Source organism: Pan paniscus, chromosome 2, assembly GCF_029289425.2.
Source record: "Pan paniscus chromosome 2, NHGRI_mPanPan1-v2.0_pri, whole genome shotgun sequence".
NCBI classification, from domain to species: Eukaryota; Metazoa; Chordata; class Mammalia; order Primates; family Hominidae; genus Pan; species Pan paniscus.
In genome coordinates, this window is record NC_085926.1 from 151,176,480 (window position 1) to 151,464,837 (window position 288,358).

General features: G+C 37.1%; 1 long non-coding RNA gene and 1 other non-coding gene across 4 annotated transcripts; one reads left to right on the forward strand and one right to left on the reverse strand.

Annotated features, from left to right (window-relative positions):
* The first annotated feature begins 76,839 nt into the window (after positions 1 to 76,839).
* On the forward strand, positions 76,840 to 226,819 carry LINC02877 (long intergenic non-protein coding RNA 2877). Of its 3 annotated transcripts, none has more exons than XR_004670785.3 (4): positions 76,840 to 76,945; positions 150,782 to 150,920; positions 210,221 to 210,311; positions 226,525 to 226,819. It is a non-coding gene; the product is annotated as a long intergenic non-protein coding RNA 2877 (long non-coding RNA). The 3 variants fall into 3 exon arrangements; XR_008624915.1 differs by lacking the exon at positions 210,221 to 210,311 and adding an exon at positions 162,165 to 162,258 and having other exon boundaries at positions 226,525 to 226,792; XR_004670787.2 differs by lacking the exon at positions 210,221 to 210,311 and having other exon boundaries at positions 226,525 to 226,792.
* On the reverse strand, positions 190,566 to 190,671 carry LOC112439390 (U6 spliceosomal RNA). Its single transcript, XR_003027686.1, has one exon. It is a non-coding gene; the product is annotated as a U6 spliceosomal RNA (small nuclear RNA).
* Positions 226,820 to 288,358: the final 61,539 nt, after the last annotated feature.

Below are 288,358 nucleotides of genomic sequence, written 5' to 3' on the forward strand. Positions count from 1 at the left end.
CTCAGACTTAGCATCCTAAAAATGATTTTCCTGAGAGAGAATGTAACTCTGAGGGCTTCCCTACTGTGTTCACATCCCAGGCTTCTGGCACAGTGCCTGACAAGCCGTGGCTCCTCACCATAGTTGCCTTGTGGAATGGTCTTAAAAGTGGGAACATCGCATGTGATCTACAGTCAGGAATCTTTTTGTATTCTGAAGTAGTTCATAGAAAGCATAAAAATATGGAAAGAGAATAAATGTCTTTGGTGGCTGACAGAAAAGATAGCACTTTTTGCTGGACTTACTAGGAAATATCTTTCTACTTTTTCTCCCATATACAGTGTTTACCATGGGTGAGGCTAGTCCAGAGGGAGGTGTCAGTTTCCCAAGTAGAGCTATAAGTCTTTCTAGAAATCAAAATAAATGTGTTCCACAGAACTACAAAATGCTGGATAACCTAAGGCCTGGATTGAAAAAGCCCTCCTAGTGAAAGGCTGTAGTTAAGAAAAGGTGAGGTCACTGCAGAATAATCAGTGTCATGAAGGCTACCTGTTTATTTCTCTCCTCTCTCTCTCCATATGTAGATATGCATACATATGTATAGTTAATGTGTTATAACACTATTGTAAGGTTATTGCCAGATTTTTCAGCCTGTGGAAAATTATGATGCTAATTACCTGGGAATGTGCCTGTAAAATTTTACTTAAATCATTCACATATGCAAAAATATACACATACAAACTTTGCCATTTCAAATTTGAAGAAATACGATCCCTAGATATGTATCACATTTTTTAAATTTAGAAGTTTGCACAAATAAATGTGCAGAGCATAAACTCGCGTGCTTCAACAATTAACTGATGGCCAATTTTGTTTTATTTATATTCTTACCTATTCACTCCCCCATATTCTTATGGAAAGCCTAGACTTTATATTATTTTTAATAAATATTTATGTATTTTGAAGGATAAAAACTTTTTAGGCTGGGCACAGTGGCTCAGGCCTGTAATCTCAGCACTTACACTTGAGGCTGAGGGGGGCAGATCACGAGATCAGGAGATTATGACCATCCTGGCCAACATGGTGAAACCCCATCTCTACTAAAATACAAAAATTAGCTGAGTGTGGTGGTGCGCACCTATAATCCCAGCTACTCGGGAGGCTGAGACAGGAGAATCACTTGAACCAGGGAGTCGGAGCTTGCGGTGAGCCGAGATCGTGCCACTGCACTCCAGGCTGGAGACAGAGTGAGACTCCGTCTCAAAAAAAAACAACAACAAAAAAACTTTTTTAAAACATGACTACAATAAAAGTATAACTTTAAAAAGTTACCTTTAAGACTTAACAGTTATATTCAGAAACTAGAATTAGCTAATAAAGTTAATTTTTCATTTAGAATGGTAGACACTGGTTTGGCCTGTTTTCATAAAAAAGATGACACTTAAAATTGGTAATCTTTCATCATTCAAAAGCAAATAATTTCTTCTTTAAATAGTAAGTCTTCTAGGGTCTCATTAGTTGTGTTAATTTTTACAGGACACCCGTATCACTTATTAATGGGAAAAATGGCAATCTGTACTACTTGTCTGATGGGAGGAAAATTCACATCAACAGTGCCATCTAATAATATCTATTCACTCCATGACTTTTGGAGTGTTTTGTGTTTTGTAGCCTAAAATGCAATTAAAATAGTTATTTTATTTTGCAAAAGAATCCTGTAAGTTGGTTATCATCAGATTTATATTCATTTAAAGAAAAGGAGCTACAGCTCAGAGAGGTGAAGTGACGTGTGTAAGCCCCGAGTCAAGCTCCAAAACAAAAATTCTGTGTCGAACTCTGGAATTTTTTCACCTAATCATACTGTTTTTCTATGAAGTCTTCTATTAGCACCCTCTGGCAAATTTTTACATGATCCGTATTTCACATGATCAAACTTTCAAGTCCCTAAGTAAAGGGGAAAGGTAAAATTGAGAATGTGTCCTGCCTTTCTAATCTGACTAGGCTGCTGATGCTCAACACGTGTTTTTAGCTTGCATCACCCACACACACGTCTTCTGACACAGCGTGCAGAGCCAGGCTAGTAATACAATCAGAATCAGGAAGTGAAATCAAACAAACATGTCTTCCTCCCTGGAGAAAAATGACCTCTCGTTGGAGGGATTCCTCTTCCAACATAAAATTCTCTTCTGCCAGCGTTAGTTACACCCACATTATTAAGGATCTGCAGGATATATGCTTTGCTAAAACAAATATGTAACATGATTTAAAAAAAATTTATAAACCTCTCTGCTACTCTTTATTCTTTTCACCACATCAAAAAAGCTCATGCCTGACAGAATTTATTTTCATCATTTCTGTTGTCATGGCTTTTATATTTTATTATTATGGTTAGATATAAGAAGACTTGATTCATATTACAAATCCAGAATTGATTAGTGGAACACTCAGAAACAAAACAAATTGAAATTTTAACAGTCCTCAAAGGTATTATTTCTCTTAATCAAGTAATCACTTGGAACACAATTGTTTTATGAAGAAGAGAAAATAATTTTTGAGGTTTGGAATAGAAACAATTGACCAGTGGAAAACATTTTAAAAATAATATGTTAAATTAATATGTAATTATTATAATTTAGTGATCGTTATCAGTTATTTTGTTGCTTTTCTTTTGGAAATAGAATTACTACTCCCTTCCTCCCATCCCCTCCGCCACCCCATGTAAGTTACAATGAGAGCATCCTCATCATCTATGATCCTGACTGCTACAGTCATTGTTGGGGTGGGTCCCTGTCTCAGGCTGGTCTAATCATAGTACCCAGCACTCCTGGACACAGTGACTGGTTGAGGTGTAGAACTATGACCCAATTCAGCTTGGAAAAATCCCTCCACAAGGTTTTTTGTAGCTGGGCCTGTGAGTGTTTGTTTCCTCTTTGGTCACAAGTAAATAAGGTTTACATCAGGAGCTTCTGGAAGCCAGATCTCCTACTCCTCAGAAAGCCTGTCTGAAAGAATGTAGCCTGCCTGCAGAGGGAGGCAGAGAAGAAACCTGGAGAGGGAGAGTCCTGAGAATGCCAAAGCCCATGTTGCTGCTGACCATCCAGCCAGCCCTTCCCCTTCCTTGATCATATTTTGAAAGGTAGCCAGAAATTACTTCCCTGTCACTGTTTTTGTTTCTGTTTTGCCTATGCTGGTTTAAGTTTTGGTCATTTGCAAATAAAAAAAACCTTATGTCTAGTATATATACACAATATTTTATTTCTAACACAGAAGTAGATATAGGTTAGAATTCCTGTTCCATTCCCGTGTATCCTTGGAAAAGTAACTTAAACTCTCTAATATTTATTCGTTGTCATCTACTTATGAAATGGTTGTGTGGATTAAAGGAGATGCTGTGTGTAAAATGCGTTACTCTAAGCTTCTAAAAAATGCATAACTCTAAGCTTCTAAGTTGTACCTGCTCTTATTATTTTGTTTCCTCAGTGAGTTAAAAAAATGTGGTAGATTGAAATATTGGGCCCAATACTCCATCTGTTCCTATGCCTGTCTCCTTTGTCTGTAACTTTGCAGTTTCTCCCTCTAAAGGCGGATATACTTCCTCATCCCATTGACTTTGAACTTGGCCTCATGACTTATTTTAGCCCATGGGTTGTTAGCTGACTTAACACAAGTACAGGCTTGAATAGTGCTTGTATTATAGGGTTTGCTCTCTTGTACTCTGCCATTGCCCAGAGAAAAACATATCCTGGCTGGTTCCAGGAGAGTGTGAGACATGTGGAGCAGAGCTGCTTCAGGGGACTTATAGACCCTTGAGTCAAACACATTCTTCCTTTGAGATTTTGTGGTTACTATACAATAATGGCTGAGTGATACAGCAGTTAGCCACACCCCAGTAGGTAGACTTTAACTCATACTGATTCATATAATAGAAAATCATTCAGTACAAGGGCATGTATTCTACCAATGGTAAAAACAAAACAAAACAAACAAATAAACAAAAAACCCTATTCACTACAGATACCAGAAAAGAAAGGTTTTGTCTGATGGGAGGAAAATTCACATCAGCAGTGCCATCTAATAATATCTATTCACTCCATGACTTTTGGAGTATTTTGTGCTTTGCAGCCTAAAATGCAATTAAAATAGTTATTTTATTCTTCAAAAGAATCCTGTAAGATATAGCAGAAAATGACCAAGGATACTGGTTCCTAACCTACTGGGGTCATAGACTCTTGAGAATATGATTAGATCTCTGAACTCTCATGATTATGTTACAAACACAATATTGTGGGTACAATTACATGGAGCTTACAGATGTCTTAATGCCCACTGAATCTGTAATCCTCAAATTCAGATTCTTTGGTCTACTGAGTCACAGTATAGAAACACTGAGATAGCTGTGTAGCATTCAAAGTCTGCAGCTTTGACAAAAATCCTGATTCTGGGAAACTATATAGAAGTATAGTTTGCAGGGCTATGACTTAAACAGGCGTTTTGGTCTCACCCTACCTGATATCCTCAGGATCATTCAATGTGAAAAATACATACATAGTAATTTTTAAATGTAATGTGTGTATTCATTTGATACTTAGCATAGGTCATCTTATATGATTTTTTCTTCTTTTTTAAGTTAATGTACTATATGTGTCTACATATGAATGCTAGCTACAAGAGTTCAGCAGAAAAAAGAATGACAAGGGGTTGGGTGTAGCTGAGAAGTCATTTGTGAAATATGTAGTCATAGGCTTTACCTTGAGGGAAGCATGACTCTTAAGTTAGTAGGAAACATGAGAAACACCACGTGATGTGGGTATGAATTTCAGCAAATGTATATAGAGAAAAACAGACATGTCATGTATTATTATGGCTAACTTTATGTATCAACTTGACTGGGCCATGGGTGTCTAGATATTTGGTTAAACATAATTCTGGGTGTGTCCGTGATGGTGTTTCTGGATGAGAATGATGAGTGGATTGAGTAAAGCAGACTGCCCTCCCCAATGGGGAGGTGAGCTTCATCCAATCTGTGGATATACTGAAGAGAACATGTAGGCTGAGTAAGGGGGATTGCTCTCTCTGCCTGTCTTTGAGGTGGGATATCAGTCTTCTCCTGCTTTCAGATTTGGACATGGTTTGGAGCTTACAACATTAACTTTCCTGCTTCTCAGACCTTTGAACTTGCCATCAGAACTATACCATTGGCTCCTGGGTCTCTGGCTTACTGACTATAGATTTTGAGACTTAGCTTTCATAGCTGCCTCATGAGCCAATTTCTTTTAATCAATTAATCAATCTCTTCTTTCTTCTCTCTCTCTCTGTCTTTTTCTCTCTCCCCTCCTTTATGTCTGCCTGTCTGTCTGCCTGTATCTATCTGTCTGTCTGTGTGTCTATGTGTCTGTCTGTCTATCTATCTATCTATCTATCTATCTATCTATCTATCTATCTATATCCAATAGCTAGTCATCTATCTAGATATTGGTTTTGGTTTTGTTTCTTGAAGAACCCAGACTATTACATGTGTTGAGTGGCATATTTTTATGAGAATGTGAATCTATTGCATAAGGTGAGATGAAGGACATTGTTTAGGTGGTAGAAATAAATAAAAGTTAGGCTAATAAATTTAGAAACGACTGCCTAGAGGTCAGCCAGCCTTTATGGGAAGGAAGAGATAAAACAATAGGGTAACAGTGTAGAACTTTGGTTTGGTGTGCTTCCTTTTAACCATAAGACTGAGTCTAGCCTAGAAATAGTGGGATTTTTGACTAGGCCTAGTTAAGTCTTTGTCAAAATTGTTTTGCACATTCTCTTCTTTGCCCTACCAATAGAACCTCTGCCTTATGGTAATTGCATTAAATGAAAAGAAAGTAAACAAGACTTAGGTTTAACTAGGTGACTTTTTATATTTATTTATTTATTTTTTGAGATGAAGTCTCACTCTTGTCCCCCAGGCTGGAGTGTAATGGCGTGATCTCGGCTCACTGCAACCTCTGCCTCCTGGGTTCAAGCGATTCTTCTGCCTCAGCCTCCCAAGTAGCTGAGATTACAGGTGCCTGCCACCATGCCCGGCTAATTTTTGTGTTTTTAGTGGAGACGGGGTTTCAACATGTTGGCCAGGCTGGTCTCGAACTCCTGACCTCAGGTGATCTGCCTGTCTCGGCCTCCCAAAGTGCTGGGATTACAGGTGTGAGCCACTGCGCCCGGCCAGTTTAATTAGTTTTAAAGCTTCCCTTGGAGAGAGTTTGTGCCAAAGACACAGAGGAAAGAATTTCCGGTAACCATTGACTTGTTACTTCTTTTGCTGACTTTGGCTGGTGTCATCTTTGAGTAAAGAATCTTGGAATATTTTATTTACATTGTCTTGCTTAGGATCCTCTGCATTGCTGTTTATAAGGAAGTCCTAAAATTCTGAAACCCAGAAATTGGGAAAAGTGAAAAGCAACTTTTCTTGTGCCAACTATTGGGAGTGCTGATTTGGGTAGAGAGGTAGATAGGGATGAGGTCGGCGAAATAAACAAGGAACTAGTTGTGCAAGACCTTGAATGTAAGGTTAAAAATTATCAAAAATTGTATGTATGCGTGTTGCCTTGGATTCAAGGAGTTAGGTGAAAATATTGATTTAATGATAATCACATGAGACCATGGATTGATAAATTAGAGATAAAAAACCACATGAAATGGCAGGTGTACCCTACACCATCATGCGGACTACTGTGCTGGGAGATTGAGAAGATGTAAGTCAACAAGTATTCTTTTCTTGTATGACATCAACACACAGAACAGCACCTGTATTATAACAGCACCTGTGTATTTAAAACAGTACTAAAGTGCCCGTGATATATTCAGAAGAAAATGACAAAGACAGAGAAACAAATAAGTAAGCACTTACATCGCCAAATTGTGTTCCCAAAAAGTAAGGGACAATAAGTAGTTTGAAATTAAATGAATGATAAAAGTGTTGGAGAGAATGAGTGTGTGGGTAAAGACTTCCAAATTGGGGAACTTGTATGCAATAGATTGCAAGGTGAGAGAGCAGCAAAGATGTTAGCAAAGCAATAGAGTGGCAGTGGTTATGAGATTATAGGGAAACGAAGCACTAGTTATAACCACCGCTTAAGAGTTACATCTTAAAAAGCTGAGTCACTTCAGGGACTAAAATAAAATGTCATGTGCTGATGACTGCAATGACTGCACATAGGAAGGGTGACCAGCAGCAGTGGGAAATGCAGTGAATTCATTTTGTTTGAATAGAATTTGTGGTGGGAGAAGAGTTAAAAGCAGTTTGCTACAATGTTTTAACATATCTGAAGATCAGCGGAAAGGAAGAGGGATATAAGAAAGGTGGGGAAATACAGTTTGAATTGTAAAGATGAAAGGATTGTTTCTTTTGCAGTGGAGTAAAATAGAGTTTGAGGCACTTAATTGGTATAAGACTTTTCAGATGTAGACATAACAAGGCATGTTTCCTACACTAATGGCAAATACAGAGAAAGTAGCAAACAAAATTATTTTCTTCTGTTCTTGATTATTTAGAACTTGGAAAGAAAGGCTTAATTATGCTATAAATATCAGGTGCTGAGTAATCCTTTTCTATAACAATTTTAAAAAATAAAACATTATTTCCACAATGTCTAAAAGGTTTTGAAGATTTATTGCCAGTATTAACAATATAACGAATGTATTTAAAGGGTGCAATTTTTTTGGCTCCATATTTAAAGCCTCGGCCTATATCACTCTTAATGTGATATAATATGACAGTGTTTTAAATTAATAAATAATTTACAATATTGATGTGCAAGTACAAAACCATGATGCATAACCAAGTTACTTTTTAATATGTAAAACACTGAGTTTATAGAATCTACATCTTTGAGTAATGAATGTGTTTTTCTCTTTAGCATATTGCTGTAAATCAAGTTAATTTGTGAGCAGGATAGGAAGTTACAGAAAATTTAAAATCTTCATTTAGCTTCTCTTCTTTTTTTATTTTTTTATTTTTATTTTTTATTTTTTTTTCTTTCTTTTTTATTGATCATTCTTGGGTGTTTCTCGCAGAGGGGGATTTGGCAGGGTCACAGGACAATAGTGGAGGGAAGGTCAGCAGATAAACAAGTGAACAAAGTTCTCTGGTTTTCCTAGGCAGAGGACCCTGCGGCCTTCCGCAGTGTTTGTGTCCTTGGGTACTTGAGATTAAGGAGTGGTGATGACTCTTAACGAACATGCTGCCTTCAAGCATCTGTTTAACAAAGCGCATCTTGCACCGCCCTTAATCCATTCAACCCTGAGTGGATACAGCACATGTTTCAGAGAGCACAGGGTTGGCGGTAAGGTCACAGATCAACAGGATCCCAAGGCAGAAGAATTTTTCTTAGTACAGAACAAAATGAAAAGTCTCCCATGTCTACCTCTTTCTACACAGACACAGCAACCATCCGATTTCTCAATCTTTTCCCCACCTTTCCCCCCTTTCTATTCCACAAAACCGCCATTGTCTTCATGGCCCGTTCTCAATGAGCTGTTGAGTACACCTCCCAGATGGGGTGGTGGCCGGGCAGAGGAGCTCCTCACTTCCCAGTAGGGGTGGCCGGGCAGAAGCGCCCCTCACCTCCCGGACGGGGCAGCTGGCCGGGCGGGGGGCTGACCCCCCCACCTCCCTCCCGGACAGGGCGGCTGGCCGGGCAGAGGGGCTCCTCACTTCCCAGTAGGGGTGGCCGGGCAGAGGCGCCCCTCACTTCCCCGACGGGGCGGCTGGCCGGGCGGGGGGCTGACCCCCCCACCTCCCTCCCGGAGGGGGCGGCTGGCCGGGCAGAGGGGCTCCTCACTTCCCGGTAGGGGCGGCCGGGCAGAGGCGCCCCTCACCTCCCGGACAGGGCGGCTGGCCGGGCGGGGGGCTGACCCCCCCACCTCCCTCCCAGACGGGGCGGCTGGCTGGGCGGGGGGCTGACCCCCCCACCTCCCTCCCGGACGGGGCGGCTGGCCGGGCGGGGGGCTGACCCCCCCACCTCCCTCCCGGACGGGGCGGCTGGCCGGGCGGGGGGCTGACCCCCCCACCTCCCTCCCGGACGGGGCGGCTGGCCGGGCGGGGGGCTGACCCCCCCACCTCCCTCCCGGATGGGGCGGCTGGCTGGGCAGAGGGGCTCCTCACTTCCCAGTAGGGGCGGCCGGGCAGAGGCACCCCTCGCCTCCCGGACGGGGCGGCTGGCCAGGCGGGGGGCTGACCCCCCCACCTCCCTCCCGGATGAGGCGGCTGGCCGGGTAGAGGGGCTCCTCACTTCCCGGTAGGGGCGGCCGGGCAGAGGTGCCCCTCACCTCCCGGACGGGGCGGCTGGCCGGGCGGGGGGCTGACCCCCCCACCTCCCTCCCAGACGAGGAGGGAGGACGCTCCTCACTTCTCAGACGGGGTGGCTGCCGGGCGGAGGGGCTCCTCACTTCTCAGACGGGGCAGTTGCCAGGCAGAGGGTCTCCTCACTTCTCAGACAGGGCGGCCGGGCAGAGACACTCCTCACATCCCGGACGGGGTGGCAGGGCAGAGGTGCTCCCCACATCTCAGACGATGGGCGGCCAGGCAGAGACGCTCCTCACTTCCCAGATGTGATGGCGGCCGGGAAGAGGCGCTCCTCACTTCCTAGATGGGATGGCGGCCGGGCAGAGACGCTCCTCACTTTCCAGACTGGGCAGCCAGGCAGAGGGGCTCCTCACATCCCAGACGATGGGCAGTCAGGCGGAGACGCTCCTCACTTCCCAGACGGGGTGGCTGCCAGGCAGAGACTGCAATCTCGGCACTTAGGGAGGCCAAGGCAGGCGGCTGGGAGGTGGTTGTAGCGAGCCGAGATCACGCCACTGCACTCCAGCCTGGGCGCCATTGAGCACTGAGTTAACGAGACTCCGTCTGCAATCCCAGCACCTCGGGAGGCCGAGGCTGGCGGATCACTCGCGGTTAGGAGCTGGAGACCAGCCCAGCCGACACATCGAAACCCCGTCTCCACCAAAAAAATACGAAAACCAGTCAGGCGTGGCGGCGCACGCCTGCAATCGCAGGCACTCGGCAGGCTGAGGCAGGAGAATCGGGCAGGGAGGTTGCAGTGAGCTGAGATGGCAGCAGTACCGTCCAGCTTCGGCTCAGCATCAGAGGGAGACTGTGGAAAGAGGGGAGAGGGGAGAGGGGGGAGGGGGGAGGGGAGAGGGGAGAGGGGAGAGGGAGCTCTATCTACCACACAGTCCTTCTCTGAATGGGCCTAGCTTCTCTTCTTAAGGATTATGACATCTAGAAAAGCATAAAGAGGTATTCTGTCACATGAAACACCTTTTGCTAAAGAAAACCTTCATGTAGGAGGCAACTCCCCCTGCTGTGATGTCTGGGAACAGGGAAATCAAAATCTGTGGTTGAGAGATGGCAAATGTGGGGGTTTTCATAGAATTAATAGGCTGAAATTATTTTCTTTTTATATCCAGGATCAGATGAGGAAACATTTTCATTGTCAATATTGTGTTGCCAAAAAGAAAATAGAAGCAATCTTCAATATTTGCATATGCAGCTCCTTCTGTCCCTTTCAAGAATTCTTTAAGTAGAATTTTGCTTTTTGTTTTATTCTACCACATAGTGCATATTTGTTCTGCTTCAGCTTCAGTCTCATTTAATTGTATTAAAACTTTTCCACTGGACTGGCAGAACTTCAGGATAAACCACAGTTTCAAAGGAACAGCTGCTTTTGAGTACTCAAGAGATTGAATTGTTTCAAAATTTCATCTTTTATTGTAGCAAGCAAGTGCACATAGTTTAATGATTTTAAAAAGGTACTTTTTATGGACTGTATAAACACTCAATGACATACCTGTAATATATTCAGAGTAAGATGACAGAGATAGAGAAACAACAGCCCATGCAGCACAGAATGAGCTTTGTAGCTATGCTTATTCAATTTATGAGAATGTTCAGTCTTTAAGCAATAGGCAATGCAGTCATTTTATTTCTACAAAAGCCTGAAACATTTTTATGTTGGATAACATCACACTTGATGGCATGGAGAAATAAATGTGTTCTTTTTATTTATCTCGTAATTATATGGGGCTGATGAATCTGGTTTCTCCTTGACCCTCTGAGGAAGTCAGTAGAGGGAGCCAGAGTTACCTTGCCAGTGGCCCTGACGCTTCAATCAATCAAGAAAAAGAGATGTAGCAGAGAGCCTCCTTCCTGTTTCAAACAATCGGAATAGGTGCAGTGAGGGTAGCAGAAGTTTTCTAAATGAGATATGACAAGATTTTTATTAAGTGTTTTGATGTTTCATAAAGAAAAGACTTACCATTTACAACTGAGGCCTTTATGATTTCCCATGATAAAGAGCAACATTTGTAATTTATGCAAATTAGGCATTGCATAATCTACTTATAAGCAGTTCTCCTTGGAAATGTGAGTTTTTGGATTTTGTAATTGTTATCTGAGGCACTGATGTGTGAGTTAGAGTACAGAAGTAGTGCACTGCTAGGTTTTGTCTTAGTTCTCAAGTTTTCTGTCCCTCACTACTTTCTTCGTGATGCTTGCAAAAGAATAGCCTCCTGACAGATCTCTCTGCTTCCACTCTTACTCTCTTATACTCTGTTTTCAACATGGGAGCCAGGGTGATCCTTTACAAGTATGTTACATGTCAACAGCTCTCTTCAAAAACCTTCCAGTGGTTTCCTACTCAGAGAAAAAGCCAAAGTCCTTACAATGGCCTCTGAGATCTTCCAGCATTTGGGGACTTGCAGCTCTCTATGAGTTACCTGCTGCTTTCCTCTGTTCCAGCCACTTGGCCCCCATAACTCCTCAAACACTCACGCTCATTTCTGCCTTAGAGGTTTTGCAGTGGCTGTTCCCTCTGCTGAATGCTTTTCCCACAGGTAAACACTGATTTCCTAAATCTTTGCTCAAATGTCACCTTCATAATAGACCTAGGCTACTCCTGGTTCTCCTTACTCTGCCTTATTTTTTTTCTATAGTATGTAATCACTTTCTATCCTACTATATAATTTACTTATTTACTATGTTTATTACTTTTTGTCTGTTTCCAGCCACTAGAATTTAAGTTCCAAAGGTAAGGAATTTGTAAAAAACAAAAAACAAAAAAAACTTTCATTTTCACATAATTGTTGATTCACATATAGTTGTAAGAAATAATACAAAGAGATCTTTTGTGTTAGATCCAGTGTCCCCCAATGGTAAGGTTGCAAAACTATATTATAATATCTCAACCAGAAAGTTGACACTGGTAGAATCCACTCACTTTTTTCAGATTTCACTAGTTTTACATGTATTTATTTGTGTGTGTATTTAGTATGATGCAATTTTATTACATGTAGATTACATGAATGTAGATTTGTGTAACTAATACCAGAGTGAAGATATAGCACAGCTCCCTCAGAAGGATCAACAGTAATAATTTTTTTTGTTTTAGTTATTGATATATTCCAAAACCTCGGCACACAGTGTATGCTCATTAAATGGTCAGTAAATAAAGCAAGTTATTTTTTGAAATGGAACTTGTATAAAATATTATAAGCATTGTGTTCCTAAATAATTTGAAACCATACTCAAGTTTTTTAAAGGTTATTATTAATTTAAAATATATTTTTAGGGGAGGCCGAGGTGGGCAGATCCTGAGATCAGGAGACCGAGACCATCCTGGCTAACACGGTGAAACCCCGTCTGTACTAAAAATACAAAAAATTAGCCGGGCGTGGTGGCAGACGCATGTAGTCCCAGTTACTCGGGAGGCTGAGGCAGGAGAATGGCGTGAACTTAGGAGGCGGAGCTTGCAGTGAGCCGAGATTCCGCCACTGCACTCCAGCCTGGGCAACAGAGCGAGGCTGCGTCTCCAAAACAAGAAAAAGAAAACACACGTATTAGTCTATTGTTTCTTAAAGTGCTGATTAATTATGCTGTGGTTAATGAAAATGTGATTTAACATAGATTCTAAAAACATTATTGCTTAAGGGCATAGAAAAGTTATTAAATATTCTTGATATTTTAACTGTATTTAAATGTAATTTTTTTTAGAAGAAAAAGACAAGTGTTTTACTGACAAGCTAACCCCATTTCATACAGAAAAATAGTATGAGAGTGAGTGTGGCAAGACTGGCAAGCCATTTTTTGATGTTACTATCCTTTCTGGAGAGGACTCATTAATATAGCAAAACTGGAATCACACCAAGTCTTCTCCCACCAGGACAATATTTTATTATTATCCACCTACGTTTTCTTGTTGTTGTGCTGATTCACTCTGTAACAACAGTGATGGTTGCTCAACTTTATTTGTCAGTTTATGAAATAGCTGAGTTGGTTGCTTAGTCTGGAAACGAGGAGAGCTTTCCTTTTTTTTGTAAAGTTCTTGGCATGTTCAGGCATTGCACTCAAAGTTTTAACCGTAATTAACACTACAACTTCATAATTGGGTGGCTGGGGTAGATTACTGTGGGAAGCCTTCTAAGTTCAACAATTTCTGTCAAGATAATTCTCCAACCAATGAAATACATGAAACTTAAGGCTTATCAAATTTTTTAGAAAACAGAAAACCCCTTCCCTTTCATTGCCTACATGCAAACTTAAAAGTTTAAAAATCTAAAAGCAACCTAACTTCCTCCTATTTTTCCTTGGGTTTTGTATCTCTTATAGCCTTGGATGACATTGTTTAATCCTGCAAGAAAAAGAAACAAAGCAAAGAAAAACTGAGAGCTCAAATAACCTTGAAATGTAGCTCTCCCTACTTAGCTATGTCTTGAGCATTTTTTTTGTTTTGAACCAGGCACATCCAATTTTGATTAAGCCTGACTAATTTTGATAACTTCAGTTTTACACCTAGATTATAAATCTTATTAGCATAAGTAGAATGCTGAAGAAAAAGTAGCTAAATTATATGAGATTAAAGATTTTCTAAGGCCTATGGTGTACAAATATTAAGGAAATATAAGAAAATATTAGCTATCTAGCTGGGGAATTATTTAATTAGTGAAGAATATTAAAATAAATTATAAACAAAAGGATCAACAGATATGATTAACATGAAACACTTTGTATTTTTAAAATTCATATTATATATATCTAAAACAAACTATGATGGAGAAGTATTTAAAACAAAGAGATAGTTAATATATTTACTACATAAAGCATTTTAAAAACGTTCTGTGCCTTAGGCATTATTTTAAGTTCTGTACATAGTTTAGCTCATGGCAACTTGGAAATATATAGAAATCTTAAAAATATTAATCCTTTTTGACCAAGTAATTCCATCTCTTGGGTTCTACTCTAGGTAAATAATTACAAATGCAGAAAGTGATTTATTTTATTTATTTATTTATTTATTTATTAAGATGGAGTCTCGCTCTGTCGCCCAGGCTGGAGTGCAGTGGCACGATCTCGGCTCACTGCAAGCTCCGCCTTCCGAGTTCACGCCATTCTCCTGCCTCAGCCTCCCGAGCAGCTGGGACTATAAGCGCCTGCCACCATGCTCGGCTAGTTTTTTGTATTTTTAGTAGAGACGGGGTTTCATCGTTTTAGCCAGGATGGTCTCGATCTCCTGACCTCGTGATCCGCCCGTCTCGGCCTCCCAAAGTTCTGGGATTATATAGGCATGAGCCACAGCGCCCGGCCGAAAGTGATTTATTTTTAAAGATATTCCTCACATCAAAAGAATAGTTAGACATAGCATATTTATGTAAAGGGCTTCTATGCAGCTATTAAAATCATATTTAAGAGTGATTTTGACTAATGCAAAAAATTTATATGCTGTAATATAAAATGTGGTATAGTGTAATCACAACTATGGAAAAATAAAGCATAGAAAGATTTTGGAAAGAAAAAATGGTTAAAAATAGTTGCCACTAGGTGGTTTTTTTGGGAGCCTACTTAGAAAATAATATAATTTAGATAATTACATAAGCTATAATTATATAATTTCCCAAAACTATACAATAAGTTTGCATTGATTTTATAATCAACATCCATGAAAAATACTTTAGTAGCACAATAACTTAGCATAAAGCCTTCAATTCAAAGTGTTCATAGAGATAGATGAACTCAGAACTCTCAAGTTTTTCAAAATTGTTATAATAAAAGCAGCAGCAGCAACAACAAAAACACCACAACGCTGGTACTTTTATGATCCTCATTTTATAGATGAATAGATGGTGCAACCAAGAGGTTCCACAGAGAGGTAAAGTAACTTTTCCAAGGTTGCACAGAAAGCCATTGGTAGTGCTGGGGCCTGTACTCTTAACCCCCATGCCATTTATTGCCACTGTTGGTTTGAAAGACAGTTCTAGAAAATAAACAGTGGCATTCATAGAACTTGTTTTCATATACCAGCTCATATACCACTGATTCGCTGTTTGGCTCTAGTTAATTTAATAATGTAAAGATCAGTTTCCCAGTCTGAACAGGTATGATGATGTCCATCAGTGAACCTTATACTGTATGTCAAAGCTAACAATTATAGAAGTCTAATATATGTTAGCTTAATATGAGTATAAATTGAATACAAATATTTATCTGTATTTGACTTGGCCATTTTACTAAAGAAGATATAAACATCTTTTTAAATTTAAATATTTGACACATATTTGAATTGGAAATAAACGCCTATCATATTATCTTATCTTTAATATTAGTAGGTGAGAGAATCAATATACTTTTACCCTATCTCCACTCTTTTTCTTTTTAATTCCAGCTATAGCTATTTCTTAAAAATAATTTCTACATTGTGTTCAGTAACCATAATACACATGTTTATGTTTGTTTTAGTTACCACAAATAAAAGGAATAAATAGTCATTGCTAGTCAGTTTGCATGGTATTTCCAGACAACTCTTGGTCAGCTGAAGTTTGTCCTCTAACAGTTTATGTAAGAGAAGTGATGGAAAATATATTCTCTGGGTTCTCACATATTCAGAAAAATTTTTCAATGGCCTTTATATTTGCACAATAGTTTGGCTAAGAATACAATGTTTGGGTTATACTTTCTTTGTGGCTTTTGAGAATACTGCTGCAATGTTATTGAGTTGAATGTTTCTTTGTAGACATACAAGGCCAGCCTGCTTATTTTCTCATTATGATGATGTGATTATTATACCCAGAGATCCCAGAAAGTCTTTATTTTAGAATCCCAAGATCTTACTAGGATATATCTCAAAGCTTACCATTCTGTGCCTTTTATATTTTCGGTCTGAGATACAGTACTTCCTTTCAATCAGAAAGAAACTTCTTTCTGAAAAGTTTTCTTAAAGTAAACCATTATTTATTGCCTTTCATTATTTTTCTTTATTGTGAACATCAGTTATGTACATATTGTACATCTTTTGTCCATTCCCCATATTTATTATTTTCCCTCAAAAATATTTTTGAATATTTTGTTCATTTATATTTTATGTTATTCTCTTTCCTTTGCCCTGTTCTTTATATGGCCTTCTTGGCTCACTAAAATCCCTAACACCTAGGAGAGTGAAGCAGAATAAGTATTTACAGCACAAATAAATTATAGTGTACAGTTAAAAGAAACTCCTTAACTTTCTAGAGCCATAATCAAGAGGCAATAAAGAGTAATGTTTAAGAACGATGCTCCCCAACCTTTTTGGCACCAGGGGCGGGTTCTGTGGAAGACAATTTTTCCACGGGAAGTCGGGGATGGTTTCAGGATGAAACTGTTCCACCTCAGACCATCAGGCATTATTTGGATTCTTACAAGGATCACACATCCTAGAACCCTGGCATGCACAGTCCACAATAGGGTTCAGGCTCCTATGAGAATCTAACACCGCTGCTGATCTGACAGGAGGTGGAGCTCAGGTGGTACTGCTTGCTCACCTGCTGCTCACCTGCTGCTGTGTGGCCCATTACTAACAGGCCACTGGACAGGTACCGGTCCATGGCCTGGGGGTTGGGGAAACTGAGCACCACATATTCTCACTTATAAGTGGGAACTGAACAATGAGAACACATGGACACAAGGAGGGGAACAACACACGTGGGGGCCTGTCAGAGGTGGAGTTGGGGGAGAGAGCATTAGGAAAAATAGCTAATGCATGCTGGGCTCAATACCTTGGTGATGGGTTGATAGGTGCGGCAAACCGCCATGGCATATGTTTACTTATGTAAAGACCTGCACATCTTGCGCATGTACCCTGGGACTTAAAATAAAAATAAAAATTAGGAAAAAGTTCCTAATTAAAAAATAAAAAGAGGGTACAAGCTCTGAAGCTAGCTATGATCCTGGACAAATTTCTTACCTCTTTGTAACTCAGTTTTCTTATTTTTATAAAGAGGATGTTAACAGTATTCACTTTATGAGTTTGATATGAGGATTAAATAAATTGAGTATGATATAATTAAAATAGCACTTGGATGATATGTGTTGTTGTTGATGTTATTATTGTTGTAAATGTTGTTACTATTATTATTTTGACAAAATGAAACTGCAAGTTCAATGAGTCTTAAGGAAATAAAATAAAAAATCAATCTACTACTGGTTCCTACAAAATCAGAGACAGATGTCCACGGTACAAGGCATCCAATAACATCAAAGAACCAGTTGAATCATAGATAAGTGAAAATGTTTTATAAATAGATAAAAAGAACATTTAGATGAAAATAGCTTTTGAGGACAGATTATTTGATGAACTCTTTCCCAGTCACTTGTAATTAACAAAATGAGTCAAATACTGCAAAGACAGTTTGAAGCAGAACATGGTTTTCGAACACCTTAATCTTACAATTAATCATCTCATCTCCTTAAATCTATCTCATGAAATCTTTTTTAATCTTAAAGTTATTTTAATTATGAAATATTTCAAATGTACAGAAAAATGGAGAAAATACCTCCTCCCTTTTTTTCTCTATTACTCACCTATTAACATTTTGCTATATTGTCTTTAGGTTCGTTTCTATCTATATTATTCTCTGTCTCATAAATTCTGCCACCTAAAGAAATTCTGTCTTATTTTAGTGAGGCCGAATTTCTAAATACTCATAGAGATCTTCTTGATGCTCATTCCACTTTCTCAAGATTTTATGGTATCATTTTAATGATTCAGATTGCATATCATAGTTGTTTTTCTTCCCCACCTAGCCAGAAGTTTTAATCGACAAGTCATACCTCAAGTCTTGTTTATAACCCTTTTACTTTTGAATTGTTAGAGCTGTGCACTCCTTTATTTGGGGAAGGGAGAAGCCTCCTATGGGGTGTAGTGGTAGTTGAATGTACTTCTGCCTTAAATATCTACACCTCACTTGAAAGCTAATACATGCTTTTTACCTCTGATAAACTCTGATATAATAATGTAAGGAAAAGAAATAATCACCTTTGGTCACTTAAAAGATAAAAAGAAATTTTTGTTGCTATGGATACTTGAGTCTTCCTGGCTTTTTCTCATCATTAAAACCCCAATATTGTAACATTCTAGTCTCAACTTCCCCTGTTACAATAATGAATTAGTTAAAGATATAATTATTTCAAAGCTTCAAGGCAGGAAAATGCCATGGTTTCTGCAAATCATCACATATTTTATATAAAAGCTTCACAACCAAAGTGAAAATATTAACTGTGGAATCAATAATCGCAAATATGCTTAGGGCTGCCTTGAAGATAAACACAAAGCATTTGCTAATTTATCCTTTTGAAAGTTAGACCTCCTCTAAAGTATATGAGCTTTTTACAGTGGAAGAAAAGGGATATGTATTCACAGGTTGAGTCAATGGAATTCTGTGTGAATTATGAGCACATATACTTCATTTATTCATTCAACAAATATTTATCAAACAGTTATTGTATGTCAGGTACTGTTCAAGGTGCTAGGACTATACTGGTGAATGAAATAGAAAAAAAAAGGGGAGATTGCTAATTAATATATTAGATATTTATACATTTTTCCTCTAACTATCTTCACCTGTATCAAAGAGTTATGAGTCAGGCGAAGAGTAGGATTTAACCAGAGTAGGGATTTTGCCGAGTGAGTACAAAGATGAGAAGTCAAGGTAAGAAAGTTGAGGGTGTACTCAAGGGAATACAATAGGCTTCACCATGAAATGGAATCTTCTTAGGTGAGAAGTAAGTAAATAAGTGTGCGGTGGGGGGCTGGTGGGAGGAGGGGAATCGAATGCTAGAGAAGTATTTGGATCAATGGGTTGTAGGTCCCAGTGTAGTTGAAGGACTGAAGGACTAAGATGCTTGAATGGGTGCTTAGAATTTAGATTTTAGGATTGCTTTATTTGTTGTGATGAGGTCTAGCATTCAACTGTGGGAGTGAGTGGCTGAGGTAATATAGAGTTCATGACAATTGGAGCACAGGAATTCAGAGAGTTACATGACAAGGATGTTGGAACTTGTCATGGAGCACAGGAATTCAGAGAGTTACATGACAAGGATGATGTTTAACCATTAAAGGATAGTGTTGGATAGAGTACCAATAAGATAGAAGCTAAAATCTTCCAAGACTAAAGGGAAATAATATAGTCACTAAAGACTGCAACAAAGAAGTACAGGATTATCTAATATCTTATGTACAGGGAACTGAGATCCAAAATTTTGAACTGACTTACCCAGGATTATATAACTGTAAATTATTAACTCAGCTGTACAACTTAACACATAACTAATCTATCTCCACGCCAAGTGTTTTTCCCACTATATAATACTATCAATCATGATAATTTCTGTGAATTCAACACTGAATGAGGATAAGAAATACCAGGAATTAGGAACTTTCTTTAGCTGTGTGTAGTAAGATGATGAATTAATTTTATTGCAGCCCAAATTTGAGGTACCTGTGAACACTATAGTGAAGAGGGTGACAATTAATTGCAGGTTATACATTCAAGTGGAGAGGTTTTGTAGGCATTTGGAAGTCACAGAGATCTCAGTTAAAGGTATAGCTTTGTGAACCATCAGTTTCTAATGATAGGTGAAGCAATAAATACAGATAAAATAAAAGAGGGAAAGAATGTAGGGAGAGAAAAAAAGGCTAGCAAAACATTGAGGAGCAAAATATAAAGAGTGAACAGAGGAAAAGGAATTCTGTAGGAAACAGAAAAGAGAGCCAAAGAGGTAGAATAACCAAGAATGTGAGGATTTCAAGTAATATTGAATGATCAGTGGTAACAGATGCCCCAAAGAAATTAAATGGAGGAAGGTATGGAAACAGTCCCTTGGGTCTAAGAAGGTCATGGGACTATAGAGTTGAGTTACTGCTTAGTAACATAGATCATTGAACAATGAATAGTAAACATGAAGCCCTGGAATTTCAGAGATACAGAGGAAGGCAAAAGAGATTATGCAGTTTTGACCACTGCAGTTCTGCTGGACTCATTGTCCACTAAGTCTATGGGAGAGCTCCAGTCCTTTCATCAGACAAGCGTCCCAACAATGTCAAAGGTTTTCACATGATGAATGACAGAAGCATTTTCCAGAACACTTCTCCAAAGATATTCCTTAAGATAATGGTTCAGTGGTCAAATAATTTGGGAAACTAGTATTTAATTACTCTTTGAGGTTTACAGTTTATTTTAGTATATGCAAGGCCTTAAGAAGTCCTACAGCAAAGAAACTAACTAAATTTTTATTAGCAAAATCTTTCCCAAGCTTGTTGACTGAAGAACCTTATTATTATTGCTGTTATTATTAGCAAATTCCCTTTTAACATTCTAAGATTTATGTTCTGCAGAACACATTTGGGGAAATGCTGGTTTATATTATTAGGCCAGAAAACACTGGTAAAAAGAAAATACTTCCAGCCATGAGGGTATACCTGGTCATAAATGTAGTAGGGGGTAAAAAATGTGATTGGCCAGGTGCGGTGGCTCATGCCTGTAATTCCAGCACTTTGGGAGGCCGAGATGGGCGGATCACGAGGTCAGGAGATCAATACCATCCTAGCTAACACAGTGACCCTGTCTCTACTAAAAATACAAAAAATTAGCCCGGTGTGGTGGCAGGCGCCTGTAGTCCCAGCTACTCGGGAGGCTGAGGCAGGAGAATGGCATGAACCTGGGAGGTGGAGCAGCCTGGGTGACAGAGCAAGATTCCGTCTCAAAAAAAACATATATATATATACATATATATGCATATATATATATACACATATATGCATATATATACATATATATGCATATATATATACACATATATATGCATATATATATACACATATATATGCATATATATACACACATATATGCATATATATGTATGTGTGTGTATATATATATACAATTAAGGGAGCATGAAGCACTAGAGCAACCCCTAAATGTAGCATGATTGCTTCCTAATCATGCCCCAAAAGTAAACCTACTCCTATTTTCATTGATTGCTACTATTATTATCACAATTTAAATTCTCAATAAACCAGAGTTTTTGGTCCATAGGATTATAATCCTTTAGTTATTAAGTCACCCCAAACCATTTTTTCTGTATATTAAATTTTCAATAATGATTGTGTTGAAAACCTCATTAAAAGTACCTTGATTTAAGTTCACAATAACAGACTGATCGATTCAGATGAAAGAAAAATAAACCTCAACCTGCCTAGAATTTTGATCAGTTTTTTTTTTTTTTTTTTTTTAATTGCCATCAGAGGGAAAGTATGCTATTTATCTGAGGCTGTCTGGGACTTTCTTTAGGATTTATAGATGGTCCCTGCTAAGTATATTAAAGGAAAATGACATCAGAATTATTTGTGACTGACATTCATCAATTTTAAGATTGGCAGTACTAACAAAGTAGCTAGTTAAGAACATTCTTGGTGATGACAAATTACATTATTATTGAATTTAAACCGCCAAAGAGAGAAATGGCCTTAAAGCCAATAAAAAAGAGATGTTTTTAAACATTTACCATTCAGTGGGTAATGAGATTAAGACTTATTTGAACAATGGAAATTAACCTATTACATAAGAAATTTTGTGATTTTTAAGGTTAAATTTATGATCGTACATTACTTTGTTACACACTACAGATTAAGTAGGTTTTTCTGAATGCTGTTATTATTCTCTTCTTACCAATGCGAACACTGGTAAGCACTGGTCAGTTTCAAGCAGAAGAAAAGCATCATCTGACTTGCATTTTCTTTTTTTTTTTTTTTTTGAGACGGAGTCTCACCCAGGCTGGACTGCAGTGGTGCAATCTTGGCTCACTGCAACTTCCGCCTCCCGGGTTCAAGCTATGCTTCAGCTTCAGCCTCCTGAGTAGCTGGCACTACAAGCGTGCACCACCACACCTGGATAAGTTTTGTATTTTTAGTAGAGACAAGGTTTCACCATATTGGCCAGGCTGGTCTTGAACTCCTGACCTTGTGATCCACCCACCTTGGCCACCCAAAGTGCTGGGATTACAGGCGTGAACCACCGTGCCTGGCCCTGATTTGCATTTTTATAGACCTTTCCAGGGCTGCATGAAGAATGAACTGTAGGAAAACTTGCTAAAGCACACCAGCCCCGGGGCAGAGAGGGTGCAGGTATGGACCAAGAAGGTAAGAGTGAAGGTGGTGAGAAGCGAACACATGCGGGGGGCGGGGGGAGGGGGTATTTTGAAGGCACAGGTGAAAGCTATTGGATTTGATAGGGGGCCTGAGGGAAGAAGAGCCAGCAAGAATCATGGCTCTGTGTGGGCCTGAGCATTTCAGTTAATTATGTGAGATGGAGAAGACTAGGATAAAAGCACATTTACACTAAATGTTTAAAAAAAAAAAAACCTCATTAACACAATCAGAAGAGTCTCTAAAAATTCTTAAGGCTGTTTTTGTAAAGTTAGTTTACTTTGATAAAAGAAACTCCACTAGAATTTCAATTTTTTTTTTTTTTTTTTTTTTGAGATGGAGTCTCGCTCTGTCGCCCAGGCTGGAATGCAGTGGCGCAATCTCGGCTCACTGCAAGCTCCACTTCCCGGGTTTACGCCATTCTCCTGCCTCAGCCTCCCCAGCAACTGGGACTACAGGCGCCCGCCACCACACCAGGCTAATTTTTTGTATTTTTAGTAGAGATGGGGTTTCACCATGTTAGCTAGGATGGTCTCGATTTCCTGACCCCGTGATCCGCCCGCCTTGGCCTCCCAAAGTGCTGGGATTACAGGCGTGAGCCACCGCTCCCAGCCTAGAATTTCAATCTTAATTACAAAAATGCCTTTGCTGGAGTAACGGGTGGCAAAAATGTATATTTGGGTTGGAAGCTGCTATTTGCAAGCATTTTTATTACTTCAGGAACATAAGTGAGGACAAAAATAGTTCATAATAAGATATAGATTTATATATCTCTTTGTGTCCTTCTCAACAAACTGTCTTAGGCTAAATTAGATAGTGTTTTCAGTAAATACAAGTTTACTTGTACTTTTTCCTTTCTTTTCTTCTTAAAATCTATTTTCTTCCATGGAAGCACAAGAAAAAAACAAATCAGCAGCCAGAGAGTCTTATTTGCCTTTAAAAATAAAAGCAGCTATATTCATGCTGAGTTATAGATGAGGAAGAATAACCTGCTAACCTTTCCTTTCACTGAAAACATAACAAGAACAAATTATGGAAGCAGTAACTGGAGTTAGGCACAGAGTAAGAGTTTTTGGCAGTAAATCAGTCTTATAAACAAGTAGATGTTAGTCTAGAGACACCTAGACTTTAGATTATAACAAAACATTTTTCTATAACAGGCTTATAAAGAAACAATAAACTTTTTTTTTAAATCTCCACAGGAAACTTTTCTTATAATTACTATTACATAATAAGAGAAGTGGGGAATAATTATATTTACCTAAAAATACCACCAAATTTTTTTCAGTAATACTGAACAGTTTCAAGACACTGAGGGCTGTTACATTTGTTGAAATAATATGTAAGGTATTATATGAGGATTCCTTACTGTATAAGCAATTTTAAGCAAGGTTTTTTCATGGTATGCTTTGAATGCCCCTTCCATGGTTTGAGCCAGTAAATTGAAGTGTTTTGAGTTAACAGATGGACAGAACTATACTTTATGAAATTTTCCAGATCAACATCAATGTTTAATTTTTTTCTCAGTTTCATGAATTTTTGATATATGACTATCTCTCAGATCTGGACACAATAAAACAAAATTATCTAACTGTTCAGGGCTTATGTATTTAAAAACAAGTGAGCAGATCCTGTATGATCATACTTTTTGTCAAATTAATTGTATTTTAGTTGCTTTCAAGTTGTCTTTATGAGTGCAGCTGAATTGTGAAGTGTTCAATTCTTTAAAGATTAAGAAATTGTGGAAAAACAGAATTGCAAGATTTTCCAGAATGACCACCTCAGGGACTGAAAAGATAAGGTCTAAAGTCTTTTCTCTAAATTTACTGCAGGCAGTAAACATTGATTAGCTCACCTTTGCTTAGGTCAAAATGTGTAGTGTACAGATATTTTGAAGGGAGAGAACTATAAAAAAGAGAGAAACTAGTTTTTCACTATGACATGCTTCCAAAAACAAGAAATATTGCCACAAATGGTGATTTCTATTTTCCTATCTGCCTATTGAGTAGGTCAGTGTGGGACCTTAAATTTATTTCATGATATGTGAATTTCTACTCTTACTAGACTTGCAGAGGGGATCTCAGCTCTAATAGTGTATGAGTCCAAGAATAGCCATACCAAATTTAATTAATACTCAAGAAAACATTCCCATTCATTACATTATAGGTATGATTTGTTACTTTATAACAATTTTGTGTTTATTGCCTCACTTTTATATCCATTGTAAATGTATAATAACAAACTATTGGCTTAATTCACCATAAATTACTCAGTAGAAATCGAATGTAATTTGCTTATATAAGGGAGTTAAGCCAGTTAAAAATTGTCTTTACCTTTAGCAATCTTTAGTGTGATGTTAAAATGCTTAATTCATACATTGACTGCAACAAATTACAGTAAAAAGACCCCTTGGTTGTTCCTGTATGTTATCAGGTTATATGTATTAAATAACCAGAACTAGATTTGCAAAAGAGAACTGTCAAAATTCTAAAGACAAAAATTTGTGCTCATTTAATTTTTTTTCAAAGTAAGGATAACTTTCTTCATGTCTGAAGAGCCAGGCAATCCATCTGGGAAGCTCTCCTGAGCAGGCTTGATGAAGTAATTTAGGTTGACCTTGTTTGGCAGGCAGTCCCGTCTGTTCTATGGTAGCACTACTTGGCTGAAAATATGGGCCACAGGTGATTTTCTCCTCTTAAAATATAAACAAAGCATGACTTATCTCTGTGTGCTTTGCAAACATCATATGCCGTGCATTATTTTGCTTACAACATGAACTTTTTGAGGACCTGAAGTGGAAAATTTGAAAACATGGTAATTATTGCCAACTAAGGAACCCTGCCAAGCTTTAGAGGATACCGATGTTCCAGGCCAGGCAGAAGACACTGTACAAAAGTAAATCTTCAAGATAAAGTTCACAGATAGTGGAGAGAAACATGAAGATGGGTTGAATAATAATCTAGTCCTGCTTTCCGGCATTAGAGAAAGGGACTTTGGCAGAAGAGAGCCCTGGGGATACACACAAAAAATCACCTGTGGGGATCTCTAAACATAATTTAGGTTGAGCCAATTCCTGATTATACTTCTAAGGAATATTTGTTCATAAAAGGTTTAACTTAACTAAACTAATTGAGGGATGTGATGGAATTAGACTGGAAAGCTGTGAGCTGTCCTATCTTTGAGAGTTGCCAAGGCAACTCAGAAGGATTGAATTGGGTATCTATGGGGTAGGTTTTTAAAATGAGACCTGGAGGAGGGAGAGAAGGGGGAGGACCAGAAAGAACAAACAGCTGGTATTAAACAGTAGCTGGAGGCAAAAGAACTGGTAGGCTCCCCTTATAAACAGAGCTGATTGGGCCCTGTTGCTCATGCTGAGCCTTTGGGATTTATACATGAGAGAAATTTAGCAAGTCGCTGGTTGGTCTTGTGTATATTCTGGACCACATAATATGCAAAAGCAGGGCTGCATATCCAGTGAGATAAGGCATTTGGACTCTATTTTATTATTGTTATTGTTGATTGTACACGTCCCCATTTGTTTTCAACTATTTTCGGTGTGTGTTCATGAGAATACTGAATTTGGAATAGACAAAATGAGAATTCTAGAAGCTGATCCACATGTAAACCAAGCAAGGTGATAAAAGATAATTTGATAAATGTATTGTGCTTTACCTAGCTCCAAAAAGTTAAAACCAACATGTTTTACTGTGACAGACTAAATCTTTAGCCTCTAAGAATTTTCTTTCTTCAAATTTGCACTGCCAAATACAAACATGCTTTACCAAAACTGCCATCTTCTCCCCGATACCCTCAGGGCCATGGTGCTTTTTGTATGGGAGTTGTATATGTTGAGCATTTTTTTCCTGAAGTTTGAACCTAAGTCAATTAAAAACAAAGTTCACTTCTTTTAACATAGAACATTATTTGTGATTATTTTAAAAATCCAATCAATTTTCTTCAGGCTTATTTTCAAAACAGCCTTTTAAAAGTGTGTATAAAATTTTAATGAACTGCTGTCCAAGGATGCCTATTCATAGCCTTTATAAAATAATTAGATTTTAAACAGCTGGTCCTAAGAAGCACACAGTCAAACCCAGAAAAATTGATGCTGGACTTAAAATGTGGCCTTTTGGTCAACATCTCCCTGTTCTGAACTCACCTATACCAATTTGGTGATACATAATGCATGAATTCTTTTGAGAAGATACATCAACAGTATCAGCGGATGAAATTTTGAGCTGAGTGAACACTACTCATGCTCCCTCAACCCAGCATTGTGCTGGTAATGTTAAACAACCAGCTCTGAAAAATGTGTGTGTGTGTGTGATACAGGTTTATTATACATTTTACTGATAGATGTGAAGCATGCAATTTACAAATAATCAAATATTACAACATTCATTATTGTAAATTCCATATACCCAGTTGATTCTCATGGAATATCTCACCAATTTGAACCAAACTAATATCTGCAGCTAACCTATGATTATAATTGATGAATACGTAGGATCTACATGAATATTAGTTAATTTTTTTGTTGGTGTTAATGAGGAAGATGAAAGTAGAACTTTAAAGGCACATTGGAACTCTATTTTATCAACAATGACATAAGCAACTTTGCTGAATCAGATGAGTTTTTAAATATTGGAAGAATTCCTCAGTTTTTTGGTAGTATTTATAATGTAATGGCTGTAGACATGACATGCTCTTAAGTTTAATCTGCATTATTATTTTCTGCAACACTTTCTTAAGACAATCAATAAAACTAAATCAAACCCTGATTTGTAGAAAATAACTGATAGAGATGTGGATAAGAGAAACACTTGTGGTAGCTCCCTTTGAAGAACAGTCTTCCTAATTAGAAGGCTAGTGGGCCACGCCATAGACTACTTATTCTTGAATAAAAGGTTTGCAGCCTCAGAACTATTGCATAAACCAAACGGTACATACATAATATTATACTGTATATGTTAAAGTATTTTAATGTGCATTATAGCTATTGTAACACTGCCCTTTGATACCACTAAGATTTATTGGTTGTCACGTGTCAACATGTGTGTAATTAATTACACACAAATAATGAAGTATAAAGTCTCAGTATATAAAAAGTGAAGCCCTAGGGACCACACAGAGTAATACAAAAGTAGTATATACTTTCACACAAAAAATTAATAAAATAAAACAATATAAAAGCATATAAAATTAAAAAATGTGAAAGTTACTACCCCCTTGCCTACTACTTTAATCCTATTTTTCAGTTAACCTCTTTTTTCTTTTCTTTTTTTTTTTTTTTTTTTGAGACAAGGTCCTGCTTTGTTGCCCAGGCTGGAGTGCAGTGGCATGATCTTAGCTCACTGCAACCTCTGCCTCTGGTGCTCAAGCAATCCTCCCACTTCAACCTCCTGAGTAGCTGGGACTATAGGCATGTGCCAACCTACCTGGCTAATTTTTGAATTTTTGGTAGAGATGGGGCTTCATCACATTGCCCAGGCTAGTTTCAAACTCCTGGCCTCAGTGATCTGCCTGCCTCGGGCTCCCAAAGTGCTGGAATTACAGGCATGAGCCACTGCTCCTGGCCAGTTAAGCATTCTTTATAGTTGGAATGTATCCTTTAAATTTTTCTGCACACATAATTATTTTAATGAGATTGTATTATAATATGCTTATTTTTAATAAGATAATATTCTACTATTTTTTAATTCTTTTTTTTTTTTTGAGATGAAGTCTTGCTCTGTCACCCAGGCTGAAGTGCAGTGGCATGATCTTGGCTCACTGCAACCTCTGCCTCCCGGGTTCAAGCGATTCTCCTGCCTCAGCCTCCTGAGGAGCTGGGATTACAGGCAGGCGCCACCACAGCCAGCTAATTTTTATATTTTAGTAGAGATAGGTTTTCACCATGTTGGTCAGGCTGGTCTCGAATCGCTGACCTCGTGATCCACCCGCCTCGGCCTCCCAAAGTGTTGGGATTACAGGCATGAGCCACCGTGCCTGGCTCTATTTTTTATTCTTAAAAGGATACATTTATAAATATAATTCTGCAACATTTTTTTCTATACTTAATATATTCTTCTTGGTCAGTACATATCGCTCTACTTCATATTTTGTAAGAGTAGCAAAGCATTCTCTAGCAAGAATTTACCACACATTGTAATCATTCCCATACTAAGAGAAGTTTAGAGTTTTTTCAAGTTTTTCACCGTTTTATATGCTTTTTTATTTTTCAACGAAAATAGCAGTAAATATCCTTGCACATATATCTTTGTACAGCATATGAATTTCTATAGGAGATAGAATCCTAGAAACAAAATTTGCAGGCTTCTTCAATCATTGATCACATATTCATTTATTTTGCAATTATTGAAATCACTCTGGCTTTAATTCTAGTTCTGTATACAAATATTTGCCAATACACCATCCCCACCTAGTTACCAAATAAACTTCAAGGGTTCTCCATCTTTTGAGGTCATAGAGTTCTGCATTATTTTGCTGTTGAATATTCTGTGGTTCAAAAGTTTTTGTTCTGGAATTAACATTTGCTACAAATGCTTTTATTAAAGAATTATCTGACGATTCATTTTAAGAAACAAGTTATTTTATTTATCACATTTATTGTTAACAAATGAGAGTGGATGGAATTCTTATATTTTGGGTCTATTAACACAACTTCAGAATGAGATTGTCAATGTCTCACTTATTTGAGTAAAAGAGTATATGTCCTTAAGGTACACTTGCTATTAAAGTGAGACAAACATTTAAAATTGTTCAAGTAGCAGAGATTGTTGTCCACAGGTTAGAATCTGTAAAAGTGACTAGCTGAGCTATGATAGGTATACTATTCTGGTGGCAACTTTCAGAGCTGTAACACAATAGGCGATTATTAAGCCATTCAAAATCGAAGCTACTGCTGGAATCTAGGACAGGCAGATTCTTGAGTCAAGCGAATTTTAAAAGGTCAGTTTGCTCTTAAAAAACATTTGTATCACATATATAATATACTTCTTTCCGTTAGGTCTATCAGTGTTGTATCTGCAATTGAGCTAAGTGATTTGCAACATAAACTTGCTTCACGTATATTCATTGGTGTTATTCAATGAGCTTAATTATCTGTTTTAATTTGTTTTGATGCATTTGAGCCTTTCTTTTCTGCCACCTTGAAATACTCAGATTATTTAAATGCACTTATGTAGAAAATGCAATCTGTATTGGGTGAGCAAGGTGTGGTGTGTATGTGTGTGTGTGTATGTGTGTATGAAGCTATTGTGTATCTACTCAAATTGGTGACTTAAAAATATGAAGATGTTATGATCTCTAAGAAAAAATAAAACCCTTTAAGTACACTCTCTTGAGAAATGGGCTGGAGTGCGGGCACCCAGCACCGTACAAAATATTCACTGAGGAGAGAGCCTGATAAGGATAAACAGAAATAAGTTAAAGAATTCTAGAAATAAAAATTCCAGGATCCTTCAATCACTGATCGTTTGTTTTTTATTTTGAAATCATCCTAGTTTTAATTCTTGGTAAAAATTTCTCAAGTTTTCATTAGAGGACAAAGCATTGGTTATAGAATCTGAGTGGGGCCTTACCAACCTTATAAATTTTTTCTGTCACTTTTTGGCTTGAGAGGAACAGAGCTAAATTCATTAGCAGCTTCTCTTTCCACAGCTGGGTGAGCTCAAACTTCTGATCTGTAGGCCTTACACTGTATTGTCAGTACAGAAATTAAAGCAAATCACCTGGGCTCTCACTGAGCTAGAAAGTCTATAGATCCAAACAATGGGTTATCACAGAATTATGATGTGGGAAGATCAGGGTAATTTTTCATCTTTACTGAAAAATCATCAGTATTTGATTTACAAGAGCAACAGTTTAGAAAAAGCAGTAAGACAGAAAGTTCCTGAAGTAAGTTTTCTTGCTGTTTAAAACACTTCATCCTTTGTGATAAAAATCATTTTGGTGTTTAATTTGAAGGACAATAGACTGGAGGTTTTATAAAGACCATGAGAATATCTGCTTTGCTCCCAAGATCTCCAGGGAGGGCCTGGCACAAAGTAGGTGCAAGATAAATACTGCTGAATGAATGAATGGTGGAATAACTAACTGCATTTTCCAGGCATAAAGCGTTGTAAAATTGTTTGTCATTGAGGTTGGCGTCTCTAGAATGGCTCTAATGATCCCTGCCTCCAGGCGTTCAAGCCCTGTTGTAATCACTCTTTAAGTATGGGCTGGATCTAATGACTTGCTTCTGGTGCACAGAGTACAGCAAATGTGATGGAATGTCTCTTCTGATATTAGGTTACAGAAAAGATTGTGATTTCTATCTTGTTTACCCATCCTTATCCCCCAAGCCCTCATTCTGGAGGAAGCAAGCTGGCATGTCATGAGTCCTGTGAAGAGGCCCATGCAGAAAAGAGCTGATGTCTCTGGCCAACAGCCACATGATTGGGCTTAGAAGTGGAGGCTTCCCCAGGCGAACCCTGAGATTGCTGCAGACCTGGCCAACACCCTGATGCATGATATTGTGGCCTCATGGGAGACACTGAGTCGAAGGCACCAAGCTAAGCTACATGTGGTCTCCTGACCCACAATAAATTATGGGATAATAAATGTTGGTGGTTTTCAGCCACCATGTTTTGGGGGGTATTTTGCTACACAGCAATAGATAACCAATGTAGTTGAATTACTTCTTGGACTAAATTCATTAGTTATAAAAGCTCCTTCTAACTGCATAACCCCCGAGTAACACTGATAGTTTGTTGAGACATATAATCCTTCCATTTCAACCTTATTTCAAATGGCCATATCTTCTAAAACTAAGTTACTTTACTCAAATAAATATTTACTTTGAGTTACTTAGTCATTAAGAAGTAGAAACATGTTGATAGTCTTTTTACTGTTATGTGGGTGAACATTACATTCAGATCAGTGAATACTATACTTACTTAGACATTTATTATCTTCAAGGAACTATGCCCACACATTCAGATATAGTCCTATACAGAGCACTGTGGTGAAACTTGTGGTCGGTGGTGTCAGACAGCCTGGATTTGATGCCAGCTTAGTTATTTATTATAAATAACTTAATACATTTGGGCAAGCTGCTTGTCTGGCATTAGTTTTGTCATTTACAAGGGAAAAGGAATAGATTGTAAAAATAAATGAGATATATAAAGAGTAGTCCATACAGGAGATGAGATCCATGTTCAGATAATATACAAATAATCTACACTTTCACTTTTCATAGAGTTTGCTCGGGGAAGTTCCTTTTTCCCGGTCTTTTCAGTTATATAATGTCCTCTGTTTGAATGATATTAGTGCATTTCTGTATTCATGGAATAAGTGGACAATCTATCAACAACAGTGCTCCTTTACAATTTTTTTTTTTTTTTTTTTTTTGAGACGGAGTCTCGCTGTGTTGCCCAGGGTGGAGTGCGGTGGCGCGATCTTGGCTCACTGCAAGCTCCGCCTGCCGGGTTCCCGCCATTGTCGTTCCTCAGCCTCCCGACTTCTTTACAATTTTTTAAAAAAAGTTATCACAGTTATACATGCACATAGTTTAGAGTTGTCCTGTTGAATAAGGACGCCTTAGAGTTATGTAGCTACTGAGTGCTTGAAATGTGGCTAATCCTAATTGAGATGTGCTGCAAGTATAAAATACACCCTGGATTTCAGACTTAGTATGAAAAAAATATAAAATATCTCTTTAATAATGATTACTTTTGAAAATGATGGTGTATTTGGTTAAATAAACTATATTAAATAAAATACATGGATAGACTGGGGGCGGTGGCTCATGCCTGTAACCCCAGCACTTTCGGAGGCCAAGGCGGGTAGATCACGAGGTCAGGAGTTTGAAACCAGCCTGGCCAACATAGTGAAACCCCGTCTCTACTAAAAATACAAAAAATTAGCCGGACGTGATGGCGGGTGCCTGTAGTCCCAGCTACTCGGGAGGCTGAGGCAGGAGAATCATTTGAACCTGGGAGGCGGAGGTTGCAGTGAGCCGAGATTGTGCCATTGCACTCCAGCCTGGGCAACAGTGCAAGACTCCGTCTCCAAAAAAAAAAAAAAAAGACATATTTGGTTAAACGCGATGCATTAAAGTTAATTTCACAGCTGGGCACAGTGGCTCATGCCTGTAATCCCAGCACTTTGCGGGGCTGAGGTGGGTGGATCACCTGAGGGCAGGAGTTTGAGACTAGCCTGGCCAACATGGTGAGACAGGGGTCTCCACTAAAAATACAAAAATTAGCCGGGCATGGTTGCAGGCACCTGTAATCCCAGCTACTCAGGAGGCTGAGGCAGGAGAATCACTTGAACACGGGAAGTGGAGGTTGTGGTGAGCCAAGATGTTGCCATTGCACTCCAGCCTCGGCGACAAGAGTGAAACTAAAAATAAAAAATTAATTTCACTAGCTTTTTTTTTTTTTAACTTTTCCTTAAATGTGGGTACTATAAAATTTACACTTACAAATGTGGTACTCATTTTATTTCTTTGGAAAGCATTCTTATAACTCTTTGAAGTTTGTTAAGAAAAACAGCAGTACATCTCTTCTCCATCACCTCTGCATCTTCAGTGTTTGCATGCATTTTCACCTCTTTTAAGTGATTTATTTGGTAATTATAACGTTTTCTCTAAATAACATACTTCTTTCATAACTTTTTGATTTTTCAGCCTCAGGCATTATCTTTTGACTGCACATTCAGTCACCCCTCTGTCATCTCTCAGTCCCCAAGGATTATTTTCTATCCCATCATAGCAGTTGCATCATTGTGACTTACGGGAGCCTCATTCACAATTGAGGCCAGTGGGGAAACATGATTGATTCCTTTTTCTGTACAACTTTTTGTTTCCTTGCCTTCTTTCTTTTCATTTGCTGTGTTTTCTATGTACTTATAATTAATACAGTCCCAAATGCTTTGCCAGTTTTCTACCTCTCTTCTTAAGATGTCAGATGTGTCTGGCATTCTTCTGGTTTCATCTTTCACAGAAGTCCCTCCCAGAGCCACTGAAAACCACACCGGGTGCTCTTTTTATCAGATGTGCAGTTACCATCTGGGAATCTTTCTCCGCACCATCCCTGGGATTCCCCTTCTCAGGCTCCTCTGTAGGATCATTTCAACTTTATACCAGGACTTCTTCTTTCTTGGCTTATTTCTTCTTTTCAGTGGAGTACATTTTCCAAAAGTTGTCAAGAAAAGTGAGCATAGGAGGTACATTTTTTGAGACGTGCATGTCTGAGCATGTTTTCCTACTGGCTGGGATGGTTTGGTTGTGTAGAAGTCTGTAGAATTTTCCTTTTGAATTTTGAAAACCTTCCTTAAAATTTCTTAGCATTCATGCTGCTACTGAGAAGCCTGAAGTTATTATGATTTTTTTTTTTTGTACTTTGTGACTATTTTTTTTCTTTCTCTGGAAGCTTTTGTGATTGTCTTTTTGTCCCAGTGTTTAGTAATTTCACTATGATGTATATTGGTTTGGGTCTGTCTGAATCTAATGACTCCAGGATCCGAGGTCTTTTTCTGTTTTTGTTGTTTGTTGTGATTGCTGACTCTTGTTTCTTTCTCTATCTCTCCTCTCTCTCTCTCTCTGTGTGTGTGTGTGTGTGTGTGTGTGTGTGTGTGAGCATGTGTGTTAGTAATTATGTAATCTTAATTTTTAAGCTTCTAAATAGGAATTTTGTGATGCCTGGGTTGAGAGGGAATCAACATTTACTGCTGCTATGGTGCTGGTGACAGTCCATCATCATCCACTCCTTAATAAGGTTTCTTCTTGGGGAATTTTGGGATAACACATGTGTGAATTCAGGCTTGAATGGGCTAGTTTGTCCTTGCTAAATTCCAGGGGTATTTTCTGCTGGCTAAAACATAGAGATTAGACAGTTTTCTTTTTAATCTACCATTGCTAAAAAGGTTTTCTTGTAGGCCATCCTGTTTTACACGCATAGAGCCAGCAAGGTCCTAGCTTTATTTGGGGTGGTTCAGATCTTTTGTCTTGCCCTGCACAGGTGCCTGAGGCTTCAGGCCATCTGCATGAATCTCATAGATGCCCTCATGCTATGCTACATACTGTTTTCTCATTCTCATACCTTCTGAGGTTTTCTGCTTTTTTTTGCTCTTGACAATAGAGGATACCCTGAAGTTTAAAAACTACTGGTGTTGTGGTCTTTCTGCTCCTTAGCTCGGCTAGGTCCAAGTTCTTGTCTCACAACCAGGAAGAATTAGGCGCACAGACACCAGAGAGTGAGTGGAACAGAATTTATTAAGTGAAAGGAAAGCTCTCAGCAAAGAGGGGATGTAGGGGTCGGGGGGTGGTTCCCCTACCTGAAGGTGGGAAATTTCTCCCGGGTGGCTGAGTCTGGGCCTCTTATGGACTCAAAATGAGGAGTACATGCTGACTGGTTTGGGAATATGTAAAAAAGGTTAAGGCAAAGACACCACTCAAAGATGGGCACGACAGTATAGAAAACCAATTAGGAAGGGGTAGGTATATGTAAAATAGGTGAAGGGTTGGGATCAGTTAGAGGAAAGCAAGCCAAATGGGAAGAGAAGTTCTCAATCCAGTCAAGGATGTAACTTGCAGCTTGTCTTTCGGCTTTAAACAGCCTTGGGCTTGGAGATAGGGTTTCACTGGGGACCCACCCCTATCTGCCTAGGCATTTGGCTGCCTCCTGCCACTCTTACCAGTTCAACGACTTAAATGTATACTACGTGTCATTTCTAACTTTATAGATGAGAAATTTTAGGATTTTTAATCTATTATGATAAAACTAGAAGCAGAAATATAAGGCATTTTAAAAACTATGAATTATTTTATCATGTAGTGTGTATAATGTAAAGCATAATATACATAAAATTCATCCCCCCACCAATCAGCTTAAGAAACAGAACACTTTCAATGTTTGATGCTCCCTATTTGCCTTCCATAATTATGCTGCCCTTTCTACCCAGATCTCAGTTATTCTGAATTTTGTGATATCATTTTCTTGTTTCTCTTAGTAATTTTACCAAGTGTGTGAGTATTCCTTAAAAATAATGTTTACTTTTGCATGTCTTCATATTTTACATAAAAATCATACTGCTTCAATTTATCTTCAACTGGCTTTCTTTTATTTGCTGAAGATTGTTAAGATCCTATAAAAAGCTTTTTAGTTTCTCAAGAAAACCTATTATTCATGAAATTGTCATGTCACTGAATAAACACCATAAAACAAATAATTACTAGAGGGCTTGGGAATTTCTATGCCTTCTTTTTACTGGAAATAAAAATTTACTAGAAAAGCTGAATACTATCTTCCAAATTAGAAAAAAAGTCATGATTACATGGAAAGAAATGCATGTTCTTCTGTTGTGGCAGCAGTTTTCCATTGTATTTGTTATTCTTCTCTCTGTAAATCCAGTGCCAACCACACAATTCCAGACGAGTTAAGAATGTTTAACTCAGTTTTTAAGGATTATAAAACTAAGCAGGAATGTAAGTAACTTAAGCTTTCCCTTTATTTTTATACATATGCACACACAAAATTTTAACTTGTTAAGAACTTTGAATTGGATGACATTTGTTGACTTTTTATTGATCCATTCAGCTTCAAACAGACTTATCAATCTAACATTTTCTCCCTTTTTGTTTACTTCTGTTTTGTAGGGAAGGCTGGAAATACTTCTTAAAGAATTATACATCTATCAAGTTTCCCCTTTTCTCCTCAGTCTGTTTTCAGATATCTGCGAGTTAATTTCTGGGGTGGTAAGAGCCAAAAGCAGAGAATAAAATAACAACTGAGATAAAAATAAGAGAAAGGAAAAGGGCATGCTAAATCCTTTCCCCCACCCCCACCATAGGGAAACTGCCATGCCTTTTTCAAGTGCATAAATGCTTTTTTCAGGCTAATGTCTACCTGCCACTCATCAGGCTAGGCGAAGGGAGTTTTATGAGAAACAGACTAGATGTCATAAACTATCATAATACACAGTCTGCCTTAAACAATGGGTGAACTCAACAAATGTTTCGCTTTAAGTAAATTTCAAGTTTCTCTTCAGATTTTCACTTAAATTGCCTCTTAAACATACACACCACAATATAAATTCTGTAACACATATATTGAAACGTAGCTTATACTGCTAACATTTAATAGAGGTTCTGTCATTGTAGAACTTCTTTTATTATCAAATTTAGCCATAAATATTTCTGGTGGAGTCATATTTTCAACATTTAGAAGTTACAGTATTTTCCTATGGAAGGTAGCATCTTGACAGTTCTCTAAAACACTTAGTATGTATATTATTACTTCTAAAACACTTAGTGTGTCTATCATTCAGCACTACTATATATTACCATCTATTTTTCTATGTTTTCTTCATTTGTGCATGCTTTCTCCTCTCAACCAAATACTCAGTTTCCACTGCTTTCTAATTTTTATGCATTCTCCCCTCTCACTATTGGGCACCCTGTCATCCAACAAACCTTTCTTGAGCATCTACCGTATGCCAGGAATTGTTTTGAGGGCTCAGGATACAGGATAAGAAAGACACATACTCTGCTCTTGGATAACTCATAGTGGAGAGGCAGGCAATGAAGAATAAACAAAAAAGAATGAGATGATTTCTTATAGTAATTGGTGCAATAACAAAGAAATAAAAGAAGATTATATGAAGCACAGTGTCCAGGATGTAAGAGCCTTCTTTACCTTTTATTTATTTATGTTTATTTTTATTTTTTGAGTCAAAGTCTTGCTCTGCCGCCCAGGCTGGAGTTCAGTTGCGTGATCTCGGCTCACTGCAAGCTCCGCCTCCTGGGTTCACGCCATTCTCCTGCCTCAGCCTCCCGAGTAGCTGGGACTACAGGCGCCCGCCACCATGCCTGGCTAATTTTTTTGTATTTTTAGTACAGACGGGGTTTCACTGTGTTAGCTAGGATGGTATTGATCTCCTGACCTCGTGATCCGCCCGTCTCGGCCTCCCAAAGTGCTGGGATTGCAGGCGTGAGCCATCGCGCCCGGCCAAGAGCCTTCTTTACCTTTTCTTAAGAAAAATTATACAAATTTTACTGCATGTCTCTTTAATACCATACTGGTCTACTGTCTATCAGCCACTAAGAGTTATTTAATTCTTTATGGGTGTATCAATGTATCGATGCTTGTCTTAGTATTTACTAGTGATTAGGGTCCAAACTCTGAAAAGTTACATGTTAACATGAGGATTATTGTCCAGTAGAAATACCAGTGGGTTCTATCTGGCAGAAAAAATCGTGTCCGATTTTATGGCTTTATTGTCTTATAGGATATAACTAGTTTTATCCCTAATATAGCGAATTTATTTCAGTATACCTTTCTGGAATGATACATAAACATCTGTTTCTTAATTTTTCCTTGGAAAAAGGAAAACTATTTTTCTGGTTCCCTTACTGATGAGTGAAATAAATCTAATATTCCTTCAGCTATTAGTATGATAGTCATGATTTTACCTTTTTGAAAATTATAACTTGACCAGAGGAGGAAAGATAAAATTTTTCTAAGAGAATATTTAAGCCCAAATATAAATGACAAGAAGGAGACAGCCATGTGAACAACTGGGAACTGAGTGCTCTAGGCAGACAGAATAGGATCTTTAAAAACCTAAACCAGGAGTGAGGGTGGAGTGTTGGCCTATATAGAGCATAAGAGTAGAGGGAAGTGGCCCGGCGCGATGGTTCACGCCTGTAATCTCAGCACTTTGGGAGGCCGAGGCGGGCGGATCACAAGGTCAGGAGATCCAGATTATCCTGACTAACAAGGTGAAACCCCGTCTCTACTAAAAAAAATACAAAAAATTGGCTGGGCGTGGTGGCGGGCGCCTGTAGTCCCAGCTACTCGGGAGGCTGAGGCAGGAGAATGGCGTGAACCCGGGAGGCGGAGCTTGCAGTGAGCCAAGATCGCGCCACTGCACTCCAGCCTGGGCAACAGAGCGAGACTCTGTCTCAAAAACAAAAAACAAAACAAAACAAAAAAATTAGAGGGAAGTGAGTTTGAAGAAATAAGCAGGGGGTAGATTTTTTGTAGGGCTTTGACGACTGTGAATAATGGCTTTTTTATTATTTTTTTTTTAGAAAGAGAGGAGCGAGACTGAGGAAAGAGAGGAGAGAGAGAGAGATGAGAGACAGGGAGAGATCTAGAGAGAGGGAGACAGGGAGAGACGACGGAAAGAGGAGAGAAAGACACATACACAGAGACAGAGAGAGAGGGAGAGAGAGAAGGGAAGGGAAGGAAGGGGAGGAGAGGGGAGGGAAGGGAGGGGAAGGGAAGGTGAAGAGAGAGAAAGGAGAGAGAAACAAGGAGAGAGAGATGAGAGAGGGAGACAGAGAGAGGGAGACAGAGAGAGGAGAGAAAGAGGGAGAGGAGAGAGAGATGGGGGAGAGAAACAGGGAGAAAGAGACGGAGAGAGAGGAGAGAGACAGAGAGAGAGGAGAGAAAGACTCAGAGAGAGAGAGGAACCCAAAGAGAGGGAGACAGAGAGAAGAGAGAGAGAGGAGAGAGAAAGCAGAGAGAAAGAGAAAGAGAGGAGAGAGAGAGGCAGGGACAGAGAGGAGAGAGACAGATGGAGAGAGAGGACACACACACACACACCAAGGAAAGGGAGACAGAGGAGAGAGAGAGCAGAGAGAGACACACACAGAGAGAGAGGAGAGAGAGAGAGCAAAGAGAGAGGAGAGAGAGGGGAGTATGAATAATGACTTTAATACATTTTTTAAATTATATATTTTCTAAGAAATCTCAACTCATATGTGTTTGTTTCCATACCTAATGTGAATCCTTCAATTCTCTAAAAAATAAAATAAAATAAAAAGAAGTTTTAGTGGAGAAAAACATAAGGATTAGCACAAGCAACAGAAGGAGAAAACTAGAAAAGGTATTTACAATTAAGAAAATATATTGAATCACACACTCTGAGATTGTGGCTTCATTTAAGTTAAAAACTCTAGGTGGGGTTGCAAATATTCCTACAGGTCCTCTTTCATTTCTTATTTTTCTCTGCAAGGAAGAGAAACTCCAGACTCCAAAATTATCAGAGATCTGGGATGGAGAAAATAAAAGCAGAGTTCTGTGACCAATTCTGCCTCTGACTGACTGTGATTTTAATGGTATTTTAGCTTCTCCATCTCCACTGTGAGGCTGTAATTGCCTAGAGATCTGGGTGGGTCCTCCACGGAAAGGTTTTAAGACAGCTACAATTAGCTGTAAGTTATCTTGACTTTTAAGAGAAAGATTTCAGACTCTGTGGCTTAAGGGTTGTCTTTTTCCACCTTGCTTTGCCTCCATGTTTCCTCATATGGCAGGAGGAATAACAAATACAGAAAGGACAGCTCTAGTTCCTTAATCTTTTCTGCTTGTGACCAGAATACTCTGTGCTGTTAACATTTCACTTCTCAATTTATAAAAGGTCATAATATTGTGTTGGTTCTGTGTGGTCTTATTTTAGTATTTTGTCTTATTTTATTGGGAAAAAATGCAAAGAATTAGCATAGCAGATTATGGGGAATTTTATCTTTATTAATTGTTGAACTTGCCCTCTTCTCCTAGTTTCTTTATCATTGTGGACTGACGTTTTTGCAAAGTTCATTTTCAGTTTCTATTTTATTTTTCCAGTGTTGGGGAAAGGTCTCAAGTAAGACAGAGAAGGCAGAAATTCACCAGCAAATCCAAACTGGGGAAATCCCAGAGTTGAAGACAAGAAACTTAAAAAAACCTTACAAAAAGAAACATGCTTGGGGCTACTCTTGTTTGCTGGTAGAATGATCTGTAGAAAATTCTGAGATAAGGTGTTAAAAGTAAGAAAATGCAGGCATAATTATGATCAGACTGTCAACTTTCCCCTTGTCTAATGGGAGCCAAAGAATGATGTTTTAATGCTCAGCTTCTAGATGAAATATGTATTAGCAAACTATTCTAGGCCTTTATATTCCTTTATTTTTGTTTTCAAAAATTCCCATGACAATATTCTGGCATCCATGCCACATGAGGATACATTTCGTGCCAAAACAAGCTTAGGAAATCTGCAGATTAAAGGAGGAAGGTATGCTGCAGCTGAGAGCAGACGCTTCTAAGGCATCTTGGAAGGGTAAGTTCAGAACGGCATATTCTTTGAATACTGTCTGAGTATTGACAAGAAGATTCAAATAGACGCTGCAAACAATGGAGCGTTGTGAATTGTGTACATCTTGAGAAGTAATTTGAGTGGCATATATTTAAGACAATCCATCCATATTTGAGCAAACCCAAGCAATTTATATTTCCTGGATGTCAGCTTGAATAGGAGGTTAGAAGAATGGCGATGCTTCAGTCTCATTTTAGATAAAAATAATGGATAATCATGTATTTACACATTAATTTATGTCACAGAAGTATGTCAAGTATGAAAATAGGACCTTTATACACTACTGTTGAGAAGATAAATTGTTACTAACTTCCATGAAGGGCAATTTGTAGATGTATATACAAAAGCTTAGAAATACTCATGATCTTTGAATCATCAATTTTTCAATAAAATAAAAAGATAAATGTTCAGGATTATATAACTTATTTATTATGTTATCACTGTGTTTGTAATAGTAAAAATCTGGAAAGAGCCTATAATACAGGCAGTAATAGAGGAATTTTTAATATGGTTTATTCACACAATAGAATATTTTGCAGCATCTATAATGATAAAAATTTATAATTATTGACATTGAAATATGTTTTTAGTTATAAAATAAGACTACAAAATAATTAAAGCATGATCTCATTCTGTAACAAGATATTGTTCATTTGCTGGTATGTATGAATAAAACGTCTTTCAAATCATTGAATTACATCTTAAGCTTTGTCATTGACTTAAACTTATGTTTCCTATTTTTTCCATCACAAAAATTTTTGACTACAATGTCATATAAGACTCTATTATTTAAAAAAGACTTTTATGCATATCTAACTTTACAATTAGGAGTTTGATTTTCACTACCACCTTCTCAAGAGAATTCAAAGTTCTCAAAGAGACAATTCAAAGTTCATAATTTACTATTATATATTTCTCTTAGGAAACACATTTTTTCCATGTTAAATTGGATAAAATGGTTAACCCATGGGGTTCACGGACTTCTGCTTCCCCTTTTGCCTGATCAGTTTTTTTTTTCTCTCTTCCATCCTGAGAAAAAGGACAAAATTTCATGAATGGATGCAAAAAGTAGAGAGGGATTCAGAACAAATAATTTTTCTCTCTAATTCCAAGCACTGGGAAGTCAGGAAGTGTCCTGAGTGTATTACGAGAAACTGTGCACTCTGGAGTAGCCGTTGATAAGGAGGACCAAGGTATAAGAACAGGTGAGATGAGTGAGAAAATTCTTCCTAGATGAGAAGGAGACACCTGAGAGTTTGTGGTGCCATACATTAAGAACATTTGCTGTAGTCTAAGTATTTGCAGCTCCTTAAAAGTAAAAAAGGGCATGACTGAAGATTATATGTATTCCTTTTTGGGTCTGGAGTCTATATGTGAGACACTGCTCCTGGATTGGATTTAGGGGTGATAGCTTTATAAACATTACTTGTGTATCTAGAGAATTCTGTCCACATGCTCTCATCAGGCCAATTCTTGCTTTTGTGCCTTTTATCACTTCTTGAAACCCTATTCTGTGTCAAAAGAGGAACAACAGTATGTCTATTCTAAATCAGTCCCCCCCAAAAAACAGACGTAGGGCTTTATAATCAAATGTGAAATATGTTTTTTCTTCCCAAGGTCATACCAAAGATTTGTTTGTGGTTCTTTAATTGCAGTTTTTAGTGACCATGAAATGCTTCACTAAAATACACATTAAGAAGTAAAATAGTGGAGTTTACAAAGGAACTCTCTGAAAGAATATGTGGGTGTTCTCCACACATGAAATTTAGGAAAACAGGATGGCTTCAAAGAGATGAAAGGAATGACCTATTGTCTTTCTTGCTAACGCAGATTCTTCATTACCCTATAGGTTGCATCTGCAGTCTCAAGAAATATTAAAACCTATTTTAATGTAGGTAAGTCATCATATAGCCTTTGTAAATATGAAGCCCAAATATCACAATGCTTTGTTCCAGCTGAATCCTAATATGTATGAAAATTAAACTCTGCTACAGCACATGAAGATTTCATAAAATATTTATGACCATATCAGCCTTCACTGAGAATAACAAAACATGTGAAGTGTGCAAATTAGCTATCATATGTTTAAAAAATATGTGTATGCCTTTAAATTTATTGGCGTATTTAGACTATGAAGAACTGTAGGTTTTCAACAAATTGGATAGGGTTCAATACTTTTGGTCTGTCCAGTAGGTCACTGTGTTTAAGGTATGATGCAAATATTTAACAAATTATGAAATATAATTATTGACTGTGACATGGTTTCAAACTATATTTATTTTTTCAGAAGAGACATGTTTCATTTTATTAACCCAACATATCCCAAACATATTTGACCATTATATTTTTTTAACATGAAGGTAATACTCATACTAATAACAAAAACAATACTAGTAATTCAATACCATTATTGAATGCTTACTATGTGCTTACTATTCATTATTGAATACTACTATGTATTAATGTATTCATATATTAATCCTGTGATGTAAATACCATTTTTATTCCTATTTCACAGATTAGAAAACTGAAGCATAAGGCAATTAAGAAATTTACTCAAGATCACATAAGTGGTGGGGGTATGATTTGAACTCAACTTCTCTGAACCTAGATTCCTCACTCTGAACTGCTATTTTAAAGTCTCCCACATTTAATGCCTACATCTGTAGAAATTCTGTGGAATTAGTGTTTCCAGGAAATCACTTGGGGAAACAACTGGATTAGAATGGTTTGTATGGATGACAGATAAATTGCTTTCACTTTTAATATGCACAAGGTCCTGAGGCTGTTACAGTACATTTTCTAGAATGATTTGCAGTAATGTTGAATATAAAAATTTCATTTTTAAGGTACTGGACTTCTCCACAGTATGACCCTTTATAAATATTTATTCTCTTGAGTTTTTCTGAATTAAATCTCTTACTATGATAATTTAAAAAACTATTTTATTTTTTATAATTTCAACTTTTATTTTAGATTCGATGGCATATGTGCATTTTTGTTACACGGGTATATCACATGATTCTAAGGTTTGGGTACAAATGATCCCATCTCCCTGGTAGTGGGCATAGTACCCAATAGCTAATTGTTCAGTGCTTACTGCCCTTCCCCACTCTCCCGTCCAGTAGTCCCCAGTGTCTACTGTTGTCATCTTTATGTCAATGAGTACCTGAGGTTTAGCCCCTGCTTATAAATGAAAATATGCAGTATTTGGTTTTCTTCTCTTTTTTTAATTTTTATTTTAGGTTTAGGGGTACATGAGCAGGTTTATTATATAGGTAAACTACATGTCATGGGGATTTGGTGTGCAGATTGTTTCATCTCCCAGGTAATAAACATGGTATACAATAGGTAGTTTTTTTGATCTTCTCCCTCCTCCCACCCACCACCCTCAAGTAGGCCCCCAGTTGTTCCCCTCTTTGTGTCCATGTGTTGCATTGTTTAGGTGCATTTATAAGCAAGAACATATGGTATTTGTTTGTTTGTTTTGTTCCTTCTTAGTTTGCTTAGGTTAATAGCCTCTAGTTCCATCTATGTTGCTGCAAAGGACATGATCTTGTTCTTTTTTATGACTGTGTAGTATTCCATGGTATATATGTACCACATTTTCTTTATCCAGTCTACTATTGATGGGCAGTTATGTTGATTCCATGTCTTTGCTATTGTGAATAGTGCTGGGATGAAAATACATGTGCATGTATCTTTGTGGTAGAATGATTTATATTCCTTCAAGTATATACCCAATAATGGACTTGCTGGGTTGAATGCTAATTCTGTTTTAAGTCCTTTGAGGAATTACTACATTGTTTTCCACAAAGGCTGAACTAGTTTACATTCCTATCAGCAGCGTATACGTGTTCCCTTTTCTCTGCAACCTTGCCAGAATCTGTAATTTTTTGACTTTTTAAATAGCCATTCTGACTGGTGTGAGATGGTATCTCATTCTGGTTTTAATGTGCATTTCTCTAATGATTAGTGATGTGGAGCATCTTTTCATAGGCTCATGGGTCATGTGTATGTCTTCTTTTGAAACGTGTGTTCATGTGCTTTGCACACTTCTGTGGGTATTAGACCTTTGTTGGATGTGTAATTTGCAAATATTTTCTCTCATTCTGTAGTTTGTCTGTTTGCTCTGTTGATAGTTTCTTTTGCTGTGCAGAAGCTCTTCAGTTTAATTAGTTCCCATTCGTCCATTTTTGTTTTTGTTGCAATTGCTTTTGGCATCTTTGCTATGAAATCTTTGTCAGGGCCTATGTCCAGAATGGTATTTCCTAGGTTATCTTCCAGGATTTTTATGGTTTTAGGTTTTACATTTAAGTGTTTAATTCATCTTGAGTTGATTTTTGTGTATGGTGTAAGGAAGGGGTCCAGTTTCACTCTTCTGCATATAGCTAGCCAGTTATCCCAACACCATTTATTGAATAGGGAGTCCTGTCCTCATTGCTTGTTCTTGTTAACTTTGTTGAATATTAGATAGTTGCAGGTGTATGGCATTATTTCTGGGCTCTCTCTTCTGTTCCACTGGTTTATGTGTCTGTTTCTGTACCAGTACCATGCTGTTTTGGTTACTGTAGCCCTGTAGGATAGTTTGAAGTCAGGTAACATGATGATTCCTTCTTTGTTCTTTTTGCTTAGGATTGCCTTGGCTATTTAGGCTCTTTTTTGGTTCCTTATGAAATTTGAAATATATTTTTCTAATTCTATGACGAATGCCATTCGTAGTTTGATAGAAATAGCATTGAACCTGCAAGTTGCTTTGGGCAGTATGGCCATTTTAACAATATTGATTATTCCTGCCCATGAGTATGGAATGTTTTTCCATTTGTTTGTGTCATCTCTGATTTCTTTGAGCAGTGTTTTATAATTCTCATTTCAGGGATCTTTCACCTCCCTGGTTAGCTTTATTTCTAGGTATTTTATTCTTTTTGTGGCTATTGTGAATGGGATTGCGTTATTGATTTGGCTCTCAGCCTGGATGTTGTTGGTGTCTGACAATGCTTCTGATTTTTTTTTTTTTTTTGAGATAGGGTATCACTCTTGTCGCCCAGGCTGGAGTGCAATGGCGTGATCTTGCTCACTGCAACCTCCGTGTCCCAGGTTCAAGCAATTCTCCTGCCTCAGCCTCCCGAGTAGCTTGGATTACAGGCAATTGCCACCACACCTGGCTGATTTTTGTATTTTTAGTAGAGAAGGGGTTTCGCCATGTTGGCCAGGCTGGTTTGAACTCCTTACTTCAGGTGATCCACCCACCTCGGCTTCCCAAAATGCTGGGATTACAGGTGTAAGCCACCATGACCAGCCAACTTTTGATTTTTGTACATTGATTTTGTATCTTGAAACTTTGCTGAAGTTGTTTATCAGATCAAGAAACTTTTTGCCAGACACTATGTATGGGATTTTTCTAGGAGTAAAATCATATTGTCTGCAAACAGGGATAGTTTGACTTCCTCTCTTGGTATCTGTTTTTTTGTTCCTGTGTTAATTCCCTTAGGATAATGACCTCCAGCTGCATTTGCTGCAAAGGACGTGATTTTTTTTAACGGCTGTATAGTGCTCCATGATGTATGTATACCCCATTTTCATGATCCAGTCCACCATTGATGGGTGGCTAGGTTGATTTCATGTCTTTGCCATTGTGGTGATGAACACACTCAAACTGTATTTAGTTTGACGTAGAACTGCGGTGTATTTTACAGCTAAACAAACTCGAATTCCTGACTAATTACAAACCAGGTACTTTGTGCTCTCTTACAAATACAATGGTGTTATAATACCTCCATTTTAGGGTTACTGTTGGGATTAAATGATTTAACAAAGGCAGTGTGTCTACTACAGTGTTTGACACAGATACTGAGTTAATGCTAGCACCATTTTATATTTTGCCTTATTTTTACTGTCAACTTTAATTATTGCAATAAAAATATGATCACCTAAAATATATGCAAGGGAAAAAACTCATCTGGATGGCGCTTGAAAGTTCAAGCCTCAAGTATAATAATAAATCGAAGCTTGAGATTGTTATTCAGGAAAGTAGCAATTTCATGGATCTCTGGATGCAACAGATTCTAGAAGAGAGAGTCCATATGAAGTGTGTACTCTCCCTTCAGGGCTCCATGCACTGTGAGGACAGATATGTATATATACAAGGTAAAGCACTTTTTTGGTGCTATCCTCACAATTTTTTTTTTTTTTTTTTGAGATGGAGTCTTGCTCTGTGCCAGGCTGGAGGGCAGTGACACAATCTCGGCTCACTGCAACCTCCAACTCCCTGGTTCAAGTGATTCTCCTGCCTCAGCCTCCCGAGTAGCTGGGATTACAGGCACCCACCACCACATCCAGCTAACTTTTGTATTTTTAGTAGAGACGGGTTTCACCATGTTGGCCAGGATGGTCTCAACCTCCTGACCTCATGATCTGCCCTCCTTGGCCTCCCCAAATGCTAGGATTACAGTTGTGAGCCACGACGCCTGGCCCCTCACAATTTTTCTATATACCTAAACCTATTCTAAAATAAAATGTTTATTTAAAAAATACACTCTAAGAAAACAACCCAACATGAAAATACACATACATACAAATACATGTACTGTTTTTCTTTTTATTCTTTTTGTGTTTTCTTGCATATATATACTTTTGAAAGTGGAAAACCTTCATAGTAAAAATTTTGGGTTGGTCGCGGTGGCTCACACCTGTAATCCTAGCATTTTAGGAGGCCAAGGAGGGCAGATCACCTGAGGTCAGGAGTTTGAGACGAGCCTGGCCACCATGGCGAAACCCCATCTCTACTAAAAATACAAAAATTAGCTGGGTGTGGTGGTAGGCACCTGTAATCCCAGCTACTCGGGAGGCTGAGGGATGAGAATCCCTCAAACCTGGGAGGCGGAGGTTGCAGTGAGTCAAGATCACACCACTGCACTCCAGCCTGGGGGATAGAGCAAGATTCTGTCTCAAAAACAAATAAAAAAAAAAAATTGAAATAAATAACATCTAAAAAACTGGTTATATAAACTTCATGGTCCGCAAATAATAGTAGATACTATATTGTTATTAAAGAGTCACAAAATTTAGAATATGTTAATATGTGGGAAATCATATGTGGGATATGAAAAAGCAAAACACATAGCATGTTTACTCTGGTTATAAAAATTTCAAAAGCTAGGAATATTCACATTAAAAATACTTTGAAAAGGATATGTTACAATGAGGTAGTTGGCATTTCAAGTTTGTCTATGTTTTCTATGGATATTTTAGATAAAATATTCATAAGAGATATTCCTTTATTCAGATACAAAAAATGCTCTCCTCACTCAGACTAGTTATTCTGAACATGTTTTGTTTTTCTCAAGCTAATTGTTGGACTCGAGAGATAGTGCCCTTTCTATTCCATAATTTAGTGATACAAATAGTGCTTACTAGCTTGATGCCTGGTGTAAAGAACTCAAGAAAAGTTTATTAAATGAAAATTTAATATAATCTACTGGCTAACCTTAAAGCTTTTTAAAGCTTTATGTTCAATACTATAAAAATTTAAACATTTTTGTAATATATATATATTTTTGAGACACAGTTGCACTCTGTCACCTAGGCTGGAGTGCAGTGGCATGATTTCAGCTCACCACAACCTCCGCCACCAGGGTTCAAGTGATTCCCTTGGGATTTCTATTGATTCTTATACTTTATAGATTATTTAGAATTGTCTATGTATGATTATGTTATCTGTAAATAATGACTGCTTTATTTCCTCCTTTTTTTTTTTTTTTTTTTTTTTTGAGACAGAGTCTCGCCCTGTCACCCAGGCTGGAGTGCTGGAGTGCAGTGGCACGATCTTGGCTCACTACAACCTCCACCTTGCCCAACCTGCAAGCTTGCAAGCATGTTTTCTTTTTCTTGTCACTTTGCATTTGACTAAGACCTCAGCAGAATGTTTAGTAGCAGCAAAGACAGTGGGTATTCTTTATTTATTCATAATCTGTCACGGGTTGGATACCCTGGGAAGCAGATTGTGAGACTGCAATTAGCATGCAAGAAGTTTGCTAGCAATGCTTTTGGGATCCACCCATGTGGATTGAATGGAAGGGGAGCAGTCTTTATGCCTCTGTATCTATCAGTAAGTGGTAGTGTGACCTGGGGATGAGGGTGGCTCAGGATGAGGTGACTGTCTTCAGTCAACCCAATTCCTAAAAGGGATAGACAACTAAAGGGCTCTGCCAAAAGTACCCCTAGAGGCTGGTAAATAGTTCTTCAGTTCTGAAGAGTCAGCATCTTCTACACAGGTTTTCATGGGGAAAGATGTTAAATTTCACAATGATATTTGTGTCTCAGTGTTCTCTAAACAACAAATATAACAATAGTTTTAATAAAAACAATGACAATGATAATAAGACAACAAACAAAAATACAGTAAGTAACATTCCTGTAATGGGATATTAAATGGTACTTTTCTTATCATCTCAGGATTTCAGCTGAAGTCCCCAGTTGAGCCTGGTGGATGATAGAACCCTGTCACATTTTGCAGAGAGACATTTCTAAGCAGGACATACTAAAAGATATGTGGCTTTGTGTACATTACTTCAAATAGCTTAGATAAAAGAAAAATTTGAAAAGAAAAAGTTGTCTATATCGCAGTCTTCCCTCCCTTAAGGCAAAATGAGTTGTTTTCTAGAGATTTTTGTGGTTGATAATGTCGTTTTTTTTTAAATTTTTTTGCAAGAGACTGGAATTTTATTCCTCAGCTGGATATTTACTGAACTGCAGAAATGCATAGTCTTGCCTTATACTTCCCTTACTGATCTTGAGGGCATTTGGGAATGTCTATAACACAGACACCGATGCCTGTATCTGGGGGATCTGAAATTCAAGGCAAGGTAGAGTTGTCTATGACAGCAGGAAGAGCAAAGAAGCTAGTTTTGATATCAACAGCATGGATACAAATTTCCCCAGGCCAAGTGAATCTCATGAAAAATAGCCACTTGTGCCCTCTTGACAGGACCCTGTCAGAGAAGATTGTTTATGGAGTGTGATGACCTTGGCTGAGTCTGTGGGATCATCACTGGAATGAGAGTGGAGGATGCAGAGATGAGAGGGTTCATGAAAGGTCCATTACCTTGTCAGAGAATGGTGCCATGTAGCGGTCATAGAGGGAGTCTCCAGAAAACCCTCCAACACTCTCTAAGAAAGTGTGAAAGAACCTGTATTCTGCACCTGCCATCACTGAGGACGCATATAGATTATAACAGCACCAGAAAAGAAAGACAATGGTGTTTTCCTTTAACTTCTTCTCTGACAATTACCTCCCACCCCCATGACCCTGGACGTGTGAGTACCAGGTCAAATAGGGGAACAAGGAGAACAGATCAGCAAACCCCCTCACAGGCCACAGATCTAGCCTGAGCAGATGGGAGTGGGGCATAAGTGGGCAGTGGTGGTGGTGCGGGGCAGATACGGAATTAGATGGGATATTAACGTTTTGATTTAGACTGGAGTTTTAGAGGTGTGGCTAGTCTTAAAAACTGTAACTTTGTAAACATCTGTAATATTTGCCCATGATGTTGCCAGGAAGTAGAGAAGGGTGATCCAACATCCTTCTTAAGGGCAGTAGTAAGAGAAAAACAAAGCCATGAAAACCACTAAACTCAGAGAATAACAGTAATAGTGACAACCAGTAAAAGTAATCACTAACTTTCAGTCAGAGTTTTACTATTTATGAAGCACTCCCACAGAGTCTAACTTATAATTATCTATATAGTTGGTCCTCCTTAATACAATAATCAGTGTGGTTTTTCTTTCCACTTCAGAACCTTGGAGCAAACTGTAGCTTTTCCTGGAATGCTCTTCCTCTTGTTTTAGCCTAATTTTTGCTGCTATTTTGGAGCCTAGATCAATGTCTTTGCCTCACAGAAGCTATCTCTGACCCTCCAGATAGAACTACCCATTTTATGCTTTCATAGCACCCACTATTCCCACCTCAGAATACTTTTCCCCAAGTTTACTTAAATAATTACTTGTGCAATTAATTGGTTAATACCTATGTCTCCAGCTAGAATCTAAGCCTCATGAGGGCATGGCCCTAGTGGATCTTGCTCAGAATTGATTTTCTGGCACCTACCACAAAGCCTTACACATAGTATAAAAGTTCAATAGGGATATCAGTTGAATAAATGAAGAAATGGTGAAAGAACTAATATGACTCAAGATTGGTAATCCCTGACTAGGAAGAGTTTCTCTGGATTTCATGGTCTTTAAAGCTATAGGCCAAATGACTTTCTGATAGTGGACATTTGTAGCTGGATTTAGTATTTCACTGTGGTTTGTTAGGAGATACTGAACTGGGTGGGGAAGGCCATCACTTACCAGGACATGGGTGTGGGAAGAAGGGAGTGTGCAGATAGCTCGTGGGGTGGGTCCCAGGTGAACTTCTTTTATTTTAGACAGCCACTATTCATTAGAAAGAATGCAAGTCCCTTTCACCTTTATCTCTGTAGAGATAATGGGAGATGCACAATTTTTTTAAGGCACGTTCTTTGGTCCCTTTGAATGAAAGTGCTGTATAGGTCCATGATGTTATTTTTGACTAATCAAAGGGAAAAATGTCAGGCTAACATCAAGGACATGCTTTTGATAATTTTTTAAAAAGGTTATGCATGCTACCTTTTATTCAGCAGTCAATTAAATGCCTTCACTTTTAAATATAAAACTGAGCGGCTGATTTTTTTTCTTTTCAATGGTATTTTTTATCCATAAAAAATTGAGCATATTTTTTCAATGAATTATTGGAAAAGATCAACCACCCTTCCATAAAATCTTCTAAAACCACTATATCCCCTCTTTGACATTTTAAGACATTTTAGCTAATGTGGTAATATATTTGAATTCTACTCAGAGTACTTCCAAAAATACATAAATAGAGGTTTACCCTGAGGCTTCCTAATAAAACTAAAACAAGTTTCATTTCATTGAAATGTTGTTTCTTCTTTGACTTTTGAATAGGATGATTGTTGAAGGTCCTTTCCAGGAACAGAACATCATCCACTCACTTTCTTACTAAGAAAGCTGGCTTTTTAATCTTCGTTTGTTGATGGCTATCTTTGGCCTGAACAACTAGAAAGTATCACATCAAACGAGAAGGAAAGAAGTTAAATAAACTTCAGGGAACTCTTCCAAGAAAGGTCATCTATTTAAAAAATATTAAGTGTGTTTGTTCAATAACCATGTATGTAAACTAAATGCAGCAGCTTAATGAAATAATTCAATTAAATACTTTAGCTTTATTGATAATGACAGAGCTCTATAGTGGCTGGTAATGTCACAGTGGATAATTATAATAGTATGATATGATTTTTCTCTATGTAATCATAAACAAGCTTAAGAACCAAAGCTTATAAGAAATTTATAAATAAAGAGAACATTTCCCCTCCATTATTCTGGCTTAATTATAACCATAGGCCATATCTTTCTTGGGAAGATAAACAAAGCACATGTAGTAATAAATGTTTCATCTCAACCATGAATTTTCATGATGAACAGAATAGAGATCAAAGTCATATTAATCTAAATATTAAAAGTTCTGTGACTTTATTTTGTGCCTCCCAAGTTGGTGAAGCTTGACAGATTGGCTAAGGCTATTATTTAATTTAGAAAAAAATTGATCTTGTAAATACATGTAGTTTCTCACTCAGGAATACGGTATTGTTCTTTATTTATTCAAGTCATTTTTTTATATCTCTAGTGGAGTTTTCAGGTTAAGCCCCAGCCAAGTACACCCTTGGAATACTGACAGGTATGATAGTGTCTGGGAAATTGACAGGGTGGTCCCCTGAGGCTTAATTGCATGAGAGAATGAGGCATCTACTGGAAGAGAATTTGATTCTCAGGGAAGAAGATGTTAGGCAACAAGTCAAATCTTAACAAATCTGTGGTCATAGGTAGGGAATAAATAGGACTGAGAGGCCTGAAGAGAGCACAGTATTTATCTCCTATTGCAGCCACACTCCCCTTGCTCTATTCTTTATTTATATCTAAATTTCCTAGAGGAGAAATTTTGTAATTAAAAAAGAGAAAATACCATGTTCCTATAAACTGCTTAAAATATCAGGTCACAAAGGTATTTCTTTGGTATTCTTCATACAGAATATAATCCAAAATGACAGAGGGGTCCTCTCTAGTCTTCTCCACAGAACGCAAGGCAGCACTGTACACGGAAGGCTCAGAGGGCAAGCAAGACTTGAACCAATGGTCACAAGAAAGTAGCTGCTAACACAATGGAGGTGGCAGCTGTGCCTGGTGGAGCAGAGGGGCAGGGGGGACTTTCTTAGAGGAAGTGGTATACACACTAAGGAAACTGTAGTGCCTATGAGGATGGTAGAGTTCAAGAGAAATACAATAACAGAAAAATCACTGGTGGAAATGGAAGCAGCAATGTAAAGGGCTCATCTAACAAAGCAGTTCCTGGAGGAACAGAGCTCAGCTGTAAGTACTGAGGAGAGCAAAATCACCCTGAGACATGGTGGCATGGTGGGGTATGGAGGGAGGATTTCGCAGGAGAAATTCTGAAAGAGGAGGTGAGACTAGTGATTGTAAATGTGGGTTATTGATACTGGTGAAATACAATTTTAAGTTTTGGGTTGAAATCCTCAGGGGAAACAGACCACAGAACTTTGAGCAACTTTCTTAATAAAAGCCCCAAATATTATACGGGTTGGTTGGATTCATTTTTGATAGCTATGGTAAGTTTGCGCTTTTTTTTTTTTCTGGTTTTGTGTATTAATTTTAATTATTTTCTATTTTATCTATTTTTCAAAACCAACAAAAATCTGAAAAAATTATAATAAAATAATAAATGTAAGAAGAGTCAAAAATTAATTTAAAGGTGACAGCTGAGTAGGAAATGAAAAGAGAAGTTATATTTAATTTTTTTTTAACTATGAGTTTTGGGTTTATGTTAACTAATACAGTTAGATGTAATAAGTTTTGGATATTCCAGTAGTCAAAACAAAGAGAAAAAATATGATAGGATGTACAATACTTTTATATTTTTAGGTAATATTACACCCATTTTTTATTATGACCTTTTAAAAATATTTTCCTTCATAAGCAATATACAAATGCATCTTATTTAAATATTTCCAGCAATACTATATATATATATATATATATATATATATATATATATGTGTGTGTGTACTTCCATATATATATATGTGTACTTCTGAGAGGGAGAGTAGACTCTTTATGTTATTGTGTATGTGTATGTATATATATACGCAATGTTGTATTGTGTGTAAATATATATACACACACCCATACACAATAAAATTAAGAGTCTACTCTCCCTCTCATAAGCAAGTACTTTTGACATATATGTGTCTTTGCATTCTTTTCTCTATATGTTTTTGTCTGTTCATTCATATATAATGTTGAGCCCTTAGTGAGATGTGTGTGAGAAGGCTTCCATGGAGGAGTTCTGATTTTATCTGTGAGGGTTGTGGTTTCTATGTATTAAAACATATTGTAAGATGATAACTAAAATGTTAATATTTTCCTTGACTAGAAGAATGAAAATGATTTAGAATTTTTTCACAGATTCCTATATTTTCTAAATTTTTTACATTGACTATTTATTATATTTTAAATTAAAAAAACTCCTCAGTGTCAATTTAAATAAATAATACCAGTGAGTTTCTAAGGGCGCAGATGCAAAAAGAAGACTGTAAGGCAGAGGTTTACATTTTAGGCCATTTGGTAATGCTTGGATGGTCAAAATCTATTAGAAGTTTACATAAAATTGTTTAGTAGTTCTAACTAATATATTGCACACAGCTTGCTTTTTGTTTCCTCAGTCCTATGAATAACTTATTATTTCTTAATAGTCAGCAGACAGGCCCAGCTTGAGGTTTTTATTTCATACTTACATTTAGCTCCTGCCCAAATAGCTTATGCAAGCATTGAAGGCCCACAAGCCAACTTAGAGGTCATGGCATTGGGAATATTGCTTATAAACCTCAGCTAATTCTCTGTAGATCATATAGTGCCATCTATACCCATTTGCTGAAGTTAAGTTCTTTACAACAAATGTTTTCTAAAAATCTACTATGTGCTAGACATTTTGATAGATACCAACAATAAAAAAAAGAAATAATATACAGATCTTGCTTTCAAGACTAGTAACAAAAATCAGTTACTCAATGACTGAAGGTTAATACTTAGTGTGGCTCTTGGGTAGATTGAAGTACAAAACCAAAAAAAAGAGAGCTGACATGAATCCTAGTAAGATAAAATTGTACTGTATGCTGACTTGTTTTTTATCCATTATTTATACAATAGATTCTTCATCATAGAATTGTTAAAATTATTTGAAAATTAACAAGATGTTCTTTATAATTTTCATTTGTGTTTAGAGTCTTAAATGTTAAATGTTTGAGTTAGGCTTCTGATGTAGAGTTTTCCTCTGTAACAGGTCTCTAGACTTTGAATCAAAATTGCTCTAATAGTTTGTTTCCTTTTTTTTAGACCAGCCCAAATTTGAAGGATAATTTACCAGTGTGGTTCCACCAAAGCCCCCTAGGCCCCACTCCACACTGCAGTATAAGTTAAGGTCTTTCTGATAGCACCATATTGTGGAATGATATTTGTAAAGCTTAATTTTGCTGCGTAGGTTCCCAAACAAGCTGTGATCTGCATGAGAGCCAAGTAGGGAGCTAGTTCATTTGAAAAGAGTTAAGATCCAGTTGAGAATTAGCTGATAAATTCAAAAAAATTGCTTAACCAAGTGAAGCACTTACAGGGCAGCGATTACTTGTAAGATTTTTATCCTTTATGTTTAATATTCATGAGCGCTGATCCACGCAAGAAGTCTTAGGAGCCTCCAAAAAATACTAATTAAATGAGAGTTGGGGTATTGTATCTGCTGTAGCTATTTTCCAACAGATTACATTGTAAAGAAGTTTACCCAGAATGAATGTTCCAACGCCTACTCAGTGTAAGAGCAGGAGCAATTCTTCTTTAGAAATCCAAGCTCTGATGAATGCATTTTCCAAGCTTGCAAAGCACAGCGGCTTGAATAAATCCAATAAGGCTTACCTTGTTTTGGGAAATATTTGCTGAGTTTCACTGTGCAAAGACCCTAAGACTGATTTGAGTGATAACAAGGCTTGAACATCTGAAGAAGTCCTTAGAGTAGATGCTGACTCCTGTCCTATTCACAATTCCAAGAAATTTTTTTAATCCCTTTATTTTCATTAATTTCACAAGGTAAATGTTCTGAATCATTTCTGCCTTGAAAAGGTTTGATGAACCATTAATATTAGCATCATTAAAAATAGTGAACTCATTCATCAATTGTGTATTTTAAGTTTTAAATCTAAATAACTTTTAACTTTCCTTTGGAAAGTTAGAGTGACAATGAAAATTAGTATTTCATGGTCTCTTGATTGAATCTGAGATTCAGTCATTAAGGAAGGATCATAATTTTCTTTTTATAATACAGCAATTGACTGTTTTCCATCACCATCAAAACTATATATATATATATATATATATATATATATATATATATATATAGTCTCTGTCTCAGGTTCCTGACACAGAGCTACTAAAATCCTTGTAATTTTCTGAGCAAAAGGGGTGCTAGAAGCATTTTTTTGTTACAATATTTGGTCTTAGTCCCTGGTTCCTGACAGGAGAGCTTCTAAGATCCTTGAAATCTCCTGAGTGGTAAGAGTATTTTTTGTATGCTAATGAGATTACTGGTGGCAGGGACCCCTGGATAACTTCAGATTGGAGGCTGGTCACCAGAAAGATTACAGCATGATTAGAGAGTTATAACTTTCAGCCCTACTCCTGACCTCCAGGGAGTGAAAAGAGGATGAAAATTGAGCCAATCATCAATAGCCAATGATTTAATCAATCATGTTTCTAAAAGAGGCATGATAAACGGAACCTCAATAGAAACGCTAAACAATGAGGTTTAGAGAGCTCTGAGGTTGATGAATGCATCCTCATGCTGGGAAGGTGGTGGGCCCCAACTCCATGGGACAGAAGCTCCTATTCTCAGGACTCTTTTGGATCTCACCCTATGTGCCTCTTCATCTAGCCATTTGTTTGAATCCTTATAATATCTCTTATCATAAACTAGTATATGTAAGTAAACAATTTCCCTGAGTTCTGTGAGCCATTATGACAAATTATCAAGTATGAGGAGAGGGTCACAGGAACTCCCAATTTATAGCCAAATCAGACAGAGGTGTGAGTAATTTGATGGTACACTACTTGCAATTGGCATCTGAAGTGGAGGGGGGCAGTCTTGTATGATTGAACCCATAAACTGTGGGGTCTGCACTAATTCCAGGTAGTTAGTTTCAGTTGAATTAAATTATAGGACATGCATTTGGTGTCCAAAGAGTTGGAGAATCGGTTGCTGGTGTGGAAAAACACATTTGGTGTCAGAAGTGTAGTGAGTAGAAAAGTAGTTTTTGTTGTTGTTGTTATTAGTAGGACATGTAGAACTAGATGGAGGACTCTTAAATAAAAGCAAATGAAAACTATGGAGATTAGTAAGATCCAGAATGTTTAACCGAGGTAGTCTAGTTTCAAAAATAATTCCCTTCCCAAGAAATCAAAAGTGATTGTGAATTTATGGATAAACAACAGTACAGCATGGAGATTTCCTAGACAAGGGCGTGGAGATTTCCTAGACAAGGGCGTGGAGATTTCCTAGACAAGGATGATGACATTCTGTAGCCTATTGATCATGGATCTGGGAGTGCAGTTATTTTGGGAAAAAAGGATCTCTGGCCCACAGCAAGATTTGAGCCAGCAATTTCAGGGGGCATGTTGTAAAAAGAAAGAAGACTCTTCAGAAACAAAATTTAGGCTCAAGGATGCAATTTAATTGCCAATCTGGTTTGGCAATTTGTTAATGGGCTCACTGGGATGTTTTAAGACTATAGATGAGTAAGAAGAGATGTCAAGGGAACAGAAAGAAAATACCAGATGAAGAACAAGGAATCTAGGATGTAGTAAAGGTAATGACAGCTTAGTCTAAAAACTTGTTAAGAATCTTATCAATGTTCTTATTAACATTAACAGGCTTTGGAGGTTGTCCAAACTCTTATATTGAATGGAATTAGCCTGAAACAAGGAGAAAAGATGGGTATAAATTATAGTGACATGAAATAACGTTTTAAATATGTGTTGACAGATACCTGCAGTTATCACTTCAGCTATTTTCTGTTGGTTACTGTTGGCATAGTGAGTTCAATTCCATATATGAGGTGGTGTGGAGAGGACCTATGCTACCAGGAGTTTTATTTTTTTATTATTTATTTATTTTTGAGATGGAGTCTCGCTCTGTCACCCAGGCTGGAGTACAGTGGTGTGACTCGGGTCCCTGCAAGCTCCACCTCCCGGGTTCACGCCATTCTCCTGCCTCAGCCTCCTGAATAGCTGGGATTACAGGCGCTCGCCACCATGCCCGGCTAATTTTTTGTATTTTTAGTAGAGACGGGGTTTCACCGTGTTAGCCAGGATGGTCTCGATCTCCTGACCTTGTGATCCACCCACCTCGGCCTCCCAAAGTGCTGGGATTACAGGCGTGAGCCACTGCGCCCGGCCCAGGAGTTTTATTTATTATTGTGGCTTTTCTCTATTATGTGACCTAAATTATGTGACATGTTGGCAGCAATTCATCTCTGCTCTTACAGAGTATATGCCTATGGCGTTTGATAGCTAATGTGGTTAAAGGTCTAGAAATCTTCATTTTCCTTATGAACTTATGCTTGTCAGCCACCCACACATATCTCTATTTTTAGTCATCCCAGAACTGGGACTGTTTCTCCATGAACAGCTGACCTTTGTTGCCTTTGTTCACAGTTTTAGCTGACTTAATGCATATTTGAGAACTCATTTCCCTAGAGTTTCAACCTGAAACCAGAGGCTCAGACAAGGAGATTCTACTTCCGAGAGACCAGGAGTCTTGAAGAGAGGACCATGTCTGGTCTAAAAAAAACCCGAAAAAGTTTAGCAGCAAGAGGAGTGGACACAAATAGGGGATAAATAACAGGAGAGGACCGCCCCCCTTGAGATCAGGCCTAACAAATTGAATCAAATATAACCTCCACCGTTCACACAATGTGTGCATCTAACTCCATTTTTAGTGCTTTTCCTCCTCACTCCTTTTCTGCTACCTTCCTTACAGGGCCTTTTTAGGCATTTCCATTTGTGGTCAGTATTTTATGGCTCTATGCTGAACTAAACAAATACCACAGTTTGCCCACTGGAACATAGTTCATCCCCTTTATTCCATCACTTTGTAGAATAGTCATGTAATTGGACTGAGAGTAACTCCCTCATTTCCCCTCCTTCCATTGCCCTACTTCATTTCTTCAAGCACTTGAATGATTTTAAACCTTTCTCTAACCATTTCCTGCTGTAGGTTATTATTTCACCAGGGCAAGCAACTCAAGCAAGTCAAAATATTGCTTTCATCTTATATCACTGCCCTGTTTAAAAATTACCTACAAAATTTAGTTGTTTTTGTTTTTTTTTAAACTTAGACTTCCATTTTCTATTAAAGCATCTTTCTAGTTTTTTCTTTTCCTACCTCTGTGGTTCTCTGATCTGGCTGGTAAAGATCTCCTGGACAACTTTTAAAAAGTAGCAAGGCCAGGGCCCCACCTCTAAAGTTTTTGGTGTAAGTGGCCCAGGGTATGGCCAGGAGGTTAGAAAATTTTTCCTTACTTTTAACTCCTCAGGTATTTCTAACACACAGAGCCAGGCTTGAGAGCCACTTATCTATACCAGTGGTTCCCAAAGTATAGTTCCCAACCATCATCTGCATCACCTGGGAACTTGTTAGAAATGCAAATTATTGAACCCCACCCCAGATTTACTAACTCTGAGAAACTCTGGGAGTGAGACCCAGCAATCTGTGTTTTAACAAGCTCTCCAGGTGATTCTCATGTACTTCAACGTTGTGCTGCCCAATATGGTAGCCACTAGTTATGTGTGGCTATTGAAAACTTCAAATGTGGCTAGTCCGAATTGAAATGTGCTGTAATGTAAAGTACACACTGGATTTCAAAGGCCTCACACAAAACTAGAATATAAAAATCACATGAATAATATTTAATTACATATGAAGATAATATATTGGGTATTTAAATCAAACAAAATATATTACTAAAATGAATGTCACCTATTTCTTTTTACTTTTTAAATATGTCTGCTAGAAAATTTGAAATTACATATTTGGCTTGCATTACATTTCTGTTGGACAGCACTAAAGTCTGATTGCAGTGATCTATGCAATCACTATTTTCTATACTGTTGGGAACAGGCCCCCCAAATCTGGCCATAAACTGGCCCCAAAACTGGACATAAACGAAATCTCTGCAGCACTGTGACATGTTCGTGATGGCCATGACGCCTACACTGAAGGTTGTGGGTTTACAGGAATGAGGGCGAGGAACACCTGGCCCACCCAGGGTAGAAAACTGCTTAAAGGCGTTCCTAAACCACAAACAATAGCATGGGCGATCTGTGCCTTAAGGATATGCTCCTGCTGCAGATAACTAGCCAGAGCCCATCCCTTTATTTCAGCCCATCCCTTTGTTTCCTGTAAGGAATACTTTTAGTAAATCTATAATCTATAGAAACAATGCTAATCACTGATTTGCTGTCAATAAATATGTGCGTAAATTTCTGTTCGAGGCTCTCAGCTCTGAAGGCTGTGAGACCCCTGATTTCCCACTCCACACGCTGTATTTCTGTGTGTGTGTCTTTAATTCCTCTAGTGCCACTGGGTTAGGGTCTCCATGACGGAGCTGGTCTCGGCACTATACAAACTTTTTTTCCACAGTGGCTTAAGCAGAACACATTTAGCATTTCTGATTCCATACCTCTGGACCTTTCATGTATCATCTTCTTCACTAGATGGTCCTTCCTACCTCTCCACACTTGTCCCACTATGGCTGGTTCTTTTAGGCTCAACCTTTATATCTTCTTATTTCAGAAGTATTTCTTAGTCACTGCAGCCTCTGGTGACACCCTCTCCCCTCTTTTGTTTTGTAGTTCCTGATTCCAGAAAGTAAGAGACATTCAGAAAGGAAACTATTGTGATTAGAGAACTCATGGAAAGGAGCATGTGTGCTCAATATTCCAGAATGCTAGAATCATTGAAGGGTAGAAGAGGAGAGGAACAGACAGAGCTAGTGAGATCAGTAGCTCCTGGACATCAGAGGCCATTTCCTCTCCCTTAGGCATCCCTCATAGTATAGTATGATGTATGTCCCACAAGGTGGGCACCCAATACATATGTGTGGCTGATGAAGATGATGGACCTTAAAGGCTAGAGTGAGGGAGGACAACTCCTAGACAAGTGAGCAGATGCCACAGGATATAGAGTCTCTTTTAGAAAAATCTCCCCATGTCTCCATCTTACTGAGATGGTCACCATGAAATTTGCCAGATTAATTGTCTTTAGTCACTTATAGAGATCAAACTATCTACTTGGTGCTTTTGTAATGATGAGAATTGACATGGCAGCAGGGAGAGCTTTTCATTATAGTTCATGTGATATTTTATGAATTTTTTCCTGTTACCTATGTTTTATCTTGTATCTGGCATAATTTTGCTTAAAGGATGGGAGATAGACTAGATGACCTCAAGACACTACTTTCTGCTGGGGAGTCTACTGCCTACATCATAGAAGGCAGACTGGTAGCATTGGAAGGAGAGGCAATCCCCTTTCTAATCTATTTAAAATATAACCATACTTTCCCTTCCCAATATTCTTCCTCTACTTTTCCAGTACTCTTTCTTGTAATTTCCCACCATGATAAAACATTATTATGAAAGAGGAGTTTGTAAAGTGAAAGAATAAAAAAACACACTATATTTCTCCCTATATGTGAATTACTTGCTACCTGACATAGTTTGGATATTTGCCCTGCCCAAATCTCATGTTGAATTGTAATCCCCAGTGCTGGAGGCGGGACCTGGTGGGAGGTGTTTGGATCATGGGGCAGACCCTCATGGCTTGGTGCTGTCTTTGCAATGGTGAGTGAGTTCTCAGGAGATCTGGTCGTTTAAATGTGTGTGGCACATCCCCACTACTTTCTCTCTCTTGCTCTGTTCTGCCATGTAAGATACCTATTCTCGCTTCACCTTCCTCCCTGAGTAAAAGCTTCCTAAGGCCTCCCTAGAAGCAGATGCCAATACTGTGTATCCTGGACAGCCTGCAGAGCCATTGGCCAATTAAACCTCTTTTCTTGTAAATTATCCAGTCTCGGCATTTTATTTTTTTGAGATGGAGTCTTGCTCTGCTGCCCAGGCTGGAGTGCATTGGCACGATCTTGGCTCACTGCAACCTCTGCCTCCCGGGTTCAAGCAATTCTCCTGCCTCAGCCTCCCAAGTAGCTGGGACTACAGGCGTGTGACACCACGCCTGGCTAATTTTTTGTATTTTTAGTAGAGACGGAGTTTCACCATGTTAGCCAGGATGGTCTCGATCTCCTGACTTCGTGATCCTCCCAGTCTCGGTCATTTTTTAAAACAATGCAAGAATGGCCAAACACACTACCCTTCATACCACTCTTGTATGTGAATTCATTCTATTCCTTCTCTAATTATGCATTTTCAGAAAGTTAATGTTTAACATTTCCCAGAAAAGACCATTTAAACCACTAGACATTCCAGACACTTTAGCAGTTGCTTCAAGCACTTCAAAAAGTTCTCATATAAAAACATGGATTTGATCTTTGAAGGCTCCTCTGGGGGACAAGCAGTACCTCCTGAATTGATCAGAACTTTCTGCCCCAGATCCTTTAATCCTCATTATAGGAAAAGAAATATCTACTTGCGAATACTTATTGAGGCTCAAATTGTGATGTTCTAAATTCAATTAAGATATATGAATCCCAAGACAACGAAGTACCTGAGTATGGTATTATGAAGTTATAAATTACCAATTTCTCATCACCACCTTTAAAAGCAAGTTTAAAAAAATGAACCTACTTGCAAATGAACCTGTAAAATATCACCAGCCAAGCATGGGATTGGAATAAAGCATTTCATCAAAATGTCCATAGATCATTTCTTCTAGATGAGTATCTTGCAGATTGTCACACAGTGCACATTTTTATACCCAATTTGGAGAGAAAATGTTTTATATATATATATATTTATGTGATAAGAGTCAATGGGATCAATAAAAAAATACAAATCAGTAGATTTAAAATACAGAAATCAATTTTAAATGGGGAATGAAAGATAAAGGTAAGTTATTTTGTTTCCAAAAACCTGTGTAGTCTGTGGTCTATTTTACTTTTCATACTTTTTTTTACTCAGCTGTCATTTTGGTTTCCATTTCCTAGGAATCATCTAATCTAATGCTGTTGCCAAAGTTGTGTTGCTGATGCAGGTTTTCAAGGGCAAGAGTGGCATTGTCAAATTTCTTATTCCTGAAGATGATTGAATATTATTAGCCCCACCCCCCCACTCACAATTTGCTGTGTGAAAAGAAAATTAAAAGCTTGGGACCCCAATTCACTGTGCCAAAAGGAAAAAATATTAAGCTGAAAGCTGAGTCATGCAAGAAGCTGCCTTTCCTTTTGTTCCTAAGCAGATAGCTTCAGATAAAAGGTTAAAAAATCTCCATGAGTAGCTGCTGTAGGTTCACCTTATCTTCTATAGAGCACTAATTTACTGAGTGCCAGAGGAATACATGACTATTACTCTACCTGCTCCTTTTCTCTTGCAATGTAGATTTAGTAATGTATCCATATCCTCCCGTTTACCCTTTTTTCCCAGGCTGCTTTTCCCCTTTAAATATTAAAGCCCTCAAAATCATCTTTGGAGAAAGGCACAGACCACAGACTGTTTCTATGATTCTGTGTTTGTTTCCTCCCAGGCATTGTCCTTAATGTTGGCAAAACAAACTTCTAAATTGATTGAGCCCTGTCTCAGATACTTTTTGGTTGATAGCTGTAAGCAGAATTTTACTGCTTTAGAAAGTAGAAAAGGTAAAGAGTTAGAAGAGACATCTATATATCCTCAGAACACCCATCAGGCATTAATAAGAACTGTACATTATATATTTTGAAATGTGAACAAGATCTACTCCCTATACATAGCAACAGTTGGGATTGCAAACTGTCCAGCAAGCCAAGAATTGGACTTGATTTGGGGAGCTGTCACTTCAGAGAATCGGCGTCCTAATCAGCTTTTCTTCCCCCAATTCTGAGTCACTACATGCAGACAGTCTGATTATCTGAATTCTCTAGTTTCAGACAGTGGAGTTACAGGTTGACCTTTCTAGTAGGAGCTGCCCTCAGTTCCTCTAGGGGGCACTCACTTAACTTCCTGTTGGCCCTGAGATCTGTTCCCCAAGCTTCCCCTACTCTGCTCTGAGTGATGGAAAAGTGTCTGACCAGAGGCTCTTGTGCTCACTGGTAGGTTTATCCAATAGGAGGCAAGATTAGGGTCAGGGGTTGGAAAAATGGCAGTCACATATTTTTTTTTTCCTCCCACCCCCCCCATTTTCATGGCATTTTCAGGAGCATCTCTTCCACAGTTCCAATTTCTGCAAAAAAGCACCTCTTCTTGTGGGTCCCAGCTCCCTGGGTAAGTGCCTGCCATGTTTCAATCCCACAGGTTGGCCTGGCTTCTGGGCTCTTGTAGTACCACCTGTTCTGCTGGTCTTGCCAGGCCTCGGAATGATAGCTACTTCCTGCTATTGCCAAACTCTGAGAGGCCTCACCTTTCCCTCTTGAGCTTCTTTGTTCTCCCATCAGCTGTTTCAGGAGGTACTCTAGTTTCTGTCTAGATCTTCCTAGTGGGTTGGTGCACTTATTACCCTGCTATAAGCTTTGATTGCTAAGGCCTCAAAACTGTCCCTTTGTTAAGACTTGCCGGGCAGGAGCTCACAGAGCAGGTGCAGCCAGTGATGATAAAGGTTATAAAATGTCAACTTCGTTTTGTCAAGGAGGGGATGATTTTGTGACATGTTTTATGTTCCAGATTCCTCCCCCTGTGGATCAGGCCAGGGACTGGGGTTTGCTTAAACCACATTTTTGCTTTGCTCTTTTCTTTTTTATTTTATTTTATTTTATTTTATTATTATTATTATACTTTAAGTTTCAGGGTACAAGTGCACAATGTGCAGGTTAGTTACATATGTATACATGTGCCATGCTGGTGTGCTGCACCCATTAACTCATCATTTAGCATTAGGTATATCTCCTAATGCTATCCCTCCCCCCTCCCCCCATCCCACGACAGTCCCCAGAATGTGATGTTCCCTATGTGTCCATGTGCGCTCATTGTTCAATTCCCACCTATGAGTGAGAACATGTGGTGTTTGGTTTTTTGTCCTTGCGATAGTTTACTAAGAATGATGATTTCCAATTTCATCCATGTCCCTACAAAGGACATGAACTCATCATTTTTTATGGCTGCATAGTATTCCATGGTGTATATGTGCCACATTTTCTTAATCCAGTCTATCATTGTTGGACATTTGGGTTGGTTCCAAGTCTTTGCTATTGTGAATAGTGCCGCAATAAACATATGTGTGCATGTGTCTTTATAGCAGCATGATTTATAGTCCTTTGGGTATATACCCAGTAATGGGATGGCTGGGTCAAATGGTATTTCTAGTCCTAGATCCCTGAGGAATCGCCACACTGACTTCCACAATGGTTGAACTAGTTTACAGTCCCACCAACAGTGTAAAAGTGTTCCTATTTCTCCACATCCTCTCCAGCACCTGTTGTGTGCTGACTTTTTAATGATTGCCATTCTAACTGGTGTGAGATGGTATCTCATTGTGGTTTTGATTTGCATTTCTCTGATGGCCAGTGATGGTGAGCATTTTTTCATGTGTTTTTTGGCTGCACAAATGTCTTCTTTTGAGAAGTGTCTGTTCATGTCCTTTACCCACTTTTTGATGGGGTTGTTTTTTTCTTGTAAATTTGTTTGAGTTCATTGTAGGCTAGCCATATGTAGAAAGCTGAAACTGGATCCCTTCCTTACACCTTATACAAAAATTAATTCAAGATGGATTAAAGACTTAAATGTTAGACCTAAAACCATAAAAACCCTAGAAGAAAACCTAGGCATTACCATTCAGGACATAGGCATCGGCAAGGACTTCATGTCTAAAACACCAAAAGCAATGGCAACAAAAGCCAAAATTGACAAATGGGATCTAATTAAACTAAAGAGCTTCTGCACAGCAAAAGAAACCACCATCAGAGTGAACAGGCAACCTACAAAATGGGAGAAAATTTTCGCAACCTACTCATCTGACAAAGGGCTTTGCTCTTTTCTTTATCCTGCTTTAGTCCTCCTCCACAAGCTCTTCCTAAAGAAAGTCACGTGCACACAAATCCTTGTCTCACATTGTCCTTTCTAAGGAATCTGAACTCAGGAAGCTGTGTAACCACATCCATCTTTTTGAAAGTCTTAGAGTGGTTAGTGTTTTCCTGGCTGTATCCTGAATGATGCAGAAATCTAAAGTGACTCTCAGCACCTTGATTCCCAGAGAAAAACTACAATGATAATATCTGGCAGGGTGTCCTGGTACAAATACAATTTCTTTTTATATTTTTTAGTTGGAAAAATAATTGTGTTAATTTATAATCTTTTTTATTATACTTTAAGTTCTGGGGTACATGTGCACAACGTGCAGGTTTGTTACATAGGTATACATGTGTCATGTTGGTTTGTTGCACCCATCAAATCGTCATTTACATTGGGTATTTCTCCTAATGCTATCCCTACTCCAGCCCCCCACCCCACAATAGGCCCTGGTGTGTGATGTTCCCCTCCCTGTGTCCATGTGTTCTCATTGTTCAACTCCCACTTATGAGTGAGAACATGCGATGTTGGTTTTCTGTACTTGTGATAGTTTGCTGAGAATGATGGTTTCCAGCTTCATCCATGTCTCTTCAAAGGACATGAACTCATCCTTTTTTATGGCTGCATATTACTACTCCATGGTGTATATATGCCACATTTTCTTTATCCAGTCTATTATTGATGGGTATTTGGGTTGGTTCCAAGTCTTTGCTCTTGTGAATAGTGCTGCAATAAACATATGTGTGCATGTGTCTTTATAGTAGCATGATTTATAATCCTTTGTGTATATACCCAGTAATGGGATTGCTGGGTCAAATGGTATTTCTAGTTTTAGATCCTTGAGGAATCGCCACAGTGTCTTCCACAATGGTTGAACTAATTTACACTCCCACCAACAGTGTAAAAGCGTTCCTATTTCTCCACATCCTCTCCAGCATCTGTTGTTTCCTGGCTTTTTAATGATTGCCATTCTAACTGGCGTGAGATGGTATCTCATTGTGGTTTTGATTTGCATTTCTCTAATGACCAGTGATGATGAGCATTTTTTCATATGTCTGTTGGCTGCATAAATGTATTTTTTTGGGAAGTGTCTGTTCATATCTTTTGCCCACTTTTTGATGGAGTTGTTTGATTTTTTCTTGTAAATTTGTTTAAGTTCTTTGTAGATTCTTGATATTAGCCCTTTTTCAGATGAATAGATTGCAAAAATTTTCTCCCATTCTTTAGGTTGCCTGTTCACTCTGCTGATAGTTTCTTTTGCTGTGCAGAAGCTCTTTAGTTTAATTAGATCCCATTTGTCTATTTCAGCTTTTGTTGTCATTGCTTTTGGTGTTTTAGTCATGAAGTCTTTGCCCATGCTTATGTCCTGAATGGTATTGCCTAGGTTTTCTTCTAGGGTTTTTATGGTTTTAGGTCTTACATTTAAGTCTTTAATCCACCCTGAGTTAATTTTTGTATAAGGTATAAGGAAGGGATCCAGTTTCAGCTTTCTACATATGGCTAACCAGTTTTCCCAGCACCATTTATTAAATAGGAAATTCTTTCCCCATTTCTTGTTTTTGTCAGGTTTGTCAAAGATCAGATGGTTGTATACATGTGGTGTCATTTCTGAGGCCTCTGTTCTGTTCCATTGGTCTATATATCTGTTTTGGTACAAGTACCATGCTGTTTTGGTTACTGTAGCCTTGCAGTTTAGTTTGAAATCCACTCTGAAGTTATTTTAAGTTCTGGGATACATGTGCAGAACGTGCATGTTTGTTACATAGGTATACATATGCCATGGTGGTTTGCTGCACCCATCAACCCATCCCATGCAGTAGGTATTTATCCTAATACTGGAACAGAAAACCAAACACTGCATGTTCTCACTCATAAGTGGGAGCTGAACAATGAGAACACATGGACACAGGGAGGGGAATATCACACATAAGGGCCTCTCAGGCAGTGGGGGCAAGGGATAGGGAGAGCATTAGTACAAATACAATTTCTGTCCATTATTCATTTGATCGTCTTCATCCTCCTCTAAGGTGCAGCTTCTCATCGGTTTCTCCAACTTCAGTGGTTTTCTCTTAGTTTCTTGAGCACAGTATATTTCTTTCTATCTCATATTAGCTCCCAAATGCTCTTCTTGCTGGAGTGAAGGTTAGAGATATTAAGTGACTTGTGTACAAGGCAACTAATCCAAGATATAGAACTGGGCCAATAAAGACTTTCTGAGCCCCAAAACAGTTAAGCTTTCTGTTACCCCACATCCTTCCAATTAGACGCAGCCAGACACAAAATTCTTTTTAAGGAGGAAATTAACACAATAAAGTATACAGACCCTTAAGATTGTGTTGCTAATCCCTGTGCTTGTGTTGAGATGTAAATTATCTCTGCTTGATGCCCATTTAGAGACCTTAGATCCTTCTGACAGGAACAGCTGGGATCATGATAAAACTGGGCCTCCGAGAAATAATTCTCTTTGTCATCTTTACATTCTCCCCCAGGCAAGAGAAGATATCCACCAATTCAATTCTGGGGGGAGTCCTAACAAGTGAGCTGCTGTGTGTAGTGAGCATTCTTGCCCTGATGACACAGTTGGCCCACTGTCTTCCTCTCCACCATGTTCCTCCTTACTTTCAACTGCAAATGGATGACTCAATGCTCTTTCCCTTCAGAGTTCTTCAATTTCTGTAACTCCTTTGACTTTCATATGTGCTTAACTTTGTGATGATTTGAAAGTCTCCTCCTTTGAAATATGAAACTCCAGTAATTTACCTCAAACCACAACTTATCATTCCAGCTTTTACTCCATCACGGTACCATACTTGTTAGCCTCATAAAAAGTTATATTCCAATGATTGCTTCATTCTCTTCCAATTCCTCAGCTATTTGTCATCTTCACTTTCTTCCTTACCTTGCTTAGACTCCATGATCTATGGTGTTTAAATATAGAGAACACCATAATCTATGGAGTTGAACAAGTGTCTTGACAATAATTTCAATTCTCATACCCTTTCTGCCTCTTTACCCTCAGGGCGTTATTCTAACCTAAACCTATATATCTAGTTCCTCTTTTCAGCTTCTATATACAGCTGAATGCATATTGCTTGAGGACATCAGTACTCACTCTCTTACTCTCTTCTCTTACTCTTATTTCACTTGGACAAGTGCAACTCTTAAATATGAACTTACCTAAAACATATACATCCTCATTCATCATTTCCAAACCAATCCAGATAAAATGTCTCCTCCCATGAATTCATGTATCATGAACATTTTTTATTCTATTTTATGAATATTAGAATGTGGGACATGATAGACAATAATTGTTCCATTTAATGACTCACCATCTTTTGTATATTATTCTGTAGCTGGTATATTTATTTATATCTATATTAAATTGTGAATTTCTTGAAAACAAGAATTGTTTCTTAGTCATCTTTAATTCACTGTACCTGGCAATGTCTGAAATATAGTAGGTGTTTGTAAAAAAGGTGAGAGGAAAATGAATACCTTGGTGACATGGATCATTTTTATGCATTTAAATAATTTTTAATAAATGATTTTTTAGCTGTGATAATTGAATGTCTAAGTGAGAAAACCAGCAATGTGACAAGTCCAAGTGTACATTATTTCAAATAAATGAATTCTGAATTATTTTACTACAGAAGTAATTTATGTAATTATTTTCAGCTCAAATTTAATTCATCACAAAGCTAATTAGATGATTTCTAGCCTAGAGAATGGATAATCTGAGAGCCCCACATTTTCTTTTGCCCAGGTTCCCTTTAACTTGATAGAATTAAAGATAACTGATTATGCACAGACACAAGTTCTCATTTTGAAATTGGCTGTCTTTTTCTCTTTGGCAATTTAGTTTGGTGCTTATATAGTTTCCTTGACAGTACCCTGCTCTCTCTCTCTCTTTTTCTTTCTCTGTCTCTCTCTCTCTCTCTCTCTCTCTGTGTGTGTGTGTGTGTGTGTGTGTGTGTGTGTATTTTCTAGTTATCATAACAGAGACCATCACAGAATCACAACTCCTACCTTCCTAATCCATTATGTCAGTCTACTTATTGCTGGCCGCTTCCCACTCATGGTAATGCACACACATGCACATACACATTAAAGTATGGTATAGATAATAAAATAAAGATTCTAAAGCATTTATAACTGTCTTCAATGCAAACTTTCCCAGTGCTTTCTACATTTAAATAAACCGTATTGAAACCTCCAAATACTACATTTGCTTACCTGAGGTTTCCAGGCCACTTAATACATGTTCTTTGGGATTCTGACTTTGATTGCAGCAAAAGAATCTCTCTGTAAACTCCTACTTTACCACAAGCCTCTAAAGAATGCCAGATGAAAGCATACCTCTCCTTTCGTCTTGTCATAAAAATCCACATTTCTGGTTACTCACAAATTAAGAAACCATGATCTTAGTACAAAGGCTCTTGCAAATTCCCTGACACAGTCAAACCGTGGTTCTTCAGATGTATAGGTTATATATGTCTGAGTTTTTTGTGGTTTGTTATTCTAGGTTGAATTTTCCCTTTTGCCCTGAATAGCTCTGGATCATCTCCTCTTTTGTTGTTTGGGTGTGGTAAGGGTTTACTAATGTTAAAAACATTAATCATAAAATAAGATATACCTAAATAAAACATATTTAGGGAGTTAACTATGTTGCCCCCAAATCATATAAGATAGCCAAGACCAAAAGTAATTGTTTGGTGCATGGCCGAGATCCCCCTTCAGGATGCAGGCTGTAAGCATTCCTTTTCTTAATTTCAAGGATTGGGACCTGCTGAGTCTTTCCTTTGGAGATGGCCTTGGGCCTAAGAGCTGTTTTGCCCAATATTATAAACTCTTTCTCACAGCAGCCCATATGCAATGACTCCAAAGTGGGATGTTACAAAATGCACCTCTCATCTTTTTTTGAAATGGGAGAGTTCCTTGGCTGCCCTCGAAGGAAGCGTGACAGGGGCATGGCTCTTTATTTGGCCACCATGAGCTCAAACCCCTTACAGGAGGGGGAGCATGCAGACAGGCAGGTGCAGAAACCAGGGCAAGCACTTCTGGGCTCTGGCCCCACAGCAGCATCTAGGGGTGGGTGCTTGTGACTCCTGAAGCCCCAGTGTAACCGTGCTCTTTTAGCTCTGCTGTCCACAGACAGCTTAAGTTTTAACCAGGTCAGCGCCCCATTGGTACCTGGGCCCTTGTCTAGCGTCCAGGAAGAATCAGGTTACACACGGACTTGAAGAGTGGTAAATGCAAGGGTTTTATTGAGTGTTGGAGGTGGCTTTCAGTGGGATAAATGGGGAGTTGGAAGGGGGATGGAGTGGGAAGATGATCTTCCTTGGAGTTCAGCTCTTCTGTGGCCAAACTGCTCTCTTACCATCCCCAGCTGGACTCCTCTTGATGTTCAGATGCCCCTTTTCTTCTCTCCTTCTCTGCCGTGCAGTTCTTCTGCTCCTCGGCTCTTCTGCTCATCGCCTTATGGAGCAGGAGGTTTGGGGTTTATATGGGTACGGGATACGGGGTATTGTAGGCCAAAAGGCAACGTTTTGGGCACAAAACCAGGAATGCTTGTTCCCATTTAGGGCCGCAGGTTTCCAGGCTTTAGAGTGGGGCCTTTGCTGGGGAACTGCCCTCTTCTACTCAGTATTTCCCTGTCTCCTGTCTGTATCACTTTCTCCAATTTGGAGAAGTTATTCCAGCATTAGAGCTCCCCAGGTAATCAGTTTAGACTTCTATTGCAACTGTTTTTAGTTTAATTTATCCCTGTCTGCAATGTTATTTTCTTTACTCTCTTAGGCATTGTTCCTGAGAGTAGCTTCAATAAGCCACGTGGATGCAATTATCCAGCTCAGGGGTTGTTTCTTATGGAATCCAACCTATGACTGTTGACGCCAGGAGTGGTCCTGGGAAGGAGACTCTGAAAATTTTGGAGCTGGCTGGGAACAAGAGTCCTGTTGCTGTTGGTAGGTAGAATATGGTTAGCCACTGTCCTGCAATTATTAAAACTCTCATAGGTGATAAATTGATGTGGGAATAGGCAGGTGAAATATCTCAGTCCTTGGAAAGGTAGAAGGAGCATAGCAATTACAAGAAAAGGTGAATCAAATGGCTCATTCCATCAATGCATTGGAGGATAATAAACAGCTAAGGGAGACTAATGATCAATTTAAGGCAAAATATGAAAGTTAGTTTTGGTGGCAAAAAATCTTTTTCTACTATTGGAAAGGGGAGAAAAATTTGAAGATTTAATTATAAGAGTAGTGGATCTCTTGAAATAGTTGAATTCTCTATCCTGGCCAGTCAAGTCTGTTATGTTAAGGTCAGCACCTGGTTAGGAAGGAGTGAGACTTTGAGACTTGTCATGGTGACCTCTGAGCTGAGGCACTAAAAACACCTTGAAACCCCAGGCTTTTCTGAATTCACTGCTACTGCATTAGTGACCCAATTTTCTCCACTAAAAATTAGCATTCCCTCTTTGTTGAAAAAAATTCAGAAGCCTTTGTTTTACAAAGCAACATGTACCTTCCTTCCCTCAAATCTACTTCCACTTTTTCTCCTGGTCACAGGACAAGGAAAAAAAACGAGTCAGGAGAACACAATCTGGTCTGGGAATCTCAGGGCCTGCTAATGGAGGAAAGGGACTATTGTAAAACCTAGAAAATATGTACTATCAGGAGTTGGGAGAGGATGGGTACTGGGTCTTGAGGATGGTGGATCAAGTGGGGAGAGAATAAAAGGTTGGATAAGGGAGAATTTGCTGATATAGGACCACACTCCAGTGATACAGAATATAACACACTGGCAAGGACCCTGAAGATCAATACCAATATGCTAGTCACTGACTTTCAGAAGCTTGGAAAAACTGATGTTAGAAATTCTAGAACTGTCATGCAAATAGTGGAAAGAGATCAAAGGCTTAGAGAAGTGGCTTGCTAGAGTGGATATAGTGCATAAGGATCAAAATACCTACCAGCTGACTATGTTCTGTGGGAGCACCCAGAGAACACCATCTAGCAATACAATAAGAAATATGCAGGTGAGAGGGGTCCCAGCATCATTGCAAAACTCAGTAGTGTCTTTCAAGAGAAGACCAGTGCTAACTTCCTCATAGCAATGGGGATGATTAGATCCCAACATTAAAAACAAACAAACAAGCAAGCAAACAAAAAACAGGTGGTGGCATTTAATGGTCAGAAATTGTGAGTGTAATTATTTTAATGGACTGTCAGCCAGGGTCTGGCCAGTGACGAGCTTTGAAGATGGTTAACAGAACATGTATCCTTAGGGCAGCCAACAAGCATCACTCAATGTGTTCAATCAAAAGAAATCAAGGTGGGCCAGGGGCAGTGGCTAACGCCTGTAATCCCAGCACTTTGGGAGTCTGAGACAGGTGGATCATTTGAGGTCAGGAGTTTGAGATCAGCCTGGCCAATATGATGAAACCCTGTCTATACTAAAAATACAGAGTTGGGCGCAGTGGCTCATGCCTGTAATCCCAGCACTTTGGGAGGCCGAGGCAGGTGGATCCCGAGGTCAAGAGATGGAGACCATCCTGGCCAACATGGTGAAACCTCATCTCTACTAAAAATACAAAAATTAACTTGGTGTGGTGGTGCATGCCTGTATTCCCAGTTACTCAGGAGGCTGAGGCAGGAGAAACTCTTGAACCAGGGGAGTGGAAGTTGCAGTGAGCCAAGATCGTGTCACTGCACTCCAGCCTGGTGACAGACCAAGACTCCGTCTCCAAAAAAACAAACACAAAAATAAAAACAAAAACAAAAAAACGAGAAAAACAAAAATTAGCTGGGCGTGGTGGCAGCCACCTGTTATCCCAGCTACTCAGGAGGCTGAGGCAGGAGAATGGCTTGAACCTGGGGGGTGGAGGTTGTCGTGAGCTGAGATTATGCCACTGCACTCTAGCCTGCATGACAGAGTGAGACTTTGTCTCAAAATTTAAAAATGATAATAATAAAAAAAAAATCAAGGTGGAAAGATCAGGAGCTTGAGGAAGCTGTCACAATAAAAGGTCATATTTCTTTGTTCTATTTTCAAACTGAAGCCAATTTTCTGACCCAGAAGTCACTGACTGTGAGAGAGACTGGGTTCCCATAAAGAAAGGCCCTGAAATACCACCGCAAGCAAATATGGTAATAATTCCCTCAGTTCTTTCTCAAAGGGACCTATGACAATTTATTTGGGTAAACTTATATACCAGGGGAAAAAAAAACCCATTTGAATGATGCGAATATGGGACTTGAGTTAACATTCATACGCAGGGACCTAAAGTGTCATCATGGCCTCTGTGTTAGAGTAGGGGCATAGAGGAGCCAAGTAATAAATGGAGCCCTATCACAGGTCTGGTTCACACAGTGGCACCACATACCTACCCATTGGTAAATTCATCAGTTCCCAAGTGTACAAGTGGAGTGGACACACAATGTAATTGTAAGAATCCTAATATTGAGGCCTTGGACTCAATATTGGGTAAGAAGTATTTAAGCTGGAAGACTAAGTAGAAGCCACTGAAACTGCCCACATTTGACAATATCATGTCAAAAACAATGTTGTGGTTCAAGAAGAAAGGCAGAGATTAGTGCCATCTTAAAGACATAATGTTATCTGTGGTAGAGAGAGATACCACATGAAATTTCTGGCAAGCCCTACTAGGAAAATCACCATGACTTTCCCAGGGTTCTAGAACAAGGTCATGCCTCTTGCAGCAGAATATTATACATCTTTTCAAAACATTTCCTGATGTGCTACTTTGTTCTGATAGAGACAGAGCATCTGACTTTGGGATATCAAATGACTGTGTGGCCAGAACTGTCCATCATCAGCTGAGTTTTAATCAGCTGGTAAATTCAGAAGAGTAGACGATCCAAGAAACATTCCATCCTGCATGAGAATGTACATCCAGGGACTGGACCTGAGGAGGGCTGTACAGCACAATAAGCTGAAAGTGCAGGTGGCCAGACCCGTTTGTTATTCATCACAGTTGCACTTGTACTTCTCCCTTAGCTCCCATCTGTAGCTTTTTGACCAGCTTGTGGAGAAGAAAAAAGGCTAAGCTTAGTTCATGGGTGGGTATTCTCCATGTTTAAGTACAAACTGAAAATGAGCTGCTGCTTTATTACAATCCCACTCAGCAGGGCCATGAAAGAAAGCAATGAATAAAGATTTTCTCATGGACAGAGTTTCAGGCATTGTACCAGGACATATACTTTGCATGGAAAGAAAAATTGCCCAAGATAAGAATATACAGAAATTTCTGAGCAGTGGCAATTAGCTTGACTGCTTGGTCAGAGATTGGAAAGGAAAAAATGGAAACCTTGGGGGCAAAGAAGTCTGGGGAAGAGGCATGTGATGGACCTATTAGAGTAAGTACAAATTTGAAAAGTTTCTATGTAATTATTAATGCCTACCAGAAAGCATTTATCATGAAAACAGCACTGAACTCAAGTGGACAGAATGACTGTGTCTGCTGCTGGCTGACATGTGACAGCCAGCCTCTGTCATCAGCTACCACGGTGCTGGTACAATGAATGCACGAAGAGACTATCAGGGATGAAAACTATTCATGGGTCCTACCAGCATCATAGACTGATAACCACTATGGCTAACTACCACTGCTATCAGATATTCAACTAGCCTGCATCAGAGAATGATACTAAAGCCTGATAGGATGCCATCTTTCAAGGAGACTAACCAGTCACTTGGTGCCAAGTTGATTATATCCTCGAAGAGGCAGCAATTCATTTTTACTGGAATCAGCACATATTCTAGGTATGGGTTTTAATTTGCCACTTGTGGAACCTCGACCATCTCCAATATCTGAAGGTTTACAGAATGCTTGATCCATAGACATAGTATCTCACTTGACATTGTATCAGACTAAGGACCATTTTAAAGAAAGAAAAAAAGGTATGGCCGTGGACATATCACAATGAAGAATATTGTTCCCATAACAGACCATACTACCAAAAAGCTGCCAGTCTTACAGAGTGATGGAACTGCTTTTTGAAGGCATAGAGGCACAATATTGGAGATAACACTCTGCAAAGATGGGGTGCCATTCTCCAGGATGCAGGATACATCCTAAATCAGTGATCATTATCTAGTGTTATGTCCCAAGTAGACAGAAGTAAAGTTTAAGAGTGACCCCTTTTGCTATTACTCCTAGAGACCCACATGAAGAATTTATGCTTCTGACTCTGCAACAATGAGCTCTGCAGGTCTATCTAGCATTTCTGTTCACAGAAGATGAGTGCTTTTACTAGCAAGATTTTAAGCTCTATTTGCTTCTCAGTCAACCAGCACTTGAGATTTCATGTACAAAGACCAGGAAAAGAGTCACCATTCGGGCACAGATAATGGACCCTGATCATTACAAGTATGTATCGCTGCCATTATGTATTGGGGCAGGCAAGAATACATCTGGCATTCAGGTGATCCACTGAGGTACTCCCTACCCAATATTCCACATAGTTCAGAAATTAGCAGTGAAAATTTTGTTTACACAATTAGCTGAGGACTTACTGCAATATTCAAAATTTTTTAAAAAGTAGACCATCATAAGAAAAGGTGTTTTCTATGTGTTCATCATTCTTGCCTTTAAATCTGGAAGGTAGACAAGAAACTGAGAAGATAACGGATGGCAGAGACCCAGACGCTTAGTTCTTAAATAGATTTGTGCTATAGTTTCACTGGCTTTCCTTTCTATAGAGTGTGGATAAGCAGTAACCAAAACAAAGGAACAAAACTATAAGAAATCCATAAATAAGTAGCGAGTTTTCTGGCCTTTCCATGGGGAGAGATGAGAGTTGATGAAAAAACACCCAAACAAAGCAAGCTTTGTGGCTTATTTCCCACAGATATCTGAGAGCAACCTTCTGCCAGGATTTGCCCTGCCCACAGGCGTTAGCATGGACTTGATGACTGCGGTGCGGCTTTCACTTTCTCAATTTTCCAGAGCTCATACTCCTCAAACTCCAGAGGAATAAGATGTAAGTATAATTGGTGACCATAGAGCCCATGATTCAAGTTAGTCAGACCTCATTATTTGAAAATATAACTTTCTCTGCCTTTCTTTTTTTCTAAAATTATTTGAAACTTGGTCAAGCAAAGGGTACATGGTGTTTCCTGCCATGTCAGGAAAACAAAAAACAAATACAACCCTATTGAGAAATCCTAATCATTCTACATAAGAGAAATTTAGCCTCTTTTTATTTTACTGTTAAAATCTATGTTTTATGGGAATTCTGAAACTCATTTTATAAGACTAAATTAAACGGAGAATTTTGCTAGTCTCATTTATTGTTGAATCTTCACGCTAGGAAAGACTGGAGGCTCTGAGGGAAAGTTCATGCTGTTTTTATATCCATGTTGCTAAGGTGATTTTGTGGGATGAAAACACACTGGCAACTCTCCATTAATTTGTTTACAAAAGAATATGAATGAGTTTCACCTCCTACAGTCAGGAGCACTTCAGCTTCTGCTTAACTCTAGCAAACCATAAACCAACTAGCAAATTAAATAAAAATTCCTTCAGTTATTGTTAAGGTACAATTACTCTCAGCAGAAACATATATAATCTGTTAAATAGTCCCAATTAACTAACTATTTAGAGCACAAAGTGAAAAACAGAATATATGTGAAACTAAGTGAGGAAAAGATAATTTGATTCCAAAATGGAATTTATCTTGCTTTTCAGACTGTCTTATCTCTCAGTAAGTCAAAATGGTTTAGAAAAACAGGTGGCTTGTTGCCTTTTGCAAGTGTGTGAATGCGTAGAATAATATATTTGTATTTAATCATTATTTATTTAATACAATGTGGCTTTTTGGACTGGGGAGTGAGGAATGGGGCAGAGAGAGTGATAGCTGACTTTGTATGAATAATACCAAGGAAACGCAGTAAAGGTCTAGATGTTTTCATGCTTAACGACACCGTATTGCTTTGTACATCTCTTCTGAAATCCCAAGCATGATTTTTTGCCTTATTGCATCAGAAGAGAGACTAATCATGGAGCACTGATTCTAGTTTATGGGACACCTGGCAAAAATAATCATACTACAGTGTATTGGCCTCCTAGGATGAGCAAGAAGTAAAATTCTTGTAAGAGAACATGATTACAACAGGCCATCAGTGAAGTTGTCATGGATTCTGGTGCTCAATTGCCTAGGTCTACTACTTTCTACTTCATGATATAGGAGCAAATAACTTAACCTCTATGTCCTGTGTCATCCTCTGTAGAAGAAGAATAATAAAAGTAACATCAAAAATTAACAGATTTAACCTGTATTATGTTAGTATTTATTATTTTTAATATAGATATGATTTGAATTCTTTAGTATATAGAGAATAAATTTAAATTTCAGGGCCAGAAAGTCTATTTTTTTCTTAATATGAGGAATATGTATTTTGTATAGGTTTGACACAAATCTCTACCAAGATCTACTGTTCTCTAACTCTTTAAATTCACTAAAAGAATCCCATAATTTGACTGTAGGTTGATTTCTCAAATTATTTGGTTTGCTAGAAGCTGAACAGTATTGCCCACAGTAGATTAAAAACCTAGGAATAACCTATCATAGCATGGCCACTTTTCCTGTTCTTGCATCTAAAATCTCTCTCTCTCTTTCTCTCTCTCTCTCTCTCTGTCTGTCTGTCTATGTTTGTCTATATATGTTTTTTGTTTTTTTGTTTTTTTTTGAGAAGGGATCTCACTCTGTTACCCAGGCTGGAGTGCAGTGGTACGATCTCAGCTCAATGTAGCCTTGACTTCCCAGGCTCACATGATCCTTCCATCTCAGCCTTCCAAGTAACTGGGATTACAGGCATGCACCACCATGCCTGGTTAATTTTTTGTATTTCTTGTAGAAATGAGGTTTCAGCATGTTGCCCAGGTTGGTCTTGAACTCCTGGGCTCAACTGATCCTCTCAAAGTGCTAGGATTACAGGCGTGAGCCACAGCTCCAGGCTGCATCTAAGATATTTTAATTGAGGAAAAGAATATGGATTTATAGAATCTTATGGTTGAAAGGACTCTTAAAAGGCAAAATTCCACCCAATACAGGTGCTCTCATTCCCTCATATATTTATTCTGCTGATTACTGAGCACTCCTTAAGGGCAAAAACTGTGTCTTATTTTAATTCTGGATCTTGCCATTGATATAGTGCCTGCACTGAGGCAATGCTTATTTGGAATGGAATTCATTTATTCTTCCATTAAGCATATATTAAGTATCTAATAAATGCCAACACTTGGATAAGCTATGGAGTTATAAAGATAAATAGTACAGAGTTTCTGCTCTTTAGGAGCTCACTATGTTGGAATGTTGTGCAAACTAAATATTATACAGTAGGGGCTAGATGAGATTGATCAACAGAATGTAGCAGGTTATACATGAACGGCAGTGCTCTCTTTAAACTTTTGGAAGGGGGAATTATGCCCTTGGTCTTCCACTTGCTCTCCAACAGCCTGACTTTTACCCTAGCAATGACCAGCTCTATAGGATATTAGTGGGTAATCTCTAAGTATGGCTTGGCATGTAATAAGGAAACTGCCAGGCCTTTTGACATTTCCTTGTCTTTTGGAGACTTGAGATGTTCATCTTACAGTGATAACAAGGGTCAAAATGGGGTCTGGACCACAAAGACAAGGCTGTCTCATGAATGAGTGATTCATTGACATTTTAATTTATTGAAAGCCTGAGACCGTGGGCCTCAGATAACTCTCCCTTACTCCATCTAAGTGGTCCTTCAGGAAGTGCCTTAACATCAGGAAGCTCACTCCTGGGTAAGGCAGCCCTGTATATTGTCAAAAGATTCTTATGTTGAATCTTATCTACCTCCTTGTAATTACCAATAATCAGTGCCAATTCTGCCATCTGGAACAAGATATAAAATTAAGCACTTTACCATGTAACAGGCATTTGAACAAAAGAGGATCCCCAAAATTATTATGATACCACACCATCTTATCTTTTGGTTAAATATTTCCAGTTCCTTCAAGCATCCCTCTTATCACAATTCGTCAGACTTCTCTCTTTGAGACACTCTAATTTGTCAGTGATCCTCTGAAAATATGGAGCTTGGGATTGGACACTGTCAAGATCCATACCACATTAAAATAGCTTCCCAGGAGGCCTAGGTTACATCTTGCAGAACAGAAAATAGATTACAGAAATAGAGCATGGAATCACTTTGCTCACTGTAAAGCCCTTTTACAGATGTATAGTATACAATATATAATACTTTGTAGATTTTCTCATTTTGTTTGTTTTGAGACGGAGTCTTGCTCTGTTTGTTGCCAGGGTGGAGTGCAGTGGTGTGATCTCAGCTCACTGCAACCTCTGCCTCCCGGGTTCAAGCAATTCTCCTTGCCTTTGCCTCCTGAGTAGTTGGGACTACCATGCATGCCACCATGCCTGCTAATTTTTGTATTTTTAGTAGAGATGGAGTTTCACCATGTTGGCCAGGATGATCTTGATCTCCTGACCTCGTGATCCGCCCGCCTCAGCCTCCCAAAGTGCTGGGATTACGGGCGTGAGCCACCACGCCCAGCCTCTTTGTTGTTTTTTTAAATCTCATACATCAAAGGGGTTAAATGACTTTGTTCAGAGCCAATGGCTCAGCAGTACCTATAAGAAGAAAAGGCAACCTTAGTTGTTTCTTAATTAAGACTGTTGTAGCATAAGGAGTGTTGAGAAATTAATTTGGCAGCCTAAATTAACATGCATGACTGTAACAATTATCTCCGATTTACTTTTTTGAGAAGCAAGTATTGATTCATTTCTGCAGACTCCTGTGAGTAATCACATTCAAAGTAGACAACATAAATTATTAAGAACCTGCTTTTGCTTGGTAACTAACTTCATGCTGAAAGAGCAAATGTCAAAATACATTAGAAGAAACGGTTTGAATCAATTTTTTGTTAACTTTAAGAAAATCTCACCAAAACTAACTTGTAAGTGAATGTCTTAGTTTCTGTATTACTTTTCAGAAAATCACATTTTAGTGCTAGAAGGAAACTGAGGAGTCATCCAACCTAATCCAAACAGAAATATGTGGAGGTAGGAAAGATTTTATGATTTTGAAAGCTGGATATTTAGCAACCTAATTGATTTTTGTATCAACCAGCAATTAGTTTTTAAGCTGGAGTAATTAACTCTCTTAATACTCAGAAATCACTCAATATAACTGTGACTAAGTTGTGTTTAAGGACCAACTCTAACTGACTGTAACTAAGAAGACGATGAGGGGACACAATAATAGGTAATGGTTCATTCTTTCTATAGGTAATATCTTAGTATTTGCAGTTCAGTGTTAAATCTATTGACCCCTAACAACATGTTGAAAAGGCTTGTTGGTGACAAGACATGTTGGCAGTGTTTGGTGATAAGAAAAGTTAGGGTTTTAAATTCTTTTTGTTTGTACTTTTTCATATCACTTATTTTTTTTCCATGGAACCTCTATTATTTGTAATTTGAAAAATTATATGCATTAATATTTTAGAGAAATATATTTTCTATTTCTGACTCTCTGCAATGAAGAGAAAACTAGGAGGTCACAAAATGACTTTCTGTTAAAAGTCTAAGTAGATTATAGTTTATCTAATGCTACTTTCTTACTTGTATATTCAACCTCTGTTCCACCTCTGGCCTGGGTTACCAGGTGCCAGTGCCTATCATGCAACTAGAGCCTTTGTTTTGCCTTTTCCCACCCACATCCATGTCCCCTGCATGGTGCATCTCTACTTAAACATCACAGAGCTGATGAAGGGCAGCAGGCTGCACACAAGCCTGGTGGCATTTACACAGGTTTCTGTTTCATGGTGGTGAGAGAGTAGCTGTAGTTGTAGAATTGTGGCTGATTTTACTATTGTTTCTTTTTCACATCTGTATATTCCAGCATTTCTGTATGGGAATATTATTTAATTTAAAGTCAGTAAAAATTCTATAAAATATGTAAGTAGCAGTAGTTCATATTACTTATTTATTATTATTATTATTATTATTATTTTTTGAGAGGGAGTCTCACTCTGTCACCAGGCTGGAGTGCAGTGGTGAGATCTTGGCTCACTGCAACCTCCACCTCCTGAGTTCAAGCGATTCTCCTGCCTCAGCCTCCCAAGTAGCTGGGACTACAGGCACGCACCACCATGCCTAGCTAATTTTCATATTTTTAGTAGAGATGGGGTTTCACCATGTTGACCAGGATGGTCTTGATCTCTTGATCTTGTGATTCGCCCGCCTCAGCCTCCCAAAGTGCTGGGATTACAGGTGTGAGCCACTGTGCCAAGCCAGTTTATATTACTTATAGATGACTTATAAAATAAGTTAAATTTTATTTTCTGCAATATAGGAAGGATGTAAACATTTTAGAAGAGAGTGAGATTAGCGATTTGCTTATGACTACATAGCAAGGAAACAGAGAGACTCTAAAATAATTATCTTTTTGTGAAGTGTTCATTAATTTTTTTTTGTATTTAGTCTTAAAAAGCTGAGGTAAGTCAGTAAGAAATAAAAAGAGAAAGCCTGGAACCGTTTAGCATATAAGAATAAAATGAATTATATGATGGATTTTCTTTTCTTTATTTTCCTCAATAGCCAACATTTGTTCATTTTTCTCTACTTTAATAAACAACCAAGGTAAAATTGCTTCTGAAGACCTGAATTTGGAACAGCAAGATTTGAGTGATAAAAACTTGTTTTGCAAATGTATGGTATAAATGGAATAAAGCTGATATTGACAAATGCTCATGATAAGAAATTGCAGAAGAATGAGAATGACTTTTTAAAGAAATAAATTGTCTTGTAGAAGATTACATTTTGACTTTTAAGTCAATCTGAATTTTTTAAAAACAGATAAGTTGAGCCTATTCACATGTAGTAATTTGATAGATATTTGATTTTTTTATCTGCAGATAATAATTCATAACATAATATTTACTGGGTATCTTTCATTCTGTAGTGTTACTGAAACACCAGGGGTTCAGTCTAGGTCCTGCTGCTCACTGCACAGAAAGCTAGTCACTGAGATGAGTACTGCCAGGGAAGAAGGCTTTAATGGGGTGCTACTGCCAAGGAAATGGGAGATCAGTCTCAAATCCATCTCCCTGACTGATTAAAAATAGTAGTTTATATAGCAGGGAAGAATTGTAACTACATGCAGGAGGACAGGAATTAGGGAGGGGTAAAGAAGAGGAGTTGGTCAACAGGAAGCAGATGGCCACTTAGGCAATCATGATGAGTGAGGTGTCTGAGGGCTCATTGTGCAGATAAGGTGATCCGATAAGTGTGTCAGTTCCTTGATACTATCTGGGAGCCTGATAGTTAGTTTCCTGAAAAAGGAACTCAGATAAGACAAATGTAACTTTCTCAAGTTTTGAGACTGAGAGGGTTAAATTCTATGTTTATTCAAAAGACGAGTCTCCCTCTGTCCCCCACGCTGGAGTGCAGTGGCATGATCTCAGCTCACTGCAAGCTCTGCCTCCCAGGTTCACGCCATTCTCTTGCCTCAGCCTCCCGAGTAGCTGGGACTACAGGCGCCCGCCACCACACCCAGCTAATTTTTTGTATTTTTAGTAGAGATGGGGTTTCACTGTGTTAGCCAGGATGGTCTCAATCTCCTGACCTCGTGATCCACCTGCCTCGGCCTCTGAAAGTGCTGGGATTACAGGTATGAGCCACTGCGCCTGGCTTTCTTTGCTTTTTAAATTAAATGTTTTCTTTTATTTTGTAATACTTTTTTGTGTTTAGAAAGATTTGTATTTTCAAAAAGTATTATCTTATTTTGATACTTTCATTTAATGGTCTTAGTCCTTAGATTTTAACTCCTCTGTCGCCCTTAATTTCCTTTTATTTCTACCTATTATCTTTACAGCAGTCAATGAACATATTCTATTTTCACTCAATTTTATTTCTTTTTGTGTTATTTTGATTTTGACAGAGCAAATAATATTTACATACTAATTTTTCTCTCTCATTCTCACCTATGTTATAGTCATAGATCTAAATGTAAGCTAGCTAGATTTGTTTTTCATTTTTTGATGTAGTTTATAGAGCCTTGTAGGTTTATTTTGGTCATTTAATTAAGCATATTTAATCATCATTACCAGTTATTTCACTGGTTTCCCTAATGATCTCTTTGTTAAATTAAATTAATCTTTTAGTAGATTACAAGGAAAGACTCCTGGGTGTCTTTAATATCTGAAAAACAGTGTGGCTGGATATAAAATCTTTTCCTTACATTTCTCCCTTTAAGTTTATGGGCAGTGCTATTGCACTGTTTACTTGCTTTGACTGTTGCTGACAATAATTGTGATGCCAACCTGATTTTCCTTCCTTTGTAAATGACTTTTTGATTTTGCTTGGAAACCCAGAGGGATCTTTTCTTTTAAATTTCAATAATTTTACTAGGATATGTCTCACAGTTGACCTTTCTGGATTGATTTTTTTTCTTTTGATAAAAGATAGATCCATTCAATATGTAGATCTAGGCCTTCCTCTATTTCAGAGAACTTTTATTGAATTATAGTTTTAAATATCAGTTCCTACCCATTGGGAACTGGGTCACTAGAGGACAGGGTAAGGAGGAACTTTCATTCTACTTTTTGTGTTTTGTGCTATATGTGATTTATTAAAAAATAATTAATGAAAAAGGCTAAATCCTCATTTAATATCCTGAATATACTTTTCTCTTTCTTTCTTTTCCTTCCCTTCTTTCCTTCTTTCTTCTTTTCTTTTCTTTTCTTTCTTCTTTCTGTCTTCCTTCCTTCCTTCCCCTTCTTCCTTCCTTTCTTCCTTCCTTCTTTTTTTTTTTGAGATGGAATCTCACTGTATTGGTCAGGCTGGAGTACAGTGGCATGATCTCGGCTCACTGCAACCTCTGCCTCCTGGGTTCAAGAGAGTCTCCTGCCTCAGTCTCCCGAGTAGATGGGATTACAGGCACCCGCCACCACACCTGGCTAATTTTTGTATTTTTAGTAGAGACAGGGTTTTACCATGTTAGCCAGGCTGGTCTCGAACTCCTGACCTCAGATGATCCACCCGCCTCGGCCTCCCAAAGTGCTGGGATTACAGGCGTGAGCCACCGCGCCCAGTCACTTTGCTATGTTTGCCACTTGTTAATAGAAATATATTGAAATACTAAAAATACCTGGATGTGCTATATGAAACAATTTAATGAAAGTAGTTGTTATGTCCTCTATAAGGTAACTTTTAAAGCTATTACTCAATGCTGTGCTTCTGAATATTCAGAAAATAAATTGGATTATTGGTTTAGTATCAAAAAAAGTTCTACTGCTCTGATAATCTGATTTGCTTTCAATGTGTATGTACTAAATTGTGGTATCATCATGTTTCACTCCTTCCTTTGGCAATTAAAAGCTGTAGTACTAAGTCTGAACTATTATTGTATTATTAAGAGTAACACTAAATCTTTGTTTTGTTTTGTTTTGTTTAACTTTTAAGTTCAGGCATATATGTGCAGGATGTGCAGGTTTGTTCAATAGGTAAAAGTGTGTTTTGCGGGTTTGTTGCACACATTAGTTCATCACCTGTGTCTTAAGCCTAGTATCCATTAGCTATTTTTTCTGATCCTTTTCCTCCTCCAAACCTCCACCCTCCAACAGGCCCCAGTGTGTGTTGTTCCCCTCTATATGTCCATGTGTTCTCATCATTTAGCTCCCACTTATAAGTGAGAAGATGAGGTATTTGGCTTTCTGTTTCAGTGTTAGGACATGATCTTGTTCTTTATTTTATAGCTGCATAGTACTCTGTGGAGTATATGTACCAGGTTTTCTTTTTTTCTTTTTCTTCTTTTCTTGAGATGGAGTCTCTCTCTGTTACCAGGCTGGAGTGCAGTGGTGTGATCTCGGCTCACTGCAACCTTTGTCTCCCGGGTTCAAGTGATTCTCCTGCCTCAGCCTCCTGAGTAGCTGGGACTACAGGCATGTGCCACCATAGCCAGCTAATTTTTGTATTTTTAGTAGAGACGGGCTTTCACCATGTTGGCCAGGATGGTCTCGGTCTCCTGACCTCGTAATCCACCCACTTCAGCCTCTCAAAGTGCTGGGATTACAGGCGTGAGCCACTGCCCCGACCCATATTTTCTTTATCTAGTCTTTCATTGATGGGCTAGATGATATCTAATCTATCATTGATGGGCTATTGTGAATAGTGCTGCAATGAACATAAGTGTGCATGTGTCTTTATAATGGAATGATTTTTTTGGATATATACCCAGTAATGGGATCACTGGGTCAAATCATATTTCTGTCTTTAGGTCTTTGAGGAATTGCTACATTATCTTCCACAATAGTTAAACTATTTTACACTCCCACCAATAGTGTAAAAGCATTCCTTTTTCTCCACAACCTTGCCAGCATCTGTTATTGTATTTTTTTACTTTTTAGTAATAGCCATTCTGACTGGCGTGAGATGGTATTTCTTTGTGGTTTTTATTTTCATTTCTCTAATGATCAGTGAGGTTGAGCTTTTTTTCATGATTATTGGCTGCATGAATGTCTTCTTTTCAGAAGTGTTTGTGCATGCCCTTTACCTACTTTTTAATGGAGTTGTTTGTTTTATTCTTGTGAATTTGTTTAAGTTCCTTATATTAGACCTATTTTGGATGCACAGTTTGCAAAAAATTTTCTCCCGTTCTGTAGGTTGTCTGTTTATTCTGTTGATAGTTTCTTTTGCTGTGCAGAAGCTCTTTAGTTTAATTAGATGTCATTTGTCAATTTTTGCTTTTGTTGCAATTGCTTTTGGTGTCTTTGTCATGAAATCTTTGCCTGTGTCTATGTCCTGAAAGGTATTGTCTAGGTTGTATTCCAGAGTTTTTATAGTTTTGGGGTTTGCATTTAAGTCTTTAACCCACCTTGAGTTGATTTTTGTATATGGTATAAGAAAGTGGTCCAGTTTCAATTTTCTGCATATGACTAGCCAGTTCTCCCAGCACCATTTGCTGAATAGGGAATCCTTTCCCCATTGCTTGCTTTTGTCAGGTTTGTTGAGGATCAGATAGTTGTAGGTGGGTGGTCTTATTTCTGCATTCTCTATTCTGTTCCATTGGTCTGTGTTTCTGTTGTACTAGTACCATGCTGTTTTGGTACTATAGCCCTGTAGTATAGTGTGAAGTCGGGCAGCGTGATGCCTCCAGCATTGTTCTTTTTGCTTAGGATTGCCTTGGCTATATGGGCCCTTTTTTGGTTCTATATGAATTTTAAAATAGTTTTCTCTGTTTTAGAATTTAAAATAACTGGAGTTAAATTTGTGATTTGTCCAAAGTTAGTAAATAAGACTTCATGACATGCATTAAAAATTATTTTTATCATTATTATTATTATTGAGACAGAGTCTTACTCTGTTGCCCAGACTGGAGTGCAGTGGCACGATCTTGGCCACTGCAACCTCTGACTCCCAGGCTCAAGCAATTCTCCTCCTTCACCCTCCCAAGTAGCTGGGATTACAGGCGTGTGCCACTACTGCCTGGCTAATGTTTATATTTTCAGTAGAGACAGGGTTTCACGATGTGGGCCAAGATGGTCTTGAATTCCTGACCTCAAATGATCATCCACCTCGGCCTCCCACAGTGCTGGGATTACAGGCATGAGCCACCGTGCCCGTCCTAAAAAATTATTAACTCCATTCTTCTCTCCATTTTTATAACCCATTCTTGTTTTAAGTGCTTACTACAGTAGTACATATGAGTCCCAGAAAACCTTAAAAAATGTAAGCTAGCTAGATTTGTTTTTTGTTTTTTGATGTCGTTTATAGAGCCTTGTAGGTTTATTTTGGTCATTTAAAAATACGTGGTATAGATAGAATTATCGAGTCATATACTCATTTTTTATGTGAATCTGTTGAAGTAACTGGTTATAGATACCCACTAGAACCTAATTATACCACACTGATTTGTAGTGTGACTTTTTGTACAGCAAACATCTCCCTGAGAATGGCAGGAACTGTTGAGATTGTGTAACTTTCTAATATGTAAGATTTAAATTTTTATTCTATAACTATAAAAACAATCAGTCAATGGAGAAGAGGTTCAGAAATATTATAGATTTTGGCACAACTTCTTGTCCATGTCAGGAACACTGGTAGAGACTTTCCCAGCTTCCACTGCTTGTTCTCTCCAGGCTGATTTCTTCAAAGGCATTCTTACTTTTCCTTAGGTCTGGGAGTATGATACAAAACGGGAAAAAATTTTGGCTATGACCTGGGTTTGAATTCTAATTTTGTCACTTACTAACTTTATGAGATTGAAACTCTTATTTCTTTAAGTTCTAATCTTTTCACATAAATGAACATAAGAACATCTATCTTATTTGGTGGTTTCGTGTCCGGAATTGGTGGGTTCTTGGTTTCGCTGACTTCAAGAATGAAGCCGTAGACCCTCGCAGTGTTACAGTTCTTAAAGATGGTGTGTCTAGAGTTTGTTCCTTCAGATGTTCAGATGTGTCCGGAGTTTCTTCCTCCTGGTGGGTTCGTTGTCTTGCTGGCTTCAGGAGTGAAGCTGCAGACCTTCACTGTGAGTGTTACAGCTCTTAATGGCGGCGCATCTGGAGTCATTCGTTCTTCCTGTCCGGAGGAGTTGTTTGTCCCTCCCCGTGGGTTCATGGTCTCGCTGGCTTCAGGAGTGAAGCTGCAGACCTTCACAGTGAGTGTTACAGCTCATAAAAGTGACACAGACCCAAAGAGTGAGCAGCAGCAAGATTTATTGCAAAGAGCAAAAGAACAAAGCTTCCACAGTGTCAAAGGGGACCTGACCAGGTTCTGGCTGCTAGCTGGGGCAGCCTGCTTTTATTCCCTTATCTGATCCCACCCACATCCTGCTGATTGGTCCATTTTACAGAGAGCAGATTGGCCCATTTTACAGAGAGCTGATTGGTCCATTTTGACAGGGTGCTGATTGGTGCTTGAGCTAGACACAGAGTGCTGACTGGTACATTTACAATCCTTTAGCTAGACACAAAAGTTCTCCAAGTCCCCACTAGATTAGTTAGACACAGAGCACTGATTGGTGCATTTACAAACCTTGACCTAGACACATAGTGCTGATTGGTGCATTTACAATCCTTTAGCTAGACATAAAAGTGCTACAAGTCCCCACCCAACTCAGGAGCCCAGCTGGTTTCCCCTAGTGGATCCCGTGCTGGGGCTGTGGGTGGAGCTGCCCAGTAGTCCTGCGCAGTGCGCCTGCACTCGTCAGCCCTTGGGCAGTCAATGGGACACAGCACCATGGAGCAGGGGGCGGCGCCCGTCAGGGAGGCTTGGGCCGTGTGGGAGCCCAGGGGGGCTGGGGGTTGGGGGCTTGGGCATGGCAGGCTGCAGGTCCCAAGCCCTGCCCCGCAGGGAGGCAGCTGATGCCCGGTGAGAATTTGAGTGAGGCACGGACGGGCCGGCAGTGCTGGGGGACCCAGCGCACCCTCTGCAGCTGCTGTCCTGGGTGGTAAGCCCCTCACTGCCCAGGGCCGGTGGCGGTGCTGGCGGGAAGCTCCGAGTGCAGGGCCCGCGGAGCCCACGCCAACCTGGAACTCACACTGGCCTGTGAGTGCCAGACGCAGCCCCAGTTCCCGCCCGCACCTCTCCCTCCACACCTCCCCACAAGCAGAGGGAGCCGGCTCAGGTCTCGGCCAGCCCAGAGAGGGGCTCCCACAGTGCAACGGGGGGCTGAAGGGCTCCTCAAGCATGGCCAGAGTGGATGCCGAGGCCTGAGGAGGTGCCAAGAGCGAGCAAGGGCTGCTAGCACGTTGTCACCTCTCAGTTTTGGAAATTAATTGATAATATATGGAAGGTGATATACACACTGGTTAAATATATGTCAGCTTGCTTATCTTTCCTGCTCTCTGTGCTTCATTTGAGACAAATTTCAAAGGAGCTTCCTCAGCAAACATGAATTCCTGTGTTATTGCTTTCAAGGATAATATGACATTACTTAATAGACCAGAAATGGAAAAGCAGCCTTGTGGATAGCTCCCAATTTGGAAAGTTCCTTGCATTAATATGTTTATTGGTTTATTCTTTCAAGCCAAAGGTAAACTTTGCAGAGGAGACTGTGTAACACCAAGCAGTGGCACCTGTGATAGTCACGTTATTTTCCTTTTCCTGTATCTTATCAGTAAAAGTCAACCAATCAGTTATAGCCTTATACTATGGAAGTCAGCTTCCATAGCATGGATTTCTCAATGTGAGTCCACACTTAAGAAAGCGCTCTCCATTCAGCTTTACTGAAATGAACGCACTTCTAAGGCTGACAGGCATGGATCAATTTCACTTCTGTAACCAATGAAAAATGCTCTCTTGTGTCCAACACAAAACATCTTTTTAAGACCGTCATCACCACAGCCTTGCCTCTGTCCAGCACATCTCCAAGCAAACTCTTGTCAAAAAAAATCTATACAGTATTGTGATATTGTGAAATACGTATTTGGTATTTGGTATGTAAATGTTATGTATCCCATTTCCTGGCCTTCAACTTTTAAAATCTTTAAAAATGCCTGAGTGATGTCTTTTTGTATGCTAATGAGTTGACGTAGGGCTGGCAGCCTCTAGGTAGCTTCAGAACTGGGGGCTGGTCACCAGAAAACCAGTGGAGAATTAGAGGGTTGGGGCTTTCAGTCCCACCTCCTAACCTCCAGGGAGGAGAGAGAGACTGAAGATTGAGTTGATCACCAATGGCCAATGGTTTAACCAATCATGCCTACATAATGAAGCCTCCATGAAAGCCCGAAAGACAGGGTTCAGAGATTTGTAGATAGCTGAATACAGGGAGGTTCCTGAAGAGTGCCACCCAGGGAGGGCATGGAAGCTCTGTATGCCCCTTTGCTCATACCTCACCCCGTGCATCTCTTCATCTGTATTCTTTGTAATGCCTTTTATAATAAACCAGTAAACATGTTTCCTTGAATTTTGTGAGGTGCTCTGGCAAATTAATCAAACCCAAAGAGAAGATCTTGAGAACCCCAACTCGAAGCCGGTGGGTCAGAAGTTCTGGAAGCCCAAACTAGCAACTGTTGGTGTCTGGGGAAGGGGGCAGTCTTAGGAACTGAACCCTCAATCTGTGGGATGTGATGCTATCTCCAGCTACATAGTGTCAGAATTAAATTGGAGGACACCCATTTATCCACTGCAGAACTGATTGCTTGCTTAGTGATGGGTAGAACCCAGCTCCCTCCACCAAATTTGGTCACAGAAGTTGTCTGTGTTGATTGTTGTTGTTGAGTGAGAGAATATAAAAATCACTTTGCATGCTTTTGAATTGAATACACATAGACCAATAACAAAAGGTCTGCTCCATCAAAGTCTTAGATTTAGTGGCAGAAATAGATAACACATAATTGTAGCAAAATATAAGGAGTGCTATAATTTGTGTCTCAGTAGCGTACTATGACAATAAAGAGGAGGGATTTGCCATCTTTGTCTATGGCAGCTGGTTTGGGGGTGGGGTTTCACTGGCAAACAACATTTCCATTGCACTTTGAAAACTGTGTAGACGTTGAAACAACAGAAATCGTTGAAGATGATGAAATTGCATCTGGAAAGACCCAGAGCCGTGAACAAGGCATGGGATTTATGTAGTGAGTGGAAGGAAGTTTTCAATGATGGGCAAAAGAGAAGTATGACAGAAATAAGGCAGGTGAAGGTGAGAGTAACTATATGTAATGTTGGAATCAGAGAAGGACATTTGAATAAATTTAGTGCATAGAGTATTCATTTTGTTTTCTGGAAAGCGGTAAGTAGTTTTTTTCTCCTGGATATGAAAGTGAAAGCTTGCGCAGGAGTGTGAAGTTATAAAATGGTCACCTTGGTGAATAGGAAAAATATCTGAATGAATACAGACATAAGGATTGCCAAGCTGTACTGAGGACTAAGTTGAGTTTGGAAATGGTAAATATGCAATAAGTCCAAGCAGTACAGTTATGCAATTTTTCTCAAGCAGTGTTTGGCAGCTTATGAATTTCTGTTGTGCAAGCAGATGGTTGGATTAATCACAGGTTAGGGACCGGTAATTCTGATGGGCTGAAAAGACAAGAGGTTTAGGCACTGGAGGGTACAGGCAAGAATTTGTGAACTGGTAGTCCAGGTTACGTAGGGAAGGAAGAAATGGGGCCATGATTTTGGGAATTCAAAGTAATGCTATACATGAAACATGAGACTGTGTGAGTTTTATAGTTGCGAACAAGATGTGTAAATGTATTTTTGATGGAAAATAGTGGAATAAGACAAATTAAGTATATTCCGAGTATAATGGCAATGCCTGGGTATTAGGCTGTGTGGGACCATGGACTCAGTAATTAGCTCTCCTTAGCTCAAAGTTTATGCCTGCAGTTTAGATAAACGTGTGTTTATTAAAATGACAAAAATAAAAGAATAAATGTTTAAAATCATAATGTATGCTGGACCAATCAAAACAAACCTGCTCTTTCTTAGTCTCCTTCTTCATAGTAAATGACACTATATTTTTTAGGTGCTTAATCCCAAAAGATAGGGTCTTTCTTCTCTCTCTCACACTACACGTTTCACCATGGACAGATTTTGTTGGCTCTACCTTGAAAATATAGCACACATTTTCCATACCTTATCACTTTTATACTGTAACCCTAGTCCAAGCCCCCATCATCTGTCATCTAGGTCATTGCAGTAGCCTCCTACCTGCTTTCCACTTCTACAGCCTATTTTCCACTGGGGAGTCAGAGCTTTCCTCAATGTGAATCAAGTCGTGCCATTCCTTCTTGCGTTCTGAGAAAAAGTCCCACACCATTGTCATGGTCTACTGCGTCCTGCACAATCTGGCTCTTCATTACACTTCTACCTCATCCCCATCTCCTTCCACCTCACCCACTGGCCTCCTTGGTGTTTCATTAGATATTTTTAATATTGTCTATGTGTTGAATTGATAATGTTTTATTTATAACGGGTTATACTAAACATATTAAAATCGACTTCACTTGTTTGTTTTCTTCTGCCTTGTTAATGTGGCTGCTAGAAAATTTAAAATTATATACCGGGTTCACATTATATCTATGGGCAGCATTGGTTATTGAGTCTATGTTGACTGTGTGTCTTCCCCCAAGTGTCTGGTTGTGGGCTGGGGGCTACTCTTGCACAACACGGCCAGCAGTCAGGAAGGAGATTTGAATGTGGAGCACAGCAGAGTGAGCACGAGCTGAAACCCTCCAAGCATATTTTCATCACTGTATTGCCTGTGAACATCTTTAGAGTGTGATGACTCCTACTTCCTCTGAATCTCATGTGAGTTCCTCTTTTGGCAGCTCTAACTCTAACCTTACAGGAAAGGGGAATATAGAAAACACAGTTCCCAGAAAGAACTAGTTCCAAATAGTCGATTGAACCACTCAGCACAGCTTCTAAAAGAGGACTCCCTGGACTGTTAGGGTCTTGGAAACCATGTCATACAAAAATTCTCTCATGGAACTGAAGATAATCATTCTGGAGAGCGGAGGATTAAAAAGAGGCATGCCATTAAATATTAGAAACACTTCTGTGTCGAAGACAAAAATTGACTTACACCTATAAATTCTTCAGATTTTCTCTCCTAAATTCTATGGAAATGTATCAATATTTTCACTGATTAAAATTTTTTTCCCACCTGTTCAAACTCTTCGAGTCTTAATTAGGATGGATGAGTGGAAGTTACAGGGACTCCAATTTCAATGCCACATAAGAGGGAATGTTCTAACATCTAGAATTGTGACACAAGAGCAGACTATCTCCAAAGGTGATGAGTTACATGTCAACTGGAGGTAATCAACAGCAATTGGATGACCATTTATCAATTGTACTGAAGAATGGATTCTAGAACCTATCCAAAGGTTGGATTGGATGACCTCTGAACTCTGAACTAAATCTAAAATTTTGTGAGACCCTAAATTTCATTCACCAGTACTCAATCATTTCCAACTGCTACTTAATTAAGCCTTGGCTTTTCATTCTAGACACAGGAAAATCTTCATTTTCTTTCATCTAGAAAGATGACTAGGACTTTAAAGCTTCATTCTTTGATCTTTTCATAGCCTTGGTCTCCTGGCAAAATGTTTGTAGTTTTTTCATTGAAAGTGCTTCTTGATCTTTTTTTCAGCTTTCTTCATTAAGACATCTGATAAAGATGACTTCTTTATTGTTGCTTCATTAATGTAAATTAACATAAAATACATTTTTCTTCCTTTAAGGGTAATGTGTGCTTATTAAATATGAGGTATTTATGTATACCTCATGTTAATCAAAAAGATAGACACCCTACGGGGGTCTTTTTTTTTCTCACACACTACACATTTAACCATGGACAGATTTTGTTGGCTCTACCTTAAAAATATATCACACATTTTCCATATCTTACCACTTTTTTACTGTAACCCTAGTCCAAACTCCCATCATCTGTCATCTAGGTCATTGCAGTAGCCTCCTACCTGCTCTCCATGTCTACAGCCTATTCTCCACCGGGGAGTCAGAGCTTTCCTCAACGTAAATCAAGTCATGCCATTCCTCTGTTCAAAAGTCTTATTGCATTCTGAGAGAAAGAATACCTCATATTTAATGAGCACACAGCACCCTTCAAGGAGGAAAAATAACAAGATATAAAAAAGAAAATAAATACCCTAAAGCCCACAATCTAGAAATGAACACTTCTAAAATGTTAGTATAATTACTTCCAGTTTGATAAGAAGTCAGATATGTATTTAACACAATTGAAATCATCCCATATATACATATGTATAGCCTGTTTCACTTAATATTAGGTTGTGAGTTTTTCATTATATAAATAATCCATCTTTACAGACCCAACTATTATTAACAGTGTATAATATTCCATTATGTTGACATCCCAAAGTTTATTTAAACTTTTCACTATCCTTGGATACTTAGATTGTCTCTAATGTGTAATTTTTACTAATTATTGATTTTTAAATTTCTAATCTCTCACCTCTGGCTGAAATTTTTACTGTTTAAATGCATAAATAAATAGCTAAATCCTTACTCCATTCCATAGTAGTCATCACTGATATCTACTCAGTTCCTCCAAATTACTACTACTTGTCCTCTGGATTCTTCATTTATAGTGTATATTCCTTTTTAATTCCTCTGCAGCATGGCATAACATGATTTAATTTTTATAAATCTCAGATAAATTTAGTTTTTAAATATCTTTTTTTTGCTTTAGATAAATAACATTAAGATTCCTTAGAAGTATTGGTCAGAATAAGTGACACAATCATCAGATGTTCTGTTTGAAGACTCTGGCATGTCCTTTGTTAGGATAATGTTTTCTAAAGTATGCCTTAGAAAAAGTTGATTTAGGTAAGGTTCTTAGGACACATTAGTATCTAATAGGTGAATTTCTTACATAGTCTTGAAAAAAAGAGGAAAAACACTCTTCTGGCTAAAAAGTCAGAAGATTTAAGAATTGCTCTACCTGGTGCTTTTCCCATTTCTGAATGTGGCTCAAGTGAGGAAATGTTTCTTATTTTTGATGTCAAGAAGAGCACATAGAGAGACATAAGAAACTGAAAGGATGGAATTATTATACCCAAAGTTCTTGGTATATCCAGGGACAACTGTTATTACCAGACTCTGAACTTCTGGGTTAAGATATGTAAACTTCTCTTCCTTAATACCTAACAAAATGAGCAAAATTAGTCAGCCAACCCTAACAAAAAACAGGGAAAGGAGCCTAATATGGCAGCATAAGCTTCAATATTCACAACCAAAAAAATAAATGGAAGATTCTGGAGGGGAGTGGAAGGATCTGGAAAGGAAAGGCAACACAAGTGGGGTTCAAACTTCCCCTGAATCCAGAAGTCAATCTGGTGCATCTACTAACTCTGGATAGTCTCATGGTATCTCCAGCTATGCAGAAAAGCAAACTATCACTACCCTCATCTTTTTGTTTTAGATGGAACTGTGGCAGAAATTGCTGCTGAAAATTATAGGAAAAATAGGGAAAATGAAAAATGAGGTTGATGCTGTCAGAAATAAAGTCCATGCAGCTACATTCTGGATTTGGAAAATGGCCCAAAGTAGTATAGTACTCTCTTTTGTCAATCTTCATCTCTCCGTGGGAATTAGTGCATCTCCAATCAACTTAGAAAACCCTAGCGTAGGACACAGAACTAAATCTTAAAACATGTCAAAACCCAGATACCCTCCCACTTCAGCCCTTTTTCTTTCAGTTCTCTTTCTCTGGAAATGTCTACTGAATACAGAAATGAACACACTGAAATATTTTCATGCATTGCCTCAGAGGAAGGGTGACCGAAGGAGAACTAGAGAAACGGAAAGAGAATGAGAACAGAGAGAGGTAAGTGAAGTCACTGCTGCACATTATCATGTAATGTCTCGACACAGCCCTCCAACCATGAAGAAAAGAAATACAACGACATGTCAACTTCATAATCTTGCTACTATCTGTAAAAAAAGTAAATAAACAAGTCAATCAAAGGAAAGAAGGATAATAGCACATATAAGATATTTACAATGGCAATTTTGTGGGTAGAATACAGAGTGGTTTTCAAAATCCTTTTTTTGTGTGTGTGTTTTCTTACATTGTTTGAATGTATTTCAACCCGCAAGATATACATCAGAAATACATGGTGTTTTTTTCAATGGAAGCAAATATTTAAAGATGTTAACTTTTTTCAGATAAAGAAAAGCATACAAGATATTTATTGCTGCATTTTCATGCCTTCTCCACAATATTGAGGCCTGAATTAGGTAGGTAGTTGAAATCTCTCTAAAAGTGAGTCAGATATTGTGTCCGGAATTGGTGGTTCTTGGTCTCACTGACTTCAAGAATGAAGCCGCAGACCCTCGCGGTGAGTGTTACAGCTCTTAAGGTGGCGCATCTGGAGTCTGTCCCTTCTGATGTTCAGATGTGTTCGGAGTTTCTTTCTTCAGGTGGGTTCGTGGTCTCCCTGGCTCAGGGGTGAAGCTGCAGACCTTCGCAGTGAGTGTTACAGCTCTTAAGGTAGCGTGTCTGGAGTTGTTCATTTCTCCCAGTGAGCTCGTGGTCTTGCTGGGCTCAGGAGTGAAGCTGTAGATCTTCGCGGTGAGCGTTACAGCTCATAAAAGCAGCATGGACCCAAAGACTGAGCAGTAGCAAGATTTATTGCAAAGAGCAAAAGAACAAAGCTTCCACAGTGTGGAAGGGGACCCGAGCGGGTTGCCAATGCTGGCTGGGGCAGCCTGCTTTTATTCTCTTATCTGGCCCCACCCACATCCTGCTGATTGGTAGAGCCGAGTGGCCTGTTTTGTCAGGGCACTGATTGGTGCGTTTACAATCCCTGAGCTAGATACAAAGGTTCTCCATGTCCCCATCAGATTAGTTAGATACAGAGTTTCGACACACAGGTTTTCCAAGGCCCCACCAGAGCAGCTAGATACAGAGTGTCGATTGGTGCATTCACAAACCTTGAGCTAAACACAGGGTGCTGACTGGTGTGTTTACAAACCTTGAGCTAGATACAGAGTGCCGATTGGTGTATTTACAATCCTTAAGCTAGACATAAAGGTTCTCCACGTCCTCACCAGAGCAGCTAGATACAGAGTGTCGATTGGTGCACTCACAAACCTTGAGCTAAACACAGGGTGCTGATTGGTGTGTTTACAAACCTTGAGCTAGATACAGAGTGCCGATTGGTGTATTTACAATCCCTGAGCTAGACATAAAGGTTCTCCAAGGCCCCACCAGAGCAGCTAGATACAGAGTGTCAATTGGTGCGCTCACAAACCTTGAGCTAAACACAGGGTGCTGATTGGTATATTTACAATCCCTGAGCTAGATATAAAGACTCTCCACGTCCCCACCAGACTCAGGAGCCCAGCTGGCTTCACCTAGTGGATCCCGCACCGGGGCTGCAGGTGGAGCTGCCTGCCAGTCCTGCGCCGTGCGCTCGCATTCCTCAGCCCTTGGGTGGTCAACGGGACTGGGTGCCGTGGAGCAGGGGGTGGTGCTCGTCGGGGAGGCTCGGGTGGCACAGGAGCCCATGGAATGGGTGGGAGGCTCAGGCATGGCGGGCTGCAGGTCCTGAGCCCTGCCCCGTGGGAAGGCAGCTAAGGCCTGGCAAGAAATTGAGCGCGGCGCTGGTGGGCCAGCACTGCTGGGGTACTCAGTACACCCTCCACAGCCACTGGCCCGGGTGCTAAATCCCCCATTGCCCAGGGCCAGCAGGGCTGGCTGGCTGCTCTGAGTGCGGGGCCCACCAAGCCCACGCCCACCCAGAACTCCAGCTGGCCCGCAAGTGCCGCTCGCAGCCCCGGTTCCCGCTCATGCCTCTCCCTCCACACCTCCCTGCAAGCTGAGGGAGTGGGCTCCAGCCTTGGCCAGCCCAGAAAGGGGCTCCCACAGTGCAGTGGGGGTGCTGAAGGGCTCCTCAAATACCACCAAAGTGGGAGCCCAGGCAGGGGAGGTGCCGAGAGCAAGCGAGGGCTCTGAGGACTGCCAGCATGCTGTCACCTCTCAATATAAGCATCCTACAGTTTCCACACCAGGACAAATAAGCAGGAATCCCTTAACTCTAAGAGCCATGGTGGGGAGGAGGGTCGGTCGGGCTACTGTGTGTTTTTTCTCTGTTCTAAAAGCCGCATCCACATGAATAGGCTTCTGTTTTAAATGCTGGATATTAAGAACATGTTTTAATTAGTTCTACAAGTTAGGAATAGCTGAAAGCTCTATATTTGCATTTAAAAATTTGCACCTAGTCGGCCGAGCACGGTGGCTTAAGCCTGTAATCCCAGCACTTTGGGAGGGCGAGGCGGACGGATCTTGAGGTCAGGAGATGGAGACCATCCTGGCTAACACAGTGAAACCCCGTCTCTACTAAAAATACAGAAAAAAAAAAAATTAGCTGGGCTTGGTGGCGGGCGCCTGCAGTCCCAGCTACTTGGGAGGCTGAGGCAGGAGAATGGCGTGAACCTGGGAGGCGGGGCTTGCAGTGAGCCGAGATCGCGCCACTGCACTCCAGCCTGGGCGACAGAGCAAGACTCCGTCTCAAAAAAAAAAAATTTTTTTTTGCACCTAGTCTTGAACCATTTCTGACTATACTGTCACCACTGTAATCTAAACTGCTTTTCTAAAAGTGATATTCCAGGATCCTCCTATGAGAATACAAAGCACATTTTTCATGCCACACCTTTGTTCTCCTTGTTTCTTTTATCAAGAATGTCCTCACTCTACACTCTACTTCACAACTAGTGAAAACCACCATACTTTCCAGGTTGAGTCCACGATTCCATTTCCTTCTAGACTACACAAGTACAAAGGAATGTCTCCCTCTCTGAATATTGGAATGACGCATTCCTTATTGTCTGTGGTGGCATTCACAGGCTCTTAGCTGCATTGGTATTTAATTCTGCATTGTGATTGAACATTTACCCACGTTTTCTCTTGGTTTTCTCTACTAGACTGTGTTCTCCCCCAGGGCAAACATTTCGTGCATGTGAAGGAGCCATTCCTGGGCTGGGGCTAATCCTAGCAGAGAGTGATCCATTTTAAAGATTTCAGGTCTCTGGAGCTCCAGGTGACTGGCACTGGCTCAGAAAAGAGGAGCAGGTTCACTGGCTGATACTAAAAAGACCTGAGGCTCAGCTATATGCATCTAATTGGCCCATAAATCTTAACATCAAGACAAAGCTTTTGTCTCTTATAGACTCAAACCCTCTCTTGGAGCTGAATGTATCCTTTTATAAATTATTTGGTCTAATTTCCACAGTATAAACCTGTAATGTGGTATTTAGTAGCACTGACTTTGGAGTTAGACTCCCTGGGCTTAAATTTCAGTAGTAGCACTTTCTACACAATTTATTTGCCATTTCTGTCTCTTACATGCCTCCTTTGTAGAATAAGGAAAATAATACTTACCCAGTTGATGACTGCTCTACTAAAGGTAGTCATGACAAGCTACGCATTTGCAAAATACAAGGTTACTGACTCAACTGGAGTTAAAGAAGCCCTAAAGAAAAAAGACCGATGCTCAAATTATTATTATTAGTATTGATTATTGAGTTAATATTAACTTTAAAGTACTTAGCACATTACGAATGCAGTGTTAAATATTATTTTTATTACTATTAATATTGCTGTTTCCCCAGCGCTAGGAAGTACTAGAGATGGGGATAGATATTAATGGCTGATTTGTGCAGGACCTGCACCACCTTATTGCCAAGTCTGGATGGCAGAGCCCCACAGGACCCTTTGTGTCCACAGTGCTGACACAATATTATGCAGAAAGTAGGAATAAAATGCACTTATTGTTTAAATTTATTATGGCCCAAAGCAATAAATACCAAGTATATTACATAGGTTTGGAACACTAAGAGCCCACCTATACACACATACACCCACCCACCCACAAACACTTTGGACTTCATCAAGATCTGGAGATATACTTTCCTACAGAGCTTACATTAATTAGATTTTCATAGACATCTTGCCATGAGAAGAAAATAAAAATTGTCAACAGACTTGCCTTATCAAAACTCACGAATTTCTGCAAGCACATATTTTCACAGTTGATGAAAGCATTTGACCGAATATCTTGACTTTTTGACTTATATGAAACAGCTTGTTAAATGTTTAGGTATTAAAAGCGTGTAATTCTTATAGTTTATTGAGTATTTTTCTCCTGCAGCTTTGAAGTGGTACACTGAGGAATTGACAAAACTTGTGTTCAGACTCAAGTCTCATGACCTGAATTCCAATGTTCTCTCCTTAAAGTGATCTGAGTTTTGTGTGGAGAAATTAATATACCAGAAAATACTTGTATTCCAGCATAACACCTATTGTACTAGATGAGTGCATGACAGATTATGAAAGTGCAGAATCAAGGACTATGTTGGGGTGTGGGAATAAATGCGGTCGATCTTGTTTTGCTCACAGAAAAGTTGATGCTAACATTGTCCTTAGTGATTAGGGGGAGTCTGATGGGTAGATATTGGCAGGTGGGATGAGGGTGGGATGGTCAGAAGGACATTTTAGGCAAAGGAATAGAATGTTCCAAGGCTTGGAAGCATGAAAAAACAAGGCATAATGAAGGAAAGCAGGCCAGAGAGGATTTTATATGTGGAAGGAACATTTTGGTGATTAAATTTCAAAGGATGGCATCACCGTGACCAGACCATAATAGACCCCATATAACATTTTAAGGAGTTTGATTTTTGTCCTGTAGAGCAAAGTGAAAGATGTTTAGGAAAAAAAAAAAAAAAACTAACTTGATTAGCTCATGCTGTAGAAAGAGTATTCTGCCTGCAGTGAATGAATTCTGAATTCTGGAAGGCAGTCGTGAAGTCTAGCCTGTACATCAGGAGCTATTCAAATAATTTGGGGAAGTGATGATGGGTGTGTGAATTAGGGCAGGAATAAAGGGGCTGGAGAGGAGTGGCAAATTTGTCAGGGCATTGGGACATAACACTCATGGTACTTCAAAACCGGTGATTGAGCTGTGAGGTGGAGGCCATAGGCCCACTCCGCACTCAGGTGCATGTCTTGGAGGAGGAATAGATTTTGAAGTAAGTTGCTGAGTTTAAGAGTAAAACATATTTGGTTCAAGATGCATATCCAGGCAGAACTCTTAAGTAAGCCATTAGATACTTTCATCAAAAATTGGGGTGAAAAGTCTGGGTATGAAATAATGATTTGGAAGTATCTGTGGAGGATATAGATTTTTTAGGTGAACAGGTTGTGGTTAAAATCATTAGAATGAGTAGATTGTTAAGGGGGGTGTCGGGTGTAAAAGCAAGAAGACAGTCCATGATGATGAACTTTGGAAAATACTAATACTGAATGATGGGGAAGAGGAAGAAGATGCAGGAATAGGATATTTTATATTACCAAAATAAATCATCATCAAGAAGTAACTTTAAATACCTTAGGCTGGAAGTTTACATAATTTGATGCTGAATATAAATAAAGTACTGTAATAATCTGTGTGCAGTCTTAATGACATACTGGATACATATTATGAAATAGCAATTATTAAAGCAGCTTTTGAAAGAAGGCCCCTTTCTAGCAGTTCACAATACCATAATAAAATACATTTCAGGAATCATCTTCTATAAACAGTATCCCTGGTAATCATTAAGATGTCATCTTGATTATGCCAAGGCCAAAACCAATGTTAGGGCTTAATATAGTTTGCAGTTCTGTTTCTTCTCATCTTACGTAACCTGTATTTTTGACAGCCATTTATCTTACATTATAATAGTATAATGCACCATGACAATGTATGTGTCATGACAATATTGCACTCAGTGAAAAAGCTGTTGCATCTATGGACTTGAAAACATAAATCATGAAAGCTTTGTTGCAAAAATTTATTATTTAATCAGTTTGGAAGTTGAGTGATGTTTTAATTGCCTCTTTGTTTACCATTCTGATCATGATTTATACTTTACTGCTATCCAGAGTCCGTATTAACTAGTAAAAACAGAACATATTTGAGAGTTCACTCTTAAATCTAAGATCAAATGATTTTTCAGATTATTTATTTAAAAACAATTCTACAGGCCATGCTCACAATTTATATAATTGCTTAGATGCATGTCAGTGTAAAACAAAAGTGCTACATTTAAAACATGTTGTTTAGAAAGAATTCGCTCATTAAAAGGTCACAGAACCTCATCAAGCTTCTCATAAAACTATATGGCTTAAAATTTAACCTAGCAGTTTCATGGTCTGAAATCGTGCATCTTTTTTGACATGTTTCTCAAAAAGATAAAAAGAAAACTTGCAGAAAATTTCATTTGGGTAGGATATCAAGTAATAAGATTCAATCAAAGGTATTTGAAATTTCTTCAAGTCAAGATAAAATTAAAGATAAAACTGCTCCAAAAGCTATTTTAAGTAAAAGATAAACTTTTATGCTAGCACTGGTAGTTGGTTAATTTAAACTGCCTAAGTGATGACCAAGAAAAAAAGAGAGAGAAAAAAGATGCCTCATACAGATCTAGAAAGCAATAAACTCATTAAAAGTTGCTTACAAAACCTTCATAGATTTTTCAAGCTTTAATAAAATTCCAAGGCATTACTTGAATAGGCCAGATGATTGAAAAGGTTATTTAGATAGAACTATCTCATGACTTACAACATAACACACATGATATATATTATTTTATTCTGTTAGTAAGTCAAGACATAAAATGATTGGCAGGAGTTCCTTATCAGAACAGAATCTCTTAGAACTAGAAATGAATGCCTTTTTCCGCACACGAACTCTTTGGCTGCATAAAAGTATCCATGGAAACCCTTACCTGTTAGTTCTAATATGCATATACAAGGTTATTTTCTTTTCCATTTTATTTCAACAAAAACGTGAATGGAATAGAAAGCACTGAACTACTAGAAACTTCCAAGGCCTTACATAACAGTTTTTGACAAAAAGCTCATTATATTTTTATAGTTTCTATTTGGCACAAGACCAAATGACATTACAGAATATGTTCATCAATAGATGTAACAAGGATTATTAAATGTCCTATTATGCTTATGGATACAAATTTATGTTATTATTCCCACCTAAGAGTGAGAATATGCGGTGTTTGGTTTTTTGTTCTTGCGATAGTTTACTGAGAATGATGAAAATTTTTAAAAATAGAAATAAATGTGTGAACCACAGTTTGGGAATAAGGGTGGAGATGGGGCAGAAAAAACAGAAGCAAGCAGGCTAACAGTCTTTTTGTATCTCTCTTCTGAAAGGTGAGATATCAAGAAATAAGATTCAATCAAAGACAGTTGAAATTCCCATATGCGACACTGAATTTATCACAGCAGGCTCATACATTTTTCACTGAGTTAAGAAATATTCAATTAAATGGAAATATCAAACACATAGGATAGTCAATTTAATGAAATATGAAAGCCCTTTGATATTTCAGTTGATATCTCTTAACATTGTGAGCCAGTATTTGTGTAGCAGGGCTCTTCTTTCAAAACTAGATTAAATTATATGTTTCTCAGGTTGGTCCTGGAGATCAAAATGTCTTCATTCAAGGGCATGCAGGCAAAAGAACAAGCATATCTATCATGGAACATTCAATAGTCCTTTACTGTCTTATGCATCAGATCTTCTGTCCAAACTTCCCACGGATTGCTCCAGTCCTGCAGATCTGGATCATTCTCTGTTCCCAAGCCCATCTGTGTTCTGTTGGCAGCTGAGAGATTGCATACTGTAATCTCTCTCTCTCTGATGTATGTCTTCTAAGAAATCCAAATATAAAGAGTAACACAAGTTTATTAATTTTACTTTTACTTATGAAAAGTTGCAATGTTACAAGTGATTCTGGAGTTGTGGGAAATTAAACATGCACAAGAGGGGCCTCAAATCAAAGGCCAGGATGCGGTCCCTAGTTCTTAGCTCCAGTGTGACTCCAACAACCTCCAGTAGAGATAAAGGCAGCATCTCACCATAATTATTCAGTTCTACTGTCCACCAAGAGGAGAATAAAATAATTTTTTTCATTGTTTTTTTCATTTTAAAAGCATTCTTTCACTTTTTAAAGCACTTTTGAGGTAATCCTGGATCTGCTTTATAAATGTTATGAATCATATAGGCAGTAAAACAATGAAGAGGGGGAATTAGCAATAAGATTATGCTATTTGTTTAATTTCATAATGTAATGTTTTTCCCCTTAATTTACTCAATACTGGTAATTAGTAATGTTGTTTTTAACTTACCTCATAAAATATGGTCTTGGATTTCAGGACAATCCTTGGTATGAGGGAATATTTTTCGTTTGTGTCCTCTTCCTTTGTAGGGGTACTCAGGACTTGGAATGCATAGGCTCAGTTCTGCTGTGCACTTTCTACACAAATCCTGACCAAGCCTGCGAGTATGGGCAAATATTTATTCAGACCAATAGGTAGACTTTGGCGTTGACCTGGCATCAAGACCGCCCAAAGTAGTTGCTGTTCTATATATTCACCAACCACCTGTCTTCACCCCAAACTTTACCTTATGAACAGATTTCTATTGATTTCTTTTTTTTGTCATATATGCTAAAGCCCAACAATTTTAACTCAGCTTCTCTTTGTCATGTACTTTATTGCAGGAGATAGGGGAAGACTCTGTTGTTCAAACCTGTAGCCACTGGGTCACATCATGTTCAGACAGAGCTCGCTGAAATCATAACGCAGGCCCTTCCTTGAGAAAGGGCTACTGATCTACCTCTCTGAGCAACTGCTTGTAAAGCCAAACTGAACTGAATGGGCAAGTGATTTTCAAACCAGTTACGGATATTACATAACAGCTTCTCATGCACATGGGAGACGGAGTCTCACTCTGTCACCAGGCTAGAGTACAGTGGCATGATCTCGGCTCACAGCAACCTCCGACTATCCGGTTCAAGAAATTCTCCTGCCTCAGCCTCCTGAGTAGCTGGGATTACAGGCACCCACCACCATGCCCAGCTAATTTTTGTATTTTTAGTAGAGACGGGGTTTCACCATGTTGGCCAGGATGGTCTGGATCTCCTGCCCTCGTGATCCGCCAACCTCGGCCTCCCAAAGTGCTGGAATTACAGGCGTGAGCCACCGTGCCTGGCCAACATTTTTGCTTTTTGAAAGACACTGATGGGAATGAAAAAAATCTACAGATTAGGAGAAAATAATTGCAAATTATATATTTGATAAAAGATTCATGTTCAGAATACTTAAAACACTGTCAAAGTTCACTGCTAAGAAACCAGGCAACCCCATAACAATTTGGGCAAACAATTTGAACATATATTTCCAAAAATAAAAGATATACATAATATATTAAAACATAAAAATGTGTTCAAATTGTTTTCATCAAAGAAATGTAAAATTGAAACCACAATGATATACCACTGGACATCACAGTAATGCTTAAAATGAAAAAGGCTTATCATAATAAGCGTTAATAAGGATGTGGAGAGACTGAAACTTTTACAATTCTGACAGGTAATGTAAAATGGTAGAACCACTTTCAGCAACAGTTTGTTGGTATCTTAAAAAGTTAAACCTGTAGCTATTATATGTTCTAGCCACTCCACTCCTATACATTTACCTAAGATAAATGAAAATATATGTCTATTCAAACACTTGTATGTACATATTCATATCAACTTTATTTGGAAACAACTCCAATTTTTATCACCAGTAAATGGACAGAAAATTCTGGGATATCCATGTAATATTTTTTATTCAACAATAATAACTAATGAGTTGGCCAGCATGGTGTCTCATGTTTGTAATCCCATTTTGGGAGGCCGAGGCAGGCGGATCACTTGAGGTCAGGAGTTTGAGACTAGCCTGGCCAAAATGGTGAAACCCAGTCTCTACCAAAATTAAAAAAAATTAGCCAGGTGTGGTGGCGCATGCTTGTAATCCTGGCTACTTGGGAGGCTGAGGCAGGAGAATCACTTGAACCTGGGAGGTGGTGGTTGCAGTGAGCTGAGATCATGCCACTGCACTCCAGCCTGGGTGACAGAGTGAGCCTCTGTCTCAAAACAAACAAAAACCAAAAAAAACTTATTAGTTATTGATACCCATACAACATAGATGAGTTTCAAAAATAACTAAGCAGTGTAAAATAAGTCAGACAATAAAAAGAGAACATATAGTTTGATTTCATTCATATAAAATTCTAGAAAATGCAAACTAACCTATAGTGACAAAAAGAACACCAGTGGTGAGAGTTGATGAAGGGAGAGATGAGAAAGAGAGATTATAAAGGGACATGAGGTAAGTTTGGATGTGATGGATATGCTTATTTCCTGCTCATAGTTTTCTGGGTGTATATATCTGTCCAAATTTATTAAATTGTACATTTTAAAGATATGCAGTTTATTTTATGTCAATTGTACCTCAATATAGTTGTAAGGGAAAACAGCAACATGGTGGTCTTTGAATTCCTCACCTTTAAAATAAGAAAGTCGAACTATAATTATCTCTGAGGAGTAAAATTCTGTGATTCTGTAAGCAAGAAGGCTAAAGATGAAGCCCAAAAGGTAGGAGATAGTACATACAGTGTTGTTAATGTCTTGCTGAAACTGCAGAATAAGAGCATGTATTACTAGGTAATGGGAGTATTTCCCCTAAAATAAAATGGATTCTCGTTTGTGGCTCTTTGGCCTAGGGGTGGGGAAAATCTTCCTCCTTCTAGTCCTAATGGTGATGGCCAGCCATTCTTAGCTACGTGGAGATAGGCTGGAAGGGAACAGCAAAACAGACCTACAAGTTCTCAGTGACAATGACATTGACCATAGCTGCTACAGTTAATGTCATTGTCACTGAGAACTTGTGTGGAGATATGTCAAGATCCTGAGATGTGTGACAATCAGGGCAGTGGTGAGGAATATCCTAAGTTCCAGGGGTCATGTATGAGTTTTGGATTTTATACCAAGGTCGCAGAATTTCTAGCGAAATCCTTTTGAATAGAGAGGAGGTAAATGGATCTCTTGAGTCTCAATCACCAAAGGAAGTGGCACGGCAGCAATTCAAGAAGGCCAGCTTGGACCTGGCAGACTACGTCCTGAGCACATGTGAGAAAGTACTTCTTGAATCAGTGGATCAGCAGAAAAGAAGAATTTGGAAATATACCTACATTGACAGCATTTCTTTATGTATCGCAGATAAAGCATATAGTTTAATAGGTTAGGGCCAATAATGCAATGGTTAGAAGAGTAGACATGAATTCCCAGTGCCTTTCTTAACCTTTTTCAGCATACATGCATTATAAAATAATGCAGGGATTTAAAAATCATGTTATACTCCTGACCCACATACCACTATAACCCATAATTATACTGTTTCTGCTCACTTAGCAACTAGCCTATATCTTATATACAGCTCATAGTGCAAGGCAGCTTTCAGTGGAAGATCTTTAGAAATATGATTAAATACCATCTTGATATTTGGGAAATTAACATCAGATTATTGTCTTGAAATACCACCTAAGAATTATTTCATGTCTTGTGTACTTTGAACCATACGAAACTGCTGTTTTAATAGATCAAATATGGTTTAAAATTAGAAATTTCATGATTCAAAATCAAAAGGGAAAGAATGAAGGAGGAAAGGAAAAAGAAAAGTCAGAATGACAAAGAGAAGGAAAGAGCCATAGATGTTATTTCAAGCCATCAATGTGCATTAAAGAGATATTTCTCAAATGTAGACTATTAATATGAACTGCAAATACAATAACTTCAGATACATGATTTACAACTGATTAAACTTGTTTCAAGTTATTTTATATTAGTTACCACTATTGTTGGACTTGCTTCCACAGATCACATATTTTGGCAGAGATATCAGTTGCTTTTATTTTATTCCTTTTTTCTTCTCCTAGAGCCTTCAGATGAGATATATTATTACTTATGGAGAAGAGAAATAAAATAGACATTTTTCTTTGACATTTTCTATGAAACTGTAAATTGGATTATACTACAGCTATTTCAAGAGGTCATTTTACATGGTTTTTTAAGACAGGAAAAGTGATTAATGTTAAGAAGGTCTTGACATAGGAATTTAGTGTCCTTGAGCTCTGTATAACTACCTTTTCTAAAGCTGCTAACACACTGCAAGCGATCAATGACTCAATAATGTAAATTTATAAAACACATTGTACACACATACACACACACACACACGTATGTGACCTTCCAGAAGTTGTTCATGTGTTAGAAATTAACATTTTTTGAAGTCTGTCGGTTACCATGGAAATCTGCTGTTGATGCTCACTCCATTAACACATTCGTTCCGAGAAAGAAACTAAGTTCTGGTTCCTTTACCAGTGTCGTTAATAATACTGTTGTGCTATCAAATACTACATCTTATTTATTCTATCTAACTGTATTTTTGTACTCATTAACCATCCCCTACACCCACTACACTTTCAGCCTCTGGTAACCATCATTCTACTCTGTATCTTCATGAGTTTAATTATTTTGATTTTTAGTTTCCAAAAATAAATGAGAACATGCAACGTTTGTCTTTCTGTTCCTGGCATATTACACTTAATATAATATCCTCCAGCTCCATCCATGTTGTTGCAGATGACAAGATCTCATTCTTTTATGGCTGAATGGTATGCCATTGTAGATGCATACTGCATTTCCTTTATGTATTCATCTGTTGATGGATACTCAGGCTGATTCCACATCTTGGCTACTGAGAATAGTGCTGCAATAAAAATGGCAGTACACATATCTCTTTGATACACTGATTTACTTCTTTTGGGTATATATCCTAGTAGTGGGGTTGCTGGATCATATGGTAGCTCTATTTTTAGTTTTTTTGAGGAATCTCCATACTGTTCTCCATGGTGACTGTACTAATTTACATTCCCACCAACAGTGTGCAAGGGTAACATTTTCTCCACATCCTCACCAAAATTCATAATTGCCAGTCCTTTGTATAATATAAAAGCCATTTTAACTGGTATGAGATGATATCTAATTGTAGTTTTGATTTGCATTTTCCTGATGTTCAGTGCCATTGAGCACCATTTCATATACCTGTTTGCCATTTGTATGTCTTCTTTTGAGAAATGTCTACTTAGATGTTTTGCCCATTTTAAAAATTGGATTAGTAGATTTTTTCCTATTGAGCTGTTTGAGCTGCCTATATATTCTGGTTATTAATCCCTTGTCAGATGTATAGTTGGAAAATATTTTCTTTCATTTTGTGAGTTGTCTCTTCACTTTGTTGATTGTTTTGTTTGCTGTGCAGAAGCTTTTAAACTTGATGTGATCACATTTATCCATTTTTGCTTTGGTTACCTGTGCCTGTGGGGTTTACTCAAGAAATCTTTGTCCAGATCAATGTCCTGGAAAGTTTCCCCAATGTTTTCTTTCAGTAGTTTTATAGTTTGAGGTCTTAGATTTAAGTTTTTGATTCATTTTGATTTGATTTTTGTATATGGTAAGAGATAGGGGTCTAGTTTCATTTTTCTGCATATGGATATCCACTTTTCTCAGCACCATTTATTGAAGAGACTATCCTTTCTTCAATGTATTTTCTGGGCACTTTTGTTGAAAATGATTTCACTGTGGATGTATGGATTTATTTCTGGGGCTTCTATTCTGTTCCATTAATCTATGTGTCTATTTTTATGCCAGTACCATACTGTTCTGGTTAGTATAGATCTGTAATATAATTTGAAGTAAGGGGAAGTGATTCCTCCAGTTTTGTTCTTTTTATATCAGGATGGCTTTCTGGGTCTTTTGTTTTTCCATATAAATTTTAGGGTTTTTTTTCTATTTCTGTGAAGAATGTCATTGGTTATTTTTATAGAGATTGCATTGAATCTGTAGTTTGTTTTGGTGTGTGGACATTTTAACAATATTGATTCTTCCAATTCATGAACATAGAGTATCTTTCCATTTTTACATCCTCCTCAATTTCTTGCATCAGTGTTTTATAGCTTTCATTACAAAGGTCTTCCACTTCTTTGGTTAAGTTAATTCCTAGGTATTTTATTTGTAGCTATTGTAAATGAGATTACTTTTTCAAGTTGTTTACCATTGGCATATAGAAATGCTACTGATTTTTGTACATTGATTTTTGTATCCTGCAACTTTCCTGAATTTGTTTATCAGGTCTAATAGTTTTTGGTGGAGTCTTAGGTTTTTCCAGATATAAGACCATATCATCTGCAAGGGCAATTTGACTTTTTCCTTTCCAATTTGGATGCCCTTTATTTCTTTCTCATGTCTGATTGCTTTAGTTGGGAATTGCAGTACTATGTTGAATAACAGTGGTGAAAGTAGGCATCCTTGTCAGATGCGGTGGCTCATGCCTGTAATCCCAGCACTTTGGGAGGCCAAGGCAGGCGGATCATGAGGTCAGGAGATCGAGACCATCCTGGCTAACACGGTGAAACCCCGTCTGTATTAAAATACAAAAAATTAGCCGGGCGAGGTGGCGGGTGCCTGTAGTCCCAGCTACTCGGGAGGCTGAGGCAGAAGAATGAGTGAACCCGGGAAGCAGAGCTTGCAGTGAGCCAAGATAGCGCCACTGCACTCCAGCCTGGGTGACAGAACGAGACTCTATAACAACAACAACAACAACAACAACAACAACAACAACAAAAAAAAAAAAGTGGGCATCCTTATCTTGTTTCAGATCTGAGAAGAAAGGCTTTCAATTTTTCCCTGTTCAGTATGATACCACCTGTGGGTCTGTCACACATGGCTTTCATTATGTGTCAGTTGGTTTTATGTGTCTAGAAATTTATTCATTTATCATTGTATTGAGGTATGTTCCTCATATACCTAGATTTTTTAGGATTTTTATCATGAAGGGATGTTAAATGTTATCACATGCTTTTTTCAGTATAAATCGAAAAGATCATATGGTTTTTGCCCTTCATTTTGTTGATGTGATGTGTCACATTGATTGAATTGCATATGTTGAACCATCCTTGCATCCCTGGAATAGATCCCACTTGGTCACGAAGAATGGTCTTTTTAATGTATTGTTGAATTCAGTTTGCTAGTATTTTGTTGAGGATTTTTTTATCAATGTTCTTCAGGGATATTGACCTGTATTTACTCTCTGTCTCTTTTTAAAAATGTATCTGTGTCTACTCTCTCTGTCTCTTTTTTAAAATGTATCTGTGTCTAGGGTAATACCAGCCTTGTGAAATGAGTTTGGAGGTGTTCCCTCTTTCTTTATTTGTTGAAATAATTTGAATAGAATTGGTGTTATTTCTTCTTTAAATGTTTGGTAAAATTCAGCAGTGAAACAATTGCATCATGGGCTTTTCTTTGCTGGGAGACATTTTATAACAGCTTTAATGTAATTACTTGTTATTTTTCTATTCAGATTTTGGATTTCTTCATGGTTCAATCTCAGTAGATTTTATGTATCTGGAAATTTCTCTGTTTATTCTAGGTTTTCCATTTTATTGGCATATAATTGCTCATAGTAGTCTCTAATGATCCTCTGAATTTTTGCCATATCAGTTGTAATATCTCTTTTTTCATCTCTATTTTCATTTATTTAGGTCTTCTTTCTTTCTTAATCTGGCTAATGGTTTGTTGATTTGTATTTATCTTTTCAAAAACCCACTGTTCTTTTTTAAAATCTTTTGTATTGTTTTTTCTTTTCATTTTCATTTATTTCTGCTCCTATCTTTATTATTTCTTCCACTAATTTTGGGTTTTGTTTGCTCTTACTCTTTCAGTTTCTAAAGATGCATCTTTAGGTTGTGTATTTGAAGTTTCTTTCTTTCTTTCAGCCTTCCACTTAGTACTTCTTTTGCTGTATCCCATAAGTTTTAATATGGTGTGTTTCCATTCTCATTTGTTTTGAAAAAATTTTAAATTTCCTTTTGAATTTCCTTATTGACCTATTGGTCATTCAGGAACATATTGTTTAACTTCCTTGTGTTTGTATAGTTTCCAAAATTCCTCTTGTTATTGATTTTTAGTTTTTTTCATTGTGATTAGAGAAGATACTTGATATGATTTCAATTTTTTAAAAAAAATTTAAGACTTATTTTTGGCTTAAGATATGGTCTGTCTTTGAGAATGCTGAGGAGAAGAGTGGGTTTTCTGCAGCTGTTGGATGAAATGTTCTGTAAATATCTATTAGGTCCATTTGGTTAAGAGTACAGATTAAGTCTAATGTTTCTTTATTGATTTTCTGTCTGGATGATTGGTCCAATGCTGAAAGTGGGGTGCTGCAGTCTCCAGCTATTATTATTTTTGGGTCTATCCCTCTCTTTGGCTATAATAGTATTTGTTTTATATATCTGGGTGCCTAGTGTTTGGTGTATATGTATTTTCAACTGTTACATCCTCTTGCTGAATTGGCCCCTTTATCATATAATGACCTTCTTTGTGTTTTTTAAATAGTTTTTGTCTTGAAACCTCCCTTGTTGGATATAAGTATAGCTACTCCTGCTTTTTTAAATTTTATTTGTGTGAAATATCTTTTTTCATCCCTTTATTTTCAGTGTTTATTTGAGTCTTATAGGTAAAGTGTGTTTTATTTGTGTCTTATAGGTTAACTGTGTTTCTTGTAGGCAACAGATCATTAGGTCTTGCTTTTTAATCCAGTCAGCCAATCTATGCCTTTTGATTGAGAAGTTTAGTCTATTTACATTTAATGTTTTTATTCATAAGCAAAGACTTACCCCTGCCATTTTGTTATGTGTTTTCTGGTTGTTTTGTGGCCTTTTCTTCCTTTCTGTTCTCCTTTTGGTGAAGATGACTTTCTCTGGTGGGATGATTTAATTTCTTGCTTTTTATTTTTTGTGTATCTATTGTATGTTTTTTAATTTGAGGTTACCATGAGCCATGCAAATACTATTTTATAATCCATTATTTTAAGCTGACAACAACTTAACACTATTTGCATAAACAAACAAACAAAAAGAAAACTAATAAAGACTTTACACTTAATCTTACCCCCCCCACTTTTTAACCTTTTGTTGTTTTTATTTATATCTTATTACATTGTCTATGTCATGAAAAGTGGTTGTAGTTTTTATTTTTAATAGGTTTATCTTTTAGTCTTTCCACTTAAGATATGAGTAGCTTATATACCACAATTACGGTGTTATAATATTTTGTATTTGTCTGGGTACTTACTATTACCAGTGAGTTTTGTACCTTCAGATGATTTCTTATTGCTCATTAACATCCTTTTCTTTCAGGTTGAAGAACTCCCCTTAGCATTTCTTATAGGACAGGTCTGGTGTTGATGAAATCCATTACCTTTTGTTTGCCTAGGAAAGTATTTATTTCTCCTTTATGTTTGAAGGATATTTTTGCTGGATATACTATTCTAGGAGAAAAGTTTTTTGTTTCTTTTTGTCAGAAATTTAAATGCCATGCTACTCTCCCCTGGCCTGTAAGGTTTTCACTGAAAAGTCTGCTGCCAGACATATTTGAGGTCCATTCCAGGTTATTTCTTTATTTTCTCTTGCTGCTTTTAGGATCCTTTTATTATCCTTGACCTTTGGGAGTTTTGATTATTAAATGTCTTGAAGTGGTTTTCTTTAGGTTAAATCTGATTCATGTTCTATTACCTTCTTATACTTGAATATTGATACTTTTCTTTAGATTTGAGAAGATCTTGTTATTATCTCTTTCAATAAACTCTCTATCCCTATATTTCTCTCTGACTTCTCTTTAAGGCCAATAGCTTTTAGATTTGCCCTTTTTTTTTTTTTTTTTTGAGACAGAATCTCACTCTGTCACCCAGGCTGGAGTGCAGTGGCACGATCTTGGCTCACTGCAAGCTCCGCCTCCCGGTTTCACACCATTCTCCTGCCTCAGCCTCCAAGGTAGCTGGGACTACAGGTGCCCCCCACCATGCCTGGCTAATTTTTTGTATTTTTAGTAGAGATGGGGTTTCACTGTGTTAGCCAGGATGGTCTCAATCTCCTGACCCCATGATCTGCCCGCGTTGGCCTCCCAAAGTGCTGGGATTACAGGTGTGAGCCGCCACACCCGGCCCTTAGATTTGCCCTTTTGAGGTTATTTTCTAGATCTTGTAGGCATGCTTCATTGTTTTTTATTATTTTTAAATTTTTCTCCTTTGACAATGTTTTCAAAAAGCCTGTCTTTGAGCTCACTAATTCTTCTGCTTGCTCAATTCTGCTGTTGAGAGATTCTGATGCATTCTTCAGTTTGTGAATTGAATTATTCAGCTGTAGAATTTCTGCTTGATTTTTTGTTAATTATTTCAATATCTGTTAAATGTGTCTGCTAGGATTCTGAATTCCTTCTGTGTATTATCTTGAGTTTCACTAATTTTCCTCAATAAAACGAATTTAAATTCTGTATCTGAAAGGTCACATATTTCTGTCACTCTGGAATCAGTCACTGGTATCTTATTTAGTTCATTTCGTGAGGTCATGTTTTCCTGGATGGTCTTGATGCTTGTGGATGTTCATCAATATCAGGGCATTGAAGAGTTATATATTTATTCTAATTGTTGTAGTCTAAACTTATTTGTACTCTTCCTTCTTGAGAAGGCTTTCCAATTATTCAAAAGTATTGTGTGTTTTGATCTATGTCTTTGGTCACTGTTGGTGCATCTGAATTAGGGAGCACCCTAAGCCTAGTAACACTGTGGCTCTTGCAGATTCATAGAGAATACTACCTTATTGGTCTTGGGTAAGACCTGAGAGAATTCCATGGAATTACAGGCAGAGTCTCTTGTTATCTTCCCTTATTTTCCCCCAAACTAGCAAAGTCTCTTTCTCTGTGTTGAGGTGCCTGGAGTTGGGGGAGGGGTGTCCTGTGACCATTATTGCTGGCACTGTTCTAGGTTACACATGAAGGTCTTGGCCATGGCCTGTGATGACTATTTCCTGTCTACCACTGAAGTTTATTCAAAGCCCAAGGACTCTTTAGTCAGGAGCTGGTGAATCCTGCCAGGTCTATGTCTCTCCCTTCAAGCAGCAGGTTCCCTTCTGGCCCAGGGTGTCTAGAAATGCTCTCCAGGAGCTAGGGGCTGGAATCAGGAGCTTTAGGTATCTGCTTGATTATACTGTGGCTGAACTGGTACCCAACTTGCAAGACAAAGTCCCTTTTACTCTTTCCTTTTCTCAAGCAGAAGGGGCCTCCCTGCAAGGTCACCACAGCTGGTTATGTGCTGGCCTCGCCTGAAAGCAGCACAGTACTGGATCTTACCCCCTGCTTGTGGCGAGTACTTCCTGGCTACTGGCAATGTTTATTCAAGGCCCAAGGGCTCTTTAGTCAGCAAATGATGAATTCTGCCAGGATTTGGTCCTTCTTTGTGGGGCAGTGGGTTCCCTTCTTGCTTGAGGAAGGTTTAGAAATGTTATCCAGGACTTAAGACCTGGAATAGGGACCCAGGACTCTTTTTCATGCTTTATTTTACTGTGGCTGAGCTGGTATCTAAGTTGCAAGACAAAGTCTTCTTTACTCTCCCCCTTCTCTCCTCAAGCAGAAGGAAGGAGTCTCTCCCAGAGCTTCAAGCTGTGAGCTGTGCTACCTGGGGTTAGGGAAGAGGTGATGCAAGCACTCCCCTAGCAACCCCAGTAGGGCACTCAGTGGGTCCTGTGCACCCCAAGTTCACTGGCTCGGATCCCAGCATAGCACCAGGAGTTGCCCAGGAATTGCAGTCCTTGTGGCCTGCCTTTCAAATCTATTTAGGACTCCAGAGCACTTTAGTCTGTGGTGGCGAGGCTTGATGGAACTCAGGTTCTGATCACAGGGATGGATGATTTCCCTCTGTCTGGGTCGTTTTAAATGCTCCCTCTTTGGGTGCTCACTAAATTTGCCCTGTTTTGCTTTCCACTGTGACTGGGCAGCACTGAGTTGCATTACAAAGTCCCACAATCACTTTGCTCTCCTTTTCCTAAGTGCACAGATTTTCTCGCTGCACCACACGGTGCTGCCAGGGGATGGGGGAGGAGCGGCTTTGGTAATACAAAACTGTCTTTCCCACCCTTTTCAGTGCCTCTTTCCTTGATAAAATGTTAAAACCAGGTACTATGATCACTCGCCTGATTTTTAGTTCTTATGAAGGTGCTTTCTTATGTGCATAGTTGTTCAATTTGGTATTCCTGCAGAGGGAACAATTGCTGGAGGCTTTTATTCAGCCATCTTCCTCTGCTTCTATTTAGTTATGTCAGTGTAGTTTAAAGATAAATAAGCCCCTTTAAACTGGTTGCAGCAGCCATGAAAATCTTACTTGTTAGATATCATAGAATTGGATCTTCTTGGGATTAGTATGCATCATAGATTCCTGAAACACTTGATATCTAATGGCCCAATCATTTCTTTATAGACTGAATGGAGTGTGAACTAATCTATGGGTGTGAATTTATTATCCATATACATCATCTTCATACCTAAATGTCAAGGCAGATTGGCCTGTCAGTGACAAGAGTCAGCCTGTGTGTATCATAATTTATTAGTCATGTTACTGTAGCAGCATGATTACCACAAGCATGGGGAAGAAATAATAATATTTTCAATGACATGTGAAGCATAACTACAAGTATTGCATAGATAGGAAGGGTTGAAAAACAAGACTGACCTGACTAAAATACAGGAGTTTAAAATCTTGATTTTACTGGTTTATCTCTGTCCATCCATTATCTTCTATGTATGTACAATCTTGAGAATTTAACTTCTTTAAAACTTAATTTCCTCCTCTATAAAATGGGAGTAACATCTATTAAGAGTTGTCTAGCTAACCATGATAGAGACTAGCAAGAAGTCAAAATAGCTGTGTGTATATATATATATATATATATATACATATTCAATATATAATATATATTCAATATTACATATACTATATATTCAACATATATTCAATATATAATATATATATTTGCAGATATATTCAATATCTATATTATATAATATATAATTATGTATTATTATATATTATATTGCTGAATATATATATTCACCAGCAATCAAATAAAAAAAGGGGTACAGCCAGTGTTTTAGACTTCAAAGAATGGCATGTGATATTGATTAAACAAAGAAATCCTCAGAGAACAAAGAAGGATTCTTCATGGCTGCTTTATCCTACAAAATTTAATAAGAATATAAATTCAAAAGATAGCAGTATGAGGAAAAGATGAGATTCTGTCAGAATGAGATGGAAATGGGGAGATTAAAGAGTGAAGAAAAAGTTGAGAATCAAATTATCCTTAAGGAAATAAGAAATAAATTAGAAATAAGAACAAAATGAAGTGACTGAAATAAAATTACTGAACAAGAGTAGTTAGAGGTAATCAAAGGGAGAGAATAAGAAAAGACAAATGAATTAAAGAAATTAGGAAGAAGAATCTAAACTGGAGGCCAGACAGTTAGAGAACTGGACACGTAGAATAGAAAAAGTATTCAAAGGCATAATACAAAAAATGTACTTAAAATTAAGAAATATTGCACAGGAATTTTTGTTAATCTCTTCTAGTATTAGAGGAAAAATTTACATATAACAACATTTATACCTACACTAGGTAAGTTTTGTAACTCAGGCCTAAAAGAGAGCACATTTCCCCTCAAATTTCTCCACAGTTAAATTCAGAGCCAGAAGAAAGGAGCCAAGTTTTGAGAAAAACAGAATGTTTTCACCAACCCAAGACATTATCAAAATGTAAAGGCTCCTAACCACATTTTAAGACATTAAACAACTTAGGAAATAGAATGTCTGAAGCCTTCTTGAAAAAACAAAACACAAAACATTAAAACCAAGATTACCATTCAATGCCAAAATCCAGTTGATAAAGAAATAAAATATCTATTTCAGAAGAGGAAAAGGCATGGTTAAAAGCCTGGAGGTACATATTGCTTCTGTTTTATTGAGAATTATGGCTAAATATCTGTGGAAATGACTATGCAAATGTTATAAGTCTCACAATATCAAAACAATAGTATGATTGACAACAATTAGAAGGAAAGGGTAGAAAACATTGGTTGAAGGGTAAGAATGCTAACATTCTTTTAAGGCAAAAGTCAAACTGTCTAAAACTGAAAAAAAAAAGTTTAAAAAATGACTTAACCTTAGTCAGACTTTTTAATATTTTTCATAATGTTTTTTCTTAATCTTAGTGAAATCTTTTAGAAATAAACATATGTCATGGTATAAAAAGTTTACTTTTAAGTTTGTTTGGAATAGAATTGATGCTTTTATTTAAAAATAAATGCAGAGCTTTCAGTTTCACTTTGACACATTAAGAGGTTAAAAATAGTCCTGTCCCTACTAGAGAAAAGCTGAAGAAACTGAAGATCAATGACTTAGACCCACTAGGTAACTGAAGTTGCAAAGGAAACAGCCACCCTGAAATCTGAAAAGACCCGTAGATACAGAAAATCACAGCCAAGATCTGCATACTTGAAGATCTGCATACTTAGAGAATAACTGCTGAAGTTAATACTGGTAGGAACACTTAAATATTAATTTTGATTAATTTTTGGAGACTGAGCATGGTCTAGCTTGATAATTTGAAACTTCTGGGGACCACAGTATGTGCATGGGGTTGGTCTCCACACTTTCTTGAGTTTTACCTACAGAAATTCCATGAGGTTCTCACAGTAAAGATCTGAGAAAGATCTTCCTGGCTCTGGTAGGGATAGAGGAAGATCAATGACTGTGAAATATATCCAGTGCATTCTCCATAACAAAGGAAAACTTTATCAAAACCTTATTCCAGCTGAGGGAATGTAATTTCTTCACATCCACCTCCCTCTAGCCTTCCTGTCTCAACCAAGGTGAGAGCTTTCTGTCTAACAGGGCCAGAGTTTCAAAGAAATAGACCAGGAACGTGTAGTCAGGGAAGAGAGTAGACAAAGAGGGGAATAAAGAAACTATGCCATTGAAGAAACAATTGTGAGGGTCAAAGCCCTGAGACTCAGGTTAAAACACTGACATTTAACTGAATGATTACAGGATACTTTCTTGCCCCAAACCTTACCATCACACCAACAGGACTCCAGGATAACAGTGAATTGCAGCTGAAAGAGCTGAAAAATACAGAGTCCTTCCGAAAAGGAGTAACTACAGAAGTCTGAAGCCAAGAGGGAATTACAAAACAACACTAGAGAAAGTGAAGCCTCTGGCAACTAGGGCTACAGCAAACATTAAACATAGCCCATTTTCTAGTTATATTAACATAAGTCTTTACAGTAAAGGCCTATTTACCTCAGTTCCTTTTACCTGATATGACATGTCCAGCTTTAAAAAAATTATTACAAGGCAGACATACTAAAAGGCAAGCACAAACACAGTCTGAAAAGACAAAGCAATTATCTGACTCAGATATGACACAGATGTTGAAACTGTCAAATAGGGAATTTAAAATAACTATGGCTAGTATATCAAGGAAACTCATGGAAAAAGTAGAATACATGCAACAATGTATGGTTAATGTAAGCAGAGAGATGAAAACAGTAAGAATCCAAGGAAATAATAGAAATGTAAAACATTATAACAGAAATAAAGAATGCTTTTGATGGGTTCAATAGACTTGACATGAAGGTAAGCTTAAGTGAGCTTGACAATAGGTTCACAGAAACTTACCTTCAAACTAAAATGCCAAGAGAAAAAAAATGAAAAACAAAACAAAACAAAACAAACAAAACAAAACACACACACACACACACACACACACACAACAAACCAACACCCAAAACCACAAAACAGAACATTCAAGAACCATGGGGGCAACATTACAAGGTATAAAAAACTACCAAACTATCTTCTAAAGTGCCTATTCCAATTTGTGTTCCAACTAGTAATGAATGAGACTTTCTTGTTGCTTTGTATCCAAGCCAGAAATTGGTACTATTAGGTTTTTGGATTTTAGCTATTCTAATAGGCATGGAGTGGCATCTTATTGTTTTAATTTACTCGTGGTTTCCTAATAGCATTTAATGTTGAGCATATTTTTAGAGGTGAGAGAGGATTTCCTTGCTTGTTCCCAGTTTTTAGGTGACAATTTCCAGTTTCTCACCATTAAGCTATCTGTATGTTTATTTGTGGATGTTTCTTATGAAGTTGAAGAAGTTACCTCAACAGAAATACCCTGTATTCCTAGTTTGCTAGGAGTTTTAAAAATCATGAATGGATATTGAATTTTTCCAAAAATTTTTTTTCTGTTTCCTGCATTCCTAGTTTGCTGAGAGTTTTAAAAAGCATAAATGGGTGTTAAATTTTTTCAAAATTTTTTTCTGTTTCAACTGATATATTTTTTCCTTTAGCCTGTTGATGTGGTGAATTGAACTTACCAATTTTCAAATGTTTAACCAGTGTTGTATACCCGGAATAAATTTCATTTGGTCATGGTGTATGGTTCTTACTATATACATTGTTAAATTTACAGTATTGTTGACTTAATATGCCAGTATTTTTTGAGAATTTTTGCATCTATGCTCAGGATATGGTCTGTAGTTTCCCTTTCTTGTCTCTGTTTAGTTTTATTATTAGTGTAATGTTGCTTCTATTTTGTGGAAGAGTTTGTAGAGCATTGGTATCATTTCTCTCTTGTTTGGTAGAATTCACCAGTGAAACCATCTGGTGTATGGTAATGCTCTATACTACCTTTGCAACTTTTCTATAAATCTAAAATATTTAAAAAATACAAAGTTTATTAAGAATATAATTTCAGGCCAGATGTGGTGGCTCACACCTGTAATCCCAGCAATTTGGGAGGCGAGGTGGGCAGATCACGAGGTCAGGAGATTGAGACCATCCTGGCTAACATGGTGAAACCTCGTCTCTACTGAAAATACAAAAAAATTAGCCAGGCGAGGTGGTGGGCGCCTGTAGTCCCAGCTACTGGGGAGGCTGAGGCAGGAGAATGGCATGAACCCAGGAGGCGGAGTTTGCAGTGAGCCGAGATGGCGCCACTGCACTCCAGCCTGGGTGATAGAGCGAGACTCCGTCTCAAAAAAAAAAAAAAAAAAATAAATAAATAAATTCAGTGTCACGCCATAAAATGCTATCTTTATGAGTCTATCTATATGTCATCTGCTAGTTGTATGTATGTGTGTAGAGATACATAGAATGATGTTCACATATCAAATATAATTCTTTCAGGGCTGAGTATTTGTGTAATTTTTCTTCTCTTGATTTTATTATAATAAACATGTATCATTTTTATAGAAACAGTAACTTCATTGCGTTAAAATAATGAAGTGTAGCTGCTAAATTATCCTTATGAAGAATCGTGGTGAGATATAGTAAGTAAGTTCCTATACTACTCACCATCTAATGGACACTCAAAGTGATTGTTATTATCATTTTGTTACAAGCACTTTACATTCTGACCCTTGCTAACCTCTCCAGTCTATTTTCTCACTATTTCCCACCCTACAATTGACTCATCAGTATCAAATAACAGATGAAGTATGCGTTAAAAGTTTCAGCTATGTGATCTAATATGCTCAGGTTTATAGCTCAGGTCTGCTTCTGTGAGGCCATAGGCAAGTTCTTTAACCTCTCTAGACCTCAGACCCCTGATTGGCAAAATGGAAATTATGAACATTATCTGCCTCATAGGATTATTATGAGGATTGGACGAGACTCTGCATCTAAGAATCCTGGCACTTAAGAAAAGATAGATTTTTTGACTACTTCTACCACTACATCATTACACCACCACCATTACCTCCGCTACCACTCCTGCTAATACTACCACGACTATACCACCTTCTTTATCACTATTTATGTAGGCTTCTTTGCTTGGAATATTCATGTTTGCATCCTCACATTCCACTAGTCACTTTTCCGGTAGTATACTAGCAAACATTTAACAACTGATTCCAAGAAAAGAAACAACAAAAAAAGCCCTCATTTGTAAAAGATGCAAATTCCCATGGAATAAATACCTTCATCATCACTGATTTCAAGTTATGAATATGATATCATTAAATGTGAAATTGAAAAGAGAAGCAGTAGCACCATGATGTCATATTTCTACCGTATACATTCATTAGATGTAAACAACCTCAAGAGCATTGAAAATAGAAAAACATCAGTATAATTAGGAAGTGATTAGTGTATTTTAAAACTTTGCTTATAATGTAATTTATTTAATTATTAGCTTCTATAATTTAATTTTTAACAAAAGCTGTGTTTAACAACCAGCTTACAAAGCATGGTTAAAAATTTAACAATGAACTCTAACATATTTTTACTTGTGACATATTGATTCTCACCTTTTACAATCTTAACTCAGACATTACCTTAAGTATCTTTTATTGACTGCCACAATGGGTCAGTGAGTAAAATAAATGTTATTACAAATAACAAAATGGCTTTTAATATTAGTTTTTCATCCAGAATATAAAATTAGAATCAGTATCATTCTTGACCTTTGTCTAAACTTTTCTCTCCGATCTCTTATCCTCCTAAATTTTACATAAATTTTAAAATAAGAGATACATACATATATAATTTAAAAAATTAAAACTTACATATACTGATTGCAGAAAGGAATACTTCTTAGAAAGGGTGAACTAATTTTAGAACAGACTATACATTTAACAATACATTTTAGGTTTTCCAAACCACCCTTAGCTCATCTCATCTAAGGTCTGGCATCTTATCTTTGCTCTCCTATTCGAGAGTATCTTAGTATTTGAGGGATGGTGACAGAAATTTTATTGAAGGCCACTTCTTGAAACATCTACTCTCTACATTTCTGTAACCCTCCCTCTATTGCCTGTTCAGGCCCCAGGAGGGTAATGGCTTTCAGCTGTTGCTAGCCCCAGGGTATTGCACAATTCCCTATTGATTTTCCTAAACTCTGCCCACTTTTTTGTAAATCTTCTCAAATTTCCCAAATTTGGTTTGCCATCTTTTTCTGCAAGCACCTGACTGATATAGTCGCTTTGTCAGCTTAAAAAAAATACAGATGCTATGTTATCCTTGTCAAATTAATGGGGGACACATTAATGTTGGGCACAATTTAGAATGGTTTATGTGATGTTTTCATACTTTAAGATTATTAACAGCTTAGTATGTTTATTGCAAATATTTTTTCCTATAGTGTCAATTTCTTTTAACTTAGTTTTAAATTTTTTTTTACAAAAAGAACGTTTAATCTTTATGTTGTTAAATATTACATTTTGTTTTTTAATTTTAAAATATGTGTTGTAACCGAAGTTAACTTTTGTTTTCAACATAAGATAGGGATTTACTTTAATTTTTCCTAAATGTTTTCTTTCTTATCATGAGTTTCTCATTATTAGATTATTGTAGCTTTATAATGTATTTTTAATATATGATAAGACAACTCTCCTCTTTTAACTCTCTTTTATAAAGATTTCCTATCTGTTATTCTTCTAAATGAAATTTAGTATCATTTGCTTTTTTTTGCTTCCAATTAATCAATTTGTTTTTATCTTTATTTTGTTTACCCTACTGTTTTTTGGTTAGCTTTCAATATATTTTTGAGTTGAAAACCTTTTAATTCACTCATTTTAATCCTTTTTATTATTTTAATAAGATATTTAAAATTATGAATTTTCACCTGAGAGTTTCTCATGTGTTTTGTTATATGTTTTATGCTATATAATTTCTGGCCAGAAAGACATTTCTGTCCTAATATTTTACTCCATGTATTTTTGTGGTGGTGGTCATTTTCTTTATTATAGAATATAAATACCAAAGTTTTCTACCCATTGTTCTTCTTTTATCCACTCTGCCTTATATTAAGTGAATGGTTTAATTTCAGTTCTTATTCCAACTCAGTAGTTTTTTCTTTTTCTCATATTATTTTTTATTTTCTTAATGATAATGATAAGCTGTACTTTTATATTCCCAGAACTTTGCTATTAAACACAATTACAGAGGTAGAAGCCAAAATGTCATCCATAAATACAAATTTCAAACTTAAACAACTTTATAAGCTTTTTTATTTTATTTTATATTTTTATTTATTTATTTATTTGTTTTTTTGAGATGGAGTCCTTCTCTGTTGCCCAGACTGGAGTGCAGTGGCACGATCTCGGCTTACTGCAAGCTCCGCCTCCTGGGTTCATGCCATTCTCCTGCCTCAGCCTCCGGACAACTTTATAAGCTTTTTAATGGTTGAAAGAAGATATGTTCTTTTCCCTTTTCACATTAAGATAGAAAGACAGGGTTTACATAACCTCAGGTATTTACTTTTCTTCTCACACAAAATGATATTCAGTACTGAATATTTAGCAAACTTATTGAGAATTTATAGTTAATACCTAAGTATACTCACATAAGTTTTTCTTAGGTAATTTTGAAAATGTCACACAAATTTTCATCTAACAGATATTTTAATTTTACCTGAGAGAAAAGATGTCTGAGTCATTTGTGGGAAAATACTCTGGTTTGGCTGGGCGCGGTGGCTCACACCTGTAATCCCAGCACTTTGGGAGGCCGAGGCGGGCAGATCACGAGGTCAGGAGATCAAGGCCTCCTGGCTAACATGGTGAAACCCTGTCTCCACTAAAAATACAAAAAATTAGCCGGGCGTGGTGGCGGGTGCCTGTAGTCCCAGCCACGCAGGAGGCTGAGGCAGGAGAATGGCGTGAACCGAGGAGGTGGAGCTTGCAATGAGCCGAGATGGTGCCACTGTACTTCAGCCTGGGCGAAGAGTGAGACTCCGTCTCAAAAAAAAAAGACAGAAAATACTCTGGTTTAATTTCTAAATTTATATGGGTAAATATTGAATGAAGATTTTATTTAAAAAGAATGCAATATCTACTTCCACATTAAAATCACAATAGTTTTTGAAATTTTACTAAATTTAATGAATTGGAAAAAGTAAATTTTATTTTAGTTCTTTGTCTTGTGGCATTGTCAAACTGGTTGAATTTCTAGTAGTGTTGTCTACTCCATGCTTTCAAACTAGCCTCTAAATGTCATTACAAACTTTCTTTCTCACTAATTTAAACATATAAAAATTGCATATTCTCACCCTTTTGTTAATATTAAAGCAAATATACATATAAATGCAATAATTCACACACTTCTCATTGATCAGATTCATACCTTCTAAATGAGAAAAGATATGTAAATTTATTGCATATATACACATCAAAATCCCAGTGATTCTTAGTACTGTAAAGTAACTAATGGAAATAAAGCCTTTAAATGGTTAAAGACATTTAGGCATTGATGAGAAATGTAAGATTTTGCTTTAACTATATTTTATTAACCACAAGTGGTAACTGCTGCTGAAAATTTATGACATTGGTTTTTTCTTTTTTTTTGTAGCTTTGTAAGAGTTCCTGTTCTTGCCTTTTTAATAATTAACGGAGAGAAAGTCTTTTATTTCTGAGCAAGGATAATTTTTGTTCTGCCACTGCCTTGAGGGCTAACACTAGGTATTATAAAGATTTGGTTAAGAAAACTAAGTATATCTAGATGTATCTTTTATGCATTGTTTTAGTTTATTAATGTATGTAGTTAGAACATCACATGATCATGTGAGCTGTTCAGTGATTTTCTCTGAATTCTAGAAATAAATTGGGAAAATGGCTATAGTTCAAACAGCAGTTTTAACGCTGAATTTATGTATTTATCCTTTTGACATAACCAAAAAGCTTAATAATTGGTAGATTTCAAGATGTCTTTATGATATAGTACAATGTTATAGCTTATGTCAACAAATTCCATTAATAATTTAACTAGCTAATTATTATCAAACATAATGATGGATGTGAGTACCTTAGATTTTTTACTTTGTATCATATACCTGCTTCTACTCTGGAAAACAGATACACATAACTTAATGCAACCTTATCTTACTCTTTAAAAATGAATAAATCAGGAATGCATCAGTCCAGAAAACAATCACAATTAGCCCAAAGTTTATGGTCATGTTTTTCCTCGTTTTAAGAGTTCCCATTCAAGATGAAGCTTATTCACTTTTCATTATCACTTTCTTATAAAGATCTTATTTTTTTTCTTTGAATTCAAATATGTCTAAAAGGCTTAACTTCAGATGTAGAAATTCCCAAGGTGGGGCAACTCTAGGATAAACAGCAGATGTCTAAATGTGTACTATTTCCACACCAATATATGCTAACCCTAGTTTGTTATGATTACTTTCTAGAAATTTTTAAGGCATTTCTTCCATAATTCAACTATAATAGTGAGTCTTATTGGTAGAATGCATTCAGATGGATTTTGATGAATTTGAACTTTTTATTGAAATTTTTTTCTTTTTACTGAAAGTATTGTTATATTTTATAGAGTTCTTTCTTCATGAACCAACTAGTTTCACACCTTTATAGCACCAGGTACCTTCATAGAATTTAGTACAGCTTGTAGTTGTATAATTATTTTATAATTGTTTAACTCATGTGTGCATAGTCTAGTAGACCAAGAGATCCATGAGAGAAGAAACTTCAGTTTTTGATGCTTACTATTGCATCTGCAGCATCTAATGTAATACCTGGCATCTAGTAGTCATTTGATAAATACTGTATTTGTTGATCAGTGAATAAATGCTTTGTGTTGAGACTTCCTTCCAAACCAGTATTTACATAGTTAACATATGTTATCCTTGGAAATTATGACTTGCTGTTCCTTATGTTTTGGCATCCAGTCTTTTAGCCACTATTACCTTTTTCTGAAATACTGTCTTCCTGTAGTTATTATGATGCAAATTAAATTCATCTGAATTTCTACCTTGGAATGTACCAGACAATGTTTTCCAGACAGGATTTTATGCATCTCACAGAAAGGATATAAACATATGCCTTTGCCCTACATTTTATTTAAGTGAAATTTTACATACTGATTTCTTAATTATATACTTTGAAAACAGCCTGCATTTTATTTCTCTCTATGGGAAACTTTCCAGCAATAAACAGCAGATTTTTTGGCTGCTTCTGTAATATATAATTAAGAGTTAATAAATTAGATGTGCTGTTGTGTTAAACAGATTATAATTAAAAGGGACTTTTTTGTGAAATATAAAAGCATGTTTTATAATGGGATAAGAAAATCAGACATTCAATTTTTTCATAATAATGCTAATGTAAACACTGCAGACTTATTTGTATTTAAAATTTTATTTTGGATCTCCTGATTTTAAGGTCATGTGATTAAAAATACCTGAGAAAAAATTTGGAATTTTAGTTTGTGGAACTAGTTTCTTATATGATGGGCTTTAAATTTAATGTCTCTATAATTTTTAAAATAAAATTTGAAAATATAGCTTGGCAAGCTATTTGAAAGCACTTCTATGCCAGGTAGGAATCTTTACAGCAGTCTTCATCTCCAGAAGGACAGAAGATTTCCAACTACGTCCTATCATGTTTTATGAGACAGTCTTTGAGCCTTGCAAATATATTCTGGTTTTAGAGAAATGTTATAATCAGTTATGACACACAAGGACAAAGATAACTCATTCCCTCCGTCTGACTTTAAGGAATTCATATTCTCTGTAAACAGCAACAAATTTGGTTCTGTCCTTACTTTTATCCTGAAAAATATATGGGAAAATGTTACCATAATGTTACTTTTCAAGTATAAAGGAATGACTACCCTATTTTTCTGGATGAAAATTATATCTGTGAATGTCACTATTCTTTTTTTTTTTTAGATGGAGTCTTGCTCTGTTGCGAGGCTAGAGTGCAGTGGTGTAATCTCGGCTCACTGCAACCTCCACCTCCCAGGTCCAAGAGATTCTCTTGCCTCAGCGTCCCGAGTAGCTGGGACCACAGGCACGGGCCACCATGCCTGGCTAATTTTTGTATTTTCAGTAGAGATAGGGTTTCACCATGTTGGCCAGGAGGGTCTCGATCTCCTGACCTCATGATCCACCCACCTCAGCCTCCCAAAGTGCTGGGATTACAGGCATGAGCCACCACACCTGGCCAATGTCACTATTCTTTTACTAATAATTATTCTTTGAAAAGTGTTTGGCAATCTTTGAGAAATAAAGAGCCCCAGAATGATTGAAGTGAGTCTGAGAAGAAGAACCAGCTGTATTTGAGAACTTCTGGGACAAGATGGGGATAACATATAACATGCATATTACAGGAACTCTGAATTTTGATGGGTAGCTTCCTGGTTCACAGCATTGAAGATTTTGAAGCTATGACAGATTATCTTTAGTGCCGTTGGTAAGTGAGCATGAGCGTTCTTCACGGCACACAAAAATAGAGACAGAAAGAAACAAAAGTATTCAGAAATGCTGAAGAAAACCTCAGGTCCCTGTTCCCCTGGAGGACATCTAAATCAGAAGCAACAATCAGATTCCTACTTAATCAGTGTCTTAGGTGTAGCGCCCTAGAATCTCCTCTGAGTAGTATTACAGACACAGAAGTCTGAGAATTAACTCCTTGATTTAAGTATGGCCATATACTTGTTTAGAAGAGTCATTCTCATACTTGACTCTGCATTACAATCACTTTTGGAGTTTTAAAAACTACTGATCCCTCAGTTTTATTCCAGATTAAATAAATCATCATCTTTGTGACTGAGGCTCAAGCGCTGGTTTTTTTTTTTTTTTAAAAAAACTCTCCAAGTTGCAACCAGGGTTGAGAATCAGTGGTTTAGAACATTAAGTGAAGAATGGAAATTTCTTGTAATGGGAAAACCAGATGGTAACTGAGTACATCTATTTCTCCATCCTCTTTCCCAAGTTCCCATTGGATGTGGAAAAGTGAATAATAATAATTTAAAAATATATCAATTCTGGAAAAGAAGAAGTGACATCAGAAGTCCAAACATCTTCAGATATTTTATATAAGACAAAAGCAAATGGAATTATTTGGTGATGAAAGAACAGAAAACCACAGTGCAAGATACCAGAGAGTTACAAACTCAGATTCAATCAATATAAGAATCAAAGAATCACATTCTTATCAAATGGCTTTCCAGTTTCTGTTGATTACATAAATAAAGGGGCTGTAAGCAAAGGCTTGAAGAAAAGAGCAGAATTAGAGCTATCACCAGAACTCTACAAATACACAGAAGAGAGAAGGAGAGAAAAAAGGAAATGGGGAAGGATAGAGAAAGGCACTTCTGCCTAGAAGTGAAATTGACTAAAGCTTTTCATTCCCAGTGTGGAGCCTTCCTTACTTTGTCCAATATAGGGCATCAACTTCCTCTCTGCCCCTCTGTATAGGGAAGCCTCTTCTCCACCCCGAACACCCTGTTTGAACACCACAGAAACTGCAGGCACTCCTTCCATAAAGGGAAATGCATTAGGAGAAAGAGGTCCATACTATTTCCAGAGTTGTGCTTTTAAAAGTAGCCCTTCATTTATTCTGTGAAGGCCAATGAAAGATAACCATGTTTGTGAGAAAATCTTTGCAGACAATTGAAGTCTTAAACAATAGAGGGCTTTTTTGGAAGGGCTTTAGCTGGCTCACAGAATCAACGGAAGGAGAACCAGGCTGTAAAAATGGGCAAGAACCTTTACATGCTGTGCATAATAAACAACCGGTGCAGGATGCTGCTACCAATTCCACCTCCAGTAAATATGTACCATCATGCCACCAAACTCAAGTCCATTGCCATTGGTGCAAATTATCACACACAAAAGGACAGATCAGGAAGGAGAATTTTCTACTCCCACCCATAATCCTCTCTTGAAGGAGGTGAGCCCATTTCTTCCTCCTGTTTTGAGAGCTCCTTAAGATTCAAAGAATGTTTTAAGGCAAGAAGCCTAAAAACTAAACAATGATCACAATTAAAACCAAGGCCTATAAAGGAGAAAAATAAAAATAGAGCATATAGAACAATTAAATTCAGAGGGGAAAAATTAATGAGTAAGGAAACAGCAGAGACCCTTTAAATTTTTCTAATTAATGCATTTATAGAGATTTGATAGAATTTTTCATCTAGAATGCAAGCAAGAAAATACTACTATGAATCAGAAAAAATAAGCAAGATTTGAGAAGAAATAATACCTGATATTTTTAAAATGCTCTCTGAACTGATAAATGTACCAACTAAATAGTAAACTGAACATTACATTATAGCCAAGTTTGTGATGAGAAAAACAAAAGAAATTTCTCAGAATTTATGGTACAAATAAAAAGTTATTGAAAATTAAAGAAAAGATACTTTCAGAACAGACACAGGGTGAGAAAAGACATCTATGAGATATTCCAGAAGGAGACCTTTACAGATACTATAGAGAGAAGAAAATGATAAATAAAATAAAAAATATTTTAAAAATAAAAAACAATTCCAAGTGTGTATGCAGCATGCAAGAAATAGATAATCTTTGGATTGAAGAGCTCATCAAGTATGTTATAAGATTATTGACAAAACTGTATCTCGTCAATTCCTGATAAAATCAGAAGACTAGGAAAAAAGAGAAACTTATAGGAGTATCCTGAAAACATAAATAGCTAACCCATAAAAGAAGAGAATCAGAGTATTATTGTTTCCATAAGCAACATTAGAAGATATAAAAAACAATGAAAAAAGTTCTTCAAAATTTTGAATCCAGACTGTTATCAGTTAAGTTTAAAGGTATTTTATCCATCTTGAGTTGATTCATGTGTGTGTGTGTGTGTGTGTGTGTGTGTGTGTGTGTTTATATATATGTGATAAAGAAAATGTAGTATATTCTACATCACTGTTGATGGACAATTAGGTTGAGCCTGTATCTTTGCTATTGTACTTTAATTTATTTTTATACATTAAATATTGTTATCAATTTATAAAGAATTAAAATATAATATTCTTCCCATGAAAAAACATTTTATGTTTTTCTATTTGTTTAAAACCTTTTTATGTTTCACAAAAAACTTTGGGTTTTTTCTAACTTTTATTTTAGGTTCAAGGGTACATGCGCAGGTTTGTTATATAAGTAAACAGCACACTCACAGGAGTTTGGTGTACAGATTATTTTATCACCTAGGTGATAAGCATAGTACCCAATACGTAGTTTTTTGATCCTATCCCTCCTCCCACTCTCCATTCTCAAGGAGGCCACAGTGGCTATTTTTTTTCCCTCTTTGTGTCCATGTGTTCTTGTTGTTTAGCTCCCATTTATAAATGAGAATATACTGTATTTGATTTTCTGTTTCTGTGTTAATTTGCTTAGTTTAATGGCCTCCAGCCCCATCCATGTTGCTGCAAAGGATACAATCTCATTCTTTTTTACGGCTGCATTGTATTCCATGGTGATAGGTACCACATTTTCTTTATCAGTCTACGGTTCAGTCTGCTGTTGATGGGCACTTAGGTTGATTCCATGTTTTTAGTATTGTGAATAGTGCTGTGATAAATATATGTGTGCATGTGTCTTTATGGTATAATGATTCCTTTGGGTATATACTGAGTAATGGGGTTGCTGGGTTGAATGGTAGTTCCATTTTAAGTTCATTGAGGAACCACCAAACTGCTTTTCACAATGGCTGAACTAATTTACATTTTCATTATTTTCACATTTTCTTTCTCTTGTCTGATTGCTCTAGCTGGGACAAGAAGTGGCCTTTGAGCTGGACCTTCAAGCATATTTTGGAAGTCTCTGGATGAATAAAAAGATTGTATTAATCTCTTTATTCATTCTGAGATTGAGCAGAATACTTAACAGTCTCTATTAATCAAGTTATCCATTATAATTTAACTAATGACTTTCTGTACTCTTATTTTTTAAAAAGATGTTTATCAACTTTTGTTTTCATGTTTATCTAAAGCTTCAATTTTCATCTATATTAACAAGTGAATTGCAGCTCATCAATGTGAACAGACTGGATTAAATCTCACTCTGCCACTCTCTAGCTTTGCAATTTGGGTAAACCATTTAATCTTTCTAAGACTGTTTCCTCAGGTATGATATAGAGTTGATATCTTTACTTGATGGGGTTGTTGTGATTATTTGAGATATCATCTGTAAAGTTCTTTTTAGCACAGTCCTTGGAACATGATATGTACTTGATAAGTAATTATTACTATTAATATGAGACATATCGAGGTGCCTATGCTCATAATGAATGATTATCTAGCTTCTTACTTTAAGAGAGGTATAGAAATTTTATAAACAGATTAGGAGATATGTAATCATGAAAATTTGGAAAATAGGAATTTTGAAGCATGGAGGCTATTTAAAAGCCCATTTATTTGGTAAGAAAAATTAGAATTATTATTGCAACAAAAAGCTCATTCCACAAAAAATAAATCCCTTCACTGAAATATTTATTATACACTAAGATGAGTGCTGATATCTTCTTTTTTAAGAATAAGACTGTTATTTATCTATTTTGATTACATAAGATGAGTCTTTCCAGAAATAAAGACAGCATAACTGACCTCTTATATATTTTTCTAATTCTGTGTTTCTATAACTATAAAGAAAGCACTGCTGACACTTAGTCAGTAGTAACTCTAAATTCATGAATCTTTTAAATATAGGTAAGTTTTTAGGCAATGATATAGAAATGGTAGAAAGCCTTAGGCTCTATGTACTCAAGAGAAAATTGTGTCCCATGTATTTTTAATAAACTAAACAGTGCTATTTCCATGAAAAAAATAAGGTATGCTAAATAAGAGTGACAGGAATTCCAAGGGGAAGGGCTGAAAAAAGATAGAATTTGGCACTTTCATTTTTCAATCGACTGAAGGAAAAAATGTAAGAATTTATAGTAAGAGTAGCAGATTGTATTATATCAAAACTGGGGAAGCTTCTGATTTGGGTATTTTGCATAAATTTACATCATAATTTGAAAGTCCTATCTGCAGATATTTAAAAGGAGCTTAATTAATATAATTTTTTGCTGTTGTATTTAATTCTAATATTCAGGTACGATACACAAAGATTATATTTTGTCACATATCAGACATGTTAGATTTGTCTGGGTCTCAGTTTCTGCAACTCCAAGATGAAATGGTTGACATAAAGAATCCTTAAGTCCTTTGGGAGGCCGAGGCGGGCAGATCACGAGGTCAGGAGATCGAGACCATCCTGGCTAACATGGTGAAACCCCATCTCTACTAAAAATACAAAAAATTAGCCAGGCGTGGTGGCCGGAGCCTGTAGTCCCAGCTACTCTGGAGGCTGAGGCAGGGGAATGGTGTGAACCCAGGAGGCGGAGCTTGCAGTGAACCGAGATGGCGCCACTGCACTCCAGCCTGGGCTACAGAGTGAGACTCCGTCTCAAAAAAAAGAATTCTTAAGTCTTTTGAAGAGGAAAATTTTATGGGTCTTGGATCTACACACCTCTAATAGTGTTTTAAAGAAATAGAATTGCCAATGAAAATTTATTATGAAGAGTAACCAGTATATATTCTCACGTCATGCTAATGCAAAAGACATTCTTGAGACATTTTGAAATCCTAGTACTGTGAAGGAAAGTGAGAACTCATCCATGGAAATAGGAATTACTTGGATTTCAGTGATGTGCTAGAGCCAGCCAGTTCTGTGTATCTCTTCCCAACTCTATGTTTGATACTCCATGTTTAACAATATAAAACAATAGTGTTCTCTCTTCTTTCTTAAGTTCTTTAAAATATGTATGACTATTAATAGAAAAATTATACCATTATACTGTGGGATTTGCAAGCTACATTGTTAATACGTAGTGTAAAGTTATGTACTGAGCATAGCTTTACACTATGTAAAGCATGCAAAGCATGCTGGAGAGGGTCTAAGTCAAATTATATAGTATTTCTGGGTTGAATGGTAGTTCTAAGTTCTTTGGAAAATCTCCAAACTGCTTTCCACAGTGGTTGAACTAATTTACATTCCCACCAGCAGTGTATAAGCATTCCATTTTCTCTGTAGCCTCACCGACATCTATTATTTTCTGACTTTCAAATAATAGCTATTCTTAATGGTTTGAGATAGTATCTCATTGTAGTTTTCATTTGCATTTCTCCAATAATTGGTGATGTTAAGCATTTTTTCATATGATTGTTGGCCATGTGTATGTCTTCTTTTGAGAAGTGTCTGTTCATGCCCTTTGTCAATTTTTAATAGCTTTTTTCTCGTTAAATTGTTTAAATACCTTAAAAGATTCTGAATATTAGATTTTGTCAAATGCATGGTTTGGAAATATTTTCTCCCATTCTGTAGGCTCTGTTCACTCTTTTTATAGTTTCTTTTTCTATGCAGAAGCTCTTTAGTTTAATTCGGTCCCACTCGCATATTTTTGATTTTGTTGCAATTGCTTTTGGAGATTTTATTATGAAATCTTTGCAAAAACCTATGTCCAGAATGGTTTTTTTTTTTAGGTTTTTATCTAGGGTTTCTATAGTTTTAGGTCATACATTTAAGTCTTTAATTCATTTTGAGTTAATTTTTGTGTATAGTGAAATGAAGGTGTCCAGTTTCAATCTTCAGCATATGGCTAGCCACTTATCCCAGCACCATTTATTGAATAAGGATACCTTTTCCCATTGCTTGTTATTGTTGACTTAGTCAAAGTTTATGTAGTTATAGGTGTGTGGCTTTATTTCTGGGTTGTCTAACCTGTTACATTGGTCTATGTGTCTGTTTTTGTACCATTACCATGATGTTTTGGTTACTGTAGCCTTATATTATAGTATAGTTTGGAGTCAGGTAATGTAATGGCTCCAGCTTTGTTCTTTTTGCTTACTTAGAATTGCTTTGGCTGTTTGGGATTTTCTTTTTGTCCCATATACACTCTTTTAAAATAGTTTTTTTCCTATTTCTGTGAAGAATTACATTGTTAGTTTGGAAGAAATAGCATTGAATCTGTAAATTGCTTTGGGCAATATGGCCATTTTCACAATATTGATTATTTCTGTCCATGAGCACGGAATGTTTTCCCGTTTGTTTGCATTGTCTCTGATTTCTTTCAGCAGTGTTTTGTAATTTTAATGGTAGAGATCTTTCACCTCCCTGGTTAGCTTTATTCCTAGGTATTTTATTCTTACTGTGGCTATTGTAAATGGGATTACATTACTGATTTGCCTTTGAGGTCGGATGTTATTGGTGTATGAAAATATTACTGATTTTTGTACATTGAGGTTGTATTCTAAAACTTTACTGAAGTTGTTTATCAGTTCTAGGAGCGTTTGGGCAGAAACTATGGAGTTACCTAGGTATAGAATTATATAATTGTGAACAGTGACAGTTTGACTTCCTCTTTGCCAATTTGGATGCCCTTTATTTTCTTCTCTTGCCTGATTGCTCTGGCTAGGATTTCCAAGTACTCTGTTGAATAGGAGTGGTGAGAGTGAGCATCCTTGTCTTGTTTTAGTTCTCAAGGGAAATGTTTCCAGCTTTTGTCCATTCAGTATGGTATCAGCTGCGGGTTTGTCATAGATGTCTCTCTTTATTTTGAGGTATATTCCTTCGATGCCTAGATTGTTGAAGATTTCTAATATGAAGGGATGTTGAATTTTATCAAAAGCGTTTTCTGCATTTATTGAAATTATCATGTAGTTTTAGCTATTATTTCTTTTTTATGTGCTGAATCACATTTGTTGATTTGCATATGTTGAACCAACCTTGGCATCCCAGGAATAAAGCCTGCTTGATTGTGATAGATTAGCCTTTTATGTGCTGCTCAATTCAATTTGCTAGTATTTTGTTGAGAATTTTTGCATCTGTGTTCATCAGGGAAGTTTTTTTTCCTATTGTGTCTCTGACAGGTTTTGGTGTAAGAATGATGCTGGCCTCATAGAATGAGTTAGGGAGGAGTTCCTCCTTCTCAATTTTTGGAATAATTTTAGTAGCGTTGGTACCAACTCTCCCTTGTACATCTGGTAGAATTTGACTGTGAACCTGCATGGTCCAGGGCTTTTTCTGGTTCATAGGGGTTTTTTTTAAATTACTCATTTAATTTCAGAATACATTATTGGTCTGTTCAGGATTTCATTTTTTTATCGTTCAATCTTGGGAGGTTTTATGTTTCCAGGAATTTATCCCTTTCTTCTAGGTTTTCTAGTTTGTGTGCACATAGGTGATTGTAATAGTCTTAGGGTTTTTTTGTGTGTGTTTATATAGGGTCATGGTAATGTTTTCTGCCTCAAGGATTTGTCTAATTCTGTCAGTGGGGTGTTGAAGTCTCCCACTATTATTGTGTGGGTAACTAAGTCTCTTCATAGGTCTCTAATACTTGTTTTATAAATCTTGATTATATATATTTATACACATATATATACACACACACATATGTATATATTTAGGATAGTTAAGTCTTCTTGTTGAATTGAACCCTTTATCATTATGTAATGCTCTTCTTTTCCTTTTTGATTGTTGTTTGTTTAAAGTTTATTTTGTCTGAAATAAGAAGAGCAACTCCTACTCTTCTTTGTTTTCCATCTTGATTGATCTTTCTCCATACTTTTACTTTGAGCCTGTGTGTGTCACTGCATGTGAAATGGGTCTCTTGAATATAGCATATAGTTGGGTCTCACTTCTTCATCCAACTTGCCACCCTGTGCTTTTTAAATGGGGCATTTGTATAATTTATGTTCAAGGCTAATATTGATATGTGAGGATTTGAGCCTGTCATCGTGTTGTTATCTGGTTGTTATATAGATTTGAGTGTATGGTTGCTTTATAGTGTCAGTAGGCTATGTACTTAAGTGTTTTTGTATTGGCAGATAATGGCCTTTTTGTTTCCACATTTATCACTCCCCTAAGGACCTCTTATAAGGCAGGTCTGGTGATAAATTCCCTTAGCATTTTCTTGTCTGAAAATTATTTTATTTCTTCTTCACTTATGAAGCTTAGTTTTGCTGGATATAAAATTCTTGGTTGCAATTTCTTTTAAGAATGCTGAAGATAGGCCTCTCATCTCTTCTGGCTCGTGTGATTTCTGCTGAAAGGTCTAGTGTTAGCCTGATGGGGTTCTCTTTGTATATGACCTGCCCTTTCTCTTTAGCTGGCTTTAGTATTTTTTCTTTCACACTGACCTTGGAGAACCTGAAGACTATATGTCTTGGGGAGAGTCCTCTTGTAGTATAGTATCTCACTGGGGTTCTCTGAATTTCTTGAATCTGGATGTAGACCTTTCTAGCAAGGTTAGGGAAATTTTCATGGATAATATCCTCAAATACATTTTCCAAGTTGCTTGCTCTCTTTCCCTAATTTTCTGGAATGCCGTTGAATTGTAGGTTTGGTATCTTTATATAATCCCACATTTCTTGGAGGTTGTATTTATTTTTTAATCGTTTTTTTCTTTTATTTTGTCTGACTAAGTTTATTTGAAGAACTAGTTATTCAAGCTCTGATATTCTTTCCTCAGCTTGGTCTATTCTGCTGTTAAAACTTCTGATTGTGTACTATTATGAAATTCTTTTTTTTTTTTTTTTTTTGAGACAGAGTCTCACTCTTGTCACCCAAGCCGGAGTGTAATGGCTTGATCTTGGCTCACTGCAACCTCCACATACCAGATTCAAGCAATTCTCCTGCCTCAGCCTCCCAAGAAGCTGGGATTACAGGTGCCCACTACCATGTCCAGCTATTTTTTGTATTTTTAGTAGAGACGGGGTTTTACCATTTTGGTCAGGCTGGTATTGAACTCCAGACCTCAGGTGATCTGCCTGCCTCGGCCTCCCAAACTACTGGGATTACAGGTGTGAGCCGCCATGCCCAGCCAATATTGTGAAATTCTTGTAGTGAGTTTTTAAGCTCTAGGTCTGTTAGATTCTTTCTAAAAATGGCTGTTTTGTCTTTCAGCTCTCATATAATTTTGTTGGATTCCTTAGATTCCTTGGATTGGACTTCTACTTTCTCTTGAGTCTTGATGATCTTTGTTGCTATAAAGATCCTGAATTCTATGTCTATTACTTCAGCCATTTTGGTCTGTTTAAGAACCATTGCTGGGGAGCTGATTCAGTCTTGTTAAGAACCACTGCTGGGAGCTAATTAATGCAGTCATTTGGAGGTAAGAAGACACCATGACTTTTATAGTTGCCAAAGTTCTTGCACTGGTTCTTTTTCATTTGTGTTGGCTGATGTTCCTTTAATATTTGAAGTTGCTGTTCTTTTTGAATGGGCCTTTTTGTTTTTATATTCTCTGATGCCCTTGAGGGTTTGACTATGGTTAAGTTGGGTTTAGTTGACTGGTTTCCCTTCTGGATGCTTTTGGGGGCCAAGGCTTAGCTCAACACTCCTGCGCTGCATGCTGTGTTTCTGGGGTCTGGGAATAGGTGTGCAGTTTTGTTCTCTGGCTCCTTGAGGTTAAATACCTGCTGTACTGGAGGGGCTGAGGTGTCCCAGTCCACTGGCAACAACACTCCAATGGGGGCTGCCAGCAAAAGTGCTCTGGTGGGGTGGCAGTGCACTCCTTTGTGTGTGTGCACTGGCCATGTGGTGGTAGGTCAGTGCAAATGTGTGTACTGGCAGGTTGGCAGGGGTCAGTTCATGTGTGTGCACCTGTGGTGGGTCCATGTGCTGACGCATGCGCTGGTGGGGTGGTGCTAGGTCCCTGCACATGTACATGCTGGCAGGGCAGACCGGGCTCCACATGTGCATGTATGCTGGCAAGGTGGTAGGGGAGGCTGCAAGCAAGTGCACACCAGTTGGGGAGGCTGCAGGCAGGTGCGTGCCAATAGAGGTCTGTCTGCAAAAGTGCTCCAATTGTTAGGCAAGGTCTGCCGGCAAAAGATATGACAATGGCCACTAGCAAGCTGAGGCTGTACTACAAAAGAGTGTGGCCAGGCAGTGGCCCTGGAAGAGGCTGGCAGACAGGAGGCACTCATCTGACTGGCCCCATCCTACAGGTAAGACTGCCCTGCTCTGTCCAGGTCTAGCAGCAAACGAAGGCTAAAGCTGACTAGAGGTATATGGTGAGCTTTGTGGAATAGGCATCTGTGGATGTGCCCCATTGCAGCTGTTCCCATGCCAAACCTTCTGGGCTCCACACAGACTGGAGATCTGTCTCTACTAACTCTCTGGGAAGTTCTCTCTGCCAGCTCAGATGTCCCTGGGGCTCGTGAAGTATCCCACAGCTAGTATCCCAGAGGTCTGTGGCAGAAGTAGGCCACTTCATGCCTATATTACTCACCAGTTTCCTAGGAGCTGCCCAAGCCAGGAGCAGTTCTGGCACAGTATCCTCCTCTTTCAGCCTGGGGTCTGCATCCTCCTGTCTGCTCTCAATGCCTTATTTCCAAAGATCTGTTCAGAGTGTCCTCCTTTCTTCATTGTGTATTTTTGGAAACTTTGTAAAAGATCAGTTGACTGCAGTAGACACTTGAAGAACATGGGTTCGAACTGCCCAGTGCCCACTTACATGCAAATTTTCTTCCACCTCTGCTGTCCCTGAGACAGTAAGACCAATTCTCCTCTTTCTTCTCTTCCTCCCCAGCCTATTCAACATAAAGATGATGAAGATGATAAGGATGAAGATCTTTATGATGATCCGCTTCTACTTACTAAATACTAAATATATATGCTATTTCTTATGATTTTCTTAATAATAATTTCTTTTCTGTAGCTTTCTGTATGGAAAGAATGCAGCATATAATATAATATATATAACATAAGAAATATGTAATAATTGACTGTTTATATTATTTGTAGGGCCAACAGTAGGTTATTAGTAGTTTTTGGGAGTCAGAAGTTTTACGTTTTCATTGTGTGGGAAGTTGTCACCCCTAACCACCATATTCTTGAGTCAACTGTATATATGTGTGGATTTATTTCAGAGTTCTTTTCTGTTCCATTTATCTAAATGTCTATCTGTATGCCATACCATACTGTTTTAATTACTGTAGCTTTGTAATATGTATTAAAATCAGGAAGTGTGATGTCTTCAGCTTTTTTTTCAAGATTGTTTTGGCTATTCAGGAACTTTTGTGGTTCCATGTAACTTTTAGAATTTTTTTTCTGTATCTAGGAGAAATACCATTGGGATTTTGAGAAAAATTACATCATGTCTGTAGATTGCTTTGGGTTGTATGGAGATTTTAACAATATTAAGTTTTATAATTTATGAATACAGGATAGCTTTCCATTTGTTTGTGTTTTCTATCATCAGTTTTTTAAATCAAAACAAAAATAAACAAGTGAGACTTCGTTAAACTAAACAGCTTCTACACAGCAAAAGAATCAACCAGTAGAGTAAATATGGCAATCTACAGAATGGAAAAAAATACTTGCAAACCATATATCTGTTAAGACATTCAAGGCTGGGTGTGGTGGCTCATGCCTGCAACCCCAACACTTTGGGGGGTGGAGGCAGGAGAATCACTTGAACTCAGGAGGAGTTTGAGGCCAGCCTGAGCAACATAGTGAGGCCCTGTCTCTATAAAAAATAAACATAGTGAGGCCCTGTCTCTATAAAAAATACAAAAATTAGCTGGGTGTAGTGGCATGTACCTGAGGTCTCAGCTTCTTGGGAGGCTGAGGTGGGAAGATCACCTGAGTCCAAGAGGGCAAGGTTGCTGTGAGCCACGATTACACCACTGCACTCCAGCCTGGGTGACAGAGTGAGACCTTGTCTTTAAAAAAAAAAGCAAAAAAACAAAAAAGACAATCAAATGGCCAACAGGCAGCACCTGCTTGCAGGGCAGCCTCAGCTAGTGACCTTGGGGACTGCATTGTAGCTCCTGTGGGGGCTGACAATGCCTTACCAGTGGGAGCTCCAGTGGGGTGGCCCTTATGGCCACATACCAGCCAGCCTGCTCTTTCTCCACACTGTAGCTTCCCCTAGGCCCATGGCAACCCCCACATTGTGTTGCTGGTGTGTGTGTGTGCATGGGCAGGCCTTTCTCTTCCTTGCCTTGCTTGTACACGTGTGTGTGTGTGCATGTGTGTGCACCCTGCCCTGTTGCTGCTGTGGCAAGAGTACATTCCACACACCCCCACCACTGGACCTCCATTGTAATCAAAGCCTTGGCAGGTACAGAGCAGGTCAATCCTACCCCCTCCCACACCCTGCCCTTATACCAACAATGCCATGGGAGTAAAATTAGGCACAGAGAACAGTGGACTTTCCAGCTCCCTAAGTGACCACCCCAGCTTTCAGTGCACAGAGAATGCACACAGACCTGTGCCCAAGTGCAGACTGCTCACGAGTTGTGCTGCCTCTGCCATCATGGTGAATGTCCACATAGAGGCAGGCACTCCAGCACCCACCAGCATCATGTTGCAGCCAAAGAGCGTTCAGCCTTCTGTGCTGCCACAGCCACTGCAGCTGACATGTACAAAAAGGACAGATCCCATTGACACTGCACTGTGAAATGCATTGGCTGACACCACCCATCAGAGTGTAGTGACCAGTGGTCTGGGAAGCACCTTTCCCACCTCCAGTACAGTGGACTCCTGATCTCGAGGAGCCAGAGAACAAAGTCAGGGCCTGATATAAGTCCCCCAGAGTTAAGAGTACACAGTCCAGGAGTTTGGAGCTGAGCATTGCTCCCCTACAATCTTCCAGAAATGAGGCCAGTTGGCTGATTCCACTTTATATCACAATCAAATTTTCAAGGTCATCAAATAGGATAAAAGGAAAAAAACACCCAAAGGTCAGCAGCTTCAAAGATTGAAGAAACATCAGCCCACAAAGATGAGAAAGAACCAATTCAAATACTTTGACAACTTTAAAAACCAGAGTGCCTTCTTCCCTCCAAAGTTCCATACCACCTCTACAGCATGGGATCTGAACTGGGCTGAAATGGTTGAAATGACAGAAACAGAATTCAGAATATGGATAGGACTGAAGATCATTGAGATGCAGGAATATGTTGAAACCCAATACAGGGAAACAAAGAATCACATTAAAATGATACAGGAGCTGACAGGCAAACAACCAGTATAGAAAAGAATGTAACTGACCTGATAGAGCTGAAAAGCACACTATAAGAGTTTCATAATGGAATCAAAGAATTAATAGCAGAATAGACAAAGTTGAGGAAATAATCTCAGAGCTTGAAGACTAGCTTTCTGAAATAAGACAGTCAGCCAAGAATACAGAAAAAATGAAAATGAATGAACAAAACTTCCAAGAAATATGGGATGACATAAAGAGACTGAATCTACAACTCATTGATGGCCCCGAAAGAGATGGGGAGAGAGTAAGCACTTTGAAAAAGTATATTACTCATGAGAACTTTCCCAATCAAGCTATGGAGGCCAACATTCTAATTCAGGAAATTAGAATGGGCTTACAGAGAAGCCCAGTAAGATACAGCACAAGAAGATCATCCCCAAGATGCATAATCATCAGACTCTCCAAGGTCAAAATGAAAGAAAAAATGTTAAAGGCAGCTAGAGAGAACAGTCAGTTAACCTACAAAGGGAAACCCATAAGACTAACGGTGGACCTTTCAGCAGAAACCCTATAAGCCAGAAGAGATTGGGGGCCAATATTCAACATTCTTAAAGAAATGGAATTCCAACCCCAAATTTCATATCCAGCCAAACTAAGCTTCATAAGTGAAGGAGAGATAAGATCCTTTTCAGACAAGATAATGCTAAGGAAATTTGTTACCTCTAGACCTGCCTTACAAGAGCTCCTGAAGGAAACACTAACTATGGAAAGGTAAGACCATTACCAGCCACTACAAAAACACACCTAAGTACGTGGACCAGTGACACTATAAAGTACAACAAACAAGTCTGCATAATAACCAGGTAACATCATGATTACAGGATCAAATCCACACATGTCAATACTAACCTTGAATGTAAATGGGCTAAATGCCCCCAATTAAAAGGCACAAAGTGGTAAGATGAATAAAGAACCAAGACCCAGTGGTATGCTGTCTTCAAGAGACCCATCTCACATGCAATGACATGCATAGGCTCAAAATAAAGAGTTGGAGAAAAATTTACCAAGCAAATGGAAAACAGAATAAAGCAGGGGTTGCAATCCTAATTTCAGACAAAAGAGACTTTAAACCAACAAAGATTAAAAAAAGACAAAGACGGGCATTGCATAATGGTAAAAGGTTCAATGCAGCAAGAAGGCTTAACTATTCTAAATATATATGCACTAAACACAGGAGGAGCCAGATCCATAAAGCAAGTTCTTAAAGACCTTCAAAGAGATTTAGACTTCCACACATTAATAATGGGAGGCTGTAACACCCAACTGACAGTATTAGACAGACCTTCAAGGCAGAAAATTAACAAAGATAGTCAGGATGTGAACTCGCCACTGGATGGACCTAATCAACATCCACAAAACTCTCCACGCAAAAGTAACAGAATATACGTTCTTCTTACCACTACATGACACATACTCTAAAATTAACCACATAATCAGACACAAAACACTCCTCAGCAAATGCAAAAGAACTGAAATAATAATAACAACTCTCTTAAATGGCAGTACAATCAAATTAGAAATTAAGACTAAGATATTTACTCAAAATCATACAATTATATGGAAATTGAATAACCTGCTCCTAAATGACTTTTGAATTAATAATGGAATTAAGGCAGAAATAAAGAAGTTCTTTGAAACTAATGGGAACAAAGATACAACATAACAGAATCTCTGTGACACAGCTAAGGCAGTGTTAAGAGGGAAAGTTATAGTATTGAATGCCTACATCAAAAAGTTAGAGAGATTTCAATTTAGCAACCTAACATCACAACCAACCCCAAAGGTAGCAGAAGATAAGAAATAACCAAAATCACAGCTGAACTGAAGGAGACTGAGACACACAGAAAAACTATTCAAAAGATCAGTGAATATAAGAATTGGGTTTTCAAAAAATGTGTAAAATAGATAGACGTCTAGATAGATTAATAAAGATGAAAAGGTCCAATTTAACAAAATTAGAAATGATAAAGTAGATATTATCACTGACCCCACAGAGGTACAAACAACTAACAGAGAATATTATGAACACCCCTATACACAAATACTAGGAAGTCTAGAAGAAATGAATAAATTGTTGGACATATACACCCTCCCAAGACTGAACCAGAAAGAAATAGAATCCCTTCACAGACCAATAATGACCTCCAAAATTGAATCAGTAATAAATAGCCTACCAACCAAAAAAAGCCCAGGACCAGACAGATTCACAAAAAAATTCTTCCATTTGTACAAAGAGGAGCTGGTACCATTTCTACTGAAACTATCCCCCCAAAAATGAGGAGCGATTCTTCTCTATCTCATGCTATGAGGCCAGCCTCATCCTGTACAAAAACCTGTCAGAGGCACAACAAAAAAAAGAAAACTTTAGGCCAATATCCTTGGTGAACATTGATGCAAAAATATCCAAGAAAGTATTGGCAAACTGAATCCAGCAGCACATTAGAAATCTTATTCATCACAATCAAGTAGGCTTTATCCCTGGGATGTAAGGTTGGTTCCACATATGCAAATCAATCAATGTGATTCATCACATAAACAGAACTAAAGACAAATACCACCTGATTATCTCAATACATTCAGAAAAGGCTTTTGATAAAATTCAATACCCTTTCATGTTAAAAACTCTCAATAAACTAGGTATTCAAGGGACATATCTCAAAATAATAAGAGCCATCTATGACAAACCCATGGCCAACATCATACTAAATGGGCAAAACCTGGAAACATTCCGCTTGAAAACCAGCACAAAACAAGGATGTCTTCTCTCACCACTTCTATTCAACATAGTATTGGAAGTCCTGGCCAGAGCAATCAGGCAAAAGAATGAAATAAAGGGCATCCAAATAGGAAGAGAGAAAGTCAAACTATCCCTGTTTGCAGATGACATAATCCTTTATCCAGAAAACCCCATAGTCTTGGCCCAAAAGCTCCTTAAGCTGATAAACAGCTTCATCAGTCTCAGGATAGAAAATCAATGTATGTACGAGATTTGAAATCCACCTAAGTGTCTAACAACAAATGAAAGGATTAATAAAATGTGGTACATATACACAAAGAAATGTTATGTAGACCTAAAAGGAATGGAATTCTGTCAGTTGCAACAACACGAACGGAACTGGAGGACGTTATGTTAAGTGAAATAAGCCAGGCACAGAAAGAACATTTTCACATGTTCTCACTCATATGTGGGAACTAAAAATTAAAACAAATAACTCATGGAGATAGAGAGAATGATGATTACCAGGGGCTGGGAAAAACAGCAGGGAGTGGAGAGATGCCCATTGATGGACGAATGGATTTTTAACAAAGTAGTATACAATCACATGCCATATAATGACTTTTTGGTCAACTCCAAACTGCATGTATGACAGTGGTCCTATAAGACTACAACGAAAAATTCCTATCACTTGATGACATCATAGGCCTTGTAGCCATTGTAACATCATAATGTCATAGCGCAATTACTTAATTTTTAGGTAAATTTGGTGTAGCTTAAGTATATGGTTTTATACAGTAGTGTATGGTAATGTCCTGGGCCTTCACATTCACTCACCAGTCAGTCACTGACACCTAGGGCAACTTTCAGTCCTGCATCCTCCATTCATAGTGAGTCCACTATACCAGTTACCATTTTTAATCTTTTGTACTGTATTTTTACTGCACTTTTTTCTATGTTTAGATATGTTTAGGTGCTCAAATACTTACCACTGTGCCACAATTGCCTATAATTGCCACAATTGCCTACAGTTACCTACTGTATCAGTACAGTAACCTGCTGTACAGGGTTGTAGCCTAGGAGTCATAGGCTATACCACATTGCCTAGGTGTGTAGTAGACTATATCACCTAGGTTTGTGTAAGTGTACTCTGTCATGCTTGCACAGTGACACAATTGCCTAAGGACATAGTTCTCAGGATGTATTCCTATTGTTATGTGATACACGGCTGTATATACACAATGGAATATGATTCAGCCTTTAAAAAGAAAAATCCTGCAGAATGCAATGACATAGATAAACCTTGAAAACATTATGCTAAGTGAAATAAGCTAGTCACAGAAGGACAAGTACTGCATGTTCCACTTATAAAAGATATCTAAAATAGCCAAGCTCATGGAAGCAAATCATAAAATTGTGGTTTCCAGGGATTAGGGGTGGAGGAAACTGAGTTGCTAACCAACATGTATAAAGTCTTAGTTATGGAAAATTAATAATTTCTGGAGATCTTCTGTACAATATTATTCCTATTGATAAAGTACTGTATTGTACAATTTAAAATCTATTAAAAGAGAAAATCTCATGTTAAGTAGTTTTACCACAATAATACTTTTTAAAAAGCTGACATATTTAAAGGGAGAAATACACAATTTCTCTAAAACTTGGAGATTTTAGTATATATCTCTCAGCAATTAAAAGACCAGCTAGACAAAAATAAATTAGTAAATAATTAGAGAACTTGAACAACATTATCAACTACCTTGGCTAATATTTATAAAAATAAAGGGGAAACATCTGTCTTCCGAATTTAGATAATAATATTATTTTAAAATTACAGGATTTTATTTATTTATTTATTTACTTTTACTTTTCTATTTGTTCATTTTAAAAAAAAATTTACTTTAAGTTCCAGGATACATGTGCAGAACGTGCAGATTTGTTACATAGGTATACATTTGCCATGGTGGTTTCCTGCACCTATCAACCCGTCATCTAGGTTTTAAGCCCCACATCCATTAGGTTATTTGTCCTAATGCTCTCCTTCCCCTTGCCCCCCACACACCGACAGGCTCTTGTATGTGTTATTTGCCTCCCTGTGTCCATGTGTTCTCATTGTTCAACTCCCACTTATAAGTGAGAATATGTGGCACTTGGTTTTCTGTTCCTGTGTTAGTTTGCTGAGGATGATGGGCTTCCAGCTTCAACCATGTCCCTGCAAAGGACATGAATTCATTTTTTATGGCTGCATAGTATTCCATGTATATATGTACCACATTTTCTTTATCCAGTCTATCATTGATGGGCGTTTGGGTTGGTTCCAAGTCTTTGCTATTGTGAATAGTGCTGCAATAAACATATATGTACCTGTGTCTTTATAGTAGAATGATTTATATTTCTTTTGGTATATACCAAAGGGATATGCTGTTAAGTGGCTTTCTTGACAGTAATGGGATTTCTGGGTCAAATGATATTTCCGGTTCTAGACCCTTGAGGAATCACCACGCTGTCTTCCACAATGGTTGAACTAATTGACATTCCCACCAACAGTGTAAAAGCATCCCTATTTCTTTCTCCACAGCCTCATCAGAATCTATTGTTTCTTGACTTTTTAAATAATCACCATTCTGGCTGGCATGAGATATTATCGCATTGTGGTTTTGATTTGCATTTCTCTAAGGATCAGTGATGATGAGCTTTTTTCATGTTTGTTGGCCACATAGATGTCTTCCTTTGCCCACTTTTTCATTGGGTTGTTCTTTTCTTGTAAATTTGTTTAAGTTCCTTGTAGATTCTGGATATTAGACCTTTGTCAGATGGGCAGATTGCAAAAATTTTCTCCCATTCTGTAGGTTGTCTGTTCACTCTGATGCTAGTTTCTTTTGCTGTGCAGAAGCTCTTTAGTTTACTTTTGGCTTTTGTTGTTTTCATCATTCATTCCTTTTTTGAGACATTACTCAGTAAATGTCTGACTTCCGCATATATAAAATATATTTTGATTCCCTTTTTATTTGTTGTTTCATATTAAGAAGATTAAATTTCCAAATTTTTGGTTCCTTATGTTCAGTGCTTCCTCTTCCTGTCTCTACTTATTCTAATAAAGTATTTTTAAATATTTTGCAGTGTACTAAATTTTTTCCATCCATCCATACACACACACGCACACACACACACACACAAACTCATTTAATTGGTTAGAAGAAATATCAAAAAATAAATTTATTTCTCTTGATCATTTTCTGTTAATTTTCTATTGATCTATCTAGCTATTATCTATCTATCAGATCTATCTATCATATCTATTATCTATCTATCTGTCATCTATGTCATCTTAATGTGTTCATAATTTATATTGTGCTCTGGTGTTGCTCTCTTAACTGACAATGATTTGGCTCACCCGAGAGTATAGCCACTGATGGTTCTAACAACAAAAGTTAATCTTATTTTTTGGCTAATCAGTAGTACACGTACCCATTAAGGAGGCCAGGAGGTTTTATACTCTAATCACATTGCCACTACTGGGTAAGTGCTGGTGCTGGGATTACAGGCGTGAGCCATTGCCCTGGCCAGGGCTTTTAAATTATCTGAAAATTTGACATAATTCTTCATCAAACCAAAGTAAAATGTCATAAAATCAGTTGCTTCACAGTTCTAAAGGAACTATTCATAAAAGTTATGATAATACCTTACTTTTATTTTACACTTCCATAAGTGATTTACAGACACAATTTAACTCTTCTTTCTTAAAACCTCAATGAGGTAGGCAGATATGTAATTGCATATCTTGAAACTCCTAGATGTTAAGGGACTTTCTTAAGGTTACACGGCAATCTCTTTGCAAGGTAGGATTGCGTACTAGATCTTGAGATCCAGTTTTCAGAAAATTATAAAAACATTCCAATGTAATATTTGTTTGAAAATGTTTTAAAGCTTATTTCAAAATTATGTTGCCCTAGAATAATATTCATTTTATGCAAGTTTCTAACTCTGAAGAAACTTGAGAACTATCTAGTTTTTGAGGATTCCTATAATATATGTGACATTCCTACTCGGGGTAGTAAAGTCACACTCTTAAGCACCGTATTATGATGTGTTTGCCTCACATGGAAACTATGTGTCACTGTAACAGGATTTCCCAAATTAGCACCGTTGACATTTTGGACCAGATAATGCTTTGTTATGAGGAATTACTGCGTGCATTGTAGGCTGTTTAGCACCATCCCTGGCCTCTACCAACTAGACACCAGTAACAACTCGCCAGTTATGACAGATAATGCCTCCAAATGTTGTCAAATCCCTTGTGGGGCAAAATCATTTCCTGCAGAGCATTGTTATTATAATTTGACTGACTATCCAAGTAAGTGAAACTGTGGAAAACTGGAGGTTCCTTTCCATGTTCTCAATAACTTGAGTATTGATTCACAAATTTGGAAGGATAAGGTTAGAATGAGGTTTCTAGAACCTCATTTGAATATAGAGTTAGTGAAAAAAAAGCCCCTTTCCCTGACTTTTAGGTCAGAAAGTAATTTTGACAAAAGATAAATTCTCTGTGTAAAGACATAAAAAGCCTTTTCTGCGCCATGGGAATGGCTAACATGTCTGGAGATAGTAGAGCTACAATCAAATAAGAGACTTTCAGAAGAGAAATCTTATTTATTTATTTATTTATTTATTTATTTATTTTTTGAGACGGAGTCTCGCTTTGTCGCCGAGGCTGGAGTGCAGTGGCGCGATCTCGGCTCACTGTAAGCTCCGCCTCCCGGGTTCACGCCATTCTCCTGCCTCAGCCTCCCGAGTAGCTGGGACTACAGGCGCCTGCCACCACGCCCGGCCAATTTTTTTGTATTTTTTTTAGTAGAGACGGGGTTTCACCATGTTAGCCAGGATGATCTCGATCTCCTGACCTTGTGATTCACCCGCCTCGGCCTCCCAAAGTGCTGGGATTACAGGCGTGAGCCACCGCGCCCGGCCAGAGAAATCTTATTTTTACAGATTTGGGCCAAATCAAAACTTGTTTGAAATAACTAATCCAGAGGAGTTCTCGTGACTTCTTATGGAGTAGCAATTCAGGAAATAAAGTATTAACTAGTACTTTAATATTTGTTATACAAATGCGTTCATAATTAATATTGATAAAAAGATTAGAAATTGATAAAAAGAAAAAAAAATCTTTACCAAATAGGATTAAGAAACTATCTTCTACTTCTGTCAGAATTTTACTGATTGTGTTGTTTAGGCTGTACTGAAATTTTGGTGCTACATTTTTGTTCTGCCCATGAATTTTTTGATTAGATCAAAACTTTCATTACTAACAAGACATGATTCCCAGCCTCTGCCATCAGTTGTTTAGCAATTATAATAACGACATTAAGCTTCCTTCAATATTCTCTGCTAAATGCCTGCTTTCAGTAAGTCATTGCTCTAGAAATATCTATGTTCTGCATTTTAGTTCCTCCTTGACTTTGGGAGGAACTTATAAACCTGCTCCTTTGACAGGAGGATTAACTGCTAGATTTAGGATTGATCTATAAATAAGGTCTTGATAATACTTTCTGGAAGTTATATATTAATAGTCTCATTTTACAGATGAGAAAGTTGAGACACTGAGATGTTAAATAACTTGCCCACGTTACAGATTAGGGACATAGCAGAGATTCAAACTCAGGGCTGTCTGATGACCAAGATCATGTTCCATCATACTGCAGTGCCTTCCTGTCTCCCATGAAAGGAGGTAGCAGCATTCTCACAGACTCTTAAGCAACTAATATATGGTATATGTGTATATTTATACATGTAATACACACACATATTTTTAGCTATGGTATAATTGGGGGTGGATGGGGAGTAGAGTAATGTTGAATATTGAAGCAAGAGAGAAAAGTCAGAATAGAAAAGGATCCCAAGTATGAAACGATGTTTGGGAAGGTAGCCTATTTATTATTTTCTTTATTATGCATCCATCTATTTGTTCAATCTTTTATTCATTCATTCAACAGGCACATATTAAGCCTAGAATGTGCTAGCCAATGTGGTACTGGACTGACGTGGCTCATGGATCTCATGGTGGGAACTACATAGAGTGGACTTATGAGAAAAGCCAGCTGGGGCTCCAGGAGCATCACGGAGCAAAGAGAGGTATTACTATCTGTGGGGTAAAGGGAAAGATGTCAAAAACCTGATTGGGGTACCACTCAGGGAGAAAAAGGAGAGAAATCTGTACCTACTTTACAGATGTGTCTGGGGATATTGTCTACATGAAATTAATTACTGCTCCCAGCTCAGCCTTTACAGCTCCATGACCTTACCAGCAGTTACAAGGGTATTAATATACTTGTAGCTACTTACCTGCATACTTGCTTTCACATCTAACGCAGCTCTGATGTAGCAGGTATTTGTGGTGTCAAGAGAACAATAAGAACATGACTAAGATTCAGTCAGAATCACCAGTTTACTTAATTGGTCCTCATTTGACATTATAGGTTCCCATATTGAGGCCAGTCCATACATCTTTATACAAAAATTTGAGCTTAAAATTTAGCCTTTTAAGAAACATAGAATTCATTTTAATCTGGAAATTTTTATTTTAGGAACTCCTAGACCAAATGGGAAATAATTATAGCACAGTAATACAATCTTTGTTTTTGTGTGTTATTAAAATGAGCTGCATAATAAACATACATAAGGCAATTGTATTGTAATTGAATATAAAATGGTTTGCATGACTAACATGAAATTTTTTCTAAATATTCTTAATATTGTTTTATTTTTGGTTTATAAATGTCATTAGTATCAAGTGACAGCAACTATATGGGTTAATCTGGCCTGGGAATTCACAAGAAATAAAGTGCAACTAGTAATTCAAGTTATTTTCTCTACACAGTGGTAATGTTCATTAAATTACAAATAACTATTATGGAGTAGTGAGGGGGTTTGCAATGGAATTTAAAAGAGCTGTTGCACTCATGAGTATAATTTTATCCCTTGCAAATTATGGCATGTCTGTTTATAGTAATAAGGTATTATAGAGATCACTGAGTCATAGGTAGTTCACATGGGAAGATGCTATAGTTTTCTAACCTTTTCCCAGTTGATGTTACCATTGGAAGCCAGAGTTATAACATATCAGTGACAACACAGGGCCATGCTCCCCCTCTTACCCCCATGACTCCCTAAATCCATGTAACTGAGTCCGATTGCCAGATATGCAATTCTCATGTAGAATGAGTGTCCCATGGTTTCAGACCCTCCACTGGTATCTCTTTGGTTATGCAACACCTCCTCAAACAAGCAATAGCATCAGAAAACCAGCTTGCTTTCCTTCGAGTGAGGTGTTGGTTTTGACTGTGCTTGAGCTTTTCAGGCCTCATTTTCACTATAGGACCAGTGAATAACTCTGGATGCAGATAAATCATAGGGTGGAGAGAAAGGAGTAGAAGGCTTCAATGATGATACCCTGTTTCCATCAATGACAGGTAAGCTTTTCAAACTGAAGCTGGTGAAAGACTTGAGTAAGTTTATTTGCAAGTCAAGCCCGTTTGAGGTATTCTGTTACTGGAATATCCCCAGGCTTCATTGGTCTGTGGTTACAAATAAAGCTGGAATATTAATAACATTCCAGTCTTGGTGGCTTACTAACTCCAACTGCAACAGAAGCTATCAGGCCCCTTCAAAATTCCCTCTCCCAAGACTTTTCAGTAGTCTCTGGAGTATGTCCCATATGAGCTCTCCTGCAGGGCACTGCCACTTTCTCACCAGGTCTCCACTGAGTACTTCTGTCTCTGCTGACAACCACTGATGTGTGTCTGTTGTCACAAGTAGTATCAGTTTCCTATTGCTACCATAACGAATTATCACAAAGTTTATGGTTTAAAATAATAGAAAATCATTATCTTATATTTCTGGAGGTCAGAAGTGTAAACTGGGTCTTATGGGGCTAAAATCAATATGTTGGCGGAGCTGCGTTCCTTCTAGGGGATTAAGGGGAGAATCTACTTCCTTGCCTTTTACAGCTTCTAGAGGTTGCCTGAATTTCTCGGCTCCTGGACCCATCTTCCATTTTCAAAGTGCATCAATCCAAGCTCTGCTTCCATTTCCCCATGGCCACATCTTTTTCTGACTCTTAACACTTCATCCTCCTTCTTACAAGGATTCTTATAATTAAACTGGACCCTCTTGGAAAATCTTGGGTAATCTCCCTACCTCAAGATCCTGAGCTATTAGTAAATCATACCTGCCAGGTCCCCTTACCCCGTAAGGCAATATATTCACAGGTTCTGGGAATGAGGATGTGGAAATCTTTGGGGGCCATTATTTGGCCCACGACAGAAGCTACCTGCCCATACATGGATGCTGCCATTTATCTCCACCAATGCCCTAGAATTCTTACAATACAGGAGTGGTGCTGGGTGCCAAACAAAAAAGAGGGTGGGGAGAAACAGGCATCACCCCACTCTATGCATACCTCAGAAGCACATGCTTCAAAGTCCCCGCGAGAAAAGTTGTTCGACTTCTACTTATGTTCCTGTCAGTGAAGAGCTCTGATGAAGTTCATAGGCCTAGGCTGGGGCCATTCATCATGTGCTCTTCTCCATCCACTATACTTTATTCCTGCAAGTGAACAGTCCCACATACAACCTCCTCCTGGTAGACCTTCTAATGTGGAGAATCAACACATGTATGTAGAGCTTGGGCATAGTCAACTCCTCAGTACCAACATGCCTAAATCTTAGCTCAGGCCTGCGTTCTCTTGATATAATTCATTAATTTGAGAATTCACTAATCCATCTTAATTCATTCCTGAAAAAACTCACGACTAAATGAAAAGCCATTATATTAAAAATAAATGTTCTCATTAAATTTAATGAGAAAAATTACGATACATTCCATCTCAACCAGCCTCCTCCTAAGATATTGAAAGCATGCAATACTTGCACCTTCCTCTATGACATTCATATTAATAAATTCACATACAGTTCATTCACAATATGTGTTAAGATGGACCTGTAGTGGGGCTAGAAGTTGGATGGATGAAGAAAGAACTGAAGAGTGGATAACATTATAAATATAATGTTTAAAACTACTGAAAACAAGCACAGTTAACTCCAGCTTAAAAACATCTTTTGTTCGTATAAATAATTGATATAATATTATGCACATTAGTGGCATAATCACTTTGGTAGATTCTCTGCTACCTCTGATAGAAGAATTTAATTAGCATAATTCTAGTCAGAATGTAATATATAATGAAATCTGAACCATAAGGTAAAATATCGCTTTTTATATTTATTTAATGGGGTTTGGGGTGAAAACCAGCTATATCAAGATAAAAAAGAATTGTTGGAAAAATGATAAAACTTTTAAAAGGACGATATTTACTTTTGCTACATGAAGAAAGCCTATATTTATTAGACACTTATTATTTATGCCAAGCTCAGGAATTTTAAGATAAAGGAAACAATCCCCATAATGAGGAGATTCGCTGCTTAGTGGGAGAGGAAGTATTAAAACTGCACAGAAACAAACCAAACCATTAATATCATTATCAGGGAATGAATTGCTGAGCAATTTATATTTTTTTCCTTCAAAATATGGATTTTAAAATATCATACAGTGAACCTGCATAACTTCTATAAGTAGAAACACCTGTAATTTATCTTTACATTTTCTACTTAGTGTAAGTTAACAACAAGCTACAATTAAGCCACTGAGTGCATCCAACACTCATCTCAAATTAAAACTATCTCTTATACCTCAGAATTGGCATTGTATAATTATAAGCCACATATCTAACTTAAAGCTGCTCTGTCATATCTCCTCCAGCACAGGCCTGACTCTCCAAATCTTTAGGCTTTCTTGAAGGGGATATGATTCTAGTTGGCTCATGGGTTCTGATAAACTCCTTAGTAATCCTAAGGGACTTACGGAATGTTTGAATTGGAAAGGGCCTTGGAGCTTAAAAGTAACTTATAATTACAACTGGGAAAATAGAGGCCTGGATCAGTGAGTGATATGAGCTTGGCAGTAATGTGAATTATTGGCACCGTGACTCTGGGCAGAAATTACTCATGTGCTTCTCTTAAATAAGGTGCCAGCTTGGGCTTCATGGGACCTACAACAAGAGATCCTAAGATGCCTAGCACCAGTCAACCTGGATCAGAATTAATTAACAGCAAAAATCCAGTGACTTCTTCCTGTACTTTCCGTATCTCTCAAACTCTGCTGCCAAGACCAGTTCCAGCAGATTGGAGAATATAATATAACCCGTGGCACTACCCTCAAATCTGGCTCCTGTTCTGGCTTTCTGGGCAGGCCAGCCACCTTTAGAAGTGACCACATCTTTCTGATGTCTCATCAGTCGGCAGTCTGATACTTGGTTGCTCAGTTCATATTTTCTCAGCACAGATCACTTTGGTCTGTGACTTAAAAGGTGGGCTCTGGCATATTATTCTGCATCTCTCTACAGCCTGGACTTGCTTCTGGGCCTAGTCTCTCCTGGCTAGACAAAGATATTAGTGAAACAAACAAAAGCATTGCCCTTGAGCTGCCTTTTTCTCCTCAGCTTTGCTTCTACACTTCACCAAGTTGTTGAATCCCTCCCTGTCCCCTGTAACATTAGACGTTGGGGTTGGAGTACTCTTTTTTCCATTGCGTGCAAAACTTCCAACTTTCTCCTTCGAAGTTAAGCGTGATAAGTAGGGCACTCCAAAACATAATCCTAGAAGATATGTGGCTTATAATTATACAATGCCAATTCTGAGGTATAAGAAATAGTTTTAATTTGAGATGTGTGTTGGATGCGCTCAGTGGCTTAATTGTAGCTTGTTGTTAACTTACACTAAGTAGAAAATGTAAAAATAAATTACAGGTGTTTCTACTTATAGAAGTTATGCAGGTTCACTGTATGATGTTTTAAAATCAATATATTGAAAGAAAAAATATAAATTGCTCAGCAATTCATTCCCTGATAACCATATTAATGGTTTGGTTTGTTTCTGTGCAGTTTAAATACTTCCTCTCCCACTAAGCAGCGAACCTCCTCATACATCCCATAGCTTAATCACTCAGGGATAAGTTTAAAGCGGAAGGAAACCTGTGTTAAAATTCCAGATCCCCCAGTTGCTTGCTGTGTAGCTTTGTGACTTTGGCCAAAATTTAGTTTCTCCATCTGCAAAACAAAGATTATAATAGCACCAACTTATGGAGCACAGTCATTGAAATGATGCAGGTAAAACCCTTAGATTAGGTCCTGACATGTAGTAAGAACTCAACAGGCAGTAGCCCTGAGTATTCTTTTCTTCACTAGCTCCCCAAACGCCACACTGGGACTCTCATTTATGGGATCCGTGTGCTGATATTCAATGTGCATATTTAGTTTGTACCAAATTATATTGTAACTGATAATTAGATGTTGACATTCATGGTATCATATCAGCACCATTTTCTGGTTTTAAGATCTGTTTTAATATTTTTGCTATTTGTGGTTATTTTTCTTAATTTTGTTGCACTTCAAAGAGGGCAGTGATTTTTAAATAGGCATTCTCTCCATCATCTTTCCCAGAAGTACTGCCAAATTATTTTTCTATTTCTAATACACTATTCTGAACCTTTTCTCTGAACCTTTTCTCTTAACATGAGTGCCAAATTTGCTTTTAATAAAACATGATACTAAAAACTACATAATACTAAAAAACTAGGCGTAAAGAAAAAAATGTAGAGTTTGTCACCTTATTTTATTTAAGATAGATGACCAAAATGAGTTTTTAATTTTCTTTTTCCTTTTTAAATCTTGGAAATCCCACATAGGTCAAATCCCATGATTCAAACATTTTTTTTTTTTCTTGGCTTCCTGGCTGTAATGCAATGATTTGATTTCTGTTTAGCTGATATTTCTTTTATCAATTCTCGCATTGCTTCTCATGTGACAAAATAAAACTCTGATTTTTTTTCCCTTTTTTGCAGAACAGGAAATAACCACTTGGCCCCGTTTCTGGTGGTTTTGCCTGTACCAGAATGTCCTAGAGAAATATAACCCATCACAAACCTCATAATGTCAGGGGAAGATGGATGGCCTTGAATACTTTGAACAATGTAAATTGAGCAGCATATAGAATATGTTACATTTTAAGCTAAGCTCTATTTTCTGGAAAAAAAAGAAAATATGGCTAAAATATTTCATAGTGCAAATCAGCCTTGATTCCTTCAAAATCATTCAAAGAATTGTATGTGCTGATAAGAACAAGTTCTTTGCTTTTTAATGATGGTGTATATGAGTAATTCAGAGCCTTATTTCAAGATTACTGGTCAATCTATGCCTTTTACTGACATTAACCTTCCTGTAAAATGAGACCATTTAAGTTCACCTTTCAATTGACTGGCTGACATTATAAGTCACCTATTCTGAGATTTAATCAAGTATAAACTGAAAGTCTTCTCTAGGTCACGTTACTTAGTCTAGTAAAATTTGTTTGAAACAAGGCCCTTAATGCTGATCATTGAGCTCACACTGCCCTGGGTTCATGATTTCCTTAACTCCTTGCTTTCTGAAATGTTTATTTGCTTCACTTTTCTTTGTTTCCGTTTTTCCCCATCACCCTGTGCAGGAAAGGTGAGAGCTAACTCTATTGAGTGTGTTTGTTGCCATGGTGAAGAAAATAGTACGATTCCACAGTTAATAAAGAGTATCAGGGTGAGGAAGATATTTCTTCCAAGCTCCCATGATTTTCATTTCATTACAGTGGAACTAAAGAGCACTGACAGGCCTGTTGAAGCAAAATCTTATGTTAGATGTAGTTCATAATGTCATGCTATTCACTCAGAATATAGTACTTTCCTGGAGAAATTATTTAAAATGCTTGCAATGAAGAAATGTTTTAAAAGGGACTTCATGTGGTCATTTACTTCCTAACTAAAAAGGAATTGGTATTCTACAGATTTCCACTTTGAGAACTGGACAGTAACAGAGTAATATTGTTGCAAAATCCCTTATTAATTCATGCTTCAAAAAATGATTTGTGGCTTTTCTAAAGGAAAATGTCTTCATTTAGCTGTCCCATCTAAACTTGGGTGTGGAAAGCATGAAGAACCTATCATCTTTCACAAGTACAAAGGGTAATGCATTTTTAGTAATATATGTGGTTCAGAACAGAAAATCTTTTCTCTTATCCCTTCTCTCTCATCTCTTTCCATCTCTTCTACTTGCTCCTCCTACTCACCCCAACCTCTCTTCACATGCACTTATAGATTCACAAGAGCCAAGTGTGTGAGGAATTTTTACCAGAAGAGAGAGAAGAAAGTAGCTAAGGTCTAACAGTGTAGCTGAAAGTCTTTCTTTCCCCCATGAATTTTTTATTTGTTAGGTAATTCAAAACACCACAGCTGAACCTTGTGTAAGAGGTCACGTCAACTTCACAATCTTTCATTAAAATGGAAGCAAATAGAAAGCTTTCTTAATTGCATTTTTTTCTACTTATCTAAGTCTAATTTACTATGATGAAATACACTTTGGTGAGCATTCCATTGTTTCAATGAAGAAAGAAAATAAAGAAAAATAATTTTTAAAAACGTAGATCGAAGAAAAGTAAGAATATTTGAAAATAGCAAATTTCCAACTTTTAACTCCATTGTTAGATTGCCAGATCCTTTATGAACACTGAGATTGTTAGAACTGCAAATAAAGTAGAATAAAATGTTGAAGTGGCTTATGTTGAAGTCTGCTGATAGACAACACAAAGGTATGTTATGTAAGAAATTTTCTTTCTCAATATAGTTCAAATAATAGAAAAAAGTGAAAAAAGAAAGATGAATGCATTCAAGGCTTCTTTAGAGGAAAGAAAGTTAGCTTTAAAAATAGTAGACATTTTGTCAAGAAGTTATGTTAGAATAGGTGCTACTGAGATGGATATGTGGGAAAGTGGAAGAAGTGGTAATTGTGGAGTACCCATGCTGTGCTATGCACCTTATACAATTTATCTTGTATAATCTTCGTTTATTGTCATCCTGAGAAGGTGGGTAGCAATGTGCACATTTTCACAAATAAAGGGAGAAAAGAAATCTTTTTCTCAAGCTCCTGGAATAAAACACTTGAAGTCAGGTCCATAGAATGTCATACCTTGTTGTCTGCCCCCTGCTGATAAGGGAAGCAAAGGTTTCCAGTATTTTGGAAAAAGGGGCATTCGAAGAGAAATTATAGAGAGAGCAAATTCATAAATATTGCCTGGTTAATTCCATTTTATTATCATTTCTTATGAAACAAAATAGATGTTTCGATGGTCACATTACCAGGGAATTTTATTTTTTCAGCTGGACATTGCAAGTCCTTGTGTAATCATCCTCCAAATCTCACAACATCCCTTCCATTTAATTATAATCTATTGACTGTATTGTTCCGTTTTACAGACAATGACAATATTTATTTGCATCCATTAAAAAATATAAATCTGAGCATTTTTAAAGATCACATCAAACTTGAGAGAAAGACTACTTCAAGAGAGAGAAGAAATAGAAGACATGGACACTGCCTCTTAAGAACATAAAATCTAAACGTTGAGGCAGGTCAAACTAAGAAATATAAATGCATTTGAGACTCATATAGTGAAGCACAACACAAATGTAGACTGATAGGAATTTCTTTGCAGATAAGGCCCGAAGATCCAGACTGATGATAAGCCTAAAGCTGGTGGAGGACAATCACTACTGGATTCTACCACAGAAGGCTGCAAACACGGCTGAGGATTTTTACTAAAGTTACAAAAGTAGGGGCTTTTAGTAAATTTTGTTTCACAGGCAGTGTATTATCCAATTAGAAGTAAGCTAATATTGGCTGGGCTGTAATCCCAGCACTTTGGGAGGACGAGGCAGGCGGATCACGAGGTCAGGAGATGGAGACCATCCTGGCTAACATGGTGAAACCCCGTCTCTATTAAAAATACAAAAAAAATTAGCCAGGCGTGGTGGTGGGTGCCTGTAGTCCCAGCTACTCGGGAGGCTGAGGAAGGAGAATGGCGTGAACCCGTGAGGCGGAGCTTGGAGTGAGCGGAGATCACGCCACTGCACTCTAGCCTGGGCGACAGAGAGAGACTCCGTCTCAAAAAAAAAAAAAAAAAAAAGAAGTAAGCTAATATTTTTGTTTTTTTTTTGAAGCTGTTAGATTCTGGGTAGAAATTGCACTCTACAATAAATAGAAGCAATAGCTTATCATAGATTTAATATCTACCTTCTATAATAGAACACTTTTACAATAATTGATACTCTCATTCATTTATTCTCTTATTAAAATATATTTATTGCATGTCTCCTGTTTACTAGGCATTGAGTAGGGAACAAAGCATGCTGTTTTTATATTTTAATATTGAACATTATAGATTGTAAGAGTCTAAAACAAGGCAACAGAGTTTTCGAAAGTGATTTTCAAAGCACTAATTCTGCAAGATGCTCCCCATCCCTAAAGGGCGCCATAGCCAAATCCATTTGGTAAACATTGCAATGACTGAGAAATCCTATGGGAAAGAAGTCCCTCCAGCTTTGTCAAACCCAAAACACTTTTTTTTTTTAAACCAAGGAACATTGATTAATATCCTGTTGGATGAAACATCCTAGGTGAGATGTCAGCTCAGAGCAGGCCTATTTTGGAGTGCTAATTCAGCAGGTCAAAGATGTGAGAACAAGTAGGCAGATGCCATATTCTGGAAGAACTAGCAGAAGAGCAGAAAAATCTTTTTTGTTTTTTCATTCTTTTGAGACAGGGTTTTGCTCTGCTGCCCCAGGCTGGAGTGCAGTGATGTGATCTTGGCTCACTGCAGCCTCTGCCTCCTGGGATCAAGTAATTCTCCTGCCTCGGCCTCCCAAGTAGCTGGGACTACAAGAATGCACCACCATGCATTCTTTTAAGTATGTTGCCACTCTGCCACTAAGAGATCAAGCATATAGTTATTTGGAGTAAAATCAACTATGGTGGAGGACGTTGCTACATCGGCTCTAAAGTCATAGAAACTCCTTCCTTCCTTCCCTCCCTCCCTCCCTTCCTTCCTTTCTTCATTCATTCCTTCCTTCCTTCCCTCCCTCCTTCCTTCTTTCCTTTTTTTTCTTCCTTCCTTTCCTCCCTCCCCCAGGAAAGATACATACCTATAGGGAGCTATAATCTAGTTACTCATAATTAATTCTTTCCAACAAGGTATATGAATAGTAAACTTTTTCAGGTTTCCCATATCTAAAAATGTCTTATTTTACTTTCACAATTTTAGGATAATTAGGCTGAGGATAGAGTTCTAGATGCAAAGTAATGTTCCATCAAAGCATTGAATATATTGTTACATTCCCTTCTAGCATCTGGTGTTGGTAATGAGAAATCTGAAATTCTGATTTGTTTTTTTTTCTTTTGTTTGTTAATAATTTCTCTCTCTGAAAACTTTTAGAATTTTTCTGGGCATTTATCTCCCTGTAGTTTTATCTATTTTACAGCTGGATTTTGTTTATTTTAGTGTACTCTCTTTCACCTTGATCAATCTTGCCAGAGTTTTGTGTTATTTAGTATCCTAAAAAAAAAAAAAAGCTTAGACTATCCTAAAAGCTAATAAACATGTAAAAAGATACTCAACATCATTCAGAGTCATAGAATGCAAATTCATTTAAAATGAGGCATTATTATGCAGCTGTTAGACTGACAAAAATCTGGGTAATGCCAAGTGTTGACAAGAATGAGGAAAAACTGGTAACCTCAAGCACTGCTGATGGTAGCGTAGGCTGGGGTGGCCCTTCGGGAGAGCAATTTCACATTTGGCACTAAGTGTACAGACTCAGCTTATATCTATCCATCATCTAGCAATTCTACCTCTGGGTATATCCCCCTCCCCACCAGCACAACACTTTTATGGACAGATGGACAGATGAGAGAGAGAGAGAGAGACAGAGAGAGAGAAAGAGAGAGAGAGAAAGGGAGAGAGAGAGAGAGAAAGGGAGAGAGAGAGAGAGAATAAGACCACAGGGATTATATGAGGATTTTCATTGCATTGATATTTGTGGAGGAGGAGATTAACTTGAGGACATAGATTATAGACAAGATGTGGTGAACCCACATCCCACATTCACAGGGATATATATATAAACAACAAAAAATACATTAAACAGAACAGAATTGTTGCCATGGTTGTTAGGGTAAAGAGGTCTGGGAGTGAACAAAGGAGAAAGCATGAAATCAAACAAACAACGAAAGGTTTCATTTTTGTTAATCCTTTCCTCTCTGTTCATTTCCCCACCTCTCTCTCATCTATCTATCTGTCTGTCTATCTACCTACCTATCTATCTAAGACAAAAAGATCTCCCTCTCCTCTCCTTTCTGTCTTCTAACCCTACCCCTCTCTCTCTCTTTTTGTTTCTCTCTCTCAGATCATTATCGTTCTGGGGAATCCAGCTGCCATGGTGAGTAGCACTACAGAGAGGCCCATGCAGCAAAGAATTGAAACCTCTAAACAATAGCCATGTAAGTAAGTTTGGAAATGGATTCTTAGCCTAACCTTAGGATAACTGTGTCCCCAGGCAATAGCTGGACTGGAATCTTATAGAGATTTTGCACCAAAACTGCTTAGCTCATCTGCTACCAGATTCCAGGCCCACAGAAGCCCTGAGATTAAAAAAATGTTTGAAGATTTAGGCTACGAAGTTTTGGATAATTTGTTACAAAGCAGTATATAAGTAATACACCTAGGAAATCAACTCTTAGGTACATATCCCAGGAACACTTGAACAGGTGCCTAAGCATGTTCCCTGAAGCACTATTTATGGTACAAATAGATGGAGACAAATAGATTTTCATCACTATCAGAATAAAATAAGTAAAATATGAAAAATTCAAATAACATAATAAAACCATGCCCCAAAGAGTTAAAGAAAATAGTAACTAATAGAAATCCTTGAGTTTGCAGGATAGTAGATCAGAAAGCAAACAACTTGTTGAAACGTTGAGACACTATCTGCTTGTAAGATAACAAAACTGGCTACACTCAGTTAGAACCAATATGGCCAACTGGAGTTTATGCAGAATGAGCTTGCAGACATCACATGTTTTATACGAACTCACCCTGAATTTGCACATGAGACCCATGAAGAAGCAGGAAAAAGTAACTGCACCCAGAAGGAACCTCCAGGCCTCCTCTTTCCTTCCACAAATTACCTACTAATTCTCAGACTCCACCCTCTAAATCTTTTCTAATACAATTATTGCCTTAAAATCAGCAGGGGGAGACAAATTCGAGCTAGTCTCCTGTCAGAATTCTTGGTTGACTTGCAATAAAAAGCTTCTCTTTGCTCAAGAACCTGGTGTGATAATATTGGCTTTTAGTGCATTTGGGCAGCAAGCATCATTTGCTTGGTAACAGTAATACTGTAATCAAACACTAGATGAAATGAACTAGATTAGACAGATAGATCTTCAAAACACAATACATTGTGTAAAAAAGTTACATAAATAATCATTTCTAGATGAAACAGAGAAAACTGACATTCAATTTTAAAAACAATCAATCAGTTTATTATTTATTTTATAAGTAATCACAGATATACAAATACAAATATATTTCCTGATTATGAAAGAGAAGAACAGAAAAAAATATGTAAGACTAAAATTGAGAAATGAATATGGGATACACAAAGACCTTTGATAATGCCTTCCCATGAACTGAGGAGTATCTAAACTCTCTTCCATGCAACTGAGGTCCAATAATACTTTAACATAGTACATGAAGATGTGAACCAATGTTACAGGCTCATTTAACATAAATTCGAAAAATTCTAAACAAAAAATGAGCTGGGTATTAGAATAATAATTGCATCATAGTAAAGAATTGTTTATTCTAAGAATGCAAATCAATATTAGAAAATATGCTATTTTAATGTATTAACAGAGTAAAGAAAAATATAAGGTAACTAAATTTGATGCATTTGATAAAAGTAAATAATATTTATCTATCTTTCAATCAATCTGTCTATCTAATAAAGTCTCATATATGGGGCCAGGTGTGGTGGCTCACACCTGTAATCCCAGAACTTTGGGAGGCTGAGGTGGGCGGATCATGAGGTCAGGAGATCGAGACCATCCTGGCTAACATGGTGAAACCCTGTCTCTACTAAAAATACAAAAAAAAAAAAAATTAGTCGGGCACGGTGGCTGATGCCTGTAATCCCAGCACTTTGGGAGGCCGAGGTGGGTGGATCTCCTGAGTTCAGGAGTGCAAGACCATCCCGGGCAACATGGTGAAACCCCGTCTCTACTAAAACACAAAAAATTAGCTGGGTGTGGTGGTGCATGCCTGTAGTCCCAGCTACTAGGGAGGCTGAGGCACGAGAATTGCTTGAGTGGAGGTTGTAGTGAGCCGAGATCATGCCACTGCACTCCAGCTTGGGCTGCAGAGTGAGATTCCATCTCAAAAACAAAAACAAACAAACAAAAAAGAATGGGATGATGTTTCATAATGGAATTTCATAGATTACACTGAAAGAAAAAAGAAAATGTGTGAGGAAGAAAATAGGCATAAGGATAGCCCAAGAAGTTTTAAAGAACAATTATAGTAAAGTTATCTTCCCTTAGGAGATATCTAGCATGCTATCATCAACTACAGTAGTAAAAATAGTATAGTTGTAGTGTAGAAATAGGCAAATAAAACAAAGATATAGAATAGAGAGTATACTGTGATGGGTGCACCCAAATCTCAGAAATCACCACTAAAAAACTTATTCATGTAACCAAACACCACGTATTCCCTAAAAACATATTGAAAAAATAAATAAAATGTATAATCTATTCTTTTAAAAAAGAAGTAGACCCATATGTAGATAAACTTTCGATTTATAATAAAGGCAATTTTAAATTGGTAGGAAAAAAGGTAGCCTACAAATTGTTCAAGTTATTTTGAACAATTAGCTATCTACTTGGAAAAAATAATGTAATCTTCAGACCTTACATCATGCACTACAATGGATTCTAGATTATTTTAATAATAGTTAATTATAATCAAAATTATAAAAAGCATTTGTGAAAAAAATGTTTATAACTTTTATGTGGTAAAAGCCTTCCTGTAAGAGATATGAAGCCCAGAAGCTATAAAGGAAAAAGAATTGATTTATTTTTATCTTCAGTTTTAAACTTAGTGTTCAAAAGTATAGACTTTGCAGCCAGAGTGCCCATTGTTTAGATTCTGGTTCCTCAACTTGGTTATATGGCTTTGGGTAAGTTTGTCATTGCTCCACGTCTTGGACTTTTACCTGTACACACCTCAGATTTTTACCTATAAACTAGAGATGGTAATAGTACCTTTCTCACAGGACCAGTGTAAGCCGTACATGAGTTAATATGTAAAGTACCTTGGAAAGTACCTGACTCATAGTAAATATTATATATATATATGTTTGCTACTATTAAAAAGATAAGTTGAGAAAAAGTTATTTACAATATATAGAATCCACATCCAGAATGTATGACAAACTCTAACAAGTCATTAAAAAAATCCCAATAGAAAAATACGTAAAAGATATGAACACACAATTTACAGAAGAAAAGATTATATGACCATACATACTTACACTAAAAATAAAAGAAATGCAATTTAAAAGCTTTCGAGATGACAGTAAAAAAGATTTATGTTATCAAGTGTTGCCAAAGATATGAAGAAATGTTAGCAGGACTATAACTTGCTGAAATATTTTGAAAGGCAACCTGGAAGTATCTGTAAAATATAAATGGCCTTTCATTATTTATAACAATTCTACTTTTAGGAATGTATTTAATATAAACAAACATTCTCACATGTACAAGTATGTGTATATAAAGGTTTTTTTCAATATTATTTACAACAGAGAAAGAATTATAAATGACCTAAGTGTCCATCCCCACAGAGGGGATTCAATAAAGTATCTTTCATTCATTCAATAAAGACAATGCAACTCTTAGAATAAGATAGTCCTGTACACATACTTCAAGTTCTATTTAAAAAGTAAAAATCATGTTATGAATTATTACACTCTGATTTAAAAATAAATTTAATGTTAATGTTTACCTATATTATGTAAATGCATAGAAAGTTAACTGGGTGTCTATCTTCCCAAATGTAATACTACTAATAGCTAGAAATCAGAAGGAGTGTGGAGAGGGCTGTTAAATGTAGATAAGGACATGGGAATTAAAGATTTTTTTAGAAGGGAAACAGGATAAGTCTTGGAGGCTTTGTTCGTTTCTTTTTACTATTCACAATAGCAAAGACTTGGAACCAACTCAAATGTCCATCAATGATAGACTGGATTAAGAAAATGTGGCACATATACACCATGGAATACTATGCAGCCATAAAAAAGGATGAGTTCATGTCCTTTGTAGGGACATGGATGAAGCTGGAAACCATCATTCTCAGCAAACTATCACAAGAACAAAAAACCAAACACCACATGTTTTCACTCACAGGTGGGAACTGAACAATGAGAACACTTGGACACAGGAAGGGGAACATCACACACTGGGGCCTGTTGTGGGTTGGGGGGGAGGAAGGAGGGATAGCATTAGGAGATATACCTAATGTAAATGAGTTAATGGGTGCAGCACACCAACATGCCACATGTATACATATGTAACAAACCTGCACATTCTGCACATGTACCCTAGAACTTAAAGTATAATTAAAAAAAAAAAAAGCAGCATATGATGGGGGAAAAAAAAAGAAGTGAAACAGGATAGAGAAAGCACACATTACAAGACATAGCTTCTTTTCTCAGTGAGAATATAATATAGAATGGGTGATAAAACAAATTATTAAAATGTATTTATTCAAAAAATCTATCTACACCCAGAGCTATACCTATCAATATAGAATTACCATGAAGATCAAATGAGAGAATACATATAAAGGGCTTACCTAGCACCCTCTATAAATATTTACAAAATATATATATATATACACACACACACACACACGTACATATACGTATATAAATTTTATTGTAAAGGCCGGGTGCGGTGGCTCATGCCTGTAATCCCAGCACTTTGGGAGGCCAAGGCGGGCGGATCACGAGGTCAGGAGATCGAGACCATCCTTACTAACATGGTGAAACCTCATCTCTACTAAAAAATATACAAAAAATTAGCTGGGCGTGGTGGCGGACGCCTGTGGTCCCAGCTACTCGGGAGGCTGAGGCACGAGAATGGCGTGAACCTGGGAGGCGGAGCTTGCAGTGAGCCGAGATCGCCCCACTGCACTCCAGCCTGGGTGACAGAGCGAGACTCTGTCTCAAAAAAAAAAAAAAAAAAAAAAAAAAAAAAAAAAAAAAAAAATTGTAAAGAATGAAAGAAATGATGCTACTGGCAAAGAGATGACATTTTTTCTCCTGTGCATCAGTACAGTTCCCTAGAACTCACCATCTGATATCCTCCTTGCTCATATGCTTATTTCTATACAATCTGTTTCTGTCCACTACAATGAAGCTCAACAACTGCTGGGAGTTATTTTGTTACATACTGTTTCCTCACTGCTTGGAATAAGGCTTGGCACACAGTAAGAACTCAAAAAAGGTTTCCTTGAATCGTAATTCCTTTCTGCCAGTACTTATCTCATACTGATTAATGTATTTTTTGCTATGGTGAATGCTTGAGTGATAATACTTCCCCAGAAAACATTTCAAAACAGGAATTTGAGTTCTATGCTTTCACTAATATCTTAACTTGCTAAAAACATTTGACCAAATTCAACAGTTATCAAAAGCAAGCTTCATAAGCTGTTTTGCCAAAACAACAAAGAAATGAATATTTTGAATGGATGTAGACTTGCGCTTTCTGTGAAATATCTATCCAAATGGGAATGAGTAAAATGAAATGGTGTTGATTCTCAGAATCCCAGAGCAGCATCTGGGCTTGCCAAGTGCAGGCAGGCATCATTGACGAAAAGATGCTTGCCTTCAACTTTCTAATATAAACTATCTAGAGTGACCAGAGGAAATATGAAAATACCAATTGGCAATGTTTGTTTAAATTGATGCCAGAGGGTTTTTCTTTTATCTTCTCTTGGAAAGAATTCTGTTGTCAAAGTAGGCTTTGTGCAGGGAAAAACAAATGTGTGTTAAGCAAAAGGCTTCTACAGTTTAATTTCCTCTTGCAAAAAGTATGAAAATCTACTGTAGGTTGAATTTTAGATAACATTGTTGGTGGCTTGTGTGTCATCAGATCTTTGGGATCAATGGCTGCAGATTGCAAAATCTTGGAATTTGTAATTACAAAGACAAGACAGTTGAAGATAGCTTGATGTGAATACCTGCCATTTACCCCTTATTCTTTGTTTTTTTTGTTGTTGTTGTTAGCTTTCTTTTTTTATTTTTTATTATTATACTTTAAGTTTTAGGGTACATGTGCACAATGTGCAGGTTAGTTACATATGTATACCTGTGTTCTTTGGTCACGTTTATCTTTTACTTATTCATTGGTAAGAACGCTTTATATACCTGAATATTAATTCTTTACTATTCATCTTCTAAATACTTTTTAGCAAACTTATTTTCTGCTTTAAAAATTATGTATGGTATGTTTATTTTCTATATAGAATGTTTCCATTTTTATGTAGTAATTTTTTATGTTGTTCTAGTTTCTGGCTTAATTTTCATGTTGAGAAAGAGCATTCCAAACCCAAAATAATTAAAGTGATTCTCTGTATTCTCTTCTATTGATTTTATGGCTTTGTTACTAAAATTAAATATTTAATAAATCTATAATTTGGTGTCCAGTGAGAAGTATTGATCTTTTTAAAAATGGTTTTACATTTTTCAATATTTCTATTATTAAAGAACAAAATTTATATTACACCTTTTTCATTTACTAAATTGACATGTATACTTGAGTCTTTTTATTTTTATTTTATTACTATTTTTTTGAGATGGAGTTTCACTCTTGTCACCCAGGCTGGAGTACGGTGGTGTGGATCTTGGCTTACTGCAACGTCCACCTCCCAGGTTCAAGTGATTCTCCTGTCTCAGCCTCCCAAGTAGCTAGAATTACAGGCGCGGGCCACCACACCCAGCTAATTTTTTTGTATTTTTCGTAAGGATGGGGTTTTGCCATGTTGGCCAGGCTGATCTCGATCTCTTGACCTCAGGTGACCTGCCCGCCTCGTCCTCCTAAAGTGCTGGAATTACAGGCCTGAGCCACCATGCCTGGCCCTTGAGTCTTTTTATGAACTGTTAGTCCATTTCTCGAGCTTTTTGTCAAGCATATTATTTTAATATCTACTAGGGAAAATCTTTTATTTCCAGAATTTTTCTAGCTGTTTTTACGTTTATTCTTCTAAATGGTTTTTTTAAAATCACTTTTTAAACATAATTATATGACTACATTCTTATTGTAAACATTTAAAACGATATATAGAATGACATATGATAATCTCCTCTTCTTACTTCCCTATTCTACTTTTCTTCCCAGAAGTAATAATGGCTAATACTCTTCAGTGTATGTTTCTAGAACATTTTCTATTCATTTACTTAAACGTATATGCATATGTACATTTTAACATAAATGGAGCCACACAATAATTATTGCTTTGGGCTTTTTAAATTTTGTATTTCTCATAGATCTATGTCAGTATATGGCATTTTCCCTCATTTCTTTATCAAGATACACATACACGTATATTTATGAAGATACACATGCACATATATTTGTTGACCCCCAAGTGATATGCATACACACACACACACACACACACATTTTGCCATAACACACAAGGCTTTTCATAATGGAATCACCACTGGAATCATAATGAAATCACGTTGTGTGAGTATCTTTTTTTTCTGCATTTCTTTTAGATTCTTAGAAGTGGAATTGTTAAGAATGGGATATGAGCATTTGATAAACTACTAAATTGCCTTCCAAAAAGCCTTTGAACATTTACTTTTCTGTAAAAAATACACAGGAATCCCTATTTTTCCACTTGTGTACCAGTTTTTAAAAATCATTTACTAATGTATGACTTCCATTTTGAATTTTTATAGGGGAGAATCAATAGATTAGTTGCTTCAGAAGCTGTTATGACGTACAAAAGCAACTAATGTAAAACATAAAATAGAATTCCTGTACTCCAAATTACTAGGGGTGAGGTATACCTTAGCAAACACAGATAATGTAACAAAAATAGAGTATAAAGAAACATAAGAAGTATAAAGTATAAAGAGTATAAAGAAATAGTGCCATAAGAAGAAAAAGCAAAAAACAGTAACATAGAAATAAGACCAAATACTTTCCTCATCTTAGTAAGTGTGAATGGGACGCCTACCTAATAAGAAAGGAAAATAAAGCACATCAAAACAAACAAACAAAAACCAATACACACATTTAGTGATGCAGAAAGGTTAAAGAAATCACAAAGCTATATCTGACAAAAATAAAATTGAATTCAAGGTGAAAAGTATTAAGTAACATTCAAAGATCTTTTTCTTGCAATAAGCACTACATGTTACACAATGTATAAAACTCTATCATCAACCTTTTGCAAAAAACAAATATAGAAATGAAATGTATAAAGTAAAATACATTGGCAATCCAAATGTATAATAGTAATGGGAGACTTTAACACCTTTTTCTGAGTTCTTCACAGATTAAAGTATATAAAAACATCAAAATTAATTTAGAGGTGATCCAAAAATATCAGTGAGATTATATATGTGTAAGATACATATAAATTATATACATATAAAACATATAATATGTAATATATTAGTGTATATTATATGTAATTATAAACATATAATATGTAATATATTAGTGTATATTATATGTAATTATATAACATATAATGAGATTATATGTATCTATGTAGATAAATCATATTTATTATTTGTAAAGCAGATATTGTTGGTTGTACATCCACCCAGTAATAATTCACTCTTCTTTCTGATTAACATAATGCCAATGTGGGCATCATTGCTAACAGCAGTGTATGAACTATGATGGGTCTAAGTTGATGATAACAATCTGATTTTTACTTGTTAGTAACTGTTGGGTGTGTGAGATCAAAGGGAAAACACTTTTGGGCCTTCTAGAACATATTTTTATCCCTGACATGAGACTTGTGAGAACACTTCTTTTTCCCTTCTTGCTTTTGGACGTTTTTGTGACATAAAATGACGCTGGGAATTGCTGCAATCCAATTGTCTTGGGTCCATGGGGGCAGACGCTACCAATACAGAAGGTGGATAGAGCATAAGGAGAGACCGTGTCCTGGATGGTGTCATCAACTTTCACAATAAACTCTGAAAATCTCTACTCCTGAACTTCTTAGGTGAGGTAGTAATTTATTATTGTTTAAGCTACATTCAATACACAAACAGAGGTCAACTTTTCAGACCACAAACCAGTATATGTGGAAATAAAGAAAAGAGGGGAGAAAACAACCATTTAAAAAACTTTCTCATAGTGAATTACTGATTCAGAGATATTTAATCTGCTGTTGGAATGTGACCAGTAAATAACAATGGTAAAAATATTCCATATCAAAACCTGTGAGATGAGGTTAAAGGTTACATAGAAGAAACAGGAAATGATAAAAATAACATGAAATGTTCAAGAAGTTTGAAAAGAAACACAAGGTAAGCCTAAAGACAGCAGAATAGAATCAATGACTGTAAATTGGATAAAAGAAAATAAATTGATAAAATAGCTAATTGTTTTAAAATGTTAAATACTTGCTAGCATAATAAAACTGTGCAAAATCATATCTTATAATATCTTTTTCTTCTGTCTCTGATTGTAGAAATCATTTAAATCATAATTTTATATTTTTCTGTGTTCTCTCAGATTACATCTTTAATCTTTATAAACATGTGCACAGGTGATCACTATATGTGAGGCTGTGATAGCTAATTTTATGTGTCAGTTTGACTGGGTTAAGAGATGTCTGGATAGCTGGTAAAATACTGTTTCTGGGTGTGTCTGTGATGGTGTTTCCATAAGAGATGAGCATTTGAATCAGTAAACTGAGTGAAGATCCACCCTCACCAATGTGAGTGGGCATTGTCCAAACTGCAGAGGCCCTGAATAGAACCTAAAGGTGGAGCGAGAGTGAATTGTCTTTCTACTTTAGTTGGAACATTCATCCTCTCCTGCCCTTGGACATCAAAGCTCCTGGTTCTCAGGCCTTTGGATTTGGGACTTACACCAGTGGCCCCAACCCCAGTTCTCAGGTCTTTGGCCTCTGAATGGAAGTTACACCAACAGCTGCCCTGGTTCTCAGGCCCTTGAACTCAGACTGAACTGCACCACAGTCTTTCCTGGGTCTCCAGAATACAGAAGGCAGATCATGGGTCTTCTTGACCTCCAGAATTGCATGAGTCAATTTTTTATAGTAAATCTCTATCTCGATGTCTATCTCTAGCTATCTCTATCTGGACACAAATATCCTATTGGTTCTATTTCTCTGGAGATCCATGACTAATATGGAGTCCTTGCCAGTTTGAAAATGTATTTCTTAATAAAACTGTGAGAATGAAGTTTCTAGATTACTTATCCCCTTTTACACAAAAAATAAAAATACATCCTTAGTGATTTAATTATTTCAGCCTAAGTTTTTTTGTTAATAAAAAATCTATTTTTTGTTTACAAAATTATTTTTATCAGATATGTTAGAAGATATCAGTCTAAGCGAATGAAAATATAATAGAAATTAGACACTTATGGACTTTAAGAGTTTTTTGGTTATTCTTGAAATACAATAAATGTGCAAGGATATGATTCATTATTCATAGTTTATAAATATTTTTTTTCCTGGTACATGGTGGGCCTATTTAACCGGAAGATTTATGCTTTCTTTCACTTCATGAAAATCATCTTTTATGATAGCTAATATAATTGATTTCTTCTGTATGTTCTGTTCCCTCTATAGATTTTTATTGTTTGTTTTCCCAATCTCTTTTTGTTTCTAATGATTTTCATTGCAGTGCTTTTCCTCTATCTTCTTTGCGATTTTTAAACACTTAGTGTATCTTACTGACTTGATTTTGTAATTGTCAGATATGCTGGCTTTTACTTCTAATTTGGTTTTAATGTCCGTTGTGGCTATATTCTCTTTCGTAATTTCTTACTTTAGTTCTGCTGAAGAAATGTCATATAATCTTTATCTCTCATAGAATTAATGGTATTTTAAAATCTTCTTGGGGGTAAGAAGTAGTTATCTAAATGTGTTGTCCTCAGATGAAGTATGTTTTTCTGTGTTCTTCTTCTATCTTTTGTCAAATAATTTTTGTATTGTTGTAACATTGCTTATTTTTCTCTTATCCTTGCATCATTTTATTATGGCCTTCTATTTGACACTAAATAATGTGGTACATTTTTCTGATTCCACTTCCTGTTTACCTGAAAATTATTAGAGTAGTGTTTTTTCAACCATAGCTACACATTAAAATCACTTTAAAAATAGAGATGCTTGAATTCCAACCTAGCACAATTAAATTTAAATTACTAATGATGGGCCTCAGTTGACTCTATCCTGCCATTGAGCTACAAAGGTAGACATGGTTGGTTTTTACCATCTGTTCATCTGTTTAAGGGTGGAAGAGATCTGCTTGAGGACAGGTGAGTCCAGAAATCTGGAGATGAGAAATTGCAACAGTGCATCTTCTCCTCTCTATTCATTGAAACACTTGTGTTTCAATGCCTCTTCCACAGAGCAGTTACAGAGAAACTATGGCATTTTGTTACGTGTAGCCATCTGAGGCTTTTATACATAGTTGACTCTCCTTTGACATATTTATTTCTGTGCCTTCAGTTTACATAATGTCAGTAATAGTTATCATTGACAGATTTTTACTGCTGGAAGGAATCTTAACAGTAAAGTATTTCCATGTGAGAAGACTGAGGGATCAAAGAGTTAAGTTAGTTTCCTTAAGTTAGTTTCCCAGAGTACATAGAAATGGTGGGGTATGTACATGAGAAGGGATCAAACATTTCAGGCGCTTTTAGATGCTTTATGCACATCACATCATTGATTATATTCTAATAATCCTTTGAGATGATGTGAATGAAAATTATCAAATGCTTATTCAGCATTCACTCCCTATTATTCTACTTCTTAACAGCTTCTAGATTTTTTCTTTAAGTGAACATGCCTTCCCTAATCCAACCCTCAGTTCCAACATTCATCAAAAATCTCCATCCATTTTCCAAAGTAATTAGTTTGGGGAAAGGCAGGAAACCCGGTACAAGTCAAGCAGTACACAGCTTTGGGTGTTTCAGATTGATCTTGTCAGAGCAAAGCTCTGGGCTTGTTTTAAGTATTTGTGAAAAGCAATGCTCCCCCTCTCTTAGCCTCCTACTAGATAAGAATGAGGAGCAAGTGACCCCTGTTACTACTTCCAGTAGTCAGATTGTGACCATCAGGGAACCCGGCATGAGGAAAGAAAGCAGACACAAAAATAAAGGAGAGGCAAGGGTACTGGAAAAAGAGAAAGAGAGAGAATGCACTTGATTGAACTATGCCTGGAACTTTCTACTTCTGGACTTCTTTTTAATTAAAATGAGCCAATACATTCCCTTTGTTGTTTAAGCTTTAAGTTAGATTTTTTTTCTGCCTTGCAACTAAAAGCATCATAATTCATGTAAGTGGAAATCACTTGACGTGGCACAGCATTGTCCAATACTATAGCCATTAGCCACTTATTGCCATTTAGATTAAAATTAATTAGAATAACCAAAGTTAAAAATTCAGTTTCTCAGTTGCACTAGCTGGATGCTGCGTGCTCAATAGCCACATAAAGCTGGGGCTATCTTATTGGACAGTGCAGATGTAAAGCATAGCTATAATCTCAGAAACGTCTATTGGTGAGAGCTCTTCAGTAATTTGTCCATAGTTATGCAGCTGTTAAATTTCAGAACTATCATTTGAGACCAGGTTTTAGATGCCTAGAGAAGTGTTCTTTCTATCATGCCCCATTAAGCCCCATATGATCAAATGCATTGACAGTAGGCATTATCTAACAAAATGGTGCCACTTGTCTTGTGTTTGCATTTGAGCTCTGTAAATATAACACAAATGAATGGTCTATAAGACACATCTAGGCATGGCCCAGCTTGCCTCACTTAAACTAAATCTTTATCCATGTTGGTTTTAACCTGAGTTTCTGTGACTTTTATTATCAATATTTGTATTTCTGTATTTTCCCCAAATTTATATCAGTGGTTAAATCTTTTCAACACTTTCATTGTTACCGCTTTAATTTTTCTGAAGATTCTTCAGGAGTTTGTTTTCCCTTGTGAATCTGCTAAATGTCTGTCTTTGCCTTTTTATTTTCAAATCCTTGCACATCAGAAAGCTTTCCCTAAGGTATATGGGCTCTCCTCTTGACAGAAACTATGACATGAACAGAAAAATAGTACAAACTCCTCCATCCGTGTCTGAAAATGAATTTGACAAAGCTTATTAATACCAGTAGCCTTCTGGCCATTTTAAAATCTAAGCATTCTGTTCATCAGCAGTAAAGCTTATTTATTTCTTCTTGATTTGCTTTTTAATAAATAACCTATTGAACATTTGAAGTGCTTGCTGGTTATCAAAGTTGGAATTAATTGCACTGAATTACTCCAGGCAGATGAATAAAGCTGCCTATTTCAGCAGAATTCTATCCTAATGGACATTTTGTGGTACTATTGGAAATAATACTGAACATAAATGAAATAAAGATTTAGTTTCAAGCATGACTAAGATCAGAGTCATGTTGACTAATAGATAATATATGATTTTAATCTTTGAATCTTTAAAAGTTTATATTTTTAATATTTATGGTATATTCTAGTTGTTTTTGAATAAATATAAAATGAAGACACATGTCAAAAATGCTTTCCTAAATCACTTTATTGTGCAAATTACATAAATATTCTACCAATTTTTGCTCTATGTGATATTTAAATTTTGGTAGAAGTTATAAGATTTTGTATTACAGCAAACTGCATTAGGCATTGGTATTCAAGAACAGGAAGTAACATTAATCCTGGGTTCTACTATGCTCTGTTATTTTGATGTCATTGCTAAGTTGCTTCATTGGAAATGGTGCTTCTATAACAGACAGCTCAATTAAGGTTAATTAGCAGAAAGGACTTGACATCCATGATTAATAAACCAACTACTACACAAATGCACTGATATTTTTGAACCATGTATCTAGCACCAGGTGTGATCTTGATGGAGTAATTGAAGTAATAAAGTGTTTTTTTTTCTATATGCTTATTCAGCAGAATGAACCCCTAAGTGAGCCTTAGTTATATTCAAGATGATTTTGTCATTTATTTTTAAACGATGATGTTTACCTCCCATAAGATTATCACAGTGAAATGGTTACAAGGATGTATTCAGAGTCATTATAAGATATGTAGTCCCTCCATTTCTCACATTTTTATTTTGCTTCATTCGTACACAGATATATATGAAAGGTTCCTTTATTTCTGCCATTTTTATGTTGCTTCATTCACAGAACCCTTTATTATTACAGCAAACCTTACTGTCCTTCCAAATTAAAGAGAAGTGTAAGACAATGGGAGCTACACATAGAGCAGAACACATCTGAATATGTAGTTCCTTGGTCACACAACCATGGAAGTGAAATATGACACATTCTCAGCAGTTGAAATTACCCTGAGGATTTATTCCTGTCTTAAACATTTTGGCTTGTTTTCCTCCAGAGGAATTAAGCAGAGAAATAAATATAAGGCATCCAAATTGGAAAGAAGGAAGTCAAGTTGTCCCTGTTTGCAGATGACATAATCTCATGTACGGAAAACCCTAAAGATGCCACCAAAAAGCCATTACAACTAACAAATAAATGTAGTAAAGTTGCAGGATACAAAACCAAATACAAAAATCAGTAACATTTCTATATGTGAATAGAGAACTATCTGAAAAAAGAAAACAATGCCATTTACAATAGCTACAAAAAGATTCCTAAAAATTAAACAAGAAAGGGAAAGATCTTTACATTGAAAACCATAAAACATTGATAAAAGAAATTGAAAAGAACACAAAAATGGAAGGATATCTCATACTCATAGAATAATTCATATTGTTAAAATATTTATACCACCCAAAGCAATCTACAAATTTAATGCAATCCCTATCAAAATATCAATCATATTATTCACACAAATAGAAAATACAGTACTAAAATTCATATGGAACCACAAAACAATCTCAAGAAAAGAGCCCTAATAGCCAAAACAATCTCAAGAAAACACCAAAACAAAAACAAAGTTGGAGACATCACACTACATGACTTTGAAATTTACTAAAAAGCTATAGTAATATAAACAGCATAATATTAACATAAAAACATACATAGACCAATGGAAGAGACTAGAGAACCCAGAAATAAACCCACCTATGCACAGCCAATTGATTTTTGACAAAAGTGCCAAGAACACAATTGTGGAAAAGACAATCTCTTCAATAAATGGTGCCAAAAAAATTGAATATCCACAATCAGAAGACTAAAACTGGACACCCAATCTTTCATTAAGTCAAAATGAATTAAATATTTAAATGTAAGACCCAAAACTATGAAAATACTAGAAGAAAACATAATAAAAATGCTTCATGACATTGAAGTGGGCAAAGGTATTTTTGATGAGAACTCAATAGTACAGGCAAGAAAAACAAAAATAGAAAAATGGAATTACATCAAACTATAATGTTTCTGCACAGCAAATGAAACAATCAACAGAGTGAAGAGAAAATCTACAAATGGGAGAAAATATTTGCAAACTCTACATATGACAAGAGGTTAATATTTAAAATTTATAAGGAACTCAAGTCAATAGCAAAAAAAATAAAAAACCCAAAACCAAAAAACAAGTAATCTAACTGAAAAATGGGCAAAAGACCTTAATAGACATTTCTCAAAGGAAGATACCCAAATGACAAATAGGTATATGAAAAAAATGTGCAACATCACTAGTAATTGGGGAAATGCAAATCAAAACTATATTGAGATATCACCTCACTCCAGTTAGAATGACTATCATCAAAAAGGCAAAAGATAATAAGTGTTGGTCAGAATGTGGAATAAAGAGAATGCTTGCACACTGTGGAAATGTAAATTAGTACAGCCACCATGAAAAACAGCATGGAGTTTCCTCAAAAAAATTAAAAATACAATTGCCACATGATCCAGCAATCACACTACTGGGTATATATCCAAAGGAAATGAAATCAGTATGTGAAAGAGATTTCTGTACTCCTTTGTTTATTGCAGCACTAGTCACAATAGCCAAGATATGGAATAAACCTAAATGTCCATCAACTGATGAATGGATAAAGAAAATGGGGTATATATACCCACAATGGACTACCATTCAGACACAAAAAAGAATGAAATCCCGTCACTCACAGCAACATGATGAGCCTGGAGGGCATTATGTTAAGTGAAATAAGCCAGAGACTGAAAGAAAAATACCACATTTTCACTCATGTAGAACCTAAAATGTTGATCTCATAGAAGTAGTAAATAGCACAGTAGTTACCGGAGACTGGGGATGGTAGGGGGAAGAAGGAGAGAGGATGTTCAACAGGTATAAAGTTACACATAGAAAGGAAAGATAGGTTCTGGTGTCCTATTGCACAGTAGAGTGACTATAGGCAACAATAAGGTATTATATATCTTGAAATAGCTAGCAGAGAGCATTTTGTATGTTCCCACTACAAAGAAATGATAAATGTTTGAGGTGACGGGTATGCTAATTACCTTGATTACATAATGTATACATGTATCCAAACATCACATTGTACTCCATAAATATGTACAATTAGTGTGTTTTGAAAAAAAAATTAAAAGTATATATTATTTAAAAAATAAAAAAGAAAAATATGGATCCTACATCTATAAACTATGGGCAAATCTTTGTAAAATCTAGTAGGCAATCACTTTTTCTTGTTTACTACTGTGTGCTTGTAACTTAGAACTGTGCCCGGCACATTGTAGGTGCTCAATAATAGCTATTGCATGAATGAATGACACAAGAGGTAGGACTATGCCATCTTCTAGGTCTAATTGTAATGGTTTCCTTAGCAGTTGTACTGTGTGCTATGATTGTGTTAATCATACTTAACAGACAGGGAAATAGCTTCTCTTTTTAAACATTTTATTCTTTATTGTAAAATGAATAATAAAGCCTATACTATGGAATTTTTAAAGGAATAAATGCTTAACATGCATGTGAAAGTTATAAATTTAAAATCATAATACCACTATGAGTCATTATTAGGCTCCATTTTGCTTCATCATTCTGCATTCCTAGCACTTGAAAACATTCGTGAAATATGTTTCACTGAAAAAAGATTATAACTAGAGATGCCAGTGTAGAGAAAACAGATGCTCAGTGGAATAAAAATGCAAATACTGTGGTGATAAATGCATTCTGTTGTGATCAAATAAATGCATTTATTCACTAAGTAAATCTGTGGAAAAGTTTCCAACGCCAACATTGAAATGTATATACCTCAGCCAGACTGACATCAGAATAATCTAAAGACTGTTTTTTTACTAAAATTTTACTACTGATTTTCTCAATAAGCATTCTCCATTAACAAAAACTAAGAAACAAACAAACTAAAGCCAGACTTCTTAATAGTGCTTATAAAGGGTCTCCCAGAAGTTAAACATTCTGCTTATAACCCCATACTATTCCAATCTAGACTCTACACCTGAAGTGTGGGCTTAAGCTCTACTATTTCAGTGAGGCCTTTCCTCATTCCCTCATGCTAGAAGCTACTGCCATTCCGAAAATGACTATAGCACTTGCTGACACAGCCCACTGCTTTTTAGAGGGACAAATCCATTTTTCTTAAATAATTAGTGTGCTTTCCCTGTGTTGCTTGAAGAACTGGCCTCTTTATCTTGTTGCCCAGTTTCATTTCTTTAGCTGGACTGTATGCTTCAAAGGCAGAAGACATTGCTCATACGTTTCTGTTGTCTCTCTGAAGTCATAACAGGGTTTTACATCGCAGCTGCCTAATAAGTACATGTTCATTTTATTTGAAAACTCAAAAGCACAGAATGTTAGAGCTAAAAGGGATACTACAGTTGTTACCATGTTTCAGCATCTTGAATTTAATGCTTTTGGGAAGGATATGTAGTCTTCAGCTCACCAGAATCCCCACCACTTTTGTCTGACCCTGGCCACTGCCACATTTAGTTGGTCTCTGAGGCATCTGTAGCTGTCATTCTGGATAGACACCCATAAGGGACAGTGCTCTAGAGGCCTTTAGTGAGTTGCCTGAAATGACACTGAGCTACCTTAATGACACTGCCAGGCCTAACCTGAAGGCCTTATTTTTATTTTATTTATTTTTCAGAGCTCTTTTCATCTCAATATATTGCCTTCTCAAGTGACTTAACCTAATTATTGTTTTTGTATGCCAGCCTCCTTCCTGCACCCAAATTCAGTTGTAATAAAAGTCAAAGTCTACTTGTTCAAGACTAGAGATACTACAGGGATACTTGAGAATGCACAGTTAACACTGTAAATCAGAACATATTTACAGTTTATAATAGATATAATAGATATAGTTTGGTACGTTAACTTTGCAAAAACATGTTTGTGGTGATGCAGAACAATGAATCTGAACTTGTGAAATGTTTAGGTAACAGTAATAAGCTAACAACAACAAAAACATTTTATCAGACTCTTAAAAGTCATAACAAAATGAAGATCTTTAACTCCACTCCGTGTAAAACATTTCTAGATCGTGCTTTAAAATAGTATCAAAGGCCCTATAACTGACAAGAAAAGACTCCCATTTCTTTACTTTGTCCTTTTATCTTTTCCAGATGCTTAAAAATAAAAATAACTTATGTTTGCAGGATAGAGACACTATAATCAAAAGCATTTAACAAGCAAGTGAGAGAATGAGAGAGAAGGACACACACACACACACACACACACACACACACACACAGATAGAGATTATAGGCTCATTTATGAAAAAAATTAGAAAAGTTTTATATGAACTTTGGTGTTTATCCCACATCTAATACAAATCTTGCCAAGAATCTATTTTGTAGTTTAAGCAATGCTATTGTTTGTACAGTATGTTTTTATACTTATACAATTATTTCCCAATGACATCATCATTCTTTCTTTATATAATTTCTTAATCATACAAGGTAATATTAGTTTGAAGAGATTAACAGAAAATTCAAAACGTGTTTCGTTGTCCACGGCAAATAGAGCATTTCTTAGATTTATTATTTAAAAATAATTTAGTTGGCCGGATGCGGTGGCTCACGCCTGTAATCCCAGCACTTTGGGAGGCCAAGGCGGGCGGATCACGAGGTCGGGAGATCCAGACCATCAGGAGATCCAGACCATCCTGGCTAAGACGGTGAAACCCCGTCTCTACTAAAAATACAAAAAAATTAGCGGGGCATGGTGGCGGGCGCCTGTAGTCCCAGCAACTCGGGAGGCTGAGACAGGAGAATGGCATGAACCCAGGAGGCGGAGCTTGCAGTGAGCCGAGATTGCGCCACTGCACTCCAGCCTGGGGAACAGAGCGAGACTCCGTGTCAAAATAAATAAATAAATAAATTAATAATAATAATTTAGGTGATACACATAAAAAGACCCAAAATTTGACTTCTAGCCCTTTATTTAGGGAACAGATGAGTCTTTATCTGTTAACTACCATGTTATTGTGCTGACAAATATAAATAAGTTCTCATGTGAATGACACAGTTAATGTGTTTATAAAAAATAAAGCTATGGGAGTAAATGTTCTTAAATGGAAAAAATGTATATAAACTGAAAAAAAATTTGAAGAAAAAACATGTTTGTGGGCTAAAAAGCATAGAAGTGAAACTGTTTTAGAGCTCTTTATTTTCAGTAGAAAATCAGCCAATGGGAGAAAAAGTTGCAAGTAACACAATCCTGAAGAACTCTTAACACCTTAAGGAAGTCGAAAGGAAACCAGACAAACCACAAAATAAAAGATACATAGCAAAGGAAGAGAGGAGCTAAAGCAGGCAGGTGAAATTGCTCTGCACAAAACCTTAGAAAGAGTGAGCATTATGAAAATGGGCCACTTATTTTTTTTCTATGCAAGCATCTTGATTGAGGCAGTCTTTGCTCTTGAACAGAGAGCTTATATTTTCCCACATTTGTACAAAATAGCAGCCCACTTACTTTGTACTCATAATCCTGCTTTATCTCTTTGAATAGCAGTTATTACTACCTGATACGTATTTGTTTGTATATTGTCTAAATTTCTCCACTGGAGTATAATGTCTCTAAGGTCATGGTTTGCTGTTGCAACCCTTGTGCCTAGAACAATATCTGACACAGGGAGGTGCCAAAAAGTATTTGTTGAATGTGCATTTAGGTGCTGCATTTAGATACTCTTCATTTTTGCGGTTATACTTTTAATAATAATCTTACTGTATAATGATTGATTTGTTATTGAAAGATAGACACAATATATATTCTGGTTTGAATGTATCCCCCAAGTTTCATGTGTTGGAAAGTTAATTCCCAATGTCGCAGTATTAAAAAGTGGGACCTTTACTTATACACCATGGAATACTATACAGCCCTAAAAAAGAATGAGTTCATGTCCTTTGCAGGGACATGGATGAAGCTGGAAATCATCATCCTCAGCAAACTAACACAGGAAGAGAAAACCAAACACCACATGTTCTCACTCATAAGTGAGAGTTGAACAATGAGAGCACATGGATACAGGGAGGGGCACAGCAGACACCGGGGCCTGTTGGGGTGTGGGGAGTAAGGGGAGGGAGAGCATTAGGACAAATACCTAATGCATGTGGGGCTTAAAACCTAGATGACCGGTTGACAGGTGCAGCAAACCACCATGGCACATGTATACCTATGTAATAAACCTGCACATTCAGCACATGTATCCTAGAACTTAAAGTAAAATAAATTTATATATAATATATATAATACATATAAATTATATATAATATATATAATATATATAATACATATAAATTATATATAATATATATAATACATAGTATACATATAATATATATAAAATATATATAATTTATATATAATATATGAATTATATTTATATATATTAGATCCAACTATATTTTTTAGGTGCCTACAATATTTAAGGCACTGAAATAGACATGTTAACATATTGTGATGATTAGATATAATTATATATGTCAAGAAAAGTGGATCCGTTAAGAGAAGATTGAATCACGAAGGTTCTGCCTTTATGAATGAATTAATCCATTCATGAAGTAATGGATCAATGGGTTATCATGGGAGTGGAACTAGTGGCTTTATAAGAAGAGGAAGAGAAACTTGAGCAAGCATGCAACACACTCAGTCCCCTTGTCATATGATGCCCTGTACTATCTTGGGACTCTGTAGAGTCCCCACCAGCAAGAAGGCTCTTATCAGATGCAGTCCCTCGACTTACACTTGTCAGCCTCCATAGCTGCAAAAAAAAAAAAAATTCCTTTTAAATTACCCAGTTTCAGACATTCTGTGATAAGCAACAGAAAATGGACTAGTATAATATATAATTATATATGGTATTTAGTTTTGAAAGGCAGAAATGCATACCCACACACTGGATCAAAAAAAATCATTCTGAGCTTTGGGCTCACCTGAGTCCCTCCTGGAGACCTGGAACTAAACTGATGATTGTAACTCTGAAGCCCTCAACTGCTCTGAAAGGATAATTGGGCACTTGATATATTTAGTTTAATTGTGTGTAAAGTGAATTTAAATCTTTGAACTACAAGAGAAAATTTACAATTTTTTAAACTGGCAGGAGGATCAAAATTATGAGTGTTGGATATATGAGACAATTCAGCAAAAGAAATCACTAGCCTAGCACTGAGTGATGAGGAGTCTTAAAATGCATAGGCATGTGTGTATTTGCGAGTTGGGTGCACAGATACACACACAAACTGAGGAATGTGATTTCTTGAAACTCTCTTAAGGGGAGGTATCTTTTGCAGATATCTTTAACACATTTCAAACAAATCTCAGTTATTGCAATGATGTAGAATCCTAAATCTGGAAGAGACTTAAATTATCATCTGATCCAGTACTTTTCTCTTTTTTTTCCTTATTTTCCTGGACATTTTAGCTTAGGAAAAAATATCTAACAGGGAACAAAATCCAAAGAAGTAGAAGTGGACTGAGAGCCCCAGACATTTATCCAATCAGCATCTTCTATTCTCTACCACTTCCAGAGGTACCTATAACCTCATGTACCTTCAGTGCCATCTTCTCTACCATTTTGAGTTTGATCTTTGCTTGACCACCTTAGGTTGCCCTATTCAGACACATCAAATCATTTAGAAATTCTACCTTAAGTTGAATTGGATCTTCTGTGATTTTCCAATTAGATAATTACATCATTCTGGAATAAGCCAAAGCCAGAGTCTGGCAGACCATATCTAAAGACTTTCTTCCAAACTGAGATTACTAATTAGTTAACATTTTAAAACTTTCATTGTTCAATCAGTTATGAATCCAACTAATTCTCCTATTACCAGCCACAATCCCCTGTCATGTTCAGATAAATGAGTGATAAATGTTTTCAAGTTGAAACCAAGATATGGTACAATTATAGTTCTCTTATTACAACTTTTGTAATCTTAGAAACAAAACAAAAACAAAAGATGCCAGTCATGTCTGTGAGTTCATTGCTGCCTCCTACCAAGTACATTTTCTTTACAGAATGATTAAAAAAGTGCTCAGAACATCTACTGTAGAATTTTGCTCAGGATTCTTGTCAACTACCCTGCCCTATTTTTCATGGAATTTTTGTGTATGCTATAAATGCTGCTTAATAACAGCAAAGCTTGAAATTAATTCCTATGTCTTTCTTTCTCTGAAGAATTCAAAACTCTAATGTATTTTTTCACCTGTTAGCATTTTCCTTCAGGGTGATATTTTGTATTCACAAAATACAAGCTATTAGTTATGGCAAATTTCATTATAATCTAGAGTTATAAAAGGTCTCTAAATTATCTTAAATGCTTAAGACAACTGTAAAGAGCAGTTTTCAGAACAAAATCAGAAACTATGAGCAGTATCAGCAATATCAGGACAGTATCAGCAACAGTCTCAGATAATGACTACAGGCATGCACCATCACGCCTGGCTAATTTTTGTATTTTTAGTAGAGGTGGGATTTCACCATGTTGGCCAGGCTGGTCTCTAACTCCTGACCTCAAATGATCCACCCACCTCAGCCTCCCAAAGTGCTGGGATTACAGGCATGAGCCACCGTGCCTGGCCAAGGTATTCTTATTCACACACTATCACATTAAACAAATTTATTTTTAATTGAGTCATCTGGAAAATATAGTTGGAAAATAGTTATTTTTCACACACCCCCACAATTTATCTGTTATTTTAAAGTTTGGAATTGGATATGTTGGATTTTTTTTTTTTTTTTTTGACAGAGTCTCACTCTGTCACCAGGCTGGAGTGCAGTGGTGGAATCTCGGCTCACCGCAACCTCCACCTCCCGGGTTCAAGCGATTCTCCTGCCTCAGCCTTCCGAGTAGCTGGGACTACAGGCGCACTGCCACCACGCACAGCTAATTTTTGTATTTTTAGTAAAGACGGGGTTTCACCATGTTGGCCAGGATGGTCTCGATCTCTTGACCTCGTAATCCACCCACCTCAGCCTCTCAAGTGCTGGGATTACAGGTGTGAGCCACCGTGCCTGGCCAGAGTTTCTTGAAATAGAATAATTACAGACTGATGAAATTGGCTGCAACGTAGAATTTCTTTGACTCCTCACAGAGACCAATTGATTGGCAGCAAAATGAGAACAGCCTAGAAGCAGCCCAGTGCTGAATTATAACCATACCCAATGCTATGGGTATAACTTTTCCTGTGGAAAAGGCTGAAAGGACAAATGACATGATGGCTGAAAGTATAAACCAGCCTCCTAGTAAGCAGCTGTGATATTACCACTTATTGGGACCACTTCGTCACAGTCTATCTGTCAGAGGTAACTGATTGAACATTTCTTTACTCCATAATTAATTATTAGATGCTGGGGGAAGAAAAGATTATGATAGGCTTTGAGTGTTAGAAAATAAGAAAGCCTATGGTCCCTTTTCTCAGAGTCACAGATTGAAGGGGTGAAATAAAGCATTTGATTTCATTTGGACACTCTTGAGATAGCAGAAAGCTAACTTTTTGTTCTGAGTTATCTCACTCTTTTTCATGGCCAGGATCTAGAGGCCTTTCATTTCCAGGGAAATTCTGAAATACCAAGCCCTGAGTTTTGTGTGACATTCAAGCTTTGAATATCTTATGTGTGCTTATCAGAGTCAAGAGGTGCTTTTCATGGTATTTAGAAGTCCTTAGCCCAAATTTTTCTGTCTTTTTTCTTCTGCCTAAGATGAAGAATAGCCTTATTTGGTATTCTGAGGTTTGACATTGCTCATTACACTTTTTCTTCTGTTGTGTGGCCAATTACAAGCTTGCCTCAAGCCCAAGAATTGTAGGTGTCAGTTGTATTGAGAACAGTTGTAGGGAAAATTGCATAATGTAGGAAAGCAGACAATAGGGGCTGAGTGGCCAGAGCCCCAGCTTTATCTCTGTTCTATCACTTGCTGATTGGGTGGTTTGGGGAATAACACTTCAATTCTCTGAGACCCAGTGTCCTCATTTGTAAAATGAGGAATTTGGACCAGATCATTTCAAAGGTACCTGTAGGCACAAACATGGAACATTATTCTAGAAGCTAAAAATTAGAACATTTGTTCTCACTTCATATCACCTACCGGTATCACAAACAATAGGCAGAGAGAGAAGAATATTCCTTTTTAAATTAACAATAAGAATTGAATCTAAACAAATCTTTTGTTTCTTTCTTTACACAAAGAAATTTTCAATCATTCCATTATTTTCTTCATGTTATGTTTTCCTTGACATCTGAATCTTTTCCAGGATTGACAAAACACTATCACACCTATTTCTGAAATAATTTGGTGAGTTTTTCAATTGTTTCCATTCCATAAGATGCCATGAGTAGAGTAATTTTCAAATTTGCAAAGGTGGAGAGATAAGTACAATATGCAAAGTAACCTACTTTGTGAAAGTGAAAGGCATAAATTGAAAAACCAAAGTAACAAACATTATAAACATAAAAGATACACTGACCTAAATTAAAACAAGGTAGAACATTTTGTGGATTGGATTTCCATTAAGCTCATAAACAACTTTCTTTAATTTTTGTTGGAGCAAAACATAGGTGTACTGCTAGGCTATTCTTATAGTACTACTCAAGTTATTAAAATCTAATGAATGTTACAACAACTTTGGAAAAGGAGAAGTGAACAAACCCTTGTTTTTCTTAACCTCCTTAAGCTTCACTTGACTTCTCTGCAAGATAAAAATACTGCTACCTACCTCATGGCTTGTTAGAAGGACTGAATGTGATAATGCAAGTAAAGTCCTCTACTTGGTACGCATTAATGGCTTAGAAGTTTTCTGAGCTGGTCTTGATACTTGTTGCTATATGTACTTTATTTCTTTTCATTCTACAAATGATATTTTGAGTAATATTTTAGATTTTTTTTTTTTTTTTTTTTGCACAGGAGAAAAAAATAGAATCAGAGAACTGAAGGTTCTTATTCAACGTCACAAAATACAAGGTGGTTAAGGTTGGAATTATAATCATCCTAAGGTCTACATGGCTTTTAGGCACTTGATTTTCTTGGGACCCAATCCAAATGCATAAGCCTTAAAATGGTTGTTTTGGCCGGCCGCGGTGGCTCACACCTGTAATCCCAGCACTTTGGGAGGCTGAGGCGGGCTGATCACCTAAGGTTGGGAGTTCGAGACCAGCCTGACCAACATGGAGAAACCCCGTCTCTACTAAAAATATAAAATTCACCGGGCGTGGCGGCGCATGCCTGTAATCCCAGCTACTTGGGAAGCTGAGGCAGGAGAATCACTTGAACCCGGGAGGCAGAGGTTGCAGTGAGCCGAGATAGTGCCAATGCACTCCAGCCTGGGCAACAAAAGTGAAACTCTTTCTCAAAAAAAAAAAAAAAAAAAAAAAAAGCCTTGTTTTAAGTTCATAGGAGAATATTGACTTGGTAAGTCTGCATGAAGAAATAATATTATTAGTTTTCATGTATAGAAAAGTAACTACAATTTATCGTGATTTTAAAAATTAACTGAGCCTTAAGTATCAAAATGAATGTTAGTTTTTAAAGTGATCTTTTTGGGAGGCTCTCTTGAGTACTCTTTCCATTGTCCAGAGTATTTTGAGATTGCCAACTCAAATAGTGACACTAGTCAACTGGTTTGATTATTTGAGTCACATCTCTTATTTTATTTTTAAAGAAAATGTTGTTTTAACCAATTTGTTTATTTACTATATTAGCTTCTGGCTCTTTCCAAAGAATAAAATCATCCCCAAAAGGATCGAAACTCTTTGATCTTAAATCTATTAAAAAGAATACAGGTAGGCTTGAAATATGTCTAGATGTATGGATCCTAATATTATTTTAAGAAATGACACACTTTGGAATACAGTCATGGTCACTTAATAAGAACTTGCTCTGAGAAATGTGTCATTAGGCAGTTTCATCATTGTGCAAACATCATACACTGTACTTATACAACCTATGTGGTATAGTGCGCCACACACCAAAGCTATATGGTATTGCCTGTTGCTCCTAGGTTACAGGCCTGTATAGCATGTTACTGTACTGAATGCTGTAGGCAACTGTAACACAGTAATAAGTGAGGCATATCTTGGAGACATTGTTGGTTCAGTCCAGACCACCACAGTAAAGCGAATAAAGCAAGTCACAAAAATTTTTTGGTTTCCCAATGCATATAAGTTATGTTTACCCTATATGATAGTTTATTAGGTATGCAACAGCATTATGTCTAAAACAATAATAAATATGCATTAATTTAAAAATACTTCTTTGCAAAAAAATTGCTAAGGAACATCGGAACCTTCAGTAAGTCATAATCTTTTGGCTCGTGGTGGCTCTTGCCTCGACTGAGATGGCTGTTGACTGATTAAAGTGGTGAAAGATTTCTCCGAGCACGAGATGTTGTTTGACAGCATTTTACCCACAGTAGAACTTCTTTCAAAATTAGAATCAATCCTCTCAAATCCTGCCACTACTTTGTCAACTAAATTTACATAGTAGTCTAAATTCTTGGGGGTCATTTCAACAACTTTTACAACATCTTCACCAGGACTAATTTCCATCTCAAGAAATAACTTTTTTGGCTCATCCGTAAGAAGCAACTCCTCATCCATTCAAGTTTTATCATGAGATCCAATCACATCTTTAAGATCCACATTTAATTCTAGTTGTCTTGCTGTTTCCACCACATCTGCAGTTACTTTCTGCACTGAAGTCTTAAATCCCTGAAAGCTATCCATGACAGCTGAAATCAAATTTTTCTAAATTCCTGTTAATTTTATATTTTTACCCCCTTCCATGAATCACAAGTATTCTTAATGGCATATAGAATGGTGAATCCTTTGCAGAAGGCTTTCAACTTACTTTTGCCAAGATCCATCAGAAGAATCACCATCTATGGCAACTGTAGCCTTACTACATGTTCTTTTCTTTCCTTCCTTCTTTCCTTCCTTCCTTCCTTCCTTCCTTTCCTTCCTTCCTTCATTTCCTTCCTTCCTTCCTTCCTTCCTTCCTTCCTTCCTTCCTTCCTTCCTTCCTTCCTTCCTCTCCCCTTCCCCTTCCCCTCCCCTTCCCCTTCCCTTCCCTTCGAGTCTTGCTCTGTTGCCCAAGTTGGAGTGCAGTGGCATGATCTTGGCTCACTGAAATCTCCGCTTCCCAGGTTCAGGCTATTCTCATGCCTCAGCCTCCCGAGTAGCTGGGATTACAGGCATGTGCCATCATGCCCAACTAATTCTTGTATTTTTAGTAGAGATGGAGTTTCACCATGTTGCAACACTATTCTCGAACTCCTGGCCTCAAGTGATTTTTCTGCCTTGGCCTCTGAAAGTGCTGGGATTACATGTGTGAGCCACCCCATCTGGCCACTAAATGTATTTCTTAAACCATAAGACTTAAAAGTCAAAATTACTCATTGATTCATAGGCTGCAGAATGGTTGCTATGCTAGCAGACATCAAAACAGCACTTATATCCTTGTATATCTCCATAAGACCTCTTGGGAGACCAGGTGTATTGTTAATGAGCAGTAATATTTTTAAAGAAATCTCAACAGTGGGCTTAAAATGTTCAGTAAACCATGCTATAAACAGATGTGCTGTCATCCAGGCTTTGAAAATCAATTTACAGAGCACAAGCAGGATAGATTTAACATAATTCCTAAGGGCCCTAAAATTTTCAGAATGATAACTGAGCATTGGCTTCCACTTAAAGTCACCAGCTACATTAGCCACTAGCCACTGACAAGACAGTCTGTCATTGGAAGCTTTTAAACTAGGTGTTTAGTGTAGACACTTTCATCACTTACCTTAGCTAGATCTTCTGGATAACATGCTGCAGCTTCTACATCAGCACTTGATGCTTCCCCTTGCACTTTTATTTTATACAGATGGTTTCTTTTCTTAACCCTTATGAACCAAACTCTGTTAGCTTCTAACTTTTCTTCTGAAGCTTCTTCACCTCTCTCATCCTTTATAGAATTGAAGAGAGTTAGAGACTTGCTCTGGATTAGGGTTTGGCTTAATGAAATATTGTAGCTGGTTTGATCTTCTATCCATATCAACAATAGGGCTGTTTTACTTTCTTATTATTCTTTTTTTATTTATTTTACAAAAGTATGGAATGCTTCACGAATTTGCGTGTCATTGTTACCCAGGGACCATGCTAATCATCTGTATCATTCCACATTTTAGGATATGTGCTGCTGAAGCGAGCACACTTTCCTATTATTCTTTTGTTCACTGAAGTAGCACTTTTAATTTCTTTCAACAGCTTTTCCTTGCATTTACAACTTGGCTAACTGTATGGCAAAGAGGCTGAGCTTTCAGCCTGTCTTGGCTCTCAATATGCCTTCCTCACTAATCTTCATCATTTCTAGATTTTTATTTAGAGTGAGAGATGTGTGACTCTTCCTTTCCCTTGAACAATTAGAGGCAATTCTAGGGTTTTAATGGACCTAATTTCAAAATTATTGTGTCTTAGGGAATAGGGAGGCCCATGGAGAGGAAAAGAGATGTGGGAACAGCCAGTCAGTGGAGCAGTTGCAACACACACATTTATCAATTAAGTTTTTCATCTTATTTTATTTCTATCATGCATTATTATGGTTTTTAAAATTTATTTTTCCATAAGTTATTACCATTTTATTTATTTATTTTTCCATAAGTTATTGGAATAGCAGTGGTATCTGGTTACATGAATAAATTCTTTAGTGATGATTTGTGAGATTTCAGTGCACCCATCACCCTAGCAGGTGTACATATACACTGCACCCTATTTGTAGCCTTTTATCTCTCGCCCTTGCCTCTCTTCTCTACAACTCCCCAAAGTCCATTGTATCATTCTTATGCCTTTGCGTCCTCATAGCTTAGCTCCCACATATCAGTGAGAACATACGATGTTTGCTTTTCCATTCCTGAGTTACTTCACTTAGAAGAACAGTCTCCAATCTCATCCAGGTCACTGCAAATGCTGTTAATTCATTCTTTTTTACGGCTGAGTAGTATTCTGTTATATATATGGAATACTTCACCATGTTGCAAGGCTGGCCTCGAACTCCTGGCCTCAAGTGATCTACCTACCTTGGCCTCCCAAAGTGCTGGGACTACAGGTGTGAGCCTGGTATATCTATCTATCTAACTATATCTATCTGTCTGTCTATCTATCTATCTATCTATCTATCTATCTATCTATCTATAAATCAATCATCTATCTATCTACCACCACAGTTTCTTTATCCACTCGTTGATTGATGGGCATTTGGGTTGGTTCCACGATTTTGCTATTGTGAATTGTGTGCAAGTATCTTTTTCAAATAATGACTTCTTTTCCTCTGGGTAGATACCCAGTAGTGGGATTGCTGAGTCAAATGGTAGTTCTACTTTTAGTTCTTTAAGGAATCTCCACACAGTTTCCCATAGTGGCTGTACTAGTTTACATTCCCACCAGCAGTGTAGAAATGCTCCCTGTTTACCACATCTATGCCAGCATCTACTTTTTTTAATTTTTTGATTATGGCTATTCCCACGACATTCTGCTAGCCTAGAGGTCTTAGTTGCAGAGGGAAGTACACTGCCACCAAGAGACACAACAATGATTCCATTAAACTGGAAGTTAAGATTGCCACCTGGACACTTTGGGATCTTCCTACCTTTAAGTCAACAGGCTAAGAGGGGAGTTACAGTGTTGGCTGGAATGACTGACCCAGACTATCAAGATAAAATCAGTCTACTACTACACAAGGGAGGTAAGGAAGAGTATGCATGGAATACAGCAGATCCCTTGCTGTCTCTTAGTATTACCATGCCCTGTGATTAAGGTCAATGGGAAACTACAACAACTCAATCCAGGCAGGACTACAAATGACCTAGACCCTTCAGGAATGAAGGTTTGGGTCACCCCACTAGGAAAAAAAACACGACCTGCTGAGGTGCTTGCTGAAGGCAAAGGGAATGCAGAACGGGTAGTAGAAGAAGGTAGTCATCAATACCAGCTAAGTGACCTAAATGAGGACTGTAATTGTCTTGAGTATTTCCTCCTTCTTTTGTTAAAAACATGTTTGTGCATATATACACTTGTACTAAGAAAATATCTTCATTTTATTTTTTTCCTATATTATGTGACATGAGATTTATTAACTTCATATCAGAATTTAAGTATTGTTAATTTTATGTAGTAGCATTTGGATTGAGGATTTGTGTATTTCTGGTTGTACAAAGGATAGCTGTTACATGTTAGGCATAATTATTACCTTATTATTGTCTTTATTGGAAGATTCTGATCTCAGGAGTTGTGTATGGGTTCAAGTTGACAAGGTGTGGACTTGTGATGTTTGATACTGAATGTCAACTTGACTAAAGGATGCAAAGTATTGATTCTGTGTGTGTCTGTGAGGGTGCTGCCAAAAGGGATTAACATTTGAGTTAGTGGGCTAGGAAAGGCATACCCACCCATAATCTGGGTGGGCACCATCTAATCAGCTGCCAGGGTGGCCAGAATAAAAAGCATGCAGAAAAACCTGAGGAGACTAGACTGGCTTAGCATCCCAGCCTACATCTTTCTCATGCTGGATGTTTCCTGCCCTCAAACATGGGACTCCAAGTTATTTGGCTTTGGAACTTGGACTGGCTTCCTTGCTCTCAGCTGGCAGATGACCTATTGTGGGACCTTGGAATCATATGAGTTAATACTCTTTATTAAACTCCCCTTTATATATATATATATGTATATAAAGGGGAGTTTATATATATCCTATTAGGTCTGTCCCTCTAGAGAATACTGACTAACACAAGGATCCATTTCATTCTCCTACATGTGGCTTGCCAATTATCCCAGCCCCATTTGTTGTATAGGGTATCCTTTCCCCACTTTTTGTTTCTGTTTGGTTTGTCAAAGATCAATTGAGTGTAAGTATTTGGCTTTATTTCTTGGTCCTCTATTCTGTTCCATTGGTCTATGTGCCTATTTTTATACCAGTAACATGCTGTGTTGGTGACTATAACCTTGTAGTATAGTCTGAAGTTGGGTAATGTGATGCCTCCAGATTTGTTCTTTTTGCTTAGTCTTGCTTTGGCTATGTGGGCTTTTTGGTTCCATATAAATTTTAGGATTTGTTTTTTTTAGTTCTGTGAAGAATGATGATGGTATTTTGATAGGAATTGCATTGAATTTGTAGATTGCTTTTAACAGTATGGTCATTTTCAATATATTGTTTCCACCCATCGATGATCATGGGATGTGTTTCCATATGTTCATGCCATCTATAATTTCTTTCAGCTGTGTAGTTTTCCTTGTAGAGATCTTTCACCTCCTTGGGTAGGTATATTCCTAATAATTTTTTTTTTTTTTGGTGCAGCTGTGTAAAAGGGGTTGAGTTCTTGATTTGATTCTCAGCTTGTTCACTGTTGGTGGATAGCAGTGCTACTGATTTGTGTACATTAATTTTGTACCCAGAAGCTTTACTGAACTCATTTATCAGTTCTAGGAGCTTTTTGGATGAGTCTTTAGGGTTTTCTGGCTATGTGTTCATATCATTGGCAAACATCACAGTTTGACATTCTGTTTCCTATTTGGATGTTCTTTATTTCTTTCTCTTGTATGACAGCTCTGGCTAGGACTTCCAGTGCTATTTTGAATAGAAGTGGTAAAAGCAGGTATTTTTGTCTTATTTCAGTCCTCGGGGAATGTTTTCAACTTTTCCCCATTCAGTATAATGTTGACTGTGGGTTTGTCATGGATGGCTTTTATTACCTTAAGGTATGTCTCTTCTATGCCGATTTTGCTGAGGTTTTTAATCATAAAGGATACTGGATTATGTCAAATGCTTTTTCTGCGTCTATTGAGATGATCATGTGATTTTTGTTTTTAATTCTATTCATGTGCTATATCACATTTATTGACTTGCATATGTTAAACCGTCCCTGCATCCCTGGTATGAAACACACCTGATCATGGTGGATTATCTTTTAATATGCTGTGAGATTTGGTAAGCTAGTGTTTTGTTGAGAATTTTTGCATCTATGTTTATCAGGATATTAGTCTGTAGTTTTCTTTCTTTCTTTTTTTTTTTTATTTTGTTACGTCCTTTCCTGGTTTTGGTATTAGGGTGATACGGGCTGCATAGAATGATTTAGAGAGGATTTACTTTTTCTCTATCCTGTGGAATAGTGTCAATCGGATTGGTACCAATTCTTCTTTTAATGTCTGATAGAATTCAGCTGTGAATTTGTCTGGTCTTGGAATTTTTTTGTTGGCATTTTAAAAAAGTTACCATTTCAATCTTGCTGCTTGTTATTGGTCTGCTCAGAGTTTCTATTTTTTCCTGGTTTAATCTAGGAGGGTTGTATATTTCTAGAAGGTTATCCATCTCCTCTAGGTTTTCTACTTTGTCTTCATAAAGGTATTCATAGTAGCCTTGAATGATCTTTTGCATTTCTGTGTTATTGGTTGTAATATCTCCCATCTTGTTTCTAATTGAGCTTATTTGGATATTCTTTCTCCTTGGCTAATCTTGCTAATGGTCTATCAATTTTATTTATCTTTTCAAAGAACCAGCCTTTTGTTTCATTTGTCTTTTGTGTTTTTTTGTTTCAAATTCATTTAGTTCTGCTGCACTGATCTTTGTTATTTCTTTTCTTCTGCTGGGTTTGGTTTGTTTTTGTTTCTGTAGTTCCTTAAGGTGTGAACCTAGATCATCTAGTTGTGCTCTTTCAGATTTTTTGATGTGGGCCTTTAAGGCTATGAACTTTCCTCTTAGCACTGCTTTTGCTGTATCCCAAAGTTTTTCTTTTTTTTTTAGACAAAGTCTTGCTCTGTTGACAGGCTGGAGTGCAGTGGTGTGATCTCGGCTCACTGCTACCTCCACCTCCCAGGTTCAAGTGATTCTCCAGCCTCCGCTTTCTGAGTAGCTGGGACTACAGGTGCACACCACCACACCTGGCTAATTTTTTGTATTTTAGTAGAGATGGGGTTTCACCATGTTGGCCAGGATGGTCTTGATCTCCTGACCTCGTGATCCGCCCACCTTGGCCTCCCAAAGTGCTGGGATTACAGGTGTGAGCTGCTTGCTGCACCTGCCCTCCCAGAGGTTTTGATAGGTTGTGTCACTATTATCATTCAGTTCAAAAAAAAATTTTTTTTTTTTGAGACGGCGTCTCGCTTTGTCACCCAGGCTAGATTGCAGTGGTGCGATCTCGGCTCACTGCAAACTCCACCTCCTGGGTTCACGCCATTCTCCTGCCTCAGCCTTCCGAGTAGCAGGGACTACAGGTGCCCGCCACCATGCCCAGCTAATTTTTTGTATTTTTAGTAGAGATGGGGTTTCACTGTGTTAGCCAGGATGGTCTCGATCTCCTGATCTTGTGATCTGCCTGCCTCAGCCTCCCAAAGTGCTGGGATTACAGATGTGAGCCACCACGCCTGGCCAGTTCAAAGAATTTTTTAATTTCCATCTTGATTTCATTGTTGACCCAATGATCATTCAGGAGCAGATTATTTAATTTCCATGTATTTGTATAGTCTTGAGAGTTCCTTTTGGAGTTAACTTCCAATTTTATTCCACTGTGGTTTGAGAGAGTACTTGATATAATTTTGATTTCCTTGAAATTTATTGAGACTTTTTAATGACCTATTATATGTCTATCTTGGAGAATGTTCCATGTACTAATGGATAGAATGTACATCAGTGCAAAAATCCTCAATAAAATACTGGCAAAACGAATCCAGCAGCACATCAAAAAGCTTACCCACCATGATCAAGTGACCTTCATCCCTGGGATGCAAGGCTGGTTCAACATATGCAAATCAATAAATGTAATCCAGCACATAAACAGAACCAACGACAAAAACCATGATTATCTCAATAGATGGAGAAAAGGCCTTTGACAAAATTCAACAGCCCTTCAGGCTAAAAACTCTCAATAAATTAGGTATTGATGGGACGTATCTCAAAATGATAAGAGCTATCTGTGACAAACCCACAGCCAACATCATACTGAATGGGCAAAAACTGGAAGCATTCCCTTTGAAAAATGGCACAAGACAGGGATGCCCTCTCTCACCACTCCTATTCAACATAGTGTTGGAAGTTCTGGCCAGGGTAATGAGGCAAGAGAAGGAAATAAAGGGTATTCAATTAGGAAAAGAGGAAGTTAAATTGTCCCTGTTTGCAGATGACATGACTGTATATCTAGAAAACCCCATCATCTCAGCTCAAAATCTCCTTAAGCTGATAGGCAACTTCAGCAAAGTCTCAGGATACAAAATCAATGTGCAACAATCACAAGCATTCTTATACGCCAATAACAGACAAACAGAGAGCCAAATCATGAGTGAACTCCCATTCACAATTGCTTCAAAGAGAATAAAATACCTAGGAATTCAACTTACAAGGGATGTGAAGGACCTCTTCAAGGAGAACTACAAACCACTGCTCAAAGAAATAAAAGAGGATACAAACAAATGCAAGAACATTCCATGCTCATGGGTAGGAAGAATCAATATTGTGAAAATGGCCATACTGCCCAAGGTAATTTATAGATTCAGTGCCATCAAGCTACCAATGACTTTCTTCACAGAATTGGAAAAAACTACTTTAAAGTTCATATGGAACCAAAAAAGAGCCTGCACTGACAAGTCAATCCTAAGCCAAAAGAACAAAGCTGGAGGCATCATGCTACCTGACTTCAAACTATACTACAAGGCTACAGTAACCAAAACAGCATGGTACTGGTACCAAAACAGAGATATAGATCAATGGAACAGAACAGAGCCCTCAGAAATAACGCTGCATATCTACAACTATCTGATCTTTGACACACCTGAGAGAAACAAGCAATGGGGAAAGGATTCCCTATTTAATATATGGTGCTGGGAAAACTGGCTAGCCATATGTAGAAAGCTGAAACTAGATCCCTTCCTTACACCTTATACAAAAATTAATTCAAGATGGATTAAAGACTTAAACGTTAGACCTAAAACCATAAAAACCCTAGAAGAAAACCTAGGCAATACCATTCAGGACATAGGCATGGGCAAGGACTTCATGTCTAAAACACCAAAAGCAATGGCAACAAAAGCCAAAATTGACAAATGGGATCTAATTAAACTAACGAGCTTCTGCACAGCAAAAGAAACTACCATCAGAGTGAACAGGCAACCTACAGAATGGGAAAAAATTTTTGCAATCTACTCATCTGACAAAGGGCTAATATCCAGAATCTACAATGAATTCAAACAAATTTACAAGAAAAGAGCAAACAACCCCATCAAAAAGTGGGTGAAGGATATGAACAGACACTTCTCAAAAGAAGACACTTAGGCAGCCAAAAGACACATGAAAAAATGCTCACCATCACTGGCCATCAGAGAAATGCAAATCAAAACCACAATGAGATACCATCTCACACCAGTTAGAATGGCAATCATGAAAAAGTCAGGAAACAACAGGTGCTGGAGAGGATGTGGAGAAATAGGAACACTTTTACACTGTTGGTGGTACTGTAAACTAGTTCAACCATTGTGGAAGTCAGTGTGGTGATTCCTCAGGGATCTAGAACTACAAATACCATTTGACCCAGCAATCGCATTAGTGGGTATATACCCAAAGAATTATAAATCATGCTGCTATAAAGACACATGCACACGTATGTTTATTGCAGCACTATTCACAATAGCAAAGACTTGGAACCAAGCCAAATGTCCAACAATGATAGACTGGATTAAGAAAATGTGGCACATATACACCATGGAATACTATGCAGCCACAAAAAAGGATAAGTTCATGTCCTTTGTAGGGACATGGATGAAGCTGGAAACCATCATTCTCAGCAAACTATTGCAAGGACAAAAAAAAACAAACACCGCATGTTCTCACTGATAGGTGGGAATTGAACAATGAGAACACATGGACACAGGAAGGGGAACATCATACACCGGGGCCTGTTGTGGGGTGGGGGGAGGGGGGAGGGATAACATTAGGAGATATACCTAATGTTAAATGATGAGTTAATGGGTGCAGCACACCAACATGGCACATGTATACATATGTAACTAACTTGCACGTTGTGCACATGTACCCTAAAACTTAAAGTATAAAAAAAAGAAAAGAATGTATATTCTGCAGTCCTTCAGTAGAATGTTCTGTAAATATCTGTTAAGCCCATTTGTTCTAGAATATATTTTAAGTTCATTATTTCTTTGTTGACTTTCTGTTTTCACCACCTGTCTAATGCTCTCTGTGGAGTATTAAAGTCCTCCACTATCATTGTGTTGCCATCTGTCTCATTTGTTAGGTCTAGTAGTAACTGCATTATAAATTTGGAAAGTCCAGTGTTAGGTGCATATATATTTGGGATTGTGATATTTTCCTGTGGACTATTTCTTTTATTATTATATAATGTCCCTCTTTGCCTTTTTTTTAACTGTTGTTGCTTTGAAGTCTGTTTTGTCTGATATAAGTATAGCTACTCCTGCTTGCTTTTGGTGTCCATTTGCAAGGAATATCTTTTCCCACTCCTTTACCTTAAGTTTATGTGAGTCCTTATGTGTTAGGTGAATTTCTTAAAGACAGCAGATACTTGGTTGGTGGATTTTCATCCATTCTGCCATCTGTATCTTTTAATTGGCGAATTTAGATCATTCACATTCAATATTAGTATTGAGACGTTAGGTATTGCTTTATTCATCCTGCTAGTTGTTGCTTGAATACCTTTTTCTTTTAAATTGTGTTATAGTTTTGTAGGTCCTGTGAGATTTATGCTTTAATGAGGTTCTATTTTGGTGTATTTTAGGTCTTATTTCAAGATTTACAACTCCTTTTCGCATTTCTTGTAGTGCTGGCTTGGTAGTAGCATATTCGCTCAGCATTTGTTTGTCTGAAAACCATCCTTCATTTATGAAGCTTAGTTTCACTGGATACAAATTTCTTGGCTGATAATTATTTTGTTTAAGGGGGCTAAAGATAGGACCTCAATCCTTTCTGGCTTGTATTCTGCTGAGAAATTTGCTGTTAATCTAATAGGTTTTTCTTTTTAGGTTATCTGATCCTTTTGCCTCACAGCTCTTAAGATTCTTTCCCTTGTCTTGACTTTAGATAACCTGAAAACTATGTGCCCAGGTGATAATCTTTTCATGATCAATTTCCTGGATGTTTTTTGAGCTTCTTGTATTTTAATGTCTAGATCTCTAGAAAGACCAGGAAAGTTTTCCTTGATTATTCCCTTTAATAAGTTTTCCAACCTTTTAGATTTCTCTTCTTCCCCAGGAACATCTATTATTATGTTTGGTTGTTTAACATAATCTTAAATTTCTTGGAGGCTTTGTTCATTTTAAAAATTTTTTTCTTTTCTTTGTCAGATTGGGTTAATTTGAAAGCCTTGTCTTCAAACTCTGAAGTTCTTTCTCATACTTGTTCTAGTCTATTGTTGAAACATTCTAATGTATTTTTTATTTCTCTAAGTGTGTCTTTCATTTCCAGAAGTTGTGGGGGGTTTTCTGGTTGCTGTTTGTTTGTTTTTACTTTATGATATCTATTTCTCTGGAGAGTTTTTTATTTATATTCTATATTGTTTTTTAAACTTCTTTTAAGTTGATTTTTACCTTTCTCTTGTACCTTCTTGAGTAGCTTTACAATTAACCATCTGAATTCTTTATCTGGCAACTCAGAGATTTATTCTTGGTTTAAATCCATTCCTGGAGAGCTAGTGTGATCTTTTGGAGAATGTTAAGGAATCTTGCTTTTTTATATTACCAGAATTACTTTTCTGGTTCCTTCTCATTTGGGTAGACTTTCAGTGGAAAGACCTGGAACTCAAAGGCTTCTGTTCAGATTCTTTCGTCCCATGGGTTGATTCTTTGATGTGGCACTCTCCCCCTTCCCCTACGAATTGGGCTTCCTGAGAGTGAGACTGCAGTGATTGCTATTGACCCACTGGGGCCATTGGTCCTGGGCTGGTGCTGGGGAATGTCTGCAAAGAGTCCTGTGATGTGATCTGTCTTCAGGTCTCCCAGACATGGATACAAGCACCTGCTCTGCTGGAGGTGGCAGGGAAGTGAAATGGAATCTGTGGGAGTCCTTGGATGTAGTTTTGTTTAGTGTGCTAGTTTTCTCAAATGCTGATTATGCTAGCAGTAAAGTTGTCACAGGGATAGACTCAAGAACTCTGGATAGTCAGGATGTTGTAGGTACTGAAATTAGCTGTTGTTTTCTGCTTATTTGAAAGAGGGCTGTTCTGTTATATACAACGATTCAGGCAAATAGTTTTCTTATATGTGTGTATGTGTATATATTAATACATATTTGTATATATATACATATAGTAATATATAAATATATATATTATACATACACTTATATATATATACACATATAGGAAAACTATTTGTATGTATATTTTTATATATATATAGTTTGATGTGTCTTTGTCTGGCTTCAGTATCAGGCTAGTTAGTGCTGACTTCATAGAATATATATATATATTTATATATATACACACACACATAAGAAAACTATTTGTATATATATATTTTTATATATATAAATATATATATAGTTTGATGTGTCTTTGTCTGGCTTCAGTATCAAGCTAGTTAGTGCTGACTTCATAGAATAAGTTTGGAATTAGTCCCTTCTGTTGTATTTTTTTGGATAATTTCATTAGGACTGTTATTTGTTTTTCTTTAATCATTTGGTAAAATTCAACAGTGAAGCCATTAGTTTCTAGGCCTTTCTTTGATGGGAGACTTTTTACTAGGCTTCAATCATGTTACCTGCTGTTGGTTTGTTCAGGCTTTTTATTTCTTCATGGTTCAATATTGGTAAGTCATATATATTTAGAAATTTATCCATTTCTTCTGGGTTTCCCAATTTATTGTCATATAATTGCTCATAGTAGCCCCTAACCATCCTTTGAATTTCTGTGATATCAGTTGTAATGTCTCCTTTTTTATCTCTGATTTTATTTATTTGGGTCTTCTGTCTTTTCTTCTTATTCTGGCTAAAGAGTTGTCAATTCTGTTGATCTTTTCAAAAAGCAGTTGTTTGTTTCATTGAACCTTTGCATTCCTTTATTTCAATTATATTCATTTCTGCTCTGATCTTCTTATTTCTTCTACTAATTTTGGTTTTGCTTGCTCTTGCTTTTCTAGTTCTTGAAGATGCATTGTTAGGTTGTTAATTTGACATTTTTCTACTTATTTGATGTAGGCACTTATAGCTATAAACTTACCTCTGAGCATTCATTTCACTGTATCTGATAGATTTTGGTATATTTTGTCTTCATTATCATTTATTTAGATAAATTTTTCCATTTTCATCTTGATTTCTTCATTGACACACTGGTCATTCAGGAACATATTGTTTAGTTTCCATATGTTCATAGAATTCTAAAATTGTTTTTATTATTGATTTCATTTATTCCACTGTGGCTAGAGGAGATAATTGGTATTATTTTATTTCTTTGAATGTTTTAAAATTTATTTTTTACCTAACATATGGTCTGTCCTTGAGAGTAATTCATGCATTGAGAAGAATGTGTATTCTTCAGCCACTGGATGAAATGATTTGTAAATATTTGCTGGGTCAATTTGTTCTGTAGTACACATTAAGTCTGATGTTTCTTTGTTGATTGGGGTCAATCTCTCTATTTATTTCTAAAAATATTTGCTTTATATATCTGAGTGCTCCAGTGTTGGTGCATATATATTTACAACTGTTACATCCTTTTGCTGAATTTACCCTTTTATTATTATATAATAATCTTCTTTGTCTCTTCTTATAGTTTCTGTCTTGAAATCTATCTTGTCTGATATACGTATAGCGACTCCTATTATTTTTTGGTTGCCATTTGCATGTAATATCCTTTTCCATCCCTTTATTTTTAGTCTATGTGCATTTTTATAGGTAAAGTGTGTTTCTTGTAGGCAACAGATCATTGAGTCTTGGTGTTTCATCCATTCAGCCACTTTGACTTTTGATTTCAGAGGTTAGTCTGTTTACATTCAATGTTACTACTGATCGATAAGGAGTTTTGCCATTGTCTTATTTGTTTTCGAGTTGTTTTGTGGTCTTCTCTTTCTTCCTTTTTAAACTTTTTTGTTAAAAACTAAGACACAAACATATACATTATCCCAGGCCTACACAGGGTCAGAATCATTGATATCACTGTCTTCCACATCCACATCTTGTCCCACTGGAAGGTTTTCAGGAGCAATAACACGCATGGAGCTGTCATCTCCTATGGTAACAATGCCTTCTTCTGGAATACACCCTGAAAAACCTATCTGAGGCTGTTTTACACTTAACATACATATATATATATATATATATTACATATATATGTATGTAATATACATATATATGAATTAGTATACTCTTAAATGAATAAAATGTACAGTAAATACATAAACAAGTTACATAGTCATTATACTGTCATCAAGTATTATGTAATAATTACATGTGATAGGCTTTTATATGACTGGCATGCAGGTTTCTTTACGCCAGCTTCACTGCAAACACATGAGTAATGTGTTGTACTATGATGTTAAGGTGGCTACAATGTCACTAGGTGGTAGGAATTTTTCAGCTCTATTATAATCTTATGGGGTCAACATCATATATGCAGTTTGTCCCTGACTGATACATGGTTGTGATTTATGACTATATGTATTAAGTTGATGCAAAAGTAATTGCAGTTTCTGCCATTACTTTTAAGTTCCTTTTCACCTCTTTCCTCTCTCATGCTGTTTAGTTTGAAAATAACATATCATTGAGTTTAAACACTCTGAACTAGCATATTTGTTGAAAATTTTGATTTATCTAAAAAAAATTTATTGAATGCCTACTAATTGTCAGGCATTTCTCTGAGTTCTTGGGAAACAACAGTAAACAAAACAGATCTCTAACCTGTGATGTTTACATATACGTGCTTACAAACATTATATATATTCACAAATAAATATAACAAATATCTAAATTATGTATAATGTTGGAAAATGATAAGTACTGTAGGAAAAACAGAAAAGACAAAGCCATTTCATATGGGAAGCGGAGGAAGGTTACAATTTTATATAAAGTGATTAGGACAGACTTCATTAAGAAGGTATTAGTTTTGCAAAATTCAAAGAAGGAAGAAAATTAGTCAAGAGGATACCTAGAGGAAGATGGTCTCAGGAAGCCAAAATAACTTGTACAAAGACCCTGAGTTGTAAGTACACTGGTGCTGTTGAGACGGAGTAAGGAGACCAGTGTAGTTAGAAAAGTGTAAGTGAGGTATAGAGAACCAGGAAAAAAAAAGTCAGAGAAGAAAGGGCTGATCATCCTGGCCTTGGAAGCCAGTATAAGGAGTCAAGCTTTCATTCTTAGTGAAACGGAAGCCATTGCTGTGCTTTGAGCAGTGATGTGACATTATCAGTCTAGTCTTTTAGAAGGATTTCTCTGGCTGCTTCATTGAGAATAGAAAATAGGGGCAAAGAGAGAAACAGGGAGACCAATGTGGAGGCAAGACATGATGAAACAGGGTGGTAGCAGTGATGGTGGTGAGAAGTGGTCAGGTATATAAATTTATGCCTTTTATACAGCTTTTTCACTGCAATCAGACTTTCTAGAAAGTATGCAGACCATGTCTCTTTTGACCACAGTTGTTTCCCTGAGTTCCTGGTACAAGAGCCGATAAATAGTAAGAACTTAATAATATTATATTTTGGATATAAAATAAGGTTTTAGAAAAAAACTAGCTATTGGCCTGGCACGGTGGCTCATGCCTATAATCCCAGCATTTTGGGAGGCAGGAGGATCACGAGGTTAGGAGATCGAGACCATCCTGGCTAACACGGTGAAACCCTGTCTCTACTAAAAAATACAAAAAAAATTAGCTGGGCGCGGTGGCGGGTGCCTGTAGTCCCAGCTACTCAGGAGGCTGAGGCAGGAGAATGGCGCGAAACCGGGAGGTGGAGCTTGCAGTGAGCTGAGATGGTGCCACTGCACTCTAGCCTGGGAGACAGAGCAAGACTCCAAAAAAAAAAAAAAAAAAAAAAAAAAAAAAAGAAAAAAGAAAAAGAAAAAAACTAGCTATTACTTGTCAAGTATATGATCTTACTATTTTATACAAATTTCTGATGTAAACCTCAGCACAACCCTGTGCAGTTAGTACTATTATTATCTCCACTTTACTGATGAGGTAGCTGAAGCACAGAATGGTTACAAACTTACCTAACCTAGTCAGTGGCAGAGCCGAGACTTTAGGTCATCTGATTGCAGGATATCTGTTCTTAACACCATGCAGCACTGCTTTAAAGAACTGTAAGTCATAATTCACTATAATTCATGGATTCAAAAATATGAGATTTTATGCTTGGTATCTGTTCATTTTCATAACTGCAGAAACATGATAGGTAAGGTACACAGAGACACTAAGATAAAATGTACTTTCTTTGTGAAATTAAATCACCCACACTAAGAAAACCTAAAATGTGCCATAAAAAGAAGCAAATTGTTGGTGATAGCATTTGAAATTGTACCTTTTATTTTTATTCAGTCTGGAATATGTTGGAGTAGAAAATGTACCATGAGCAATTTGTTGCCTGAAACACTAAAATGGCTTTCTGGCAAACTAAGATAATACATCTTCTCGTGTAAATTTTATTTGAATGCATAGAATTCTTGCATTTAAACTTAGTAATGCTACATTTTTCCAACTCTGTTAGTGGTGCATTTTTAAGATATAAGACTAAAGAATCCAATTATACACTTCAGGGCACAATGAACAGCCAGAAAAGGGCTTTATTTAGAAATGCTGCAGACCTTACTTTTAAACCTCTAAAAGGAAAAAAATAAAGCCACACAATTGAGGATTAATGAACCATATGCAAAATTTAGTGAATAATTTATTTAGCAAAATAGAGTACATGAAAGAGGTATGTGAAAAATTAGCACTGTCATTTCTGGAGTGTTTAATATTGTAGTAAAATTGAAATACAAAAAAAGGATGTACAGTTGGTTATTAAGAGAGATAATTTTATCAGTGGAGAGTAATGATCCAAACATGCTGATGTGTTTTCGATGGCACAGAGCTGTCATGAACTTCCCCAGGTCTATAGAATATTAAGAAATTCCTAGTAAAAAAGCTCCTTTGTCTAGAAATCAAGTTAAAAATATACACATGCCTTAAAAGACACATGTAGAGAACCTATTAATGTTTGAGAATTTCAATTTTCTGATTTTTAAAATATACATCTTTTCACAAGCACCCTGTATAGTCAGAAATATAAATGTGCCTTGCATTACCAATTAGATGACATCCTGAAAATGTGTCTCAAGAGAACACATTTTTCCCATTGTTCTATTATAACAGATTTATGTTTAAAATGTAAGAAACAATTCCCTCAAAATACTTCCGTGCATGGTTCATCTGTTGTCCCAAATAATTCAGCAAAAAAAGAAATCATGGTAGTCAAATATCACTTTTTTGGGGTATACTTATTAAAACAAAGTGAACTTTACGCAAAAAGTACATCAGCCACAGGAACATCAAATATTAAGATTTGCTTGACACTTAAGATGAAAATCAGAAATCTGCTACCCAGAAATCATGAAAATTTGCTTTCACATACTGCCTGATTAAATACTTTATTCGAAAGAAGACAGCTACATAAGTTGTTAGGAATGACTTCCAGACTTAATTTGAACACATTCACAAATATTCCTTGACTATATTATTTTTACCAAGAAATATTCAAGGCTGTGAGTTGAGGAATTTAAAGATTCCTTCCTTCTTTGAGTTTATTCAGTTAAGCAATATATATTTTGCCTAGGCACTTTTCCAGGACTGAGGCTATAGCAGTACATAAGATAAAGTACCTGGCCTCAAATAGTTGGAGTTGGCGAGAAACAAGCAATCAAATAAATAAATATGTATTGGTAACATGAATTTCAGGTGGTGAAAAGTACAACGATGAAAAATACAGCAACTCCATGGGAGAGTGCCAGCGACAGAGGGGTCTCTATTGTAGATGTGACTTGCAGAAAGGACCTCGCTGAGGATGTCATTTTCACTAAGACCCCAGTGAATTTCATGTGTAAGACAAGGGAAAATACAAGAGAAAAAAGCGTTGCAGGAATCTGTTTGGCATGCCTAGGCCCAGCAAGAAGGCCAATGTGACTGGAACAGAATGAGGCAGAAAATGAATAGAAAGTCTGTGAGGCTGGAGAAGTCACTGGGAGCCAGATTATATAGCATAATGGTAAAAATTTTAGATTTTGCTCTGAACGTGATGAAAAGCTGTTGGCAGTTTGACTGTAGGGACTGACTCTGTCTTATGTTTTATGAGATCACTTAGGTTGGAATATATTTTTACGGTAGAGTCAACAGTGCTTGTTGATAAATTGAAGTGAGGTCTGCAAGAAAAAGAGGAATCAGGGCCGGGTGCGGTAGCTCACCCCTGTAATCCCAGCACTTTGGGAGGCCAAGGCAGGGGGATCACGAGGTCAGGAGATTGAGACCATCCTGGCTAACACGGTGAAACCCCGTCTGTACTAAAAATACAAAAAAAAAAAAAATTAGCCGGGTTTTGTGGCGGGCACCTGTAGTCCCAGCTACTCGGGAGGCTGAGGCAGGAGAATGGCGTGAACCCGGGAGGCGGAGCTTGCAGTGAGCCGAGATTGCACCACTGCACTCCAGCCTGGGCGACAGAGCGAGACCCCGTCTCAAAAAAAAAAAAAAAAAAAAAGAGGAATCAAGGGTAATGCCTATGATGTTTTTCTGAGCAACTTGTTGATTCTGAATACACATACTGAGATGGAGAGCACTTCAAGAGTTGCGGCTTTGGTTAAGAAGATCAGGAGTTCATTTGCAATGTACTTAATTTGAGTTGCCTATTAGACATTAAAATAGAGATGTATGTCAAGGAAGTAACGATATATCTGGATTTTCTGAGATAGCTACAGATATACATTAGGAAATCGTAAGCATAAGCATGGTATTTAAAGCCTTAATACAGAAGGAAATTTCCCCAGGAAATCAGTGCAGATAAACAAGGTTTAGAAGTTTGAGATCTCAATGTTCAATGAGAAAGGAATGTGAGGTCAAAACAGCTAATGTGGTAGGAAGAGAACTAGGAAAATACTCGTGGATGTTGAAGGTTGTTCTAATTATCTATTGATGCATAACAAATGATCCAAAAATTTAGTAGCATAAAACAATGCCTATTTTATGTGTTTATGATTCTGTGGCTCAGCAATTCAGGCAGGAAGATGTAGGCATGGTTTGTTATGTGTGGAACCTCAGCTGAGGTGGCCCAAATAAGTAAGATGGCTGGGTCACAAATCTAGGGCCTTAGTTCTTCTATACCCAGTCTCTCAGCATATTAGTTTGGACTCCATTACAGCATGGAGCTCTCAGGGTAGTCAAATGCCTTATGGGGGTGGTTTAGGATTCTGAGAGGCCAAAGCAGAAGTTGCCGTTCTCTTAAATGTTGGCCCAAACTGGCACAGAGTCCCTCCTGCCATAACTTACTGGTCAAATCATAATTAACATTCAGCCCATATTTGATTGAAGGAGAAACAGACCACACCTGATCATCTTTAATTTTCCTTGTCCATCTCTCCCACAGTGGTTAACTATTAAAAATTAGTCAGTTTACAGTGCAATCACCAGTAAGATAGCAGTATATACAAAGTAGTTGGGACAGAGAGGGCTGTGTCTGGAGGATTAGGAGAAAGCTTGACAGAAGAGCTTCATTTGGGTTTTAGAGACTAGATGGAGTTTGCTGGATGGAACAGCAGTAGCAGCGTGTACAAATGCAAAGCTTCATGGAAGAGTACGCTGTGCTAAGGGAAGGCAAATGTGCCTGCAGTGTGACCAAGCTAGAAAGAAGAAACTTATCCAATAGCCACTGGATGTCATTGGAAAGTTTTACTACAAAATTCCTCCTGTCAGTGTGTGGGATCAATGAGTATGAAAAGAACAGACGTTAAAAAATCATATAGGATCATATTGCAATTACAGTTTGGGAAAAAATTGTCTGATTAAGTTATGGTTAGTGGGAATCAATAGGAGGGGAAAGACTTCAGAGGACTCAGCAAATATAGGATGGAATAATGAGTTGCATTTATTTACTTATCCAATCTTTGTTAACACTTCCTAGAAGCCTGGCACTGAATTAGGATTTAGAGAAACAAAAATGAATGGTGCGGTTCCTACCCCAGAGGGGCTCACAGTCTTGTGAGTCTGATTTTGCCTCGGGTTTAGAAAGGACTGTGGAACATCTCAGAGCCTCTCGGTAGAAGCAGAAAAGTTACTTGGGAGTACAGATGCATGTATGTGATCTGTAGAAGCTAGTCAGGATCCAACTTGCATTTACTACATTTCCATGGATGTTCAGTTGCCATCTTCTGCCTACTCCTGAGCTTTCATCCAAGAGAAATCAGTGTTTGCTTTACAAGGTAAAACATTGATTTAGCCTTCAGCCTAGGCATTCTCTGCTTATTGAGCCCCATAGGCAACTTCATATCTACACTTTCATCCTGTCTCTTTCAACTCTACTCTTTAAAAAAAGAACTTTCCTATTAAACACTGTTATTCTGAACAATCTCTAGCTTTTTACATTTCTAACCAAACTGTTTTCAAAATACCTGCTATTTCTTATAGACTTATAAAGTTTTTAACCCTTTTGAAATTATATTGAACTGGTCCTACCTTTTGATGTATTTAGTTTAGCAAGTATCAGGGACAGTTTTAAACTGATGCTTCAGTTTGTGGCTTTGTTATAGACGGAAGACTTGTGGCTGAAAATAGGGCTAAATCCTACTTCCTGAAGTTGCTTATTTTAGAGTCTCTAGAATCAGGTAGGCATGGATTTGATTCTCAGTTCTTAGTAACTACATGACCTTGAACAAATTAATTCATCTCTCAAAGTCCACGTCTCCTCAATCTTAAAACGGGTCTAATATGTCTAATACGTGAGATGGTGTTTGGCTATAATGTGCAAGATACCAAAGATATAATAAGGTACAAAAACAGACACAGTCCTGGGAATACCCAACACCTAGATTTAATGTGTTAATATTTTACTAATTGTTTTTCAGATTTTTTTTTTTTTTTTTTTTTTTGAGACAGAGTCTCACTCTGTCACCCAGGCTGGAGTGCGGTGGCATGATCTCGGCTCACTGCTAGCTCTGCCTCCCGGGTTCACGCCGTTCTCCTGCCTCAGCCTCCCGAGTAGCTGGGACTACAGGCGTGTGCCACCACGCTCTGCTAATTTTTTGTATTTTTAGTAGAGATGGGGTTTCACCGCGTTAGGCAGGATGGTCTGGATCTCCTGACCTTGTGATCTGCCAACCTCAGCCTCCCAAAGTGCTGGGATTACAGGTGTGACAGATTTTTTTTTAAATAAATAAATGATATATATCAAGTGAACAATGTTTTTGAAACTTAATCGTCATTACTTGTAAATCGATTTCACTAATTTTAACTATTGCCAAGTATTTGATTTTATAAATGAAACAAATATGCAATCATTTATTTATCCATTCTTCCTATAATAGACATTAATGTTTCCATTTTTATATTACCAAAAATTCTGCAATAAATATTTCACACATGTCTATGTGCTCACACATATTTATCTTGTTCTTTCTCCCTGTATATATATCTAAATCTTGATGAAGATTCTTTTTAGTTTTAAAAATACATATCAGAGTGCCTTTGCATTTCTCTCTGTGGACAATCATAATATCTAGAAGTAATTACATTTTTTTTTTCATTTCTTTGACAGACTTCCGGTTGTCTAACCCAAATGCCAATTTTATATGGGCACCCTGCCACTCTTCTAAAAGACTACATTTTGCAGGCAATTTTGCAACCAGGTAACTTCATTCTGGTCAATGAGATTTAAGCAAAGTGTTTTGTGGGACTTTAGGAAAGCCTCCTTAAATGGGAAAAGGTGAGCTTTTCTTCCTCACTACTTCCTTCCTAAAATTGCCTAGAATGAAAATGCAATGGCTGGGAGTTTACCTTGAACATAAGGCCATATGCAAAACTCGTAGAGCAACAAGATAGAAGTATGGGTCCCTGAACACTGTGAAGCTGCCACATCAATCCTGCCTCTGGATTCTCATTCTCTTTCTCTCTCTTTCTTTTCTTTTTTTTTCCTTTTCTTTCTTTCTTCTTTTTCTTTCTTTCTCTCTCTTTCTTTTTTTTGTGAAAGTTCTATCTTATTTATCATTATTTAAGATTTTTCTGTATATACAGCTGAAATCCTAATGTATACACTTTCCATTTCTTGTATCTCTTATCTTTTCCTTGAGCTATTGTGTTATCTTTGACCTCCAGGAAAATACTGAATAATAGTGTTCATTGCAGCCCTCCTTCTATTATTCTTACCTAGAATAGAAATGAATCAAAATCTTCTTCATTAAGTGTGGTATTTGAGTTTTTGATATTAGAGTTTTTGTAGATACCTTTTATTATTAAGGGAGAAGAAAATAAAAAGTACATCTTATCTATCTGTCATCGTTATACTTTTATCTTAGTTAAAATCAGAGAAGTAGCCATTAACTACTAGTAGATAGTTGCATACATTAGATCTAACCATATATAAGCTTTTAAAGGCTGTTGCTCTTTTAAAATATTTCTCTTTATTTTTAATGTACAACAGGGACATTTATAATCCAAATATAGTCTATATGTACACGTAGCAAAATAAATCTTATAATAATAAGATTATAACAAAATAATATAGCATACTAGTGAAATAGCCACAGTTAAAATTCCCATGTCAGGTTGGGCGCTGTGGTTCACGCCTGTAATCCCAGCACTTTGGGAGGCCGAGGTGGGCAGATCATGAGGTCAGGAGATCCAGACCATCCTGGCTAACACGGTGAAACCCCGTCTCTACTAAAAATACAAAAAAATTTATGGTGGCGGGCGCCTGTAGTCCCAGCTACTCAGGAGGCTGAGGCAGGAGAATGGCGTGAACCTGGGAGGCAGAGCTTGCAGTGAGCCGAGATGGTGCCACTGCACTCCAGCCTGGGCGACAGAGCGAGACTCCGTCTCAAAAAAAAAAAGAAAAAAGAAAAAAATTCCCATGTCAGAGAATTCCTAGTATTACTTTGCAATTGACTTTTTTTGTTTGTTTGTTTGTTTGTTTGTTTGCCTGGCATTACTACAGACAGAAGAAACAAACTTTATCTTATGAACGAAAGATTCTTTTTGGTTCGGCATTCAGTTTTTAATGATAGATTTCTGAACTTTGCTTTTAAAAAAGTAGGCTGAATAACTGAACACAAATAAATAACAAAAATTTCCAATCACATGGTACCTATAAAGAAGGTGCTGCCTTTATTTTAAAGAAAGGGAAACATTTATTAAAGACTTTTCAGAAGAAATAAAGAATAAGGAGGAACAGAATATCAAAACTTCAAAAGATGGATCAATAGGAAAGATTTATATTTTGATCTTTCCAAAATATTTGCTTGTTATATATACTGCAAAGTAACGTCTATCTTTTATTTCTTTTTAGAAGCCAAACACCTGTTAAATGTTATATACATACTCTAACATTTACTTTTAGTGCATGTGCAAATACTTCACAATCTCCTTCTCTTAAAATCCAACAAAGCGCCTGCCCACCCAGGTCTTTTCTATAGTATTTTAAACACACATCTGAAGTTGTTGGCCATATGTGCTGGAACTCTAACTGGTGCATTGATTTGAAGACACAGACAAGATTTGGATTAGCTACCCAATTTAGATTTTGAAAATTGTATGATCTATGTGCTGAATAGAACCTCAAACCACAAAGGATTTGCAGTAATGACTCCATCAAAATATTCAGGTTTATAGAAATAGTACCAGTATACAAGTTTATTTTTGCTCTTAAATATAGTAATATTGGAATGCATACTGTTTCAAGTCAGCTGGATCTTTTATGTTGTGTTCATGTTTCTCATCTCTTGATTCAACTACTTAGAATATAGCCTAAAGGAAGCAGATGATAAGTGAGTGAATAAAGACCTGAATTCTAGTTCCATAATTATTTAGCTAAGTCCCAGAGATTGGTTGGTAGAGTAGGCTTTTTTTTTCTCCCAGAGATAGTATATATGAATCCTCTCCAAGGTTGCTAATACTAATGATAATCTTCACTATACAACTCTGTTTAAACAAAGCGCATATTTCTGGAAAAATTGCCAGGGTATTTTTGTCATTTTGCAATGAAAATAAATAAGATCATTCCACTTCCGCAATTGAAAGGATGTCAGAGGTTATGAGGAAAGTCAAACAGAAGTTTGAAATTTTATTTCAAGAATTACCATCTAGTAATTTTTAGTCAATTCGTACTCTCAGATGACTTGTGGCACCTGTTTATATCATCTAAGGTAGAGCAGATGGAGTTACTACAGGTGAGGCTGAATTTGGGAAACAGGAAAATGCCACAAGATTTATGCACTGACAGATCTGAAATTGAATCATATGAAATTTCAATATTTGAGTTTCTGACTTTCAAAATGACAATTTCATTTTGTTTAACCCAACATTAATGGCTAATGTTTATTAAGCAGTAAGGGTTTTATATGTATTCAATCACTTATTCCTCACAGCTATGCAGTGTGGCAGTAATTATAGTAACCCTTCCCATTTGAGAGATGATAAAATGAGCCACAAAGGGGTCAGAAATTTCCCTTAGGTCACACAGCTAGTAAGTCTTAGAGCTGGGTTTAAGATCCAGGTCCTCTGTGTTTGATGCCCAGGCTCTTTACCTGCACTACACTAGTTATATATTTAGCCCACAGAATATAAATAAGGTCAAATTCATATTCCAGTTCTGGATTGCAAAATGCCCCAAATTTCTATCCATTGACCTAAAGGTAAAGCTAAATTCTAGACCCATGTATATGACTTCCTCTTGGACAGCTTCACCCGTATGTACTTCAGATTTTTTCCACTCAACATCTCCAAAAAAAACCTTAATTCTCTTTCTCCACACTGCTCAGTAGCCCATGCCAGAATTTTACGTTTTTCCTGGACTCCTCCTTAATTTCAAGTTCATTCAGTTACCAGGTTCAGTCATATCTATTTCCTTATCTCTTTCATACCTACCTTCTTCCCTCCACCTCTACAACCAGAATTTCTCACCTGGACAACTATAATAGGCTTCTATTTTTCTGCCTATATCGACCATTGGTCTGCCTCAGTTCAATAATCCATCAGTCACTGCATGAATTTTTGAACATGTAAATCTGATCATGTTATACTCCCTCTTTCCTGCTGGATAATTTGTATATAACTTATATTATTTTGCAACTCTTCACTGGTTTTTCCCATTCCTACTAGTCTCAAGTTCCATGCAGGGAGTATTAGCCTATTACATTTTGTAGTCACATTAATATATGTATAATAGTGCTATGTTAAATGTGTGTAAATTGTGATTTATAATCAATTTCCTTATGTAATTGAGGTGCTTGTCACTTACATTAAAGTGTTCATTTCAATTTCTCAAATTATTTGCTTTTGTATTTTTCTACTTTAAAAGTATTTCAGGTCATTTGTAGGTACATTACAGAGCATGAAATGGTGCCACAGGGCTTATAATTGGCCTAAGGCTTCACTTTGCAATTGAGCAGATCAACCTTCTATGACTTATTAATTCTTATTTCTACTATAAACTGATATTTTTAAGGCTATTGGCATAACATTTTTATATTAACCCCAGTTCTTGTGGGGTTAGACTTTCATTTCTTCAGAAAGGACAGATTAAACAAAATGAAGTCAATTTCTTCACAATTTCCTACATGTAGATATCACTGGCATATTGAGCATTTTGCTCATGTGTTCCGATGCACATATTCACAATTGCATTTGTTATCCACTTACTCCTCACTAGAGATAAATAACCTATTTGATTGGAGTGTGCCAGTATGTTGTGATTTGTCATGTAAAACCTGATTTTTAATTAAATGTAATTTTACTTTTTCATTGTGTTGGTTTGTAATATTCCTTATAGCAGAAACTAAGATGAGTAAGCTGACTATGCTTGGGGTCCTTGGGGTGTTCTATAATGTTTAGATCCTTTTGGTTAAATTTCATGAGAATTAGAGGTAATGTGGCATTGGAGGAGGATGGCATTGATGTGTCGGCAATTAATAAGAAACAGAATAGAGACTGGTCTGGCTTCTTTCTTAAAAAATCGCAGGAAAATATACAGCACCAGAGCTTTTACTAATGGGTAGGCCTGGTTCTACTAGACAAAGAACATAAGTATCACCCTTCTTCCTCTATAATAATTTAGAACGGGTTCATCCAGGTCCCATTTGCATCTCCTTGTCCTTTCTCACTGCCAGTATCATATCTGAGTTACTCATAACCACATGAAAAAACATTTTGCTACCCTTCCCACCACATTGAGTTGCAAGTGACTTCTAGACTATCTCAGGCTGTCTGATTGGACACTCCACAGCAATTACTCCTGTTTGCCTGGGCTTAAGGGAATGCTGTGAGGCCGGCCCTAACCCTGGGGTGCACTTGGAAAGTGAGACAAAGTTATTCTGAGACGTCCATCACCTCTACATCACTAGTCCTGCAGTCTGCCTGTAGATGGGGGACAAGGAATAGATTCCTTTCTGACCAATATCTAACTCTTGTGTTTTTCCCTCTCTTTTCTTTTAACCCTTTATTTAGCATGCTTTATTTAGTCTCAGGGACAGTAAAAACAGGCTTGAGCTAGTCATATATTCTAGATCATCTTCCCTTATGACTGGTCCCTGGCTTTTTATTTTCAAAAGTCAGTAATTTAAGAAATAAAAGGTATCCAAATTGAAAAGGAGGAAGTCAAATTGTCTCTGTTTGCAGATTACATTATCTTATATATAGAAAAACCTAAAGACCCCACCCAAAACTCTTAGAACTAATAAATTCAGTAAAGTTGCAGGATACAAAAGTAATATAGAAATCAGTAGCATTTTTATACATAATCAACAAACTAGCTGAAAAAGAAATCAAGAAGTCAATCACATTTACAATAGCTACAAAAATACCTAGGAATAAATTTAATCAAGGATGTGAAAGACTTCTATAAGAAAAACTGAAAAACACTGATGAAAGAAATTGAAGAGGATACAAACAAATGGAAAGACATCCCATGCTCACGGAACAGACAAATTAATATTGTAAAAATGATAATACCATCCAAAGCAATCTACAGATTCAGTGCAATCCCTGTCAAAATACCAATGGCCTTTTTCTAAAATTTGTATGGAGCTGCAAAAGACCAGGACTAGCCAAAGTAATCCTGAGCAAAAAGAACAAAGCTGGAAGTATCACTACCAGACCTCAGAATATACTACAAAGCTATAGTAACCAAAATAGCATAGTATCAGCATAAAAACACACACATAGACCAATGGAACAGAATAAAGACCACAGAACACATAGACCAATGGAACAGAATAGAGAAATTAATTCACACATCTATAGCTAAATGATTTTTGACAAAGGCAAGAACACTCATTGGAGAAAGAATAATCTATTCGATAAATGGTGTTGGCAAAATTGAAATTCATGTGCCAAAGAATGAAAGTAAACTCCCAGCCCTCACTCTGTACAAAAATCAACTCAAAATAGATAAAAGATCCAAGTGTAAAACTTGAAGCTATAAAACTGCTTGAGGAAAACAGAGAAACTTCTTCAGGACATTGGTCTGGGAAGATATTTTATGATAAGGCCTCAAAAACTAGGCTGGGCGTGGTGGCTTACGTCTGTAATCCCAGCACTTGGGGAGGCTGAGGAGGGTAGATCACCTGAGGTCAGGAGTTTGAGACTAGCCTGGCCAACATGGTGAAACCCCATCTCTACTAAAGACACAAAAATTAGCTGGGCATGGTGGCACACGCCTGTAGTCCCAGCTACTCAAGAGGCTGAGGCAGGAGAATCACTTGAACCTGGGAGGTGGAGCTTGCAGTGAGCGGAGATTGTGCCACTGTACTTCACTCCTGGGCAGCAGAGTGAGACTCTGTCTCAAAAAAAAAGAAAAAAGGAAAAAAACAAAACAAAACAAAACAAAAACCCACAGGTAACAACAACAAAAATAAACACACGAGATTATGTCAAGCTAAAAAGCCTCTGCACAGCAGCAAAGGAAACAATTAACAGAGTGAAAAGAGGGTCTACAGAATGGGATAAAATATTTGCAAACTACTCATCCATGGGGTATTGATATCCAGAATATTCAAGGAATTCAAACATCTCAACAGCAAAAATAACAATCAGTTTAAAAAATGGGTAAATAATTTGAACAGAAATTTCTCAAAAGACATGCAAATGGCCAAAAAATATATGAAACTATGCTCATCAGAGAAACGTAAATCAAAACCCCAGTGAGGTAACATCTTATGCCAGTTAGGATGGCCTATTAGCAAAAAGACAAAAATAACAAATGCTAACAAGAATGTGGAGAAAAAGGAACTCTTACATACTGTTGTTGGGAATGCAAACTAGTACAGCCACTATGAAGAATAGTTTGAAGTTTCCTGAAAAAACTACGATAGGACTGCCTATGACCCAGGAATCCCACTATTGGGATCCAGAGAAAAGGAAATCATTGTTTTGGAGAGACATCTGCACCCCCACATTTATTGCAGCACTATTCACAATAGCCAAGATGTGGAATCAACCTAGGTCTCCATCAACAGATAAATGAATAAAGAAAATACACCATACATATTTGATGAAGTACTATTCAGACATAAAACACAATGAAAACTTGTCATTTGTGACAACATGGATGGGCTGGAGAACATTATGTTAAGTGAAATAAGCCAGAAAAAGAAAGTTAAACATTGCATGTTCTTGTTCATATATGGAAGTTAAAAAAAGTTGGTCTCATAAAAGTAAAAACTAGAACAGAGAGTACCAGAGGCTGTGAAGGGTAGAAGGAAGGGAAGAATAGGGGGAAATTTGTTAAAGGATAGAAAATTATAGCTAGATAAAGGGAATAAATTCTACTTCTATACCACTGTAAGATGTCTATATTCAAAACTAATATATAGTTTCCAATAGCTATAAGGAGGATATTGAACATTCTAATCCAAAGAATAATGAATACTTGAGATGATGAATATGCTAATTATCCTAATCATATTGTATTAGGGTTCTCTAGAGGGCTAGAATAGGGTAGGTATATGAAGGATATACTCTATCTCTAATATGTACCCTATCTCTAATAGAGTAGATATATAAAGGAGTTTATTATAAAATATGAACTTATATGATCACAAAGTCCCACAATAGGCTGTCTGCAAGCTTGAGGAGCAGGAGTGCCAGTCCGAGTCTTAAAATTGAAGAATTCGGAGTCTGATGTTCGAGGGCAGAGAGCATCCAGCAAGGGAGAAAGATGTAGGCTGGGAGGCTGGGCCAGTCTTGCATTTTCATGTTTTTCTGCCTGCTTTATATTTGGTGGCAGCTGATTAGATGGTGCCCACCAGATTAAGGGTGGGTCTGCCTTCCCCAGCCCACTACTCAAATGTTAATCTCCTTCGGCAACATCCTCACAGACACACCCAGGAACAATACTTGCATCCTTCAATCCAATCAAGTTGACACTCAGTATTAACCATCACATCACCGTCCATTCTATGTATTGAAACATCACTACGAACTCCTTGAGTATGTACAATTATTATTTGTCAATTAAAAATACAAATTTTAAAAAATGTCAAGAATTTGCCTTACCTGCCATTGTTTCCGTTGTGTCATCCCTTCCCAGAGGAGAATAAGTACTGAATATTCTTACTGTTTATTACTGCTTAAAGGAGGAAATGTAGTTAAAAATATAGAGAAAAAAAGTAGTTACTATATCAAAAGGTTTTTGCACTACATGCAATTTTATTTTGGTTGTTTTATCATAGTTTTAATCTTACTTAGTCATTGCTATAGTAAAAACTCAATTCTGGTTAATTAAAGTTAATATTTTTAGTATTAGCAAAAAATTACAAGAACAAATTTTAAAATATTTAGCCTTTTTACAACCCCAGTGTCAGAATTACACTGTACCTGGAATAGGCTTCCGATATGTGTTTCAATTGGTTTATGTTACATATGTATTTTTTAATATAGTAAGTAAAAATCATTTGTAATTAGGATACGAATGAACCAGGCTATGTAGGCGCCTAACATTATGCATATATTTAAATTACACTTTATTACTCATTTGCTTTAACAAGTTAAATCTAGCAGTGTCATTCTTTTAATGTGTGCCTTTTAAACTAATGAGAATTTATTTCACTATGCTGTAGAATAAAATGTCAAACAAGGAGAAGCCACAGATATTTATTTTATTTATGGGTCATAGCATTCTCAAAAACTATATCTAGAAATTAAAAAGTTGAAATAGAAAAAAAAAACCCTAAGCAAAAAGAGTTTAAGAAGTGCTAGATCAGGAACAGAAAACCGAACATCACATGTTCTCCCTCCTAAGTGTGAATTCTCACTCACTGGGAGGGACACAGGGAGGGGAACATCACACACTGGGGCCAGTTGGGGGTGTGGGCAAGGGGAGGGAGAGTATTAGGACAAATACCTAATGCATGTGGGGCTTAAAACCTAGATGACAGGTTGATGGGTGCAGCAAATCACCATGGCACACGTATACCTATATAACAAACCTGCATGTTCTGCACATGTATCCCAGAACTTAAAGTATAATTAAAAAAAAAAAAAAAAAAAGAAGTGCTAGATCCTTTCAGCTGGTTTCTGAAACCAGCTACCAAAGATATTTGGTGTACTTTTATTCCTGTCACTTCTAGCAAAGATTATGGAAAAACAAATAATTTGTAAATGCTGAGAATTGTACTCACTTCAGAGGATTATTGTAAGAATTAGTTGAGAAACCCAGAGCCTGGCACATGATAAATTCTCAATAAATGCATAATAAATATGTTCCTGATGGCATCTGGGAGGAAACTGTATCAGAAAAAGGACAAAACTGTTTCTGATCCTGTACAGAAAGTAAGACCTCCTGGACTGTGATGTCTGTAGAGGGTTAGGTGCCAGGGTTCACAGAGCACATAGCTTTAATGGGAAGGGAAGCTCATTCAGGGAGAACAAGTAGAGTTAGGACAGGTGCCGAGACTCTAATAGGATGGGGAATGCAGAGGATTGTGAACACAGGCAGGAGACCTTTGGCCTGCCAGAGAACAGCCAAGGTGTGCAAAACATGAAGCAACTTCCAAAAAGTGAAGATTCACAGGCAAGAGAAAGAGAAAGAATAAAGGGAAAGTACACTTAGAGGATATTGTAGGAAGGGCAGCAAAGCTCTAGCAATAAGACAGTAAGACACTGAGTAAATGACAGGTTTCCAGCTGAGCTCTTCCTTCTATAGAAGCAGAAACAGATCAAGAGCAAGACCCAGACACTGACAAGAAAATATCTAGCTGTTAAAATCCACTTAGGATTAGTTATCAAAATTAAAATAGATATGGTACTTTTTAAAAAGGCATTAATGCATATTATATAATTATACTGTATGATTATTCTTAAGTGCACATTTATCTTTCTTATTAAAGTTTCAGTTAAGAATTCTGAGAAATGATTATATTTTTATAAACCATCTGGTTTAGCTGTAGGCAAACTCGGGGAAAAATATGTCTGATGAGGTTAATCTTTTCATTTCCCAACAAATCAGAACAAAGGCTGAGGAGAAGGAGGAATGTTCAGAATTGAAACAATGAATGTAAATGTATTTAAATATTTGTATATAAAATTTTTGACATTTAAACATTACTTGAGAACCATTTTTCTTCACCACAATTTATGTTAAATCTTCCATCATTTTATATATGATCAAATGTGATATGATATTAAGTCACTATTTTGAGGTAATTAGTTAGTACATTTAAGACCACAGTCATTTGGGGAGCTAACAGTGGGGGACTTCATAAACTAAGGTCCTTGAACTGTATTTCCATGAAGATGTGGAGAATGATTAATTGAAGACCACCACACACATGCAATAATACAGTTCTCCCTCATTCTCTGCCTCCTTGTTTTTACATCTTCTGTCTCATTTTCTCTTCATTCTGTATGATTCTAACCCCTTCTCTCCCTGATATCACTTAATATTTACTGCTTTTCTTTCCAAAAAAGCACACTAAAGAGAAAAAAAGTCGAATGTTGTAGAATCATCATTTCTTTGTTTAATGGTATCAAGGCTCTGTTTAATGGTATTATTGAAATTTAAAGAAGTAACTTAATTTAGGTTCAATGTAAATTGTTTACTTGTCTTGGATTCTTATTAGCATCTCTTTTTTTTTTTTTTTTTTTTTTTCTGAGATGGTGTCTGGCTCTGTCATCCAGGATGGAGTGTAGTCGTGCAATCTCGGCTCACTGCAACTTCTGCCTCCTGGATTCAAGTGATTCTCCTGCCTCAGCCTCCTGAGTAGCTGGGACAGGCACCAGGCACCATGCCTGGCTAATTTCTGTATTTTAGTAGAGATGGTGTTTCACCATGTTGGTCAGGCTGGTCTTGAAATCCTGACCTCAAGCGATTCACCTGCTTTGGCCTCCCAAAGTGCTGGAATTACAGGCATGAGCCACCGTGCCTGGCCTTATTCTTACACATGTAACTGATTATTTAATAACATTTAATTTCTGGCTTTTCTAATTCAACCTCAGAATGAAAGGCATTAATTTAGCAGTGGACCAGTAGCTGTGCACAGAGCAAAGTCCTTGTCCTTATAGAGTGCATATTATAGAAAGGGATATAGAAAAAAATTAGAGAAATATAAGATATAATTTTAGGTACTGATGGGTGTTATAAGAAGAAATATAGAAAGAGTATGAATTGAGAAAATGATGAGCAGGAACTTGTTTTAGACAGAGGTGGTGTGTGAAAGTGAACAAGAAAGGGAAGAATGTAGAGTTCAAAAGGATATAGCTCATGGAGAGCCTTAGAAGTCTTGGTGAGGATTTTATCCTGTGTTTGATGAGAATCCATTGGAGGGATAATGTCAGAAGATTGATAATATGATTTACACTTAAAAAGAATTGCTTTGGCTTCTGTAGCAATATGAAGATGAACATCAAAGAGGAGACGAGTCAAGATTATGCAGCAGTTAGAAGAGGAAGGGATGGGAAATGGTCAGGTTTGAGCTATGTTTAGAAGTAGAGATGATGGTATTTGATGATGATATTTGGACACTAGATGATTAGTTTAGCACTTAAAGTTATAAAAATCTTAAATAAGTTTTTGTTTAATAGAGGGCATAGCTCTCATCCTCCCATATAAATGCGGTCTGCCTGGCCCATCTTCTACATGGTACCACATGCAAACAAATGTAACATTCTAATAAATGCACCGTAAGAAATTCAAAGTTTTCTTGAGTTCTCTTGGAAAGTAACATGACCAGTTATCTTAACATCCCCTTTCACCACCTCCTTTTCCTTCTGATTCTTATGTGGCTCAGTAGCCACACCACATTCTCCCTCCTCCCTCTCCCCTCAGCTCTCGCTGAGTTCAATCAGCATCAACTCATCTCTCTCTCTTCCTCTCCTCCTGTCCGTTGGGGGTCTCTCCTTCTACCTATTTTGACTTGAAACACTCTTGGCTTCCTCAAAGATGAAGTGAGGTGCTGCTTTGGATGTCTTAGATTACTCTTCTCTGCCCACTACCCACTCAGCACAGTGGAAGCCAGGCCAGCAGCCACCACGTCAGCAAGGCCTCCTAAGCCTCAAAGGTCAGAGAATGAGGGGAAGGGTTTGAGATTCATACACTAATACCTGTTGTCTCTTCTACGCTTATTATTAGCTAAGAGCCAGAAAGCACAGGTCTAAAACACCTGGAAATCAGTTTAACTTAAATTTGATCTAGAAATGTCAATAGGACATTTTGAGAAACAATATCTAAAAGTAATCATCTTGCTTTAAATACTTACTTGTATTCATAAATAATTGTTTTACAAATCAAACAATTATTCTTACGGCATAAAATACATCATGTGTCATTTAGGTATGCAATGTTTTAAACTTTCAACTAATTTAGGAATCATTATTTTAAAATCTCTAATTTGCGGGGACTTGACTCTTCCTTATTTTGATAATTCTATTTGTTGGTTTTTATATTAACTTTTCTAAATTTATTTTTATTCACTCAACTATTGTAAAATATGATTGGGCAAGGCTCAGTGGCTCATGCCTGTAATCCCAGCACTTTGGGAGGCCGAGGCAGGTGGATCACCTGAAGTCAGGAGTTTGAGATCAGCCTGGCCAACATGGTAAAACCCCATCTCTACTAAAAACACAAAAACACAAAAACTAGCCAGGCGTGTGCCTGTAATCCCAGCTGCTTGGGAGGCTGAGGTAGGAGCATCGCTTGAATCCAGGAGGCGGAGGTTGCAGTGAGCCAAGATCGTGCCATTGCACTCCAGCCTAGGCAACAAGAGCAAAACTCTGTCTCAAAAAATATATATATATATATTATGCCAGTTTATTAGTATTTGCAAATACAAATGTAATTCTTTGCTTATAAAATTTTGTACAGCTATGCTTTGGTGAGACATATGTTTAATACCAAATAGAGCAAAAGAACTATTAAATAAGATATATCTTTGTGAATGTTTTAATGAGTTATATAGTAATAATTTCTATTCCCTATAATATACTCAGAATTGCTTATAGCACATTACATACAGTACTATGATTATGATTTTTTTTTTTTGAGGCAGGGTCTTGCTCTGTCACTCAGGCTGCAGTGCAGTGTTACAATCTCAGATCACTGCAACCTCTGCCTTCCAGGTTCAAGTGATTCTCATGCCTCAGCCTCCAGAGTAGCTGGAAATACAGGCGAATGCCACCACCCCTGGATAATTTTTATATTTTTAGTAGAGACAGGGTTCTACCATGTTGGTCAGGCTGGTCTTGAACTCCTGAGCTCAAGTTATCTTCCTACCTCAGCCTCCCAAAGCACTGGGCTTACAGGTGTGAGCTACTGCACCTGGCCTGATTGTGACTTTAAAACCTCTTATTTTGAAAAAGAAAAGTTATCTGAACAAGGTCTTTTTTTCCCCCTCTATTTTCATTTTTTTTTCAGCTATATAACCTCTTATTGTGAGCTTGCTAAATACTGTCCTATATGAATACATACATAAGTATGTATTTAAACTAGACATGCGGTTTCTGGCTCTTGGATAATAATAAATACAGGAGAGGCAACAGGTTTCAGTGTATGAGTCTCCAAGCCTGCCCCTTATTCCCTGATTTTTGAGGCTAAGGTGGCCTTGCTGCTGCAGTGGCTGCTGGATTGGCCTCTGCTGTGCTGAGTGGGTGGTGAGTGGGCAGAGAAAAGAAATCAAAGACACCCAGAGCAGAACCTCAATTCACCTTAAATATATAAGAAGGCCTTTTTTGAGACATAAATGAAACATAATTGCTTCTCGTACTTAATGTTTTGTCATTAACATTTTCCTCTGTCAATAACATCTATTTTTAAATGGAATGCTTTTGGAAAGTGAGAATTCTGAAGAATTCAAAAAAGGATATTGTGCTCCCAAGCAATTCAAGAGAGGGTAATGTACTAAATTAGACTACAGGGACAGGGAAGTTTCACTAACGAGGTATCTGAACTGAGAAGCTATGATGGTCAATTTTGTGTCAACTTGACTGGGCCATGGGATGCCCAGACATTTGATCAAACATTATTCTTGGAGAGTCTGTGAAGGTTATCCTGGATGAGATTAACTTTTGAATTGGTAGACTGAGTATAGAAGATTGCCCTCCTTAATGTGAACGTGCCTCATCCGATCAACTGAAGAAGTGAATAGAACAAAAAGGCTAAGTACAAGGGAACTTCTCTTGCCTGACTGGGTGAGCTGAAACATCAATCTCCTATCTTTAAACTCATTGACTGAATAACTGCCTCTTTTTGGGTCTCAACCCTGCCACTTCTTAGATTGGAACTAGTACTGTTGGCTCTCCTAGTTTTCATACCTTTGGACTCAACCTAGAACCCATACCATTTGGGTCTCCTTGGCCTCCAATTTGCCTACTGCAGATCTTCTAACTTTCTAGCTTCCTAAATCACATGAGCCTTTTTTTTTCTTTTCTTTTTTTAAAGACGGAGTCTCACTTTGTCGCCCAGGCTGGAGTGTAGCGGCGTGATCTCGGCTCACTGCAACCTCCACCTCCCGGGTTCAAGCAATTCTCCTGCCTCAGTGTCCCGAGTAGCTGGGACTACAGGTGCCCATCACCATGCCCCAGCTAAATTTTGTATTTTTAGTAGAGATGGGGTTTCACCATGTTGGCCAGGCTGGTCTGGTACTCCTGACCTCAGGTGATCCACTCCCTTTGGCCTCCCAAAATGCTGAGATTACAGGCGTGAGCCATCGCACCCAGCTGCCAATTTCTTATAATAAGTATTTTACATGTATAAAATAAAGATATATGTGTGATCTGTATCTATATATTTAATATCAAATATGTATATACTCTATAAGAAGCAGCAAAATAGAATTATAATTCATTTCCCCTCTCTTATTTTTGTGTTCTCATTTATATGTGGTATGCTGATCAAAACTACTGCTTCAAGTTGATTTACAGTGAAAACATAACAATTTGATAAACATACAATCTGTTTTTAAAAATTGTGAATGATCATTTTAAAAAGGTAGATTTCATTTTTCTTATGTATTACTTAAAATGCAAGGAATTACTTTCACCAACAGAGCCTACAAAGGTACTAATTGATTTGTAGGACTGGTTAAGTGCAGGAGAGAGGCATTTTCTTGGGTAGATGCTTATGAATTCTTTTTGTATAGTATGTTTTATAAGAAAAAGTATCTTAAAGGCACTGAGGATATCATATTTGACACACATTCAATAAAATCTATGCAGAGTAAGAATGTGATATAATGGGCTCACTTTATGTTTTTATCAGAATTTATTTATTGAATAAATATATATTAAGCATCAACTACATGCCAGCTCTGTTCTTTATGCTGGAGATAGAAAAAAGAACAATGTAGGCAATGTTCCTGCCTTCTAGAAGGGGGTATTCTACTACAGGGACAGATAATCAACAAATAAGCAATGCAAACAAATTAGTATATGATATATAAACTAGATATATATATATATCTCAAATGATTATGATTAGTGTCCACAGGGAAACAAGTAGGGTGCTGCTGTGATAGAGAATAATGGAAGAAACATGACTAGAAAGGGCCTATCTGAGGAAGAAACGTTTATAATCATGATGATCTTTTCTAATAGCACAATGTCTATAGTTTTCATCTTTTTCCTCCCATTGATATTACTGATCTGGAGAATGATTTATTTTAACATGCCAAGGATTTTTTGTTTGGATTCAGGGGGACAGATGCAGGGTTGTTATATGGTATACTGTGTGATGCTAAGGTTTGGGTTACGGATTGTTTAGAGAGTGATTTAATAATACTTTTCATATGGATTCTATTTCAATATATGTTTCTCAATTTCTTAACTTTAAGTCACATATATATTTCATAATCCAAGCCCTTTTAGTTCAGACTTTCATATTATAGAACTTTTACAACTTAATTTATTGGTGAAGCCAATATTTACCCTGTATGTCTTAATGTGATTAATTTTAATTTGTATCAATTATTGGCATACATTTGTGATTTGCTTTGTTTCCCCTGCTAGATTGTTGGCTCTATGAGGCAGGAAACATATCTAGCTCCAGTGTCCAGAATAGGGGTTTATACATAAAAAGAAGTTAAATATTTTTTGAAGGAATTGCCTAAATTTCTATGATGAATATTAACAGAATGATCTAATCATTATTACACTTATTTTTTTTTCCAGATAGGGCCTGACTTTGCAGATGTTAAATTCTTTCTACTCTTGACTTACAATCTTAACTCCCTCTTTGTAAATGTGAAGGCTGGAAACTTTAGGGAAAAAAATCAGCAACAAGAAAAATTTCTGTGATCTTTCCCATGCCAAAGAGTTGGTGATGAAGAAAAGCTATTTCTGAGGATTGAGTATGCATAATCTGTGCTTGGTTTTCCCTGCTCCCTTTGATATTCTATTGAAAGTCCCTCTTTTATTAAACAGGAAAGAAGATTCAAGGAGGAACTGAAATACAGAGAGGCTCCTTTGCAAACCAGTATCAAACAGATCCCAGTCACTTGTAACATCTGCCCTACCATTGGAATAACATAATGAGAGGCCTGGGCAACCCAGAGAGAAGTGTAAATGACATCAGTTACTAATAAGAACACTGCTGAATTTTGAAAAAATTTTGCATGCTTTAATTTCTCCATATTTTAAGTAATTATACTAATTATGAGAGTGCTGTGTATTATTAGTTGTTTGGTCACAAATAAAAACAAAAGTCATTTCAAATATATATCTGACTTTACTGCTTTCCTATAGAGAATTGCTTTCTACAGTGAATTACTTTTCATGTTAAGAAAAAGTAACATAAAAATTCATGCTCTTGGGGATGAGTTGATGACACAGGCCCTTGCATACACCACTAGTGGAAGTGTAAATTTATTAATTTATTCAACAAACATTATGTGCTAGGCATAGTTCTGGGCATTGGGGATATGGAGGCAAGCCAAACAAAATCTCTGCAGTCATGGAGCCTACACTTTAACTGGGGAGATGCAAGTGTAAATCAGTTGGTATTTTATACTATGGAGAAAAATGAAGCAGGTTAAGGGAGAAGGGGAGTTTGGGGAACAAATTTTCTTATTTTAGTGTGTTAGGGAAAACTTGGCATTTGAGCAGAGGTGTGAAGAAATCAGAGGAACTAACCATGCAGATATTTGTAGAAGGATCACTCAAGATAGAAGGAGTAGGCCTCGAGTACACAGAGGATGCTATAGCTAAGTAGAGTGAGAGAAGGAGAGAAAGAGATCAGAGTTGATGTCAGGGTCTAGGTCTGAGTGAGATGAGAAGTCCATGCTTTCTGTTTTAAAGGGGTTTTTAAGTAAGAATGATATAACTTGTTTTAAAAGACTCCTGACTTCTCTATGCCATTTTGGGGCAAAATTGATAGAAGAGAGATGTACTAGGAAGCCATTACAGTTAATCAGGCAAGAGACAGTGGTGGCTGGGACTAGTCCCCACGAGTAGCAGTGGAGGTGAGGAAGTGGTCAAATATCTAGATGCATTCAGAAGTATAATTTTGGGGTGTACAAGAAAGGCTTGGCCAAGGAAGATTCTAACATTTTTAGTTAACTAGATGAGTGGAGTTGCCATTTTATCAGATACTGATGAAGAGAGTTTAAAGGAAGAAACCAGGAATTTGGTTTTATATATGATTAAGTCAAGATATCTATTAGAAATCCAGCTGGAATTGTCAATACAGAAGTCTGGAGCTCAAGTGGCAGGATCCAGGTTGAAAAAAAAAAAGATCTTACGATTGTCAAAAAAGAGATGGAATTCCCATCCGTAAGACTGCATGACTATGAATGATTATGACTAAGAAGACATAGTACATGGAGAATAGACAGGGAAACAGAGTGAGAGCAGAACTATTGGATTCAACTTTCAATAAGGGATATAATAGGGCCTAGTGATTTACAATGTGAACTCTGTGGTCAGAATGTCTGAGTTCAAACTGCGGTTTCAGCAAGGATTATCTGACTTCAGAGCATAGATAAAAATGGAAGTTTTATAGTTTCATATAAATTATTGTGAAGATTGAAAGAGAACCTGCTCACAAAGTACTTGGCATATAAGTACTCAGTAAATGTTAGTCATCGTTATGAGCATCATCAGCGTCATCATGAATGAGTAACAATTTCTAAGGAAAGATGGATGGTAATACTCGTACTAATGATCTTCAGAGTTGATAAAAGAAAGTGGTAGACAGAGTTTTTATACCCATCACTACAGTAGCAGGTTTCCTTCTGTCCCTTCATGTTTTCTTTTATATAGACCTCAGTTACTCACAAATACCAGCCACACGGTTTGCATTTCTCCCTATGTTAAATTCTTGATCTCTCTTTTACTTTAAAGTTGCTGTGTTTATTGTAATATCATAAAAAGATCTAGGGTTTTAAGCAGTTTGTGCTACATATATAATTCCAAAGCTACATATATGCCCTAGCCACTCAATAGTAAAGGACCTGTGAACTGATTAAAAGAAGTAAATCATGAGAATGTATCTTTAGATTAAGTTGAATAAGATACCAGGGAGCCAAAGGTGTGCATTCAAGTGAATGAGAAACCGGAATGGCATGGAGAAAACAGAAGAGCTCAGGTGGACTCCCTCCTAGACATGGGGGCTGAAGGGAGCCAGAGGGTAAGTGAAAGGTTCTACAGAAGATGACGAGCAAGAAGACAGCACTGATGATGTTGAAGTCCCACCCAGGAAGAGCTGTTTGTTTCTAGAATAGGAATAAGTAATGTAGTTACATCAACTTGGGATGTCAACAAAGGAAACAATGGCATTATGATTAAAAGCCAGTTATTTTCCTATATGCTGGATTCATTCAAAATCAATATTGTTAATTATCATACATTCCAAGTCTTAGTAAAATCAGGCAATAAGCCTAAAAGAATTCAATGCCCTGTGTTTCTATTTTGGCAAAATTGCCTTAATAGTAAACAGAAATAAAATTTTAAAGATTAGAAAAATAGTCAAAAGAATCTATTTTTCTTTTTCTCCATTAAAATTTTGTAGAATTTTGTGTCTAGGAACATGTATATATACATTCATATATATATGAACACACACATGAATATATTAATATATATGGATATACACTCACATATGTTTATATATGTGTGTTTAAAACTGCAGGCCAATTTGAAAAGGATGGTGCGATTTCATTATTTTCAGTTAAGCATCAACTATTTAAATCTTATAAAATAAGTTCTTATCTAGTAATAAATCATAATTTTAGGTTGTTTCTACACAGATACCCATGCACTGGAAATGTTTACGGCAAGTATGTTAACCTGGAGTCTATGGAATCATAAAGGAGCCATGGATGAGCTTCACTAGGCTTACAGCCTCCCTGAAATTATATGAACATTTGTATATCTGTGTCCGTGTAAGTTTCTAGCATCTAGAGACACTGAAGGATTCTTAACTGATTCCTAATCTCCCAAAAGTTTTAGCCTGTTTTTTTCTTTTTATTATACTTTAAGTTCTAGGGTACATGTGCACAACATGCAGGTTTGTTACATAGGTATACATGTGCCATGTTGGTTTGCTGCACTCATCAACTCGTCATTTACATTAGGTATTTCTCCTAATGCTATTGCTCCCAAAACAATGTATTAACTATTTAAAATAAAAAATAACATAAAATAAAAATAAATAAAACTATTTAAAACAGAATCCACCAGAACATTGATGGATTATAAATGAGAAGATTTGAAAATCTATCATCAAGATACTACTTCTATCCAGACATCTCTGATCCTCTGTAATTATTTTTCTCAAAAGTTATTTATCCTAGATAGTCCCCAGAATTATTTAACTTCTATACTCAGACAATAAGATGGGGTGTTTTCTAACAACTTACTTCCTCTGTGAAAGAACACTAGTCTGGGTTCTGACATACCCCTGGGCTCACAGCAACATTTCTGTTTTTTTTTTTTCTATTCTCATCCCAAGGGTTTCGGCTGATCAGGCTGGGGGGTGGAACAGAGAGGATTTTAGAGCTCATCATTATTTGTAAGGAAAATCTGCTTTGCTTGATTTTTATGTATTTGGAAGAATGTTATTGAGAACAAAAGGAGAAGGTAGTTGAGGGATGGAGAGAAAGAGGATAAAGAGGGAAGATTCAAAAGATACTTTGTTATATAGAAACACATTTGCTTCTTTGGGAACTGGCAATTTGCAAATGCTGTCACTAATCTGTTTAACATATGAAGATTTCCAGTTTAGTGTACATGTTTCATATAATCAATTAACAATTATTATTACATATATACTAGATGCTTAGTGCATTCTAGTCATTGAAGAGGACAGAAGGGAAAGAAAAATCACACTCTCACCCCTTAAAATATGTATAATTTGAAGCGAAAATTAAGCTAATACTAATACTAACAAATACTAATCAAAAAGAGGAAATTATTAAGTGGTAAACATATGAGGGAGGAGCCAAGATGGCCGAATAGGAACAGCTCCGGTCTACAGCTCCCAGTGTGAGCGACGCAGAAGACGGGTGATTTCTGCATTTGCATCTGAGGTACCGGGTTCATCTCACCAGGGAGTGCCAGACAGTGGGTGCAGGTCAGTGGGTGCATGCACCGTGCGCGAGCCGAAGCAGGGCTAGGCATTGCCTCACTTGGGAAGCGCAAGGGGTCAGGGAGTTCCCTTTCCGAGTCAAAGAAAGGGGTGACGGACGCACCTGGAAAATCAGGTCACTCCCACCCGAATATTGCACTTTTTGGACCAGCTTAAAAAACGGCGCACCATGAGATTATATCCCGCACCTGGCTCGGAGGGTCCTATGCCCACGGAGTCTCACTGATTGCTAGCACAGCAGTCTGAGATCAAACTGCAAGGCGGCAGCGAGGCTCGGGAAGGGGCGCCCGCCATTGCCCAGGCTTGCTTAGGTAAAGAAAGCAGCTGGGAAGCTCTAAGTGGGTGGAGCCCACCACAGCTCAAGGTGGCCTGCCTGCCTCTGTAGACTCCACCTCTGGGGGCAGGGCAAAGACAAACAAAAAGACAGCAGTAACCTCTGCAGACTTAAATGTCCCTGTCTGACAGCTTTGAAGAGAGCAGTGGTTCTCCCAGCACGCAGCTGGAGATCTGAGAACGGGCAGACTGCCTCCTCAAGTGGGTCCCTGATCCCTGACCCCCGAGCAGCCTAACTGGGAGGCACCCCCCAGCAGGGGCACACTGACACCTCACACGGCAGGGTATTCCAACAGACCTGCAGCTGAGGGTCCTGTCTGTTAGAAGGAAAACTAACAAACAGAAAGGACATCCACACCAAAAACCCATCTGTACATCACCATCATCAAAGACCAAAAGTAGATAAAACCACAAAGATGGGGAAAAAACAGAACAGAAAAACTGGAAACTCTAAAATGCAGAGCGCCTCTCCTCCTCCAAAGGAACGCAGCTCCTCACCAGCAACGGAACAAAGCTGGATGGAGAATGACTGTGACGAGCTGAGAGAAGAAGGCTTCAGATGATGAAATTACTCTGAGCTACGGGAGGACATTCAAACCAAAGGCAAAGAAGTTGAAAACTTTGAAAAAAATTTAGAAGAATGTATAACTAGAATAACCAATACAGAGAAGTGCTTAAAGGAGCTGATGAAGCTGAAAACCAAGGCTCGAGAACTACGTGAAGAATGCAGAAGCCTCAGGAGCCGATGCAATCAACTGGAAGAAAGGGTATCAGCAATGGAAGATGAAATGAATGAAATGAAGCGAGAAGGGAAGTTTAGAGAAAAAAGAATAAAAAGAAATGAGCAAAGCCTCCAAGAAATATGGGACTATGTGAAAAGACCAAATCTACGTCTGATTGGTGTACCTGAAAGTGATAGGGAGAATGGAACCAAGTTGGAAAACACTCTGCAGAATATCATCCTGGAGAACTTCCCCAATCTAGCAAGGCAGGCCAACGTTCAGATACAGGAAATACAGAGAACGCCACAAAGATACTCCTCGAGAAGAGCAACTCCAAGACACATAATTGTCAGATTCACCAAAGTTGAAATGAAGGAAAAAATGTTAAGGGCAGCCAGAGAGAAAGGTCGGGTTACCCTCAAAGGGAAGCCCATCAGACTAACAGCGGATCTCTCAGCAGAAATCCTACAAGCCAGAAGAGAGTGAGGGCCAATATTCAACATTCTTAAAGAAAAGAATTTTCAACCCAGAATTTCATATCCAGCCAAACTAAGCTTCATAAGTGAAGGAGAAATAAAATACTTTACAGACAAGCAAATGCTGAGAGATTTTGTCACCACCAGGCCTGCCTTAAAAGAGCTCCTGAAGGAAGCGCTAAACATGGAAAGGAACAACCGGTACCAGCCGCTGCAAAATCATGCCAAAATGTAAAGACCATTGAGACTAGAAAGAAACTGCATCAACTAATGAGCAAAATCACCAGCTAACATCATAATGACAGGATCAAATTCACACATAACGTATCAACTTTAAATGTAAATGGACTAAATGCTCCAATTAAAAGACACAGACTGGCAAATTGGATAAAGAGTCAAGACCCATCAATGTGCTGTATTCAGGAAACCCATCTCACGTGTAGAGACACACATATGCTCAAAAGAAAAGGATGGAGGAAGATCTACCAAGCAAATGGAAAACAAAAAAAGGCAGGGGTTGCAATCCTAGTCTCTGATAAAACAGACTTTAAACCAACAAACATCAAAAGAGACAAAGAAGGCCATTACATAATGGTAAAGGGATCAATTCAACAAGAAGAGATAACTATCCTAAATATATATGCACCCAATACAGGAGCACTCAGATTCATAAAGCAAGTCCTGAGTGACCTACAAAGAGACTTAGACTCCCACACATTAATAATGGGAGACTTTAACACCACACTGTCAACATTAGACAGATCAACGAGACAGAAAGTTAACAAGGATACCCAGGAATTGAACTCAGCTCTGCACCAAGCAGACCTAATAGACATCTACAGAACTCTACACTCTAAATCAACAGAATATACATTTTTTTCAGCACCACACCACACCTATTCCAAAATTGACCACATACTTGGAAGTAAAGCTCTCCTCAGCAAATGTAGAAGAACAGAGATTATAACAAACTATCTCTCAGACCACAGTGCAATCAAACTAGAACTCAGGATTAAGAATCTCACTCAAAAGGGCTCAACTACATGGAAACTGAACAACCTGCTCATGAATGACTACTGGATACATAACGAAATGAAGGCAGAAAAAAGACGTTCTTTGAAACCAACGAGAACAAAGACACAACATACCAGAATCTCTGAGACGCATTCAAAGCGTGTGTAGAGGGAAATTTATAGCACTAAATGCCCACAAGAGAAAGCAGGAAAGATCCAAAATTGACACCCTAACATCACAATTAAAAGAACTAGAAAAGCAAGAGCAAACACATTCAAAAGCTAGCAGAAGCCAAGAAATAACTAAAATCAGAGCAGAACTGAAGGAAATAGAGACACAAAAAGCCCTTCAAAAAATTAATGAATCCAGGAGCTGGTTTTTTGAAAGGACCAACAAAATTGATAGACCACTAGCAAGACTAATAAAGAAAAAAAGAGAGAAGAATCAAATAGACACAATAAAAAATATAAAGGGGATATCACCACCAATCCCACAGAAATACAAACTACCATCAGCGAATACTACAAACAACTCTACGCAAATAAACTAGAAAATCTAGAAGAAATGGATAAATTACTCGACACATACACTCTCCCAAGACTAAACCAGGAAGAAGTTGAATCTCTGAATAGACCAATAACAGGATCTGAAATGTGGCAATAATCAATAGTTTACCAACCAAAAAGAGTCCAGGACTAGATGGATTCACAGCCGAATTCTACCAGAGGTACAAGGAGGAACTGGTACCATTCCTTCTGAAACTATTCCAATCAATAGAAAAAGAGGGAATCCTCCCTAACTCATTTTATGAGGCCAGCATCATTCTGATACCAAAGCCTGGCAGAGACACAACCAAAAAAGAGAATTTTAGACCAATATCCTTGATGAACATTGATGCAAAAATCCTCAATAAAATACTGGCAAACCGAATCCAGCAGCACATCAAAAAACTTATCCACCATGATCAAGTGGGCTTCATCCCTGGGATGCAAGGCTGCTTCAATATATGCAAATCAATAAATGTAATCCAGCATATAAGTAGAGCCAAAGACAAAAACCACATGATTATCTCAATAGATGCAGAAAAAGCCTTTGACAAAATTCAACAACCCTTCATGCTAAAAACTCTCAATAAATTAGGTATTGATGGGACATATTTCAAAATAATAAGAGCTGTCTATGACAAACCCACAGCCAATATCATACTGAATGGGCAAAAACTGGAAGCATTCCCTTTGAAAAATGGCACAAGACAGGGATGCCCTCTCTCACCACTCCTATTCAACATAGTGTTGGAAGTTCTGGCCAGGGCAATTAGGCAGGAGAAGGAAATAAAGGGTATTCAATTAGGAAAAGAGGAAGTCAAATTGTCCCTGTTTGCAGACGACATGATTGTATATCTAGAAAACCCCATTGTCTCAGCCCAAAATCTCCTTAAGCTGATAAGCAACTTCAGCAAAGTCTCAGGATACAAAATCAATGTACAAAAATCACAAGCATTCTTATACACCAATAACAGACAAACAGAGAGCCAAATCATGAGTGAACTCCCATTCACAATTGCTTCAAAGAGAATAAAATACCTAGGAATGAATCCAACTTACAAGGGATGTGAAGGACCTCTTCAAGGAGAACTACAAACCACTGCTCAAGGAAATAAAAGAGGATACAAACAAATGGAAGAACATTCCATGCTCATGGGTAGCAAGAATCAATATCGTGAAAATGGCCATACTGCCCAAGGTAATTTACAGATTCAATGCCATCCCCATCAAGCTACCAATGACTTTCTTCACAGAATTGGAAAAAACTACTTTAAAAGTTCATATGGAACCAAAAAAGAGCCCACATTGCCAAGGCAATCCTAAGCCAAAAGAACAAAGCTGGAGGCATCACACTACCTGACTTCAAACTATACTACAAGGCTACAGTAACCAAAACAGCATGGTACTGGTACCAAAACAGAGATATAGATCAATGGAACAGAACAGAGCCCTCAGAAATAACGCTGCAAATCTACAACTATCTGATCTTTGACACACCTGAGAAAAACAAGCAATGGGGAAAGGATTCCCTATTTAATAAATGGTGCTGGGAAAACTGGCTAGCTATATGCAGAAAGCTGAAACTGGATCCCTTCCTTACACCTTATACAAAAATTAATTCAAGATGGATTAAAGACTTAAACGTTCGACCTAAAACCATAAAAACCCTAGAAGAAAACCTAGGCATTACCATTCAGGACATAGGCATGGGCAAGGACTTCATGTCCAAAACACCAAAAGCAATGGCAACAAAAGCCAAAATTGACAAATGGGATCTAATTAAACTAAAGAGCTTCTGCACAGCAAAAGAAACTACCATCGGAGTGAACAGGCAACCTGCACAATGGGAGAAAATTTTTGCAATCTACTCATCTGACAAAGGGCTAATATCCAGAATCTACAATGAACTCAAACAAATTTACAAGAAAAAAACAAACAACCCCATCAAAAAGTGGGCGAAGGACACGAACAGACACTTCTCAAAAGAAGACATTTATGCAGCCAAAAGACACATGAAAAAATGCTCATGATCACTGGCCATCAGAGAAATGCAAATCAAAACCACAATGAGATACCATCTCACACCAGTTAGAATGGCGATCATTAAAAAGTCAGGAAACAACAGGTGCTGGAGAGGATGTGGAGAAATAGGAACACTTTTACACTGTTGGTGGGACTGTAAACTAGTTCAACCATTGTGGAAGTCAGTGTGGTGATTCCTCAGGGATCTAGGACTAGAAATACCATTTGACCCAGCCATCCCATTACTGGGTATATACCCAAAGGACTATAAATCATGCTGCTATAAAGACACATGCACACATATGTTTATTGCGGCATTATTCACAATAGCAAAGACTTGGAACCAACCCAAATGTCCAACAATGATAGACTAGATTAAGAAAATGTGGCACATATACACCATGGAATACTATGCAGCCATAAAAAATGATGAGTTCATGTCCTTTGTAGGGACATGGATGAAATTGGAAATCATCATTCTCAGTAAACTATCGCAAGAACAGAAAACCAAACACCGCATATTCTCACTCATAGGTGGGAATTGAACAATGAGATCACATGGACACAGGAAGGGGAATATCACACTCTGGGGACTGTGGTGGTGTGGGGGGAGGGGGGAGGGATGGTATTGGGAGATATACCTAATGCTAGATGACGAGTTAGTGGGTCACATGTATACATATGTAACTAACCTGCACAATGTGCACATGTACCCTAAAACTTAAAGTATAATTTAAAAAAAAAGTGGTAAACATATATAAAATCAACTGAGATCATATTTACTAAGAATGAGTTTAGACTTCTCTCATCCATTTAAAATGTTTCATTTAAATTATGAAATATTTTAAACATATCAACTATTGTAGAATATAATGTATCAATGAGAACCTCATTATGAAGGTTAAATATATATTTACATTTGGACCTTTTTTTTGTTAGATTTAAAAAGCAAATGAAGTGAAATGTTCCAGTTAATACCCAGTCCTTCCACTCTTTCCCTTCCCAGAAGGAACACAATCACAACACTGACGGGTATTGCTATGTATGGCTGTGCAGCTTTGCCATGTATGTTGTACATTCCTAAAGAATACACTTCGGAAATTTCAAATATTTGCATCAATAGCACAAGATAGAACTTCCTGTTGCTTTTTAAAAAAAGTTTATTGTTTTGTTATTTACGTGACACACTTGAATATACTTTATTCATTTTAAAGGCTATAGAGCTTTGTTAATCTATTTTTATGCTTACAGAACAGTTTCCTTTAAAAATCTCATACGTTTTTCCCAGCCTAGGATATGTATTTTCACTCTTTTCATACTGTCTTTCATCAAACAGAAGTTATAAGCTATGATAACTGTTATAACACTGTTTTCCATTATGGATCATACTTTTTGTTTCTTATTTAAGAAATACTCTGCACAGAAGCTGGAAAAGAAGACGGCATTCCAGACATAGAATCCAGACAAACGGAAATTGGCTTGGTAGAAGACAATAAATAGATTGGCTTGACTGCAAGAAAAGGGACCTGAAGGAATTTTCTCGTCCACCTTTTTTCAGTTCAGACAGAAACTGGTAATATTCTAGGTACCTTGAGATAAATGGCAGAGTCTGCTCAAGAATATAGGAGATGGCTTCTTAGTCTACATGTTCCAGGCCTAGCCAGGCCCTTCTAAGATGAAGGGATTAGCATCTTGGTACATCAGTAACCATCTGAGGGATTGCAGCTTGCCAAGGCACCCAAGTTAGGAAGCTCTGAAACTTTGCCACTAGGGGGAACGAGCACTAAACTGTCCTTGACAGATCTTTGGCAAACTAAGATAATCTCAGAGGTACATTTTTCACAGCCTCACCATTGCAAGGTTAAATAAACCTTTTTTCAAGAACATTTTCTCTTATCTATCTTTTCTTACATCTTATATCTATCTTGTTTCTGAGGCCATCACTATCTGAAGTAAAGGCAGGCACAATTCTTCCACCTAGATCACTGTTCTCTGGCTAAAGTCCCTGCTAATTGACAGCCTTTTTCAATTGTTTCTTCCAGAAATGTTTCTAATTATTAAGTAATTACAGTAACTTTAAGCTAAAGTATGAAAAGAACACAGATTGAATTTACACATCAATTCAATAATTATTTATTTTATAACTTCGTTATTTGCAGTGTTTCCTCATTATTCTTGTTCTGCTCTTTCTACGATGTTGTATTGACCTGGAACAAGCAATAAACAACACGTTTTCATAAAGCTAATTATAAAATTTTTTTAAATGACAGTTGATATTGATATTATTTAAAAGTTGTCTTAATAAATATTTTGGAAACTCACCAATATATTTATTTTGTCATACTTTACCCTCAGAAAAACAAGAGGGCAAAAGGAATATTATCACATTACTTCCATACACATCTAAAAAATACATCACACCTACAGACAAATATATTTAAAAGGATTTGAAAGAATGAAGTCAGTTAGGAAGTAGTTCACTGACATGGCAATCAGAGTTTGTCAATTCAAAATCAACATTCATCATTCTCACATGTTCTTGTAGGTAACAAGTCAATCAAAATGGAATGGAGGGAAAACACCTTCATCAAAGTTTAGCAACAATGACAGGTTCATGCTTCTCAAATAAAAACACACATGCCAATGGAAAAACAAGCTAGCTACTAGGTTTGTGTAAATGGTACTACTTTTTGTAAATACTGCATCCCTGGCATATATAATTTTAGATTTGATTAATATCTAATTTACATAATTTTATATAGATGATTCTATTCTTTTACACAGGTATATTTGCCAATTAGTACCATCCCTTTCGCATACACACAATTCAGCCAAAACGACATTCTGTAGAGATCTATATAAGTCCTCCAGATGATTCCCTTTCAGGCTAAAATTTGAGAACTATTGCATTACTCTGGACTAAGTCTCTCAAAGACTTAATAGCTTAAATATTTATATATATTATGAATGCATACAAAGGATATGATTGCATACTATATAATATGAACATTATTACATAGGCAAACTTCATAGCAGAAATAAAAAGAGAAGTCTAAGAGGATTCTGCACTGGCTGACAAAATCTATACCAATTTTTACAGAATTAATTTTTATAAAGTATTAACCTAAGGTATCACAAAGTTCCCTATGATGTCATAACCTAATACATGTAGAATGGAAGAAGTGTTGCCTAATGCCTCAATCTCACTACATCCATCTGCTTAGAGACCTGTTGAGCCTAAGTTAAAATTTAATTTAGTATATATATAAAATAGCAATAACAAATATTATTAGCAAGTTTAAAGAAAAGTGTTGGCCGGGCACGGCGGCTCACGCCGGTAATCTCAGCACTTTGGGAGGCCGAGGTGGGTGGATCACGAGGTCAGGAGATCTAGACCATCTTGGCTAACACGATGAAACCCCGTCTCTACTAAAAATACAAAAAAATTAGCTGGGTGTGGTGGCGGGCACCTGTAGTCCCAGCTATTTGGGAGGCTGAGGCAGGAGAATGGCGTGAACTGCAAGCGGAGCTTGCAGTGAGCTGAGATTGTGCCACTGCACTCCAGCCAGGCGACAGAGCAAGACTCTGTCTCAGAAAAAAAAAAAAAAAGAAAAAGTGTTATCTTTCAGAAACAACAATTGAAAAAATAGTTATGACTTACGTCAAAATCTAGTATTGGGTATGAAGATATAAGTCAAGCCAGAAAACATCAAATATACTTGATTTATAACTAAAGTGAGTGGATTATTTACATATTGCTAACAATCAAATCTTTCAAAAACAAAAACAAAATATGTTCAATTTCATAATTCCCAAGATGTAGAGAGAAAAGCTGAAATATAATTACACTGCTCTATTGTTATTGATAGATAATAAATGTATATATTTTAGGGTACACATAATAATACATTCATATAATTTGAAAAGAAAAAATCAGTATTATTAGGATATTTATCACTTTAAATATTTGTCTTTTCTTTATGCCAGAAATAAATTTTTCTCTTCTAGCTATTTTGAAATATACAAGAGATTATTGTATGTTATAGTCACCTTAATGATCTATCAAACACTAGGTCTTATTTCTTTTATCAAACTGTGTATTTGTACCATTAATCACCTCTCTTCAGTCCCCTCTCCCTCCCACTCTTCCTGGCCTCTAGTAACCACCAATCTGCTCCCTATCTTCATGAGATCCACTTTTTAGGTTTCCACATACGAGTCAGAAGATACAATATTTGTCTCTCTGTGCCTGCCTTATTTTATGATCTCCAGTTCTGTCCATACTGCTGCAAATGACAGGATTTCATTCTTTTCTATGGTTGAATAGCATTCCACTGTGTATATACACCACATTTTCTTGATTCATTCATCCATTGATGGGCATTTAGGTTTACTACATATTTTGGATATTGCGAATAGTTTTGCAATTAACAAGGGATCTAACTTGGTACCTACAAGAATTGGTGCAGGCGCCTACAAGAAGTGTTGCAGATATCTCTTTCACATATTGATTTCTTTTCTTTGGGCTATATATAAGTACTGGAATTGCTGGATCATATGGTAGTTCTATTTGTAGTTTTTAAGGAAGCGCCACACAATTTTCCATAATGGCTATACTAATTTACATTCCCACCAACAGTGTATAAAGGTTCCCCTTTCTCCACACCCTTGCCAGCATTTGTTATTTACGGTCTTTTTGATAAAAGCCATTTTACTTGGGGTGGGATGATATCTCACCATGGTTTTTGCATTTCTCTCATGATTCATGATGTTGAGCATTATTTCGTATACTTGTTGCTTGATTCCTTTTTCAGCCTTCTTTTGAGAAACGTCTATTCAGATCTTTTGCCCATTTTCAGTGGATTATTTCCTTTTTTTGCTATTGAGTTGCTTGAGTTACTTATATATTCTGGTTATTAACCTCTTGACATGGATACTTTGCAAATAATTTTTCCTCTTCTGTAGGTTGACTTTCCACTTTATTGACTCTTTCCTTTACAATGCAGAATCTTCTAAGCTTAATGTAATCCCATTTGTCTATTTTTGGTTTTGTTTCCTATTGTTTTGAGGCCTTACACAAAATTTTTTGCCTAGGCCAATGCCCTGGAGCATTTACCTATGTTTTCTTCTAGTAGTTCCATAGTTTCAGGTCTTAGATTTAATTTTTAATCCATTTTTATTTTATGTTTGACATATAGTGAGAGATAAGGGTTTAGTTTCATTCTTCTGCATATGGATATTTAGTTTTCCCAGAATCATTTATTGAAGAAACTGTTCTTTCCCCATTGTTGGCACCTTTGTTGAAAATGAGCACCTTTACATCTTTAGTAAAAATGAGTTGGCTGTAAATGTGTAGATTTATATCTGGTTTCTCTATTCTATTCCACTTGTCTTTATGTCTGGTTTTATGCCAGTACCATGCGGATTTGGTTACTATAGCTTCGTAGTGTATTTTGAAGTCACATAGTGTGATGACTTCAGCTTTGCTTTTTTTCCTCAGGTTTGCTTTACTATTCAAGGTCTTTTGTGATTCTCTATAATTTTTAGAATTGTTTTTTCTATTTCTGTAAAGAATGTCATTGGTGTTTTAATAGGGATTGTACTGAATTTACAAATTTCTTTGGGTAGTATTATCATTTTAACAATATTAATTCTTTCAACCCATGATCATAAAATATCTTTCCATTTTTTGTGTCCTCTTCAATTTATGTTATTAGTGTTTGATTGCATATATCTTTAACATATTAGGTTACATTGATTCCTAGGTATTATACATATTTTTTAGCTACTGTTAATGGGATTGCTTTCTTGGTTCCTTTTTCAGATTGTTCACTGTTGGTACATATAAGTTCTACTGATTTTTATAGGTTGATATTGTATCCTACAGCTTTGCTGAATTTGTTTATTGGTTCTAACAGTTTTTTGGTACAGTCTTTAGGTTTTTCTAAGTATAAGATCATGTCTTTTGCAAAGAAGGTGAATTAGCCTGTTTTCATGCTGCTGATAAAGACATACTCAAGACTGGGCAATTAAAAAAAAAGAGTTTTAATGGACTTAAGAGTTCCATGTGGCTAGAGAGGCCTCACAATCATGGTGGAAAGTGAAAGGCACTTCTTACATGGCGGTGGCAAGAGAATGAGAGCTAAGCAATATGGGTTTCCCCATATCAAGCCATTAGGTCTCATGAGACTTATTCACTACCACAGGAATGGTATGGGGGAAACTGCCCCCATGATTCAATTATCTCCCACTGGGTCCCTCCCACAACAGTGGGAATTATGGGAGTATAATTCAAGATGAGATTTGGGTGGGGACACAGCTAAACAATATCATTCTGTCCCTGACCCTTCCCCAAACTCATGTCCTCATATTTCAAAACCAATCATGCCTTCCCAACAGTCCCCCAAAGTCTTAACTCATTTCAGCATTAACTCAAAAGTCCATAGTCCAACATCTCATCTGAGACAAGGCAAGTCCCTTCTGCCCATAGGTCTGTAAAATCAAAAACAAGTTAGTTACTTCCTACATATAATGGAGGTACAGGCATTGGGTAAATACAACCATTACAAATGAGAGAAATTGGCAAAAACAAAGGGGCCAGAGGACCCATGCAATTCCAAAATTCAGCAGGGCTGTCAAATCTTAAAGCTCCAAAATGACCTCCTTTACTCCATGTCTCACATCCTAGTCATGCTGATGCAAGAGGTGGGTTCCCATTGCCTTCAGCAGCTCCACCCCTGTAGCTCTGCAGGGTACAGCCTCCCTCCTGACTCCTTTCATGGGCTGGTGTTGAGTGTCTGCAGCTTTTCCAGGCACATGGTGCAAGCTGTTAGTGAATCTACCATTCTGGGGTCTGGAGGATGGTGGCCCTCTTCTCACAGCTCCACTAGGTAGTACCTCAGTAGGGACTGTCAGTGGATGATCTGACCCCATATTTCCCTTCTGCACTGCCCTAGCAGAGGTTCTCCATGAGAGCTCCAGCCCTGCAGAAAACTTCTGCCTGGACATCCAGGCATTTCCATACATCCTCTGAAATCTAAGTGGTGGTTCCCAAACCTCAGTTCTTGACTTCTGTGCATCCTCAGGCTCAATACCACGTGGAAGCTGCCAAGGCTTGGGGCTTCCACCCTAGGAAGCCATGGCCAAAGCCACTAGAGTGGCTGGGATGCAGGGTACCAAGTCCCTAGACTGCACACAGCACAGGGACCCTAGGCCTTGCCCACAAACCATTTTTTCTTTCTAGGCCTCTGGGCCTGCAATCAGAGGGGCTGCCATGAAAACTTCTAACATACCCTGGAGACATTTTCCCCATTGTCTTGGGGATTAACATTCAACTCCTCATTATTTATAGAAATTTCTTCAGCTGGCTTAAATTTCTCCTCAGAAAATGGGATTTTCATTTATATCACATTGTCAGGCTGCAAATTTTCCAAACTTTATGCTCTGCTTCCCTTTTAAAATAGAATGCCTTTAACCCAAGTCACCTCCTAAATGCTTTGCTGCTTAGAAATTTCTTCTGTGGTTTTTGTCTTTGGCTCTGTTTATATGCTGGATTACATTTATTGATTTGCGTATATTGAACCAGCCTTGCATCCCAGGGATGAAGCCCACTTGATCATGGTGGATAAGTTTTTTGATGTGCTGCTGGATTCGGTTTGCCAGTATTTTATTGAGGATTTTTGCATCAATGTTCATCAAGGATATTGGTCTAAAATTCTCTTTTTTGGTTGTGTCTCTGCCAGGCTTTGGTATCAGAATGATGCTGGCCTCATAAAATGAGTTAGGGAGGATTCCCTCTTTTTCTATTGATTGGAATAGTTTCAGAAGGAATGGTACCAGTTCCTCCTTGTACCTCTGGTAGAATTCGGCTGTGAATCCATCTGGTCCTGGACTCTTTTTGGTTGGTAAGCTATTGATTATTGCCACAATTTCAGAGCCTGTTATTGGTCTATTCAGAGAGTCAACTTCTTCCTGGTTTAGTCTTGGGAGGGTGTATGTGTCGAGGAATTTATCCATTTCTTCTAGATTTTCTGGTTTATTTGCATAGAGGTGTTTGTAGTATTCTCTGATGGTAGTTTGTATTTCTGTGGGATTGGTGGTGATATCCCCTTTATCATTTTTTATTGCATCTATTTGGTTCTTCTCTCTTTTCTTCTTTATTAGTCTTGCTAGCGGTCCATCAATTTTATTGATCCTTTCAAAAAACCAGCTCCTGGATTCATTAATTTTTTGAAGGGTTTTTTGTGTCTCTATTTCCTTCAGTTCTGCTCTGATTTTAGTTATTTCTTGGCTTCTGCTAGCTTTTGAATGTGTTTGCTCTTGCTTTTCTAGTTCTTTTAATTGTGATGTTAGGGTGTCAATTTTGGATCTTTCCTGCTTTCTCTTGTGGGCATTTAGTGCTATAAATTTCCCTCTACACACTGCTTTGAATGTGTCCCAGAGATTCTGGTATGTTGTGTCTTTCTTCTTGTTGGTTTCAAAGAACATCTTTATTTCTGCCCTCATTTCGTTATGTACCCAGTAGTCATTCATGAGCAGGTTGTTCAGTTTCCATGTAGTTGAGCGGTTTTGAGTGAGTTTCTTAATCCTGAGTTCTAGTTTGATTGCACTGTGGTCTGAGAGACAGTTTGTTATAATTTCTGATCTTTTACATTTGCTGAGGAAAGCTTTACTTCCAACTATGTGGTCAATTTTGGAATAGGTGTGGTGTGGTGCTGAAAAAAACGTATATTCTGTTGATTTGGGGTGGAGAGTTCTATCGATGTCTATTAGGTCTGCTTGGTGCAGAGCTGAGTTCAATTCCTGGGTATCCTTGTTAACTTTCTGTCTCGTTGATCTGTCTAATGTTGACAGTGTGGTGTTAAAGTCTCCCATTATTATTGTGTGGGAGTCTAAGTCTCTTTGTAGGTCACTCAGGACTTGCTTTATGAATCTGAGTGCTCCTGTATTGGGTGCATATATATTTAGGATAGTTATCTCTTCTTGTTGAATTGATCCCTTTACCATTATGATTACCTCAATAGATGCAGAAAAGGCCTTTGACAAAATTCAACAACCCTTCATGCTAAAAACTCTCAATAAATTAGGTATTGATGGGACGTATCTCAAAATAATAAGAGCTATCTATGACAAACCCACAGCCAATATCATACTGAAGGGGCAAAAACTGGAAGCATTCCCTTTGAAAAATGGCACAAGACAGGGATGCCCTCTCTCACCACTCCTATTCAACATAGTGTTGGAAGTTCTGGCCAGGGCAATCAGGCAGGAGAAGGAAATAAAGGGTATTCAGTTGGGAAAAGAGGAAGTCAAATTGTCCCTGTTTGCAGATGACATGATTGTATATCTAGAAAACCCCATTGTCTCGGCCCAAAATCTCCTTAAGCTGATAAGCAACTTCAGCAAAGTCTCAGGATACAAAATCAATGTATAAAAATCACAAGCATTCTTGTACACCAGTAACAGACAGAGAGCCAAATCATGAGTGAACTCCCATTCACAATTGCTTCAAAGAGAATAAAATACCTAGGAATCCAACTTACAAGGGATGTGAAGGACCTCTTCAAGGAGAACTACAAACCACTGCTCAAGGAAATAAAAGAGGATACAAACAAATGGAAGAACATTCCATGCTCATGGGTAGCAAGAATCAATATCGTGAAAATGGCCATACTGCCCAAGGGAATTTATAGACTCAATGCCATCCCCATCAAGCTACCAATGACTTTCTTCACAGAATTGGAAAAAACTACTTTAAAGTTCATATGGAACCAAAAAAGAGCCCACATCGCCAAGTCAATCCTAAGCCAAAAGAACAAAGCTGGAGGCATCACGCTACCTGACTTCAAACTATACTACAAGGCTATAGTAACCAAAACAGCATGGTACTGGTACCAAAACAGAGATATAGATCAATGGAACAGAACAGAGCCCTCAGAAATAACGCTGCATATCTACAACTATCTGATCTTTGACACACCTGAGAAAAACAAGCAATGGGGAAAGGATTCCCTATTTAATAAATGGTGCTGGGAAAACCGGCTAGCCACATGTAGAAAGCTGAAACTGGATCCCTTCCTTACACCTTATACAAAAATTAATTCAAGATGGATTAAAGACTTAAATATTAGACCTAAAACCATAAAAACCCTAGAAGAAAACCTAGGCATTACCATTCAGGATATAGGCATGGGCAAGGACTTCATGTCTAAAACACCAAAAGCAATGGCAACAAAAGCCAAAATTGACAAATGGGATCTAATTAAACTAAAGAGCTTCTGTACAGCAAGAGAAACTACCATCAGAGTGAACAGGCAACCTACAAAATGGGAAAAAATTTTTGCAATCTACTCATCTGATGAAGGGCTAATATCCAGAATCTACAATGAACTCAAACAAATTTACAAGAAAAAAACAAACAACCCCATCAAAAAGTGGGCGAAGGACATGAACAGATACTTCTCAAAAGAAGACATGTATGCAGCCAACAGACACATGAAAAATACTCATCATCACTGGCCATCAGAGAAATGCAAATCAAAACCACAATGAGATACCATCTCACACCAGTTACAATGGCAATCATGAAAAAGTCAGGAAACAACAGGTGCTGGAGAGGATGTGGAGAAATAGGAACACTTTTACACTGTTGGTGGGACTGTAAACTAGTTCAACCATTGTGGAAGTCAGTGTGGTGATTCCTCAGGGATCTAGAACTAGAAATACCATTTGACCCAACCATCCCATTACTGGGTATATACCCAAAGAACTATAAATCATGCTGCTATAAAGACACATGCACACATATGTTTATTGTGGCACTATTCACAATAGCAAAGACTTGGAACCAACCCAAATGTCCAACAATGATAGACTGGATTAAGAAAATGTGGCACATATACACCATGGAATACTATGCAGCCATAAAAAATGATGAGTTCATGTCCTTTGTAGGGACATGGATGAAATTGGAAATCATCATTCTCAGTAAAGTATCGCAAGAACAATAAACCAAGCACCGCATGTTCTCACTCATAGATGGGAATTGAACAATGAGAACACATGGACACAAGAAGGGGAACATCACACTCTGGGGACTGTTGTGGGGTGGGGGGAGGGGGGAGGGATAGCTTTAGGAGGTATACCTAATGCTAAATGATGAGTTAATGGGTGCAGCACACCAGCACGGCACATGTATACATATGTAACTAACCTGCACATTGTGCACATGTACCCTAAAACTTAAAGTATAATAATAATAAAATTTAAAAAAAAGGAAATTTCTTCTGACAGATACCCTAAATCATCTCTCTCAAGTTCAAAGTTCCACAAATCTCTAGGGCAGGGGCAAAATGCCACCTATCTCTTTGCAAAAACATAACAAGAGTCACCTTTGCTTCAGTTCCCAACAAGTTCCTTGTCTCCATCTGAGAGCACCTCAGCCTGGATTTCATTGTCCATATCATTATCAGCATTTTGGTCAAAGCCATTCAACAAGTCTCTAGGAAGTTCCAAACATTCCCACATTTTCCTGAGCCCTCAAAACTGTTCCAACCTCTGCCTGTTACCCAGTTCCAAACTAGGTTCCACATTTTCAGGTATCTTTTAAGCAGCACTCCACTCTCCTGATACCAATTTACTGAATCAGTCTATTTTCACAGACTTACAAAAATAAATAAATAAATAAATAAATAAGAGGTTTAATGGACTTACAGTTCCACATAGCTAGGGAGGCCTCACAATCATTGTGGAAGGTGAAAGGCACTTCTTACATGGTGGCAGCAAGAGAGAGAATGAGAGCCAAGTGAAACAGGTTTCCTCTTATCAAACCATCAGATATCGTGAGACTTATTCACTACCACAAGAACAGTATAGGGGAAACTGCCACCATGATTCAATTATCTCTCACCAGTCCCTCCCGCAACATGTGGGAATTATGGGAGTACAATTCAAGATGAGATTTGGGTGGGGACACAGAGCCAAACCATATCACAAGGGTAATTTGACTTCTTCTGTTTCAATTTGTACGCTATGTGTTTCTTCCTCTTGCCAAATTTCTCTGTCTAGGACTTCCAGTATTATAGTGAACAAAAGTGGTGAAAGTGAGCATCCTTATTTTTTTCTGTATCTTGAGGGAAAAGGCTTTCAATTTTTCCCCATTTAGTATAATGTTAGTTGTGGATTTTCTGTCCGGATGATGTCTTCACTACTGAGAGTGTGATGTTGAAGTCCCCTACTATTCTTGAATAGTAGTGTATTTCTTCCTTTAGATTTACAAATGTTTCCATTATATACTTGGGAACCCTGGTATTCAATACATAAATATTTATACTTGTTATAGCTTCTTGCTGAATTGACCCCTTTATTATAATACAGTGACATTCTTTGTCTCTCTTTAGTCTTTGATTTGTAGTTTATATTGTCTGATAAAAACATAGCTACTCCTACCCATTTATTGTTTCCATTTGCATGAAATATATTTTTTTACCCCTTCACTTTTAGTCTGTGTGTGTCTTTATACTTGGGTTTCCTATAAGCAGCGTATAGTTGGGTCTTGTTTCTTTATCCATTCATCAACTCTATGCCTTTTAATTGGAGAATCAAATCTATTTACATTCAGTGTTATTTTTAATAAGTAAGGGCTTAGTGTGCCCATTTTGTTGTTCGTTTTATAATTCCTCTCTTTCTTTCTTCCTGGTTTTCTTTATAGTTAAGTAATTTTCTCTGCTAGTATGTTTTTATTCATTGTTTTTATTTTTAGTTAATTATTTATTTTTTTTTAAATTTTTTTTATTATACTTTAAGTTTTAGGGTACATGTGTGGTTACTATGAAGCTTACAAAAATCTTACAGATATAACAAGTTATTTTAAAGAGATGACAACTTATCTTAGATCAGAAAGCAATTAATAGAAACATAAAAAAATAGAAAAGTAATCTACACCTTTTAACCCCATCCTCCCACATTTGGCTTTAGGTTGTCTCAATTTACATATTTTATACTACCCGTCTCTTGATGGATTGCTGTAGTTACTATAATTTTTGATAGATTTACCTTTAGGTTTCATACTAGAGTTATGAGTAGATTGCACACAATAATTACAGTCAGAGTACATATGATTGTTTGTGTACTTAATTTTATAAATGGGTTTTATACATACAAATGTTTTCTTTTTGCACATTAGTGTTTTTTTACTTCCATATTGAAAAACTCCTTATAGTATTTCTTGTAAGATGGGTGAAGCAGTGGTGAATTCTCTCAGCTTTGTTTGGGAGAAACTTTATCTCTCCTTTATATTGGAAGAATAGGTTACTGGATACAATATTTTTTGGATAGTAGTTTTTTGTTTCTTCTTCATCTTCTTTCAGTACTTTGAAAATGTCATCCTATTCCCTCCTGAACTGCAAAGTTTTCATTTAAAAGTCTGTTGCCAAATGAATTGGAATTCTTTTATATGTTATTTGCTTCTTTTCTCTTGCTGCTTTTAGAATACTGTCTTTGTTCTTTGAGAATTTGATTATTATATGTCTTAGGGTAGTCTTATTTGGGTTGTTCAAATCTGTTTGGTGTTCTCTGACCTTCCTGTACTGGGATATTTAACTCTTTGAAAGTTTTATGTTATTATTTCTTCAAATAAAATTTCTAACTTTTGCTCTTTCTCTACTCTCTTTTGAATGCCAATAAGTCTTAGATTTTTGTTTTACAAGGTAATTTTCTATATCTTGTAGATGATCTTTGTTTCTTTTCATTCTTTTTCTTTTTTCACCTCTGTGTATTTTCAAATGGCTTGTTTTTGAGCTCACTAATTCTTTCTTCCATTTGTTGGAAGACGCTGTTGAGAGTGTCTAAGGAAGTTTTCAGTTCAGCAAATGTATTTCTCAATTTCGAGCTATTTGATTCTTTAAAATTTAAATCTCTTTGTTAAATTTCTCTGAAACTTTTCTGAATTGATTTTTTGTGTTATCTTGGAGTTTTCTTAAAACTGCTATTTTGAATTTTTGGTCAAAGAATTCACACACTTCAGTCTTATTAGGGTCAGTCATTGGTTTCTTGCTTTGTCCATTTGAGTAGGTCATGGTTTTCCATTTGCTGTTATTTCTCATGGAAGTATGTCCAAGAAGGATTGAAGGATTAGTTATTTATTTCAGTATCTTCTATCTGGCTTGTTTTGTTCTTCACTGACTATGTTAGCTCAGACATTCTTTGTAATTTACCTGTTGGTTTTATTTTTTCTTTTTACCTGCTAGATTGGTGCCTCCTTTCTGGCACTAGATGGTGCCTTAACCCAGGTTTGCCTCAGTTCTCATAAACAATCAGAGCTGCTTAGCCAGAATGGAGGAGATCACAAAGGGGATATCCCAATAGTGTGGGAAAGCTGGCTAGGAGTTTATAATTAGGGGGTCTGTGGAACAAATATCTTACAGTATTCTTGGATAGTAGCTTTTTGTTGAACAGCCACTCTGAGTTGTTATCTCCTTTTGCCAAGTTACAGAGCAAAGTTTCCAGGGCTAGAGAAGATGGTAGTGTCCTCCTCCCCCAACATCACCATTTGTCTCTGGTTGTTTGGTTGTTCTCAGAAATCTTTCTTGCTTTAGCCACTCCCAAATTCGAGGCAGGGACAGGTCTCTAGCCAGAGAACCAAAGATGATAGGGAGCTAGTTGTCAACCCTGATCTCACATTTTCTAGTATAGAAACTAAGTTAGGGGGAAATTTTCCACATGCTTGGTGCCAGGCAGATTCAGGGGAGGAGTACCACACATACAGAAATTTGATTTCTCTGTAATCTCAGCACAGTATATTTGTTTTTGGTTTTCTGTTGGGAAGTGATGCCAGCTTGCTTCTATGCTGCCATTTGGGACCTGGATGTCCAGCTTTTGTATTTTTTAAAGTATAATTGAATATTTTTCTTTACTTAAGAAAAAACATGAAAAATCATACGCCTATTAGATTATTTATTTCAAATATTTATTCCATGAATATATAATAGGAAAATCAAAATGTTAAAAATCATCCAAAGTATTTTTTAAACCTTTTCTAGTATACAAATGTAATTTTAAAAGACTTCCAATTGTACAGATCCCTTAGAGTTATGGCTTTGTTCCTTGGAATGCTATGAATTTGGGTATTTTTGTGTCTTTATTGTGACTATTATAAATACAGATTAGGAAATGCTACTTTTACTTAATGTAATAAAACTATGCTTGGTTGCTTATTATTATATTCATAGAGTACCTCATTTTATTCTCTGAGTTGTACCTTTATTATCTTGCTTATTAATTGCTGTGAATGTTCCTGTGCTTATTGTTTAAGTTTATGCCTTTGAGTTCAATTTCTACTGAGTCTGCATTCATTGTTATTGTGCACAGAGAAAAAAATTAAAAACAAGTCATAAAAAGAAATGCTAATGTGAAATCAGGCTTAAATGTGTATGCAACTCATTTAATTTCAGCTTTATATAGTTAGAATCAGTTGAATCATTGAACTCTGTTTTTATTTTTCAAGTTTCCAGTTACTACCTAAATTTTTGAGATATTGTGGCAGAAAATGGTGTAAATGGAAGTAGAGTGGTGAAAGGACTGACACTTCTAAAATGTAGGGGAGACAGCCCTACTTCTACCTCTGTTACCATCATGACAGAGTAGAGGCTGAAAGAGTAGGTATGGAGTATGAAAGAGTAGTTATGTTGTGGAGTAGTTAGAGGTAAGAGATGAATTCTAAACCTCCAAATTGCTTGTGGCTGAAATCCCAAGGCGGTATCACCATCCAGTAATAACCAACAACAGGAAGATGGGACATAACCAGCAACTTAGAATTAGGGCTACTTCTCCATCTGACTTCAGTCTGCCAAGGTAGGCATTAAGGGAGGATGGGGTTTCTCTGTTGGAAAACAACAAATATTTTCATATTTCTGTATAGTCAGGACTTTCTGATGAAACATTACTGACTGGCAACCTGAGTTAAAGGATGAGTGAACAGAAAATAAGCTTTGGACATTAAAGATATTGAAATACCCAGGAGAGATTTCTAATGATTTGTCTCTCTTAGACCCATTTGTTCACATTGAAAAGGGTTTTTAACAACTTGGCGACCTTCCCCTTCCCTTTCCAGAGAGGATTTGATTACATTGGAGAGCAAAAGTTTCTGTCTCTTCTCAGTGGGAGAAGAGAGGCATCTCTGCAGCAGATTCTGCACAAACTCCAAGAATCATAATTTTCAGGTCTTCTCCTAAAGAGCCCCTCCCTCTTTACATATAGGGTGATATAGGCCCTCTATTGCCCCGAAGGGGAAATAGAGCACTGGAAACCAGCACTAAGATTGCTATTGAGAACTGCAGAATTCTCACCACATAATGACTCCATCCAAACCTCTGCACTAAGAGATGATCAAATTCTAGCATGGCTTCTAGTAGCACAGAGGTGTGTTCCCAGGATAACCACAGCTCGTTATAATGCCTAGCTGAGAAAGCTAAATACCGCCAGGAGAATTTACTCTTTGTTCTAGTCAACTGCTGACAATAGGCCCTAGACATTCCTTTTTAAAAAATGTTTACAATTGTGAATATGTATTACTTACAATTCAGAAGATTCTCAGAGCCATTCCTTTAAAATGGGCATGGGCAACATGAGAAAAGAGTACAGTAATCTATATGGAGGGTTATTGTATAACCTATGAATTATGCACAATTCATAAATTTTTCAGTGAATCAATTTTTCAGTTATCACCAGGAAAGATAGGGCCTCTGTCTTTCTGTCTCTGTGGGAAGACAGAATTCTAACTTTCATTAGAATGTTAGCAAACACAGCTTGCCTAATCATATTTATACTGATCAACCCTTTGTAAATTTTTTACCTCTTTGACTCTACCTAGCTCTCCCCTTCCTAATTCTCCCTTAAAAAACCCCCAATAATCTTTTCACAAATCCAAATGGAGCTCAGCTCTTTCATCTACTGTGAGTAGTTACTGAATCAGTGTTTATTGCTTTAACAAATACTTGGCTGTGTTTATCTTTTACATGATATAAGTAAATAATCAGTCTGGGTCTTATCCAGAAAACTTTTGCTTACAGTATGAATAAAATACATAGATATAAAAAGATATTAATCTTCCTCTACCCAAAGGAAGTCATCTTCTTTTACAGCTCTCTTCTAATAGATATAGAAAATACTGTTTCCAATAATTGAAGAATAAATGCTTATTTTTAATTAACTATGAAAAGTGAACATGTACTAGGCCATAAAACAATTACCAAACATCATAAAGAATTACAGAAAATTACAGACCATATTCTCCAACCTCACTGGAATTCAGTAAGAATCTATGACAAGAAAAGCAAATACAGATATTTCAATATTTTCAAAGAAATACTTCCACATAACCCATGCATCAAAGAAGAAATTATATTTTTTAAAGTGGTAAATAGTGTCAGAATATATGAAATACAGTTAAAAAGTTACATTTAGACTGAAATATATAACCTTAAAGGCTGATATTAGAAAAGAAGAGAGACTAACATTAATGAGCTAAGGTTCCAACTTTCAAAGTCGAGAAAGAGAACAAAATAGTAACAAAGAAAATATAGAAGAGAGAAACATCAGAGCAGAAAACCACAACTTAAAAAAGAGCAACAAACTGAAAAGTTGGAAGTTGGAAAATAAAACAATTTATAATTGTTATCAGCTGGAAATACTGATTAAGGAAGAGGAGACACAGTTGCTGATACCACTGTGGAATACAAAGGAATACAAAGAGAAATATATTTATAGATGTAGAAGATCCAAACTGAGTGCTTTTTACAAAGATCATTAAATTACTGAGTCATTTATCAGTAATTTAAAATCTTCCTAGAAAGAAAAATCTGTGAACTAGACAGTTTTACCAGTAATTTCTATCAAATATTCAAAGAGCAAATAATAATAATATTATATAAAGCCTTCTAAGGAGTAGAAAGACACTAACCTCCTACATTCTTTTACAAGGTGAGCATATTCTTGATACAAGAATGACACATGGGCAATATGAGAAAAGAGTACAGTAATCTATATTGTGGGTTATTGTATAACCTCTGAATTACACACAACAAATAAATTTTTCAGTGACTCAAAACTATCATATTAATATTCTAGATTAAGAACTTCTCATATATTTGTGTTTTATATATTTGTGATATTTAAAAAATTTGTTTTATCAGAGTAGCAGTTCAACATTATAAGTCTAATGCAATTATATTATTGAGTAATCAGTTTAGATATTTTAATTTGGTTTAAATACTCAGCATTTTTTACTGTTAAGTTTTACATTAAGATTACTTAAAAATAAATACACTATATAAAATTTATATATGTACTTAGAATGCTGCTATGAATTTGATTAAGTTTATAGGAGGAGTCACACATTAATCAAAAGCTTTAGATTAACATTACTAGATACATAAAAAGAGTCATATGTGTAAGATATAGCTACAAAATTAGGGATTAACTGAGTTTTTAAATAAATTGAAAATCAATACAAAGGTATGAGTAATCTTATTCAAGCACAAAAGCTATTTTCAAGGGCTCCAAAAGTTTACCTTAACTATAGATAGGAACAGGGATGATATTCATCCAGTATGCCTTTTGATGGCCATGCTGGTTCCTCATATGCAAAATTAACCCTTATTGTTCTGATATCAATGGACAGGTTGATGTGTATGCCCCGATGCTTATTAACTGTTTTGAGCATCAATGAAATAGGAAGAGTTCATATTATTGAGAAACCAATTTTTCATTAATAAATCTATAGAGACTATTTCAGTAAAAATTCTGACATTGTTTCATGATAATCTGACAAGCTAATTTAAAAACTTATATGGAAGAATGAAGGTCATAAATATTCAAAATATTCCTATAAAAGAAGGAGGTAAAGAATTTGCATTACCAGATAGTTAAACCTATTAACTGTACAACTTCAGACAATATGATATTGGCACAAGGACTCTTCTATTCCATTGGTCTCTTTTTCAAAAAAGAGAAATAGTTTCATAGTTTCATGCATATAAAAAACTTAAGATATGAGAGAAGATCAGTAGGAAAATACAAGACCTTTCAATAAATTACATTATACCACCTACCTATTAAAGTAGAAAAATTTAAAAAATAAATTTCTATCTTATAAACATATGCAAAAACATAATTCCAGGTGGATTAAAGAACTAATGTAAAAGGCAAAGCTTTATAACTTAAAGAGTATACTTTAATGACCTCTACATAGGAGAGGAGTACTTACAAAAAACACTAACCAATAACCATAAAATAAAATATTGCTAAATTTGATGTCATTAAATGAATGCTTGTCAATCAAAAAACCTGATGGAAAAAGTGAAAATATGACTTAAAAACTGAGAATATATTTTAAACACACATAATTGTGTTTAAAAGATTAGTATACCTATTATATAAAGAAATCATACAAATCAAAAAGAGAAAATAAACAGAAAAATGAGCTTAAGTCATGAATGACTGGAGGAAGCAAAACAACATGGCCAAATAGAGGCCTCCACTGAGGAACTTCTAGAAGTCTCCTGCAGGAACACCAAATTTGACAACTATCTACACAAAAAACACTTTCTTTTTTTTTTTGAGATGGACTCTCGCTCTGTCACCCAGGCTGGAGTGCAGTGACGTGATCTCAGCTCACTGCAACCTCCGCCTCCCAGGTTCAAGCTATTCTCCTGCCCCAGCCTCCCAAGTAGCTGGGACTACAAGGCACATGCCACTGCACCCAGCTAATTTTTATATTTTTAGTAGATACGAGGTTTCACCATCTTGGCCAAGCTTGTCTCCATCTCCTGACCTCATGATCTACCCATCTCAGCCTCCACAAGTGCTGGGATTACAGGTGTGAGCCACCACGCCTGGCCGAAAAAGTCCTTTCATAAGAGCCAAGTATCAGGTAAGTAATCATGATACCTGGTTTTAACTTCATATTACTTAAAGACGTACTGAAGAGGGTAGAAAAGACAGTCTTGAATTGCTGATGCCAATCCTCCCCAACTCCCTGGCAGTGGCCAAGTGGCACAGAGAGAGAATATGTGCACTTAGGGGAGGCAGAGCACAGTGTTTGTGGGACCTTGTATTGGAACTCGATGCTGGCAACATTAGACAGAACTCAGCTGATGCCCATGGAGGTACCATTTAGACTAGCCCTAGCCAGAGGGGAATTGCCCATCTCAGCAGTCAAACTTGAGTTTCAGCAAGCCTCACAACTGAGGATTAAAATGCTCTGGGGTTCTAAATAAACTTGAGAGGCAGTCCAGGACACAATGACTGCAACTCCTAGGAAAGGCCAGTATTTTGCTGGGCTCAGAGCCAGTGGACTTGGTGGGCAGGTGACATAGTGAGACACCAACTGGGGCAGCTAAGGGAGTACTTGCCTCATCCCTCTGCAGCTCTAGGCAGTACAGTTTGCAGCTCCAAAAGAGACCCTTTATTTCTGTTTGAGGAGAGGAGAAGAGACAGTAAAGGGGACTTTGTCTTGCCACTTGGATATCAGCTCAACCACAGTAGGACAGGGCACTAGACAGAGTTGTCAGGGCCAGTTCCAGGCCTTATCTCCCACACAGAATTTCTAGTCACATCCTGAGCCAAATGGGAACCTTGTGCCCTGAAGAGAAGGAAGGAAGGACTCAGTACTGGCAAGATTCATTACCTCGTGACTAAAGAGCTCTTTGCCCTGAATTATCAGCAGTGGTAGCTAGGTAGTATTCACCTTGGGTGAGACTTAGAGCTGTACTGACTTCAGGTGTGACCCAGAATAATCAGAGCTATGGTGTCTATCAGGAGAGAATCATTCTGTTTGAGAAGAGGGGAGGGAAGAAGAATCGGGACCTTGTCTTGCAGCTTAGGTATCAGCTTGGTCACCAAGTAGGCTCTTGGAGTCTGTGATTCCAGACTTTGGCTTTTAGATGGCATTTCTGGACCTACCCTAGGCTAGAGGGGAGCCCAGTGTCCTGAAGGGTGAGTCCCATGCCTTTCAGCATTCACCATAACATGACAGAAGAGCTCTTGGGCCTTAAATGTACATTGGTTTTATGCTGGCAGTGGGTTGATTAACAGACTAAGAAAGAAATTGAAAAATTTCTTGAAACAAATGATAATGAAAACACAACATATCAAAACCTATGGGATACAGTGAAAGCGGTACTAAGAGGGAAGTCTATAGCTATAAGTGTCTACTTACTTATATAAAAAGGAGAAAAACTTCAAATACACAACCTAATGATACATCTTACAGAACTAGAAATGCAAGAGCAAACCAAAACCAAACTTAGTAGAAGAAAATAAATAATAAAGATCAGAGCAGAAATACATAAAATTGAAATGAAGAAAAAATATAAAACATTAATGAAATAAAAGTTGGCTTTTTGAAGAGATAAACAAAACTGAATAACATTTAGCTAGACTAAGAAATAGGGTGAAGACCCAAATAAACAAAATCAGACATGAAAAAGGAGACATTACAACTGATACCACATAAATTCAAAAGATCATTAGAAGCTACTATGAGCAACTATAAGCTAATAAATTAGAAAACCTGAAGAAATGGATAAATTTCTTGACACATACAATCTACAAAGACAGAACCAAGAAGAAATCCAAAACCTGAGCAGACCATTAACAAGCAACAAAATCAAAGCCACGATAAAAAGTCTGTCAGCAAGGAAAAGTCCAAGACTTGTTGGCTGCATTGCTAAATTTTACCAAACATTTAAAGAACTAATACCAATTTTACTCAAACTTCCAAACAATAGAAGAGGAAGGAATACTTACTTCCAAACTAATTCTACAAGGTGAAGAATTACCAAAACCAGACAAAGACAAATCAAAACATAAAAAGAAAGAAAAATGAAAAGAAAACCACAGGACAATATCCCTAATAAACATTTATGCAATAATCCTGTACAAAACACTAGCAAATTAAATTCAACAACACATCATAAAGATCATTCATCATGACCAAGTGGCATTTATCCCAGGGATGCAAATATGGTTCAATGTATGCAAGTCAATCAATGTGATATATTATATCAACAGAATGAAGAACAAAAACCATATGATCATTTCAACTGATGCTGTAGAAGCATTTGATAAAAATTCAACATTTCTTCATGATAAAAACCCTTAAAAACTGGGTATAGAAAAAAACATACCTCAACATAATAAAAGCCATACATGACAGACTCATAGCTAATAACATATTGAATGGGGAAAAACTGAAAGCCTTTCTTTTAAAACCTGGAACATAACAAGAATGCCTACTTTTACCACACTGTTATTCAACATAGTACTGGAAGTCCTACCTAGAACAATCAGACAAGAGAAAGAAATAAAGGGCATCCAAATTGGAAAGGAAGAAGTCAAATTACCTTTGTTTGTAGATGAGGTGATCTTATATTTGGAAAAAACTAGATTCCACCAAAGAACCATTAGAGCCAATAAACAAATTTAGTAAAGTTGTAGGATACAAAATTGGCATACAAAAATTATCAGGATTTTTATATGCCAATAGGAAACAATCTGAAAAAGAAATCAAGAAAATAATTCTATACATAGTAGCTATGAATAAAATTAAATATCTAGGAATTAACCAAAAAAGTGAAAGAGCTTTACAATGAAAACTATAAAATATTGTTGACAGAAATTGAAGAGGGCACAAAAAAAAAAAAAAAAAAAAAAAAACCGAAAAGATATGGCCAGGCATGGTGGCTCACGCCTGAAATCCCAGCACTTTGGGAGGCCAAGACAGGCAGACCATGAGGTCAAGAGACCGAAACCAACCTGGCCAACGTGGTGAAACCGTGTCTCTACTAAAAATACAAAAATTCGCTGGGCATGATTGCGCATACCTGTAGTCCCAGCTGCTTGGGAGGCTGAGGCAGCAGAATCGCTTGAACCCTGGAAGCAGAGGTTGCAGTGAGCCGAGATCACGCCACTGCACTCCAGCCTGGTGACAGAGCGAGATTCCATCTAAGAAAAAAAAAAAAAAAAAAAAGGAAAGATAATCCATGCTTGTGGATTGGAAGAATCAATATTGTTAAAATGTCCATACTACACAGAGTGATCTACAGTTTCAATGCAATCCTTATCAAAATACCAAAGATATTCTTCACAGAAAAAGAAAAAAAAAATCCTAAAATTTATATGGAGCTACAAAAGAACCAGATTAGCCAAAGCTATCCTGAGAAAAAAAAAAACAACAAAACTGGAGGAATCACATTACCTGACTTCAAACTATACTACAGAGCTATAGTAACCAACACAGCATGGTACTGGCATAAAAACAGACACATAGAGCAAGAAACAGAAGAGTGAACCCAAAGAAAAATCCACACACCTACAGTGAAACCATTTTCAACAAAGCTCCCAAAAACATACACTGGGGAAAGGAAAGTCTCTTCAATATACTGTGCTGGGTACACTGGATATCCATATGCAGGAGAATGAAACTAGAGTATCCTTCACTACATACAAAAAGCAAATCAAAATGTATTAAATACTTAAATTTAAGAGTTCCTATTATTAAACTACTAGTAGAAAACATTGGGAAAACTCCCCAGGACATTGGACGGGGCAAAAATTTCTTGATCAATACCCAACAGGCACAGGCAACCAAAGCAAAACTGGACAAACAGGATCACATCAAGTTAAAAATCATCTGCACAACAAAGGAAACAAAGTGAAGAGACAACCCACAGAATGGGAAAAAGTATTTACAAACTACTCATCTCACAAGGAATTAATAATAAGACTATATAAGGAGCTCAAACAACTCTATACAAAAATATCTAATAATGTGATTTAAAAATGGGCAAAAGATCTGAATAGACATTTCTCAGAAGACATAAAAATGGCAAACAGGTATATAAAAATGCTCAGTATCACTGATCATCAGAGAAATGCAAATCAACTACAACTAAATATCATCTCACTCAGTTAAAATGGTTTTCATGTAGAAGACGGGCAATAACAAATGCTGGTGAAGATATGGAGAAAAGGGAATCCTCATACACTCTTGGTGGAAATGTAAATTAATACAACCACTATGGAGAACAGTTTGAGGATTCCTCAAAAATCTATAAATAGAGCTACCATAGTATCTAACAATCCCACTGCCACGTATATACCTCAAAGAAAGGAAATCAGTATATCAAAGAGACATCTGCACTGCCATGTTTATTGCAGAACTATTTACAATAGCCAAGATTTGGACGCAACATAAGTGTCCATCAACAGATGAGCAGATAATAAAAATGTGGTACATATACACAATGGAGTAGTGTGTTGCCATTAAAAAAATGAGATCCTATCATCTGCAACAACAGGAATAGAACTCGAAGTAATTTTGTTAAGTGAAATAAGCCAGGCACAGAAAGGCAAACTTCACATGTTCTCACTCATTTGTGAGAGCTAAAAATTAAAACAATTGAACTCATAGAGAGTAGAATGATCGTTACCAGTTGCTGGGGAGGGTAATCAGCAGGTTACAGGGGATATAAGAAATGGTAATGGGTTAAAAAAATAGTTACAATGAATAAATAAGATCTAGTATTTGATAGCACAATAGGATAACTATAGCCAATAACAATTTAATCGTACATGTAAAAATAACTAAAAGAATATAATATTATTTATAATACAAAGGATAAATCCTTGAGGTTATGGATACCCCATTTACCCTGATATGCTTGTTACAGTTGGGCCTATATAAAATATCCCATAAACCGCATAAATATATACACCTACTATGTACTCACAATTTTTTAAAAAGACATGAATGACCTTTCACAGAAAACAGAACAAACAAAAAGAATCTCAATTTTATTATTATTCATGGAAATAAACATTAAGTCCAAAATGAAGAATCATTTCTATCCTCAAGTCTGCAGAAATTAAAATTTCAACCATATTAACTGTTAGCAATTTGGGGGAGTAATACAAATTAATACAGTGCCAATAGAAGCATAAATTGCTATTATCACTCTGAAAAACTATTGGCTATTATGTAAAAAAGCTGGAGATAGGCATTCACTCTTCCCAGCAATTACACTCCTAGGTATGAGTCCTAAAGATACTCTTGTGCAAATCCTTAGGAGGCTTTACGATAATGTGCATTGAAGCATTGTTTTAATAGCAAAAACAAAACAAAATTGGATGAAAATATTTATCTACAGAAATGTGGGTAAACTGTGGTATATTCCTGTAAGGGAATACTATGGAGCAGGAAAAATAAATAAAGCAGAGTTACATGTATCAACATGGATGAATTTCACAAATATAATAGTAAGTAATAAAAGCAAATAGTAGAATACAAAGAGCTTCATTCCATTTATATAAAATTAAAAATATGAAAATATTGGTTTGGGGATTCATGTATTTGTATAATACATGTATGGTTGAAAGCAATAAAATGTTGAATTCAGGCCCAGCACTTTGGGAGGCTGAGGCGAGTGGATCACCTGAAGTCAGGAGGAGACCAGCCTGGCCAACATGGTGGAATTCCACCTCTACTAAAAATACAAAACATTAGTCTGGCGTGGTGGTGGGCTCCTGAAATACCAGCTACTCAGGAAGCTGAGGCAGGAGAATTGCTTGAACCTGGGAGACAGATGTTGCAGTGACTGAGATCGCACAATTGCACTCCAGCCTGGGCAACAAGAGCGAAACTCTGTCTGAAAACAAACAAACAAACAAAACCAATAAAATTAAAATATTGAATTCAAAATTCAGGATAATGGTTTATTCTGGGGGCTAAAGAGGAAGATACAGTCAAGAGAGCATATAAAGGAGGATGCAATATTGACAATGTTCTATATTTTAAGCTGAGTGATATATTTTATATGTGTGTGTATACATACATGTATACTAATACACATTAGCATATGCAATTTTGCATGTATAAAATACTAAATTCTAAAATATAATCCAAAAAGCACTGTCCTTAGAAACTTATATAAGCTAATTTAATCATCAAAATAGCTCTCTAAGATATGATCACTCTCATTCTCAACACCTTATCCTTGGTCTAATGTAATCACAGAAACTTTTCCATGAGGTAAGAATTATTTTGGAAATAAGGGAAATAAGGTACAGGAGATTAAAATCTTGTCCAAGTTCACATAGCTAGTAAGTGCAGGAGCTTATCCATTAAAGTAAACAACCTCTATATGTAAAATAGATAACCTCTCAATATCAATTAGTTTATCATAAGGGAGTAATTATATAGACATACAAAAAGTTATAAAAAGATATTTATTGTCTCAATGTTAACGAAATAAAAAAATGGAAATGACCCATATAGAACCTTACTGGCTAGGCAAAAGGTAACATTTTCCAATCACAGAACATTATACAACTATTTATAATTATGTTGGAGCTATGTAATTATCATGATGAAAAAATATCCCTGATAAGTTTAAAAATCTGTCTGGTATATATTGTATGATGTTATTTTGAAAAAAACTAAAAGCACAGTGTATCTTCAACTGTACTGGTAATTGAAGCAATTACAAAGAACTTCTACCATCTGCTACATCTATCCACATTAGGGGATCTGCACCCATAACTATCTTATACATTTTTTTCCTGCCTGTTATTTTAGGCGAGGCATCAGTGCTTCTGTGCAAAGCCAATGCTATGCAAGTGCACTGGGTTCATCCACCTAACCTACTTAAGGGTATTGGCCAGCCAGAAATTTACCTCTGTGTTAACAGTTCAGGATTTTGGAGCATGAAGAATATGACTTCTCAATTTTATGCCCCCAGGAATTTGTAGTGTTTAATCAAAAGAATTACTCAACAAATATGGGCTAAATGAATAAATGATTGGAAACTTAATAATGCCTTAAGCATTATTGTTTTACCAAAATTGTGTTCAAGACCATTGTTACACCTGGAAGAAGGAGAAAAAGGGTCTCTTCCATCTCTTCTCTCCTCTAACCTAGTGTCTTGGGACTCAAGCTCATGGTTTTAGTGCTACAGTTGAGCAGACTTTCATGGAGTGTCTGGGAATCTAACTATCATTTGTAAAACAGTTCTTTTGAAAAAATAGGTTATAAGCTAAAAACAACTGATTTACAAACTCTTTGTTTGAATTATCTTATCAATAAAGTGCCTGTAGAATGATGCTTGAGAAACATAAGAGTTATAAAAAAGAGAAAAAGGTAACTGCAACCGTGTTGAGATGTCCTTGATGTCAGTCAGTACAAGTCAAAGTATAAGACAGGCTAGACAATTCTTAAAGTCAAACACGTAGTTTTATGTGACATTTAGTAGCATGGTATATTAAATTGGTAAAAAGAATGTATAGAGAAGATTCTAGCCCCAAAGAGAAAAAAACGTATGTTTTAAACATAGAACATGATTTGAAAATAGGTTGGAAAAGTTGATGTGAACTCATAAATTGTAAAACATTTACTTTCTCTAGCTCTGTTGTTAACATGAAGTATCCTTGGTGCCACCTAGTCTAATATTAGTCCCCACTTGGTAGTTGCCTGCAGTGCTCAAATGTTTGCTTCTGCTATTCTTCACTAAAAACAATCAGAGCTTCTGGAGAAAAGCTGATTCAATGGTTCTATACAATAAAATCAAGATAGTTCCATGAAATTTTGCTACCATAAAGCAACAAATGGGTCAGCTTTAAGGGACTTTCAATGGCCAAGTTGTGATCATTTGAGCATTAATTTTGTGTAAACGTGACAAATACTAGCAGATATGCTAAGGAAAAGACAGAAATGAGTTGTTAAATATATGAAAGAAATGCTTAGGCTGCAAATTCCTTTAAGGCAAAAATCTCACAAAAGATTGTTGAAATGTATTGCAGTGTGGTTTGGTGATACAGAGTCTCCTTAACTCAAATTATATAACAAAATCTATGAAAGATATTATGGTTAAAATAATAGATAAGGGTAGTGAATGATACACCAGAAAGCAAAAACTAGACAGGGAGAATTTGAAGTTTCTTATTTCTAAAAAAAAAAAAAAAAAAAAAAGGATTGATTTTGCTCAATAAATCTCTTAAACATGTTAGATTCACTTAGGGGAATATAACTTATTGAATTTCACTTTGCTTTATTAGCTTTACAAGGATTGCTTCCATGCTGAAAAAGATGTGGGTATATAAATTTACAGATCTGCCCGGTTAGTTGTTAAAAAGTCTTGAGAAAATCAGATAAATCTGAATTGTAGTTTGAAGTAGCTAAAGAAATTAAATTAATCTTGTTTATGAATGCTGTTAAATATCTAGGGGAAATGAATCTGCCAAATTTAGTAATTAATTAGGCATTTATCAAAGTGAAAGTAATTTTTAAAATTTAAACAAAAATTACTAGACTCATAAGCAAAATAAGAGGTTTCGTGATTTGAGCTTAAGGTGTAAGAGAAAATAGGTACCTCTTCCCAATATACAACTAAATAAGGTGAATTTTAATCAAAGCGTAAGTTATTGTAAGCACTTCTTTATGCTAAGTACTCCCAGATGTTAAAAATATCATAACCTATTTATAATTCGAAGGCTGCCTTACAATGTAATATAGTGGTTGGTTATGTGTACATGATTTTACAAGACATGGAGATCTAGAATTAAATCTCAGCTCTGCTGCTTAATAGCTGTGTGACTGGTAAAAACTCTGATCTTCAGCTTTCATATTAACATGGTTAATTAACATGGTGATAGTACCTAAATCCTTTTGATGATTATGGTAAGTGACTTGTTTTTTAGGTCCTGGTAAGTAATAATAATGCAATCGTAGTTATTTATTGTTAATACAGGAAAAGTTAGCTAATAATACATGGTAGAAAATAATGTGTCCAATGACAGCTGATTGAATAAGAAAAGACGTTATGAAGGTAGGTGGGTAGGATTTACACAGCAAGAAAGGACGAAGCAAGGAATTTCGGCTTGAAGCTCAGAGGCAAGAAAACACCAGGAAAATTTGAAGGTCTATAACTAAATTTTAAGGTCTAACTAACTAAAATTTAAGGCCTATAAACTAAATTTTTAACCAAAATTTAGTTGAAGAGATAATAATGAGCAAATGGATTATGTTTAGATTGTAGAAAACCTGAAATCACTAAGGAATTTGAGTTTAAACTAGATGCTAGCTAATAACAGCTTAGATATAGCAACAGCTGTTAGGCATAAAAGATTCATACTAAATAATTAACATTGGAACTAAGTATAGATGGAATGATTGTCAAAATGATTTTTGTTAATAGGCTAAAATATACGAATGCAAAATTGCTTTCTGATGGAATTTTCTAAAATAAAGTTTCATTCCATGGAAACGCATTTATTTTATTTATTTTTATTTTTATTTTTTCTGAGACGAAGTCTCGCTCTGTCGCCCAGGCTGGAGTGCAGTGGCACGATCTCGGCTCACTGCAAGCTCCGCCTCCCGGGTTCACGCCATTCTCCTGCCTCAGCCTCCCGAGTAGCTGGGACTACAGGCGCCCACCACCACGCCCAGCTAATTTTTCTGTATTTTTAGTACAGACGTGTTTCACTGTGTTAGCCAGGATGTTCTCGATCTCCTGACCTCGTGATCTGCCCGCCTTGGCCTCCCAAAGTGCGGGAATTACAGGCGTGAGCCACAGTGCCCGGCCGGAAATGCATTTAAAAACACGTGACAATGTTACTCTCGTGAATTTACTTTTTAAAGATTACAGATTTATTTTGTTCATGTATTTTAGAGACTCAAATGATTTTACTACAGAACTACTAAGCTAACACAAAAGTTTCAGTTTCATACAATGAAGTGGTGATGCAGTGTTGAAGGAAAAAGTGACATTACTCTCCGTTATCAACTGAGAAAATGGCGCTGAAATGCATAGACATTTTCTTTTTCTTTAGGAAATTTAATTCCTTCATATGATGATATAATCATACATTGCCTCAAGTTGAGATATTTAAAATTAATTTTGCTCTATGTAAAGCAGAAAGAATTAATCTGGCATCCTTATTACCTTAGAAATAAAAGGAAGTATTTAAGGAATAAAACAAAATGATAATTGAGAATAAAAACTACATAGATGTTATTTTGAAAGATTAATCACACAAAAATGATTTGGGGAAATAATGCTTAGCTTAGAATGAATGTTTGTTTACATAATTTTTTCTGTCTATAATTCTTTTATATGAAATTACAAAAAATTGGTAAATCTAAAGGAAAATTGTTTTTACTGATATGTTTTTGGATAATTGAGAAAAAATTACCCCAGTGGTTCTCAAAATGTGATGCTTATAACCAACAGCAGCAGCACTTGGGAAATTTAGAAATGCAAATCTTCAGGCTCCACCCCAGACCTATGAATTAGTAACTCTGGATATGGGTCCCAGCAGCCCGTGTTTTAATACTCTCTCCAGATAATACTGATGTACGCTAAACTTGACAACCACTGATTTAGACTATTGCCCTGGGACTAGAGATTTTTTTAATGAACTTTCATTACTGCCATGTGTGGTTAATAAGAGACTATAAATTTCCTGTTTCAAACATTTGTCCATTTAGCTTGATCAGCTTTATATAATCCTTGACATTTTGATTATTAGTATTCATGTATTTGCCAAGGAAATTGAGGAGATAGTTGCTACATTAAAAATGGTTTTAAAGTAATTCCTTATCAGGCCAGTGTAGGTAACTCATACTTGATAAATTTAAGAATGACTCATGTTTTTGAATATTTGAGTATCAGGAGGAGGAAATATAATGCAATTCTGCCAGCAGATCCTATCCCATTGCTCTATTCATTATTGACATCTTAGATTTGACCAAGCATTTGCAAAAGGGTACTGTAAATATTTGCTTTCTTATACATACCAAAGAGAAGTAAAACCCACTTTCTCTTATTAATCCAGGCACAACCATCTATTCACATATTGCTTATATAATCAAGCCTAACACATACATGTACATACAACTCCTTTGCCAAAACAGTTCCAACACAGGGCCATGAGTACTGGTATTCCTAGCTGGAATTAGTAAAATTTTTGCCACTTTAGAAACAATTTTGTCAATTATTCTATGGTAGTCACATGAAGTACTATACTTCAGATGAATACGGGTTAAGCTGGCTTTGCAAACTGTCTTATGGGCTCCACAAACTAATACATTTTTTTCTTGAAGAAAAAAAAGTCTAAATAGCTGACCTTGCCAACAAATAATTCACTGCTCAATATCACCTTAATAATGTACCTTGTACCCAATAAGTAATTACTTATTGTCTATCCCCTCCTCTCCCTTCACCCTTACCAGTTGCCATTGTCTATGATTCCACACCCTACGTTTATGTGTACACATTATTTAGCTCCTACTTATAAGTGTAAACACCTGGTGTTTGTCTTTTCACGTCTGAATTATTTTACTCAAGATAATGGCCTCCATTTACATCCATGTTGCTGCAAAATACATGATTTCATTCTTTTTCATGGCTAAATAGTATTCGGCTGTTCATGTATACCACATTTTGTTTATCCATTCATCCACTGATGGACACTTAGGTTGATTCCATTTATTTGCTATTGTGAATACTTCTGCCATAAACATACAGGTCTAGGTATCTTTTTGATATGATTATTTTTCCTTTGGATAGATAGCTGGATTGGTAGTTCTATTTTTAGTTCTTTGAGAAATATCGATACTGTTTTCCATAGAGGTTGTACTAAATTTACATTCCCACCAACAGTATATGGCTTCCCTTTCCTCTGCACCCTCATCAACATGTTATTTTTTGTTAAGAGTAGCCTTTCTGACTGGTATAAGATGATATCTCATTGTGATTTGGTTGGCAGTTCTCTGATGATTGATGTTGAGTATTTTGTGTATGCTTGTTCACCATTTGTATATCTTCTTTCAAAAAATGTCTATTCATGTCCTTTACCCATTTTTAATATGATTACTTTTTGTTGTTGAGTTGTTTGAGTTACTTATCAATTCTAGATATTAGCCCCTCTCAATGCATAGTTTGCAAATATTTTCTTCCCTCTTGGAGGTTGTCTGTTCACTCTGTTGATTATTTCTTTTGCTGTGCAGAAGTTTTTAGTTAAATAATTAAGTTCCATTTGTCTATTTTTGCTTTTGTTGCCTGTGCTTTTGATGTCTTAGTCATGAATTCTTTGCCTAAGCCAACGTCCAGAAAAGTTTCTCCCTAGGTTTTATTCTAGTATTTTTATAGTTTTGGGTCTTACATTTAAGTCTTTAATCTACATTGAGTTGATTTTTTTATACAGTGAGTGATAAGGGTCCTATTTCATTCTTCTGCATATGGCAAACCAGTTTTCCCAGCACGGTTTACTGAAAAGGGTGCCCTTTCCCCAGTATATGTTCTTGTTGACATTGTCAAAGATCAGTTGGCTATAAATATGTAGCTTTATTTTTGAGTTCTCTATTTCATTGATTCATGTGTCCATTTTTATACCAGTACCATACTGTTTGGGTTACTATAGCCCTGTATTATAATTTGAAGTTAAATAATGTTATGCTTCCAGCTTTGTTCTTTTTGCTTAGCATTTCTTTAGCTATTTGGGCTTGGTTTCAGTTTTATATAAATTTTAGGATTGTTTTTTCTTTTTTTTATAGCAGCATGATTTTTTTATGATATTTGTGTTTTTTTTATTTTTATTATACTTTAAGTTTTAGGGTACATGTGCACAATGTGCAGGTTAGTTACATATGTATACATGTGCCATGTTGGTGTGCTGCACCCAGTAACTCGTCATTTAACATTAGGTATATCTCCAAATGCTATCCCTCCCCCCTGCCCCCACCCCACAACAGGCCCTGGTGTGTGATATTCCCCTTACTGTGTCCATGTGTTCTCATTGTTCAATTCCCACCTATGAGTGAGAACATGCAGTGTTTGGTTTTTTTGTCCTTGCAATAGTTTGCTGAGAATGATGGTTTCCAGCTTCATCCATGTCCCTACAAAGGACATGAACTCATCCTTTTTTATGGCGCGTAGTATTCCATGGTGTATATGTGCCACATTTTCTTAATCCAGTCTATCATTGTTGGACATTTGGGTTGGTTCCAAGTCTTTGCTATTGTGAATAGTGCCACAATAAACATACGTGTGCATGTGTCTTTATAGCAGCATGATTTATAATCCTTTGGGTATATACACAGTAATGGGATTGCTGGGTCATGTGGTATTTGTAGTTCTAGATCCCTGAGGAATCGCCACACTGACTTCCACAATGGTTGAACTAGTTTACAGTCCCACCAACAGTGTAAAAGTGTTCCTATTTCTCCACATCCTCTCCAGCACCTGTTTTTTCTAATTCTGTGAAAAAAATGGCATTGGTATTTTGTTAGGGATTGCACTGAATCTGTAGTTTTCTTGGGCTAGTATGGTCATTTTAATTGTAGTAAGTTTTCTTTGGACAGTATGGTCATTTTAATTACATTAATTTTTCCAATTTGTGAGCATGAAATGTTTTTCTATTTGTTTCTGTTGTCTATGCTTTCTCTCATGAGTGTTTTGTTGTTTTCCATTTAGAGATCTTTCACCTCCTTAGTTTAACATATTGCTAAGTATTCCCTATTTCTTTTTATAGCTATTGTAAACGGGCTTGAAAAAGGCCATACTTTTTTGTCTACTCTCCTTTCATATCAAGGTGTAGGAGGAAGTCTTTAGATTATATATTATAATATTATTATTATTTTTGTTTGGCCTCCAAGTATTTAATTGCTAAAAGAAATGCTTTTTTTTCTATAATTTTTTAATTCTAAGGTAGGCTTATATATTTAAATTTGTTTTAGAATGTTCCTTACTGAAAAGAGACTAAATGTCATTTTAGGCATTTCCATAGTTTCAGAACTATTTTAGGCAATAAAATATTTATGTAAATATTTCTAAGGTACATGAATAAAGATATGAAACTGTTCTTAACATAAGCCATTAAGATGATACTGGCTGTTCACAGTTGGGCTCACTTTCAAGGAGGGATAATCAAATGGAATTTTGCTGAGTTGTACTGGGAATGGAGCTTAAGGAGCTAATATCTATATCCAAGAATATTTCGAGCATGTCTTGGCTACATTCTCCTCTTTTTTTCCTTCCTTGGTAATTTTTTGTAGGTCTCCAACATACTGAATGTCTTTGTCACTAGCATGAAAGATATTTTAAAACACCCTTATTAGCTTGAATTGTATCCCCTTTTATTTTGGTCTCCTAAATAATGAGATTTTGACACTTTCTCTAAACATCCTGCATTCTCTTCTGCATTAAAAAGTCTATAATCTTCTTTCATGAATGTAGTACAGTTAGGTCTTATTTATTTATTTATTTATTTATGATGGAGTCTTGCTCTGTCCAGTCTGGAGTGCAGTGGTGCGATCTCTGCTCACTGCAACCTCCCTATCTGAGGTTCAAATGATTCTTGTGCCTTGGCCTCCTGAGTAGCTGCAATTACAGGCATGCGCCACCAAGCCTGGCTAATTTTTGTATTTTTAGTAGGGAAGGGGTTTCACCATGTTAGCCAGGCTGGTCAGGAACTCCTGGCCTCGTGTGGTCCACCCACTTCGGCCTCCTAAAATGCTGGGATTACAGGCATGAGCCACTGCACCCGGACAGGTCATTTTTTTAATTGTGAAAAGTAGTTCAAAGTTTTTTAGAGCTAAATATTATAAAATTATTTTTTAAAGTGACAGTCACTTGATTTTCTTAAATTGTATTTGAATATTTTGCAATCAGGATTTACTGATTATTAATAGATATGCTAAGCATTTTAAAGTTACAACAAAAAAATCCATTTTTAAGGGATTAAGTAGATTTTACTCAAATATGGGTTATTTAAATGCCCTAGAGACAAAGAACAAACACTTGCTCAGTAAATTATGATTTTCTTCCTTAACCATTAAAAACATTTGTTTTTGTGTTGTGATGAGTCATTTTTCAGTTACAAATTTCCTCTCGATTACCTTTTAATATTTTTGAGTGAGAAGGAGCTATTTGTTTGGTTGGATAACAGTCTCCAAACTCATTAAAAATAGGTAGCTATAGTAACATTCTTGTCACAACTCACTCACTTCTGCAAAACAAATATTGACAAAATATGTTTAGTTAAAGACAAAGAACAACAGAAAAACAATGATATTCAATTGTTCCAAACTTCGAGCTAGCCTGTGAAGCCAAAAGATCAACTGCATATTATTCTGAACTCATTGTTCTATTTTCTTTTTAATAAGATTGTTTTCTTTGTTTTTATGCAGTTTTAGAAGTATTTTAGACCTTTTTGACTGTATGAATTTTGGAACACTGATCCTTAAGCATACACACTCTCTTATTATTTCGATCTTAGGCTAATATGTCTTTCTTTTATTAACCAGCCTGAAATATCTCTTTTGCCCTTATCTAAGAAAAGGAAAGGAACCTCATGGTTTGAAGAAGGACAATTTAAAAACTTAAGCCTCTAGCTTACTTCATTTCTCATCATTTCAAACAACGAAAGATCCAGACAGTAGATGTTTCCTGTCTTTTTCAAGATTTAACTAATATTTTTCCATCTTGTTTAAAGATTTAGAATTGTAGTCTTTTCAGAGACCTCAACGGTTTACCATAAAAAAGGCTTGTGCTTCAATTCTACTCCATAAATTCTTGAGCGAGTCTTTGGTTGGTCTTGTAAAACCAACCAAATGTACTATTTCCCAAACCTCCAAGTCCTACTTATGAAACATTAGAAAAAGTATCTTATCTGTGTGTATTTTTCTACTAAGCAAATGAGTCCAGATTTCTTAAAGTTGGACATCCATTCCCTAAGACAGCCTTCCCTATTCAGACCACCAGGACAAAATCTTGCCTTTGGGATAGAAAAGAGTGAAAGTATCTATTATGTCCTCCACCCACACACATCATGCTAAAGCCCATCCATCAAGTCCACACTGGTGTGGAGAGACATTTTTTTTTTCATCTTAATAGGCCATCACAGATAATTTTTAAAATTTTAGTTATAAAAACCACTTGTGAGGTTAGATTGAGGGTCCTAATTTCCATTTCTTAAAACGTGTAGGTTATGTTCCCCTTTGCTGCTTGGTAGAGACTCTTAGGCTGAGGTGCTATTATCTGGGACATCATTTGCCTACAGGCTACCATCAGAGGCTCTCTGGAACAACTTTTTTTCCCCTTTAATTCTGTTTTACCCTAGAGTGCACTGCCCTTTTATACCTGATATACTATCATTAGATAGTTTTTCTGTAGGTTAAGGCTTTTCATCTTCAGAAGTTCTCCATCAAAATGCAAATTGCCCTCAGAGCGCTATGAAACACACACACTAAGAGGCTATTTATTAGGCAGAATCCAGGGGAAGCTGGAACTCTCAGCTCAGGATTTCATTATCTTCTAAGAGTATTTTGATGCTGATTTGAAACCTTGTCTTCTGGCTTGGAGGCAAGCAAAGAATGACAGAGCGATCTCTAGGGCCAGAGCAGAGAGGAAAAGAACAAGACCTGGAGCAAAACAGAAAGGCAGATCTAAAGTCTCAGTAATTGTTTTCTGAATCAAATAGCATTAATGAGTCATCTGTCATCTGAAAATGCTCTTCTCATTGATGGTTGGAGAGAAGTGCAGCTTCGTGGGAAAATAGAGCAGTTGCACTGAAAAGACCTGAACTTAAGGCACTTGACTTAAAGAGCAGCACATTTTAATGCAGAGCTTGAGTCTGGAGGTTTTAATGCCAGCATTATATTCACCAGCTGTGTGACTTTGGACAAAAGTGCACTTCCTTAGACCCTCCACAAGGTAGAGGTGACAGTCAGACCTATTTAATAGGGTTATTTGGAGGATTTAATCAGATGTCGTAGGTGCTGGGGGAAAAAAAGTCAGTTACTACTACGATGTCTAACAAATATAGAGTTCTTACTATATGATAGGCACTATTCTAAGCATTTTATTTAAATTTATTCATTTAATTTCCTCCATACTCTGATGTAGGCTCTTTCAAAACCCCTACTTTACTGTTGAGAAAACTGAGAATTCCATACTAAAGACTATAGCAATAATCTCTTTAATGGGTTTGTTGCAAGGCTTTAATAAAATACTGTGGTTATGCTTAAGTAATACTTTTTAAAATGTAATGTGCATATGAATCATTTGAGGTACTGTTAAAATGCAGTTTGTAATTCATTCAGTAGGTGTGGAGTGGAACATTTCTATCAAGAAAATTCTGTATGTCTAAGAAGTTCCCAGGTGATGCTAATGCTGTTGGTCCAGGAACCACACTTTGAGTGTAATAGGAAACTCCTGAAAAATTTTGGTTTGGATGCTTCTTTTTTTTTTTTATTATACTTTAAGTTTTAGGGTACATGTGCACATTGTGCAGGTTAGTTACATATGTATACATGTGCCGGTGCGCTGCACCCACTAACTCGTCATCTAGCATTAGGTATATCTCCCAGTGCTATTCCTCCCCCATCCCCCCACCCCACAACAGTCCCCAGAGTGTGATATTCCCCTTCCTGTGTCCATGTGATCTCATTGTTCAATTCCCACCTATGAGTGAGAATATGTGGTTTTGGTTTTTTGTCCTTGTGATAAATGTTGCTGGGAAAACTGGCTAGCCATATGTAGAAAGCTGAAACTGGATCCCTTCCTTACACCTTATACAAAAATCAATTCAAGATGGATTAAAGACTTAAACGTTAGACCTAAAACCATAAAAACCCTAGAAGAAAACCTAGGCATTACCATTCAGGACATAGGCATGGGCAAGGACTTCATGTCTAAAACACCAAAAGCAATGGCAACAAAAGACAAAATTGACAAATGGGATCTAATTAAACTAAAGAGCTTCTGCACAGCAAAAGAAACTACCATCAGAGTGAACAGGCAACCTACAACATGGGAGAAAATTTTCACAACCTACTCATCTGACAAAGGGCTAATATCCAGAATCTACAACGAACTCAAACAAATTTACAAGAAAAAAACAAACAACCCCATCAACAAGTGGGCGAAGCATATGAACAGACACTTCTCAAAAGAAGACATTTATGCAGCCAAAAAACACATGAAAAAATGCTCATCATCACTGGCCATCAGAGAAATGCAAATCAAAACCACAATGAGATACCATCTCACACCAGTTAGAATGGCAATCATTAAAAAGTCAGGAAACAACAGGTGCTGGATGCTTCTTAACTATTTCTTTTGCTTTCTTTCTTTTTTTGAGACAGAGTCTCATTCTGTTGCCTATAGTGGAGTGCTGTGGTGCAAACATAGCTCACTGCAGCCTTGGCCTCCCAGGCTCATGGGATCCTCCCACCTCAGCCTCCTGAGTAGCTGGGACCACAGGCATACACCATCACATCCAGATAATCTTTGTATTTTTTGTAGAGATATGGTTTTGTGGTGTTGCCAAGGCTTATGTTGAATTCCTGGGCTCCAGCTATCTGCCGACCTAGGCCTCCCAAAGTGCTAGGATTACAGGCATGAGCCACCAAACCTGGCTGCTTCTTCACTATTTCTATGTGACAAGTTTTCCTGTATCTTGACAAGCAGGGCTTGATAAACATTAGTGTACTAAGACAGAATTCTGCACAGACTGGGCCATTCCATTACCCAGGATATTTTGTACATTATAAAAAAGAAAAATAATGGACATTTGAGATATTCTGTAAACATTTTTATCTTCCTATTTGCAATCTTGAGATATTAAGCCCACCACTCCTTTATAATTTTTGTGTTGGAGAATAAGGAAAGCCTTCTTAAAGTGTCTCTCAAATGAAGAAAACTGTAGTTGAATATAATCCTTATCAGTTGTCTAGGACACAATAGGTGAAGTTTTGACACCTTATCTCTTGGAAATGGTAACTAGGTGTCATCAAAAGAGCCTGTATTTATGGCTGGAATCCTCTTGTCTCATCCTCTTCACTCCTTTCCCAATACAGGAGAGAGAGAGGAGCAATTTTTATAGTTCACATTTTTTTTTTTTTAACAAAAACAGTAACACCCCAGCAGGGGGCTGAGGGTAAAGCCTTATTGTTAATCAATATTATCTTGGGAGAAAATAATAAGTATCTTTGTTAAAAAAACAAACAAAATACTTTTTAAGCTGTTATGTGCCCCTTGGAATTCAGAGTCATTTATTTCCTATCTCATTTAAAATAAATATAAAATCAAAGCAAATAAAAAGTTAATTAATTCAAGGTCTCACAGGGAGAGGGCAGTTTTTCTTGATTTTAACTAATAATACTCCCAAATAATTTGTAAAAGGTCGTATGAACCATAAAATACCAAACAAATGGTAGGATAATCATCATCACTGCCATGAAGTTTCTTCACATAGCAATAAAGTTTTTAAAATAACCTAAATAGAGCCTATGGTGTTTGTTTTATCCTACCAGTTTTTAGAAGGCGACAAAAGATGTCGCCATGATGACTATTTGGGCCTTTCCGTTTGTTCCGTCCTAGACAGTTGTCTTAGTAAAGGAATAAATATTGTGTATTGTCAGTCACTGTGAAACTCTATCATGACCATCTGATTGCTTAAATATTCGTTTCTTTATTTTTCCTGCAAATGTTTGAGAAGATGTCAAGGAAGAACAAGGTTGTGAGTGTGTGGGAGGGTGGCACTAGATACCAGCTTTACTCATTTTGTGATTTTGCCCTCACTCGTGCAAATGAATAAAGATAGAATTGATTTGCAAATTCTATAATTGTTACTTATTTTCCAAAAGAGAAACTTGGGGGTGATAATAGTAAATGTCACATTGTAAAAAAAGAAAAAAAAAACAACAAAAAAACACAATAGAAACAAAAAACTTTTAAGTATGTCTTCTAAGTAATACTAGTTACTTGAAAGAGAAAGTGTTTTAATTTGATTTATGACTAATTTTTTGGAAAATTAATGTAAATATTAAAGCATCATTTCCGTAATAAATAATGAGGAAAAGTACACAACTAGACTGATATTTATGCTCACAGGGGGTGATTTTGTACATAAAAGTACAGAATGTTAATGCTCAACTCTGACATTTTGGAGCACAGCTTCCAAATGTTGTGTGAGGCATGTCTTATCTTTAGATTAATGTGTGATATGAAAGGAGGGGCAGAAATGTCTCTCAAGTGTGAAAGTCAGAATCCTTTCCTGGTATGTAGTGTTCTGCCATACTGTGAGAATAAAATCCTTTTTATGTAATATATAATACGATTTTTAAAATAAGACATTGGGTATAGGCAAAAAGACACAAAGGGTTTTTAAGAGCATAAAGCAACTTTTTAATAAATATTATTCTTCTGTTTTAAAGATAAATTGGATAGAAACAGACAGAGGGCTTAAGTTTTCTTATACTAGAGATAACATTTTGTAATCAAAAGAATATTGTATTTAGCAAAATATTTTGGGAGTTGCCATATAAACAGTTGGAAATTCCTTTGAAATGCTTGATGAATTCAAAACACAGCTGTTGAAATTCTTATTATATGTAATTTTAATGTGTTGGGTTTTTTTTTACTGTTACTTATTTATGCATAATCATCTATATAAAACTACTTCATTAAAAGAGCAATAGAGTCCAAATTCTTGAAAAGATTTCTACTAGCCTAGAGAATACATGGTGCATGAATAGCATGAAGATGAGATGTGCTGCTTGAACTCTCTACTGGAGTTGCAGAAGATGCCACTGCCCCTCCCGAACTTAGGGATTGCTTTGAAATGCTGTTGACAGTGCTAATGACTAATTTAATGAACGATCTGTACTCTTCTACATGTTAGATAAATTACATGTATATTTGAGAAGTAAAGTTACTAGAATTAGCAAATGAACATATAAGATACTCAGTTAAATTTGAACTTCAGATATATTTTCGTATAAATACGTCCCATGAAACCATGAAATATAAGTATATCCCATATAATACTTGTACAAAAAATTGTTGTTTATCTGAGCTATATATTTACTAGATACCCTGTGTTTTATCTTGCAGTCCTATTAAGGAGGCTATTTCAGGTTAGAGCCATTGTGCAGTGTAGTAGTAGAAGCAGCAGTAGCAGCACCAGCTAAAATAGTAATAGTAGAAAAAGTAAGAACTATTTATCAAGTGCTTCGTCTGTGATCTGTGTTCATTTTCTCATTTTATCTTCCCAGCAAGATACCTCTGAGGTAATTGCTTTATGAAGAAACAACTTAGCAGAGTACTTGGCACATAGTAGCCACAATTATCTGTTAATCATGTCTGTTGTTTTTATTTTTATTTTTATTTCTTTACCACCCTTACACTTCCTCTTAAAGAGGAAGAAACTGAAGCTCCGACACCTCAAATTCACTTAGGTTGAAATAAGTCACCCTGGAATTTCAGTCATGACCTGTTTATTTCCAAAGCCCAAGATCTTAGACATTTTGTTCCACCGGAAGTCCTCACTTAATGTTGTCAGTAGGTTCTTGGAAACTATGACGTCAAGCAAAACAATGTATAATGAAACCGATTTTACCATAGGCTAATTGATACAAATGAGTTAATTCCTAAAGCATATTTCTGGTAAAAAAAAATCACCAAATTCCTAAATAAAGACAAAAACACCCCTAATATTAAACATTAAAATAAATGTGAGCTATACATACATTTAAGAAAGATTAATAAAAACAAGTAAGATAATTATTTACCCAGTTATTCCAGTTCAGGTTCGCAGGTGCCCAGAGGCTATCCCGGCAGCTCAGGCAAGAATAAACTTTGAACAGGATGCCATCCCATCACAGGGAACATTCACATACACACCCACACTCAATCAGAGTGGGTGCAGACACACCAATTTACGTAACTTGCACATCTTTGGATGTGGGAGGAAACTGGAGTGCCCAGAGGAAACCTATGCAGACACGGGGAGAATGTGTGAACTTCACGTAGACAGTGGCTCCGGCCAGGAATCTTTTATTTTTTTTTTTCATTAACATTATAATGAAATTATGTTGAACAAAACAATGTTTATTTGAGGACCTATTGTACTGTCCTAGGTCTGATTTTAGTCTTTGAACCTTTGAACCACACTAGGTGACTGAAGCCTTGAAGTGGCCTGCGTTTACACTCTAACTCATGCCAACATCACGTGGTTGACTGGAACAGACTGTGTAGCTCAGAAGCAAGAATGCTGGACAGCTATATGGAGCAATGGTGTTTGGCATGAGAGTTTAGGCCACTGGAAATGACAAGGATTCACAAATATCAACAGACTTTTTTGGGTGGTAACTGTTTACACACTTAATAAAGGTTACAGGGGCAGTAAGTGCCTAAAAAATAACTAAAATCCAGGTCCTCTGACTCCCAGTAGTGGTCAAACATGATGTCATCACCTTCATTTCAGCATTTTTCATGTGTTACATAAATTTATCAGTAGAACAGCCACTTAATAATTTCCATTTATTTTCTATCAGAAGGCACATAAGAAATTTAATGTTAACATCATCTGGTACATACTTATTTGATTAAATTTGTCTAAACTACTAAACTTGTGATTAATTTATTTGACAAATTATTTAGAAGTGTTAATTCTTAATTTGCCTGCATTTCTATTCTAGATAGTTCAATTTTGCATATTTTACTTTTTGAGAATCATTTATTATTAATTCTATGTATGAATAATAAGGCTTCATAAATAGTAACTCAGATATCAGCTTTTAATAACTAATATCTTATACCAAGAACCTGTCACAGTTATCAGATTCATACAGTAGCAGATGTGAGAAAGTGAAAATAGATTGGAGATCATTCTGAAAACTCCAAATCTTGACCCAGTTTCACCATTTAGCCAATGAAATAGAAGGAAACATAGCATGACAGTTTAATTAATGACTTGTTACAATATCAAGGGCAAAGTAACCAAATTTATTTTTGAGACTGTCACAATTACTGAAAAAAAAACCTGAAACTTATCTAAAATCAAGTTACACATCTCAGTTATTTATCATAACAATTTTAATGATTTTTTTTTAATTTCAGGGGTATATGCCTAAATGTTGTTGCAGATTATTCTTATAGTATCTTATTCCTGCCAATGGCAGATGATTTTGGATTTTGGACAGGACATCAGTGAAGTTTGATGGGAAGCGGCCCTCTTCCCCACTTTACAACAGTGCAGACATAATTACATAGATACCAGATGAAACAGTAAGATGCATTTCTTGTCTACTGAAAAAGTAAGAGATGATGGTTATGGGGTTTAAGGACTACATTTTTCCAAATAATTCTATAGAGTGAAGGAAACTAAAAATAAATACATCTATGATCTATGCAGAAAAACAAAGAACTGTGCATCTGTCCAGGATGTTTTCCTTAAGAATTTAGCAGTATATTCTCATCAAGAAAGGTGATTCTTTGTGTATTTATTATAAAACAGAATACGTTCTTAATTTGAAATATAGTTTTATTAAGCAAATCTTTTAAAGTATAGCTGCAGATTCAAAGGCCACTTTCCTCAGGATGCAAGGAAATGACCTACACTAATTTTAATTTTGTTAATCTAGCCATGAGGTGTAAGAAGGTTGCTATTTGTATCAACAATATTTAATATTTAGGCAGCCAAACTGCTTTTTCCAAGTGACAGTTTCTCTATTCCTTTCATTTGGCAAAAATGCCTTTCAAACTTTCTAGTAGGGGCATCACTTTAATAAAGGGTAATAATTTTCTATTTTTCCATAAATAAATAATTATAATTGAAGGAAAACTGCTTGTAGAACAAGAGTCATCGTTGTAAGTTTACAGCAGTGTTTTCTAAATCTGGCAGAAAAGGGTGTCAATATCACACTCTAAACTTTTTAGGAAATCTCTGAAAAGGAAATAGTAATGGGAATTTTTGAACTTTCAGGGATTGTTTTTTAGGTAATCATTAGGAACTCATGATATAGGTGGTATTTTTCTGTGCCCTTTCCATGCATTTCTCACCCCAGACTTTCCTGCTGCCAAGTTGAGGTGGGAGACTAACGTTTTCAAGGTTGGATCATACATTAAAATGTCAGAATTGACCTAGGGGTTTTGCAAATGTGTATTAGGAGATTCTTATAAAACAGAGGAGGACAACTGAGAGAAAACTTGAGACAGTCAGACTTTTTAAACGATAATGGAAGGGTACTATTACATCATGACTCAAGGGAAAAAGTAAAGACTTTGGATCCCCAGAAAGATAGTAGCACTGCCAAGGCCTAAACTTACTATCATGGATGTGATTTACTGCAATAGGTTTCCATATGATTTATATTTCATAAATGACTCGTTATTATAAAAGGCAATCATAAATGACACAAAGCTAAACCTTTTATGAAATATAGTCTATATCTAGAGATTCTTCCTGAGGCAGAAACAAGAGAAATAGGATGACCAGACACCCTAATATAAAAAGACGTTTTTGATGCAGTGTCACCTTGATGCTTCTTTCATAGAAGAATATTCTTATGGTTTTCTCTTTCACTATGAATGTCTTATATGCATTTATTTGGACCCAATGGAAACTAAAGGGGGTAGTCATAATGACTATTTACTAAGTTTCATTTTGCTTGGTAATGAGATATATAATGTATTCTAACTCAGAAACATCTCTTTCTTTCCCTGTACTGCATTGTGCCTTCCCTCACTTACCTTTTCCCAGAAATATTTAATAACACCAAGTCATTTTACAAAGAATCACCTTTTGCTAATTAATTTAAAAATCATAAGTACCTCTCCAAAATAGAGCTTCTTCCTCCCTTTTTTTTTTCTTAAATTCCCTGCAAAACAGTTGCTTGAGTAGCATTTATATCTGTGCCAGGAGGTAACCTACACATATTGGAATTCTCAGTATATAGACAACTCTCTTTTAGGCTAATTAGTAGTAGGAATTAGAAATTTATACCAAGATTGAACACACTCATTTTATGTGCTAGTTGCATTTTTATTTTCCCCCCAAAGCAATTTTTATTTTAAGCTTAGAAATATAAAGAAGAAAAAAAGAATAACACATTTCAGTCAGTGCTTTGCTCCAATATCACATACATCTATAAACATTTATTGACTATTCTCTGTTGATAAAATACCTTACGCAGAAACACCTAATCTTTGACTTAGTCTTTTGTGAGAGATGAAACTTGGGCTTTAGTCTTCTGGGAAGACCTCTATCACTGCATCTTTTTATTTTTATTTTAAATTCTGGGGTACATGTGCAGGATGTGCAGGTTTGTTACATAGGTAATGTGTGCTACGGTGGTTTGCTGCATCTATCAACCCATCACCTGGGTATTAACACCAGCATGCATTAGCTACTTTTTCCTAATGCTCTCCCTCCCCCAACTCACCACCTGACAGGCCTCAGTATGTGATGTTCCCCTCCCTGTGTCCAAGTGTTCTCATTGTTTAGCTCCCACTTATAAATGAGAACATATGGTGTTTGGTTTTGTGTCCCTATGTTAGTCTGCTGAGGATAATGGCTTCCAGCTCCATCCATGTCCCTGCAAGGAACATGATCTCATTCCTTTTTATGGCTGCATAGTATTCCATGGTATGTATGTACCACATTTTCTTTATCCAGTCTATCATTGATGGGCATTTGGGTTGATTCCATGTCTTTGCTATTGTGCATAGTGCTGCAATGAACATACACATGCATGTATCTTTGTAATAGAATGATTTATACTCCTTTGGGTATACACTCAGTAATGGAATTGCTGGGTCTAATGGTATTTCCGATTCTAGGTCTTTGAAGAATCACCACAATGTCTTCCACAATGGTTGAACTAATTTACATTCCCACCAACAGTGTGAAAGCATTCCTATTTCTCCACAACCTCACCAGCATCTGTTGTTTCTTGATTTTTTAATAATTGCCATTCTGACTGATGTGAGATAGTATCTCATTGTGGTTTTGATTTGATTTGCATTTCTCTAATGATCAGTGATGTTGAGCTTTTTTTCATATGTTTGTTGGCTGCATGAATGTCTTTTTTTGAGAATGTCTGTTCATGTCCTTTGCCCACTTTTTTTTTTTTTGAGACAGAGTCTCGCTCTGTCACCCAGGCTGGAATGCAGTGGCACAATCTCAGCTCACTGCAAGCTCCGTCTCCCAGGTTCACACCATTCTCCTGCCTCAGTGTCCCAAGTAGCTGGGACTACATGTGCCCACCGCCACACCCAGCTAATTTTTTTCTTTTCGGATTTTTAGTAGAGACAGGGTTTCACCATGTTAGCCAGGATGGTCTCTATCTGACCTCATGATCCGCCTGCCTCAGCCTCCCAAAGTGCTGCTATTACAGGTGTGAGCCACTGCACCCAGCCCTTTATCCACTTTTTCATAAGGTTTTTTTTGTTTCTTTCTTATAAATTTGTTTAAGTTCATTGTAGATTCTGGACATTAGACCTTTGTCAGATGGATAGATTATAAACATTTTCTCCGACTCTGTAGGTTGCTTGTTTGCTCTGATGATAATTTCTTTTGCTGTGCAGAAGGTCTTTAATTTAGTTAGATCCTGTTTGTCAATTTTTGCTCTTGTTGCAATTGCTTAACTATCCTAAATATATATGCACCCAATATGGGAGCACCCAAATTCATGAAACAAATTCTTACAGACCTACAAAGTGACTTAGACTCCCACACAATAATAGTGTGAGACTTTAACACCCCACTGTCAATATTAGACCAATAATTGAGACAGAAAATTAACAAAGATATTCAGGACCTGAACTCAGCTCTGGATCACATGGACCTGATAGACATATAGAGAACTCTCCACCCTGAAACAACAGAATATACGTTATCCTTGGTGCCACAACTTATTCTAAAATTGATCACTTAGTTGGAAGTAAATCATTCCTCAGCAAATGCAAAAGAACTGAAATCATAACAAACAGTCTTTCAGATCACAGCGCAATCAAATTAGAACTTAAGATTAAGAAACTCACTCAAAACCACACAACTATATGGAAATTGAACAGCCTACTTCTGAATGACTCCTGGGTAAATAATGAAATTAAGGCAGAAATCAAGAAGGTTTTTGAAACTAATGAGAACAAAGAGACAACGTACCAGAATCTCTGAGATGCAGCTAAAGCAGTGTTAAGAAGAAAATTTACAGCACTAAATACCCACATCAAAAAGCTAGAAAGATCTCACATTGACATCCTGATATCACAACTAAAGGAACTAGAGAATCAAGAGCAAACAAACCCCAACACTAGCAGAAGAAAAGAAATAACCAGAGCAGAACTGAAGGAAATAGAGACACAAAAAAACTTCCAAAAAATCAATGGATCCAGGAGCTGGTTTTATGAAAAAAAATAATAAAATAGATAGACTGCCAGCTAGACTAACAAAGAAGAAAAGAGAGAAGAATAAAATAGACACAATAAAAAAATGGTAATGGGAATATCACCACTGACCCCCCAGGAATACAACCATGAAGAATACTATAAACACCTTTTTGCAAATAAACTAGAAAATCTAGAAGAAATGGATACATTCCTGGACACATACACTCTCACAAGACTGAACCAGAAGAAGTTGAATCCCTGAATAGACCAATAAGAAGTTCTGAAATTGAGGCAGTGCTAAATAGCCTACCAAAAAAAAAAAATAGCCCAGTACCAGACAGATTTACCACTGAATTCAACCAGAGGTAAAAAGGGAAACTAATACCCTTTCTTCTGAAACTATTCCAAACAATTGAAAAGGAGGAACTCCTCCCTAACTCATTTTATGAGGCTAGCATCATCCTGATATCAAACCTGGCAGAGATACAATGACAATGACAACAACAACAACAACAACAACAACAACAACAACAGAAACTTCAGGCCAATATTCCTGATGAATATTGATGCAAAAATTTTTAATGAAATACTGGCCAACCAAATACAGCAGCACATCAGAAAGCTTGTCCACCACGATCAAGTTGGCTTCATCTCTGGAATGCAAGGCTGGTTCAACATATGCAAATCAATCATTGTAGTTTGTCACATAAACAGAACTAAAGACAAAAACCACATGATTATCTCAATAGATGCAGAAAAGGCCTTCAATAAAATTCAACATCCCTTCATGTTAAAAACTCTCTATAAACTAGGTATTGAAGGAACATACCTCAAAATAATAAGAGCCATATATGACAAACCTACAGTCAACATCATACTGAATGGGCAAAAGCTGGAGGTACTCCTCTTGAAAACTGGCACAAGACAAGAATGCCCTCTCTCACCACTCCTATTCAACATAAAAGAAAGAAGCATTTTCAAATAGGAAGAGAGGAAGTCAAATTGTTTTTGTTTGCAGATGACAAAATCAATGTGCAAAAGTCACAAGCATTTCCCATACACCAACTACAGACAAGCAGAGAGCCAAATCATGAATGAACTCCCATTCACAGTTGCTACAAAGAGAATAAAATACCTAGGGATACAGCTAACAAGGGAAGTGAAGGACTCTTTAAGGATAACTACAAACTACTGCTCAAGGAAATAAGAGATGACACAAACAAATGGAAAAACATTTCATACTTATGTATAAGAATAATCGATATCTTGAAAATGGCCATACTGCCCAAAGTAATTTACAGATTCAATGCTGTTTCCATTAAACTTTTTTTTTTCTTTTTGAGATGGAGTCTCGCTCTATCGCCCAGGCTGGAGTGCAGTGGCATGATCTCGGCTCACTGCAAGCTCCGCCTCCTGGGTTCATGCCATTCTCCTGCCTCAGCCTCCTGAGTAGCTGGGACTACAGGCGCCCACCACCATGCCCGGCTGATTTTTTGTATTTTTAGTAGAGACAGGGTTTCACCGTGTTAGCAAGGATGGTCTTGATCTCCTGACTTTGTGATCCGCCTACCTTGGCCTCCCAAAGTGCTGGGATTACATGCGTGAGCCACTGTGCCCGGCCCATTAAACTACTATTAAGTTTCTTCAAAGAATTAGAAGAAACTATTTTAAAATTCATATGGAGCCAAAAAAGACCTCACATAGCCAAGACATTCCTAAGCAAAAATAACAAAGCTGGAGGCATCACACTACCTGACTTCAAACTATACTGTAAGGCTACAGTAACCTAAGCAGCATGGTACTGGTACCAAAGCAGACACATAGACCAATGGAACACAATAGAGATCTCAGAAATAAGACCACACACCTAAAACCATCTGATCTTCAACAAACCTCACAAAAACAAATAATGGGAAAATTATTACCTGTTTAGTAAATGGTGCTGGGAGAACTGGCTAGCCATATGAAGAAAATTAAAACTGGACCCCTTCCTTACACCTTATACCAAAATTAACTCAAGACAGATTAAAGACTTAAATGTAAAACCCAAAATTATAAAACCCCTAGAAAAAAATGTAGGCAATACCATTCAGGATATAGGCACAGGCAAAGATTTCATGCCCATGCCTATGTTCTGAATGGTATTGCCTATATTTTTGCTAGCTGCATTTTTAAAATGAACATTAGAAAAGAACATTTCCTACCACATAGTAAATGTCAGTTGAAAACTTTAAATGTACAATTTTGAGGAATTAATACATGTCCAGTTTAGAACCTTATTTTTAATAGGTTGTGATTTGTGATCTTTTGCTTATTAACTATCACACCATTTTAGTCTTAAAGCTAAGTAAAAATTCAGCTAATCTTTTTTCATAGGATCAAGTTTTTGACCTTACTAAAAACACTAATTTTGAAAATTCAATTTCTTAATTTAATATACATATACAGTCATAATTAGTTATTTTGAGAAATGTGTGCCTTTGGAATGATGGTAACCTACTGAGTAAAGGGACACATCATCTTTCACCATGATATTGCCTCAAACTTTGATCCTAACTAATTTGTAGAATGTGGCCTGTGCTTTGAAATAGGCATTAAAGACATTCTGTTTCTAAATCACATCTGAAAAACTGGCATAGCTTGTTAAGATTCTCACATATCCGATTCCAACTTGGATTCACCCACTCTTAGGAGGAAATAATTGGGATATGCCATAGAGGAGGTTCCTATCACTCAGAATTTTTCAGTTTTGTTTTTTCCAATGTTCAGTTTCAAACAACTGGAGAATATAGATGCCTTCAGGAAGAAACATCTGATATACTACTCAGAAAACATTGCTTTATCCATTGTCATCACCCTACTGGGGAATGTCATTGCTTTTGTTATATGTGCTGCTTCTTAAGAGAGCAAGTATAATAATCATCTATTGCTACATAGCAATATCATCAAAAATTTAGTAGCTTAAACAACACATATTTATTATCTTACAGTTCATATGGTCAGAGTCCAAGCCTCCCTTGCCCAAGGCTTCTGCTTCATGGTCTCACAAAGCTGCAACCAAGGTGTTGGCTAGGACTGCAGTCACACTTGAAGTTCAGCTGGGGAGGGACCAGCTCTCAAGTGTACATGGTTGTTGGCAGCTTTCAGTTTCTTGCAAGCTGTTGGTCAGAGGCCACCCTCAGTTTCTTATCATGTGGTATTCTCCATCATAAAGCTCATACCATGGCAGCTTGTTTATCCTAAACCAGCAAGGGAGAGACTCTTCTTGTTAGATTGAGGTTACAATCCTCTGTAATGTAACCACGGAAGTTACAGTCCATCACACTTGCTGCATTCTACTGTTTAAAATCCGGTCATGGATTCCACCCATGCTCAAAGGAAGGAAATCATACAAGGGCCTTAATACCAGAAAATAGGGATCATGGGGACCCATCCAGACTTTGTCTGCCACAGCAGGCAATAAGCCTACTAAAATAATTATGGGGGAATGTTTGCTTAATTATACTCTTTAATATTTTGTTTCATTTTTGAAATTTTCCTTAACTCATTCTGAAAAAAACCTCTCAAATATACAGTGCTAAAAATCACAAAAGAAATATAAGCTAAAATTTTAGAATGATGAACCATATAAGCTTAAATTTCCTTTTATATTCCATTATATTGAGAGGGAACCCTCAGTTTAGAATGTTGAGCAGCAATTTGCAAAGGATCTTGGAGAATAATAAACTTGCATTAACTGTCAACCAATGAACTTGATTCAAGGGCAAATGCCAAGTGTTTATAGGTTGTCAATAAGAACATCGTGAAATACTGTTAGCATTACCTCACCACAGTTCAGCTATGCTTTAAGTGTAGCCATCCCCTCATAAAACAGGGTGATGATGTGCTTAGGTCGAGAAGGATTCAATGCAATGTATAGTAGAGGAATGGAGGAGGTTGGTATAGGGTCTAAATAACATGGATCTTGCCATTGATGTTGGTAATTGCAAAGATTTTTTTTTTCTAATAACTTGTACAAAGACTTTGAAATCTTTTGTGTCAAATAAATTTACTATAAAGCTGAAAGGGATAGCCAATAGGTTGTATGACAGAAGATATGGCAGAATGGATGTGGTGACTTCCTGATATGGTTTAGATTTATGTCCCTGCCCAAATCTCATGTTAAATTGTAATCCCCATGTTGGGGGAGGAATCTGGGGGAGGTGACTGAATCATGGGGGTGGATTTCCCTCTTGCTGTTCTTGTGATAGTGAGTGAGTTTTCACAAGATCTTGTTGTTTAAAAGTGTGTAGCACCTCCCCCTTCTCTTTTTCCCTCCTCCTCTGGCCATGTAAGAAGTGCCTACTTTTCCTTCACCTTCCACCACTGTTGAAAGTTTCTTGAGGCCTCCTCAGCCATGCTACCTATATAGCCTGTGAAACCATGAGACAATTAAACTTCTTTTCTTTATATAAATAAATTACCCAGTTTCAGGCATTTCTCTATAGCAGTGTGAGAGCAGATTAATACAGAAAATTGGTATGTAGGAGTAGGGCATTGCTATAAAAGATATCTGAAAATGTGGAAGCAACTTTGGAACTGGGTAAAGGGCAGAGGTTGGAATAGTTTAGAGGGCTCAGAAGAAGACAGCAAAATGAGGGAAAGTTTGAAACTTTCTAGAGACTTATTAAGTTATTGTGACTGATCCACCAACAGCTTGCACTGTGCACCTAGAAAAGCCATAGGCACTCAATATCAGCCCATGAAAGCAGCCTAGGGAGCTGTACCCTGCAGAGCCAGAGGACTGAAGCTGTTCAAGGTCTTGGGAGGCCATCCCTTGCATTGGTGTGGCCTCAATGTGAGACATGGGGTCAAGGGAGATTATTTTGGAGCTTTGAGATTTAATTATTTCTCTGATGGGTTTCAGACTTGCATGGGGACTGTAGCCCCTTTGTTTTGGCTGATTTCTCCGTTTTGGAATGGGTGTATTTACCCAATACCTGTATTCTCATTGTATCTTGGAAGTAACTAACTTGTTTTAGATTTTATATGCTTACAGGCAGAATGGACTTGCCTTGTCTCAGATGAGACTTTGGACTGTAGACTTTTGACTTAATGCTGAAATGAGCTAAGACTAGGGGGACTTAAGTTGAGAAGGGATGATTGTATTTTGCAAGGTGAAAAGAAAATGAGATTTGTCAGGGGCCAGGGACAGAATGATATAGTTTGGAATTGTGTCCCCACCCAAATCTCATGTCAAATTATAATCTCCACTGTTGGAGGAGAGGCCTGGTGAGAGGTGATTGGATCATGGGAGCAGGTTTCCCCCTTGCTGTTCTTGTGACTGTGAGTG